Here is a 288358-nt window from a genome sequence, read left to right as displayed (position 1 = left end):
CGAGTTTGGAGGAATTTAGGGAGAAATTTAGTTCTAAATTTTGGAGTGATGCTATTCAGGGAAGGGAAAGAGATCGCGTGCTATTTGGCAAATATAGACCTCAGGAAGGTGTGTCTATGACGGAATATTTCTTGGCGCATGTTCTGATCAGCCAGAATATTGAAGGTCTAGCATCGGAGAGAGATACAGTCCGCCAGATGTTGAGGCATTTTCCTGAGAAGGTCGGATTAGCTGCATGTATGCAGAATATTGTTACGATTAAAGAATTAGAGCAGCTGTTAGAGAGGTTTGATGCTTTGGAAGGGCAGGGGAGGACCAGGCAAAGTGAAGGTAGGAATTACGGGGATAATGGGAGACAAGGTAATCAGCTAGGGGGAGATAGGAATAATCAGAATTTCAGTCATTCTAGGCAAGGGAATCAGGGTGGTAATTCCGGAAGGGGAAATAGACAGTCTAATCAGGGAGTTAATCACCAGGAATATTATGGCAGAAGACCTAATCAAGGGGAATCAGAAAGTAGGGGGCGTACGGATCAGAGACCTCCAGATCAAGTGCCGAGACATGATAACAGTGAACAGTCCACGTCAAGTAATTTAAACCGGAATCGGACTTCTTAGTTGGGTCAGATAGGCAGTCCGATACCGAAATTCCTATTCACGCGATGAAACAGGTAAGTTACGAGGTAGACGTGAAAGAGGAATTATTGTATGACCATGTGTTTTGTGTTCAGGGAGATTTTGAGAATAGGGGGCGTGATGAAGGTAAGAAAGCTGTGTCGGATGTCTTACTTTGTGCTAGTGGTGATGGTAATAGTGGTGTTGCGATCGATAATCTTGTGGAAGTTTCTGAGATTGAAAGTGAAGTTTTTTGTGAAGTTGATGAAGGTTGTTTTGTGAGTGAAGAGTGTTCACGGAGTATACATCATGAGGATGTTTTTGTTGATTTAAGTGTACGTGAGGAGAGTAAAGTTAGGTCCATTATGTGTGAAAATGGTGACTTTAAGATTAATGAAACTTCTGATAAGAGAGTCGAAAGTAGCAGTGTTGTTGGCATGAAAGTGGTGCGAGTGGGAGCTGATATGGAAGGTGGTGAAGATGGATTAATTGTCGGGTCATTAAGTAGTAATGACAGCAATTTCAAAGTGTATTATGGTAAGAATTTCAGTAATAGAGTGAGCGTGAGTGAGAATGGAAATGTCCGTGAGATGAAAGAAAGTCTATCCAAGCGTGTGTATAAAGTTTTATTTAATGCTAAGAGTTGTGTGAATGATGTGAATGATGTACTGTGTGATATCGATGTGGAATGTATGAAAAAGTATGTGATCTGTTTGCTTGCATTAATTATGGTTTTGTGGAAGAGTAAACATAGTGAGATTCCCGCGCATTTCAGAAACAGGGATTTCCTTTTTATGAATGTTCCGAATGAAAGTTTGTATGATTCTTGTGTGACTGGATGGTACGAATCTTTGTGTGTGAGATAGAGTGTATTCTAGATGTAGTTAGTTTCTATTACGGTACGCATTCCTCACTTATCGATGTCAATGTGAAGTTTATGTATAGTTTTTCCATTTATATTAGGGTCCGTATACTGTGGACAGTAGAATAGGCAAGTGTGCTTATAAGCTCCTAACCGCTGAAAATAAGGTTCGTGGGACATTTAATATCTATAGCCTTCGCAGATATAAGAGATAGGATCTGCACCTTGGATGTATATATTATCAATATTAATGTATGTGTACAGTAGCAAGAAGGGATTGTGTTCAATGGTATATGAAACAATCAGAGTTGTGTGTATATAGCCATATTATTATTATTATTGTTTGGACAAATTGTATTTCGTGTGTGCGAATACAATGCAGTAGACGCAATGTATATATCATTATTACAGTAAATTATGTGTTCAGTTATGTCATTATAAGGTTATGTATGAAGTTCTGTTGTATGGTGAATCATAATATGTGATATCATCGATTCACCAAGGGGGCGTTATGTGATAGTACATATATCACACCCCAGAATTATATGTAGAAGTTAGAGATATTATTGTCAGTATTCGATTTATTATTATTATTATTATTAGTATTTCATTTGTATATTTTGCCTTTTATATTGGTAAGCTGGAAGATATCCACATATGTAGGTATGAGTAATTTGTTTTGCACGAGTGGGAAAACATTGCTTTAATAACTCTGGTAATTTGAATGAGTCATCTGGCTACCCCAGTGTCTGTTGTGATGTACTTGTGTCAGGGAATTCCATTTGTCATGTATATATCCCAGCCTGATGAGATGAGCTTGTTGTTGTACCAGGGAAAGTTTGGTGATTCATGAAAACTCCCCAGAGTTTGTTATTGTCTTGGGAGGAAGAAGTAGTTCAGGGCTTGGTCTTGATTTGAGATCACTCATGATTGGCTGGCAAGCACCAATCCAGACGTCTCATCTGAGAGGAGGGGGATGTTGATGTCTATAAAGGTTGATGATACGGCAGCAACCAGGACATTGTGAGGATGATTGTATGAGACATGGTAAGAGACATTGTGAGGATGATTGTATGAGACATGGTAAGAGACATTGTAAGGGTGATTGTAGAGGTGATTGTATAGGAACGAGAAGGAAGATAACTACAACTACAACTACAACTGACGCACTGTACGGGAAGGAAGTGGTGCTGATACACGGTACTGGAGTGACACGGCAGCAATGGACTGGACTTCAAACGTTCGTGGAGCGTAGTCGTGTTATGTTTGTGGAGAGTGCTTGCGCATTAAGTATTGTAGCACTTGTGGCGGCCTAGTATTATATGTTGGTGAAAGCTATCTCAGACTTTCCATAAATTTATATGTTGAGGATCGACAGACGTGTGTATATATCTTTACAAGTGTTAAAATATGTGAACACAGTAGTACAAGGTACAGTATCTGTGTGAAGTGATAACTGCCGATTATGAGAATCGGTAAGTCGAATTGATATAGAGACAGTGAAGGGTATTCATCTTCAAACATGTACATTGTTCATCGGACCATCTACAAATGGTAGCTTAGTTCTCACTTTCGTTTTCCCACGGTTTTCATTATTGTTGTTGTTGTAAATATGGAGTCTTCCAGCAATATTTTATGTGTGTATTATATGTATAATGTTGTATGTTGATGAGGTGCTCATGCACGGAATTTGTTCAGAATATAGTTAGCTATTTTAGAATCAGTGTTATTGATGAACCTAGGTGCAGTTCCTACCTAATTAGTCGTTTTCAGGAGGTTAGGTAAGGCCTGCAGCAGATGTACCAGTACGCAGCATTATGTACACGCCCTGGGATATAAAGTTTATCATGCTCTTATCTAAATTCGAGGGATCCATTCTGGTGAACTCTGGCGCCCATACTACGGACATTTCGGTTAATTATGCTTATTAATTTTATTAAGTTTTTGAGTAATTTTATTTATATATTTTTATTCATGATTTCATTTATATATCAGTAGTCATCAACTTATTACAAATAATAATAATGATAATAATAATATTGATGTGAATAAATTTTTGTATAGCCAATTCAAGTTATTCATCAAAAAAACTACTTGCCATCAGTCAAAATAATTATAATAGATAAAATTGTTTTATATAAATATAAAAAAATAAATAAAGTATCGATTAACTAATTAATAAAATTGTTTTGATATCACTGAATTACATTGTAAACCAATTAAAAAAATACAGGAAAGTCTCCACAGTGTATCCCAAATGCATATCTGTAGTTTGGAAAACCAACCTAAAATGTAATACAATAGTAATAATAATAATAATAATAATAATAATAATAATAATAATAATAATAATAATTGAAATAATACGACGATTTTGCGCAGATCAAAATCTAGGAATGTCACTACTAACCTCTCAGATATGTGAAATAAGTTTGCAAACAAACATACCAAAAGTTACCATAATATAATAATTAATTAATTTTACTAATTTGATTGTACTCAAATTTATTAATTACATAATTAATTGCCTAACTGACCACTGGAAATCATTATCTTGTGACTCAAATCCTCCAATATAGTGATATCAGTGAATTTACAATGCATCGAGATGATAATAATAATAATATTGTAATAACAATAATAATAATAATAATAATAATAATAATAATAATAATAATAATTACGATAATAGTAATATCACTTAACGAATGTTATTTCTATGTTGGATATCATAAAAAAAAATCCTAAAGAATTTATAATCGCCTACCAAAATCCAATACTGTTGTTAACCAAATCGTAGATAAATTGAATAAAAAAAATATAAAATGTAAATTATTTAATTAATTAATAAATCCACAATTGATTGACACAAGTGATTAATATGGTATTCATCAAGACTCCCTAGTTGCTTGTGAATTGCATTGGTAAAATGGTAAATAATAATATTCAATATTAATAATAATAATAATAATAATAATAATAATAATAATAATAATAATAAATAATATCTTAACATGACCTGTAATTACGGTACTCTTGATCCACCATCCTGATAAATTATAGTATGTTTATGTCAGTTATCTTAGAACATTCATTTGCCATGAGTAACACCATTTGAATAGAATCTTTCTTAACAGTGCTTATTGGGTTTTCTTTATCTATAAAACCATATTTGCCATAATTTAATGAAATACCTAATCCACTGTGTAAAGGCATAACCATGAAATTCTCATAATAGAGTTCACCAATATTAATAATAATAATAATATTTCTCTTATCAAAACCGTTACTGAGTTCCCATAATTTCAATATCTTCCTTCTAGGTGCAATAAACAATACTTGCTTTAACCTGAGAATTCAGTAACTTTAACTCACATAATGGACCTTGGTTGTTGTTGCACACAAATCTAAAGCTTTACTTTCGATATATGCGAGTGACCCTTACTTAGATATCGTAAAATTAATCTAGAAAAGACAGACTCTCCTACTTTAAATAAACATACACTAATTTATGCTAATATGTACACCAAGCGAGATAACGCAGCCAGAAATCCTAACCTAATACCTAAAGTTCCACTAATATATACATATATGAACCTTGTCATCAGCACGCACCACACTTTTGGCTTATTTCAGCGTCTCAACATATTATAATTCGCTGAAATATAGCCATGACCCATTGCAAATGTTACTGTGGTTTCTTCAGAATAAAATGCATAGACAATGCACAGACAATAAAAGAATGTACCTAAATGATGGCTAATACGAGGCAAATAAAGTAATAAATATATTTAATATTAATAATAATAATAATCATCTGTTAAAACCAATAAAATAGTTCCTACTGGCAAGCATCCACACCAGCCCAGTTGCGTGATCCATGTTACCAACCTAGCTTTAAAGTGTCATTTAAATGCGTACTATACTTTCTCTGAATAGAACGATATTGTGTCACGGCTAAACCATTTACATGTATCATCTGGTCCTTCTAACTCGTATACCTTCTTTAACTGGCTTATTTATTTCCTCACATTTATTCATTTACGACGTCATCATCATTTCTTATTCTGCACGAATTCTATTACCTCTCAGCTATCACGCTGATACTTATATTTCCATTTTTATTGAGAATATGTTCACCATACTCTTTGTTCTCCATAATTATCTTCAGGTAAATAACCTCATGTGTTACCATATACTCTCAACTACGGACCTTCAAACATCTCAAATAAATTACCGTTGCTCAATATCGTTCTTATCATTTGACAACACCTTGTTTTACCTGAGCCAAAATAAATCCTTTTATTTAGCATTGTTCACTCAACTGTCTAACCGCGTTACTTGCCATAGCAACCAATATGTGGATGTATCAGTGTTACTGTCGTCCCAACAGAATTCTCGACAGTAACTATTGAATATATATATATATATATATATATGTTTTATTATCATTAATTGACTTCATCACTCCCCCACCACGATAACTGTGCTTGCGTGAAACAAAAAAAATTCCGCCTAAATGCAATACTGACAATGCTACTGATAATAATAATAATAGTGCGGGTATATGCGAAACACCATTATAACTGCCTCAAAAATATAACTTGTTCGATACTAACAGATCAAATTTAGTACACACACGATTAATAACAATAATAATAATAATAAATATTTACACTACTCATAAACAGAATTATCCTAATTTTCTGGCTGTGTACTCGGGTTTACAGTTACATCATCGTCACTCGCATACCTATCTAAATAAAGATACCATTATCAAAGGAAAGCTTTAGATTTTTAAATCAAACATGAGATTGTGTACTCACATTGATGCCATTTCGGGATCACCAGGACTAAAGGCAGCCATGTTGTCTTACAGATTCATGACCAACATGTTAATATCATTGACCATTCTTGCTGTATCCGGCATTGGCTTATATTACTACTTTCCACTCTCGCTTGACACTTTGCACACGTTTATTTCCTACCCATAATATTAAACACGACAACTTGTTTTAAAACTAGACATTACACTGTAATACATATATACACACATACGCAGTACTCAGATTTTTTTGGAACTTAGGCCGGATTTTACGTACTCTGCTTCAACACACTGCTGCTTCTCACGAAGCGAAGTCTTGCATGGGTTCAGCGGTTTCCTTTGTAAAGCCCCAGCCGCGGGAGAAAGTGTCCACCCCCACTCGACCTAAATACTTATAGAGAGGGAGAGTATTTCCTCCGCTCAAATGTTTCAAACATACTAACAGCTCCGCGGTAGCAGGCTAATTGTCTCCACCATTTACGGCTTACACATTTATTTTAAACTGTCTGGGTTGCTCTGCGGGCTACACACTCTAACTGCGTCACCTAAGATGTAACTACTGCATAATTCAAAGTTTCGTCTTCGCCCTGCATAGACTGAACACTCGTAAAATCTGTCAATTTAATAATCCACTCACTTGGGTGGTTTTAAATACCTTAACAGCCCAACTGCTGTTTATAAAGCGTATTTCCACCTCCACTGTAGTAATAAATACACACAATTCTGTACCTTTGTACTTGAATACGGAGCAAAGTTAAGACACGTCTGACCGCCACAGGACTCTTGGTGATGACTGACCCGTGAGAAGCCACTACTCGGGGATGTTGGCGCACTAATCGGCGTAGGAACACTAATTCTTGCCACTAAAAATCCCAACCAAAGGAATGCTGGGTAGCTCCAAAATAAAGTTACCAAAAACATGAAATGCTTTGTACACACAAATTGCATCAATTCTTGTTACTGCCATGATGCATCGTGACTCTAAAATTGTTCGTAATTTCTTTTACAATACAGTAAGCGTTAGTTGGACTATATCTTCTGCCGCGCTGATAAACCACTCTCCACGCTGGCAAGGGGTTCCCACTGCCGGTGATAACAAACATCTGGATACACAATATTCCAATCCATTTGCCACAAACCAATAAGTTAGTTCAGAATTACTATAATAATTACTGACATCTCCTCTTAATATAATCTTCCTTAAATACTGACAGGGATTAATTACAAGCCACATATCATTTGGTCGCGCTAATTTTGAAATTATTTAAATGCAGCAATCTGATTGGAGCACATACTCCGCTGTTCATCTATATGGACGAGTTCATTCCAAAATAAGGGGATTCGGGTATTTAGAACCATGATTCTCCATCTCAGTCACTCCTGCCAGTACTTTTCCATTCTAACTACGCAGTTCCAAAAGATGATGTAATAACAGGTGTCCCAATAATTTATTTTTAGCAGAGAAAGAAGCGTGGGTTCCTATCAAGGCTTCATTCTCACGAGCTAGCTACCATTAATTTCCAATGCTGTCCCTTTGTTTAAGAACGCTGGCTATTACTATTTATTAACAAATACAATTATTAAAATGTTGCCAATCAGACTCATCCGATGGGTGCAACACTCTCCCACTTTAAATAAAATTTTCGAGAGTATCGAGAAAATTTTTCCACCTCCATGTTGATAATGTAACTTGTGTGCATCACTTGCAACCATCTGTGAGTCTGTACTATTTTATGCTCTATTTGACTTAAGCAAGTTACTCCGGAGCTCTTGATTCTCTTGAAGAAGGCGTCTCTGTTCCTCTATTAACTGTTCTGCTATATTTAGTAAAACCTTCCTCAATTCTACTTGTTCTTGCAGACATACTGGACAGCATTCTCTTCTCTCTTCTCCCTGGCGTTGGGCCGAAATGGTGTTGTCTTCATCCTCGGAAACAAGGGATGTCGTTTCCTCATCTGATGATGAATCCGTGTCCTCCGCATCTTCTTCCTCCTTCTCGGAGCAGACGTCATCTTCTTCTGATGATATTCCCCACTGTTCGGCGATATTAACTTGTGCTGGAACCTCGTGTCGTGGCTGTCTATAGAGTTTCAAGTTTGAAGCATTGAAAATGACTTCGTTGTTCCCGTCCAGATCCGTTATCTTGTATGCATTGTTGTTAAAGGTTTGAGTGACACGATATGGGCCTATGTAAAGTGGTGCGAATTTAGCATAGTATCTAGCTGCAGGTACTGAAGTAGCTGGACGTCGGATCAATACAAGTTCTCCCACTCTCAGCGGACGATGAAATCTTCTTCCCTGAACTCTCCTCAATTCCTTTTATTAGCATTTTCATCTATTAATTCCAGTTAGGTTTAGTTGAGAATTCAAAATTGGTGCTCTTCTTCTTTTCTTGACTCTTACCTCCAAGTGGGTAAGCTTGAGCCATTGGATTAAGCGATTGTTGGCGTCGACCTTCCTGCTCCCTTGCTCGCTGAAATTCAATACTCTCTGCTCCAGTGAGATCGGGATTTAAGTCTTGTCTGTCCAACGCTTGCTTCCACTTTTGTTGCTCTTGCTGTTGCTATTGCTCCCGCAGTTCCTGCACATACCTTTTCTTCTCATAATTGCGGTATTCCGGATTCCTGTAGCCTGATCTCTGCGATGGATGATCACTCCACGTTCCTCTTCGACTGTACCGTTGATATGGCTGACTTCTATTCCTATTTTGGTATCTATTTTGCTCCTTGTTCCAGTATCTTCTCGAATATGACCTGGGATAATTGTAGTTCTGTTGATACTGCCGATGTTCATAAAATTCTCGACCACTTGGTGTATTCCTCTCATTCGGTAGTCGTCTTGAAATTGTACCAGTGACACGTCCCTTCTCGTCTTGTTTATCATTTGCCTTCACCGCGTCAACTACAAATGCCCTGTGCTCTGTGGCCTTGGCTTGCCTCGGAGTGCTCATATTTACAGTGTTGTCCAGCTGTCGCAAAATTCCTTCCGCTTCCTCAGGACTTTGTGCTTTGGCGGTAATCATCATCCTTTGTACATCTGGAGGAAACTGCTTTACTATGGCTTGAACCAACTCCTGTTGACAAGGAGGATTATCTAGCTCTTTCATCTTGACCAGCTGGTTCAAAAAGTAATCACTGTATCTCGTAGGCATACTGGAATTGTACTTTCTGGAATACAACTCAAGCCTTAAATTCTGTTGAGCGTCGCTTCCCCAATACCGATTCAGAAATGCCTTTTCAAAATCTTCGAAAGTTTCAAATAAAAATCGGAAACCAATAAACCATGTTTTAGGAGAGCCCTCGAGATATCTTTCTGCGATTCTCAACCTCTTTTCTTCAGGTACTTGCATTTCCCTAAAGTAGGCCTTAAGATCTTTCAGAAACATTTTTGGAGTTAACGACCCACTCCCGTTAAATTTTCTCGGTTGTTCGTCAGTAATCTTAAGCACATTTATGAGATTTGCCGGTGCAGCAACTGTTTGTCCACCTCCAACTGAAGTTAATGGAGTATTGGATTCCTTGTTAATCAACAAATCCCGGAACGGATTAGCATCTGTCACTACCTGTGGTGTCGTGGTTTGAGCCAGCTGTTTCTTAATTTCGCTTTGTTCCTCTGTCACAAATTTTATCAACGTTGCTAAGTTATCACTTTGTACTTGCAACTGGTGTATTTCCTTATTTAGGACTTGTTTCACCTCTTCTCTAACCCCCTCTTCACTAGAGATCAAGCCTTTATCTAACTGTTCCCATTTACTATTCATGTCCACCTGCCATTCAACTATGTCTTCTTTCATGTCAGCGAATTGTTGTGTCACCTTTTCCTGGTCTGCTACCCGGTTGGCCTCAACCGTTTTGAATCCCTGGTCCAACCTTTCCATGGTTTCCTGCATTTTAGTGCTAACCGCCGTAAGGTTATCACGTGTCTCCATCTCCACCTGATTGACCCTATCTTCGATCATAACGATCTTTTGTGACATCTTTTCACACTGAGCTTGCACTTCTTCTTTGGTTTCTTGCAAACTTTTTGTAAATGATATGCTTACATCGCCTATCTGCTTAATTAGTTGCTTATGTGCAACGGCTAAACTATGCAACTCCTGCTTAGTGTGTGCCCTATTAGTCTCGCAGAGCTTTAATAACTTTTCTTGGTTATCTAGGAATTCCTTTCTCAGTTCGCCCTGACTACTAACAATTTTATCATCGAGTGTCTCCAACATAGCCCGCGTATCCTCTAGTTTCTGGGAAAAACTTTCAGTTACGTTCCTAGTGATTTCATCTTTAAGCACTGCCTGACTACTCTCTAAGTTTTTAGTAATTTCTTCTTTGAGTACTGTTTGACTATTCTCTAAGTTTTTAGTAATTTCTTCTTTGAGTACTGTTTGACTATTCTCTAAGTTTTCCGCTAAGTTCCTAGTAATTTCGTCCTTGAGTACTGTTTGACTACTTTCTAAGTTTTCCGCTAAGTTCCTAGTAATTTCGTCCTTGAGTACTGTTTGACTATTTTCTAAACTTTCTGTTAAGTTCTTGGTAATTTCGTCCTGTCCTTCCTTCATCTCACTCTGTACAGTTTCTACCTTGGTGTTGAGCATATTAATGCTCGCGACCAGCTGCTCCCACTGCTCCTGTGTTATAACCATTATGCATAAAAGTCTGCCTCTATGCCTAGGTGACCTTACGTGCTATATACAACAACAACAAATGTCCCATGTTTTACATAAATAAACATTAATAACATATATTCAATATGTATCACATATATGAAATTCCGCCTTTTACACAGTGTTCATTTTACTACAAGTTCAATGAATGTTCTAAGTTTCAGTCTGGTCATTTAAATAACCCTAACGTTGACTTACCATTCCCTTATAGACGACAGTCAAGCCCCAGCGTTGGGTGACATTTTACAACTTATTCCTGATTACCTATGCACCCTTGCAGAGCTCCTTCGGTGTAGATTAGATGTCAACGTTGCCTCGGCTGCCCTAAAAAAAAAAATACTTACCGAAGGTGGTGAGGTCCTCTTCTCAGGCGCGATCAGTCCCTGTCGTCGAATCAGGATGCATAGGGATAGTGCATTCGGTAAAACTATTGACTACAATGACTTATGACTCAGACTGACTTGAGTTTAAATATGTATATAAACTTTTATTTATAAATCAAAAGAGAAAAGTAAATAAATTTTATAAATGTAAAATAAGATTGGTTAATGTTACATTATTACCTTATGAGACTGTACAACTAGAATTCTCAATAATGACACACATGACTACCTCATTAATCCCTAAAGAATAATATTTATAATTTTCCATAAAATTATGTTTTAAATGATGTTTCCCATATTAATTCATCCAATTATATAATGTTTGTGTAACTGTACATATATACTAGGATAATGTTGTTTATAAACCAGGTGGATCAATTGAATAACAATATAATCATGAGAACTCTTAGTGATGATAATAATAATAATAATAATAATAATAATGATAATAATAATATTGATGTGAATAAATTTTTGTATAGCCAATTCAAGTTATTCATCAAAAAAACTACTTGCCATCAGTCAAAATAATTATAATAGATAAAATTGTTTTATATAAATATAAAAAAATAAATAAAGTATCGATTAACTAATTAATAAAATTGTTTTGATATCACTGAATTACATTGTAAACCAATTTAAAAAATACAGGAAAGTCTCCACAGTGTATCCCAAATGCATATCTGTAGTTTGGAAAACCAACCTAAAATGTAATACAATAGTAATAATAATAATAATAATAATAATAATAATAATAATAATAATAATAATAGAAATAATACGACGATTTTGCGCAGATCAAAATCTAGGAATGTCACTACTAACCTCTCAGATATGTGAAATAAGTTTGCAAACAAACATACCAAAAGTTACCATAATATAATAATTAATTAATTTTACTAATTTGATTGTACTCAAATTTATTAATTACATAATTAATTGCCTAACTGACCACTGGAAATCATTATCTTGTGACTCAAATCCTCCAATATAGTGATATCAGTGAATTTACAATGCATCGAGATGATAATAATAATAATATTGTAATAACAATAATAATAATAATAATAATAATAATAATAATAATAATAATAATAATAATAATAATAATAATAATAATAATAATAATAATAATAATTGAAACGATAATAGTAATATCACTTAACGAATGTTATTTCTATGTTGGATATCATAAAAAAATCCTAAAGAATTTATAATCGCCTACCAAAATCCAATACTGTTGTTAACCAAATCGTAGATAAATTGAATAAAAAAAATATAAAATGTAAATTATTTAATTAATTAATAAATCCACAATTGATTGACACAAGTGATTAATATGGTATTCATCAAGACTCCCTAGTTGCTTGTGAATTGCATTGGTAAAATGTTAAATAATAATATTCGATATTAATAATAATAATAATAATAATAATAATAATAATAATAATAATAATAATAATATCTTAACATGACCTGTAATTACGGTACTCTTGATCCACCATCCTGATAAATTATAGTATGTTTATGTCAGTTATCTTAGAACATTCATTTGCCATGAGTAACACCATTTGAATAGAATCTTTCTTAACAGTGCTTATTGGGTTTTCTTTATCTATAAAACCATATTTGCCATAATTTAATGAAATACCTAATCCACTGTGTAAAGGCATAACCATGAAATTCTCATAATAGAGTTCACCAATATTAATAATAATAATAATATTTCTCTTATCAAAACCGTTACTGAGTTCCCATAATTTCAATATCTTCCTTCTAGGTGCAATAAACAATACTTGCTTTAACCTGAGAATTCAGTAACTTTAACTCACATAATGGACCTTGGTTGTTGTTGCACACAAATCTAAAGCTTTACTTTCGATATATGCGAGTGACCCTTACTTAGATATCGTAAAATTAATCTAGAAAAGACAGACTCTCCTACTTTAAATAAACATACACTAATTTATGCTAATATGTACACCAAGCGAGATAACGCAGCCAGAAATCCTAACCTAATACCTAAAGTTCCACTAATATATACATATATGAACCTTGTCATCAGCACGCACCACACTTTTGGCTTATTTCAGCGTCTCAACATATTATAATTCGCTGAAATATAGCCATGACCCATTGCAAATGTTACTGTGGTTTCTTCAGAATAAAATGCATAGACAATGCACAGACAATAAAAGAATGTACCTAAATGATGGCTAATACGAGGCAAATAAAGTAATAAATATATTTAATATTAATAATAATAATAATCATCTGTTAAAACCAATAAAATAGTTCCTACTGGCAAGCATCCACACCAGCCCAGTTGCGTGATCCATGTTACCAACCTAGCTTTAAAGTGTCATTTAAATGCGTACTATACTTTCTCTGAATAGAACGATATTGTGTCACGGCTAAACCATTTACATGTATCATCTGGTCCTTCTAACTCGTATACCTTCTTTAACTGGCTTATTTATTTCCTAACATTTATTCATTTACGACGTCATCATCATTTCTTATTCTGCACGAATTCTATTACCTCTCAGCTATCACGCTGATACTTATATTTCCATTTTTATTGAGAATATGTTCACCATACTCTTTGTTCTCCATAATTATCTTCAGGTAAATAACCTCATGTGTTACCATATACTCTCAACTACGGACCTTCAAACATCTCAAATAAATTACCGTTGCTCAATATCGTTCTTATCATTTGACAACACCTTGTTTTACCTGAGCCAAAATAAATCCTTTTATTTAGCATTGTTCACTCAACTGTCTAACCGCGTTACTTGCCATAGCAACCAATATGTGGATGTATCAGTGTTACTGTCGTCCCAACAGAATTCTCGACAGTAACTATTGAATATATATATATATATATATATATATATGTTTTATTATCATTAATTGACTTCATCACTCCCCCACCACGATAACTGTGCTTGCGTGAAACAAAAAAAATTCCGCCTAAATGCAATACTGACAATGCTACTGATAATAATAATAATAGTGCGGGTATATGCGAAACACCATTATAACTGCCTCAAAAATATAACTTGTTCGATACTAACAGATCAAATTTAGTACACACACGATTAATAACAATAATAATAATAATAAATATTTACACTACTCATAAACAGAATTATCCTAATTTTCTGGCTGTGTACTCGGGTTTACAGTTACATCATCGTCACTCGCATACCTATCTAAATAAAGATACCATTATCAAAGGAAAGCTTTAGATTTTTAAATCAAACATGAGATTGTGTACTCACATTGATGCCATTTCGGGATCACCAGGACTAAAGGCAGCCATGTTGTCTTACAGATTCATGACCAACATGTTAATATCATTGACCATTCTTGCTGTATCCGGCATTGGCTTATATTACTACTTTCCACTCTCGCTTGACACTTTGCACACGTTTATTTCCTACCCATAATATTAAACACGACAACTTGTTTTAAAACTAGACATTACACTGTAATACATATATACACACATACGCAGTACTCAGATTTTTTTGGAACTTAGGCCGGATTTTACGTACTCTGCTTCAACACACTGCTGCTTCTCACGAAGCGAAGTCTTGCATGGGTTCAGCGGTTTCCTTTGTAAAGCCCCAGCCGCGGGAGAAAGTGTCCACCCCCACTCGACCTAAATACTTATAGAGAGGGAGAGTATTTCCTCCGCTCAAATGTTTCAAACATACTAACAGCTCCGCGGTAGCAGGCTAATTGTCTCCACCATTTACGGCTTACACATTTATTTTAAACTGTCTGGGTTGCTCTGCGGGCTACACACTCTAACTGCGTCACCTAAGATGTAACTACTGCATAATTCAAAGTTTCGTCTTCGCCCTGCATAGACTGAACACTCGTAAAATCTGTCAATTTAATACTCCACTCACTCGGGTGGTTTTAAATACATTAACAGCCCAACTGCTGTTTATAAAGCGTATTTCCACCTCCACTGTAGTAATAAATACACACAATTCTGTACCTTTGTACTTGAATACGGAGCAAAGTTAAGACACGTCTGACCGCCACAGGACTCTTGGTGATGACTGACCCGTGAGAAGCCACTACTCGGGGATGTTGGCGCACTAATCGGCGTAGGAACACTAATTCTTGCCACTAAAAATCCCAACCAAAGGAATGCTGGGTAGCTCCAAAACAAAGTTACCAAAAACATGAAATGCTTTGTACACACAAATTGCATCAATTCTTGTTACTGCCATGATGCATCGTGACTCTAAAATTGTTCGTAATTTCTTTTACAATACAGTAAGCGTTAGTTGGACTATATCTTCTGCCGCGCTGATAAACCACTCTCCACGCTGGCAAGGGGTTCCCACTGCCGGTGATAACAAACATCTGGATACACAATATTCCAATCCATTTGCCACAAACCAATAAGTTAGTTCAGAATTACTATAATAATTACTGACATCTCCTCTTAATATAATCTTCCTTAAATACTGACAGGGATTAATTACAAGCCACATATCATTTGGTCGCGCTAATTTTGAAATTATTTAAATGCAGCAATCTGATTGGAGCACGTACTCCGCTGTTCATCTATATGAACGAGTTCATTCCAAAATAAGGGGATTCGGGTATTTAGAACCATGATTCTCCATCTCAGTCACTCCTGCCAGTACTTTTCCATTCTAACTACGCAGTTCCAAAAGATGATGTAATAACAGGTGTCCCAATAATTTATTTTTAGCAGAGAAAGAAGCGTGGGTTCCTATCAAGGCTTCATTCTCACGAGCTAGCTACCATTAATTTCCAATGCTGTCCCTTTGTTTAAGAACGCTGGCTATTACTATTTATTAACAAATACAATTATTAAAATGTTGCCAATCAGACTCATCCGATGGGTGCACAACCACAAGACATATTATTTATGTCAAAAGAAACATATTCCGATTATTTCTTTAGTTTTCTCAAACAATTCAGAGGCAAACAATACTTGGAATCATGTGTAAGATCACTGGTATTCTTTTGATCTTAAATATATAATAATGTACAGTTATTTCTCAAATGATACCCTGATCAGAGGAATCACCAGAGAAAATAACATTTAACACTTCAGTCAGAAAGTGAAATTTCCGAGTGAGTTGGCCGTGCGGTTAAGGTCGCGCAGCTGTGAGCTTGAATTCGGGAGATAGTAGATTCGAACCCCACTGTCGGCATCTCTGAATATGATTTTCCGTGGTTTCCCATTTTCACACCAGGCAAATGCTGGGGCTGCACTTTAAGTAAGGCCAGGGCTGCTTCCTTCCCACTCCTAGGTCCTTCCTATCCCATCGTCGCCATAAGACCCATCTGTGTCGGCGTGACGTAAACAACTCTCACCGTTTATTGCCACCTTGACGGGGGATGCACCACTCTGGTAACAACCACACGAAATTTTTTATCAGAAGCACACTCTTTAAATAATGAATTAGTATTTTTGTATACTGGCCAGAGGAAAATGAGCTGTATCTCAGTCTTATCTAGATGTAAAAAAACCCTACGGAGGTTCAAGAAGCAGTGAATGATGATGAATGATGATGAATGACGTTATGGTATTATAGTGAAAAGTGTTACTTATCGTATTCCTATCACACTTTCTAGCTCAGTGAAGAAAATAATAGTAAGCTAACTCATTCTAGCATGTTGCTATATCATGCGATGTTTTGCAAGCAAAGGACCGAATCACTGACTTCGTTCTGTGCTAGAGTCAACTAACCATATACTGACTGTACCACTTATGCACATTGTGCGAATTTTCCTGAGTTATTTTGATTATACCGAGCAAGTAGTTACGTGGTTTGGGTCACGTAGCTGTCTGCTTGCATTCGGGAGATAGTGGGTTCGAACCTCACTGTTGGCAGACTTCAAGACGAATATTTTCTTGGTTTCCCATTTTCACACTAGATAAATGCTTGGGCTGTGCCTTAATTATGGTTACTCCCAGCCCTTTACTCTCCTACCATCGTCATAAGACCTATCTGCGTCTGTTGGAGCAGTCCAGGAGAAAATATAACTTCCATCGCAGTCTCACTCTCATATGTCTGTAGCAGTATAGAAGCTTCTGAGGTATGGGTGGTACTGAATAATGACATTCTGAGCATGGTCAGTGCATCTGGATGTAATGAAAGGTGCTACTCACAGGGATGATCGTGCTGCAATAACACTTTCTGGCCCAGTGAGGAAAGCAATGGCAAACTACCTCATTCCTCATCGTGCCTCTCATGCTTCATTATGGCGCCACTATCCTAAACTTTGGTGGGGATTTTTGAGGATCAAACCGACCTGCGGAGTACTTACCAGACACATTACTTTTTATCTAGCTAGCACCCCTCATTACATCGCTACTGTGCCTAGTTCACTTCTATTTTCTGTAGCAATATAACCTATAATTTGAATGGCCTTCCAGGTTAATGGTTCCGTAAATAATATATTATGTTTATACATGTTTTGATTACCGGTATATCGGCAATCATCGTTTGTTTTTAACCACAGCCGACGTTTCTGGTAAATCATCATCGTCGTTGTGAGGTCATCCTAATGGTTTTTCTTCCCCACTCTGCAATATTGGAAGTATTGTTTTAGATCCTCTGTTCTGCCTCTCCTTAACAGGTATTACCAGGTTATAAAGTGCCTTCACATCAATAAGTTATTATCTATATACACTGACTGACAGAGCAAATGCAACACCAAGAAGGAGTGGTCAGAACTTTATGCCAATTGCAGGGTAGACTGACGTCACTGAGGTATGCTCATGATGTGAAATGCGCCGCTGTGCTGCGAACGTAGCGAACGATAAATGGGACACGGCGTTGGCGAATGGCCCACTTCGTACCGTGATTTCTCAGCCGACAGTCATTGTAGAACGTGTTGTCGTGTGCCACAGGACACGTGTATAGCTAAGAATGCCAGGCCGCCGTCAACGGAGGCATTTCCAGCAGACAGACGACTTTACGAGGGGTATGGTGATCGGGCTGAGAAGGGCAGGTTGGTCGCTTCGTCAAATCGCAGCCGATACCCATAGGGATGTGTCCACGGTGCAGCGCCTGTGGCGAAGATGGTTGGCGCAGGGACATGTGGCACGTGCGAGGGGTCCAGGCGCAGCCCGAGTGACGTCAGCACGCGAGGATCAGCGCATCCGCCGCCAAGCGGTGGCAGCCCCGCACGCCACGTCAACCGCCATTCTTCAGCATGTGCAAGAACCCTGGCTGTTCCAATATCGACCAGAACAATATCCCGCCGATTGGTTGAAGGAGGCCTGCACTCCCGGCGTCCGCTCAGAAGACTACCATTGACTCCACAGCATAGACGTGCACGTCTGGCATGGTGCCGGGCTAGAGCGACTTGGATGAGGGAATGGCGGAACGTCGTGTTCTCCGATGAGTCACGCTTCTGTTCTGTCAGTGATAGTCACCGCAGACGAGTGTGGCGTCGGCGTGGAGAAAGGTCAAATCCGGCAGTAACTGTGGAGCGCCCTACCGCTAGACAACGCGGCATCATGGTTTGGGGCGCTATTGCGTATGATTCCACGTCACCTCTAGTGCGTATTCAAGGCACGTTAAATGCCCACCGCTACGTGCAGCATGTGCTGCAGCCGGTGGCACTCCCGTACCTTCAGGAGCTGCCCAATGCTCTGTTTCAGCAGGATAATGCCCGCCCACACACTGCTCGCATCTCCCAACAGGCTCTACGAGGTGTACAGATGCTTCCGTGGCCAGCGTACTCTCGGGATCTCTCACCAATTGAACAAGTGTGGGATCTCATTGGACGCCGTTTGCAAACTCTGCCCCAGCCTCGTACGGACGACCAACTGTGGCAAATGGTTGACAGAGAATGGAGAACTATCCCTCAGGACACCATCCGCACTCTTATTGACTCTGTACCTCGACGTGTTTCTGCGTGCATCGCCGCTCGCGGTGGTCCTACATCCTACTGAGTAGATGCCGTGCGCATTGTGTAACCTGCATATCGGTTTGAAATAAACATCAATTATTCGTCCGTGCCGTCTCTGTTTTTCCCCCCAACTTTCATCCCTTTCGAACCACTCCTTCTTGGTGTTGCATTTGCTCTGTCAGTCAGTGTATTAAACGAGTTTACTAAAACAGCTTTCGCAAATCCTTCCTCCCGTTCTACTGGACCGATTTACTTCATTTTTGTTTTAATATTTTCGTAATTGTCTGCCAGTGAATCACGAGACATTGATACGTCTCTAAGTTGAGCCAACATTGAGTAATAATAAAATCAAATCATTAAACGATCACTCCAATAATTGCAGGTGAAGGCTTATCCTAACCCGCAATACATTCTGTACTATGCGACCAACACTTTCATTAATATTCTGATAAATGTGATTTCCATCCTAAGTAATGCATTGCATGCAGCCATGTTTGATTATTACCTGTCAAGCCAGAGCGTATACACTTTTTCTGGTCATGGAAGAATACTGTTCCCTGCTAAATAATCTTTGATTCTTTAACTTTTCGCAGATTTCAAACAGATGGCAGAGCGTTGCTAATAACTTAGGTAAGGGTTATTCTGCCCGAAGGCAGGTCTGAACCTCCGCAGAGGTGTTCCGGAGTTTACGTGCGGTAGGGTGGCCAGTTCCTTTCCGCTCCTCCATTCCCTTACCCCCCACCAACAGCGCGTGGCAACCCATCCAACTCCTGACCACGCCCAGTGTTGCTTAACTTCGGAGATCTCACGGGATCCGGTGTTTCAACACGGCTACGGCCGTTAGCTTCCTAATAACTTACATGCTGCTAAGAGAAAATCCTTTTTTTTTTAAACCAACCCGCTCATTCGAAACTAACCTCTGAGCTCACAAGAAAACCGTTCTGCAAGGAAAAACTGGGATTAAAAATACCATTACCTTCTACGACACAATGCCAAGCTTTACATCAAGAACTACAGGATTAAAAAAGCGAATATATGGATAGAGTTTTACCAAACGGAAGGCATGATGACGTGAGAATGGATGAATTCTGACTACGAACTCCGGCATACCATAACATGCTTCTTATTAAATATTCATAAAACCATTGAAAAGGGCAGGCAAAACAATATGACTATGGCAGGCATACCAAGACGAGTTATTTGACCTATTGATAACGAATGTTGCGGAGTAGTACGGATCATCTAGTTATTTATTAATATACTTCTCTGTATGATGTTAATATTTAATAACCCAGTGTGGGTGGGTGGTAGAATAGATCCACGGCATCCCGTGCCTGACTAAACGTTGAATCAGGGGCTCTCAACTTGAGAGCGTGGGTAGGCTGCCACTGTTCCCCTAGCTGACTCTGACATTTCTTCTACTTACTTGTGTCAGTCTCCCCGCTTTCATCTTTCCTATTTGACCTCTCTTGGTCAACTCTTGTTCTTTCCCGACCCAATGCGAACTGTGCAGCTGCAGCCAATCCGCTCTGTGAACCAACTAAAGGAATGTGGAAATGTTAGAGAAAAAGTAACGGAAAAAGAAGAATATTTGTTTCTATCTTATGAAATTTGAGAGAATTTTTATTTAGTACTCTGTTACTTTTAAAATTCATATACTGAAAATCGAAATCTTAAGAATTTTCTTTGAAATTTGAGTATGTGTCATACTAACAGAAAGTAGGCCTTTATACATAGTCTGCCGCAGTGGGGAAGCTTGCGCGTCCTAATGAAGCAGATAGCCAAGCTGTAGGTGCAACCATATCGGATGGGTATCTGTCGAGAGACCAGACTGACGACCGGTTCATCGATAGGGGGCTTGCAGCTTTTCGGAAGTTGCAAGGGCAGCATTTTGGACGATTGACTGATATGGCCACGTAATAATATTCTCTGTATGAATGAATGATGGATGTACTGATGATGGCTTCCTTCCGGGTAAAATATTTCGGAGGTAAAACAGTTCCCCGTTCGGGAGAGTGCAATCATCAGGAAGATGAATAATGACATTCTGCGAATTGGAGGGTGGAATGTTAGAAGTTTGAATCCCTCTGGTAGGTTAGAGAATCTGAAAAGGTAAATGGATAGACTAAAGTTAGATGTAGTTGGTATAAGTGAAGTACATATGCAGGAAGAGTAGGATTTTTGGTCAGGCGACTAGAGAATTATCAACACAAAATCAAACGTGGGAAATGCAGGAGTTGGTTTAATAATGAATACGAAATTAGGGCGAAGAGTAAGCTACTACGGCCAGCATAGTGAACGAATGATTATTGTTCAACAACAATAAAGGTGTTTGAATTAATCCACCTATTCAATACTTTTATTTTCACTTATAGTGGTTACATGAATAGACATGTTTCGCCCTCAATTAAGGGCATCTTCAGCATAAAAACAATCATCAAAAGTACAACTAATATTAAAAGTGGAAGCTAAAAGTTTAGCCAGTTATTAAAATTCGGGACATAAAAATGTGAAAAATGATACAATATATAAAGATGCTTATGGAAACACCATCAATAATTAAACTATAATCTTGCCGGAGACTAAAACTCCTTCCATTAAAATTCCAATTCAAACAGTTCATTTAAAATATTAGTGGAATACCAAAGTGGTAATAATATAAAGCCAACGACATGAGGGCGTGAACACAAGCATAAACATGATTCTCATAAATACAATATGTCCAAGGCCGCTGATGAAATTCGTGAGCATAAAATGTGACAGAAGCATCAGTTGAAAAATTGTAAGTGGCCCTTAGCACCGGCAGGTAATACTATTGGCTGAAACCTTGCCAGGAAATGTCAGTAGATAATGAAATAATGTTTTCTGTAAGAGAAGGAAAAGATGAATTAAGAAGTTGAACGTAAGGAGAGAATTCGGATTACATAAATTGAAACAGATGAGGACTTACACGTTAGTTGAAAGTTTTTTTTTATCTACTGTTGTGTTGGTTGCTGTCCTTCTGTTGGCTCTGAGTCTCGTGTTGTAACTGTGCTGCAGAGGCGGCAGTGAACTCGGAGGGAAAGGAATAGGGGAGTGTGGAAGGGAGGAGAGGATGGGTGGAGTCAATTGTGACGAGGCGGACAAAGGGGCGGATTTAACCGTATTGCTGGAAGTAGGCCTAATATCTGTAGGTATGGGAGGAGTATTAGAGTATGGAGAATGAAATATATTAGGTATCCTAAGTTTATTCGAACTAACTGACTTTAATAATTTTGGCATTAATTCATGCAACATACTTTTACTGTCCGTGATTTCATTAAGATTCTGTTCTTTATTGTACGTCTGGTCTAAATAGATATATAAACTTTCTAATTCGTTCAACATTCTCCCTTTTCTATGTTTCTAATTATCGCTAGGTTTTTCTCTATGGATTCAAATCTGTGACCACTCTCCCTCATATGCAAACTCATCGCCGAGTATTTCCTATGTTTTTCCGCGTTAACATGTTCCATGTATCTTGTCATGAAACTTCTCACAGTCTGTCAAACATATGAAAAATTACACCGAGTACATTTGAGTCTGTATACTCCTGATCCCAAATAACGATTTTCATCATAATTAACTTTTCTATGATTAAAGAATATGGACTGGTTAGTATTGGTAGTTCTGAAAGCTATATTAAAATTATGTTTCTTGAATACATTTTTGGTTTTTTCTGGTATCAGATTCGTGGATAACTTGTTCTTAATTTTATTGATTAATTTGTTGATCATTTCTATTTTGAAACCATTTTGTTTAGCGAGGCACCTAATATAATTCAATTCTTTCTTCAGATTCTTGGGAGATAGAGGGATTCTAAGTGCTCTAAAAATCACTAAATCTAAGTGCTCTATAAATAGTGAGGCCGGATTAAGGGGGGGGTCTAAAGGGGCCCCGGCCATTGGCCGAACCTAAAATAGGGAACATGCATGATCCGGGGTTTTAATTAAAAATATGCTAATCTGATTCAAAATTTCATGCAGAATTCAAAAATGTGATCAGAATGTACAAATAATAACTCCAAACATGATAAAAATCTACGAAAATGTCACGTCACGCAAGTACGCGATCTCATTGGTCTGACGTCATCGTACAGGTTGACTGAATTAGCAGACGAAATAACACGTAGTGCGCTGTGAGAAGCAGGATACACTTCGCGTATTTCTACTTTACGTTAGTGTCTAGTATTATTAAATTCGAGGTCTATACATCGGATAATAATCTGCGTGGTATATTTTAGACTTAAAATGAATCCTGCGCAGACAATGAGGCAGAAAACTTATAAATGGTGTAGAGTTCCGATGTGCAATAGCACATCGCATACCATACCAAACAAATTGTTTATACATGTTCCAAAGACGCTAAAACTAGGGAGAAATGGATTTTGGCGAGCCGGAGAAATGCTGGTGATATATCGGGAAAGTCTACAGTTTATTTTTTTGAAGATTTTAACGTAAGATGAATTTGTTTGAATTTTCAAATCACTTTTCCATGTCCGCTGTTCTAGTGGTAAAACTTTAAATTTTAATGTATGATGCTTTATTTAAATGCTTCAGTTACATCTTGGAATATGAAAGTAATAAACAGTGCATTAAATAATGCTGATTATTAAAGTATTCTCCAAACCTAACCTATGTTTTGGGTGATCCATGTCAAGATAATAAATCAAAGGGGTTATGAACCATTTTGACAGCTCTAATTCTACCAATATATCTTGGCATGGGACAGTTATGTATGTCTTTAATGAGCTTAATTGGTAAAGAAATTTAGGCTATATCTAAATACTCTATAAAGCAACAAAGAATAGGCGTGTACATCATGAAAGGAAACAACGTGAATTTAACAAATGTATAACTCTACACAAAACCAATGCTTGTTTGTTGGGGTCTTATAAGTTAACAATGCTCAATTATAATAATTATCATAATATTAATGAAATAAATACCATAATTGCACATAGGTGAAAATAGTGATGTAGGTGTTTAAAATATTATCCAACTTAGCCTAAGTTTTAGGTTATACAAGCCAAGTCAATAAACCGAAGGGTAAAAATACCGCGCGAGTTGGCCGTGCGGTTAGGAGCGCGCAGCTGTGAGCTCGCATCAGGGAGATAGAAGGTTTTGAACCCCACTTCTGGCAGCCCTGAAGATGGTTTTCCGTGGTTTCCCATTTTCACACCAGACAAATGCTGAGGCTGTACCTAAGGCCACGGCCGCTTTGTTCCCATTCCTAGGCCTTTCCTGTCCCATCGTCGCCATAAGACCTATATGTGACGGTGTGACGTAAAGCAAACAGCAAAAACAAAAAACAAGAAAAGTAAAAGTCACAGCACCCAAAGACATTCCTGTATTGAGCGACTAAAATGTCACCAGGACACTTTTCTTTCCTGATATGTTCAGCTTGTTAAAAGCCAAATGCAATTAATGTTATTGGCTTCACGCCCCGCTAACTACTTCTACGATTTTCGGAGACGCCGATGTGCAGGAATTTAGTCCGGCAGGAGTTCTTTTACGTGCCAGTAAATCTACCGACACGAGGCTGACGTATTTGAGCACCTTCAACTACCACCGGACTGAACCAGGATCGAACCTGCCAAGTTGGGGTCAGAAGGCCAGCACCTAAACCGTCTGAACCACTCAGCCCAACTTGTGAAAACTAGATGAAGTCACATTTATCTTTATCATGTTTAACTTTTTCCCTCCACAAAGATATTTAATTCTCTTTCATGGGCCCCGGAAGTGGGTAGGCCAGTTGCCCCAACCATAAATATATATATTTTTTTTCAGAAATGATAGGTTATAGACCTACAGTACTATGATCTTTCTTTCTTTCCTTCTTTCTTTCTTAATCAGTTTATCCTTCAGGGTTGGTTTTCTCTCGGACTCAGCGAGGGATTTCACCTCTACCACTTCAAGGGCAGTGTCCTGGAACGTGAGACTTTGAGTATGGTGATGAAACTGGTGAGGAGGGCCATTACCTCGCCCAGGCGGCCTCACCTGTTATGCTCAACAGGGGTCTTGTTGGAGGATGGGAGGATCGGAAGGGATAGACAAGGAAGAGGGAAGGAAACGGCCGTGGCCTTAGGTGCCTGGAGGAGAAGTAGGAAAATACGAAAAACCACTTCGAGGATGGCTGAGGTGCGATTCGAAACCCTTCTACTAAGTTGACCTCCCGAAGCTGAGTAGACCCCGTTCCAACCCTCGTACTATTTGTTTTCAACTTTCATGGCAGAGCCGGGAATCGAAACCGGGCCTCCGGGAGTGGCACACATTAACCACTACATCACAGAAGCGGAGGACTAGTACTATAATGCTACCTATATGTTTATGTTAGTGCTGAAATCCGATTTCTTACTTTACTAATGCTGAAAGCCCGAAAATGTAATGTTATCCTTTAATAGGGGAATCAGTCTAGAAGGAAATGTTGAAAGTGATGTGATATCTATCCAGGTTCGTTGTTATCCTAATACTATGGGTTACAGTACATTGCACGTATATAAAAGACGCCACTTACAAACTTGCTTGTTATCCGCTAATTTCTGCGGCCACAAAAGTCACATTTTTCAAGAATGATGACATCTACACATGGTAGATTGTCTGACTGTGCTGTTTTGAACCTTTCTTCTGACATTTCGAAGTTATTCGCGATCATGAATAATAAACAATCGGCTTTTAGCAACGGCTGATGCACAACGGCTGGTAGAGCTCCATGCGGTACTGGATCGTGACGTCACAGCGCGCCGCTTACGTCAGAGGCCGTTTCACTCGCCTAGCGGAAAGGCACTATTAAATATTTTTTAATGGTATAAAACAAGGCAACATACCACAATGTAATACGTTTACGTACTATTTCATTGGTGTACTTTTCAAAAAAAATATTTTTGAAATTGATGCATGTTCCCAATTGTATAAAAAGGCCTGCTGCTCCACCTCCGTGCATTTATATGAATATTTACGCTCGCAGTTATCGAACACGCACTCTTCCTTCGTTCTTATCAGCTGTCCGCGTTAGTATTTCATCACTGCTAGAATCAATTACCGTCCGGAGACACGAATTCTCTCTACTTACGCACTGTAATTATTGTAAAGGTTATTGTTGACGAAAATTTAAATCTGGCAGCCTGCGAGTACGGCAGAGGGGGAATGGGGGAAGAGGTCGAGGAAGTGAGCGGGAGGGGACAGGGGAAGCACGGTGGAACGCGCATGCTATACTAGGCTATATCTTTGCGTCAGGAAGAGAACTTCCAGTTCACCTCAGATTATTGAACCATTCGTAACTTATAACTGTAATATTCTTGTAAAATGGATAGAAAATATCCTAGTGGTGCCAAAAAACGTAAGTTCTGTTTTGTATGGTGATTTGATAGTGATGATGAGACAAATGTAAAATATGTTTTGGCATTATGTAATATTAACATGAAAAATAGAGAAAAATTGTAGTCTGTTTCAACACTTCCCTATTCATCAATTTAAGTGGAAGTAGTTCTGTTAACGACTTCAGTATGCTAGTCTTACGTGATATTACGATTTTTAAATAGCCCAGGGCCCTCAAACACCTTTATCCGGCACTGGTTAACTTTCGCAACCACCGATGAATAGAAGATGAGACACTGCATTTTTTAGTTCAGCTTCTCAACCATTTCACGGTATTTTTTCATAACATTACGATCTACTTTGAACTCATATAATCTCCTAAACTGCGTTGACAGCTCTATTTTTTGATCGACGCAGACTGTTCTTTTTTTTTACTATTCGCTTTACGTCGCGCCGACACAGATAGCTCTTATGGCGTCGATGGGATAGGAAAGAGCTAGGAGTCGGAAGGAAGCGGCCGTGGTCTTATCTATGGTACAGAAATTCTGTTCCTTTATACAGTGTCTGTTGTGAAAATGGGAAACCACGGAAAACCATCTTCAGAGCTGCCGACAATGGGGTTCGAACCCACTATCTCCCGACTGCCATATGATGGCTATGTGACCCAAGCCCCGCAACCACTTGCCCGGTACATACGGTTCTTATGGCGACAATGCTATACAAAAGGGTTAGGACTGGGAAGGAAGTGGGCATGGCCTTGATCAAGGTACAGACTCAGCATTTACCTGGTGTGAAAAAGAGAAACAGGGTAAACTATCTTCAGAGCTGCCGACAGTGGGTTTTGGACTCACCATCTCCTGGAGCAAGCTGACAACAACGTGAATCAAATCGCGTAGTGATTCACTCATTCTACAATGTTTAGCACAGTTTATTCGAACACAAATAAGAAGTTATTTTTAGTAGAATATGGCAGAAGTTACAGTATATTTCCATGTAAAATCAACATTATTAAACTGGTATTTTGTTGAGAAAACTGGTTCATTCGCAATTAATAAATCGACAGGAAATTAGGAATTAATTTCAAGGGGAAAAGAATATAGCCATGAAAGCACCTGATCTCAGGTCAGTATAGCCATCTCTCCTGATCATATGTCCTTTTGAGTGCGTAACTTGTTACATCATGTGAAATAACGGAGATTGGTGTGACAGAAGTTGCACAATGTACTGTACTTGTAGATAGTGTGATTTGTTTTGATTTATGTTGGTATTCACAGTCGGTGACTGGGGGAAGTCTGCAGCACGCTCATTGGTAATTAGGCACGTTTTATGGAACTTGGTCGTGCTTGTTTAAGATAATGGCAACTCTGGTAAACTGCGAACATTTTTGAGAATGTCGGACGCCGACTTAAAAAAAACTTCCGTGACTTCATTGTGTAAGATTTCACAAAAGGGAGATGACCGGTGTTCTGTCAATCGCCCCCAGTGTCAATCGCTCCCAGCGTAAAATGTGTGAAAATCGCTCCCAGTCCGGTCCAGCTGTTCACCTTGGAAATCGCCCCCGGAAGGGGCCGTTCTCATTAAAGAGTATTCCTGAGGTTTTCCTCACCACCTCTCTTTACTGTTTAAATCCAGCAGTGTTCTTCAGGCCAGCTACGGTGGTTGTGGTGATGGTGATTATTGTTTTAAGAGGAAGTACAACTTGGCAATAATCAGAGAGAAAAAAAGAAAGACAAGGGCTACGTATGGCGTGAAAATGAGACTCACTAGCCCTCGCAATCTAATAGCTTCCGCGTCAGAAAAGAGCAAGAGTTGACCAAGGGAGGTCGGATAGGATAGATGAAAGTGAGGAGCCTGGTAAAAGAAAATGGAAGCAATGCCAGGACTCAGTTAAGGGCCCGTGGTCGCCATCCCACGCTCCTAAGTGCAGACCCCCTGGGGCCCCCTTTAGTCGCCTCTTACGACAGGCAGAGGATAACGTGGGTGTTATTCTACTGCCCCCACCCACAGGGAGAGGCCAGCTACGTAGGGCAAAGTGTTACACTAACTGTGCGTGACTATCAGTTGTGTTTAGGATGACTAACTGACTCCCATCACACTTTATCCAGACTTTGGACTGGCTACACACAATATCTTTTGTATACAGGCATGTTTAAAATCAGCTATTAGCTTCGTCAGTTACTTTGTGCTAAAATTACGCTCCGTTAGTTTTAAGCATGGACATTTACTGTATTTACATTTATCCCTGATTCTATGTACACTATTATTTACTCTCGCCAATCAACGATGAACCTTCTGGATTTCATAGCAACTCTTCAAAGTTTTTGGAGATGGGAAATTGTTTCCAAACAAGCGACAGTTTCACCACTTTCTTCATATTTTTTAACTGTGCTTTCCAGTCTGTCATCTAGAGCGATGAAAGCGGTCTTTCTTCGTTTACCTTCCATATTGAGCTGGGCCCTTATCAGTGCACATGCATAGCTCTCTGTTTCTTTCTTTAAACATTTAATGAGGTCTTTCGATTCGAGGATTTGGTCTTCCAAGTTTAGCCTTAATTTTGTTGTGCCATCCCTCGACGGAGTTGGTAGTTCGAGGACGCCGGCCGTATCAACTCCAAAGTCGAAGAAACACTAAAGAAGCACGCACGCGGATGATCATTCTCACTTCTTTCTTCATATACTCACAAGTGTGACCGTTCATCATATCATCAGGAATACATTATGGCATTCTACCGTTCAAATATGCCGTATTCCGCGCTCTTATACGTTAATTAGCGCCCAAGTTAGCACACGTTTACCCTCCCCGGGATACGAGTCACGCGCTGTTCATTCCATGGGTCAAACTCTAATTGTGCGTACTTGCTGCTCCGAGCCATATTTTAGCCTGCGGGCGAAAGCGCTATCAGACAGGTGCGAGAGGGACGAAACTACCCACGCCGATAAGTAGGTCACAAACACTGCCCTCAACCGTGGAAAAATATCATTTCATCGCTGTTTTCCCGCGAAAACACCACTACCAATTCCCAAGACTTCAACTGTTTCAGAAAATTTAATTGCAGAAATCAGGTAATACTTGACGGATTTCTAATGGCCTGTTTACACGCGTACAGTAATTTAGTGGTAACTAAATTTTTAACTTAATTTTAAGTGACTTGCAGCGTGTGAACTGTGACGTTAGTGGTAAGTGGTAAGTAAACGATTAAGTAACAATTTAGTCAAGTGGAATAGAATCCAGTCTATTTTTCCTTTCAAGTAGACTTCTCACCAGCTGCGCGCGCACCCATCGGAGTAGTGGGGGAGCACTGTACTTGCAACTTACCACGTGCGAACGGGCGCAATTTAGTCAAGTTCATAAGTTGTGGGTAAAGCTACGGAGCTGATCATCGTTGTGAGTTCCTGTTTTCTTTTGATCGTTCATTCTAATTGCTGACAACAATGGCTAGATGGACAGAAGCATTTAAGTCACTGCAGAACTGAAACATTACTAATTATTGTGATAGGTTTTTGATGTGTATTCACTGAAATTTAAAAGCAATAAACCTTTGATAATAGTCGTTTTGCTAAACAATTGCTTATATATAATATTGTAACCAATATGTGTTTGTATTTTTCCTTTTTTTTTACGTCGCACCGACACAGATAGGTCTTATGGCGACGACAGGACAGGAAAGGGCTAGGAGTGGGAAGGAAGCGGCCGTGGCCTTAATTAAGGTACAGCCCCAGCATTTGCCTGGTGTGAAAATGGGAAACCACGGAAAACCATTTTCAGGGCTGCCGACAGTGGGGTTCGAACCTACTATCTCCCGAATACTGGATACTGGCCGCGCTTAAGCGACTGCAGCTATCGAGCTCGGTGTATTTTTCCTTACCTGTATGAAATCTTTCAGAGCAGTATATATAGCTTCTTCATATACTTCCGGAATCACTAAAGATATATACTGGCTTTGGAAACTCTGAAGAAATGATGAAGGCTTCGGACATTATTTCCCGTCGCGAGCATGTACAGCACGAATTCTTTAAAGAGAATTGTACTTGCCCCGAGATTATTCCTTCTGGTAATCCATTTTCGCTCCCATTCTCTTTTTCTCCTAACTTTGGTCACCTCGTCCTCAACTTCCTCTAAAATGTTATCTAACACGTTGTTGATGGCCGTCCAACTTATCTCTGATCTAGTTGATGACACAGGAACGACTGAATCACGTGGCTTGAGTGACAAACTGCCATGTACCACTGTACTAAACGCTGTCTTACGTTTAAACAAGCCTACGTGAGTTAAGTAGTAACTTACCACTTACTACTGTACTAAACACTGTCCACGTGTAAACCAGCCATAAGAGTCAAAGCTCATAATAATCGGCTAAATTTACGAAGATTTATCACACCAAGAAGTGTTGTATGTAATGGAAATATAACCAAGTACGCAGCAAACAAATACTCTAACAGGTGTTTGCCAGATGGTGAAAACGGATGGCGGGAGGAAACTCGCAAGCTTCCTAAATTCAAGCCCCTCCCACACGAAGCCGCCAAAGGACGCTATGGAGATTACGTCAAACGCACGAAGCGACAGTAATGAGAATCTATCAGTGAAAACTGGAGTGAACGAGCTTTAATTTGATTTCACAATTATTGGTGAAAAGTGCCGACCAGCGGAGTGAATTTTCAGAAGGGGGTGGAGTTTACCCTCTCCACTAGGTCTAACACGATTTCTGTGCACTGACTTAGCAAATGACATGGGATAGTCACCTAATAGCGCGTGGGGCCTCCTCTGGCCCTGCGAACTGCAGTGAGACGCCGTGGAAGTGAGTCGACAAGTCCCTGGTAGTCCTCTGGACGCAGCTGACACCAAATCGTTTGCAGAGCGGCCGCCAATGCTGGTCTGCTCCTGGGTGCAGGATCTATGGCACGGAGCCTGCGTTCCAGGACATCCCAGATATGCTCGATAGGGTTCATATCGGGGCTCCTGGGTGGCCATGGCAGTCGTTGGACCTTCGCTGCATGTTCCTGGAACCATTCCCGGGCGACGTGGGAGCGATGTGGCCTCGCGTTATCATCTTGAAACACCGCAGAACCGTCTGGGCGCTGGAAGGCCAAAAATGGGTGGAGATGGTCTCCGAGCAGCTTAACATACCGCGTACTATTCAAAGTCTCTTCCAGAACAACTAGGGGGCACATTCCATACCAGGAAAATGCACCCCAGACCATAACAGAGACACCAGCGCCCTGGACCACAGCTTCGAGGCAGGTGGGATCCATCGCTTCATGTGGTCTGCGCCATACACGGTGCCTCCCATCGGCATGGTGCAGTTGAAATCGTGATTCGTCCGACCATATCACGTTACGCCATTGTTCCAGTGTCCATCCCTGGTAACTAGAGACAAATGCGCGACGTTGTGCCCGATGACGTTGGGTTAACAGTGGCACCCGTGTGCAGCGCCGGCTCCCATACCCCATGGAACCCATGTTCCTACGGATTGTCCACTGGAAGACGTGTCTAGCACGGCCTGTGTTGAATTGACCCGTGATTTGTTGCACGGTTGCCCTCTGTCACTATTGACAATCCGTCTCAGATGTCTCCCGTCACGGTCATTGAGGGTGGCTGGACGTCTGTTGTGGATGGTGACACCCGCATTCAACCATTCACGATACACCCTGGACACGGTTGATCGTGTGAAGCCGAATTCCCGCACCACTTACGAAATCGCACGTCCCATCCGTCGGGCACCGACCACCATACCCCGTTCGAACTGTGTCAGCTCACGACGACGTTCCACGTTACACCTGTCACATGCACAGCCACTGCTCACAAGGTCTCCTATACAACTGCCGCTGGCACAGGGGGCGTGTGGTGTGCAGACAACACACCTGCGCATCAGTGCTCCGCTATCCCATGACATTTGCTCAGTCAGTGTATTTAAGGTGACAGCTTCAGAACAGTCACTGTACTTCGATATTTCCAATTGCAGTGTGACGTTGTTTGTTGTGAGTGACTCTTCAACAAGTTCAAATCCCTGCTGGGAAACATGTAAAATAAGGGAACAAAGAGTGTTCACCATATGTTGATTCCCAGTCAACTTGGTATGGGGTGGCTAAAATGTTCTAAACCTCTAAATTCTTCACACTACTTCGGTATTTAATATTTCTCGTTTAGTCACCCCTCTGCAGTATAGGCTTTGCCTCTGAAACTTCGGGCCATAAGCCCATTTAGGGTTTTAAGAGTTTTCTGAACGGCGTACAGTTTTTCGCCTCCTAGCATTTGTTCGTGGCCGACCCTGTTACACCTTTTATTTTTACATTAAGCCCATTTAGTATGGGCACTCATTGCCCCGTTTACATTGTAATTACTGTCCGACTCGTTGGCTGAACGGTCAGCGTACTGGCCTTCGGTTCAGAGGGTCCCGGGTTCGATTCCCGGCCGGGTCGGGGATTTTAACCTTAATTGGTTAATTCCTACGGCACGGGGGCTGGGTGTATGTGTTGTCTTCATCATCATTTCATCCTCATCACGACGCGCAGGTTGCCTACGGGAGTCAAATAGAAAGACCTGCACCTGGCGAGCCGAACCCGTCCTGGGATATCCCGGCACTAAAAGCCATACGACATTTCATTGTAATTACTGATAGACGAATGTGTAAAAGGTTGAGCAGAAGTGACCGTAAACTCAATATTTGAAGTTTATCAGGCATAATTTTGTAAGAAGCTTGTGCCTCTGAGAGGCTGGACTGTAGTAATTTTTTGAGCTCATTCTCCCAGAGTGAGTGGAGCAAACATGCTCTTGTAAAAGTGTACCTGTTTGGAACTATACTGTATTGCTCTTTCCTTGTAAATTACTGTGTCGATAATTTTTCTCTATTGTACCTTATTTTTGGACTTATAGTCCGCTGTTGTCATCAGAGCTGACGAGCTCATTTGTTGTTCTATTTAATTGTTATTTATTCCAAATCACATTTGAAAGTCGCATCCGGGAGATAGTAGGTTCGAATCCCACTATCGGCAGCCCTGAAGATGGTTTTCCGTGGTTACCCATTTTCACACCAGGCAAATGCTGGGGCTGTAGCTTAATGAAGGCCACGGCCGCTTCCTTCCAACTCCTAGGCCTTTCCTATCCTATCGTCGCCATAAGACCTATCTGTGTCGGTGCGACGTAAAGCCCCTAGCAAAAAAAAAAAAAACATTTGAAAATCAAAATAGAAAAGAAGGAAAGAAATAAAATTTCAAAATTTAGTGCTTTAACTCAAGCTCTGGTCATTTACCTGTCCATCCATTCACCCCGGCACCTTCTTATACCTCTCTGTTCCACGATATTCCTGTAACAATTATTATTATTATTATTATTATTATTATTATTATTATTATTATTAGGCCTATTATTATTATTAAAACACTAGGCTGATTTTTGTTACATCTATTTTTTCTGAGTGTCTTTAAAAGCATACAAAATTTTGTCGTATATTTTTAAATTATTATTTTTATTACAATTTGCTTTACGTAGCCCCGACACAGATAAGTCTTATGGCGGCGATGGGATAGGGAATGGGGAAGGCCTAGGAGAGGGCAGAAAGCGGCTGTGGCCTTAATTTAGGTACAGTATCAGCATTTGCCTGGTGTGAAAATGGGAAACCACGGAAAACTATCTTCAGGGCTGCCAACAGGAGGATTCGAACCCACTATCTCCTGGATGCAGACTCACGGCAACTCGCCCGGTTTTAAATTATTAAAGAAGAGTTGGTCAGTACGCTCGCCAGTACTTCCAGGCCGCCTGCACCGTGAGAGCGCTGAGCAAGTGGCACGATAGGTGCGTAGTCAGCTGTACTGCGTGGATACTAATAATAATTGAAGACATGGATGGAAGAAAGGCTTAAGTCAGGTTGTGGCGTTATTCGGTAAATTGCATGTATACGTTCCTTGGAGGCTGTTCTAAATTCTACCTAAATGGCTTCTCGGTAGTGTCAATAGATGGCGTGTGATGTGCTATATTGAGTTGCGCCCTTCTTCCAAATATTGCTCGTGCCCGACTTAAAATACACTCCAATGCTGACTTACGGCGAGCCAGCAATTATAACTCATCAGAAGCTAAACGGCTGACGCAGGAGTAATGTCAGGAGGAGAAACATCTGATATTTCAGCAGATGACACTGAATATACACCAAGTGAAACCTCAGATGATTCGGATACTAAATCCTTACTATCCGAATGTTCTGCCGTTCTCAGCTCAGTGGCATTTGCGACACCACAAACAAAAGGACTTAAGTTTTCTATTCCAAAGTATGTCATATTATGTCACTCTTCTGAAGGAACTGTATGAGGAAGCCAGACTTATAATATTACGTTTCATGACGAGTTTCAGTTATTGAAGGATATAAGGTCTGTAGATACTTTGGGTAGATTCACAGTCCCTCATGTAGGCATTGAACCAGGGAAATTAAAAGATGTTAAGGATTTAATAAGCTTTCTATGCGCAGATGCACGTGCATGGTTTGAAAATAATTTCCGAGGAGCTGAATCTGTGGGAGTAGGAAATTCTCGATATAGTGACTCCCCTAATAATATGTTGTGACCTGTCAAATGTTCTAATCTGTAAAACTTGTCTACATGCTTCCAACAATGTAAATAACATTAATTTTTAACGAAAATTTCTAGAAAATGGAATAAGGGCGTAACTCCAAAATACAAAATTGACAACAAACCGCAAAAGTTATAAGTATTTTTGATGTACATATTATGAAATAATCAAGAATATAGTTAAGTATAATATTCCAAAATTCTGTATTTCTGAGAAAAGTGTTTGATGTTGTAATTCTTTAAACTCATTTACCTCAAGAGAGTGTTTTTTGAGTTACGCCCTTCTTCCCTCCATGTCTTCAATTCGTAATGTGGGTTACTGTAGTCATGTCCTAGTTCGTGAACCATGGGCAACGGCTGAGTGGCCTAGTAAGTGGTCCTGAGAGTCGGAATACCAGTTACTATGGAATGGGATATGGGAGTGGGCATCTCGGACATACAGTATTCTGAGTCACTGTCCTACTTGTGTTCAGATGGGTGGGACTATACAGTCTACCGATGGTCCCTAACCCCTTCGAGGAGAGATTCTCCCCTGGGACTATGCATCAGTAGGGTAGCATCCTGCTTCACAGAGCTTTTATCAAGCACTCTCAGAACGTTTTAAGCAAGCCTCGGACTTATGTGAGTAAGGGAGTCCCATTACATTTGTCAAGCGAGGGTCTCCCTTGAAACAACTTTACGAACGAAATGGTCTTCAAGGGGGAGCTATTAATATTAATGTTGCTTATGTAAGAAAGTAGAACTGGCTAAGTCAGCAAAGAGGATGCGTCTGGATGTGTTAGGAGATAATGATATTCGGGTCAGCGGAGATAACGGGGCTGGAATAGGAGATTATAAAGTATTCCTAACAGGTGTTAATAAGGGAAGGGTAGAGTGTGGGTTTAGGGCTGTTCATCAGGAATACTATTGAACGTAACATGGCTTCAGTCAGGAACGTAAATAAGCGAATGATGTGGGTAGATTTGACTGCTGAAAGAATTAGGACGAGAATAGTCTCAGTGCATTAACCATGTGAGGGTGCAGATGACGATGAAGTTGACAAGTGTCAGGAAGCACTGAGTGACATCGTAGTCAGGATTACAGCAAGGGCAGGATAGAGCTAGTGGACGATTTCAACGCAAGAGTTGGAAATAGAACTGAAGGATACGAAAAGGGTGATGGGTAAATGTGGTGAAGATACGGAAGCTAATAGGAATGGGAAGCATTTACTGGACTTCTGTGCCAGTGTGGGACTGGCAGTTACGAATACATTCTTCAAGAATAAGGCTATTCACCGCTACACATGGGAGGCTAGGGGCACCAGATCGATAAGGGACTATATTTTGGATTCAAGGAATCTGTTAGAAATGATCAGGTATTGCTGGAATGTTTTCATGACAAAGACCACTATCTGATCTGTGGTGAACTGACTATTACTAGACCTAGGATAGAGAAAGTGAAATCTATCTGTAGACGAATAAGGGTAGAAAATCTTCAGAACAAGGACATTAGACAGAAGTACATGGATATGATTAGTGAAAAGTTCCAAACAATAGACAATGGAAAGATTCAGGGTATAGAAAGGAAATGGATGGCATAGAGGGATGTTGTGTTTGAAACAGCAACGCAATGACTGGGAACAACTGTGTGTAAATATGGGGAAAAGCGAACAACTTAATGGGATGATGAAGTGAGGGGAGATTGTAGACGTAAAAGGAAGACGTGTTAGAAATGTCTACAAACAAAGTCAGATGCAGACACGGAGTTGTACGCAGATGTAAGAAATAGAGCAAAACAAATAATCATTGAATGCAAGGAGAAGTCATGAGAAGATTTCGGAAATAACGTTGAACGGCCAAGTCAGGGAAACCGTTCTGGACAGTAATAATCTTCGAAAGGGATGGAAAATGAAATGAATAATGTTTTGAGCAATTCAGCTGAACTCATAATAGATCCCAGGGAATCTCTGGAAAGGTGGAAGGAATATTTTCAAAATCTTCTCAGCGTAGAAGAAAATATATCTGGTGACGTCGCAAACAACCGAGCTCATGTGGAAAAGGACAATGATGTTGTTGAAATTACGCTTGAAGAAGTGAAAAGGATGGTAAAAAAAAAAAACCTCCATTGGCATAAAGTAGCAGGGATGGATGAAATTCCACCTAAAAAGTAAACTCGTGTCCTCATCCCGAGGTAGTGCAGCTCGTTTTCGGCACACCCCCAATGGATGTGAGCTGCATGTACCATTTCAACCACATACCAGCCCTCCTGCCATTCTTAAATTTCTGGCAGTACCGGGAATCGAACCCGGGCCTCCGAGAATGGCAGCTAATATCACTAACCGTTACGCTACGGCGGCGGACAAATTCCGCCTGAAATGGTGAAATATTGTGGGATGGCAGGGATAAAATGGCTTCATAGAGTAATAAGATTAGCATGGAATGTTGGTAAGTACTTTGTGATTGGACAACAGCAGTGATTGCACCTACCTACAAGTTGTTTTACGTCGCACCGACACAGTTAGGCACCGATGGGTTAGGAAAGGGCTAGGAGTGATAAGGAAGCGACTGTGGCCTTAATTTTTTTTTTGTTTTTTGTTTTTTGCTAGTTGCTTTACGTCGCTCCGACGCAGATAGGTCTTATGGCGACGATGGGACAGCAAAGGGCTATGAGTGGGAAGGAAGCGGCCGTGGCCTTAATTGAGGTACAGCCCCAGCATTTGCATGGTGTGAAAATGGGAAACCACGGAAAGCCATTTTCAGGGCTGCCGATAGTGGGGTTCGAACCTACTATCTCCCGAATACTGGATACTGGCCGCACTTAAGCGGCTGCAACTATCGAGCTCGGTGTGGCCTTAATTAAGGTAGAGCCCCAACATTTGCCTGGTGTGAAAATAGGAAACCACGTAAAAACCATATACAGTGCTGCCTGATTGTAAGCTCACAGCTGCGCGACCCTAACCGCACGGCCACTTGCTCGGTAGGTTGGGAATACAAAGCTGGAATAGGTAGATAATTTCAAGTATTTAGGATGTGTATTCTTCCATGAAAGTAGTATAATAAGTGAGATTAAATCAAGGTGCAGCCAAGTTAATGCAGTGAGCTCGAAGTTGCGATCAACAGTATTCTGTACGAAAGAAGTGAGCTCCATGATAAACTACCTTTGCACCGGTTTGTTTTTAGACCAATCATGCTTTAAGGGAGTGAAAGCTTGGCGGACTCATAATCAGGATATCTTATTCGTAGGTTAGAAATAACAGACATGAAAGTAGTGAGAATGAGCGCCTGTACACACAGGTGGGAACAATGGCAAGAGGTTAATCAGAGTGGGGGGGAATAAAGGCTGATTTAGAAATGAACTCGGTTGATGAAGCTGTACGCATAAACTGGCTTCGGTGGTGGGGTCATATGAGGCGAACGGAGAACGATAGGTTACGTAGGAGAATCATGGACTCGGTCATGGAGGGTAAGGTAAAGACCAAGACGACGATTATTAAACTCATTTTCTACGTTATTTAAAGCTAAGAGGTGTAGAACTAAACGAGGCCAGAGAGCTACTTACAAATAGAGGATTGTGGCGGAGTTTAGTAAAATCACAGAGGTTTTCAGACTGGGCGCTGAAAGGCATAAGGGGTTGTAATAAAGATGTATGTATGTATAATAATAATAATAATAATAATAATAATAATAATAATAATAATTGTTGTATGTCCGGCGCTCCCTTCTCGCTCCGCCAGCCAGCTACACGCGCGCCAGGTGTCATTCTTCTTGCCTCGACGCGCAGCCCTCAGTGCGCGTGCCTGGACCGTCGTGTGTGTACTATAAAGAGGAACTCCCAGCCTGTCCTGATGCCCACTTGCCCCGGTGTCCAGCTCCAGAATACACCCTACGTCGAGCACGGAGGCTACTCCTCTTGAAAATGTGCTTCGGCCAGGTGGACTGAATTTCTGGCAGTACGAGGTCTCACCTCTGGTCACCGCTCCTCTTTCCCATTCCGCTGCCCATATCCAGTCGTACTATTACATACCGTTATATTTCCCTAATTAATGCAAGCTCCCTTGGTTTCGCCAAGTAAGAATTCTTCCAACATTGAACTTGCTTTTATGAACTCAGCAAGGAAGGACTTTCCAAAACATTTATGTCAGTACTTCTGATAGTTTTCGACTATCGACTTTTCATATCACAAGGACTATCTTTCGAGATAGTAGTGGATGTAAATACTGCAAACTTGTATATAGTGTACAAAAGATAGACTCTTTCTCAAGATTCCTAATTCATTTTGCTTCAAGTTAAATTTCCGTTTTATTTGTGTAAATAGTGTATTTTGCATTTGAAGCGAATAATAAAGTTGTGTTTTGTAAATCTCAACCTTGGTTACAACAACAACAATAATAATAATAATAATAATAATAATAATAATAATAATAATAATAATACCGGGCGAGTTGGCCGTGCGGTTAGGGACGCGCAGCTGTGAGCTTGTATCCGGGAGATAGTGGGTTCGAACCCCACTGTCGGCAGCCCTGTTTCGGCAGTTTCCTATTTTACACCAGGCATATGCTGGAGCCATACCTTAACTAAGGCCACGCCCGCTTCCTTCCCACTCCTAGACCTTTCCTATCCCATCGTCGCTATAAGACCTGTCTGTGTCGGTGCGACGTAAAGCCAATTGTAAGAAAGTAACAATAATAATAATAATAATAATAATAATGTCCGCCTCTGTGGTGCAGTGGTTAGCGTGATTAGCTGCCACCCCCGGAGGCCCGGGTTCGATTCCCGGCTCTGCCACGAAATTTGAAAAGTGGTACGAGGGCTGGAACGGGGTCCACTCAGCCTCGGGAGGTCAACTGAGTAGAGGTGGGTTCGATTCCCACCTCAGCCATCCTGGAAGTGGTTTTCCGTGGTTTCCCACTTCTCCTCCAGGCGAATGCCGGGATGGTACCTAACTTGAGGCCACGGCCGCTTCCTTCCCTCTTCCTTGCCTATCCCTTCCAATCCTCCCATCCCTCCACAAGGTCCCTGTTCAGCATAGCAGGTGAGGCTGCCTAGGCGAGGTACTGGTCATACTCCCCAGTTGTATCCCCCGACCAAGAGTCTGAAGCTCCAGGACACTGCCCTTGAGGCGGTAGAGGTGGGATCCCTCGCTAAGTCCGAGGGAAAAGCCGAACCTGGAGGGTAAACAGATTATGATGATAATAATAATTTCGTGTGGCTATTTCTAGCCGAGTGCAGCCCTTGTAAGGCAGACCCTCCGATGAGGGTGGGCGGCATCTGCCATTTGTAGGTAACTGCGTGTTATTGTGGTGGAGGATAGTGTTATGTGTGGTGTGTGAGTTGCAGGGATGTTGGGGACGGCACAAACACCCAGCCCCCGGGCCATTGGAATTAACCAATTAAGGTTAAAATCCCCGACCCGGCCGGGAATCGAACCCGGGACCCTCTGAACCGAAGGCCAGTATGCTGACCGTTCAGCCAACGAGTCGGACATTATGATGATGATGATGATAATTGTATGTCTAATCTGTTAAGAATCAGTTAGTTTTTCCAGTTCGAACACTTCCCTTGTCACTTAGGTCTCACAAATGCAAAAGGAAACCGTGGCCCATACAATCTATTTTGGGTCTAGGTCGGCTGTAAGACGACCGATACCCTACCAGATGACCTGCTGCCCCAGTGAGTGGTAGAATACACGTATAGTATCTCCTGCCTGTCGTAAGTGGCGAGTGAAAGGGGAACCCAGGGGCTCTCAACTTGAGAGCGGAGGGTGGGGACCGCAGCGTTTTAGCTACTGTAAATCAGGTATTCTTTCCTTAACTTTCAATTTTTCTCGGTCAGTTCTTGTTCCTTTCCGACCCCGGCGGTATTAGGTTGCGCCATTCGAGGCCGCTCCCTGTCCTTTACCGATCCCTACATTTTTCGAAGGATCGAACCTCTTCTTTCTCTTCCGATCAGTGTTAAGAGAGAATTGCTGCCCAGTTGTACTTACTCTTTAAACAATTATCACCACCAGATGGCTTTCAGATATTCGAGTGACACGTGGTTAGCTTGAAGACATCCTCAGCCGTATTATTTGACTTTCGTGATCGGGTCCGCTGCCTCTCATATTAGTCAGATCCTCAATTGGTTTCACGATGCTGAGTGTGAACCCTGTTCCAGCGTCCAAAATATTGGCCTACTCGGGGCCTCCAGGTAAGAGACTGCAACTACTACACCATTGGCTGACCCACATATTGGGAAACTACGAGAAGCGTGAGACTGGAGTTAGCAATTGGTCAGTAAAATCAAGGATATGAAGGTATTAAATATACAGTATATAGGTCTGGTCGAGTTGTTCGTTGTTCTGTGCCTCTTCGTGCGAAGTTCAGCATTCATGTGCTTAGAGTGAAAACCGGTCTAACTCTGGGTCAGTGTCTGACTTTAAGGACCTTCATAATCGCAGTCCAAACGTGCCCTTGAGTAACTTAATGCACAGTCACTTTCGGTGGTTAGACGCATCTTCGTAAAAATACATCATGACTTGCTTTATTAGAATATTGCCTTCTTGGAATTTACGGTACTTTGAGACAGGAGAAAATCCTTGAAGTAAATAAATAGTTTTTCTTCGTAACTCGTTAGACAGGAAGAAATATATGCATATTAACTGACTTATGTAACATGTGGGAATAATAATAATAATAATAATAATAATAATAATAATAATAATAATAATAATAATAATAACAGAACATCAGCACCTTCTTACGAGAGCAGGATCCCAAGGGCTGGCCACGTAAAACACTTCAAACATCAGCCCTAAAGTTAGGACAGCCTCCGAGAAAACGAAAAGATAGATGATGGAACACGACCTGTGATAAAGCCATTGATGATCGGATGAAAGAGTGGAATCAGTGGGATGGAGATCAAACAACTGCAAAATGGGAGGCCGCCTTAAAAGTGCAGAAAATTATCTCAAAAACAATCCGCCAGGAGAAATGAACGTATAACAAAAACAGACTCGTAGAAATCGAGCAAGAATTCCTCAAAAACAACACTAGGAATTTCTACAAAACCTTCCGTGAGAATTTATCCAGTTATCAACCATCATCTTTATGTTTCCATCGAGGATGTGGAACATTAAAAGCGAACACCAAAGAGAACTGCACAATTCTAGCTGACTGCTTCCGAAACCTCCTCAACTATGATTCTCCACAAGAGAGACTGAGCTTCGAAAAGCCCATGCCGAACCCTGATTCACAACCCCTGACAATACAGAAAACAGCAGAGATCATCCGATAAAGCTCCTAGAGAGGATGACATCACCGCGGAGATGTGGAAACTAGGAGATGACCTTGTAAGCAGAATTCATGCAATCCTAGTAGAAATATGGGAAACTGAAACGATCCCACAGGATTGGAAGTGCGCGTTAATACAACAGTTACATTAAAAAAGGCGACAAGGAGGATCCAAACAACTGCAGAGGCATATCCCTACTACCGATTACATACAAAATTATTTCTAAAGCTTTCTTAAACCGTTTAGAAAAACAGACAGATCACCTGATCGGCGAGTTCCAAGCGGGTTTCAGGAAGGGTCGATCATGTGCTGAACAAATATGGAATTTGAAGACTATAGGCCTATTAAGGATCCGACAAGCTACCAGCACGATACTCACTTCTGTGGACTTTAAGAAGACAGACCGTTTTTGATAACTCTAGAAGAACTCAGAGTAGACAGGAAGACTAGAGAACTAATCCGGCAAAGTCTCACGAATACGACTTCTAGAGTGAAATCCCTTGGCATCATTTCTGAGCATTTTGAAATATGTACGGGCGTTCGTCAAGGTGACTGCATATTCCCTATTTGGTTTAAGTTCTAGACAAAGTTTTTAGAGAATGGGAAAGGGACGTCAAAGGTGTGAGCATCGGAAACTTGGGAATCAAAGTCAAGGTGAAATGTTTAGCCTTTGCTGATGACCTGGCAATCATTACTAAGACCGTAGATGAAACCAAATACGCCGTACAGAGATTACGTAATATAGCATCAAAGGCAGGCCTCCAGATATGGTATGAAAAAATCCATTTCATGGAAAATCTACATCAACATAGCAAACAAAACCTTCGCTAGAGATGGAAAACGACAACATTTCACAGGTATCCTCCTTCAAAAACCTTTGAGAAATCATACTACCATCGGGACTAGACAGTAGGACCAACATATAAAGAGCTACTAAACTCCATAAGGTCTACAGATTAACGTGGAATTACTACAAGAGAGTCATATCGCGTAATGCAAAATTACATTACAAGACAGGTCTTTTGCCGGAAGCGTTATACGCCTCAGAAACCTTACTGAAATTCTATGGCCATATCTATAGAATGGACAGCGACAGACTTACCAAAAGATTATTTACAGTAAAGTAATCAACTTAAAGAAGGTCAAATTAAACTGGCCAGAAGAAACTAAAGCCGACCTCCAAGAAGTGAACATCACGGGCGACATCATAGAAGATCGTGGGGCTTTTAGCACAATAGTAGCCCAGCACAAATTCGTGGAGAAATCTAAAAGGAAAACTAATAGGAAGTGGTTCACAGAGCGAAGATGCAACACAGTGCATTCATGAAGAGATTTTGTAAGGATGAGAAGGCGAAAACCATCAGGAAAACGAACAAGTTCGAATGCGTTCTTTGAAAGGGCATAACGGAGAAAGAAAGACGAATAATAATAATAATAATAATAATAATAATAATAATAATAATAATAATAATAATAATAATAATAATAATAAATAATCGAGTGAGTTGGTCGTGCGATTAGGGGCGCGCAGCTGGAAGTTTGTATTCGGTAGATAGTGAGTTCGAACCCCACTGTCGGCAGCCCTAAAAATGGTTTTCCGTGGTTTACCATTTTCACAGCAGGCAAATGCTGGAACTGTACCTTAATTAAGGCCGCTTCCCTCCCACTCACAGCCCTTTCCTATCCCATCGTCGCCATAAGATCTATCTGTGTTGGTGCGACGTAAAGCTAATGTTAATAATAATAATAATAATAATAATAATAATATTATTATTATTATTATTATTATTATTATTATTATTATTATTATTATTATTATTATTATTATTATTATTGGTACGTAAGCCTGTCTTCGACAGTCGAAATTACTATTTAAGAAATAATTGGAAATTTTAAATGGAATTTTAATATATATTATGAATAAAAGTTGAATAAGTTAGGTTTTGAACGGCGTCTGAATGAAATCAGAACATGTATAGAGTATTTCCTTACAAACCATGTCGAGTGTAGTAGACTGGAATTGTACTTTGACATCCATGTATCTGCGTACTCTTGGGTAAGCTGCGTACAGCTGTCCAAAACAATGAAGTGAAGAGATTTATCCCAACTTTGAAGTCTGTCCTAGGCTTATTCATTGTGACAGAGAACGTTAAATTTAGAGGAAACTGTCTGCATTTAAGAATGAATGGTATATTGGCAATAAGAGGAGCCAAATTTATTCCTGGAATAAAACACTTTCTTTCTGAAGCTGAGTCCGTCAGAATTTCTGCAAGAACGATATTTTTGTCTAGCTTCGGTACAGTCAATCTCCTTCCGTTGTACAAATCAGCTCTATTAACTTCATTAACATCATTGCACTCTACAGAGTAAATGGTAATGTACGTTGTTTGGTCACCCATCAAACTATTCAGAACCTGTGGGCTGATGACGTTAACTTGTTCGTTTCTTGGGGTATAAACATTCCTACTGAGCTTAAAAAAATAAAAATACTAAATTAACAACTACGCTTACATAATGATATACAAGCCAAAAATACAAGAATACTCGAAGTCAGCGGAGTATAAGCAAGGCCGACTCCAATCCTCAGACCGTAATATAAAAAAACATGGCGGCCGAAGTAGCCGATTTGCTGGTATTGGCTAACAGGAAAATATCACGTACATATTATATTAACGGAGGTAATTTAATATGATCAATGTAACGTCGTAGGGAAAATCACTTTCACGTATGAAAACGCTTCGCCAACAAGTACGCACCACATATAATAAACTAGAATCAAATATATTCTGCTAGAAAAGAGGCCAACAAGCTGATTATTTAGACATTTCAATTCGTCAAATAACGTTTTCTCTTAGATTTCACTTCGCTGGATAGATGAAAATAAAACTGTTAAAATGATATTTCTAACATCATTTTGAATGTTTCAAAATAAATTAAGGTGTGAAATTCCTCGATTTATTCGCTCTCGTGAGAACTGTGAAACATAACTTGTTGCCTCAGTTTTGAAGTGGTGGACAATTTCTTAAATCCACCACCCAATGAATGGGAAGTACACCCGAAATAATAATGTAATTGGCTTTACGTCCCACTAACTACATTTTTACGGGTTTCGGAAACGTAGAAATGCCGAAATTTAGTCTTGCAGTAGTTCCTTTACGTGCCAGTAAATCTACCGATACGAGGCTGACGTATTTGAGCACATTCAATTACCACCGGACTGAGCCAGGATCGAATCTACCGACTTGGGATCAGAAGGCCAGCGCCTTAACCGTTTGAGTCACTCAGATCAAGTACACCCGAAATGATTATGTTAACCCAATGAACGGCCCTGGTAATGTTAATATAATGTTGACATATGGCATAACAGCACTTCACACAATGATAGTAACCTTAGTAATGAAACGTTCAGACACTAAAGATATAATGGGTTTTTACCCATTAAAGAACATGAGTGAAAAAACTCTATTGACTAAACATTGATATTTAACCACATGGACGAGCTTCAGTTCGGCGCAGTCTGCTTGATAACATATAGCCACAGCATGAATCGGAAGGTGTTGGTAGTGTAAAGCCCTACGTTACAAACCCAGCTAATCCCTCTAAGTCACTATTTATTTTGTGTAACAGTGTACAGATTGCTCCATCTGTCACACTTACAAGTTTTGTTATACTCCAAGATCCAGCCAAACATTTCCGCAGGCAAAGCACAGACTATTGTAAAATACACTTGCACCTAAATCACTAGACACTTTGAAGCACATAGACACTGACGGAATAACACAATATCATTATATTCTAAGTTAATAATTTTCGAGGAACACGAATAGTTTGGAAGTAGAGAACTGGCTTCTCTGGCCTCAGACTTATTCTCAAAATGATGTATGCACGCTACGGTTTTGGCATGGACTTCAAAATAATCACGATGTATATTCGTAATCGATTTCTCTTCTAATGTTCTATTGCGTAGGAAACTTAAGAATAGTTGTATGAGAGGCATTGCCATAGTTAGACTAAAAACTGGTCCACCTAGTGCACTCATGTTCTTTAATGGGTAAAAGCACGATCAAAACAAGCACATTCTCACATTACTGAGTATAATTACAGATCCTATGTTTCCAATGACTCATATAAATACACTCGCACACTTATATTCTACAAAGAAACTAACATTTATCGTCTTTCATAAAATTACACCGACTACATACGGTAACAACAAACCAAAGCAAACCCACATTTCCAACAATTCCGGCTACTCGATTCGCCATCTTTGAACAATCGAGAGTAGCATTAAGGTCTGAGGATTGGAGTCGGTCTTGGTCAACGAGCTAGAAAGAGGACTATAGAGTGGCTATTGGACCGCCATATTTGAATCTACTTGAAAGCCACGTCCACCATATTGTAAGCGATCAAATCGAGTGGGCGTGTGATGAAGCAAGTACAGAAGCTGCGGGAATAAATACAGTTTCACAGTTTTCTTTATTAGAGAAGCACTCAAAGGTGCATAATGCCTGTTTAAAAGGACATTAAAAATACAAGGTACAGACTACATACATTTTTTTTTTTTTTTTTTTTTGCTATTGGCTTTACGTTTACGACGCATCGACACAGATAAGTCTTATGGCGACGATGGGGCAGGAAAGGGCTACGAATAGGAAGGAATCGGCCGTGGCCGTAATTAAGGTACAGCCGCAGCATTTGCCTGGTGTGAAAATGGGAAACCACAGGAAACCATCTTCAGGGCTGCCGATAGTGGAGTTCTAACCCACTATCACCCGAATACTGGATACTGGCCGCACTTAAGCGACTGCAGCTATCGAGCTCCGTCTTACATATTGTATAAAGAAAGAAAATTAGTGCATTTCCAGTACGGTAGCCCTAATTACAAAACATATCACAATAGTACATTGCCATTAAGCAAATTTAGACCTACATACAGGGAATGAAAATATAGAACAGAAAACCTTGAACAAAGTAATATAACAACATCGAGAAATAATTCATATAACTTTAATGAATATGAAAACCTACAACCTGTTTTCCAGTCATTGACCGGGTCAGGAATGTAATGAATGAACCAGATGTAGGCTGTTAGTGCGATGGGGTCACCACTCCCAAAGTGATTTACTAATGACTGATGGATGCTATGAAATGAGAATGGAGAGTGTTGCTGGAATGAAAGATGACAGGGAAAACCGGAGTACCCGGAGAAAAACCTGTCCCGCCTCCGCTTTGTCCAGCACAAATCTCACATGGTGTGACCGGGATTTGAACCACGGTATCCAGCGGTGAGAGGCCTACGCGCTGCCGTCTGAGCCACGGAGGCTGCTATAACTTTAATAATAATAATAATAATAATAATAATAATAATAATAATAATAATAATAATAATAATAATAATAAATCCTGGTTTTTTGCCAGTTACCTGGATTTGGCATTTGTATGGATTTAGCCTAATTCTACGACCGGATACCCTTCCGGACGACGACGCCAACCCGAGGTGGAGTGATGTATTTACTATTACGTGTTTCTGTGGTGGTTTGTAGTATGTTCTGTTGTGTGTAGATGAAGAAGGTTTTCCAGTCGCCGATCCAGAGGAATTAACTGTCAACTACCCGGTAAAAATCCTCAACTCGGTCGAATCCGGGACCCTCTGAACCAAAGGCCAGCACGCTGATCATTCAGCCAAGGAGCCGGACACAAAGCAACTTGGCAGGTTCGAGCCTAGCTCAATACGATGGTATCTGACGGTGCTCAAATCCCTCAGCCTCGTGTCAGTAGATTTACTGGCACGCAAAAGAACTCCTGCGGGACTACATTCAGGCAACTCGGCTTATCAGAAAAAGTAGTTAGTAGGACGTAAAACTAATAATAATTTACGAAAAATAAGTATTTGTTCACATTACTTCTTTTTCAAAATGCTGGGGAAATGTGCTCTGTAGGATACAATGTAATAATAAATAGTGTTATTAGTTTTTCGTCCTACCAACTACTTAGTACGGTTTTCGGAGACGTTGAAGTGGCGGACATATGTCCTGCCGGAGTTCCCTTACGTGCTAGTAAATCTACTGATAGAAGGGTGACGTATCTGAGCACCTTCTAATACCAAATATGCCAACTTAGCTCAGAAATCCAGCGCTCTACCGTCTGAGTCACTCAGCCAGGCAGGATACAGTTTATCATGTCTGGCTGTCTGGTCAGTTCCTACAAGAAAATAAAAGTAGGCCTACCCTACACGTGCTGGATTGTGCTACACAGGCAACGTAATTCTGCTAATCGCCCATAACTGTGTACTTTAGTAAAAAAAAAAAAAAATCTTATTTGAAATATGATTACTTTCGTCGTGTTTTTCCTACAATTTATGCATTAGCTTGCCACACACGTAGAGAGCATAATTTATTCGATCTAATCTATTAAAAGTAACGCATCGTAAGCGGAAGAAAGGCGCTTAAACTATGGAGTCGCTATTTCGTCTTGGCACCACCCAGAGCGCTGTAGCAGCCATGTTAGCCACTCTATAGTCCTCTTTCTAGCTCGTTGGTCTTGGTATAAGCTATGTGTAGTTCAAAGAGCTCTAATAATATGTGATCATACACATTCACCGAGTTTATATAATGTGTAAAAATATATACGACGAGATGTTAATTTCTGCATTATGTTTCCTCTATTGCATTTCATCCACGAGGTCGTGTGATAATTGTTCTTTTGTGACAGTTGTGAGACTACTGTATTTTCAGTCATTTGTGGTTTTATTACCAGACTCATTCCAGCGTCTGATGGTGTTAAATATAAATTTCGATACCATATCCCGTATTATTTATTTATTCATCATATGAATGTCTAAAAAAATCTGTTTTCTATCGCACCGACACAGATAGGTCTTATGGCGACGATGGGATAGGAAAGGGTTATGGGAGGGAAGGAAGCGGACGTGGCCTTAATTAAGGTACAGCCCCAGCGTTTGCCTATTGTGAAAATGGGAAACCACGGAAAACCATCTTCAGGGCTGCCTACTGTAGGGTTAGAACCCACTATCTCCCGAACGCAAGCTGATAGCTACGTGACCTGAACCGCACAGCCGCTTCCTCGGTTTCATCCTGTGAAATATACCTAATTTTGACACGTGATGGTCATCCTTTATGTGCCGATGACCTAACTTCCACAACTTTGAGTCGTTTGTTAATGATTTAATAATAATATATGTAGTTTAATTGTTTAAATTGAATCTTTATGCTTGTGTTGAGGGGAGGTTTCCATGTTTTTGTCCATAGATTACTCCGACAATTTCTGATATGTAGAAGATGGTGTTTTCTAGTTATCGTGCAATTTTTGATACATGTACATTTCGGGTGTAGCATAGTTTTTTCTGTGTTCACCATATGCTTTGTCTGGTGATTATTACCGCTGATATCTTTATCAGTTCAGCGCTGATTTTGTTTCATTTGATGGCAAAGGATGTTTATTCTTTTCTTTGATTTTGGTACCATGATATCAGCTAGTCAATTTAATTTTAAATTAGAAAGGATGATTAATTACTAGTTTAAATCATTTTCAATAAGATCTCTTATTAGGAAGAAGATAAAGGAAAAGATAAAATACCCTATTCATAATTTAATTCGTGTTAAATAAAAAAGCCAATATCAGTATGTTTAGACGATTTTTTACCATAAATCACATGTTGCCTTGCTTTATTACCTCACCAGAGCCACTCCTAATGACATCGGTATGAATTAAAAACGAAAGAATTAATAATGGAACGTTATGAAAATCATTGTATAAATGGAACATAGCAGTTAGGACTATTAAGGATTTTTATAATATAACCCATTAGCTTTCGATGTATTGTTATTTAGATTTATTTTATTTTTCAGATAGGCGTAACGTAGAGTTTGTCATAATAACTGCTAGTTAGGGACCTTTATTTCTAAATAAAATACCACCTACTTGCATTAAGTACTTACAAATAAAATGGCGGTGACTTTTAAGAGTTTGCCACAGTCTCTTCATTGTATGGACTGGTAACATTTTTTATACACCCGCCTATCACCATATTTTACAATCCGATACCCTGTTAGATTAAGATTTATCGTGTAAAAATTTATAACATATAGGCCTACTAGCTGTTGTTTAATCATTTTTACGGAATATTTTTTGTAAAATGTTGTGGAAAACGTGGCAGATGAGTGGCAGCAAGAGAAACCGTGTATAACCCAATTAAAAACAGTAGTCAGTCAGTATAATGTTTTATTTTATTATTGGTAATTTGGAGGTGCTCATCTTTAAAGATTTGTATTAAAATTGAAGAGTATCAGGAACAGTTTTCTGCAGATATATCAGTAATGGCTCGTCCTGTCAGTAAAGGTAAGGGTTATTCTGCCCGAAGGCAGGTCCGAACCTCCGCAGAGGTGTTCCTTGGTCGGAGTTTACGTGCGGTAGGGTAGCCAGTTCCTTTTCGCTCCTCCATTCCCTTACCCCCTCCCCCCACCAACAGCGCGTGGTAACCCATCCAACTCCTGACCACGTTCAATGTTGCTTAACTTCGGAGATCTCACGAGATCCGGTGTTTCAACACGGCTACGGCCGTTGGCTTCTGTCAGTAAAATGAACAAAATAAAGTGTTCAAAATATTGTCCTAAAACCTTTCTAATAGACGCCTTTTTAATTAAAAATTAACCGTAGTGAAAATATGTGAAAGAAAGGAACTCTCTCTAAATCCTCCTTCTAGCTTGGAAACTGTAATACTTCCGAACTACGTTTTCTTTCCAATAGACCTATGGCTCTAATCAGAGACTAACGTTCCTATCAATCACTTCATACTTTCACAAACAGACAAAAATGAAACCGTAGGTGGAATTATTGATTGTTATTCTAATAGAAAAGGATTATCTGTCAAACATTCGAAAAGTCAGACAAAAACACAGCTTCATTTATAAGTTATTGATTAATATGGATTCTATGGATTAATTTCTTACGAGAAAGATCATTGTACGAGGTGAAGTACCCACTATCGCTACAGGAGAACATGACGCAGTTTACTATCAAGACCTTGTGCCAGTGACAAATACTTCCTCCTTTTTATCGTACAGACCGGAACCACATGCCTTAAACAGCGTCATTTAAAAATCTGTGTCTGGATGATGACACAGTGCCTGCTCAGAAAGAAATTTCCTCATGGGGCCTCCAGATTTTCTGATGTGGTTTCAATACCTCTCGAGTTCAAGTAATAAATACCCTAATTTCGTTAATTTTTTCAGGAATGTTTGAAGATCATAAATCATGTGATGACAGTATGGTTCGTATTGTTTCACTTCCAGAGGGCATATGCACCGTCATTAATTTCAGACAAGATGGATATACAGGACAACGAATCAGTGTCTCAGATTCAGTTCCAGCCAATGAGCGCACAGCGGACACAAAGATCGTACTAGACAGCCTGTTAAGTCAGAAATTAGCCATCTCTTGGCCCATATTGATATGGCCTATTTTTCGTTCCTACCTGGGCCACAGTATTAAACTTAGATGAGACAACCAGACATCAAAAATTACCAGAATCGGGATGACCTGGATGGTTTTCAGTAAAGTCAGCAACATCATCGTGAATCAAATTCCTATAAACCTGGAAAGGAAGATATACAGTATAAGATGTGCAACCTAAAAGTTGAAACCTACGGGTTTGGAACTACGACTTTTACACTCGTAAGCTCAAATAGACCCCGAATTTGCTTGAGAGCGATGGTGCAGGCGATGTTAGGAGTCGCCTTGAGGGACCAAATACCAAAGCAGGAGGTTCGGAGGAGAACAGGAGTCATAGATGTGATGTAACAAGTGGCAATGGGATGGCCATGTTGCAAGAGGTGACAATAAACGGACCAAGTCTATTGTACAGTGGAGGCCCCAAGTGCGGCCAGTATCCAGTATTCGGGAGATAGTAGGTTCGAACCCCACTGTCGGCAGCCCTGAAAATGGTTTTCCGTGGTTTCCCGTTTTCACACCAGGCAAATGCTGGGGCTGTACCTTAATTAAGGCCACGGCCGCTACCTTCCCACTCCTAGCCCTTTCCTGTCCCATCGTCGCCATAAGACCTACCTGTGTCGGTGCGACGTAAAGCAACTAGCAAAAAAAAAAAAAAAATTCACGAAAGAGAGATGGCCGACCCCAAGCAAGATGGCAACTCGAGCCACGCGGGGAGAAACTGGATCGAAACCGACCAACACAGAACGGTATGGAAACAACTGGAAGATGCCTATGTTCAGGAGCAGACGTTCAAAGGCTAGGAAAGAAGAAGAAGAATATATTCTTGAAAGTTTGCCCCGTACATTTGCTACACCCGCCAGTGGCGGTGCGTTCTATATGTTCAGTGGTTCAGTGAACCCCCCAGAAATATATAAGTCTATGTAAAATGGTTTATTACGGCCTATTCCTTTAATAAGCTCTGTATATCCATGTGCGTAGCGGTATTTTTGACATCAACACTCTGTTGCTCTTCAGAACCAGCGAAGAGGTTCAATTTCAGAACTGCGGGAGCGGGGCCGGAGCCTAAGGAGGGTGAACATGGCGAGGGGCTATGAGAAGCAGGGAAAACATAGCCCAGGAATCTCTGGCGACTGGACCAGCGATAGACACGAGTTACATCGAGCAGTTCCGAAATTAGCCGAAGCACTGTCAAAGCGCGCTGTTAAAGTTTGTCGTAAGTGGTAGGTTTTGGAGGGGTTTTAATTTGACGATTTTGCAATTCTGATGTAATTAACCGCAATGAGCCAGAATATTTTGGTAACTACGTATTGTATAGCATCAACAGGCGTACGTAGCCTAGGTTTATGTAATTAATGAAACGTTTCATTAGTAAGTGGGTGATGGTGATTATTGCTTTAAGAGGAAGTACAACTAGGCAACCACTTTCTATATAACACTAATTAATAATCATAGAGAAAAAATGGAAAGGATCATAGAGATGAAGCTTCCACGGTGAGTAGAATTATTTAGGAAGGGATCCTACACTTCGAAAATGAAGGTGTCGGCCAAAGAAAGACAAAGGCCACGAAGGGCGTGTAAATGACACTCCCTGGGCCTCGAGTGCTCTACTACCATCGGGGTCGGAAAATAACAAGACTTGATCAAGGAAGGTCGGATAGGATAGATGAGAGTGGGGAGCCTGCTGCAAGTAAGTGGAAGCAATGGCAGGACTCAGCTAAGAGACCCGTGCTCGTCAACCCACGCTCGCAAGTTGAGAGCCCCTGGAGCTTTTCATCAGTAATACGTGTTTTATGAAAAGTAAGCAGCAAAATACCAATACATAAACAACAGTAATCTGTCTAACACGTTCTTGAAGAAGTTACAGTATTTGTACGTAAGCAACGTCTCCAAAATCAGAGGAAATTGGATGAGCTTTAAGTACTTGCACCTCATATTCTCTGTCTTTCATCTTCATTGTTTTGGTAACTTCTTCAACTGTAGCTGTGTCCCCTCAAAGGAAAGTCGCGTTTCTAATCAAGCAATGTCGCTATTTTATATCTATGTAAATATCAAGTAACAATAAATCTCAACATGTTATTTTCGACAGCAGTGGAACCCCTAGACGCTTTATCCACGCGCCGCCTCTGACACCCGCTATATTTTGACAGATATACACAGTTGTATGAATCACTAAGTACTATTTTGGCAACAGTTAGAACTACTACAGTTATTAAGCAACACATCTCGTCAGTTTCTTTTATGTATTACCTTCTTTGTAAATTCTCTTTCGGAACCACGACTGGTGGAACCTCGCCTTCTTATCAAAGCCGTTTCCTTCATTTCTCCTCATTTCTCTACGTGTTTTGTGGGGGTGGGGTGGCGTTGAGTGGGTGGGGGGAGGAGGTGTCACCCTATCTTGTGCTCTTCATAACTACGTAAGTATTAATTTGAAACCTGTCATTAAGGACATCTAAGATACATAACAATTTACCGGCCTCTAGAAGGAGTCTTCTTTTCTGAGGAGGGGGGGGGGGGGAGGGGGAAGGGGCGGAGGGAGTTTGCTCAATCTTAAAATAATTTATCACATGTATTAGCATACTTTACTGTTTAAATGGAATTGATTACTTTAAAACAACTGACAAGTGAATGAAGAGAGAAATGCAAGTTACAGTATATGTCACATTGATCGCGGTAACTGGATTTGGGACACATCAGTCAGAGCAACCTGTTGAGAATTTCGTTATTTACCCGCTTCCAGCTAAATATTCTGGAGTTCAGCACGATAACGGAACTCTTATTGCCTTCTTTGCAATGCAATATATTTCTGTACAGTCCTCGAAACTAGTTTTTGTAACGTACAGTATAGTTCTCAAGAGATAAAGCAAGTGTTAGAACTCTCAACAGCTCTCGGTGTCCGTATCTGTAATTGTCCACAGAAAAGATTTAAATTTGTTATTATTCCCGAATTATTTCACTTCGGACATTAAAAAAAATGCCCGTGTTTGAGAAGCGTCCGCACCTTGGGAGTGTCCGTAAGGAGAGGTTTCACTACATCCTATGTCTACATAGTGAGATGAGTAGATCGAATCACAAATTAAGGAGTTCTTTAATAAAGTTGGTGAGAGGAAACTGATTTAGTGAAATGTGATCCGGGAAAGAGATAGACCCCTAGGATCTCTTCAGATGCTTTTTAAGGAAAGTGTAGAGGATACGAATAGTAGGGATAGAAATATGACAATATTAATAACAAATGAATTACGACTGGGAGATGTCCGATGGTAATGACTGCTTAAAATAGTATGTTGTATGTTGGGTATTCAGCTCAAAGGCTGGTTTGATCCTCTACAGCTCCACCAAAAGCTATCATAGACAGCCTAGGCGTCACTGAAGAGGCATACTAGGGAAATGAGGAGTGAGGTAGTTTCCCGTTACTGCTTAAAATAGTAGAGCAACGAAATTAAATGAAAATATTAATGCCATAGCAATAAAAATCACAACAAACGATATTACATGAGTATACAATACCGCATACCAACGGAGTTGTGGTTTTTTTCCCTCTGGTAGAATAAAATGGAACGTCGATATTGATACGTGGGCAACCTAACTGGCATCGAATCGAAATAAGTGAGACTGTGATATTAGTATTGTCCGACTCTTTGGCTGAATAGTCAAAGTACGGTTCAAAGAACCTTGTGTTTGATTCCCGGCCGGGTCGGAGATTTTAACCGTGTTTAGTTAATTCTTCAGTCTCCAGGAACTGGGTGTTCTCATTCGTCCTAATATACACCTTCATTTGCATACCACATCACAATGTAAACCACCACGGGAATACGCAGCTCTTCATAGGGCTGCCGCCAGGAAAGGCATCCGGCCGTAAATCTGAGCTGAAAGGCCGAACAAAGTACCGACCCCAGATAACAGGGAAAAGGCCAGATAGAAAATTATTATTATTATTATTATTATTATTATTATTATTATTATTATTATTATTATTATTATTATTATTATTATTATTATTGGTTTTACGTCCCACCAACCACATTTTTATGGGTTTTAGAGACGCCAAGATGTCGGAATTTTGTCACGCAGGAGTTCTTTTACGTGGCAGTAAATCTACCTATCTGTCTATCTCATTATTATTTGCGCACCTTCAAATATCACCGGACTGAGCCAGGATCGAACGTGCCAAGTTGGCGTCACAAGGTCAGCGCTCTAAGACGTGAGCTCCTCAGACCGGTTCTTCTTCGTCTTCTTCTTCTTATTATTATTATTATTATTATAGTCTGACTCCTTGGCTTAATGGTCAGCGTACTGGCCTACGATTCAGAGCGCCCTGGGTTTGATTCCCGGCTAGGTCTAGGATTGTAACTTTAGTATGGTTACTTCCTCTGACTTGGGGACTGGTTGCTTTTGTCCGTTGTAATGCACTTCATACGTTTATCTTCATCAAACTACTATACGCAATACTACCAACCACCACAGAAAAACGCAATAGTGAATAGATTCCTCCGTATAGGGTTGCCGCCAGGAACGGCATACGATCGTAAAACTGAGAAGTCCATATCAAGCGCCATCCCCCACTAAATTGGTAAAAAGGTAAGAAGAGATTATTATTATTATTATTATTATTATTATTATTATTATTATTATTATTATTATTATTATTATTAAAAACTCCAAATAAAAATTCTTGCGAAAGACTGGCTCCGTTCATAGTCGTATACCATAATATTAAAGGGCATTTATTGACAGAATCAATGTTTTTATACTGGAATTGAAGCACTCATTCCTTTTCGTTGTAGATGGGCGGTAGTTTGTAATCCCAGACCGGAACGTTCTGAATGTTTACCTGCTAGGTAAAAAAACAGGAAAAAAATTAAAATACCAGATTTTCATTACAGCAGCATTCACTTTATTCTAGTATGATCTTTCTATTGGAGTTCCTTCTCCAGAGAAGCAGGGCAGCTTAGACGAAGCCGCATAGGCCATGTCCATTTCGAAAGGATTTAAAGTGGTTTTCCGTTCCAGGAATGCTTCTGTAACCGAGCAAGTGGATATCGGATGCGCTGACATCCGGACAATACGGTGGAACTTCCCATGAGTCGCCTAACACGTTGAGGCCTCGCAGTGCTGTGCGTGGATCAAAACAGAGTTATGCTCTCTTCTGTCGATTTTATTCGTATAATACCTTCAACTAGCTTTGGTATAGGTCACGTGTGATTATCTGATTATGCGGGAATAGCTCGTTATTAATGTGACATATTTTCTGAAGCTGAAAACGGAACGCTTACTAATACTGAGAACCTTACAACCCCAGCCTCCCCTTCATTATACAACGTTACGTCCGGATTTTATTTTATAATAATAATAATAATAATAATAATAATAATAATAATAATAATAATAATAATAATAATAATAATGGCGTATGGCCTCCGGAGAGACCTGGTACGGGTTTTTTCTCGTAGACTGTCTATTAGGCGACCTGCATGTCTGTGAACATGAGGGCCCTACCTAGGATGATTTCTAATGCTGAATACGCCACACATACACCCAACTCCCGAGCCATTGGAATTAACCAATTAAGGTTAAAATCTCCGACCCGTCCGGGAATCGAACCCGGGACCCTCTGAACCAAATGCCAGCACGTTAACCACTTAGCCATGGAGACGGACATAACACAGGTAGAAATACTATGGGCATGTTTATCTGTTTATATAAATCCAAACTAAAATTATTACATTACTCAACAAACAACACTGTTGTTTATTTCTCTGTTTACTTGCAACAGACATAAGACAAGCAACACCGTCTTTCTTACTGTTCATCTACTTACTACAGCCCGTCGCCCTCCCCGCTTCCAGTGGCACTACAGCCCTGGTGGGGCTTGGCCTGCCAGGCGACCATTGCTCAGCCCGAAGATTACAAAGAGAGCGCGACGAATCTCTCGAATGTTATTTTAGGCTGTCTACACCGGAGCTGCTAAATAACTTTCAAATACAGTAGCACTCGATATCCTAACCTTAATTATCCAGACGTGGAAAGCTCCTTTTTGTTTCTTTTCTTTTGCAATTTAGCTCTGACGAAAATGATGGAGAGTATCCTTCTTCTTCTTTATCTGTTTATCCTCCAGGGTCGGTTTTTCCCTCGGACTCAGCGAGAGATCCCACCTCTACCGCCTCAAGGATAGTGTCCTGGAGCTTCAGACTCTGGGTCAGGGGATACAAGTGGGGAGGATGACCAGTACCTCGCCCAGGTGATCTCACCTGCTATGCTGAACAGGGGCCCTGCGGGGGGATGTTAAGATTGGAAGGGATAGGCAAGGAAGAGGGAAGGAAGCGGCCGTGGCCTTAAGTTAGGTACCATCCCGGCATTCGCCTGGAGGAGAGGTGTGAAACCACGGAAAACCACTTCCAGGATGGCTGAGGTGGGAATGGAACCCACTCTACTCAGTTGACCTTACGAGGCTGAGTGGACTCCGTTCCAGCCCTCGTACCACTTTTCAAATCTCGTGGCAGAACCGGGAACCGAACCCGGGCCACCGGGGGCGGCAGCTAATTACACTAACCACTACACCACAGAGGCGGACCGATGGAGACTATCCAGCGAACGAAAATTAGCGATTTCTTCAAACCGTGCTAAATTTCAAGCTTTAAGGCTTCATAATTTGTTATACATGTTTAATAATGTTTTGTATTATTTGTTATTTTATTACTCTTCATGTACTTCTATCTTAAATTTGGACCTCGAACCAACCCTGAGATCCAGGCAAAACTTCCTGACCTGGCCGGGAATCGAACCCGGGCAGTCCAGGTAAGAGGCAAGCTCGTTACACCTAGAATGTGTGGCTATTTACTATGAACCTCTAGTCTTATTCCTGGCCTTGTCTCGGTTATTTGAGGTGGCACTTTGATGGGTTCAGCTCAATACCAGCCCCATGTGGAGGGATGCATTCACAATGCGTGTTCTGTGGCGGTTTGTAGAGTGATGCGTTGCGTGTAGATGAAGATGTGCATAGAGGCAAATACAGACATCCAGTCCCCGAACCAGGGCAATTAACTATACCCGGCCAGAAATCGAACTGGGGGCCATCTGGATGGAAGACCAGTATGCTTATCATTCAGCCAAGATGCTCGACGACCGGGCGAGTTGGCCGTGCGCGTAGAGGCGCGCGGCTGTGAGCTTGCATCCGGGAGATAGTAGGTTCGAATCCCACTATCGGCAGCCCTGAAGATGGTTTTCCGTGGTTTCCCATTTTCACGCCAGGCAAATGCTGGGGCTGTACCTTAATTAAGGCCACGGCCGCTTCCTTCCAACTCCTAGGCCTTTCCTATCCCATCGTCGCCATAAGACCTATCTGTGTCGGCGCGACGTAAAGCCACTAGCAAAAAAAAAAAAAAGATGCTCGACGGTTACAAGACAAAATCATAACGTCACAGGGAAACAGATCCACCTAGCGGCGTTGCCCATGTTCGTTATTTCTCTGGATGACTATCAATATCATTCTCATCGAGCGAGTGGCTGCGTGGGTTGGGTCAGGTAGCTGTCAGCTTGCATTCGGGAGATACGGTAGTGGGTTCGAACCCCCACTGCCGGCAATTCTGAAGATGGTTTTCCATGGTTCCCCGTTTTCACAACATGCAAATGCTGGAGCAGTATCTTAATTAAGGCCACGGTCGCTTCCTTTCCCCTCCTAGCCTTTCCTATTCCATCGTCGCCATAAGACCTCTCTGTATCGGAGAGACGCAAAGCAAATTGTAAAATAATAAAATAAATAACATTCTCTTTTAATAGTAATGCACATAAAAAGGTACCTTAACATAGGCAAATTTGAGTTTCCCTTTCTAACAATAAGGGATAGATAGCACCCCAACAAAACCTATCGCGGTCAAAAACGCTCCTCTCCCTTGGTCACTTTATCATTATCAGAGTTACGAATAAAATACATCTTCACCTTCCATTAGGGGGGGCCTAGCCGAAGAGGCAAACGCGTGTTCGGTTTACTCGGAAGGGTGTGGGTTCGATTCTCAGTCAGGAAGTCGAACATTTTAAGAAACGACGTTTCCACATCTGGAGGGACATATGACCCGAGATTCACTCAGTCTATATAAAAATGAGTGCCAGATTAATTCCTGGGAGTAAAGGAGGCCGTGCCTAGAGCTAACCACACTATCTCACTTTGTACCGAGCTTACGTAAAGTTATCTTCCATTCCACCAGATATCGTCATACCCTCAACGGAGAGGGCTTATCGAGTTATAGTGTCCTTACCAAAAGAAAATACTCATATCCGTGACTGATAAATATACTATCATCAAACGAGTTGGCTTCGCGGTTCGGGTGGTGCAGCTGTAAACTGACATTTTGAATATGCACTGTAGTATGAATACAAATTGACATAATACCCCTTAGCCCCGTTTCGCGGTGCCGGTGATGAGACGAGATTAAATGTTGTGTCATATTTTTACAGCCGGATGCCCTTCCTGACGCCAACCTCAGTTGAGGAGCTTATGGAGATGAAATGATATGATGGATGGTGAATTTAATTGGGTAAGATTGGGTAAGGAGGTAGAAGGAATCGGCTGTGGCCTACGCATAGGAACTTTACCGGCATTTGCTTGGAAGTAAAAATAGGAAACCACATAATATAAAACATTTTCAGGATAGTCGGTGGTAGGTTTCGAGTCCACTCATATCCTGAATGTGGAACTTGGTTCTCATAGCCGTGGCGCATTAACACGCGCGGCCACTTCGCTCGGTAAAGAAAAAAGGACACAACGGTTGGTGCTAAAGTGATGCAATGAATTTCTGTTCTATTGAATACATTATATTATATATCGCACAGGATATTTTTCTTGCGAATTTTCCTACTTCAATCCATCTTTCTTATGAGCCTGGAAGTTGCAAGTGCACCCTTTTGCAACCCCCGTGCTGGGTCCATGACAGTATAATTACATGTCTAAAGATACAGAATATCAATATAGCACTCATTCCTCCATTCAGAAATGTATACATCGTTGAAACTTGCAACTGGTCAATATTCCTCTTCTTTAGAATGTTGGAAGAGGCCCGCTTAATAAACTACTGTAGCCTATAAAGTTGTAAAGGTTCATTAATATAATATACAGCTGTTTATTATGTTCAAGATCACTTTATTATTCCTGTCCATTAAGTCTGGAGGAGTTCAATTTCTGAATTCCTTCAAATAGATTAATTCATGACTATGTTTTCAATGTCGCTGATGTATGGAGTAACAAAACCTTTAGTACAAATAGATGTAATGTATGTCTAGAGGCGATATTTGGTTTCACAGGGTGTATATTTCTCTATGGATCATATTATTTTGCTATTTCCCCTTCACTAAACATGAAATGTTGAAATTCATATTCAATTATTGACAGATTAGCAATTCAAGAGCACGATCAGAATAGTATTGTTATGTATTACAGACTTGTTTACACACAATAAAAGCGGTGGCCATGTTGATTTTGTATTAATGTCTGATACTAACTATTCGGTTTCCAGCTAGCCTTTGGAATGAGGACTCAACATAAGTTACATGCTATATGAGATGTTCTTGTGTCTATTCGACAAGTGCTGCCGGTAGCGGAGATGTCATGCACCTCTTCATGGACAAACATACAGGAATATTTTAAGCTCTTGGCTAGGCTTGAATACCAGGCTAATGCTCTATCTATCTGACTTCCTTTCAATTCGGTTTCATGTCTTCCGGAATGTGGTGATATCTACTGAGAAATATCTGAACTACTATCAAACATCGTTATTCACTTCTTTCGAAGTAAAACAGGAACTCGATTGTTGTTGTTTGTGTCATCAGTCCACAGATTTTTTGATGCAGTCCTACATCCCACCCTATCCTGTGCTAACCTTTTCATTTCTATGTAACTACTACATCCTTCATCTACTCTAATATGTTTGTCATATTCATACCTTGGTCTACCCCTGCCTTCGTACTACCTACACTTTCTTCGCAAACCAACTGATCAAGTCCAGGGTGTCTTAAGATGTATCCAGGCACATACCCTTCGCTGTCCAACTGCAGCTCATCATCACCTTATATATTCTTGCTTCGGCCAGGTGTCCGCTCAACTATATATTCGCACCCAGCTGACCCAACGAAGCACATAGGCCAGACACCAAGCTGGAAGTCGGTCTCCCAACATGTACACCTGTGTTGTCCTGGACGTCCAACAATCCACCACTGAAGAAACCATCCTATCCGAACTCCGCAAGTCTGGAGTATACTGCGCAACAAGGCTTTATGAAGGTTCCGTACCATCAACCGACGTCCTTCTTTATTTTAACACATCCACCGAACGTGACCATCTTCTCGCCACTGGTGCACAAATCTGCCAACGCCTTCATCGCATGGAAGACACTCCCAGCAATATTTTAGAGCAACTCCCGGACTATTCCCCTGATCCACCTCCTTACACATCCCCGCCACAACTCCTGTCCTTTCCTTACACCACCACTACTACCACCCTCACAACCTCCCTCACAATTCCGCTCACGACTACGGTAACAACCCATCCTATCCCTATCATGACCACTACTATCACCACGCCTACCACCCCTATCTCATCCAGTCAACAACCAGCCCCTGCAACTGACACTACCACCGACACAATGCCTCCACCATCGACCGATTGCACCTGCGTCATCCGAGGAGTGGACCCGCTCTTATCCAACGACGCCATAGTTCAAGCCCTCCGCTAGACAGGAACACCAGTTCGCAGAGCAACTCGGATTTTCAACGCTACAGGACCTACCCACCTCGTTCACCTTCATCTACCGACTCCGGACAAGCCCAATATTTCATCAACAACGGAATCCATCTTCAAGGCCGCCATCATCACAATGAATCCTCTCGCTCTCCTCCCCAACCTGCTAACCGATCTCATACACCTCGTCGCCGTCCCCGGCCAGCTCCTCCTTTCCTTCCACCGAGTCCACAAATCCGTTTTTATCCTCCTCCATCCGGGTTTTCTCCTCCACTACTACTCCCAACAAATCTCCTCCAAACCTTACTCACTTTCCTGCATAACTTCTCCTGTATCTTTCACATCTTAGCCCTTTCCCTTACCTCTAGCACTAACCCCTCCTTCGTCCCACAGCAGTTATATCATCCTACTACATACTTCTAAATCTGTGTAATAACTTTTGTACTATTTTGTAACCATCTATACTAATAAACTCACTCAACGAACTACAATAGGCATAGGCACAATTCCTCTCCCATCTCCTATACCTTCACATCCTTTACCCACCTCCTTCTTCCGTCACATCTCCCCAACCCGCCCGCATCTCTTGGCCAGAGAGAGGGCGTTACCCTCTAGGTGGCCCGCCCCACCCCTTTCAGGGTTGGGAATGAAAACATTTAATAGATAGATCCTAATATTCTCTCTCTGCTTCTCGTCAAATTTCGCCAAACCATCTTCCTCACACCAACTCGACTCAGTATCGCTTCTTTCGTGATTCGATCTATCAATCTCACTCTCAGCATTCTTCTGTAACACCGCATTTCAAAACCTTCTATTCTCTTTCTTTCTGATCTAGTTATCGTCCATGTTTCCATGTACAGTAGTTTCCCCATTGTTTTCAGTCGAGTAACTGCATCAACATAGTTTAAGGGCATTTTAAATATTATTACAAGGTTATATCAGTCAATCATTGGAAGTAGGACTCGTCCAGATAAACAAAAATCCCGATAATCCAATTCAAAATTTTAATGTAGACAAAATAAACATACAAAACATTTACGAACAATTATTATGTAGGCTCAAAGCTTACGTAACGTATGACGTAGTGAAAAAAGGGGACTCTTCACGTCCGGATAATTGTGGACCCGGATAACTAAGGTCCGGTAATCGACTTTCTACTGTACTGTATGTCCGGCTCCATGGCTAAATGGTTAGCGTGCTGGCCTTTCGTCACAGGGGTCTCGGGTTTGATTCCCGGCAGGGTCGGGAATTTTAACCTTAGTTGGTTAATTTCGCTGGCACGGGGGCTGGGTGTATGTGTCGTCTTCATCATCATTTCATCCTCATCACGACACGCAGGTCGCCTACGGGTGCCACATCAAAAGACCTGCATCTGGCGAGCCGAACTTGTCCTCGGACACTACCGACACTAAAAGCCACACGCCATTATTATTATTATTATTATTATTATTATTATTATTATTATTATACTATACTGTATGTATAAAACGAAATATTATAGTATGTTTGAATTGAATTTGCTGACTTGCATTTTTTTGGCGTGTCAATATCCATAAAATTAGGCTATATGCATTTGATTCTTAATGGAACGAAATCATATGCTCCCATTTAGGCTTAGAATAGGATTACATCTCCCTGTTAGACAGGTGCCAACCCGGTGTTTAATATTCTTTCTCAACTCCCAGTTAAATACCCAGAAAACAGGTAAATACCCCAGTTTCTGTACTTGGAGTCACCTGGTGGGGAGCACTTGAAACTGAGCACTCAGTACCGCGGAGTTAATTTATTTCAGAGTTTGTATATATAACATACATATTTTACTAGTCATGTATTCTTTGTTTCTGGAATGCAGGACGTCGACGGATGCAGAGTGGGTCTCGGCCCACAAGTGGCCACAGCTGGTCCGTGGTTCGACAGCTCTGCACTCCGACTGGCCAACCGAGCAGAGTAGGGGTGGCCACGGCACTACCGTGGCTCTACGCCTCTGTATTCGGGAGACGGGGAGGGGCTGGTCCCCACTGTCCGCTGTCCTTAGAATGGTTTTTCGTGTTTTTCCATTCTCCTGCACTAAGGCGAATGCCGGGACAGTTTCTAATAAAGGCTACGGCCACCAACTCTCTCACCTTCTCCGCACATCTCCGATACAGAATTCCTGACCTGACAGACGGCGTAACCGTCTAGGAAGACCACCTTCACCTTCAGGTTAGGAATGAAAACATTTAGTAGTAGTAGTAGTAGTAGTAGTGGAATGCAGTGAAAATGTCAACAGACAACTTTAAGTCAAAATGTAAGAAAGATTATAAGACTGAATTCCCGAATTTTTTTTCGGGAGGGAAGAAGTGTATTTGAAGCAGATCAGAAAACAGAGCAACACTTTTAGAAGATACTGTTTCAGAAAGGTGATATAACTATTTTTTTTTTACAACGTGCTTTACGTCGTACCGAAATAGATAGGTCTTATGGTGATGATGGGGCAGGAAAGGGCTAGGAGTGGGAAGGAAGTGGCCGTAGCCTTAATTAAGGTACAGCCCCAGCATTTGCCTGGTGTGAAAATGGGAAAGCACGGAAAACCCTCTTCAGGGCTGCCGACAATGGGGTTCGAACCCACTATCTCCACCCCTCCCCCACTGTCGGCAGGCCTGAAGAGGGTTTTCTGTGGTTTCCCATTTTCACGCCAGGCAAATGCTGGGGATGTACGTCAATTAAGGTCACGGTCGCTTCCTTCCCATTCCCAGCCCATTCTTGCACCTTCGTCGCCATAAGACATATCTGTGTCGGTGCGACGTAAAACAAATTGTAAAAAATAAAATAAAAAATTAAACAACTTACATTTGCATAACAAAATGTTTCGAATCTGAGGCAAGAGAGGCGATCAATATTTGAATTTGGATTGGTTTTCCTTTAGTCGCCGATTTGACCACTTGAATATCAATTCCTACCACTCATATGGGGTACCGATAGAAAGCCCTCTCTCTCTGAGCCCAAGGTGATGGTACACCAACGGTTCCTCTACAACCTTAGGGGAAATATTATTCGAAGGCCGAAACTGCTAGAATTTCTTAATTTGCTTCATATCGACTTCTGCATATTAACTCCGAGCCATGATGTACGTATATTGCACATTGCGATACCATTGCTATAGAATTAGGTCAGGTTGGACAGAAGTTATATTGTGTGCTAGTTTTTTTTTTTTTTTACGTCGCACCGACACAGATAGGTCTTATGGCGACGATGGGACAGGAAAGGGCTAGGACTGGGAAGGAAGCGGCCGTGGCCTTAATTAAGGTACAGCCCCGGCATTTAGCCTGGTGTGAAAATGAGTGCGAAATTTCGTAAAGTACCAAATGTTTTGAATATCACCGTGTTGGTAACTTTGAAAGAGCAATTTCAATAGGACTGAGTGTGCCATCGCAATTCTTCTCAGATTTCAACTTCACAAATTATAACCACAGGGAATCGTTCGGCTTGCGTAAGCGCACGCACAGACTAATACGAAATGATACAGAGTGGTACGGTTCACACATATTCGGTCTATGTAATTAGCCCTCCGACAGGCAGATAAGTTAGTGAGCAATAAACAACATCAATAACGTAACAGTTGTGAAGATAAAATCACTTTATCAACTTTTATTTATTTCATTTTATACACATTGTTTCGTGGGAACCTATTGGAAAGTTACGTTATTATTATTATTATTATTATTATTATTATTATTATTATTATTATTATTATTATTATTATTATTATTAAGTGTATAACATCACTATTACTATTACATTTTATATTAATATTGGATATTAAATAAAAAGGAAATTACACGACCTATAGCGCAGGCTGGTTTCGCTGTAGTGTCCAAGAAATATCTGAAGTTTCCAGCATAGCAGTTCAGAGGGCGCCCGTCAACAATATACCGAACTGTCTGTCTTGGAATCTGCAGCTACATTCTGCGGAAGGTAACTCTCCTCACTTCAGAAGTAGATCAGCACATCTGCCATGGGTTTTACAGATTCTGTTGAGTGTCAATCCATCAGTTACTACTGATCTGCATTCGGGGCAGTCGCTCAGGTAGCAGATTCCCTGTCTGTTGTTTTCCTAGCTTCTTCTTAAATGATTGCAAGGAAATTAGAAATTTATTGAACATATCCTTCATAAATTATTCCAATCCCTAAGTCCCCTTCCTATAAGCGAATATTTGCCCCAATTTGTCCTCTTAAATTCCAAATTTATCTTCATATTGTGATCTTTCCTACTTTTAAAAACACCACTCAAACTTATTCGTATCCAGTATTCGGGAGATAGTAGGTTCGAACCCCACTGTCGGCAGCCCTAAAAATGGTTTTCCGTGGTTTCCCATTTTCACACCAGGCAAATGCTGGGGCTGTACCTTAATTAAGGCCACGGCCGCTTCCTTCCCACTCCTAGCCCTTTCCTGTCCCGTCGTCGCCATGACCTATCTGTGTCGGTGCGACGTAAAGCAACTAGCAAAAAAAAAAAAAAAAACTTATTCGTCTACTAATGTCATTCCACGCCATATTTCTACTGACAGCTCGGAACATACCACTTAGTCGAGCAGCTCGTCACCTTTCTCCCAAGTCTTCCCAGCCCAAGCTTTGCAATATTTTTGTAACGGTACTCTTTTGTCGGAAACCACCCAGAATAAATCGAGCTGCCTTTGGATTTTTTCCATTTCTTGAATCAAGTAATCCTAGTGAGGGTCTCTTACACTGGAACCATATTCTAGTTGGGGTTTTACCAGAGACTAAATGCCCTCTCCTTTATATCCTTACTACAACCCCTAAATACCCCCATAAGCATGTGCAGAGATCTGTACCCTTCATTTACAATCCCATTTATGTCATTACCTCAATGCAGCTCTTTCCTACGAGGTAAATTTAGTTCCGATGGTTTTTTACTGACACCGAGAAAACTTTGGAGGTGTTGTGATGTACTATTATGCTTCTTGCAATCATACCTGATGAAGGTTGAAGTTTTATTCTGGGTGAAGGGTGTTGGGAGCAGAGCGTATTGATTTCAGTGCCAGTAATGTTTTTGTGAATTGGTAGATGATAGTTGTCGATGATCTTCTTGTATTACCTCGAAAGATCATTTTTCGTTCTCAGATGAGGTGGGCGAGTGGAGACAGGATCGGTAGCCAAAATATTGAGGTGGATTTGTTAGTAGCAGTTATCGTTTGCATTATCTGTTAGCTGAGCGTCTACGAGCGTGGTGTGGCGCAGAGTACACAACACCAAGGGCTGACGAACAAACGCTGAGAAGTGTTGAGAAACCTCATGTTGTAGCAGTTAGCTATTTGCAGGACGTTGTTTCTTGACCTGAGCGTAGCTGCGGTCTTCATCAAGTGCTGTTAAAAGGACAGTATTCTGTGTAGGTTAACTCCAAGGTTCTTTGGATGTTTCTTGTAAACAAAACAAATTTCCACCTCGGGGTGGCTAGCATATTGCTCAGATGGAAACATGTCGCTTCAGTTTTATCAGGGTTTGGCCGTAGACCGTATTTACGAAATAACTGTTTCTCTTTGGCTGGATCCTATAATAATGTTTCTACAGTGACTTCAAACCATTTGTGTTGTTATTGTCCAGTCGTGTGCATATCCGAACTTCCTGGATTGTGTAGGCCTATCTGTCGTATTTGCTATTACAGAGTAGACAGTACTGGAGCCAGAACTGAACCTTGGAGAAGAATGTTATTAAGCGTCTTATTATCACTTATGGTTATCTGGAATGACCTGTAAGTCCTGTCAATTAACATGTTCTTAAGAAGTTGCGTGATTCTTCTACGGGGTAGTACACGTAGCAACTCACAGATTACACCCTGCCCTCTCGCAGTATCATATGTCCCAGAGAGGTCAATAAATACTGCATATATCTTATTTCCAGAAACCAGCATGTAGATATATATCTTTCGATTTGGTTTACTGACATAGAGAGGTCATATAGCGAGTATAGGATAGGAGTGGGAAGGAAGCGACCGTGGCCTTAATTAAGGTACAGCCCCAGTGTATGCCCGTCATGAATATGGGAAACCAAGGAATACCATCTTCAGGGCTGCCGACAGTAGGGTTCCAACCCATGTATATTTTCAATGAGAGTACTTGATAAGTACAGCAGTGGTTTGGCTGAAATCCAGCCTGTTTTTGAGGTACCTCACCGAGTATCTCCACACTTATTTCTTAGCAAAGTACAGGTCCCCGTACTACGATAAACGTAAAATTAGACTAAGCAATTTCCTCAATTGTGCCGAAATCTGAAGGGATAAAGGACCTGGAAAGGTTTTAGATTGTGAGTCATAGATAGCTCTATCAAACTAAAAAAAATAGAAAATCATCATTATCTAGGAAATCTGCCTTCATAGGATGAACCTCTTCCTCTGTTGCCGCCAAGTTTTTCATGTCCGAATATTTATTTCCTTTGATATTGTCCAACATTTGATATTTTTTCTTCCTCTTCCTCGTTTGCCTTTCACTATTCCTTCTATTCCTTCTTTCAGTAAACAGTCCCTCTTCAAACAATGTCCGATCCAGTTCATTTTTCTCCTTCTAACGATTTCGTTCTTCTCCAACTCTTCGTAATACCTCCTCATTCCTTACCCGGTCTTCCCATTTCACTTGTTCTATTCTACTCCATACCCACATCACTAGTGCCTCCAATCTTCTTTCATCTTCCTTTCTCAATGTCCAAGTCTCTGCGTCATACAGCGCTATGCTCCAAATATAACACTTTTCCTCAAATATTTGTTTAGTGGTCTATAAAGTAATTTGGATTTTTTCTTTTGCTATGGCAATTCTTTTCTTAATTTATGTCGTGCAATACATATCCTCTCTGATCATACTTCCCAAATACTTAAGGTTACTGACTTGCTCTATTTCTTCTCCCCCTATACTAATACGACAACTTCTAAATTTTCCTCCAATTATCATACTTTTGGTCTTCTTCTTATTAATTCTCATTCCATATTCTTCTAGTTTCATGTTGAGTTTATCTAACATTTGTATCATTTCACGTTCGCTTTCTCCCATAACAACCATATCATCTGCAAATCTTATACATTCTACTCTCCTACCTCCAACACAAACTCCGCTTTTTCCATTAAAACTTTCACTTCCGATCTAAATGCAGTTCCGGAAAAACAGTCTAAAATCGCATGTTTCTTTACTTGTTTCCTTTGTGATTCAAATCTTAGCCAAAATAACTTATTCACATAATTCTTTCTGTAGTGTATTCCTTGATTTATTACCCTCAGGCATTTTTTGATTTTTGAAAAATATCCACATTGAATGTAGTTACAAGGGCTTAAGTGAAACTCTGCATTGACTCACATCAGCGCTCGTAGCGGTGCTTAAGTGAAACAATGCATTGAATCAATTTAGCGCTCGTAATGGTAGAAAAATGCAAACTACTGATCTAATCGACCGGATAACAATGATTAACAAAAGTCCACAGTCTGTTTCCAGTCGTTCGACCGGGTCAGGAATTGAATGAATGAAGCCCCCATCTAGCGACGAGGATTGGAATTGTGCCGGTTGCTGAAGCCTGCCGCATTCCTCTGGGGCAATGATTAATGAAATGAAATGAAATGTCGTATGGCGTTTAGTACCGGGATATCCCAGGACGGTTTCGGCTCGCCAGGTGCAGATCTTTCTATTTGACTCCCGTAGGCGACCTGCGCGTCGTGATGAGGATGAAATGATGAAGACAACACGTACACCCAGACCCCGTGCCATTGGAAACCAATTAAGGTTAAAATCCCTGACCCGGCCGGGAATCGAACCCGGGACCCTCTGAACCGAAGGCCAGTACGGTGACCGTTTAGCCAACGAGTCGGTCAATGATTAATGACTGACAGATTAAATGAAATGATAGTGGAGAGTGTTGCTGTTATGGAAGATGACAGGGAAAACTGCTGGAGAAAAACCTGTCCCGCCTCCGCTTTGTCTAGCACAAATCTCGCACGGAGTAACCGGGATTTGAACCACGGAACCCAGCGGTGAGAGGCCAGCGCGCTGCCACCTGAGCCACAGAGGCTCTGATGATTAAGAAAAGGATTGTAATTTTTAGGAATAAATAAAGAATATATTCTCATACTTTATTATATTTTATTTACCTAAAATTCGTAGTTCAAATCCCTAGGATGTATTCAACATTAAGTTGCTTGCCTGAAGAGCTAGAACTGTGGTAATTGAGGAGATGCTGTTGCATTACGACTAATGGTAAATTCCTGATTCTGAAACGCTGTCACAAAGAAAGTCTGAAGGTCATTAAGTTCAAGCTTATGTGCCCTATGTTCTCGTCGTTTCTTTCTTTGACAATCGATATGCTCTTTTTTTAAATAACTTATACCTTTATAGCCCTGTACTGTATAACATTATAATTACCGCATTTATCGGAAGTATTATAAACATCCGTCACTCAGTCAGAATGTTGCTTCACTTTCCGTTCTAGATTGCTCCCCTCTTGATAGGTGGTATTTACCTCACAGTAACGGCGCACGATCACATTATTTTCAACCAGGGTTGCTCTAAAGACAAGACGGCTGCTGTGTTGGCAGACTGTGAACATTTCTAGCAATGGCGTGCGCAAAGGAGGGGGATGGGGCCCACCCACTTTAACCTCCCCCCCCCACCACCACCACCTGAAATTTGAACTTGTCCTTTTTAAATTGAAACATAAAACAATATTTTCTTCTTCTATATATAAGTATAAAATGACGTCTGTCTGTCTTCCAAAGCGGCATCACGTCTAAACCACTGGTGGAATTTCATGAATTCTCAGAGGGATTTTCACATGTTTTGGTTTTTCAGTCGGACTCAGCGAGAGATCCCACCTTTATCGCCTCAAGGGCAGTGTCCTGAAGCGTGAGACATTTGGTTGGGAATATAATGGGGGAGGAAGACCAGTACCTCGCCCAGGCGGCCTCACCTGTTACGTTGAACAGGGGACTTGTGAGGGATGGGAAGACTGGAAAGGATAGGCAAGGAAGAGGGAAGGAAGCGGCAGTACTATCACGACATTTACCTGGAGAAGAAGTGGCAAACCACGGAAAACCACTTCAAGGATGGCTGAGGTGAGAATCAAACCCCGTCTACTCAGTTGAACTCTCGAGGCTGTCCTCGTATCACTTTTCAAATTTCGTGGCAGAGCCGGGAATCTAACCCGGACCTCCGGGGGGTAGCAACTAATCACACTAACCACTACACCACATTGGCGGACACATTTTATACTAATCTAGGCCTATATAAATAAAGTTGTAAGGGGTCCACTGTCTGTAATTTCGTTTATTTTGTTAATTTTTCAAATATTTATCCGCCTTTTTTTATGCACATAATTTCGCTTACACTTCAAATGACGGAGAAAATTATTATTTTCTGTTGGTTTCATACTCTGCATTGAGTGACTGACAACAAACCTACCGGCTACCATGGCAACGTCTCTGGCTGCCATTTTCGTCATTATTCCTGTAAACTCGCCATTGTTCGTTGGGCAGAAGGCGGGAAAGACGTCAATCTGCCATTCCGCGGCATATTTGCGGAATATCGTTCGGGGTTACAATCGTCTTCGAATAGCACTAAGGGAGACTGTTCATATTCCAACAGTACTGCAGACTGTAGGACATTATTTCGCATCTTAAGGTGTTTTATGGTATTTGCTATAAATTATTCCGTATTTCTCTTCTACTTCCGTTCTCTCCTTTTATATCTAGCCTCTGCGTAGCTTCTTTAGGCTTAAGTAATAACACTATAAGACATCTTATCTAAGAACCCCTGCGCCTAAATTTCTGCTCTGTTACCAATGTGTTAAATCCGTAACTCATATCATCACAATTTAGTGAGGGACATGTTATTTTTCCAATACATCCACTTGGTATTTACATATTTGCCCTATCCGGCTGTCCTCGGTTATTTTGCAATTTGTTTTACGTCACACCGACACAGACAGGTCTTACGGCGACGATGGGATAGGAGAGGCCTAGGAGTGGGAAGGAAGCTGCCGTGACCTTAAATAAGGTACAGCCCCAGCATTTGCCTGGTGTGAAAATGGAAAACCACAGAAAGCCATCTCCAAGGCTGCCGATAGTGGGGTTCGAACCCACTATCCCCCGGATGCAAGCTCACAGCTGCGCGCCCTTAACCATACGGCCAACTCGCCCGATGGCCTCAGTTATTATCCCATCTTCAATTAATATCAACTTTCTTAACTGTATTACTTTCTTCCTTAATTTCTCCGTATGTATGCGAGTGCTAATCCCGAAAACAGGACTTTCTTTTCTTTGAGGAAGAATTCCTAGATGTCCAATTGTGTGACTTTTGGCCCCGAAAAATATCGAAATATGGAGGTAATTTTAATGACGGTGCAGACCTTCGTTTCAGGGTGATTGGTGGCTAAACGATAAATCGTATCACAAAACAGATAGCACAATCGCCACTCAATTTGGAGAGATCTACAACTTTGCTCCTATGACATTTTGTCGTATCTCTATCCCTTGTTCGGTATATAGAGCTGCATTTCTCAATTAGGGCCGATAATCAAATCTCCCCAACTCGATTGTGGCTGGCATTAGGAAAAGGGGCCTGTATTGATAATGTAAACTCCCCATCCATTGTGAATGGCAGTAGGCAAGTGAGCCTGCCGTTATAATAGAAACTCCCGAAGTCGATTAAGAATGGCAGTGGGAAACGTGGCCTGCCATTATCATCAAAACTCCCCAACGCGCACCTTACATCGGAAACAACGTATGGGGTCCTCTCCGTGGCGTTTATCTGATAACGTTAAGAGACATGGAATTTAATCTTATCTTACTCACTGCGTGTACAGTAATTTACGTAAAAATCCGTATACAACGTAGAATACCTTTGCGAAGCACGAGTATATATTAATTTGTTAGTTTAAAATAAATTAGTTACAATATCACTGTGGTAAGTAATATAAGTTGTCATTTCAAATGCAGGTAAATGTATGGTCGGACAGAACAGCGGGATTTATACGCATTTAATAAATAAATAAATAAATAAATAAATAAATAAATAAATAAATAAATAAATAAATAAATAAATAAAATCAAAATATACACCTGAAAATATATTTGCGAAATTATTTCAAAAATCGCGTAATTGCTTACTTCGAGAAAAGGCTATGTGAGCATAGCCGTTTATTTAGTGTATGATGAACTGAATATTTATGGTGCTGTATATATACAGGCACACAAACACAAATATACACTTTTATCAAGTTCGCAATCACAGTTGTTGCAAATTAAGGCCTTGCCACTGAACGCACGAAGGCGCCATTCAAAGGCAATGTGGTCTACTCTCTGTTTTTCTTCTTTACAGTCACACTGAGTTTAGTCCTTCTATCCCCATTATAAAAGAGTCGTACTATATCTGCCATGACTACTACTAATAAAATGTTTTCATTCCTCCCCTGAAGGGGGAGGCGGGCCTCTTAGACGGTTCCGCCGTCTCTCAGACCGGGAGATTTGTTGCGGTGAAGGAGATGCACGGAGAAGGTGAGGGGGTTGGTGGCCGTGGCCTATACTAGGACGTATCCTGGCCACCCCTTCTCTGTTCGGTTGGCCAGTCAGACTGCAGAGCTGTTGGACTACGGACCAGCCGTGGCCACTTATGGGCCAAGACCCACTCTGCATCTACCGACTCTGCCATAAGTAGTCCTCACACTTTTCAGTGTCCTCCACTGCCGATTGGGTAGGAGGAATTCAGCCGGCAACTAAGCGGGTTTCTATGAAGATATGGTGTGGTGGCAGGAATTTATCTTGTCACCATTGCTTTTAAGGCATGTGATATGTTGAAAGAGCCGTCCTTTATGTTAAATGCAGTTCGCTGAGAAGGTTGTGTTGATTTTGGTCTTTTGACACAGGTCACTGATGATAACTGTAGGCATAGGAAGGTGAGGACTGTTTTCTATTCTCAACAGCGGTTGGAGGTATTTTACTCAGGTACCGAGAGAGTTGGCTCTACGGTAAGGGGCGCGCAGCTGTGAGTTTGCATTCAGGAAATAGTGGGTTCGAACCCCACTGTCGAAAGCCCTGAAGACGATTTTCCGTGTTTTCCCATTTTCACACCAGGCAAATTCTGGGGCTATACCTTAATTAAGGCCACGCCCACTTCCTTCCAACTCCTAGTCCTTTGCTATCCCATCGTCACCGTAAGACCTATCCGTGTCGGTGCGACATAAACCCAATTTTATTGTAAAAACAAAGTTACTCAGGTGGCCAATGGATGTTTGTAAGGGAAGTGCATCCTGCCATGATGCATGAGGGCTGTTAAAACAAGCTAAACAACAGTATGCAGCATAGCATTGACATAAGTTTAATGATATGAAAGCGATAACCGACATATTGCTAGTCTTTGCCGAACGTGGTGGAAGTACGGCGGATTGCGTGTGGTTTTCTGATTGACCTCAGATTCCCAACAGCAAAAACTGAAGAGCGCCAAAAGTTCCAGAGCTCCCCAAAATTCAGGGAGAGATTAAAATTTACGACTTTCGTTACATTTTTAGTTCATCAATAGAAGATTGAAATTCGAACCATAGTACTTTAAAATTGGATTTTGTTGGAAAATAATAATACCAACCTCTAGTACTTAGAATAACCCCGATTTAAAGCGTTACGAGAAACGTTAGATTACATAAAAACCTTACAGATTTTGGTTTATATTTATATTTATATATACCATGAAGCAAACAAGCGGCTACCAGACTATCGGACGAAAATATCTCTCTATCCATTTGTTTTCAGACCGATTTTGCTGTACGGGAGTGAGAGCTGGGTAGACTCAGGATATCATATTCATGAGATAGACGTGAACGATATGAAAGTATCTAAATGTTTGCTGGTAAAAGCAGGCGGGTATAATGACTGAAGGGTGCTCGAAATGAAGAGAAAAAGGCTGTTAGTAATCAACTCAAAGAATGAAGCTGAATATATCAACGAGCTTTCCCCGATGGGGTCATCTGAGATGAATGGAGGAGGATAGGTTTCCTAGAACAATAATGGACTGGCCTTGGAGGTAAGAATATTAAAAGGTTGTTGTATCTACAAAAATGCACATAAAAATGTCACTTGCATACACGGATTTTATTTACAACTAGCGAATGTACCCGTGCTTCGCTACGGTATTCTACATTGTATTCGAATATCGAAGTAAATAGTGTGCATGCAGTCAATAAGATTGTTTTAAAATTGCATGTCTCTTAGCGTTATCCGAGGAAGAGCATGGGGAGGTCCCCGTACGTTGTTTCCAATGTAAAGTGTTTGTTATGGATTTGTGATATAACGGCAGGCTCACTTGCCTACTGCCATTCACAATCGAGTTGGGAAGTTTACATTATAATTGCAGGCCCCTTTGCCTACTATGCGGACAGAATCGATTTGGGGAGTTTTCGTTAAAATGGCAGCCCCCTTTCCTACTTCCAGACAGATTACAGTTTTTTATTATAATGGCAGGCAATTACCCTACTATCACTCGAAATTGAGTTGTGCAGTTATCATTATAATGCCAGGCCCATTTTCCTACTTCCAGCCAGCTTACTGCCAGTCACACCAAGTTGGTGAGTTTCCATCAAAATAGCAGGCCACTATGCCTAATGCCAGTCACATTTTAGATGAGGACATTTCTTTATAATGGCGGGCACCCTGGCCTACTGCCAAACACAATCGGGTAGGGGAGTTTTAAACAAAACTGCATGCTCACTTGCCTTCTGTAAGTCAAATCGAGAAGTGAACTATTCATTACAATTGTAGACCTTCCTTACTAATGACAGTTACACAGGAGTTGGAGAAGGAACAGTTTCCTACTGCCAGTCGAAGTCGGTGTGGGGAGTACTGATTACAATAGCAGACCCACCCTTTCTCGATCACTACAAATCGACATCAGTGAATATATATAGATCGACATACGAAAGTATATGCGTGTTTACAATATTGAAGACCTTCATTTACAGATTAACTGCTACTAAACGTACGTCATATCGACAAAGGATTATACCATAAGACACGCCGGATTTAGTGGCCTAAATGGCTGGTCCTATGATATGTCATCTATTCTTTGGTCAGATTGAGTTAGAAACGTGGAACAGGGTAACGTTCTTGTAAGATTATCTCACATTACATTACTTTTCGGATAATTATGTGACAGCTACATACATAGCATTTGGCTCATATATGGCTACTGGGTGGGCCAATTTTTGTGAAGAGTTTGATGATTCTGTATTTCATATAAGTAATCGAAGGTATGAATTATGCATGTGAAAATTCAAAATTGACTTAACATCCATTAATAGAGAAAAATCAAACGTAAAAGGGATACAGATACGGCAAAAAGTCATAAGACCCAGGTTGTAGGTCATTCCAAATTGAACGCAGATTGTGCAATCGGTTATGTGATAGGAATTTCCGAAGGTCTGCACCATCATTAAAATTGCCTGCATATTTCGATATTCTTCGGGGATAAAAAGTGAAAAATGTAATGATCTTGGATGTTTTCCGTTCGTTACAGGCTAAAACGTATAATTTTGTCAAATTTCAATTATCTTCTTTTTCTTCTGGCAGATTATGACGAAATCTGTATTTTGGGCGAGGCGGGTAAACATTCAGGAAACTAAACCAAAAATTATGGAGATGGTCATTATTACCCCTTAAACGGAAAGCTGTACGAAAATTTCGCCAAAATAGTCAGTGTAGAGGCACACAGTCGTTACGATTTGATTTATATAGATAAGGAATCTGCTCCATGTAAAACAGCTTTTGGGCTATGTCCGCTGGACTTAACCTGCAAAACTGACCATTCATGATATCTCCCTTATTAATCCTCCTGACGAAAAAATGCACATGAAAAAAGGTTTAGAGGTGGAATTCCATCACGTTTGGTCGATTTCCAGTCAGGTTGGTCTTGTTCTGTATATATTGTGGAAGAGTAAAATCACCATTTCGGTTCCCTATAAACCGCCAGTCCATTCCGGAACATGAAATGTTATTTACGTTTAAAACCTACCTTTGGACAGGTGGATGCTAAATATGAATTTTGGTTCGAATGTCTTCAGTAGTTTTCAAGTTGTAAGGAATACGCTTTACACGCACCCGCTCGTGAGTTAAGTCCGATGGGACTTGTACAAAAAAACGGTCCGTTAATGATATCTCCCTTATTAATCCTCGTATCGAAATGATGCACATGAGAAGAAAGGTTTAGAAATTAATTTCTACCAAGGCAGGTAGATTTAAATTAACGTTGGTTGTGTATATTTTGTGGAAGTGCAAAATCACGGTTTCGGCTTCGTATAAACCCCCAGTCAGTTCAGGGATTTAGAAACAATATTTGCCCTAAAACCTATCAAGGACAGGTGTATTCTAAATATGAGTCTTGGTGGAAATACATCCAGTAGTTTGTAGCACTCGCGTACATACGGCGTAATTAAGGAAGGAAATAATACAGTTAAGAGAGTTGAAAGTAATAGAAAATGGATTATAACTGAGGACAGCCGGATAACGACAAATATGTAAATGCCAAGTTAATGTATTGGAAAATCAAATGCCCCTCAATAAATTATGCTAGTGTGAGTTATGGATATAATAAAGCGGTAACAGAGGAGAAATTTAGGTCCATTGATTCCTAGGTAAACAAATAATAAGAAGATGACTAATGGTGTTATTACTTAATCTATTCGAAGGCGGTTATAACATCCAACGATATTCCGCCAATATCCCGCAGATAGGCCGACTGACGCCTCTCTTGCCTTCTACCTAAGGAACAACCACGAATTTAAAAGCATGATGAGGAAAATGGCAATACGTTACTTCCCTGCTGGCATGCAGTCAGAGACGTTGCCATGGTAACCTGTAGGTTCGTTGTCGGTCTGTCGGTCACTCAATGCAGAGCATGGTACCAGCAGAAAATTGTAAATTTCTCCGTCATGTAAAGAGTAAGGTAAATAATGAACATAACGAAAGTTGTTTATAATGAAGAGACGTTTCACGTACGGTAAACGAAGCTTACAGAAAATCAAGAGTATAAGAGAAAATGGAGGAAAACCATTCTGGTTTTCCTATAAACCCCCGTCTATTCAAAGATTTTAAAATTATATGCATATTGAAACCTTCCCCGGGATGAGTATACTCTAAATATGAAGTTTGGTTGAGATCTATCGAGCCGTTTCGACGTGATGGTGGAAAAACCATTCTAGTTTTCCTATAAACCCCCGTCTATTCAAAGATTTTAAAATGATATGCATATCGAAACCTTCGCCGGGATGAGTATAGTCTAAATATGAAATTTGGTTGAGATCAATCCAGCCGTTTCGACGTGATGGTGGAAAAACCATTCTGGTTTTCCTATAAACACCCCGTGTATTCAAAGTTTCTAAAATGACATGCATATCGAAACCTTCCCCGGGAGGAGTATACTCTAAATATGAAGTTTGGTTGAGATCTATCCAGCCGTTTCGACGTGATGGTGGAAAAACCATTCTGGTTTTCCTATAAACACCCCTGTATTGAAAGATTTTAAAATGATATGCATATCGAAGCCTTCCCCGGGAGGAGTATACTCTAAATATGAAGTTTAGTTGAGATCTATCGAGCCGTTTCGACGTGATGGTGGAAAAACCATTCTGGTTTTCCTATAAACCCCCGTCTATTCAAGGATTTTAAAATGATATGCATATCGAAACCTTCCCCGGGTTGAGTATACTCTAAATATGAAATTTATCCAGCCGTTTCGACGTTATGGTGGAAAAACCATTCTGGTTTTCCTATAAACCCCCCGTGTATTCAAAGATTTTAAAATGATATGCATATCGAAACCTTCCCCGGGAGGAGTATACTCTAAATATGAAGTTTAGTTGAGATCTATCGAGCCGTTTCGACGTGATGGTGGAAAAAACATTCTGGTTTTCCCATAAACCCCGTCTATTCAAAGATTTTAAAATGATATGCATATCGAAACCTTCCACGGGATGAGTATACTCTAAATATGAAATTTGATTGAGATCTTTCCAGCCGTTTTGACGTGATGGTGGAAAAACCATTCTTGTTTTCCTATAAACCCCCGTCTATTCAAAGATTTTAAAATGATATGCATATCGAAACCTTCCCCGGGTTGAGTATACTCTAAATATGAAAGGTATCCAGCCGTTTCGACGTGATGGTGGAAAAACCATTCTGATTTTCCTATAAACCCCCCGTGTATTCAAAGATTTTAAAATGATATGCATATCGAAACCTTCGCCGGGATGAGTATAGTCTAAATATGAAATTTGGTTGAGATCAATCCAGCCGTTTCGACGTGATGGTGGAAAAACCATCCTGGTTTTCCTATAAACCCCCCGTGTATTCAAAGATTTTAAAATGATATGCATATCGAAACCTTCCCCGGGAGGAGTATACTCTAAATATGAAGTTTAGTTGAGATCTATCCAGCCGTTTCGACGTGATGGTGGAAAAACCATTCTAGTTTTCCTATAAACCCCCGTCTATTCAAAGATTTTAAAATGATATGCATATCGAAACCTTCCCCGGGTTGAGTATACTCTAAATATGAAATGTATCCAGCCGTTTCGACGTGATGGTGGAAAAACCATTCTGGTTTTCGTATAAACCCCCGTGTATTCAAAGATTTTAAAATGATATGCCTATCAAAACCTTCCCCGGGATGAGTATACTCTAAATATGAAATTTGGTTGAGATCTATCCAGCCGTTTCGACGTGATGGTGGAAAACCATTCTGGTTTTCCTATAAACCCCCGTGTATTCAAAGATTTTAAAATGATATGCATATCGAAACCTTCCCCGGGTTGAGTATACTCTAAATATGAAATTTATTCAGCCGTTTCGACGTGATGGTGGAAAAACCATTCTGGTTTTCCTATAAACCCCCCGTGTATTCAAAGATTTTAAAACGATATGCATATCGAAATCTTCCCCGGAAGGAGTATACTCTAAATATGAAGTTTAGTTGAGATCTATCGAGCCGTTTCGACGTGATGGTGGAAAAAACATTCTGGTTTTCCCATAAACCCCGTCTATTCAAAGATTTTAAAATGATATGCATATCGAAACCTTCCACGGGATGAGTATACTCTAAATATGAAATTTGATTGAGATCTTTCCAGCCGTTTCGACGTGATGGTGGAAAAACCATTCTTGTTTTCCTATAAACCCCCGTGTATTCAAAGATTTTAAAACGATATGCATATCGAAATCTTCCCCGGAAGGAGTATACTCTAAATATGAAGTTTAGTTGAGATCTATCGAGCCGTTTCGACGTGATGGTGGAAAAAACATTCTGGTTTTCCCATAAACCCCGTCTATTCAAAGATTTTAAAATGATATGCATATCGAAACCTTCCACGGGATGAGTATACTCTAAATATGAAATTTGATTGAGATCTTTCCAGCCGTTTCGACGTGATGGTGGAAAAACCATTCTTGTTTTCCTATAAACCCCCGTGTATTCGAAGATTTTAAAATGATATGCATATCGAAACCTTCTTAGGGAGGAGTATACTCTAAATATGAAGTTTGGTTGAGATCTATCCAGCCGTTTCGACGTGATGGTGGAAAAACCATTCTGGTTTTCCTATAAACCCCCCGTGTATTCAAAGATTTTAAAATGATATGCATATCGAAACCTTCCCCGGGAGGAGTGTACTCTAAATATGAAGTTTGGTTGAGATCTATCCAGCCGTTTCGACGTGATGGTGGAAAAACCATTCTGGTTTTCCTATAAACCCCCCGTGTATTCAAAGATTTTAAAATGATATGCATATCGAAACCATCCCCGGGAGGAGTATACTCTAAATATGAAGTTTGGTTGAGATCTATCGAGCCGTTTCGACGTGATGGTGGAAAAACCATTGTGGTTTTCCTATAAACCCCCCGTGTATTCAAAGATTTTAAAATGATATGCATATCGAAACCTTCCCCGGGAGGAGTATACTCTAAATATGAAGTTTGGTTGAGATCTATCCTGCCGTTTCGACGTGATGGTGGAAAAACCATTCTGGTTTTCCTATAAACCCCCCGTGTATTCAAAGATTTTAAAATAATATGCATATCTAAACCTTCCCCGGGATGAGTATACTCTAAATATGAAATTTGGTTGAGATCTATCCAGCCGTTTCGACGTGATGGTGGAAAAACCATTCTGGTTTTCCTATAAACCCCCCGTGTATTCAAAGATTTTAAAATGATATGCATATCGAAACCTTCCCCGGGAGGAGTATACTCTAAATATGAAGTTTGGTTGAGATCTATCCAGCCGTTTCGACGTGATGGTGGAAAAACCATTCTGGTTTTCCTATAAACCCCCCGTGTATTCAAAGATTTTAAAATGATATGCATATCGAAACCTTCCCCTGGAGGAGTATACTCTAAATATGAAGTTTGGTTGAGATCTATCCAGCCGTTTCGACGTGATGGTGGAAAAACCATTCTGGTTTTCCTATAAACCTCCCGTGTATTCAAAGATTTTAAAATGATATGCATATCGAAACCTTCCCCGGGATGAGTATACTCTAAATATGAAGTTTGGTTGAGATCTATCCAGCCGTTTCGACGTGATGGTGGAACAGACAAACAGACAGACAAACAGACAAACAGACAAACAGAAACGATTTTATTTATATAGATTAATTATTTACAAGTTACACATTAAACATTCACATAATCTAATCAACTGCCGTCACAAACAAAACACTACTGTACTACGAAAAAATCGTAAGACTGCGACTGTCATCTTGAACAGTGGACTGCTGACTGCCACATTAGCATGTCGGCACGACACGAATTCACAAGTACAACTCCTATTAAACAGTAACTCAACTCCACCATCGAGACTGTCTCTTTATATTGGTCGCCTGGCCAAGCTTCTAGAAGATTGTTACCCAACACCTTTTCTCGTAAATTCTAGAGTGCCTAATACATAGTTACAATTGTAAGGCAGATTCTACATAGTTCTTGTCGTACATACTGTTATTCTGGATATTACAATGTGTAGTACAATGTTACTGTGGATTATGCATCATAAAGTCTACAGGTAATAATAAATTATATACTATTAATTACGGGTTCTTACATTAACCAAACTTATATATATATAGACTATATACAGCACATGTTTCATGACATAACCTCACAAACAATGCGATCGTCCAACTACGTAATTAATAATAATAATAATAATAATAATAATAATAATAATAATAATAATAATAATAATAATAGATGTAAACATAGCCATACCTCACAAGTAATAATAATAATCATCATTCGAGCTCGATATTGGCATTATTTATCCATGGGTTTAAAGAATATTGTTTTCAAGTATATCAGTCCAGGGAGAGCAAGGCGATGGTGGTTAGGCTCAATTTTTAGTGATTAAATTGTAAGAGATGTAGAACTAACTGAGGGGTACATTCGGCTATTATATGTTTCAAGATATTAATCTGACACATAATATTTGCGTAATCACTTTTAAAATTCGCAGAACAGTTTAGAGTGAGAGGTGCGTCTTCATTTCTCGCTCAATCACGCCTGAACTACTGCACCAGCTGAGTTGAAATTTTGTGTGAATAATTCTCAGATTTTCATTTCAAATACATACCTATTCTCATTTTCACTCATTAATGATTTATAAATTGCAGCCGTTAATACGTAGGTATTTTCTGAACTTACTCATGTTTTATCCGCTGAAAATAATGGGCAATTGGTTAGTCCTCTCACCAAATAAAACCCAGCGTGTGGGAATGAATTCAGTTTTCTACAAAAAGAAGACCATATGCAGTTTTTTTTTGCAACTCTCAAAGTTTCCAGAGAATTCGGCTATTACATATTAGCACGGCGTGAAAATGGGAAACCACGGAAAACCATCTTCAGGGCTGCCGACAGTGGGGTTCGAACACACTATCTCCCGGATGCGAGCTCACAGCTGCGCGCTCCTAACCGCACGGCCAATTCGTCCGGTAAAATTAAATTTTGGGGATATATTTATATTACAATGCAGGTGTTTACTAAGGGAAGATTTTTTTATATTCCGTTTGTAACGGGGTGAAAAGGGGGTGAATTTTTTAAAATGGGTGTATCTGTATCTCAAAAACTTAACAGTTTAAAAACATGAAAATCGGTATTTGGAATCTCCTGTAAAAATAAAGTAACACGCATTTTTTTGTTTTGGAAAATTTATTAAAGAGGTGAACAGGAGTGACAAAGTGGGTGAATTTTTAAAATGAGTGTATCTACAGTATATCTCAGACGTGGAAAATAGTATTTGTAATCTCCTGTAAAAGTAAAGGAACACGCATAATTTGTTTCCTGAAGAACCACTTAAGGGGAAGTGTTAAAAGGGGCAATTTTAACGTGAGCATATCTACATTATATTTCATAAACTTAACATGATACAGACGTGAAAATTGGTGTTTTTAATGTCTTCTAGAAATAAAGTAACACGTACTTTTGTTTCGGATAAAACACTTAGTGGGGGGGGGGGGTGCTGGAAAAGGGGTTGAATAATTTTTATCAGGATACTGGTATCTCAAAAACAGATAATGCTACAGACATGAATATTGGTATTTAGAACCTCCTTTAAAAATAAAGAAACGCGTATTTTTTTCGGAAAATCCAATTAAGAGGGGATAAATGAATTGAAAAACGAGTTGAATTCTTTGTATGAGGATACTTACATCTCAAACAGGAAGGATGTTACGGACGTTAAAATTGGTATTTGAAATCTCCTTTAAAAATAAAGAAACACATATTTTGGTGGTGGGGGTGGGGGGAAAATCAACTTAAGGGGGTGCAAAAGTAGTTGAATTATTTTTATGAGGATACAAATAACAAGTACTCTTAAAACAATACACCCCCACAGGGTTTTGACTAGGGGGTAAGGAATGTTGGCAAAAATATGCATTTATATGAAATTGTTTGAATTATGAAGTTAAAATTCCAAATTATATCCTAGGTGTTAAATAATAGAAGGTTTGAAACTAATTTGACCCCTCAGAGAGTTAAATGAGGGTTAAGACCCAAAGACAAATGTATTCGTTACTGCCTCCGAAATTGTTTAACATACGAAGCAAAATTCCAAATAGCGGTATATATTTTAAATCCTAGATGTGAAATAGGAAATACACTGACTGACAGAGCAAATGCAACACCAAGAAGGAGTGGTTCGAAAGGGATGAAAGTTGGGGAAAAAACAGAGACGGCACGGACGAATAATTGATGTTTATTTCAAACCGATATGCAAGTTACACAATGCGCACGGCATCGACTCAGTAGGATGTAGGACCACCGCGAGCGGCGATGCACGCAGAAACACGTAGAGGTACAAAGTCAATAAGAGTGCGGATGGTGTCCTGAGGGATGGTTCTCCATTATCTGTCAACCATTTGCCACAGTTGGTCGTCCGTACGAGGCTGGGGCAGAGTTTGCAAACGGCGTCCAATGAGATCCCACACGTGTTCGATTGGTGAGAGATCCGGAGAGTACGCTGGCCACGGAAGCATCTGTACACCTCGTAGAGCCTGTTGGGAGATGCGAGCAGTGTGTGGGCGGGCATTATCCTGCTGAAACAGAGCATTGGGCAGCCCCTGAAGGTACGGGAGTGCCACCGGCCGCAGCACATGCTGCACGTAGCGGTGGGCATTTAACGTGCCTTGAATACGCACTAGAGGTGACGTGGAATCATACGCAATAGCGTCCCAAACCATGATGCCGCGTTGTCTAGCGGTAGGGCGCTCCACAGTTACTGCCGGATTTGACCTTTCTCCACGCCGACGCCACACTCGTCTGCGGTGACTATCACTGACAGAACAGAAGCGTGACTCATCGGAAAACACGACGTTCCGCCATTCCCTCATCCAAGTCGCTCTAGCCCGGCACCATGCCAGGCGTGCACGTCTATGCTGTGGGGTCAATGGTAGTCTTCTGAGCGGACGCCGGGAGTGCAGGCCTCCTTCAACCAATCGACGGGAAATTGTTCTGGTCGATATTGGAACAGCCAGGGTGTCTTGCACATGCTGAAGAATGGCGGTTGACGTGGCGTGCGGGGCTGCCACCGCTTGGCGGCGGATGCGCCGATCCTCGCGTGCTGACGTCACTCGGGCTGCGCCTGGACCCCTCGCACGTGCCACATGTCCCTGCGCCAACCATCTTCGCCACAGGCGCTGCACCGTGGACACATCCCTATGGGTATCGGCTGCGATTTGACGAAGCGACCAACCTGCCCTTCTCAGCCCGATCACCATACCCGTCGTAAAGTCATCTGTCTGCTGGAAATGCCTCCGTTGACGGCGGCCTGGCATTCTTAGCTATACACGTGTCCTGTGGCACACGACAACACGTTCTACAATGACTGTCGGCTGAGAAATCACGGTACGAAGTGGGCCATTCGCCAACGCCGTGTCCCATTTATCGTTCGCTACGTGCGCAGCACAGCGGCGCATTTTACATCATGAGCATACCTCAGTGACGTCAGTCTACCCTGCAATTGACATAAAGTTCTGAACACTCCTTCTTGGTGTTGCATTTGCTCTGTCAGTCAGTGTATTTTTAAACGGTCCACCCCTAAAGTGTTAAATGGGGTTAGCTCCGTAAACTAAATTATTCATCCCACCAAAAATGTTTAACGTACCAAGTTGTAATTTTACGAGAAGTGTCTTTCTTTATGTCCTATGTGAAACATATCGTATACTTCAAAATATTTCATCCCTAAGGTGTTTAGATGGTGGTTGACTCTCAGAAATACAGTATCCATTCTTCCGAAACCATTTCAGGCACGAACTTATTTTTTATGAAGGGTGGCCTTCTATATCCTATATGAAAATAAATATTGAAAAACATTCACCGCTTAAAAAAACACTCATTCCTCCATTACTGTTCGACGTACAAAATTAAAATTTCACAGGTGGGTCGCATTTACGCCTTAGATGTTAAATAAGATAGGGTTTTAAACTTTCAAATTCTTCCATATGGGGTTCAAATGGGTGTTAGATCAGAAAATAAATAATTATTCCCCCAAAAACGTTTGACGTACGAACTGAAGACGTATTTTACAGGCTCAGCTGACAGTGGACTCTCCAAAATGTAAACATTGAGTAACAACTTTCAGTTCAAAACCGTAGCGAAGCACGGGAATCTTGCTAGTATATATATAAAATAACATGTCCTGACTGACTGACTGACTGACTGACTGACTGAATTGAAATTTTATATTTGTAGGTGCTCACTAAGGAAGGATCGATGATGATGTTATTTGCCTTACTTCCCACTACCTCCTTTATGCCAAGGTGCCGGAATTTAGTACCGCAGGAGTTCTTTTACGTGCCAGTAAATCTACCGACACGAGGCTGACGTATTTGAGCACTTCAAATACCGCCGGACTCAGCCAGGATCGAACCTGCCAAGTTGGGGTCAGAAGGCCAGCATTTCAACCGTCTGTGCCACAAGGAAGGAATTTTCGATACTCCATTGCTAACGGGGTGGAAAGGGGGTGAAATTTAAAATGAGTATATACCTCAAAAACTTAACCGTTTAAAGACATGAGAATTGGTATTTGGAGTCTCCTCTAAAAATACACACGTATATTTTCGGAAAATCCACCTAAGGGGAGGGGGTAAAAATAAGTGAAGGGGTTGAATCCTTTTTATGAGGATACTTATATCTCAAAAGCTCAAGAAGTTAGAGAAGTAAAAATTGGTGCATGGAATCTCCATTAAAAGTAAAGAAACATGTACTCTTTTGTTTTCGGAACATCTACTTAAGAGAGTGAAAAGAAGTGAAAAAAGGGGGTGATTTTTTAAAATGAGTATATCTCAAAAACTTAACATGTTACAGCCGTAAAAATGGTACTTGGAATGTCCTTTGAAAGCAAATAAACACTTTTTGTGGAAAATTCACTTAAGGGAGTGTAAAATGACTGAAAAATGGATGAGGATACTTATATCGTCCCTCCTATGCCAAAACCATGGATGTGAAAATGCTCTTCCTGTCTATTATTTCCTTTAAGACTGGTCGCGCCTCCCAGCCACATATTGATATGCAGTCCATCAGAACAATTTTCGTTGAGTTCATTTTCCTATGTGCATGTGTAAAGGAAAATGAACCTTAAATTCATCATACTATAGGAGTGGGTAAATATGTCATGCATACATACATTCCTACAATACGATACAGTAAAGCATATTCCATGTTCCAGGGTTAGCTCTGCCAGTAGCCTGGTCATCGTAACCCCAAAAGGCAATACCACAAACGTGGTTTACAAAGAGGTAATGTAGTCAATGAATCTTAATTTTTCGATGAGTTTTTATAGGCCTGCTTTAGGGTATTTCAGATAATGCCTTAGTACTGTAACTGTTTAATAAATAAATACCAATAAATAATAATAATTAACTATAATCATTGCCCCTCACTTGGGTGCAATTTATAGCTTTACTGTTAATAATAATAAAGTAAACAACAGAATAAATAAAATTACTCAAAAACGTAATAAAATACTTGAAACAAATTAAGTTAATGAACATAATTAATCGAAATATCCGTAGTGTGGGCGCCAGAGTTCACCAGAATGGATCCCTCGAATTTAGATAGAGCATGATAATTCTTTATCTCCCAGGGCGTGTGCATAATGCTGCGTACTGGTACATCTGCTTCAGGCCTTACCTAACCTTCTGAAAACGACTAAATACGTAGGAACTGCACCTAGGTTCACCAATAACTCCACTAATTCTAAAATAACCAACTATATTCTCAATAAAATCCGTGCATGAGCACCTCATCAACGCACCAAAATATACACATAATACACACACAAAATATTACTGGAAGACTCCATATTTACAACAAAAACAATTAAAACAGTGGGAAAACGAAAGCGAGAACTAAGCCACCATTTGTGATTAGTCCGTTGAACAATCAATCAATCAATCAATCAATCAATCAATCAATCAATCAATCAATCAATCAATCAATCAATCAATCAATCAATCAATCAATCAATCAATCAATACTGATCTGCATTTAGGGCAGTCGCCCAGGTGGCAGATTCCCTATTTGTTGTTTTCCTAGCCTTTTCCTAAATGATTTCAAAGAAATTGGAAATTTATTGAACATCTCTCTTGGTAAGTTATGCCAATCCCTAACTCCCCTTCCTATAAATGAATATTTGCCCCAGTTTGTCCTCTTGAATTCCAACTTTATCTTCATATTGTGATCTTTCCTACTTTTATAAACGCCATTCAAACTTATTCGTCTACTAATGTCATTCCACGCCATCTCTCCGCTGACAGCCCGGAACATACCACTTAGTCGAGCAGCTCTTCTTCTTTCTCTCAATTCTTCCCAACCCAAATATTGCAACATTTTTGTAACGCTACTCTTTTGTCGGAAATCACCCAGAACAAATCGAGCTGCTTTTCTTTGGATTTTTTCCAGTTCTTGAATCAGGTAATCCTGGTGAGGGTCCCATACACTGGAACCATACTCTAGTTGGGGTCTTACCAGAGACTTATATGCCCTCTCCTTTACATCCTTACTACAACCCCTAAACACCCTCATAACCATGTGCAGAGATCTGTACCCTTTATTTACAATCCCATTTATGTGATTACCCCAATGAAGATGTAGATAAGAACCCTTCACTGTATCTGTATCAGTACGACTTGCCGATTCTCATAATCGGCACTTATTATTTCACACATATACTGTACCTCATAATACTGTGTTCACTGAGTCTAACACTTGTTATAAAGATATACGCATTTGAGCAACACACGCTTGTCATTCCTGAACATTCCTCCCAGCTTTCAGCAACATGTAATACCAGGCCACCATAAAGTGATACAATACTCAGTGCCTACGCACTCCACAATTGTAGGTGAGTCACGTTTCCACAAACATAATAAGACTACGTCCACAAACGTTTGAAGTCCAGTCCAGTCCAGTATATTGCAGCAGTGTTGTAACTTTTTGATGATAATAATGAATAAAATCATAAATAAAAATATATAAATAAAATTACTCAAAAACTTAATGAAATTAATAAGCATAATTAACCGAAATGTCCGTAGTATGGGCGCCAGAGTTCACCAGAATGGATCCCTCGAATTTAGATAAGAGCATGATAAACTTTATATCCCAGGGCGTGTACACAATGCTGCGTACTGGTCCATCTGCTGCAGGCCTTACCTAACCTCCTGAAAACGACTAATTAGGTAGGAACTGCACCTAGGTTCATCAATAACACTGATTCTAAAATAGCTAACTGTATTCTTAACAAATTCCGTGCATGAGCACCTCATCAACATACAACATTATACATATAATACACACATAAAATATTGCTGGAAGACTCCATATTTACAACAACAACAATAATAATAATGAAAACAGTGGGAAAACGAAAGCGAGAACTAAGTTACCATTTGTAAATAGTCCGATGAACAATGTACATGTATGAAGATAAATACCCTTCACTGTCTCTATATCAATTCGACTTACCGATTCTCATAATCGGCAGTTATCACATCACACAGATACTGTACCTTGTACTACTGTGTTCACATATTTTAACATTTGTTGTAAAGATATATACACATGTCTGTCGATCCTCAACATAAATTTATGGAAAGTCTGAGATAGCTTTCACCAACATATAATGCTAGGCCACCACAAGTGCTACAATACTTAATGCGCAAGCACTCTCCACAATCAGCCACTTTCCACGAACATAACAAGACTACGCTCCACGAACGTTTGAAGTCCAGTCCATTGCAGCCGTGTCACTCCAGTACCGTGTATCAGCACCACTTCCTTCCCGTACCGTGCGTCAGTTGTAGTTGTAGTTGTAGTTGTAGTTATCTTCCTTCTCGTTCCTTTACAATCACCTCTACAATCACCCTTACAACGTCCCTTACAATGTCTCTTACAATGTCCATGGTTGCCGCCGTATCATCAACCTTTATAGACATCAACATCCCCCTCCTCTCAGATGATACGTCTAGATTGGTGCTTGCCAGCCAATCATGAGTAAACCTCTTCTTTCTCCCAAGTTATAAACAAACACTCGGGAGTTTTACATGAATCATCAAATTTCCCTGGTACAACAACAAGCTCATCTCATCAGGCTGGGATATATACATGACTAATGGAATTTCCTGACACAAGTACATCAACAAACACTGGGGTAGCCAGATGACTCATTCAAATTACCAGAGTTATTAAAGCAATCTTTTCCCACTCGTGCAAAACAAATTACTCATACCTACATATGTGGATATCTTCCAGCTTACCAATATAAATGGCAAAATATATAAATGAAATAATAATAATAATAATAATAATAATAATAATAAATCGAATACTGACAATAATATCTCTAACTTCTACATATAATTCGGGGGTGTGATATATGTACTATCACATAACGCTCCCTTGGTGAATCGATGATATCACATATTATGATTCACCATAAAACAGAACTTCATACATAACCTTATAATGGCATAACTGAACACATAATTTACTGTAATAATGATATATACATTGCGTCTACTGCATTGTATTCGCACACTCGAAATACAATTTGTCCAAACAATAATAATAATAATATGGCTATATACACACAACTCCGATCGTTTCATATACCATTGAACACAATCCTTTCTTGCTACAGTACACATAACTCATAATTGATAATATATACATCCAAGGTGCAGATCCTATCTCTTATATCTGCGAAGGCTATAGATATTAAATGTCCCAAGGACCTTATTTTCAGCGGTTAGGAGCCTATAAGCACACTTGCCTATTCTACTGTCCACAGTATACGGACCCTGATATAAATAAAAAAACTATACATAAACTTAACATTGGCATCGATAGACGAGGAATGCGTACCGCAATGAAAACTAACTACGTCTAGAATACACTCTATCTCACACACAAACATTCATCCCATCCAGTCACACAAGAATCATACAAACTTTCATTCAGAACATTCATAACAAGGAAATCCCTATTTCTGAAATGCGCGGGAATCTCACAATATTTACTCTTCCACCAAACCATAATTAATGCAAGCAAACAGATCACATACTTTTTCACACATTCCACATCGCTATCATACAACACGTCATTAAAATAATTCACACAATTCTCAGTCTTAAATAAAACGTTACACACTCGCTTGAATAGACCTTCTTTCATCTCACGCACACTTCCATTCTCACACACGCTCACTCTATTATTGTAATTCTTACCATTATTCACTATAATGTTGCTGTCATTACCACTCACGACTGAGAAGTTGAACTTCTACAATTTATCACTTTTCAAAACCAAATTTTTAAAGAAAGGTAACAAGCACATATTAATCAGATATAGCCCCACGCAAGATTTTCGTTGATTATTTAACATGTAGCAAAGTTCTTTCTTTCTTTCTTTCTTTCTTTCTTTCTTCCTTAAACTGTTTAATCTCCAAGGTCGGTTTCTTCCCTTGGACTCAGCCTCAAGGGCAGTGTCCTGGAGCGTGAGACTTTGGGACGGGGGATACACCGGGGAGGAGGACCAGTACCTCACCTGCTATACTGAACAGAGGCCTTCTAAGGGGATGGGAAGAATGGAAGGGATAGATAAGGAATTAGTGAAAGGGCGATTAAACCCAAAGTTATTTATGACCGCAATCTCGATCCGCTTATCGGATACCCTGAGGCACTATTAAAGGGATCGGTAAGAAGTGACAAACTCGCTATCAGATTTCTCTGCTTCTTTCGTGAATTACTTATTTCGTTTAAGCATATTGTAAGAAATACGTTGTAGAAAATAAGTCAAACAATTGCTCTTGGTCTATCTTTGATCTCATATCTGTTTGCTGCCTTCTGCAATTACTAGTTTTAATGAATTTTTATAGTTTTTCATATATGAACGTGTTGCAATGAGCGGGCGAGACAGAATAGTAAAGAGAACTCTAGCGGCGGTTGTCGGAAGTATCTCGAGGACAAGTTTAGTGTGCTGTATTTCTTGTGTATCTCGTAGGCAACGACCACGCTAACCACTACACGACAGAGGCGGACTGTAGCAAAGTTATTGACAAATAATATTTCTTTTTTTTATATGTTGCATGGAAAATGCTCCTTGCAGCACAGTTTTCATTTTTCTTGGGCTATAATTTAGCAGACTTGTCAAGAATACTTATATATTTGAGAAAAACTCCGGGCGTTGGAGTCATGTATAAACTATTGAAGATATATTTTTTTCAATTTGTCATTATTCATTCAATAGGCAAAAATCTAGTTCACCGACTCGATAGCTGCAGTCGCATAAGTGCGGCCAGTATCCAGGATTCGGGAGATAGTAGGTTCGAAACCCACTATCGGCAGCCCTGAAGATGGTTTTCCGTGGTTTCCCATTTCCACACCAGGCAAATGCTGGGGCTGTACCTTAATTAAGGCCAAAGCCACTTCCTTTCCACTCCTAGCCCTTACCTGTCCCATCGTCGCCATGAGACCTATCTGTGTCTGTGCGACGTAAAGCTACTAGGAAAGAAAAAAAAAATCTAGTTCCGTGCCATTTCAGGAATAAACATAAGAAAATATTCAACTGAAAATAAAACGCCGAACTACATTTAATTCCTGTACATATTCACACCTTTGACAATTTCAGGTGAATCTGATGATAACTCTGTCTCAATGAACATTTTATGCATGGCAAAGAGCTGAAAAAGTTTTAAGGTAGATAAAAGTAAGTTTTAAGAAGCATACTTGCTTTAAAACTGCCCTGGACTGTAAATTACTCCCTCGCATGTCCTACTCTTACGGACTGCGTAGGCCTACTGTAATGTAAATATATTACAGCGGTATTTTTGATCTGGTTGACCGAGAGAACTTTAAAGCTACAATAATAACGGCGTGTGGCCTCCGGAGAGGCCTGGCGCAGGTCTTTTGATTTGACTCCCGTAGGCGACCTGTGCATCGTGATGACGATTAAATGATAATGAAGACTACAGTACCCCCAGTCTCCGTGCCAGAGGAATTAACCATTTATGTTCAGAGGTCAGCTGAGTAGAGGTGGGTTCGATTCCCACCTCAGCCATCCTGGAAGTGGTTTCCAGTGATTTCCCACTTCTCCTCCAGGCAAATGCCGGGATGGTACCGGGAATCGAACCCGGGACCCCTGTGACCAAAGGCCAGCACGCTATCCATTTAGCCATGGAGCTTTAAACTTCTTTCTTTAAACTTTTCTTTCTTAATGTGTTTAACCTCCAGGGTTGGTTGTTCCCTCGGACCCAACGAGGGATCTCACCTCTACCGCCTCAAGAGCAGTGTCCTGGAGCGTGAGATTTTTGGTCGGGGGATACAGCTGGGAAGAAGGACCAGTACCTCGCCCAGGTGGTCTCACATGCTATGCTGAACAGGGGCCTTGTGGAGGGATGGATGGGAAGATTGGAAGGGACAGGCAAGGAAGAGGGAAGGAAGTGGCCGTGGCCTTAAGTTAGGCACCATCCCGGCATTCGCCTGGAGAAGAAGTGGGAAACCACGGGAAACCACTTCCAGGATGGCTGAGGTGGGAATCGAACCCACCTCTACTCAGTTGACCTCCGAAGCTGAGTGGGCCCCGTTCCAAACCTCGTACCGCTTTTAAAATTTCGTGGCAGTGCCGAGATTCGAACCCGGGCCTCCGGGGCTGGCAGTTAATCACGCTCACCACTACACCACAGAGGCGGACATATTTTTTGGTCAAAGATTGCAACAATTCAGTCATGACTCCCCTTAAAACACTAATTACCACCGTTACTACCACCATAGTCTGTTTCTATTTCTTAATGCATGCAGTATTTTAACATCTCTCTCTGGACACAGGCCAAAATAAAAACATGTACTGGGAGACAGTGGGTTCAAATCCCACTGTCGGCAGCCCTGAAGATATTTTTCTGTGGTTTCCCATTTTCGCACCCGGCAAAGGCCACGGCCGCTTCTTTCCAACTCCTAGGCTTTTCCTATCCCATCGTCGCCATAAGACCTATCTGTGTCGGTGCGACGTAAAGCCACTAGGGAAAAAAATGTAGCCTCCGCTGAAGTTGAAGTCCCATTTACTGTACGTCTATAACGGTAGGCTATAGAAGTTGCTGAGGTGTGTCTGGTGCTGCGTAGTGACATTTTGAGCACGACTAATGAGTCTGAATTTTATGAAACATACTATTTATAGAAACGATCGTGCAGTGACAAATTACCTCACTCCTTATCATTCCCTTTATGCCTCATTATAGAGCCGTAATCGGTTTTTACGGTTTCCCTATAACCACATAACCTTTGGTGGTGGTGTTTGAACCAGCGAGCCTCCAGGCTAAAGATTTAATCGACAGACCACCACCCCTAACACTAGAGAAAACGGAAAACTTTTCCTCCCAAGCCGGTCCCAAGAGTTCCACTGATACGGAAATATTACTACTACTTCCGTCCAAAATATCCTCATTCCTGACTCTGTTACAAGTGCTGTAATGGTAACAACAAAGCTCACTCAATCAACTCCAAGCAAGGTATTACACATTCGCCTTCAGAAAACGCGGAAGTTGGTTTCCATTCACTGCTAGCTTTCCTCCTGTCTAGCCTTCTAATCTTTCTTCCATTAGCTTGAAATTCTCGAGCTTGTGTTATCAGTACATGACACACACAGTTGAGAGGTGCGCACACTCCGGAAGAAGCGACTGGTATCCTTAAGTCAGCTCTCACTGTGTTCTCGTCCTCTTTAGAACATGGCTACTTCCACCGCGATCACCTCAGTCCTCCTCCTGGTGGTGGCTGTCACAGCTCAGGACTCAGACTGGAGGCATATCGCCAAGCAGTACACGCACGGTGAGTAAGGAAACGAGGACCACTCTTTGGATGAGACAGAATAGTGCGACTATTATCTATACAAGTGTTTCTCAACCATACTAAGCAAGACAGCTGTCCGGTTAGGGTCGCGAAGTTGTGAGCTTGCTTGCATTCGGAAGATAACTGGTTCGAATTCCACCGTCGGAAGCCCTGAAGATCGCTTTCCATGGTTTCCCATTTTCACACCAGGCAAATGTTAGGGTTGTACCTTAAATAAGGCCACGGTCGCTACCTCTCAAACCTGTTCCATTACTATCTTTCCGTTGCCGAAATCCTTCGATTTTTTTTTCTAGTTGCTTTACGTCGCACCGACACAGATAGGTCTTATGGCGACGATGGTACAGGAGAGGGCTAGGAGTGGGAAGGAAGCGTCCGTGGCCTTAATTAAGGTACAGCCCCAGCATTTGCCTGGTGTGAAAATGGGAAACCACGGAAAACCATTTTCAGGGCTGCCGACAGTGGGGTCCTTCGATGTTAGTGTGACGTTAAACAAGCAGCGGGAAAAAGAAAAAATAGTTTTTCAACCCTTTTATGCCTCATAGTGCCGTAATCGGTTTTTACGGTTTTCCTATAACCATATAACCTTTCAGGGGCGTAGCCAAGGGAAGGTTACTGGGGGTTAGAACCCCCATGAAAATTTTACAAAAAGAAAATAAACAGAGTCCGCCTCTGTGGTTAGTGGTTAGTGCGATTAGCTGCCACCGCCGGAGGCCCGGGTTCGATTTCCGGCTCTGCCATGAAATTTGAAAAGTGGTATGAGGGCTGGAACGGGGTCCACTCAGCCTCGGGAGGTCAACTGAGTAGAGGTGGGTTCGATTCCTATCTCAGCCGTTCTGGAAGTGGTTTTCTGTGGTTTCCCAATTCTCCTCCAGGCAAATGCCGTGATGGTACCTAACTTAAGGCCACGGCCGCTTCCTTCCCTCTTCCTTGTCTATCCCTTCCCATCTTCCCATCCCCCACGAAGGCCCCTGTACAGCATGACAGATGAGGCAGCCTGGGCGAGGTACTGGTCCTCATCCCCAGATGTATCCCAGACCCAGAGTCTGAAGCTCCAGGATACTGCCCTCGAGACGGTAGAGGTGGGATCCTTCGCTGAGTCCGAGTGAACAACCAAGCCTGGAGGGTTAGCATATTAAGAAAGAAACAGAACTGACAATAAACTAAATAAACATTCAGATACATAATTGTAGAACAATAATATCTATTGAATCTATTTTCTAAGAACAATCGAAAGTTGGATTTTACATTCTAAACTGAACATACTATTCGTTGTAAAACTGTTGACCTTGATCGTATTGTTCTTGTTCTGTATTTTAATGTAAATTTTGTAGTGTACTGCAGTGTGAATATCAACATAATTCGCTTGTATCAGTGTCCTTATAGTGACAAGTCTTACATGCACAAGCACCTTCACTGTGTTCTATCGTCATTTTGTAACTATAAACCCCGACCCCATCGGCCGATCCTGGCTTCGGTACTGTAACCTTTGGTGGTGGTGTTTGAACCAGCGAACGTCAAGGCTAAAGATTTAATCAACTGACCACCACCACTACCTCTAGAGAAAACCATTTAGGCCTCAAATATTTGTGAAATACCCTCATAGTAAACATCAAAATTATACACCATAAACAGCTATTTATTTATTTATTTATTTATTTATTTATTTATTTATTTATTTATTTATTTATTTATTTATTTATTTATTTACAATTTGCTTTACGTCGCACCGACACCGATATGTCTTATGGCGACGATGGGATAGGAAATAGTTTAGGAGTGGAAAGGGAGTGGCCGTGGCCGTAATTAAGGTATATACCCAGGATTTTCTTGGTATGAAAATAGGAAACCACGGAAAACCATCTTCAGGGTTGCCGACAGAGGGGTTCGAACCAAATAGCTGACTTGAAGGTGTAGCAACTAGTTTAATATTCATGTTACTATACAGTCATTTATATCAGTTAGTCATGCGGGGTTCGGCCCCATGGCTGGCGTTTGGTCATAGGGGTCCCGGGTTCGATTCCAGGGACGGGAATTTTAATTATCATTTGTTAATTTCGCTGGTACCAGAGCTGGGTGTATGTGTCGTCTTCATCATCACTTCATCCTCATAACGACGCGCAGGTCGCGTACTGGCGTCAGACCAAAAGAACTGCACCTGGCGAGCCGAACCTGTCCTCGGACACTCCCGGCACTAGAAGCCATACGCCATTTCATTTCAGTCATGCGGGGATCAACGCAATAAATACCAACATATGAAAAGTGAAATTGACAACAATACTTAATTATTTAAATAATACAGAAAAGCAATAATTATTGTAACTTAAAATCTCATAATAGTGAGTTCAGAGCCTGGTTTGTTAAAAGGCGAGTCTGAAAACCATCATCTTGTACTGTACTACGTGGTCAAGAGAAGCAATAGTTTCATGCACACGCTTTAAGTTCCCCAAGTTTACTTGATTGTAAAAGAGGTCGTGTCCGCCTCTGTGGTGTAGTGGTTAGTGTGATTAGCTGCCACCCCCAGAGGTCCAGGTTCGATTCTCGGCTCTGCCACGAAATTTGAAAAGTGGAACGAGGGCTGGAACGGGGTCCACTCAGCCTCGGGAGGTCAACTGAGTAGAGGTGGGTTCGATTCCCACCCCAGCCATCCTAGAAGTGGTTTTCCGTGGTTTCCCACTTCTCCTCTAGGCAACTGCCGGAATGGTTCCTAACTTAAGACCACGGCCGCTTCCTTCCCTCTTCCTTGCCTGTCCCATCCAACCTTCCCATCCCTCCACAAGGACCCTGTTGAGCATAGCAGGTGAGGATGCCTGGGCGAGGTACTGGTCATTCTCCCCAGTTGTATCCCCCGACCCAAAGTCTGAAGCTCCAGGACACTGCCCTTGAGGCGGTAGAGGTGCGATCCCTCGCTGAGTCCGAGGGAAAAACCGACCCTGGAGGGTAAACAGATTAAGAAGAAGAAGTAAAAGAGGTCGTGATGAGGCTAACGGTACACAGGGTTCATAAATAAGTTTCAAACTTATACACGATGATACTGCTCTTGATTTGTTTGTGCTGAAATCACGGATAGTTGGTTTGTATTATCATGTTGATTGGGTTGAATTGGTTTCGTTGGATCAATGTCTGCTGACTGTGAATAACAGGCCACTAAACACTCTTTTAATAAGGTCCCCATGTCAGAGTTTTTGCCATTAGTCATTTGAGAGAAACTGTAGTTCGTAGTGTGAAAACACATGATCGAACACCCAGAACACGTCATGTTGCGCTTTAAGCACACTCATTACGGTTGAGTTGAGTTGCACCAGCTGGAGCTCGCTAGCGACTGTTCTATGGTACCTAATACGAAATAAAATTTAAGTATAGGGCAACATTGTAATTTTATTTATGTTGTTTATGATTACTGATTCGAACCAACTATCTCATTCAGCTTGAATATACGATATGTTGATGATAGTCAATGGATCGAGCAAGTGGGCGCGTGGTTTGCTATCAGCTTGCATTCGGGAGATAGTGGGTTCGAAACCCACTGTCAGCAGCCCTGAAGATGCTTTTCCGCGGTTTCCGATTTTTGCACCAGGCAAATGCTGGAGGCTGTATCTTAATTAAGACCACGGTCGCTTCCTTCCTACTCCTAACTCTTTCCTATTCCATCGCCGCCATAAAACGTATCTATGTCGGTGCGACGTATAAACAAATTGTAAAATAATAATAATAATAATAATAATAATAATAATAATAATAATAATAATAATAATAATAATAATAATAATAATAATAATTAGTTCCCGGATGAACAAGAAAGTGTTGTTATAGCTAAGCACAGGACTGCTTGTGTTTTTGTTGCGGTGGAATGTTCTGAAAGAGGTCCAGTGTCTAATAACAGATATGTTTTTTTCTGTTTTACAGTGGATGTCGGCCCACAAAGAGGATCAGCTCTGAGGACTGTTGGTGGAACCCCTACAAAGCCTGACCATTTTCCACACCATGTAAGTCACCTCTCATTTGCATTATTAATCGTAGCTGAACTGGCTTGAAAAGGCCTTTCGGTGTAGCGTAAGTTACAAATCAGTCCGCAGACAGGGACTTTACGTTAAACTACTGCTTGAGAATGAGTTTGTTAGTTGTTAATTGTGATATATGTTGTTTTGATCAGATCTGTAAACATGTGTGTTTGGAAACTGTCCAATAGACCATTCTGGGTTAAAAATAAACTTTATCAACTTCGCGACTCGATTGATGATATTGTTTTCAAGGCTCATAGAGATTTTGAATGAATGAATGAATGAATGAATGAATGAATGAGTGAATGAATGAATGAATGAATGACTATAATATAATTCTCAATCATGGATGACCAGCAACTTGGGAGAGAGTATTAATTTATTGTAATCGTATCATAGGAAACTCTAAATTATGACATGTAATAAGCAATATCAATCCTCCTCCAATCATAATCAGTGACATTGCTGTACCGTACCTTAAAAATGTAACTAATCTTGGAATCTCCATCAATGAGAATCTGACCTGGAATGAACACGTAACAAATGTATGTAGAAAAGTTCATGCAGCTCTATATCCCTTGAAACGTCACAAGAATTCTTTTCCTCAAAAACTTAATTTAAAATTAATCCAAGCACTACTGTTCCCAATTTTAGACTACTGTGATACGGTACTAGTCAATCTAAATGCTGAACAAGCTTTGAGACTTCAACGAGCACAAAACTCATGCATACGATATGCCTTCCAACTGCGACATGACGCTCATGTTACACCATATTTCAAAACGTTGGAATGGCTACGCATAAATGAACGAAGGAATTTTCACCTAATGACACTTCTTTACCAAGTGCTCTCGACGAACACTCCTACTTACCTCTCTTCTAATTTTCGTTTCCTTTCCTCATTCCATGAAATTAGTACCCGTTCTGGTTCCCTACTTGAAATTCCACTAAGTCGAACGAATTCCTACAATCATTCCTTTTTAGTTACCGCATCGAGACTCTGGAATACATTCCCAATGGACATTCGGCACCTTACTTCCTCTCATAAATTCAAATCTGCCTGCAGAAAGTTTTTCCTGGGAACATAAAACTGAGTTGTGTGTCATTGTATGTATGTTGTGTGAGTGGGTTTTCTTGATTTATTATTATTATTATTATTATTATTATTATTATTATTATTATTATTATTATTATTATTATTATTATTATTATTATTATTATTATTATTGTCACATTAATTGTTGTACTGATATGTAGGCCTAACTTAGTCTTAGAATTATCTGTCCGTAGTATTATTTATTTTTAGAATTTCTATGTCCTTTTATGTTTACATTTTTAAATTTTGTTTATAGTGGTTAAGTGTAAGGGGGACCGTAAGCCCTAACTTCGCCACAAATGTAAGTCAGGAATAAATAAATAAATAAATAAATAAATAAATAAATAAATAAATAAATAAATAAATAAATAAATAAATAAATAAATAAATAATATGAATTAAGATAGCATTTATACTAGCCCTTGATCGGTGCTTCGCACGCTTGAAAATTAATTTTGAGGTGGGCCCGATGACCTAGATGTTAGGCAACTTTAAATATCATCATCATCATCATCATCATCATCATCTAATTTAGCGGTCAGTATAGAAATGTTTTACAGTTTGCTCTACGTCGCACCGACACAGACAGATCTTATGGCGACGACGGGAGAGGAAAGGGCTAGGAGTGGGAAGGAATCGACCGAGACCATCATTAAGGTACAGCCACATCACTTGCCTTTTGTGAAATAGTATATATATTTTCGTGTGGCTATTTCTAGCCGAGTGCAGCCCTTCTAAGGCAGACCCTCCGATGAGGGTGGGCGGCATTTGCCATGTGTAAGTAACTGCGTGTTATTGTGGTGGAGGATAGTGTTATGTGTGGAGTGTGAGTTGCAGGGATGTTGGGAACAGTACAAACACCCAGCCCCCGGGCCATTGGAATTAACCAATTAAGGTTAAAAATCCCCGACCCGGCCGGGAATCGAACCCGGGACTCTCTGAACCGAAGGCCAGTACGCTAACAATTCAGCCAACGAGTCGGACTGTGGAATAGGAAACCGCGGTAAACTACCCTCAGGACTGCCGAAAGTGGGGTTCGAACCCACTATCTTCCGAATGCAAGCTGACAACTACGTGACTCAAACGGCTCAGCCACTCCCTCGGCCAGTTACAGAACTGATGAACAGTGTAAACTTATGTTGGTTAGAAGTTGAAATACAGACTAAGATATTACGGCTATTCTCTATGAAGGATAACAACTTTTTGCAACAACAAAAATAATAAAATTAGCCCATACAAAATCGCTGAGAGTAGTCATATAACGGCAACAAGAATATATATATTCACACTAGCAGTTACCCGCGGCTTCGCTCGCGTGGATTTCGTAAAATACCAAAACTAATCGTTCCTCAGTACTGTAATAAGACATTATCTGAAAATCCCCAAAGTATAAACATTCACCAACAAATTTACCCCGGAAACTCTTTGTAAACCGCATTTGTGTTATTGCCTTCTGGGGCTAAGATGACCATAAACATAGAACTGTACATACGAGAAACAAAAAATGTTTATTTTTAATGAGATTCCAAATATCTATCTCCAAGTCGTAACATTTTCAGTTTTTGAGATAGGCTATAAGAATACCCATAAAAAGAATTTAACCCCTTTATCAGTCCTTCACATTCTTCAAAAGCAAGAAGAAATACATGTCCCTTTACTTTTAAAGGAGGTTCCAAATACTAATTTTCTATTCTGTCGCATCATCAGTTTGTGAGATATAAGCATCCTCAAAATTTTCACTTCTTTTTTCACTTCTTTTACCCCCACTCCCGTTCGTTAAGTGCCTTTTCCTAAAACAAAAACTACGTGTTCCTGTATTTTTAAAGGACTTTCCAAATACCAAGTTTCATGTCTGTAACATGTTAAGTTTTTGACATGTACTGTAGATATACCGGTACTCATTTTCAAAATTCACCCACTTTTCAATTCTTTTCAACCCCTTAAGTTGATTTTCCGAAAACAAAAAGTACGTGTTTCTTTATTTTTCAAGGAGATTCAAAATACAGTACCAACTTTCACGTCTGTAACATCTTCAGTTTTTGAGATATAAGTATCCTCATAAAATGAATTCAACTACTCTTTCCGTTTTTTCCACCCCCTCTCCCTTTAAGTGGACTTTCCGAAAACAAAAATAATATGTGTTTCTTTATTTTTAAAGGAGATTCAAAATACTAACTTTCACGTCTGTAACATCTTCAGTTTCTGAGATATAAGTATCCTCTTAAACAGAATTCAAATCCGTCTTTACTTACTTTCACCCCTCCTCCCCCCCCCCCAAGTCAATTTTCCGAAACAAAAAAATACGTGTTTATTTTTAAAGGAGATTCCAAATACCAAGTTTCACGTCTGTAACATCTTTATCTTTTAGGATATAAGTATCCTCATACAAATAATTCAAGGAATATTTCAATTCTTTCCCCCGTAAGTGGATTTCCGAAGAAAAAGAAGACGTATTTCTTTATTATTTAGGAGATTCCAAATACCAATTTTCACGTCTGTAACATATTTTCTTTTGATATATAAGTATCCTCATAAAAATAATTCAACTCCTTCTTCACCCCACCCCCGTTAAGTTGATTCCCCCCCCCCCCACACACACAAAATGTGTGTTTCTTTATTTTTAAAGGAGATTCCAAACACCAATTTTCACGTTTGTAACCATCAGTTTTTGAGATATAAGTAGCCACATAAAAAGAAAGATGTGCATACTTATATATTAGTGCAATGTAGGGTATGTAATAAGCGCAAAAGAAAACTATGCCTTGATGCCTTGATGTAGTTCTACCTCCAGTAGTACAACACGTCTTGAATAATCATTGTAGGCGGAAGTTAAATCTTTGCTCGTGCCCCGCAGAGTTACAAGCAATTCTGTGAGCGCACCGGAACCTCTTCACCTTGACCAGGCTGCTCAGTATACATATCTGTGAGTTCCAAATGATGCAGTAGAAGTGCTCGTCTGAGGCTCCAGTAGCATGAAACTCACTACGTGACACTCGGCCGCCTTAACTTCGGGACGCATACAGTAAGTCTTTTGACGCTCGGCATTGCTGATTTTGAGCTTGTTTGAATCTGACTAGCCACTCTATCCTCTCAAATGCGTTTTCTATAATTTTGAAGCCATTTATTGTTCATTTGTTGTGACATGTTGCGAAATACTAGACACTTTTTCCACTTCTTCGCACCAGAATTTTCTCAAATCGCCGTTGCGCCTGCGAAAACCGCTATCTATATAGATCTATATAATTTGAACATGAAACACAAAATTGTAAGAAAGCCACAGTACTAACGCCTATACACATGAAAACAAAGGTGTCAATCTCCGAGAAAAATATTATTTCTTTCATTAAGTTCTTTATTTGCGTAAAATAGTCATTTATTTGAATAATTTATGCTTAGATCATTGCAGTTAAATATATTCGCCGGTAGATAGCGCTATGAAAGTTGCCCTCACTGATCTTTCTATTCCAGCCCGATAGAGGGTTCTGTGAAAGTTGTCTATGCAGATCTTTCTTAGTCCGATAGACGACTCTGTGAACTCAAGTTATCACCAGAATGTAAGTCCTTGTTACATGATGTTTCTAATAAGCGATGCATGACAGAATTATAAAAATTAGAATTCATTACAGGTGCTTCCAAAATTCAGGTAATTTATCTACCTAGGATTGGTACCTTACCTTTCAAATTCAGAAGGAGGCAGTTCCCGTTGCGTCTTGCTTTGCACAGGTATCAGTTCCCTGAAACTAAAGGGTATTTCACCAAAAACATAGTTTACAATAAAATACTAAAATCAGTCAGTGAGTAGGACGGACAGTTAAAATGCAATCATTCACAGTGAACTGTAGCCTAATTTATTAAAGTGATTAAAACATGGTCCGCCTCCGTGCTGTAGTGATTAGTGTGATTAGCTGCCACCCCCCGGAGGCCCGGGTTCGATTCTCGGCTCTGCCACGAAATTTGAATAGTGGTACGAGGGCTGGAACAGGGTCTACTCAGCCTCGGGAGGTCAAATGAGTAGAGGTGGGTTCGATTTCCACCTCAGCCATCCTGGAAGTGGTTTTCCGTGGTTTCCCACTTCTCCTCCAGGTAAATGCCGGGATTGTACCTAACTTAAGGCCACGGCCGCTTCCTTCCCTATTCCTTGCCTGTCCCATCCAATCTTCCCATCCCTCCACAAGGCCACTGTTCAGCATAGCAGGTGAGGCCGCCTGGGCGAGGTTCTTGTCATCCTCCCCAGTTTCATCCCCCGACCCGATGTCTGAAGCTCCAGGACACTGGCCTTGAGGTGGTAGAGGTGGGATCCCTCGCTGAGTCCGAGGGAAAATCCGACCCTGGAGGGTCATAAATGTAAAAACTGCAACAATACTATACAGACCCATACGATGACCGCCAGCTTAGTCACGTTGATTTGGGAAATGTAAGCGTTAAGCTAGCCATCAAGGAAAAAAACTCCGGGAATTCTTTAAGGATTTCCTCAACCGAACACTCGCCCACACACAGAGAGGATTCCCTTGAGGAAATCCTCAAGGAAAAGGCCTTGGGGATTTCCTCAAGGTTCAACTTCAGGTCAACACAACAGTTCTGTTGACTGGTGGTGGTTGGTTGTTTACGTGGTGTTGCTAATAGTTTTCATCATGGCATCAACGGATGCTGATATTTTAGCGGATGTCGGTTGTGTGATTGCATGGGACTGCGTTCGCAAGAAAAGGCGCAATAGAGGTGTATGGTGCAAGGAGTGGCTTTTGAAGAGAAGTGTGTATTTCCACAAGAATCTAATTACCGAACTGGAAGTCTTCCCGAAAGATTTCCACAATTACTTGAGGATGGACCACGATACATATTTACATCTTCATTCAATGGTCACCCCTTTTATCGCTAAAGGAGATACGGTTATGAGGCAAGCTATCTCCCCCCATTAAGGACTCATTGCAACACTGAGGTTTCTCGCTACTGGAAGGAGTTACGAAGACCTCAAGTATTCAACAATAATTTCTCCCCAGGCCATTGATCGCATTATACCCGAAACCTGTGAAGCTATTTATAAAGTCCTACGTAAGGATTATTTGAAGGTGAGTTGAATACAATAATTACAGAAATCTATAGATTTTATTTGACTTTATTTCAACTTAAATTTTACATTTTCGTGGATTAACTTGAACATATTCACATTACACACTTCCATCAAAGCGCGATAAATAAGACGGAGCTGTACCATTGCCTTGTGGTACAAAACTGTACTATACATTTGGATGAGAATCCTCATTGGGTCCAAGCAGTTGTTGAGGTACGTGAGCCTCTTGGTTTTCAGTAGTTGCAGGGCTGGGGAAGGACAATGAAGTGTAACTAATTGCACAGGAACCTTTGTGGGACACTGGAGAAAAGCACCTCGATGAAGGGTTTGGGTTCGGTTCACCAACCACTCTGTGTGACATGGTTAAGGAACCCATTTCAGCTTGAAACAAGGTATCGTTCATTAGTTTTTCAGCTAAAAGCATTTGATCTTTGGGAAGGCCGCGCAACTTAATAGCAAAACCTTTGCCGATCACATCGAAACGGTCTTCTTCACTTCGGGGCTTCTTGAAATAATCATGCACCTGTACCAAGACATCTTTCGCCATCCCTTCCATGCCATCTTTTTTATCGCCTCTCTTACTATGTTGCCTTCGAGGAGCTGATGGTGCAGAAGTACTGATGCTTGCGACTGAATGACTTGAAATTCCTAAACAATTTTGAGTGGGTTCATCCTGTTCCATCATTTCTTGCGTATTTGGCATCTGCAAAAAAAAAAAAAAAAAAAGTCTGGTTGAAATATTAGATTAGAATTTTCCACAGTCTTTAATGAACTGTGGTCCAGCAACCAAGCGCTGGCTTGCCTCTTTCTTTAGTAATGTTATGCAGTCTGGCCGACTGCCTCCCCTGTTTAAGAAAACTAAAATTATCGCTATTTTGAAACCAGGCAAGGATCCCAAATTACCCCAAAGCTACAGACCAATAGCCCTACTAAGCGTAACTTACAAGCTTCTGGAAAGACTGATTCTTAACAGGATAGCTCTTACGATTGAGTGCCTCATTCTCATTGAGCAAGCTGCTTTTCGTCATGCTCGTGACTGCAGCGATCAGTTGCTCGCTTTGACTTCCTTTATAGAAAATGGATTTGAGACAAAGAAGAAAATTGTCTCTGTGTTCCTCGATCTTACCGCCGCCTATGACACAGTCTGGAAAGAAAGCCTCCTCCTGAAACTCAGCAGAGCAATACCATGTCTCAAGATCTTCACTCTAATAAAAAATATGCTGGGAAATAGATTTTTCCAGGTTCATACAGAACATGTCCGCAGTCGTTTCCACAAACTCATCAACGGTTTGCCACAGAGTTCAGTGCTGTCTCCAGTTCTATTCAATTTATACATACATGACCTTCCAGAAACCACATCTCGCAAGTTCATCTATGCAGATGACATCAACCTCACCACACAAAGAGCAGTGAAGCTGAAGAAATCCTATCCCAGGATCTTGAGAAGATGGACGGTTATTTCACAAAGTGGCGATGGACACCTAGCCCTCTAAAGACAGAAGTAGCTACGTTTCATCTCAGTAACAGGAATGCAAACTACCAACCAACAATCAGGTTCAGAAATCACACACTGCGGTGTAATGGTACCCCCAAAAGCCTCGGTGTAACTTTAGATACACCCCTAACCTACCGCCATCACCTTCAGAAACTGGCAGCTAAACTGAAAAGTCGTAACAACCTTCTGGGTAGACTAGGTGGAACATCATGGGATGCAGATGCGAATTCACTGCGAACTGCTTTAGCACTAGTATATTCTTCAGCTGAATACTGTTCTGCTGTATGGCTGAATAGTTCCCATACTCGTCTGGTCGATGTCCAGCTGCGCCATACAATGAGAATCATATCTGGCACCCTGCACTCCACTCTTGTACAGTGGTTACCCGTACTGAGCCACATTCAACCTCCTCACATCAGACGACAAAATGCTCTTGTCAGATTATGGACTAAGGTGATATGATGAACAGCTCACTTCCCATCCACCAGAATACAGAAGAAAACGCCGTTGCGAGACTGAAATCCCGGAAACCTGCCTGGAAGACGGCCAGGGAACTAATTGTCATACCTTTTAGACCTGACGAAGTATGTAAGAAAGAATGGGCCAGATTACACCCACATGGTCTAATCAACATTTATGACCCAACAGCAAAACCTCCTGGGTTCAACCTCCCACGCACCATCTGGACTAGATTAAACAGGATACGCTGCGGCGTTGGAAGAACTGCTTCTGCACTACACCAATCGGGGTGGTTGGAGTCTCCTTCCTGCAACTGTGGTTTTGAAGTGCAAACCATCAGCCACTCGTGAAAGAATGTCCTCTACGAGCATTCACTGAGCCTATGGAGGAGCTACGTCAAGTAACCCCTACGGCACTCACTTGGCTGGAAGGACTTGACATCAGCTTGTGATGAAATCTCAGAACCTGCAGTTTTGTGTGTGTGTGTGTGTGTGTGTGTATGTATGTGTGTGTGTGTGTATCTCCTAGTTAGTCTATAAATACTCCATATCCCTGTATATAAATGTGTTTATATTTTTCTAATAACACTTATATGTAAAATACATTTCAAACGATTGTCAAATGAAGCATCATACAACAAATAAAAAATAACGAACGTGTATGTATGTATGTATGTATGTATGTATGTATGTATGTATGTATGTATGTATGTATGTATGCATGTAGTATTTTTATATTAGCTATTTATTATATACAGGATGGCCCACTTAAACCTTTCATCGCAGATATATCTGGAACAACAAGATATATTGATAGCAGCGTATATAGCATTAAGTATAGCGCCTGTCGCATCGTAGTACGGCAATCATATCGCGAGTAAGAGGACCGTGAGGTTCGCGCTTGACTCTCGGGATGTGCAACAGCTGCGCGTTTCGTTTATCTCAAGCGTCAACTTCACGTTGCAATATCTCGGGATATAATTGACCTATTGCGATGAAACAAACGCCATTACTTATGTGATTTTTCTTGTTAACGATTGCGCACGAAATAATACAGGGTGTCCCTTAAAAAAAACGTAAGTTGATGTTGAAAATACTATTTTCCTACGTTTTTGACTGGTTCATAGTATTTACTTTAATTAGCCTCTTCTCTGCCTTCATGCCCGTGAAAGTCATTTTTCAATCTCTCTTGTTGTTCCAAATATATCTGCGGTGAAACGTTTAAGTGGGCCACCCTGTATTATACATCTTTTCTATTTTTTCTTTTATATGCTTGTAGTTTCCTAAAACCGAAGAAGAGTGGGAGGAAATATCGAAAGGTTTCGAAATGAATTGGAACTTCCCTCACTACCTTGGAGCTATGGACGGAAAATATATCGCCATTGTACCTCCAGCAGATAGTGGATCGGAGTACTTTAATTACAAATTACAAAAGCATGGTACTACTCGGCATCGCCGATGCAAACTATATATTTATTAATGTGCGAGTTCGTTACAAACGGCAGAGTTTCAGATGGTGGTTCTGAAGAACACATTTTTTAAAAACTTAACAATGGTCTCCTCAATATTCCTACAGCTGATAACATCAGAAATGCTAGTTCATGCATGCCCTACGTATTTGTGGCGGACGATGCTTTCCCTTTGAGAGATGACCTGATGAAACCATTCAGGCAAGCTGACATTGCCTCACAAAACCGGAGAATATACAACTATCGCCTGTCGAGAGCAAGACGTATGATAGAAAATGTCTTTGGTATTCTCGTTGCACGATTCAGAGTATACAGCACGGCCATAAACTTGAAACCAGATAACATTGAATCCGTAGTTATGGCCTGCTATGTACTGCACAATTTTTTAATGAAAAAGGTTCCTGGTGTTTACGCTCCTTCAGAATGCTTTGACCACAAAAATACAGACGGAGGTACAATATCTGAAGGATACGGTGCTGATAATGATCACGTATATGGCTTACGCCGAAGCAATAGAGGAAACACAACCGTCTCAGCAAAACAAATAAGAGATGAGTTTGTCAACTACTTCTCCAATGAGGGACAGGTTCCTTGGCAAATTAACTTCATATGAAATGCTTACAGTAAATGCGTTATTTTTTGTGCATACATTGATCCTATAATTTGTATCTAACAAGTTTCAGTAGTTTCACTAAAGGTAAGGTAAGGGTTATTCTGCCCGAAGTCAGGTCCGAACCTCCGCAGAGGTGTTCCTGAGCCGGAGTTTACGTGCGGTAGGGTGGCCAGTTCCTTTCCGCTCCTCCATTCCCTTACCCCCCACCAACAGCGCGTGGCAACCCATCCAACTCCTGACCACGCCCAATGTTGCTTAACTTCGGAGATCTCACGGGATCCGGTGTTTCAACACGGCTACGGCCATTGGCAGTTCACTAAACGTTAGTACTAATTACGTAATTACTAATGTTTGTTACAAGGTTGTTATGTTACCAAATAATATGTAATCAATATTACTTACTTACATCTGTCTCAAAAGTGTTTTCTTCTTCATCTACACCATCGTCATCACCGTCCACGTTCGAACGAGACGTTCGAGGAATGTCTTGATCAGACAGAAAACTAAAAAGAAATACAACATACATTGAAACGTTAATAAATAATAGTAAATCTTTATACTAAAAATAATTGAACATCTTAAATTAATAAATTAATGCGTTTAAATTAATAAACCTTTACCTCAACATTGAGAAGTACCACAACCTAGGTTTGTACACAGAATCGGCAGATGCTCCTGACTTCAGCGATTTCGTAATTTTTTTCTTTTCTTTTCGGAAAGCGCTTCTCATATTGTTAATTTTTTTAATAACGTCATATTTTGTTGCCTTTACATCCACTTCTTTCATTTTTTCTAACAGCTTGGCGTACGCGGCCTCCTTTTTATTTCTATCATGGTAATTTTTTGAACTCACTTGCCACAAGCAAGGTTCATTCTGGTATATTTGTATAAATTCTGTTAAAAGTTCTCGAGACATGACGATATAGGACACTCCCGACAATCACTTCACTTCACAAATCCTCAAGGCCTACTGCCGTCACTACTAAAGCTAGCCATACACGTACAGGAAATCCTCAAGGAAAAAGCCTCCGGGATTTCTTTGGGGATTTCCTCAACCGAACCCTCGCCCAAGGAAACCCTCAAGGAAAAGGCCTTGGGGATTTTCTCAAGGTTCAGCTCCAGGTTGACTGGTGGTGGTTGGTTGTTCACGTGCCCGGCAATGAATTGTAATAACAGACACAATCATAAAAAGGAAGTGAGAACAAGATATAAAATATTCTGTTTGTTACGAACTTTCCCCAAGGACGTCAAAGGAAGTAGTTTAAAACTGTGAAATTCATTGTCGTCGGGCTTAAGGAGGAAGTGCTTTTACTTCCTCTCTTGTTCTGAACTTGGAATAAAACGTTCACTAGTCCTGAAATTTACTTCCAATTTGTTTCATTACAATACAAGGTTAATCAGGAAATTAATTAATGAATTGTACAAAATAGTATTACATCTTTGTAGAGATTTACTGTAGTAAAACACTCAAGTACGTACTGTATTTATTAGAACATTCGGTAGCCTATGTTTTTTTACTCCGTATGGATATATCTCGCTATGCTATGTTAATTGATGTTATATTTATGTAAATCTATTGTAATAACAGGGAATAAAATAAACCAAGCTTAGTTAATTTTTTACTAATTCTGAAATAACACTTTGAACAAGTTTATCTACTCGTGTACCAGAGGGTCGATCACCAAGATGTTAGTCCCCTTTAAACAACAAGATCATCGTTATCACCTTGTACCTGGTTATTCGGGGACTGTCCTCTTTGGTACAGCACATTTTATGGTCCCACATTGTTTCCCTTCTTAACATCTGAATCTGGTTTCCTGCTTTGTAATACATTTTGAAGTTAAAGATATTCTCTCTTGTATTTCCTAAGTGAAATTTCCGTCCGTCCCGTCCTCATCTTAATCCTTCCTTGAAACTCGACAGCGGGAATCTTGAATATCAATACCTAGTTTCCTTTGTATGTTTCTCTTTTTTTCCTTTTGGTCATCCCTTTTGGGCCCAGCTATCACACTGCGCATGGATAGACTGTTTTCTTAGTTACTGCGTTACATCGCATGGAAACTCTCTAACATTCTAGAGACAAATCCTTTTACTCACCATTTATTATCTTCTTCTTAATCTGTTTACCGTCCAGGGTCGGTTTTTCCCTCGGACTCAGTGAGGGATCGCACCTCTACCGCCTCAAGGGCAGTGTCCTGGAGCTTCAGACTCTGGGTCGGGGATACAACTGGGGACGAGGACCAGTACCTCGCCCAGGCGGCCTCAACTGCTATGCTGAACACGGGCCTTGCGGCGGGATGGGAAGATTGGATGGGATAGACAAGGAAGAGGGAAGGAAGCGGCCGTGGCCTTAAGTTAGGTACCATCCCGGCATTTGCCTGGAGGAGAAGTGGGAAACCACGGAAAACCACTTCCAGGATGGCTGAGGTGGGAATCGAACCCACCTCTACTCAGTTGACCTCCCGAGGCTGAGTGGACGCCGTTCCAGCCCTCGTACGACTTTTCAAATTTCGTGGCAGAGCTGGGAATCGAACCCGGGCCTCCGGAGGTGGCAGCTAATCACACTAACCACTACACCACAGAAGCGGACACCATTTGTTATAACAGCATTAATAAACATCTCACTCAGTTGTCGGAGCCAGGACTCAAACAACTGACTTTATGCAAAGCGATTGAGTTGGTGCTTTGTCAAGCCCTACTGTAACTCGGACGAACTCAGTGGAGTCGCTCAGAGCACCTTTTCTAACAACGAAATTCTTATCATATAATTTAGAGCGCTCATTTTTGTAAAGAATGTTCATTAGGATTTTTCTTTCCTTACACGTAATTTTTATATCCAGCACTGATGAGTGTGTCGCAGGGACATTCTGATTATTACTTCGCGTTGGTGTTCAGATTCTTTTGATCAGATACTATGTGGCGCTACGGCGCTAATGGGAATGGTCTACAAAAGTGACTGTTGCTCAGCCTGAAGGCCTGGAGATTGTGAGATGACGCGTGGTCAGCGTAACGAATCATCTCGGCCGTTATTCTTGGTTTTTCAGACCGGAATCGCTATATGCTTTACGTCGCACCGACCCAATAACTCTCGGTAAGAGGAAGGTTCGCTACCCACAGACGGCGGGGCCGGCTTTTGATCGGATAGCGTTTGTTAACTTTTGAATCCAGTGCTTTGTCAGAACTCCTACTACATTCAGACTTCTGTTCTACAAACACCGGGCAAGTTGGCCGTGCGGTCAGGAGCGCGCAGATGTGGCATCCGGGAGATAGTGGGTTCGAACCCCCCAGTAGGCAGCCCTGAAGATGGTTTTTCGTGGTTTCCTATTTTCACACCAGGTAAATGCTGGGGCTGTACCTTCATTAAGGCCACGACCGCTGCCTTCCTACACCTAGGCCTTTCTTGTCCCATCGTTTCCATGAGACCTATCTGTGTCGGTGCAGCATAAGGCAAATTGGGGAACAAATAAAGTCTTTTACAAACAGTGGACTGAACGGACTTCTTTTCTTCTTTATCGCTCTATAAATGTTTGTTTCAGGTGTATATCCAAGTTCAGAACGACTCGACTCGCAGCTACTGCAGTGGCGCGATCATCAGTGAAAAACATGTCATAACCGCGGCACATTGCACTAAAGGGTGAGTTAATCATTCACGTTGTTATATCTTCATCTATCTAATTATATTGCATTTCATGATTATTTGAAAAAATAAGGCAACGTGTTCACGGGCATTTTGGAAAAGAGGGTGCGATTAATAGTAGAGAGCAAGTCTGCTGAAAACCTGAGCGGTTTCGGACCACAGAGAGTCTGATAGGACCTGACTTGCTGGAAGGGTCAAGTAACTGAAATATACTGTGGGAGGAAAGTACATTTATGCTTATGCTTATGTGGGTAAATACTGTATGACAGAATACCAAGGGAATTTTAAGGAAACCCTTCCTACTGTAAGTCTCGAATCTGATTGAGATTTGGTACGACAACTTCAGTAGGAATGCTTTATCACCCATATCAAAATTAGATGTCCAGTTATATATTTAGCATCTGTTTTGAGGTGTCAAAGTTTGCTCATTTAAGCACCACGTAGACAGGAATCAGCGGGGGGGAAGCAGGTGTAGGTGGGTAAGTAGTGTGTGTGCAAGAGAGAAAGAGAGAGCATGACACATGAACTGGCCGGCCGTCCCACCTCTACCTGCTTCCCGCTGCTCACTCCTGTCTATGCGGAGCTTAAATGAGCAAAATTTGACACCTCAAAATAGGTGCTAAATATACGACTGGGCCTCTAATTTTGATATGGGTGAATAAAGCATTCCTACTGAAGTCGTTGTACCAAATCTCAATGAGATCGGAGACTTACGGATGGAAATGTTTCCTTGTTAGCCACTGTGAGGGATTAACGGGATCAGGTGCAGGTTATTATAGACAATGTCAGGCATTTGTATTGACAATCGTACCGCACCGAGAGTTTGTGGTAGCTGTGGTAACACGCTCATTATACATAGGTTAAATGTAATAATAATGTTATTTGTTTTACGTCCCACTAACTACTCTTTTACGGTTTTCGGAGACGCCGAGGTTCCGGAATTTAGTCCCGCAGGAGTTCTTTTACGTGCCAGTAAATCTACCGACACGAGGCTGACGTATTTGAGCACCTTCAAATACCACCGGACCTGCCAAGTTGGGGTCAGAAGGCCAGCGCCTTAACCGTCTGAGCCACTCAGCCCGGCATAGGTTAAATGCTTTTTTTGTTAGGGGCTTTACGTCGCACCGACACAGATAGGTCTTACGGCGACGATGGGATAGGAAAGGCCTAGGAGTTGGAAGGAAGCGGCCATGGCCTTAATTAAGGTACAGCCCCAGCATTTGCCTGGTGTGAAAATGGGAAACCACGGAAAACCATTTTCAGGGCTGCCGATAGTGGGATTCGAACCTACTATCTCCCGGATGCAAGCTCACAGCCGCGCGCCTCTACGCGCACGGCCAACTCGCCCGGTATAGGTTAAATGAACCATTTAGTTAAAGATATGAAATAGCCGGGAGGGGCTCAGTTAGACAGAAGCATAGTAAACAGTTTGGCCTATGTCGATGACTTCGTCTTTATAACTGACTGTGCCGAAAATCTGAACGCTTGGAATTTAGAAAGTGGTGCAGAGAGTATTTTTAAGAGGAGAGACCTAATATGATTTAATATTATATGATAGAGAATATGAAACTGGAACAAGTGGATAATTTCAATTGCTTAGGACATGCATTCTCTCGGATGGTAGTCCGCTAAGTGAAATCAAATCAAGGTGTAGCAAACTTAATACACTGAGCTATCAACAGCAATTTGTAAGAAAGAAGTGAGTTCGTGCAAGACATATCTTTACATCGTAGTGGTTTCAGACCGAGTTCGCCTTTCGAGAGAGCGCGTTGGATGGACACAGGGCATCTTATTTGCAAGTTGGAAGTAACAGTCAAGAAAGTGATGAGAGTGAATGCTGGTACAGACAGGTGGGAACAACGGCTGGAGGGCTCTCGCAGTGAGGAAATAAAGACTAAATTCAGATCACACTCGCTTATGAAGCTGGGCGTACTAACTGCCTGCAGTGGTGGGGTCATGTGAGACAACAGGAATATCTAGGATAATAATGGACTTCACATGGATGATAAGAGAAACAGGAAGATGAAGACGACGATATACTCGGTTATTAAAGATTCAAAGGTTAGAAGTGTGGAACGAAATGAGTCGAACGATTTAAATATAAATAGATAACTGTGGAAGTGGTTTAGTCCGTGGAGGAGACCGTATGAGTTATAAAGTGATCTTGGCGTTGTATCCTTCGTGACACTAAAGGTGATGGGCGAAAGTGAAGTCCGTCTGCAGACGGAGAAAGGTAGAAAATCTAGAGGATAAGGAAATTACACTGAGGTGTATTGATGGGGTTAGTGTAATGTTCCAGAAAATAGGCAGTAAGCCGATTCAGGTTATGTGTAAGTATGCTGTTGTATAAACGACAAGGAAATGCGTAGGAAGACCTGTGTGTAAAGTGAACATCCTGGTGGAGTTATGAAGCCACAGAAGATTTTTAAGTGTGAATAAACTACAGTATCCTAAAGCGACTCTGTGGTGTAGTGGTTAGCGTGATTAGCTGCCACCCCCGGAGGCCCGGGTTCGATTCCCGGCTCTGCCACGAAATTTGAAAAGTGGTACGAGGGCTGGAACGGGGTCCACTCAGCCTCGGGAGGTCAACTGAGTAGAGGTGGGTTCGATTCCCACCTCAGCCATCCTGGAAGTGGTTTTCCGTGGTTTCCCACTTCTCCTCCAGGCGAATGGCGGGATGGTACCTAACTTAAGGCCACGGCCGCTTCCTTCCCTCTTCCTTGTCTATCCCTTCCAATATTCCCATCCCTCCACAAGGCCCCTGTTCAGCATAGCAGGTGAGGCCGCCTGGGCGAGGTACTGGTCATACTCCCCAGTTGTATCCCCCGACCAAGAGTCTGAAGCTGCCCTTGAGGCGGTAGAGGTGGGATCCCTCGCTAAGTCCGAGGGAAAAACCGAACCTGGAGGGTAAACAGATGATGATGATCCTAAAGCGAATTAAATCGATGATATTAAAGCTGAAATGGTGAATGTAGTGGGGAAGCAGGGATGAAATAGCTTACATTTCGCCTTACATGACCTAACCGTCGAAACCGGCTCGTACGCACAGCTTAATCGATGGAGTTCATTACTAACTTAATCTTTATCTCCTCATTGCGAGTATCCTCCCGTAATTGTTCCCATCTGCTACCATCCATGGAATGAGAAATTAAATCCTTACGAAAATATATTAGCAAAATAAGATGTAAAGGTAAAACCTTCTCGTCTATACAACCGTCAAACTAACTGCTTTATTCACAGTACTTTACTTTCTACGATATGTTAATAGTTGTCCTATTATGTCTGCTCCCAATATTACCTTTACTTCGGAACAACATGTCCTACATCAGATAAGGTAATATTCTGGATGAAAAGCACTGGATACTGCTGCTAAGTTTCAAGCCGAGGTAAGAAATTGAAAATTCTCTGCCGATCCAGTAATGGAATAGTGCATTCAAATCTGTCATCTAGGCTTCTAAAAGTCACGCCATAAATACCATGCAATTGCCTGCCTGTCTCCAGTCTACCAACAATAATGGGTGAATGTCTATTCCCCTGCCTTCTTCGACTTAAGCCTATACCACTATCTTTTGTGATGTACGACTTTTTGAGAGCGTGAATCAAGTAACACTCTGGCCAACTTCATGCCCTTGGTTTCTGATACTTTAAGTACCGGTACTGAAGTTTTGAATAATGTCTGGCCCCTCTGATAAGACAATAAGGTTATTCTTTTTACATCTTTATCGACCAGATTTTCCTCACTGCTCTCGGATCGGATAGCTACCATGAGACCCATGCACACAATGGTATGATGTGTCTTACCACAAATCAAGCACTTGATAACAGCCTTGCTCTCTTGCACCTGTTGGCGCTATGGCCCACTTTATGACAAGGAAAGTATGCTGATTTCTTTTAAAAGTTGCTGTTTAGACTTTACAGTAAGATTCCTAGCCTTAAAACAGTCTTGGGACAACCGATCTTCCTTGTTGCACCAAATATTACCCACTTTCCCTTCACAAGGGAAAATGGCACCTGCTGTGGATATCTTTCCTTTGCCATTTTGAGACGTTCCACAGTTTACAAAAATGTACGTGCGATGAGGAGACGTTCTTTGTTTTTAACTTCTTGTCTCAAATATTTCGAAAGGGTCTTCAGATAATTTGATTGGTCATCCTTTTGGCATTTCTGTGGCATACGAGAAAGTTCTCATGCTTTCAAAGTATCATCTGGCAGTACTCATTCTACAAGCGGGTAGAGCATTGGAGCATACTTATCACCGGTAACCTCCAGTGAGTCCGTAACTATGTCTACAATTTATAATAAAAACCGCATAAGATAACGTCATTTGACATACTACTTTTTTGAAGTGGGCCTGCTAATTGCAGTAGTCAGGAACATCAATTTGGATAAGAAGTTCATCCCTTGCAAACCTAGATTTTAATGTTATTACGGCCATTTGATAATTAACTGCTGGGGGTTGGAAACTCTCTACAAGTTCTCTGGCTGATGACCCAGGTACAGTAACTTGGCAGATGTATTGGAATTTATCCACGTCTTCTATTTAATCATTTTCGTGTGTCTTTCTAAATTGTCCCAAAAGGTATCCAGTTACGGATATCACCGTCGCGGCATTTAAGCTCAAGCTTAGGTAATCTCAAATTACTCTTGCGTCTGGATTTATTAGCATTATTATTAGCAACACCATTCACCCTACAATTATTGAGTGCATCATAATGAATGAAAATTTCATACCTCTTTTTCAAAGTCATCTATCTTTCCCGATATTCTTCCATGATATCGTATTCGTCCGCGCAGTCTTCTTCCTCGGACTTGCCTGAATACCATACCTCACAAAATTCTTCATCGATCTCAAACAACCTTTCAGCTTTGTCCTCAAAGACCTTGAATCACGCAGAAACACCTTCTTCTTTTACTATACAGCATTCAATCTTTCGTCTAAGTCGTTACCAGCGCATGTAAACAATATAACTTAATCAGCTGTGTTATTTCATTCTTCCATTTCGCAATTTCTGCCATACATACGAAAACTTGGAAAGTCCTGTCTAACATGGAAGGTTTTCGGTGACGCAAGAAAGGAGAAGACCGGGCGAGTTGGCTGTGCGGTTAGGGCTGCGCAGCTACGAGCTTGCACCCAGGAGATAGTGGGTTCGAACACCACTGTCGGCAGCCCTGAAGATGGTTTTCCGTGATTTCCCATTTTCACACTAGGCAAATGCTGGGACTGTACCTTAATTAAGGCCACGGCCGCTTCCTTCCCACTCCTAGCCCTTTCCTATCCCATCGTCGCCATAAGACCTATCTGTGTCGGTGCGACGTAAAGCAACTAGCAAAAAGACAAAAAAAAAAAAGAATGGTAAAGGGCAAGGATTGGGAACGGAGTAGCCTTGGCCTTAAATAAGGTCCAGTCCCAGCATTTATCTCGTGTGAAATTGTGAAACTACGGGACACCATCTTCAGGCTGCTGGCGGTGGGATTCGAACCCACCATCTCCCGAATGCAACATCATGGCTACGCAACTCTAATCGCACGGCCAAATTTCTCGGTAAAATATACCTTGGAAGTTATTATTTCTTTCTTTTTTTTTTTTTTTTTACATACGCAAACCCTTCGTAGAGGTGCGTATTCACTATTTCGTGTTTCTTTAGTGATTGGTCGTGTGGTGAGTTTTATGTACCGATAAGTGAAGAGATCCCAGAGTCGTGGCTAAAATCACTGGTGTGGCCGGGCATCGAAACCGCGTCCGTCTGAACAGTGGGCTTCGACGCTGACTATTCACCCAAGAAGACGGGCAGCATCTCTTATAGTAAGGGTTTAAGAAATATTTTTCTGCGTTCTTAGAGCGCGATTTTCATAAGATTTATTATTTAGCCATCGTATACACGTCGTTATTTGTAGATAGTTTCCAGCTACTTCAGTCACCAGTGCTAGTGATGTCCTTCCCTTTCTCCACTGTACTTACCACATCCTTTGCAGAGTATTTTTGGATGTTGCACTACCACTTCCACGACCCTGGGTTAACCTCAAGTAAATGCCTGATAGGCCTAACATGTCACTTCCTGCTTAGAATTATCTAAAGGATGTTATTTGCATTGAACGTATTGTTCCCTGTCCTATATTCCATGTAGCCTACTTCAAATATATATTATTTCATGTCGAACTTTTATAAGTAAGAAAGTTACTTTTTATTGTGTGCATCATCATGTAAGAAACTACCGCAATGACCTTTTCCTGTTTTGCTAGTGGTTTGACGTCGCACTAACTCAGATAGGTTTTCTTCGACGATAGGAAATGACTAGGACAGGGATGTAAGCAGCCTGGTGTGAAAATGGGGAACCATCTTCAGGGCTGCTAATGGTGCGGTTTGAACCGACGATCTCTCGATAGCAAGCTCACAGCTGTGTGACCTGTAGCATGCAACTGTCCCACTTGGTCAACTCTGTTGCCTCGTTTAGTGCCTCGTCTCTTAATAAAACATTAAAAACTGAGTCTGACCATTATCGCCTCGGTCTCTTCTAATCGCCCTGCCAGCGATGGCTGAATCCTTTATTCTCCTAGGTAACCTCTATAGGGTATATCATAATTAGTAGCGCAAATTTAAACAGTTGTAAGTACACGATACCAGAAACAAAAAGGTCTTAGTAAACATGGGTCCGCAAACGAGCCGTTTGCTAGATAATGTACAATGTGTGGTTACCAGCCACCACTGACTTGATTATGTGTAAACGTCATCCTAGTTACGAAAAGGTACCAATTCAACATTAAGACAAGCTATTAGATACTTTGGTAGAGGAGCAGTTGTTCTTAATGAATAAGAAAACTGTCTTACTTAAACTTAGTTCTTCTGAATATGCAAACTTCGATATTTGATTACTGGTTCCAAATTCGAAAGTATGTACCATCATGACATCTATGAAGGATCAAACCGCATTCAGCGGGGTAGGCAAACATGTCAGAAATACATTGACATGCGTAACTTCGCCTGGAATGACAGTTCCATACTTAATAAGTGAGTTCCTGATCATAACTCCATTTTGCAAATTATATGACGTGTTCTTTTAGAAAAAAATGATCTAATTCTAATTCTAAAGTAATGAAGATCCTGCCTTTAATAGTTTGAAAACAGTATTTCTGTAAAACATTGACTGTCAGAAAAATGTACTTTAATTAGTACTTAGTATGATGAAGATTGTTGAACAGAGGAAGCTTATGTTGTGCAGAAATGAATGTCTCCAACCACCGTTTATATACAGTGAGCGGCCAAAAGTCATGGGAAGATACTGAATGTGATGTTAATAACGAGTTGCTCCTCCACGAGCCCTCAATACGGCAAGAAACTGGCGAGGCATCGACTCTGCAAGGTGTTGGAATCGTTCTGGAGGGATCTGAACCCACGCTTCTTGCACTACTACCCACAATTGGTCTTGTGTAGTTGGTGCGGGGTTCATAGAGCATCGACAGCATCCCATAAATGCTCGATTGGATTAAGATCAGGGAATCTGGAAGGGCAATCCATGCTCGTAGCTTCACTAGAGTGCTCCTCCAACCACCTGTGTGCCACCACAGAGCGATGACATGGCACATTGTCCTGTTGAAACATGGCATTTCCATCACGGTACTCCAGGGCCAGAAAAGGATTCAAATGGTCTGAAAAAATGTCCACATAACGTGCATCAGTCAGCGCTCCCTGCAGCCGGACAATGGGGCCTGATTGCGACCATGAGAACGCCGCCCAGACCAGAAGTGAACCACCTCCCACCTGGACACAACCTTGTTGACACACAGGATCCATAGCTTCATGGCACATACGCCATACTCTCACGCGGCCATCAGCTCCATACAACTGGAACCGGAATACATCGGACCATACCACACACCGCCACTGTTCCATGGTCCATTGCCGAAGTTCGCGGGCACATGCACGTCGTTGAGCTCTGTGTCGAGGTGTTAGCAAAGGAACACGAGGTGGTCGTCGGTTGGTGAAGCCTATGTGGTACAGTTGCCTCCTTACAGTCCTGATAGAAATGGATTCCTGACTCCCAACGTTCTGTTGGGCGGTGATCTGACTCACACTAGCCCGTTGAGCACCTTGTATGGTTCTGCGGAGGCGACGTGATGTCCATTCGTTAAACAACGGTTGTCTTCCCGTGCGGCGGTTTACGCGGGTGGTAACGTTTTCTCTGCAATATTGAAGACCCGCCCTCGACACTGTTGACGTCGGAAACCCGAATCTGCGTGTAATCTCCGCAATGATATGACCCATGCGCCGTGCGCCGATGATCATCCCACGTTCAAAGTCGGTTAAATCGCAGCGAGTTGCCATCCTCACGACACTGGTGTCTGTGACAGACTGCTCAGCTACGCCGCAGCTAGCCACAACGATCAGTGGTCATACATTGTCTAATGGGACACCGCTTGCCGTGACTTTTGGCCACTCAGTGTATATTACTTTTTTTTTTGCTGGCCAATTACACTAACACATTGAGGTTTGCGGCAACGGCATATTGGGAAGGGCTAGGTTTTCTTTTAAATTTGTTTGACGTCGCACCGATACAGACAGGTCGTATGGCGACGATGGGATAGGAAAAGGCTAGGAGTGGGAAGGAAGCGACCATGGCCTTGATTAAGGTACAATCCCAGCATTTTCCTGGTGTGAAAACGGGAAACCACGGAAATCATCTTCAGGGCTACTGACAATGAGGTTCAAACCTAGTTTCCGAATGGAAGCTGACAGCTACGTGGCCCAAACCGCATAGCCACTCGGTGGACTAGGATTAAGAAAGTTCAGTAGCAGCCGTGGCCTTAATTTAGGTACATCCCCAGCATTTTCCTGGTGTGAAAATGGGAAACCACGGAAAATCATCTTCAGGGCTACTGACATTGAGGTTCAAACCTAGTTTCCGAATGGAAGCTGACAGCTACGTGGCCCAAACCGCATAGCCACTCGGTGGGCTAGGATTGAGAAAGTTCAATAGCAGCCGTGGCCTTAATTTAGGTACATCCCCAGCATTTGCCTTGTGTGAAAATGGGAAACCACGGAAAATCATCTTCAGGGCTACTGACAATGAGGTTCAAACCTAGTTTCCGAATGGAAGCTGACAGCTACGTGGCCCAAACCGCATAGCTACTCGGTGGGCTAGGATTGAGAAAGTACAGTAGCAGCCGTGGCCTTAATTTAGGTACATCCCCAGCATTTGCCTGGTGTGAAAATGGGAAACAACGGAAAACCGTCTTCAGGGCTGCCGACGGAGGGATTTAAACTCACCATCTCCCGAATATAAACTCACAGCTACGCGACTCTAAACGCTCGGCCAACTCAATCGGTGACAACTGATTTGAAAATTCAGAAACTTATATGTAACTGCATAGAAACTCATTTCCTAATGGTTGTTACTCGTTTAGTTCACAGGTGACAGCCATTGTGGCCGGGGTGGTGAACCTGGCCGACACCAAGGACCGTGTGGTGCGGAGAGTTGCTTGGAGCGAATATTATCCTCGCTTCAAGGAAGAAAGAATCGCCAACGACATCGTCTTACTGGAGGTAATGGGTGTAAAGAACTGTAAGAAATAGACTGACTAATTATATGACTATCAGTTGAACTATGCTGAAATGGAAGTGCTTAGATAGAAGCTTGCTTGTGTAAGGGCGGAATGAAACTGACTGCTCGATAGTAATTAATTTAAGCTCGAAAAGACGCTTAAAAAAACACTCATAAAGAAACCTCGAACGGGGCCTGTGGGGTCAGGCCGAAAGTTTTGACGTAGAATACGTATCGCGTGAAAGGTACTGTCGAAATGAAGTGTCTAGTGAATATGAGTTTCACATTTTATTGGTGAAATCTCTCCAGCCAAGCTGAGGCGCTGGCTTTCTGAGCCCAAGTTGGCAGGTTCGATCATGGCTTAGTCGGGCGGTATTTAAAGGTGCTCAAATACGTCAGCCCCGTGTCAGTAGGTTTACCGGCACGTAAAAGATCTCCTTGGAGATAACATTCCGGTACCCCGGCGTCCTCGAAAATCGTAAAAGGAGTTGGTGGGAGGTAAACCTATTATATTATTTAAATTAATTACATATCTTCAAGACGAGATCACTGTACCTATACAATAGGCCTGTCATATGAGAAGTAACATACAAACGGTATTATTATTATTATTATTATTATTATTATTATTATTATTATTATTATTATTATTATTATTATTAAGCCCGCCCGGTGGCCGTGATCGCTACGTTGAAGTATAAACGATCTGACACGATGGTTAGCTGGTTCGAGTCCCGTCGGTCGAAAATAACTTTCATAATCAGAATGTTGGCCGGCAGGGTAGGGGAGGTGGTGGTATACAATTTCTAATCACTAGATCGCGTGCCAAAACCTGGATTAAATTCCAAACCTCTCCGCAGTGCTCATATGGAGTGAGGTCATATGAGGCTGTTGATGGTGATTTGTCCGTCGGATGGAGATGTTAATTCTTGGGCAGACACCTTGGTGCTATGTACCGGCACCGGGTTTCACCCTCTCCCTTCCTATTACCGTATATCACGTCGTTCATTTAATCCGGTCGTAAAAACCCGCCACGACAGATTCATCTCACCTCATACCCGATCCCTTAGGGAAACGAGACAAGGGTTGGACAAACAATTATTATTATTATTATTATTATTATTATTATTATTATTATTATTATTATTATTATTATTGCCGGCCCCGCGGTGTAGGGGTAGCGTGCCTGCCACTTACCCGGAGGCCCCTGGTTCGATTCCCGGCCAGATGAGATGGCGGCCCCTGTCTAGAAAACCAAGAATAACGGCTGTGAGGTTTCGTCTGCTGACCAAACGACACCTCGTAATCTGCAGGCCTTGGGGTTGCGCAGAAGTCGCTTGGTAGGCCAAGACCCTTCGGGTCGTTGCGGCATGGGGTTTGGTATTATTATTATTATTATTATTATTATTATTATTATTATTATTATTATTATTATTATTATTATTATTATTATTATTATACATTTGCATTTTATAGGAAACAAAAAAATTGATAACAATCTAAAATGTAAGTTCAAAATGTAGTCTACTGATACAGAAATCACAGAGGTAAAATCCTTGATAGGCTTTTATGGGACAATCTTGAATGATGTGCTTCACTGCTTGTCTATCGGCTTCACAGTCGCACTTCGGAGAAGGTAACTTGTTCCACTTAAAGAGAGAGTCCGTACAAACTCCAGAGTTGGTCCTGATCTGGTTTAATTTGGACAATATCCTGCGAGGTTGGTTATATTCAGGAACTTTAGAGGTGACTGATGGCATGTTTTGAAACTCCTGAGAAGCGAGTTACTTCACATCTTGAGACCACTGTACCACCATATCGAAATTCTCACTGATTAGTCACGCAGCTGTCTTCATAGGGTGCTGTCCTGAACGAAGTCTAGTTAGACGAGCATCAGATATATCAGCATAAATAGGAAGATGGTTTCACGTCCCACTAACTACGTTTTGATAGTTTACGGAGACGCCGAGGTGCCGGAATTTTGTCCTACAGGAGTTATTTTACGCGCCAGTTAATCTACCAGCACGAGACTGACGTATTTGAGCTCCTTCAAATACCACTGGACTGAGCCAGGATCGAACTTACCAAGCTGAGTTCAGAAGGCCAGCGTTCTACCGTCTGAATTACCCAGCCCGGCTAAATGGTAAGAGATCGTAATGAACTTCACACACGAAAGTTAATTATACTGTACATATTTGTACTACCGTCCGCCTATGTGGAGTAGTGTGTAGTGTGAATAGCTGCCACTCCACCCCCCCGGGCCCGGGTTCGATTCCCGGCTCTGCCACGAAATGTGGAAGGGGATCCACTCTGCCTCGGGAAGTCAACTGAGTAGAGGGGAGTTCGATTTCCTCCTCAGTCATCCTCGAAGTAGTTTTTCATGGTTTCCCACTTCTCTTCCAGGCAAATGCCTTAAGGCCACGGCCGCTTCCTTCCAACTTCCTTGTCTATCCCTTCCAATCTTCCCATGCTCCCACAAGGCTCCTGTTCAGCAGAGCAGGTGAGGCCGCCTGGGCGAGGTACGTACGGGTCCTTTTCTCCAGTTGTTTCCCCCGACCCAAAGTCTCACGCTCCAGCACACTGCCCTTGAGGCGGTAGATGTGAGATCCCTCGCTGACTCCGTGGGAAGAACCAACCCTAGTGGGTAAACGGATTAAGAAAGAAAGAAAGAAAGAAAGAAAGAAAGAAAGAAAGAAAGAAAGAAAGATTTGTATCACCTTGTGGGAGTTGTGATGGGTTGATAATTTAGATACACGTAAGTTTTCATGAAGGCTAGTGCGTGTAAGCTGGAGCGGTAGCTTTGCTCGGCTGGGGCTCCAGTAGGGCGGACCTCGCTTCACGATGCTCGGCCACTTTCACTTTGAGACGCTCGGAATTGGTGATTCTGGACTTCTTAGAATTCTCACAAGCCACTCTATCCTCTCAACCAAGCGAGTTGGCCGTGGAGTTAAGATCGCACAACTGTGAGCTTGCACTCGGGAGATAGTCGACAGCTCTGAAGGTGGTTTTCCGGAGATTCCCATTTTCACACCAAACAAATTCTGGGGTTATATTTTAATTAAGTCCACTATTTTCCCAACCCTAGCCCTTTCGACCTCTCCGTCACCGGAAAGCTTCGATTTGTTAGTGCGACATTAAAGAAATAGCAACAAATTAGATGAACATCCTCTCGAATTTGTTTTCGATAATTTTGAAGCCATTTATTGCCCATTTGTTTCGACATGTTTTTTCGTACTTCGCAACACAATCTTCTCAAATGTTCACTACTTGATCGCACACCTCCCACCTATATACTTGTAGAGAGATTAGAGAGACTAATCAAACGACATCCAGGACGAAGTGCTACCACTCCGCAATCCAGAGCTAGTTGTTAGTCGCGTGGTACGCTGATTTTAATACCTCAAAATGCCGGCGTTTTAGCATCACCTGATGATGTCATAACGAGTTCAGACTCTTGTTATTTTAGCTACATTCCTCTTTACAATGAGGACTTGTTGTATAGGAATTATTTCGATTTTAAAACGTTGAGGTTTTTGTAACTCACCAGCCCAACTACGGTTCCAAAACTATACAAATTACGTATTCCACGTCAAAAGATTTTTTTCTCAGTTTGCTTACTGACACAGATAAATCTTACGGCGACGATGGAATGGGGAAGGCAAGGAGTGGGAAGGAAGCGAATGTGACCTTTAATTAAGGTACAGCCCCAGCATTTGCCTGGTGTGAACATGGGAAATCACGGAAAACCATCTTCAGTGCTGCCGACAGTGGGGTTCGAACCCATTAGTTCCCGAATGCAAGCTCACAACTGCGCGACCCTAACCGCACGACCAACTCACTCGATCGTCCAAAAGATCTTGTTGATAAAAATATACTCTTGTTCCTGAACGCCCGATGTGGTATAACTCTTTCCAGGTACACTTCCAAAGGACAGCAATTTATAAATTTCATTTTAGTGTTCAGTATTGACTTTAACATTAATTTTATTCCTTGGCAGAATATAACATAGCTGTCAGCTTGCATTCGAAAGACAGTAGGTTTGCGCCCAACTGTTGGCGTCCCTAAAGATGGTTTTCTGTGGTTTCTCATATTCATAACGCGCAAATTATTTAAGGCCATGGTTGCTTCCTTCTCACTCCTAGTCCTTTCCTATACTATCATCGCCATGACCTTGGCCTATATATGTCGGTGGGACGTAAGACAAACTGTAAAAAAATATCGTCGCTCGACCGGTAAAAGGTTGTATTCCACAAAGCTCTTCCTATCAATTATTCTCCTTAAGACTGGTCACGCCTCCCAACCACGTATGGATATGCAGTCCATCAGAACAAATGTTGTTGTGTTCATTTTCATATGTCCATGTGTAAAGGAAAATGAACCTTACAGTACCGTACTGTAGGAATGTACGTTTGCATTACGTATTTACGCACTCCTAGTGTACAATGCATGTAAGGTCCATTTTCGTTTAATCGTCGACATAGGGAAATGAACACAACGGGCATTGTTCTGATGGACTGCGTATCCATATGTGGCTGGGAGGCGTGACCAGTCTTAAGGAAAATAATGGTTAGGAAGAGTATTGTGGGATACAACGTTTTACCGGTGAAGCGACGATATTTTATAAGAACATGACCGATATTTTTAGGTCGGCAATAAACTGCAGATTGCATAACACTAAATTAAAAGGGACTGGTAGACCAATCCGGGCATCATCAATCAATCAACATTAATCTGCATTTTCGGCAGTCGCCCAGGTGGCAGATTCCCTATCTGTCGTACATATTTTTCACTGCCTGGCTCCATAATGAATCAATCAACGCCTTTCACCTTCCAGGAAGAAACTCTTTGCATCGGTAAGAGCAAAGAGGAAAGCGGCCAACTACCACTTCTGCTGGTTGCGGAATGGTAAGATGTTTGTTAGGAGGAAGCCAGGCGATCCAGCCTTACAGATTAAATGTTAAGAAGTCATTGAAAAGATAAATTAAAATGCCAAAACAAAACACTAATAATAGTATAAATAGGTATAGTAGTAAAAAAAGAGGTATGTTAGTTATCAGTATAATTATGAGAGGAGTTAGGACAAAGACTCAAGAACTATACTTAGCTGCCTCTGAAAATAACCGTAAGATAATCTGTATAACCGAAAGTCGGCTCGCTAAGTCTGTATATAATAATGAAATCATCCTTAGTAATTACTGTGTGTTTAAAGCAGATAGAAAACAAGAAATAATAGGTAAACGGAGGTGAGGTAGTTACAGCCGTTTATAAAATGTTTAAAACTCTTCAGATTATTTCTTACTCTCATGAATTTGAATTTGTAATTCTTGAAGTTCAGTTTAAATGTAGGTCATATTTTATAGAACTACTGTATTTTCCACAATACTGTGAATATTTTGAAATAGTTTAATCAGCAATAAATCCAGGAAATAAAAGTCCTATTTATATTGAAGGAGACTTCAGTTTGGGAAAAACAAGTCTGGGGATGATGATACAAGTAAAGCAAGATTGGCAGCAAAGAAGTTTCAAAACTTCCTATATCTCATGAATCTAACGTCTAGAAATACTATTTTGAATAAATTTGGATACTGTTTAGATTTAGTTCTGGCCTCTACAACAGAGCAAATTCACATTCAGCGAGATGACCAGCCTTTGTTATCTGAAGATGACTATCATCCTGCATTGATTCTCTCAATAGAAGTTAATGTAAGAAAATTTAGTACATTGGACAGTAGATCAAATTTTAATGCATCATAATTATAACAGAGCCAATTTTCGATTACCCTTTGAATTAATAAACACTTGTGATTGTTCAGAACTGATTGACTCTGAGAACGTTGACAGAGCTTTAGATTGCTTCTATAATAAATTCTACGAGATTCTTGATTATTGCATTCCTACAACCTAGTAAAAGAACTTATCCAACATGGTATAATAAAGAAATAATACAACTAATTCGAAAAGTATAATAGGAAAATAAGACATCGTAGTGAATATAGTATGACGCAGTTCAAAATGAAGAGAAGAAAACTTAAAAAGAAAATAATAATAATAGCGTATAAAGAATGAAGTATAGAAAGTAGTATAGGTAGTAATAGAAAAAACGTTTGGCACTTTCTAAAGCAAAAGAGGACTAATAAAATCAAGAATGTCACATATATGTACTGAATTGTAGCACCTTAACTTCTAAGAGAGAAATAGCTGATGGATTTGCCTCTTAATTCAAAAGTACATACACAAAAAATAACACCGAAAATAATGAACAGTATATTCTAGAGGAAATGCAATATAAGGAACTTGACATGTTAAACATTTCATTTGATGATGTTAAATGTACCATAAACATATTACAGTCTAGAAGGAGTGCTGGTCCAAATAATCTGCACTAATATGTAGTGAAAAGGATGCGGAGACGCTCTTGAATATCCACTTTGCATAATTATTAACAAATCTCTGCCACAATATTTCCTGATTTGTGTAGGATAACAAGCGTGTGTCCAATTCGCAAAGATTGTAATGTCGAAAACATACATAATTATAGAACAATATAAATGCTATAAGTCTTATGCAAAGTGTTTGAGGATATACTTTACTGCAGTATTGAAAGACATGTTGAGAAAGAACAACAACATGGCTTTATGCTAGGGAGATCAACGATTTCAAATTTAGTAAACTTTACAAATAATGTGTCATCTATTTTAAATCAAGGAGGACAATTTGATGTCATATACACGGAAATAGGATTGATCATAATAAACTTCTGAACAAGCTGAACAGTTTTGGTTTTAGCCCAGATCTGGTTGAATTGTTTAACTCCTATTAAAGAATGGATTTCAGTTTGTTAGTTTCAAAGGTAGCTTCATCCATGTACAGAGTAACCAAGGCTTAAAATTAGGTCAACTGTTGTTCATTCTATTTGCTAATGATATTGGTTCTGTATTGACGAATTCTAAATTTCAGTAACAGTATATGCCGATGATATGAAAATTTACAGGCAGATTTCTTCAAACCAGGATAATGAAAAATTACAAGAAGACCTCACAGCAGTGGTTGAATGGGGAAAACACCATTCCTTTCAATTCAATGTTAATAAATGTGAAAAAAGATCTTTACTAGAAAAAGAGAACCACAAATTGATTCTTATAAAATGAACAGTATCGGCCTAAAATGAGTTGAATAAAAGAAGGATTTAGGAGTAATATTTGATAGCAAACTTGTTCTCAGTTTATACATAAATAACGCCGTAAATAAGGCCTGTAGGAAACTAGGATTTCTAACAAGAAACACAAAAATATTAAAAATTATCAAAGCCAATATACAGGTATACAATTCACTAATTAGGACACTAATAGAATATGCATCTATAGTTGAATCCATCATGTAATAAACATATAACAGAAATAGAAAATGTTCAAGCTAAATGTCTAAGATATTTGTACTTCTGTATCTCTAAAACTAGTACAAAATATGTGGCATATAACACATTTTGGGATAGATAAGTTGCATACTAAGAGAAAATTAACTAGTGCAAAATACCTGCAGAGAATTCTGAAAATAAATCAGATAGCCGAGTGTTGCTCCACAAAATAAACCCGTATTCACCGTTTGGAAGTAACAGAAATAATTGAACTTCCTTTATTAAAAGGTCGAACACAAGTCACCATATGAATTCACCATTAAACAGCATATGTCAGTCAATTAATAAGATGCCAAACGTGGACATATATTTGACAACGGGAGTGTCTTTTTAAGGACAGTCAGAAGGGAACTTCCATAGAGACAAGACATAAATTAAATTGGGCATCATACTTGTGTCCTTAGATGAATTTAGATTAACATTGTATATTTTAGGACAAATTAAAATATTAAGTTGAAACACACACTTACCACTGTCCATAGTTCATAAGTATAGTATTAGGTTTCATATTTTAATTTGCATTGTATATTATTTATAACTTTAGAAATATTCTGTAAATGGGCAGAAATGCCTGTTGGACAATAAATAAATAAATAAATAAATAAATAAATAAATAAATAAATAAATAAATAAATAAATAAATAAATAAATAAATAAATAAATAAATAAATAAATAAATAAATAAATAAATAATAGGTGAAACCTAAAGTGTTATATCGATGGCTTTCTTTAAAAACCTCGTAAGTCCGAATACTCTTCCTATCCATTATATTCCTTAAGACTGGTCACGCCTTCCAGTCCCATATTTATATGCAGTCCAAAAGAATGATTTTCGTTATGGTCATTTTCCTCTGCCAATTTGTAAAGGAAAATGAACCTTAAATACATTATACTGTAGGAATGTGTAAATTTGCCATGCAATCAACATCTCTACAATTCGGTACGTTAAGGTCCATTTTCCTTTAGACTTTAGCAAAGGAAAATGAACACAGCGAAAATTATTCTGATGGACTGCATACAAATATATGACCGGGAGGCGTGGCCAGTCTTAAGGGATATAATAGGTAGGAAGAACATTTGGACGTACGAGGTTTTAAAAGAAAGCCATCGATATTCTGCCAAGGATAAAATGTATATACCTCCAAAGGACGTCAGGAAATCGGAAAATTTAGAAAACAAAGCTGTAAGAGGTAGATCATTTAAAGTTTTTAGGATGTGTGTTCTCCCGAGATGGTAGTATAACAAGCGAGATTGAGTCAAAGTGTAGCAAAGCTAATGCAGTGAGCTCGCAGTTGCGATCAACAGTATTGTGTAAGAATGAAGTCGGCTACCGGACGAAACTATCTTTACATCGGTCTGTTTTTAGACCTGCTTTGCTTTACGGGATTGAAAGCTGGGTGTACTCAGAATTTCTTCTTTATAAGCTAGAAGTAACAGACATGAAAGTAGCGAGAATGATAGGGGGTAAGACAGGTGGGAGCAATGGCAGGAGATTACTCGGAACAAGTTAGGAATGAACTCGATTGATGAAGCTGTACGCATAAACTGGCTTCGGGGGTGGGGTCATGTAAGGCGAAGGGAGGAGGCTAGCTTACCTAGGAGAATAATGGGCTCAATCATGGAAGGTAAGAGAAGTAGAGGGAGACCAAGACGACGATGGCAGGACTCAGTTTCGAATGATTTAAAGATAAGAAGTACAGAACTAAGTCAGGTCACAGAGCTAGTTACAAATAGATGATTGTGACGGCGTTTAGTAAATTCACAGAGGCTTGCAGACTAAATGCTTAAAGGTGCAACAGTGTATAATGAAGATATATGTATGTATATATTATAAATCAACATGTGTATAATTTGGACTACCTTCTATTTTACCCCACCTAATATCCACCCTCACCAATATGCCTAAATTTCTGTTATGAATACTCAGTGACTTGTTCTGTTTTGGTTCAGGTGGATAAGGCGTTTCCTAAAGACTCCACAGGAGTTCAGCCCATCGGTGTACGAGACATCCTCGGCAAGCCTACTGATAACTGTGTCGTCAGCGGCTGGGTCAGATCTCCAGTAGGTACATTATTTCTACTCCTTCGCATCTCAAGTTCATTACATGTAACAAGTTTTAACAGCTTCATTTCTAATAACAATAATCCCGTATTGACCATATATCAAATAGTGAATATTTATGATAAACTTAAATATTATAAAATACGAGGTCCACCTATTCAATACAATTTATAATTTATTATATTAGTACATGTTTCGTCCCCTAAGGGACATCATCAGCTATAATAAATTAACATTAATATATCAGAATACAAAATAGATAATATTAAAATTCACAACAGTGATTTAAGATTTTACAAAGCACAACTGTTATCCCCAAGAACATTATCAAGAGTTTAATGGACAGTTCAACTGTTTTTACCGATCATATGAATTATAATTTTAACAAAATTTGCTAAGATTATATTTTAGATGTAGTACCATACATCAATGTTTTAATGTGTCTTGCCAATTTTAATAATATATGTTTCATATTCTGACATTATCTGAAAATCCCTAAAGTATAAAAACTCACCCAAAAATTGAGTTACATTTGCCCCAGGAATTCCTTGTAAACCCTGTTTGTGGTATTACCTTTTGGGGCTAAGATGACTATGCGACATAGAACTGTACATGTGAGAAACAGTCTTTTCTCAAGTCGAAAAAATAAATACATGTTTCTTTATTTTTAAAGGAGATTCCAAATACCCATTCGCACACCTGTAACATCTTCAATTTTCGAGATATACATAAGTATCCCCACAAAAATAATTCAACCCCTTGATCAGTCCTTCCCCTACCTGATCTAAGTGTATTTTCCGAAAATAAAAATACATGTTTCTTTATTTTTGTTCCGGGGTATCTGTGGAACGCAGAGGTGATGAAAGAAGGTGCGGGCTTGAATGGGTCTAACTACAACATCAAAATTAATTTAAAACTGAAACTGAAGGTTATATTTTAAGAACTTCAAACTTAACAATTTTTCATAACAATGAAACATCAGGGTACATTGATAATCTTAAAACAAGTCTAGGAAAAGACAAGATAAGTGGTCTTAACAGATCCTGGGCTTCAAGCCCCTAGCTTTACATTTCCTGAGCTCCTAGCTCAAATTTACAAAAGAGCACAAATTATTCAAGGGCAGAAATCCCCTAATACACGAGCACTTGCTCCCGAAATACAATTACAATTACAATACTAGAAAAAGAGCTAACAGGCTCTCCGTTTCTTTCAGCCTCCTCGAGGCACCCTCAAAAATCTTACACGCTCTGGCCTTCCATGGCCCAACTTACAATTTGAAACAGGGCCTTTGCGGAAAAGAACAGGTTAAGTAAATGGCCCAAAACTCAAACTGAATGGAGGCGTATACTTGCACTCCTAGATATGTGAACACTAAAACAACCTAAGGGGCTCTAGGCCGATGAAACAGGGGCTATTCCCAAACTACTGAGGTGACTCGTATAGAAATTACTTTAACACATTACAGTAGGAAAAACAGTTAGAGAAAAACGTAGTCACCCCAAACCAAGATGAAGGGGAGCTCGAGAGGGTAATTCACTCTCTATTCCCGATTTACAGTTAAATATTTAATGAAGGTTTTACATTAACCGGAAGAAAGTTACATTTTAGAAAAGCTTGTTACATAACTAAAGAGTCAGACCTTTCCCTCGGGTAAAACTGCGGAGGTACAAGAAAGAATAAAGTTATGTGGCCATTACCTTGTAGATGTTCTATCTGCCGACGAAAGAGGCCGCCCACCTCCTGCTTAACACACACACACACACACACACACTCAGATAGACGTCGAACAATTGGCCAAGAAACGAGAAAAGCTGCAGTTTATAAACCCTCAGGGAGGATTTGAGATCATTCAAGACTATACCGGCTACCCCTCTCAATTTTATTGGTAGATTTCAAAAGTAACACTCAGAATCGAACAAGAAGCCTGTGATAGGCGGAAAATTAATTACAGAATTTAGTGATTGGCTAGATTCAAAACTGGCGGAAATAAAAAGGAAATATTGCCAACCGAAAAATAAATGAACATCAATCAGTAACAAAAACCTAGAAATACAAAACTTCTTTAAATTATAAGTTCTTTCACTTTGCAGCAGGGTGCCTGATTATAGTTTTTTTTGGTGTCATCTGTGGAAAAATGTCCAAACTTCTTGATGAATGGCAAACAAAACAAGGAGAAATTCACTCAGACTAGGCAACTGCACAATAACAAAATTACATCATATTTCTCTGGTGACATCTGAGTAAAGTTCTAAGTTGGTGTAGTTTCAGTTTCACTGTTTTACCAATATAGGAGTTCATTTAGGCGCTGAGTTTGAATGCGCGGCTTTGGGGTGTACCTCCCGGTACAATTTTTAAAGGAGATTCCAAATACCAATTTTCTCGCCTGTAACATCTTCAGTTTTTAAGATATAAGTATCCTCATAAAAACAATTCAACTATTTTTCACTTCTTTTCACCCCCTGTTAAGTGCCTTCTCCGAAAACAAAAACGAACAGTTTCCTGTATTTTTAAAGGACCTTCCAAATACCAAGTTTCTTGTCTCTAACATGTGAAGTTTTTGACATATAATGTTGATATACCAGTACTGATTTTAAAAATTCACCCGCTTTTCCAATTATTTTCAGCCCCGGAACTGGATTTTCCGAAAACCAAAAAAATATGTGTTTCATTACTATTAAAGGAGATTCCAAATAACAGTTTTCATGTCTGTACGACTGTAACACATTCAGTTTTTGAGATAAATGTATACTCATACGAATAATTCAAGTTCTTCTTCTTCACTTCTTTCCACCCTTCTCGCCTTAAGGGGACTTTCCGACAAAAAAATACGTGTTTTTAATTTTGACAGGAAATTCAAAATACCAACTTTCACGTCTGTAACAGCTTCAGTTTTAAGATAAAGTATCCTCATAAACATATTTCAACTCCTTACTTACTTATTTTCAACCCCACAGCTCTTACGTCGATTTTCCGGAAAAACAAATGCGTGTTCTTCATTTTTAAAGGAGATTCCAAATACTAATTTTTCACGTCTGTAACATCTTCAGTTTTTGATCTATAAATATACTCATAAAAGTCATTCAACTACATTTTCACCCCTTCCTACCTGTTAAGTTGATTCCCCCCTCACCAAAAAGTACGTGTTTCTTCATTTTTAAGAGAGATTCCAAATACCAATTTTCAAGTCTTTAACATACTTAGTTTTTGAGATATAAGTATCCTCATGAAAACAATTCAACTCCTTTTTCACCCAAGCCCGTTAAGTTGTTCCCGCCCCCCTCCAAAAATGCGTGTTTCTTTATTTTTTAAGGTGATTACAAATACAAATTTTCACGTGTGTAACCTTAAGTTTTTGAGATATAAGTATCTTCACAAAAAGAAGTAAATTTTTCACTTCCTTTCACCCTCCCCCTCAAGTGAATTTTCCGAAAACAAAAAACTTGTTTCTTTATTTATAAATGTCTGTAACATCCTCAGTTTATTTATAAAGAAACTTCCAAATGACAATTGTCAGTTTTGCGATATATGTATCCTCATAAAAAGAAATTAAACTTCTTTTTCACCGCCCCCGCCCCCAAGTTGATTTCTCACCTCCTCAAAATGCGTGTTTCTTTATTCTTAAAAGAATTTCACGTCTGTAACATCTTTAGTTTTTGAGCATCCTCATACAAAGAATTCAACTAAATTTTCAATTAATTCATCCCCCCTTAAGTGGATTTTCCAAAGACAAAATATTACGTGTTCCTTTAAAAGAAAATTCCAAATACAAATTTTTATGTCTGTAACATCTTCAGTTTTTTATATATAAGTATCCTCATGAAAAGAATTCAACTCCTTTTTCACTCCACCCCCGCCCGTTAAGTTGGTTTCGCCCCACCCAAAATATGCGTGTTTCTTTATTTTTAAAGGACATTCCAAATACAAATTTCCACATCTGTAACCTTCAGTTTTGAGATATAAGTTTCTCCAAAAAAATAATTCAATTTCTTTTACTTCCTTTCACACTCCCCATTCAAGGGAATTTTCCAAAAACAAACAGTACCCATTTCTTAAAACAACTTCCAAATACCAATTATCACGACTGTAACATCTTCAGTTTTTGAGATATATGTATCCTCGTAAAAGGAATTCATCTCCGTTTTCATACCCCCCCCCCCCACACCACGAAGTTGATTCCCCCACCAAATGCGTGTTTCTTTATTTTTAAAGGAAATTCCAAATACCAGTTTTCACGTTTGTAACACTTTTAGATTTTTTGGTGTATATATACATTCTCATACAAATAATTCAACTATTTCAATTCATTCCCCCCCCCCCCCGTTAAGGGTTTTTCCCCCGAAAACTAAAGAATACGTGTTTCCTTATTTTTAAAGGAGACTCCAAATACCAATGTTCAAGTCTGCAACATGTTATGTTTCTGCGATATACTGTAGATACGCTAATTTTAACATTTCACCCCCTTTTTCAGTTCCCCTTATCTGGATTTTCCGAAAGAAATATTTATATTTCTTTACTTTTACAGGAAATTCCAAATACCAGTTTTCAAATCTCTAATATGTTTCGTGTCTGAGATATAGTCTTCTTTTAAAATTCACCCCGTTTTTCACTCCTGTTCACTCCCTATTCTTCGGATTATCCAAGAACGCAAAAATACGTGTCTCTTTTTTAGAGGAGATTCCAAATACCAATTTTTACGTCTGTAAACTTTTAAGTTTTTGAGATATAGATACTCTCATTTTAAAAATTAACCCCCCTTTTCACCCCCTTAGCGACGGAATATCCAAAAATCCTCTCTTAGCGAGCACCTACATGTTAATATGAATGTATCTCCAAATCTTTATGTCCAGTAGTTTTGGCTCGGCGATGATGTATCAGTCAGTCAGTCAGTCAGTACAAGTTATTTTATATATATAGATTTCTCAAGTTCATATCAAAATGTCACCGTCGAAATTTAGGACAACAAGAGAGTTTCGCTAGGTTGAACGGCTGGGAAGCGTTCCATCGAGATGCCTTCATCCTCTTCACTTTCTTTTTCTTCCTGGTATGTTTCTACTCGGTTCTTCATGTCCTTTTTGATATTAAACGAATGGTAAGACTGTTGATACTGTGGTCATAACCATGGAATACCTAGTTTTACGTGGAATCCAAATAACAAGAACGTAACTTTTCCATTCAAAAACGTCACATGCATTGGTTGAAAGGACCTTCTGTCATTAAACTTGACATTCTTAGGCTTACTGACCTGTAACCTGTCACATATACCTTTTTTCTTTTCGTATATAAACATAATGCTCCCGGGAATGTTGGCAGGTCACGTATTATTGCCCCTAAAATGAATCACTAGATGGATATCTACCCATGGCAACTCGTTCAGAAATTTTGCCATTTTGCAACTGTCGCTGGGCAAAAGTTCTGGTTTGCCAGCTTGTGCACTTGTGCGTAATCTGTGGACGTGAGTACAAGCTATCGGATACATAAGTTGGAGTGAGCTTTGTTCACTTGTTTCTGAGCAATAAAATAGGTAAACTGTGTTTGTGGCTTACTCTCTTATATAGTTTTCACCCCAGCTTCAAAAATGAACTGATTTCTGCTTCCCAACATGAATAATAGTGTCCACAAAATGAGTATTCTGTTATTTCTATATTCATTCAAATCCATACTACCACTCTGTCTGCTCTGCTCTGAGGTCGACCGATATCTCCCCATCTAGGTAGGTACATTTTGACAACATTGTTTATATTTCCGTGTTTGTAGACATAGAAATATGTTTCATTTAAAGTTAAAATAAAATTAAAATAGTCTGTGTTTTAGCGGGATAATTACTTACAAGATTTAAGGGTTGCTAAATATATGGTAATAACTGTTTGCTGATACAAGTGATGACAGAGCGATGATTTTCAAGCAGTACCACTAAGTCAGTAACTTCTCGGAAATGCACTAGGTGAGCATGCGATGAAGTGTCTGTTCACCCAACATACTGATGAATGCTTGTATGATATTTTACGAAATCTTAACTGGTGACTGGTAATCGATATAATAAGCCTTAGGCTGCCAAATAACACGCACACGACGATATACCCTCGGCGTAGCGCCCTTGAGAAAATTTGGCGACACCGCTGGGAGCCGCGGCATACACTTTGCGAACCACTGCCCTAACTCCTCACGATAGTTTAACTTAATACTAGCTGTTTGATCTTAACTACTTGCCCAAACTATTTATCTATTCTAACCTTCAATCAGTCTAATCTGTGTGTATTTAACCACTTTATGATAAAATACATTTGTGAATTACTATTGCTTGCAGCTACTTGTGTAAGTTAAGGGAATGTAACATGGTACATGTTTCAAAAGACTGGTTGGCACTCAAAGGGTTGGGAGGCAAAATAACTCGCTAAATAACAATCAGCCCTTGCCATCGTTGGCTCAATCTCTACTCCGGCATTTAAGTTACAACTGAGTACAAACTATATGAAGTCTATATTAATGAAACTCATTGTTAACAAGTGTTTATATTAGTAGGCTGCATAATATTGTGCTTGTTTTCCATTTTCAGGTCTCTAAACACTTCTACCTCGAGAGTATGAAAGTACCACTGTGGCCCGATAGAATATGTACGATGATCCATCCGTCTCAGAAGCAGGACACAGTATGTGCAGGCAACGCGGTGAATAACGGCGATAACTGCATGGTAAGTAAGTAAGCTAAGATTTTGAAGGTCATCGGGATCAGATACCGAGAACGAAGAATTATCCACAATATGTATACAAATTAGTCTGCAGTGATACTAATCGAGGGCTTTGAAAAAGAAGGAGTAATCCAGAAAAGAGTGAGAGCAGGTTGCAGTTTGTCCCCCCCCCCTTCTTTTCTGTGTTTTCATTGTTTATATACAGGGCATTCACCTAAATGTTACACAGAAATAACTTCTAAACCATTAAAGATATCGGCATTCTGTTTCCATATTCGTAAATGGTACCCAGGTTCTTGTAAAATAACGTGCTACTTATTCTCATGGAGCGATTAATAACCGAGATATTGATACTAACTCCATATTTTTAAATAGAACGGCACAAATTCATACAGCTGGCCTAAAAGTTCAACTGCGTACAAGTTCAAATATACGAGTATTTTCAAAATCGGACAAGTACTTTTTGAGATATAAATAAGAACAGGATGCGCGGTTTTGCATGCCGCATCAGACGGCGTGAAGTCGGGCAAGGACATATTGTACTGACGCGCAAGCAGTTTCCTGGGAGTGAGTTCAGCCACAGAATGGATACCAGGCATGTAAGCACTTCGTACACATGTGATGGGTTCGCAAAGTGTGTATGATAGGCGAACTCATGACAGGACAGGGAGGTTTGATGTGTTTAAAAGGAATAAAATGAGTGCCTTGAAAGGAATTTTACGAAAGCTATAATTGTCACTGGTTTTAGTGTACAGTACATACTACTATATGAGTTGAGAAATAAACATAACATAAAATACCGGAAGAGATCCTTCTAGAAAAGCAAGACCTTCCCCTCCTACGCCCTCTGATAGCAGCTACACTACCTTACCTTACTATTTCCATTTGTTTGCAGGACGTGAGTCATTCACACTGCGATTGCATGACAACATCCACATTTTCAAACACTAAGTCTACTCCAGAGCAGTAATGCTTATACGGTCGCACTTCCAGTACTGCATCTTATTGTTCGGGTTCCTCTCCAGAGGTACGTGATTAAGACACTCGAAGGGGTACAGAGGGTAGTTGTTGTTATTTCATTTCCGGAGCTTGGACATCGTGGTCGTGTAGCCCCATGTGTGTGTGTGTGTGTGTGTGTGTGTGTGTGTGTGTGTGTGTGTGTGTGTACTGTATGTCTGTTAGAATGTGCCTGATAAATTTTGTTATTGTGGTGTCTGTAGTAGTGTACTGTATTTGTAATTCAGGTGAGGAATTGGGACGGAGGCGGCAGTTGTCGTAAGTAAGGAACCATCCCGACATTTTCCTGGAGTAGCGGTGGGAAACCACGGAAACACTTCCAGGATAGCTGAGATGGGTACCGAACCCACCTCTTCTCCGTTTTACCTCACGAGGCTGAGTGTACCCCGTTCCAGCCCTCCATCCAGAATTGAACTGTTTATTAGAGCCGGAAATTGATACCGGACCACCGCGGCGACAACTACGAATGCTAGCCGCTACACGTGATTAAGAAACTCGACAGGCTGTGGAGAAGGGTGGCTGTTTGTTGTATTTCATTTCCGGGGCTTTAGCAGCGTGGTCAAGTAGCCCCGTTTGCTTGGGGGTGTGTAGTACAAAGCTCACCTCGTTTTGTTCTGGGTTATTTCAGGCGAAGGAGCAGTGTTACCAATACTGGATTATTTGGGTTGGGATAGGTTAGACATTAGGGGACAAACAGCTCGACTTATTATGTGGGATGTTCAGAGCTGATCGTGGTGAGATGGCAGCAATACTATTATTTACTTATTTTACACACATTAATCTTCGCGGAACTCAAGCGCGACTGTAGTAGCGTGCATTCGGAAGAGCGCAGGTTCGAGTCCTGCCTCGCCCAACCTGAAAGTGATTTTCATGGTGTCCCATGTTCCAACACCAGGCAAATACCGGATAGGTACCTTTGGTATAGGCCACGGCCGACGTCCTTTCCAAATCCTTCCCATTCCCATCCATGGGAAAATACGCTAAACTGACCGCAACCTATTACACATAGATGTCAAAACATAACAACTTTAATCTCCCTTCCCCGTTGTGTGTTTGCCAGTCATACAATAACGTTGCACACCCAGGGTATGTTACGGTACATCACATTATGTTTACAGTACATGCCTGGTATCCGTTCTGTGGCTGAACTCACTCCCAGGAAACTTCTTGCGTGTCAATATGTTTTTGCCCGACTTCACGCCGTCTGATGCGGCATGCAAAACCGCGCATGCTGTTCTTACTTATATCTCAAAAAGTACTTGTCCGATTTTGAAAATACTTACTGAACCCATGACATTTGTGCCCTAAGAATATTATGTATTAAATTGTCAATTGGAATAAGAAGTTCGATTCTTGATAGCACTGAGTTGACACGTGGCGAGGGGATGGCTACTTTCCGTCCCACGCTCTGGGATACGTGACGTCATTCGCACGTGTCGACGGCGGAAGAATCTAAGTCATTTTTGTGGACTATTTCAGAAGAGCGCGTGTGTATGGCGTGCCCAAGCCAAGTCGACAAAAATATAGTGCCTATCAAATGAGGTCATTTATCCAGCTATTTTAATATGTTTAAATTTTTTAATGTCCATAAACACTACCGCCGGAAATGTAGCAAGTATGTAGTCACCTTCAAAACTCTTGTCATTACAGTTTAGTTAAGTCAGAAAAGTTATGGAAATTTTCTTGGCGGCAAAGGGAGGTGCCCGGAGAGAGAGGATAGTTTCTATAAATAAGGAAGGACGCCATGATGAAGCCCCTGCATTTTGTATCACGAGGCTGAAGACAGAGGGCTGAGCTTTTCTGCAAAATTGAACGACAAAAGTAGACTAAGTCCAACCAACAGATTTTAGCCGTTGTGGCTGGGGTCTTGACTCCATGTGGAGATAGTTTCCTTGAGTGGAAATAATTGTACCAAAAAGGACGGTCAAGGTACGGAATAAATTTGTATTTGATAAAGAAAGTAATTCGTGTGCGGAAATAATTACAGTCCATCGTGTGCGCTCAACAAGTGAAGGGCATTTTCTTTTTATGCTTTATTTCCAGGAAACCGGAAGAATAAAATGATCTGTACAGCCAGAAATGTAAAAATGGCTAAATAAAAATGCCAGGGTCACAGGTGAACCCTAAGATGAACGCTGGCGTGACTTAAGGTATGTGACTTACCATCTTGCCACCTATTATATCTTGTTTCATGATATCTAAATTATATGTATTTGTATACGACGCAGTTGGTTGTCCCTATGCGGTTTTTGTAAATGTCGGAATACGACGAAAAAAGGGTCATTTGTTTTATTTTCCACTTGGGTAAAATTTTGAAGTCTTGCGAGTGCCGTAGGATGTTGTAAAAAGTTATCAAATAGGGTTTCGAAGGGATATCGCTTCCAATGTAGATCGTCATTTCCGTGTGTTTATTGCCTATATTTTGTGATGTCAAATTAAGATGTTCACTCGATGTAAAAAATTTCCGTCTGAATTTTGACGTAAATAATATAAGAAATCCATGGGGTCCATTTTCAATCGAGTGGAAGCGCGCTGTCGGGTGAGAGTATAGAGTGATGAATTTGGTCACGGAGTGAAACGTTTTTCTAGGCCCATTCAAACTGTGTCTGACTGACAATAAATAGATTTAGTAGAATTTTACAGTCGTTTTCGTGAAAATCCAGTTATTAAAATACGATATCATTTTATGCGAAGTTATTCATTATTAAAGCACTGTGTGTTATTAGACGTCGTGGATTCTAGTAAGGATATTATTCCAGTCCTTTTGTCAGTGATAGTCGTGAGTTTGGGAAACAGAGGTTAGTTTTGTCGTGTGAGTCGAAATGAGATTTTTGAATCAGGTTGGAGACCTGTCAATGAAGCCGGGACTTGTGGAAGCCCGAGGAAGATTTTATAATGTTTGGAATGGAAAGCAGTATACAAGAATCCGCGTCGGTATTAATTTGCGATGTGTACAATTATTGTGGGCATTTTGAAGTATAATCTATGTGCATTTTGTTGGTTAGAAATATCGTATTTGTTTAATTATGTCGGCAGAGTTTAAAGGTTGCATTTTGAGAGGCCAGTCAGGTAGAACGAGCAGATGTCTCACATCACTGCCAAGCGAGGGTTGGGGCGGAATGCCGTCAGCTGATAGGGGTTCGCCGCTCGAATTACGGAACATGCAGATTGTGTTACGCATTGAATTGAGATTGCATTTCTCGGCAGGGGATAACGTTAAATGTTGGATTTAGTTGAAATTTTCATCCGGGAATAACGTGTGTGTTATCAGATACTGTAAATTTGTTTAATTGAGAACGTAATGTGCATTTGAGACCACGAACTTAGAGTATAATGAGCATGGTTAGCCAAATTCATGGTTGTCCAAAATATAGAGCGGTGGTAGTGATGATTGTTTTGTCTGTGAGGGGTGCGCAAACTTTATGAAATGTTATGACGAGATATGACATCGTAATTATATGGAGAGTTGCTTTTGGTTTGTACGTAATTATTAGTGTTATCTAAGTGTTAATAATGGCCAGGGTTAGATTAGATTTAAAGTGTGAGGTCATGAAACAAGATATAAACTGGACATGAATGATGTAATAGTTCTTTTCCAGCTACTGGAATCAACGATAGACATCCGACATGATTACATTAAATTATGTCAAGACTTGTGTAGGGACATGTGAAAGAAACCATTAGTCCGCGGAGATAGAATCTGTTGTTCATTAAGATTTCATTAAATCATTTAATTTTATTTAATTATCAAATTCAGTGAAAACCGCATTTTGAAATAACTTTAAATCAAGCGAATAACTTGGAGATGCATTCTGGAAATCGTAGTTTATTTTCTGGGGTATATGTAAATGTTAACGTAACGATTAAGGGGACATATCCGAAGGTAATGGATTTTACTGCCACGAAGTATAGTGAGCATTGTTACTGTTGCATGATTTGACTTTCTTTGATTGAGCAGAAATGTGCTGGGGATAGTAAAGTGGAAACTTTGGTTATCAACCGATGTAACTTAATTGTGTTTAGCCTTCAGCTTAGAAAATTGGATGGTCAGGGGGTCATCAACCTCGGTGACTTAGACTAGGGCCATATGCCACTGTAGCATCATTTTCCTTCCGGTCATCATCCACAATGACTTTAAAGTAACTTAGAAGTTTAGATGTCGGTCCATGACATAGTCGCAGGTCACGTCGATTCAATTAAGGGTCCATGCCGTATAACCACTGTGTGGCACACACCGATTGGACTGCCTTAATTATACCCTGAGTCCAGAGTTCGTGTTACGAGAGCTGGACCATAAAGAATCACTATGGTGGTACATGTAGTCTCACATGGAAGCCGAATTTAAGGATTTCCAGACTTTACTTTCTTAAATTAATAATTTAGACAATGGTTTCTAGTAAGAATGCCCATCAGGCAGTTAAGTCAAAGGCTCACACCAGTGTTCTGCCCTTATATGCAAAAAATGATTGTCCAGTGGACACGATTGAGTTAAAATATACCGTTGATAAATCAGGAATGCTTCATGAATTACTTGAATAAACAGGAACTTTTTTTAAACAAACCTTTCATTTGAGTAGATAGATTAGAATTACTGATCCCTACCTTTACCTCAGCAAGTGGCGAAGAACCCGATACGACCCAAGACACAGATCTCATGAACTTTGCTGATAGGTAAGAAAGGTAGGTATCCTTCAGTATGGACCAAAAGGGTTCATTACATATTTATACTTATACGCAGTTCAACTTTTAGGCCAGCTATATGAATTTGTGCAATTCCATTAATAATAATTTCGTGTGGCTATTGCTAGCCGAGTGCAGCCCTTGTAAGGCAGACCCTCCGATGAGGGTGGGCGGCATCTGCCGTGTAGGTAACTGCGTGTTATTGTGGTGGAGGATAGTGTTATGTGTCGTGTGTGAGTTGCAGGGATGTTGGGGACAGCACGAACACCCAGTCCCCGGACCACTGGAATTAACCAATGAAGGTTAAAATCCCCGACCCGGCCGGGAATCGAACCCGGGACCCTCTGAACCGAAGGCCAGTACGCTGAATATTCAGCCAACGAGTCGGACGCCATTCCATTTAAAAATATGAAGTTAATATCAATATCTCAGTTATTAATCGTCCCATGAGACTAAGTAGCACGATATTTTACAAGACCCTGGGTACCATTTACGAATATGAAAACACAATGTCGATATCTTTAATGGTTTAGAAGTTATTTCCGTGTAACATGTTAGGTGGATAACCCTGTATAACAGGCAGTAAAGGAAATCAAAGAGGAATTCGGGAAGGGAATCACAATCCATGGAGAGGAAATCAAAACTCTGAGATTTCCTGATAAAATTTTCATTTTATCTGAGACTGCAGAAGATCTGGAGAAATTTCTGAATGATATGGACAGAGTCTTGGGTAAGGGATAAAGATGATAATAAATAGGTCCAAAACAAAAATAATGGAGTGCAGTCGAATGAAGTCAAGTGATGCAAGAAATATTAGGTTAGGAAATTAAGTCTTAAAGGAACTGGATGATTATTGTTATTTGGGTAGTAAAATAACTAACGATGGCACAAGTAAGGAGGACATAAAATGCAGACTAGCACAAGCAAAGAAGGCCTTTCTTAAGAAAAGAAATTTGCTCACTTTGAACATTGACATAGGAATTAGAAAATTGTTTTTGAAGACTTGCGTCTGTAGTGTGGCACTGTATTGAAGTAAAAAAAGGACGATAACTACCTCAGAAAGAAAGAGGATAGAAGGTTTCGAAATGTGGTGTTACAGAAGAATGCTGAGGTGAGATGGATAGATCGAATCACTCATGAAGAGATACTGAATTGAATTGGTGAGAGGAAATCGATTTGGCTAAATTTGACCAGAAGAAGAGATAGAATGATAGGACACATCTTAAGACACCCGCGACTTGTGCAGTTTGTTTTTGAAGGAAGTGTAGGAGGTAAGAAAGGTAGGGTAGACCAAAGTATGAATACGACAAGCACATTAGAGCAGAAGTAGGATGCAGCAGTTACGTAGAAATGAAAAGATTGGCACAGGATATGGTGGCGTAGAGAGCTGCATCAAACCATTCTATGGACTGTTGACTCAAACAACAACAACAACAACAACAACAACAACAACAACAGTAACGTTTAGATTTATCTCTCCCCTTCTTTGCTTTACATCGCACCGACACAGATAGGTCTTATTGCGACGATGGGATAGGAAAGGGCTAGGAATAGGAAGGAAGCGACCATGGTCTTAGTTAAGATACAGGCCCAGCATTTTCCTGGTTGGAAAATGGGAAACCACGAAAACTATCTTAAGGGCTGCCGACAGTGGGGTTCGAACCCACTATCTCCCGAATGCAAGCTGATAGCTACACGACTCAAACTGCGCGGCCACTTGCCCGGGAGTTTTATCTCTGAAGTGTTTCATAACGACAGGAGTTGAAAGACTAAGGATCTTTCTTCTCTGCTAGTTGCTTTATGTCGCACCGACACAGATAGGTCTTATGGCGACGATGGGAGAGGAAAGGGCTGGGAGTGGGAAGGAAGCGGCCCTGGCCTTAATTAAGGTACAGCCCCAGCATTTGCCTGGTGTGAAAATGGGAAACCACGGAAAACTATTTTCAGGGCTGCCGACAGTGGGGTTCGAACCTACTATCTCCCGAATACTGGATACTGGCCGCACTTAAACGACTGCAGCTATCGAGCTCGGTAGGCTAAGGATCAAGGACATGAAGTATATAATAATACTCCATAATTTATATTTCATTTTATTTTGCTTGTACGTTCCTCAAACTCTACTTGTATATTCACATCATTAATCTACTACTTAAAGTGTCGTGGATCCATGGATACAATGACAATGCCATCCTAAAATGTATTTGTTTTATTTCCTTCCCTTGAGTTAATCTGTAGGGTTTTCTTTGATGGAGGGGGGGGGGGGGGGGTGTCTTACAATATTTACAAGGAGCGGAATAGAATTCAGCTCTGTCTTATATCATTACACATAATTTCTTATCTTCCATATCCCTGAGATTGTAGGTAGCCTCCTTACTTTATATTTGACTATCGAACCATTCGGGCTTGACTCGGGAGCAATTGTGAATTCATTGTGTCATGCCTTGTAAGATTTCCTCGTATAAAGAGAACATCATTTGCTTTCTCTCCTGATCTAGGCTGCTGTATGTACCGTGTGTAGCTCGATGCGGCATTTTGCCGGGGCAATGCTGGCCGGCTGCTTGTTAGTTCGTTCTTTACTGTTCATGCAGCATTTAGAGCAGTGTCCACCAACTGGCTGACGTGTGACGTCGGCGAGCCCGTATAACATAAGAGTGCAGAGTGGCCAGGCGCTTCAGTCGTAGAGTGAGACGAAGGGGCTGCCTGGCTTTGTAGTAGGCATGAGCTGTGCTGTACATTGTGGTGTTAGTAGTGGTACAGTACACTGCATAAGCATGGATGAACCGAGCACATCACAGTGCAACAAGCTATCTATGCCTCTGATCATTTTATCTTTATGGGAAGATCTATACTTATTTGTTGAAAATGATAGGAAATGGTACAGCTAAATGTTTAAGAAAAGAACTGTGGTATGTAAAGAAATATAATTTACAACGCCAGTACAGTATGTGTCACGCTACAGATCATGATCAGTATCAAGGCGAAGAACTGGTACGTGTAATTGCAGAAATGAAAGATAAATTAAATAAACCTCTCGAGCATTCGATCAGTGAGTCAGCCGTTCGATTGAGTTTTAAAATTTCATATTTAATTGCAAAGAAACCTTAACCGTTCAGTGATGATGAATTCGTGAAGGAATGTTTAATCCTAGCCGGTGAGAAATACTGTGCTATCTGTACCACTACTATGTACAGCGAGGCGTTGCTGCTAAATCTGCACACGGCTTAAGAACGATTTGAGGGCACCGATCGGAGAAACTTCGCCAGGGGAGGGATTTGAACTAGGACCTCCGAGCTGAGAGGATCGCGCAATAGCAAGTATGTTAAGGTGACACCAGCTGAAACCCACGGCATGTTTGTGCCTTCGCCAGGGGAGGGATTTGAACTAGGATCTCCGAGCTGAGAGGATCGCGCAATAGCAAGTATGTTAAGGTGACACCAGCTGAAACCCACGGCATGTTTGTGCCTGATGCTGATTTCTCGGCATCACCATCTCGTAAAGCGCATTTGAATTCACCCGCGAAGCGATCTGATTGGCTAACTTTAGCTGCTGATAAAAAGACTACGGTGTGAAGTACCGAATAATTTCAATATACATATGAGTATGACGAACCCTTTAGCGCTCATATCCCCGGTTAACGTTGTTCCCGACAACTCTATAGATGCATGAAGAAAACATACTGCAAAGGCTATTTTTATTTTTAGAAGACGAATAAACAATTTGTCATGACAGGAAAAAAGTGGCGTATGACTTTTAGTGCCGGGAGTGTCCGAGGATATGTTCGGCTCGCCAGATGCAGGTCTTTCAATTTGACTTCCGTAGGTGACCTGCGCGTCGTGATGAGGTTGAAATGATGATGAAGACGACACATACACCCACCCCCGTACCAGAGAAATTAACCAATAATGGTTAAAATTCCCGATACTGCCGGGAATCGAACCCGGAACCCCTGTGACCAAAGGCCAGCACGCTAACCATTTAGCCTTGGAGCTGGACTGTCATGAAAGGGATTACGAAATTAATCTCAAAATATGGTTTGTAATCTTCTTCTTCTTCTTCTTCTTCCTCCTTATCTGTTTACTACCCTCCAGGGTAGGTTTTTCCTCGGAATCAGCGAGGGATCCCACCTCTACCGCCTCAAGGGCAGTGTCCTGGAGATTCAGACTTTGGGTCGGGGGATGAAACTGGGGAGGATGACCAGTACCTCGTCCAGGAGGCCTCAACTGCTATGCTGAACAGGGGCCTTGTGGGGGGATGGGAAGATTGGAAGGGATAGACAAAGAAGAGGGAAGGAAGCGGCCGTGGCCTTAAGTTAGTACCATCCCGGCATTTGCCTGGAGGAGAAGTGGGAAACCACGAAAAATCACTTCCAGGATGGCTGAGGTGGGAATCGAACCCACCTCTACTCAGTTGACCTCCCGAGGCTGAGTGGACCCCGTTCCAGCCCTCGTACCACTTTTCAAATTTCGTGGCAGAGCCGGGAATTGAACCCAGGCTCTCGGGGGTGGCAGCTAATCCCACTAACCACTACATCGTTTATAATTTTAAGGATGATTTTTCGCTGCAAACTGTAACATTGAGGGATAAGTTTTACAGGTAGGCATTAGCTACAGTGGACTTTCTAGTAGAGCCTTCTATGCTCAACAATTCTACACACACTTGGGGCCTATAGTTAACCGTTTAGGCAGCGTAAGCCAAAAAAAGCATTCCGATTGCCGTTTTTCTCTTCGACTTGATTCACTAAGATCATTACTGCTCAGCTACCTTTTGTTGTAGTTTAATTTCACTCATCTAAACATTTCTCGAAGAATGCTCTACACAATGAAAATGATCATCAATGCCTGTTCGATGGTTCTTGAGATTGTTCCGCACAAGCACAGACATCAATCGGGGACTTCTCAACTTTTTAAATATTTATCTGCCTGAAATTACAGGTAACTGCAAGGATCTAGAATAGTACAGCATGATCATGTTGAATAGCCTGCAGCGGTTATGAACCGAATATAATGCACGAGTGTCATAAGGACATCGATACAAGTATATTAAAATGCAGAACAAGGACAATATGATCAAAGTGAATAGTTTTACGGTGAATGGTATATTCAGATTATAATCTAAAATCCAACTCTCGAACTTCTTTGAAAACACGTTCAAGAGATCTGCTGGTTTTACAATTTTTTCTCTACGAATGTTCAAAAGAGCCAACCCTTCGAGTCGACTTTCACTTGTTTATTGTCGTTTCTTGTTTTTCTTTTGTAGAAACTCCATATGGGGGGATTGGGGTTGTAACCCCCAGAAACCACCCCTTGGGTACTTTTCGGGATGGAACGAATGTCGTAGTGTCTGGCGTTAATTCAATTCCAGATGCTTTATTTTATTCTAACTTCTAATATGCGACATATAAAGTGTTCACTGTCTCATGTGTCGGAAACATATTGACTGTGTGATTTTTTTTCTTATTATCCCACAGCGCGACAGAAGCAGTATCTTGGTGTGTAACGGGCGGCTGGCGGGCATCGCAAACATCGACATCCCATGTAACCAGGCGGACTTCCCGCAGAGTTACACGGAATTGGCCTACTACAAGGATTGGCTGGATCGGACCATGTATAACGACATAGAGTTTGATACCAGATCTGGTAGTGGTTTTGGAAGCAATGATGAAAACGATAGTGAAGACTGAAGCTACTGGCTACAGCATGAGTTTTAGCGGGGCATTTACTACATGCAAAGCTTGAATTGCATGCGAGTACATTTTTAATTACATCTCCTTTTAAAAAAAAAATTAAGGTGACACTGACTTAATTTCGAATGCATATTATCACAATTTACCTTTCGCCACGGATCCGCTCGAAGACCGATATTAATTTTTTAACAATACACATTTTCTGGAAAACTGTCAAGGATATCAAAATTCAAATTTTGCAGACTTTCTTCTATGGCCATTTCCCACGTCTTTCATATCCTTTCGAAAAAGGTACATTAAATCAAAAACTACTGTGTCAATAAACTTTAAGTAGATTATGTTTATAGGTTATTGTGAATTAATCTGACGAATCTTGAGAACTTGAGAAAAAATAATCTTAGAATTTTTTCTTGATTATAAATTTTGAAATAAAAGTTTTGAAAAGCAACTTAAAATGCTAGACCATATTTTTCGTTTTGTTGTAATGTGTGCATTCTTCTCTGCGTGTGAAATATCTTACTTTAATAGCTAGATAATCAATATGTCTATTGTTAAAAGTTCAAGGCGTTGGAATTCATTCATTTATAATGCTAGTACTATGAGTGATGAGTTCAGTTACTAATGTGTGTACACGTATGTTTTCATTGTAATTAAATCAGTGGTTCTGATTATAGGAGCATAATATTGGAACAGGAACAATCAATCAGTTAATGTCACCTTAAACGAGATCTGTGATATGTGTAACCCTGGAATTACTTTTGCTACTGTGTAAATTGAAGACTGTAATCCAAAATCAAAAATCCTTTTTTCGTTTTTATGTTGGCTGTAAAGTGTTGGTGATTTCAATAATTCTTAATGGCTTTAACATTCTCAAATATTGTAATTCGTTTTCCTCAAGTAGCCAGAATATGATAATGACAACGTTCCTCTGTTATTTAGTAGTTAAAATAGCTGCTAAGCATTGCATAAACTTGTCCACTTTTTGATATCTAACCGTCTTTTCTCCTCGATAGCCCTACGCCATACTGTCCATCATTTTAACTTGCAGCATCAGATGCAATACAAGGACTCTGCATCATCACGTGATAAGACCAGAATATTCTATTTTAGGTTCCTTAGAAGTTTGCGGCCTACTTCTGTTCTATTTAATACTCGATCTTCTTCTTCTTCTTCATGGCCTTTTGCATTTTTCTTTGGGTTGGTATTTTGTGTATATGCGATCCAGTTATACGACCAGATTCCCTTCCTGACTTCAACCCCATATGGATGTACTGTATGTATTCACTATTGCGTGTTTCTGTGGTGGTTGGTAGTGTGATGTGTAGATGTGTATTACGGCGAACACAAATATCCGGTCTCCGAGCTAGAGGAATTATCCATATGCAGTTAAAATTCCTGACCCGACTGTGAATCGAAGTCAGGACCCTCTGAAATGAAGGCCACTACGCTGACCAATCAGCCAAGGAGAGGGCTATTTTATAACATACAAAAGTACGAATATTTAACCATTCGTTGTGAAGTACTTTGAGGTCGAGGTCATCCTAACAAAACAGAATTCTGATCTTGTTAAAATTTACCCTTTCTATTTCATTTCAACAGGTCTATCAACCCGGAAAGAAGACAGCAAGGATTAGCCCAGGAAAGCAGGACAGGTACGTTTTCAGCATGAAACCTGCCACACGTAAATATAAACTATTAAAGGGCATAGTAGGGAAATCTCGGGGTGGTGATGCTTATTGTAAAAGGGGGGGAAATGTGAATATCATCCCCTCCTAACAAACTGAACGCAAGCAAACAGAAAAATCAACATCAATATTCAAATGATGAATTTGGAAAAGTGAAATTTAAGTACCGTAATTTAATTTTAAGAAAACAGGAACAGAAACCAACTCATTTAAAAGGAACACAAGTTCCCTGAGTAACAGCACACTTGAAATTTAGAAGTAATTAGTCCACTCTCACGCATGAGGAGAAAGACGAGATCATCAATTAGTATGAGATCGAGTCTTTCCGACAGATAAAGATTTCTTAAGGTCAGAGAAAGTGGCCGGAGGTGAATTTGGCCTCACGTAAACAAACTAGGAGGTGGAGAGGAGGAGGAGGGAATCTTCCCTCCTTAGTAGATAAGAGTGCGTAAACCTTCCATGGCTTGTTCTTAAATACACAGTAGGTAAAATAGGGGTCTACATAATGGACGTAAGGACGTGGCGCACCCATAGCCCAGTGGGAAACCACTGCAGTCAGCCACCCGAGTACCGGCGGGAAAACCGAAGCGTGAGGTTTGGAGGAAATGCCAGCCTGAGCTGAACATCAAGCTCTTATTTCATCTTCTGGGGCTAACAACCTCAGTCGTATAACTGGACAGTCCCGAGCTGTCCCAACAAACATACCTTTTAGCTCATGGAATGGATCGCACTGTAGAATTGAGATTACCCCAGGGGGACAATCCCCCGTCAACCAAAGTTGACGCAAGCAGGCATTCAGATTCTGGGGGACCTGCCAGAATGTGCGAATGGGAAGAGTCGGAGCTCCCAAGAACCTCGAAAAGGATCAAAACGAAAAAGATTTTCAGGATGGGGACCAGAAATGTACAGACAATGACAAAGACTGGTAAACTTAAACAGGTAATAGATGAGATGAGAGAAAGAAACATTGGGATACTAGCCATGCAAGAAACAAGATATAGTGATGAAGACACAGTGGAGTCAGAAGGCTTCATAGTGCTGAAAGGAAAACCAGGAATCAGAGTGGGAAAAGGAAGACACACACCTACATGCTTTGGTACAGGATTCATAATAGACAAGAGTAGGTCTGAAAGGATATCCACGTTATCAATTCGAGCAGGGAACAAAAAATATACCATAGTAAATGGACATGCGCCTACTAATGACAAGAACAGAAAAGACAAGAAAGCTGTAGACAGTTTCTGGGAAGAACTGGATGATACACTGAAAAGCATACCACACAGACAAGTAAAGATACTTGTAGGTGATTATAATGCACAGGTAGGGAGGGAGAAGCAACATAAGGGGATAGTAGGCGAGTACCCAGCACACAAGAGGACGAACAAAAACGGAGAAAGGTTAATTGAACTATGTCGAGAACACAGAATGAGACTTATGACAACTCACTTCAGGGCCAAACCGAATAAGAAAAAGACATGTGCAAGCCCATGCACCCACATTAGGGAATTCCAGATTGACCATGTGGCAATCAATCGGACAAACACTAAAGAGATTATGAGCACAAAGGTCAGAAAGAACACAAGAATAGAATCAGATCACTATCTTACAGAAATCAAGTGTCTTTGGATTCCGCACAGGGGTAGGCTGCCACAGACAAGTAGACCAACTGGAAAATTAAATATAGACAGAGACAAATTACGGCACAATCGATCCAAATACGAGGAAGGAACAGAAACTGGCAATGGATGGGATGACATGAAGCTGAATATGAGGAAACAGGCTGAAATATGGGGAAAGGAAGAAAAGAAAAAGAAACACTGGTGGTGGAATACGGACTCTGAGGAAGCGGTTGAGAATCGCAGGAAAGCCTGGAGAGACTGGAGCATTAAGAAGAACCTGGAAAATAAGGGAAGTTTTCCTACGAGTAAGGAAGGAAACAGCCAGAACCATAAGATGGACCAAAAGACAGAGGATGAAGCAAGAATTGGATGAAATTGAAAACAACTTCAGGAAAAACAATAGTAGAGACATTTTTGGGAAATTCAAAAACGAGCCTGAGTGGATATAAAGGCAGAGAACTCTTTATAAGAGATAAGAATGGGGATCTGGCAGTTAGTAAGAAGGAGAACTGTAGGATACTTGCAGAATACTTTCATGACCTGTTAAACTGTGAACCACCTGAAGAAGAGCTGGAGCTGGGGACAAACACAGAAGAGAGAGAGTCATGTCCTCCAACTAGAGATGAGGTCGCACAGGCCATAAGCGATCTAAAGAATAACAAAGCAACCGGAGAAGATGGAATATCAGCTGAGATGATTAAGTGGGGAGGTGACAAGGCAGTAGACAACATGACCAACATCATCGGCCAGATTTGGAGAACAAAGAAGTTACCAGAAGGATGGAAGAATGCGATCATAATACCAATACATAAGAAGGGAGACAAGAGGGTTGCAAACAACTATAGAGGAATTTCGCTACTAGAGATTGGCTATAAGGTGTTGTCGAAAGTCCTGCTCAATAGACTGGAAGAACAATTAGAAAGTACAATTGGAGACTACCAAGCAGGATTTAGGAAGGGAAGAGGATGCATAGAACAGATATTTATACTGAAACAACTGATAGAACATAGGGCCTTAAAGAACAAAAAAAACGGTGGTAACCTTTGTAGATTTCACTAAGGCATATGACTCCATCGACAGACAAACCCTTGGAAGAATCCTGAAGAACAGAGGATTAGATGGCACTACACATGAACTCATAATGGAAATTATATCAGACACAAAGGCAAGGGTGAGATTTAGAGGAGTACTCTCTGAAGAATTTGATATCAACACTGGTGTCAAACAAGGAGATGGATTATCACCAATGTTGTTCAACATAGCTCTGGATGAAGTCATCAGGCAGTGGAGAACAATGAATGAGACAATGGGAATACCAAAGACGCATGTTGGGGACAAAAAGGACAATAGGGCCCAAGAAGATTGTCTAGCCTTTGCGGACGACATAGCTATAGTAAGTGAGACAGAAGAAGATGCAAAGACACAACTCAACAACTTAAGCAATATAGCCGGAAGGGTAGGACTGAGGATCGCCTACAACAAGACAAAGACATTGAATACCACTGAGGATTGGACAACACCGGAAGGCACCGTGCAAAAGGTGGACAAATTCAAGTACCTAGGAGAATTTATAACAGGAAGGAATAGGAGTAATGAGGGAATAACAGAGAGGATAAAGAAGATGCGATCAGCCTTCTGTATGACCAGAAATATATACAATAAAAATAATATATCTACAGACGCAAAGATTAGACATTACAAGGCAACGGTGAGAAATGCTGTATTATATGCTGATGAGACAATAGCACTAGGAAGAAATGGTGCGGAACAACTAGAGAAAGAGGAGAGAAAAGTATTGAGGAAAATACTAGGCCCTAAGAGAGGAGGTGAGAGATGGATGAGGAGACCCAGGGAAGAACTATACCGGAACATGAGGACAATCTCAGAAGAAATCAGACTGAAAAGAGCAAGGTTTGCGGGACATGTAATCAGGATGAATATGGATAGAATGACGAAAAGAGTATGGGAAACAACAGTGAGGACACGAGGAAAGACAGGAACCAAGTGGGTAGTTGAACTCCGGAAAGATTGGTCGGAATTGGGGATCAAGGTGGAAGAAAAGAAAAATTGGAGAAGCAAGTACATACCGACTAATATGCCAGAGATCAATGATAGGGATGGGTACAGGAAAAGGATTGAGAGTCACCAGTGGAGTAGACAAGAGAAGAGGATACTGAATATCTCGGAAGAAGAGCGGGAGAGAAGAAGAGAAAGGATGAAGAGGTTCTGGGAGGAGAAGAAGAAAATGCAATCCATGAAGGAGCTGTCCGTGGTCCTACAGAGGCCGTAACGCAATAAGAAGAAGAAGAAGAGGAAGAAGAAGAAGGGGTCTACATAAACTGGCTTATACTCAGTTTGTCTTCGACCGGTCAGCGAGCACAATGCAACGGCTGTACTCGGTCCAGCATTTCGTAGCGAACCGGCATTACACCTGCGTATTTCACAGCCTAAGAAACAACACTGTGTAGCTAACAGAATATAGTTAAATGCCACGATTCCCTATCAAGTAACTGACATGGACAATATTATGAACAGAACTGACGTTTCTTTTCTTAATTACTTACTTACTTACATAGTTGAGCTATTTCATTTTGAAGTACCAATTCCTAGGATTTCTGGACCATTTTCACAGTTCTATATGTTTCTTTTCTTTTGGTGTAAAATTAGAGTTTTGTCCTTACCTGGTAGTGGTTCTGACGAGATGATATATTGTGTCCATTCCTAACTCCTTACTCGAACATTAATGTTGTAACCAAGGGTATCTATTCTTGTTCCAAATGATTTACATTATATATTTTTGTATTTTCGCTGTGTTAACAGCAATAATGGTTAGTGTATAATAATCAAAACAAAACAAAAATATTTTCTCACTCATTTTAGGAATTAAAACAGAAGAAACACCATACTGTATGACTATGTTGTTTTGTTGTGAATAATGGTAGGATTCTACGGTAAACAAAGAAATAACCAGAAGGGACAGATTTGACACAGACAGAAAGAACCGAAGATAAACAGACTCTGTCGGATATTTGATACTCAGTTGTTGTAAGCTATACAGTACTGCTTCACAGAAGGGTTTGGTGACTTGCCTGAATATTTAGGCGTCAGGCAATTTTATTTAACCTGTGGTCATACTTGCAGTTAGTCTTGAACGGCTCTAGTATAAAACTTCACCCTCCCTCCATGAAATCTCGATGTACACCAAAGTTATCCAACCGCATCTGCTTGAGGTAAAATTCATCACAACCGTTTGTGATGGGAACGGAGATTTTGCTCGAAGTCATAAGTTATTGTTTTTGTGTCATTCTCATCTTCTATTGACATGCGATAGTGGTGCCAACTACCGGAATAATATTTATGGAAAGGAAAAGCTCGCTAACTCCATGCAATACATTGGTTTGTGATTTCCACGAAATAATAAACAGCTTGCATCTGATTAGTTACCTTCGAATTTGGGTGTTTTATGCTCTACATGGATAGTAGGCTAAAAGTGAAGTTAAATATTTTTTATGATTCAAATGAAGGACGCAGGAGAAATTAAAATAACACCAGATTGATCCTCGAGAGAAAGCAGTTCAGAACTCGAGTAGATGACCACAAATTCCACGAAAAGCAGCGGAAGAACAGGCCCAAATTTTTAATATCTGAGGAGCAGAGAAAAATAAGGAGTGAACGAATGAAGAAGTTTTGGGAAGAGAAAAGAATAAGACTATGTTTTACGTGACTCACAAGAAGCCCGACGTAACGTGAGGTACCGGTACCCGTGAGATTTAACATTATCAGAAATTTAAATTTGTAAACATACTGTATTGCTATTGGGCAGTTTTTAAAACTTATGTTAATTAATCAACTATTTTAAAAGCAATATTTCAAAAAGTCATTGTAACTTTAGTGTAATCTCCACAATGAGAGAAGCCTAGACGAAAGCTGGATACATCGAAACCTTCATCACACTTTTGGTCTAGTTCACTGTTTTCTTCCTCCCCGTGGTATTGGATATCTCCGTCGCTGTAGTATTCACGGTTTTCCGCAAGAATCTTCTTGATCCAAGGAACGTAGTAGGCGACTTCCGTGTATGTCCCGGGATAGTCTGGCTTTGCACAGCCTTTCCCAGCCTTGATGATCCCTGTGAGTAGCCCTTCGCACACCAAAGGTCCCCCAGAGTCGCCCTGGAAAGAAAATACATATGGAGCCATATTCTTCAGACACCACATCAGTTACTTTTAGATCTACTCTCACTCTGTCCTAATACAAATATTCCGGCGAAGAAGTGCCTGCAATCGTTAGTATCTTCCTCTGAAGAACTGATTGGAATTTGAACGGATTTGGACTGCCTGTTTTCCTTCCATTCTTTCGCGATCTATATACAGGATGATCCAAAAGTCCGTTAACATTTGACGAGGCAATACTTCACGGAATGTTGGAGGTAAAGAGGTGATAATTGACACAAATGATTGGTATGACATGGAGTTTCATTGACACGAAGATAAATAAAGCTTCACTAACAATGCTTTTTCTGGTAACGTCAACACGCCGCGATTGCAGGCGCGTCTGACGCTCTCTCCTAGTACCCAGGAAGGTTTTCATTCCCCTCCCCGAAGGGGAGAGGCAGTCCAACTAGAAGATAACACCTTCTTTCTGGCCAAGAGATTTGAAGGAGGTAGGAGATCGGTAGGCAGCTTTGATTTGGTGAAGGAGCTTGGAGGGGGTTCGGCCTCTTCGCTAAGTGCTATATTGATTTTTCCAAATTTTAAAATTTATAGTTACAAGATTTACCAGAATTTATACAATTTTCCCTCTCTCAAGACAGCTCCTTTTATACCGTACACGGGTCTTATGCAGCATCACGACGTGTTGCTGTCCAGGACCATCTATTGGCCTGTTTGTACACTCGTCGGTGTCAATAAAACTCCCATGTCATGTCAAGCATGTGTAGCCATTTGTACCTGACGTGTCGCTCTCCAGCTCCAACTGTTGGTCATGTGTACTTTATTTTGGTGTCAATAAAACCCCATGTCATACCAATCATGTGTGTCAATTATTACCTCTCCAATATTCCGTCAAGTATTGCCTCGTCAAATGTTGACAGACGTTTGAGTCAACTTGTATTTCATTCCTGATCACTGCCTGATGGTTGACCATACTTTTAACAGATAAAGAGATAGGAAATGTGAAGAAAAGAAAAAGAATGGTATCTTCTGTTTGAAAGTGTAAATCACAAGCTCACAGCTACGCGAATTTTACCGCGCTACCAACTCGCTCGTTATTTCATAAATACATTACCAATTGCTTTATGCCTTAACATATATTGAACATTATGTTTCTAGAACATCAGTGTGAGAAACATTGCTATCGTAACACAACCAAATGCATCGCCAAATTCGACAATAAGTTCTGCGAATGAAACCATTTGTACGTATTTATGAATGGTTGTCACAGCAGCCCGCTTTTCAAGTGTTCTACGGTAGCGATGTAACTAGATAATTTAGAAAGTACAGAGCACGTCTTTGCTCACTGTATCAGGTATTGAAATTCCTAAACATTAGGTAACCTGTTCCTAAACTCCATGGTTTGCGCCTCAGCTCACAAGAATGGTGGTGAATATCTTCTTAACGGAGCCTCAAATTATCTAGAATGGACAAGTCAGGACTCTTAACTGGCCAGGCCTGGGATCCTCCAATTAACATCCAATACACTTTTTCTTAATAATTCATTTAGGCATTAAGAAAGACTAATAGTTAGGATTCGGAAGTTTATGACCTAAAGAAGTATAAAATATGAAAGCAAACATGCCTTTAATCCTCAAATGGTGAGGTGGAGCAAAACTGGCAGCAACATAAAAATAGTCATAAAAATGTACATATTCTCATAACGTATGTGAAAAGACCAAATAAACATTCCTAGCGACGCTGTCAGAAGTTATTACAGAGCCCAAGTGAATATATTAACAAATTTGGTCTGGTTATTGGACAAAATTCTGTACTTATTGGACTATATTTCTGTTTTAGACCTTAGATTATAATAAATTTATTTTTGTGCAGTATATGGCTCTTTCAAAATGTGATTTCGTGCCATACGCATACTACTACTATGAATAACAATAATAGGGGGCGTGAGTATCTCAGTGGATTATCGCTGGCTTCTCACCCGGAAGACTCAGTTTCGAATCCTGGTCGATCCAAGGTCGAGATTTTCATCTCAGTAAACTGGAGAAGGAATTGCAAGATCCTAAAAGATACTAACGTTCAGCTTTAGGTGATTCCAAAATTTATACTGATAAATAATTATTAAACCCTATCAGAGTCTAAAATACAGAAAGGAGACATACTTTTTGGACCTTTGTTTGACTTCGCACAGTGTACTGTTCTCTGGACACTCGCCACAAGGAACGGAACGGCATTTTCTGCACACTGGATGGCTGAAAGTGACACAGTACAGTATTGGTCGTCCGATTCTGCTTCAGAACTTCCAAACTGTAACTCAGGATCGTTATCCACCCATCTCTTGCATTGTTCCCATCGCAATCAGAATTTAGTACACTGTTCACAAAGTCTGGAAAATCGGGGTCAGTGACAGAAACTTTTCCTTGAGAGCTGCATCTGAGTAGAAACATGTAAAGTTCAATACTTGCACGAACAATTGAAGTTTGTAGCATCAAATTCGTAAAATATATAAGAGAGAAAAGTACAATATGCTTATGCAAACGGTGAGGTGGGGTTAATAATGGCACCGTTATTATTTAAAAACTGGATAGAACGAAGACGGACATAATTAGTGAAAAGCCACTTCAGGCGGGAATTAGCCTTCAGCTGAGAGTAAGGTACAAGGAAAGGCAAGAGTGGTAGAGGTGTAAAGTCTGACTGGTGCCATAAACTACCCCACCTCACCATTTGAGAGTTTAAATCTAGCTAAATATGACCGGCAGGAAAAGTAAAATATAACATAGAATTTAGTGATAGGTAGCACATATGAGAGTATTACTAACATTAAACGTCTTAACTAACAAAAAGTGATTAGTGATAATATTGCAGAGAGGTTAAACCATGCAAACTGAAACTACTACAGTACGGTAAAACTTTCAATATGCATTTACATTAAATCGCTTTCCTGGTGCTATCTTAACTGCAGATGCTTTATGAAAGAGAATTGCTCCGTCAGCAGGCCTTCTGAAGATCGCTGCACCGAATTCTTTTAGATAATTTCTTCATTTTACGTCTTCACTGCACTTCATTTTAGGTAAAAATGTTCTTTGATAGGATCCACTGTAGTACTAGAAGTATGATCAATCTGTTGAAAATCGTTGGTGTGAAAGGAGAAGTGGACTGTAAGTGGACCCGTTTGGGATGAACTGGGCAAGAAAAAATATGGGATTTTCCTTGTTTGCTAATTGATTGGTAACATCCTCCTCAATGAGGTGTCCTCCGAATCAGGTTTTCTAAACTTGCTACCTGTCTGTTCCAGAAAAAGAAAGAAAAATATATATACTGAGTATTTGGAAATCCTGTGTTCGGAAATGGACGTAGATAACATGTACCTTGTCAGAAACAACGCCTCAGTTTAAGCAAAAAAGCTCAAAATATAACAAAATATAACCTTATATTAAAACTAGCGAATGTACCCGTGCTTCGCTACGGTATACTACATTGTATTCGAATATCGAAGTAAATAGTGTACATGCAGTAAATAAGATTGTTTTAAAATTTCATGTCTCTTAGCGTTATCCGAGAAAGAGCATGGGGAGGTTCCCGTACGTTGTTTCCAATGTAAAGTGTTTGTTACGGATTTGTGATATAACGGCAGACTCACTTGCCTACTGCCATTCACAATCGAGGTGCGAAGTTTACATTATAATTGCAGGCCCCATTGCCTACTACGCGGACAGAATCGATTTGGGGAGTTTTCGTTAAAATGGCAGCCCCCTTTCGTACTTCCAGACAGATTACAGTTGAGAAGTTTCTATTATAATGACAGGCAATTACCCTATTACTCGAAATTGAGTTGTGCAGGCATCACTATAATGCCAGGCCCATTTTCCTACTGCCAGCCAGCTTACTGCCAGTCACACCAAGTTGATGAGTTTCCATCAAAATAGCAGGCCACTATGCCTAATGCCAGTCACATTTTAGATGAGGACATTTCTTTATAATGGCGGGCACCCTTGCCTACTGCCAAACACAATCGGATAGGGGAGTTTTAAACAAAATTGCATGCTCACTTGCCTTCTGCAAGTCAAATCGAGAAGGGAACTATCCATTACAATTGTAGGTCTTCCTTCCTAATGACAGTTACACAGGAGTTGGAGAAGGAACCCTTTCCTACTGCCAGTCAAAGTCGGTGTGGGGAGTACTGATTACAATAGCAGACCCACCCCTTCTCGATCGCTAAAAATCGACATCAGTGAATATATATAGATCGACATACGAAAGTATATGCGTGTTTACAATATTGAAGACCTTCATTTGCAGATTAACTGCTACTAAACGTACGTCATATCGACAATGGATTATACCATAAGACACGCCGGATTTAGTGGCCTAAATGGCTGGCCCTATTATATGTCATCTATTCATGGGTCAAATTGAGTTAGAAACGTGGAACAGGGTAAAGGTTTTGTAAGATTATCTCACATTACATTACTTTTCGGATAATTATGTGACAGCTACATACATATGATTTGGCTCACATATGGCTACTGGTTGGGCCAATTTTCGTGAAGAGCTTGATGATTCTGTATTTCATGTAAGTAATTGAAAGTATGAATTATGCAGGTGAAAATTCCAAATTAACTTAACATCGATTAATAGAGAAAAATCAAATGTGAAAGGGATACAGATACGGCAAAAAGTCATAAGACCAAGGTTGTAGATCATTCCAAATTGAACAGAGATTGTGCAATCCGTTATGTGATAGGAATTTCCGAAGGTCTGCACCATCATTAAAATTGCCTGCATATTTCGATATTCTTCGGGGATAAAAAATGAAAAATTTAATGATATAGGATTTTTTCCATTCGTTACAGGCTAAAACGTATAATTTTGTCAAATTTCAATTATCTTCTTATTCTTCTGGCAGATTATGCCACAATGTGGATTTTGGGCGAGGCGGGTAAAAATTAGGACTTACAGGAAACTAAACCAAAAATTATGGAGATGTTATTATTACCCCTTAAACGGAAAACTGTACGAAAATTTCGCCAAAATAGTCAGTGTAGAGGCACACAGTCATTACGATTTGATTTATATAGATAAGGAATCTGCTCCATGTAAAACACCTTTTGGGCTATATCCGCTGGACTTAACCTGCAAAAGTGACCATTCATGAAATCTCCCTTATTAATCCTCCTGACGAAAAAATGCACATGAAAAAAAAAGGTTTAGAGGTGGAATTCCATCAGGTTTGGTCGATTTCCAGTCAGGTTGGTCTTGTTCTGTATATATTGTGGAAGAGTAAAATCACCATTTGTGTTCCCTATAAACCGCCAGTCCATTCCGGAACATGAAATGTTATTTACGTTTAAAACCTATCTTTGGACAGGTGGATGCTAAATATAAATTTTGGTTCGAATGTCTTCAGTAGTTTTCAAGTTGTAAGGAATACGCTTTACTCGCACCCGCTCGTGAGTCAAGTCCGATGGGACTTGTACAGAAAAACGGTCCGTTAATGATATCTCCCTTGTTAATCCTCGTATCGAAATGATGCACATGAGAAAAAAGGTTTAGAAATTAATTTCTACCAAGGTAGGTAGACTTCCACAAAGTTTGGTTGTGTATATTTTTTGGAAGTGCAAAATCACTGTTTCGGTTTCGTATAAACCCCCAGTCAGTTCAGGGATTTAGAAACAATATTTGCCCTAAAACCTATCAAGGACAGGTGTATACTAAATACGAATCTAGGTGGAAATTCATCCAGTAGTTTCTAGCACTCACGTACATACGGCGTAATTAAGGAAGAAAATAATACAGTTAAGAATGTTGAAACTAATAGAAAATGGATTATAACTGAGGACAGCCGGATAACGACAAATATGTAAATGCCAAGTGAATGTATTGGAAAATCAAATGCCCCTCAATAAATTATGCTAGTGTGAGTTATGGATATAATAAAGCGGTAACAGAGGAGAAATTTAGGTCCAGTTATTCTTAGGTAAACAAATAAGAAGATGACTAATGGTGTTATAACTTAATCTATTCGAGGGCGGTTATAACCTCCAACGATATTCCGCCAATATCCCGCAGATGAGCCGATTGACACCTCTCTAGCCATCTACCCAAGGAACAACCACGAATTTAAAAGCATGATAAGGAAAATGGCAATACGTTACTTCGCTGGTGGCATGCAGTCAGAGATGTTGCCATGGTAACCTGTAGGTTCGTTGTCGGTCTGTCGGTCACTCAATGCAGAGCATGATACCAGCAGAAAATTGTAAATTTCTCCGTCATGTGAAGAGTAAGGTAAATTATGAACATAACGAAAGTTGTTTATAATGAAGAGACGTTTCACGTACGGTAAACGAAGTTTACAGAAAATCAATAGTATAAGAGAAAATGGAGGAAAACCACTGTGGTTTTCCTATAAACACCCCGTCTATTCAAAGATTTTAAAATAATATGCATATCGGAACCTTCCCCGGGATGAGTATACTCTAAATATGAAGTTTGGTTGAGATCTATCCAGCCGTTTCGACGTGATGGTGGAAAAACCATTCTGGTTTTCCTATAAACCCCCCGTCTATTCAAGGATTTTAAAATGATATGCATATCAAAACCTTTCCCGGGATGAGTATACCCTAAATATGAAGTTTGATTGAGATCTATCTAGCCGTTTCGACGTGATGGTGGAACAGACAAACAGACAGACAAACAGAAACAATTTTATTTATATAGATAAGGAAATGTGACCGGAACAATTTAAACGGCTAAAATATGCATTTATAATCGAAATAAAATTGCTTTGAACGGGATCAGGGACCCATCATTAACACTTATTTTTCAGATTTTTTGTTAAATATATTCAGGAAAGAAATATGATTTTCCTTAACATCCGAACCTTACTCATAGTAAAATGCATACTGTACTGGAACCCACGATAACTCCCCGATGAAGAATAAAAACAATAATATCGGTGGAATATAATATGCGTACGCAAAACCATGGACCGTGACTGGGAAAGGCCGACAAACTAAAGCCCCGACCTGGAAATCGAGTCCAAATGCTACTGGAATGAAATCCGAATGAGCAAACAGCAAGTTTTATTCAATCAAAATGAATCAAATTAAAACGAGGTGAATTAAATTAACACAAGAATAGTGATTAAAACAAATACATACGTACTACAATCGCTGGCATTTGGGTAGTAACCTGGCCATTCACAACTGAAAATTCCAGCATGTTTCCACATCGCAATATGAAATTCTTCAACGCAATCGCACTGAGGGGCAAAACATTTCATTTCTTTTTAAAATGTAATCAAAGACAATTTCAAATAATTACAAGCCACGAAGGTCACACGTTCCTGGGGATATGTTATTCCTCGAAAAAATGTCATCCTATCCACTCGTATACATCTTATCTCTCCCTTGTTTTTTTATAACAATCCGTCACCTTCATTCTCCGCCCCCGCATCAAGGAATAAGCAAGCTAATATATGTTCCGAGAACTCCAGGAAGTTAAAGACAAGAGAGTAAAGGAGCTCGTAAATCAAAGACCAAAACAAAATAAATGACTGAGGTCAGAACATTTGCGAAAAAACGATGGGATTAAATAAATTAAACGTGTTGGTAATAAAAAGAAATAATACACTGAGAAGCCAACACGGGCACAAAACAACAAGCCTAAAATCGGCATGGAAATCAATAATCTAAATGGGTTATCGATATGACACATGTACCCCAACACACCCACACCGCCATACATTTCGGCACTGATATGCAAACAAAAGATAGGGCACAAAGATCCAACAGTAATATAACATCACAAATATCGTGACTCCAAGGACATCCAAGGGTCACTCAGATGAGCACAGGGATGTGCGTAAAGGAGCGTGCTCGAGGTATACGGCAGCAAGACCGTGTAATCCCACGCACCAAAGTATTCCCATCACGACTGCGATTCGTACAAGGCAAGAGTGTTCTTGCGATGACACGAAAGGCAATCACGATCTGATGGTTCATGGCAAGCGACAAAGGTGACACAATAACACAGTATATGCTGGACCATCTCGTAACCGAAAAGCTATCAATCAAGTACCAACATCACATGCACACAGTCCATTCATACAACGGGGTAAACATTGCATATCGAAAAAAAGAAAGTCAAATTTAAATATAAGACACCAACTTACTAATACAGGAGCCTTTCAAGGAGTCAAGTAATACCTGGAGCTATCAAGGACTTAAACAGAAGAATGAAAGGCGGTTGCAGATACACTTAAAGCATTTTAAAATATTCTGATAAATCAGAAACGCAGCTTCAATGTGCAGGGAAGCCATTTTTCTTACTCTCTCTAAAATAACAACCACCGAGCTCGATAACTTCAGTCGCTTAAGTGCAGCCAGTATCCAGTGTTCGGGAGATAGTAGGTTCGAACCCCACTGTCGGCAGCCCTGAAGGTGGTTTTCCATTTTCACACCAGGCAAATGCTGGGGCTGTACCTTAATTAAGGCCACGGCCGCTTCCTTCCAACTCCTAGCTCTTCCCTGTCCCATCGACGCCATAAGACCTATCCGTGTCTGTGCGACGTAAAGTAAAAATAAAAATAAATAAAAAACACCACGGCCGACTTGATTCGTCGCTCTAGCTAGCTCCTTACCGTCCTTGACAATCGGGTCCACGCACTGTAATCGGAGTAGTTACGCAGCTCGACACGTGGCGCTGGCGACCTACCTATTTGCGGAAGAAATGCATACTTCTTTATGGAAAAGATACTGACTTTGATTGCCGATTTATCGCAATTTAGAGTTATGGAGAATGTTACATAGGTTAATACTGTTAAGATGATTAATCCTAAAGGTTAATTTCGTTGATATTTGCCAAAATGATGTCGTGAAATGAAACTGCGGAGAGATGGAGTAGTCCAGCTAACGTTCTGATATTGACTCTAATTGCCGATATATCTTAATTTAGGGATTAAAGGAGTATGTTACATTGACTAATATTGTTAAAATGATTAATCCTAAAGGCCACTTTAATTGATATGTGCCAAAATAACGTCGTGAAATGAAACTGCACAGAGATGGAGTAGTCCAACTGACGTTCCTTAGCTGTGAGGAATAATAGTAATCGTTTTTATTACCATGGCCTTTAGATACATAGCAGAAATAACCACTTCTGATGTTAATCTTGAGATTAACAGTCATTGTTCAATTAGAGTTTTAAAATTCTTCAAGCGCTGCTCTCAGGAAAGGGGCTGGACAAAACATAAAAGTCTTACTTTTGTCCATATTCGTTGTATGCATAACATAAATATTTTGACTCAAACATGTTCAAATTGTAATTTCATTATATATAGTTTCAGATTACATTTCATTCATACCTTTCACTAGAATATTAAATAGGCCTACCCGGCAAGTTGACCGTGCTAAATTCAGACAATAAATTTTACTTGAAATGCAGTAGGAGGAAATAAGTTGGCCGCGCGGCTAGAGGCGTGCAGTGTGAGCTGTGAGCTTGCATCTGGGAGATAGTGGGTTCAAACGCCACTGTCGGCAGCCCTGAAGATGGTTTTTCGTGGTTTCCCATTTTCACATCAGGCTGTACCTTAATTAAAGCCACGGCCGGTTCCTTCCCACTCCTAGCCCTTTTCTATTCCACCGGCGTCATAAAACCTATTTGTGTCGGTGCGACGTAAAACAAAGAGCGAAAAAAAGAAAAATGTTAAATAAAAATTCAGTGAGAGAAAAGTATTTTGAGTAAATACATTGTAAACTGTTCATTGCTCAGGTAACAACACTTCATACATTAGCCTTACCGTCATATCAGTAGTGGTTCTTACTTGTCAGTGTTTAAATGTTAAAGTTCAGATTATCTTGGATAAAAATATGTTGTGTTGCTGTAATATGGCAAAAACGACACCGCCTAAAGGATTATTCTATGAAAGAAAATCCCTGGGTAAAAATACCCGATTAGCGTGATTAGCTGCCACTGCTGGAGGGCTGGAACGGGGTCCACTCAACCTCGGGTCAACTGAGTAGACATCCTCGAAGTGGTTTTCCATAGTTTCCCACTTCTCCTCCAAGCAAATGCCGGGATGGTAACCAACTTAAGGCCACGGCCGCTTCCTTCCCTCCTCCTTGTCTATGCCTTCCAATCTTCCCATCCCCAACACAAGGCCCCTGTTCAGCATAGCAGTTGCAGCCGCCTGGGCGAGGTACTGGTCATCCTTCCCAGTTGTATGCCCGACACGCAGTCTCACGCTCCAGGACACTACCCTTGAGGTGGTAGAGGTGGGATCCCTCACTGAGTCCGAGGGAAAAGCCAACCCTGGTGGGGTAAACAGAGTAAGAAAGAAAGAAAGAAAGAAAGATAAATACCCGAAATAGAAACGGAAAACTAAGATGAAAGTGCTAACTGCTTTTAGCCACTCCGTCTACAGAGAATTCGTGAAATGATAATGTCCTTTTGCTCTTTTTTTCCTGTTCAGAACACAAAAAAAACGGCACACAGCAATACATATTCGAATATTTCGAAACACAGTTAAAGAAAAACAAATCACCACACCATTAAAAAAAGAATTAGCGCATGAATTGAAATTCTTGTTTAGGACGAAGTTACAGCGAGAAATCACTTTGTTCGTGTTTGCAGAAAATTTCCGCTCGAAGTACACAAAGGTGCACAATAATGTCACAAATTTCAAGATTATTTGTAAACAGAATTTTTTAAAATATATTCACCACACTACACAATAAAAATTAAACTCACTGGCGTATAACTATCAACTCTCAATATCAAGCCAACAAGCACCTCACTGCGAACACATTGCCAACAGCAAAACTATATAAATAAAACTGGAAATGCGGCAATTTGCGGTATACAGCTTCCTGTCAGTGAGTAGGAGGCCAGCGCTCCAGCGGCATTACGGTGAAACTTTCCAATTACAGCTTTATGCTAGGCTTCACGAGCGATTGTCAAGGCTGGTATCAGGAGCGCAGCGAGGGATCTAGTCGGCCGTGAACCAACACAGTCAAGGAGATAAAAGATTCCCAGGTGGCAGGAAGTTTGACCTTCGGTGACCAACACCGAGATGTCCGCCATCTCTCGTACACACATGGTACTATTTAACTCATACGGAGTGAAGTTAAAATAAATTTCGTGTGGCGATTTCTAGCAGAGTGCAGCCCTTGTAAGGCAGACCGTCCGATGAGGGTGGGCGGCATCTGCCATGTGTAGGTAACTGCGTATTTTTATGGTGGAGGATAAGTGTTATGTGCGGTGTGTGAGTTGCAGGAATGTTGGAGAAAGCACAAACACCCAGCCCCCGGACCATTGGAATTAACCAATGAAGGTTAAAATCCCCGACCCGGCCGGGAATCGAACCCGAAACCCTCTGAACCCAAGGCCAGTACGCTGACCATTCAGCCAACGAGTCGGACACGGAGTGAAGTGGCAAAATGCCATTATAGCAATACAATAATATCATAACTTTGTTTGGAATAAACTGAATTAACGTGTCTACACGATAATAGCCAATGCAAATGGCTCAATACAGACCCAGCCTCGTAGATGGATTATTATACCTGCAATTCCAGTTGCCGTGAATTATTGTAGATAGAGTTTTCAATATGATTTTTACACTAATTCCCTATTTAGCCTTAATAGGTACTGTAATATCTTTGATGCAGTGCATTTTGCACTCTGTGATAGGAAGCATTCGCAAGTAGAGTCTTACCCCTGATTTCCAAGCACTGTATGTATTCTCCATTAATTCACTTCGTTTGTAGAGTGTTCTTTATCCGGATCCTTGGCTGAATGGTCAGGCTAGTGGCCTTTGTTTCAAAGTGACCGGGTTTGATTAATGTTTGATTAACTCATTTAGTTCGGAGACTGAGAGTTTGTGATCAACTCAATACACATTTTCACCTACACACAACATATCACTCTACTAACCACCACAAAAGTACGCAATAGTGAACTCATACCTCCGAATTCATCAGTGCGCTCGTAGATGAGTGGAGAAACCAATTCTCTAACCACAGACACTATCGCAATGCTTGCACAACAAATCTACCATAAATCGTTGTTGTAGAACTTGGCGGTCAGGTATTCTGTGATTCTTATTTTTCTACGATCACTCTCACTGTTGTCACTGTTCAAAATGTTGTAGGACGATAGGCCACCAGACGCTACGTCCTCACAGATGCCGATATCAATTTGACACTTCTTCATATTGGAGTCTGGATCGCGTTTGTATCGTTTATTATTATTAAAAATGCTATTTGTTTCTGGCATCGACCTCTAAAGATCTTTTGCCACTACTTGCACCATATGTTATGAACCTGTGCGTAGCGTAATTGTAAAAGTTTAAAGTGTTGAATGTGAGGAAAGGAACGTTAAGGAACGACACAAACACCCAGTCCACAGGCCAGGGATATTAATTATTTACAATTAAAAACCTCTGACCCGGCTGGGAATCGAACCCGGGGCCGCCGGGTGACAGGCGGACGCGTTGCCCCCTACACCGTGGGGCCGGACTTGTATAGTTTATACTGTCCTACCTGATTACGTTGTCAAACTTTCAGCTGAGAGTTCATCACTTGCTTTTGGAGGCGTGTGTTAGGCTTGTGGGAAACGCGGCTGGAAGTTGATGTTTAAACATAATCTTTGCTTCAATGTTCGCGGGGTGTTTGTTCAACGATCCGGCCATTATAGGTATTCTCTAAGACAGCGCTGGTAGTATTTTTCTAGACAATTGCATGTATTCAAAGTCTCGAATCCAGAGTATGCGCATTTCCATGGTGTGTAATTGGCGCTTTGTAGCTTTGTCAGCAGGTCGACATTCAACAGGACGTACTACCATGTGGTACATTTTGTACTTCGGACGTAGTGGCATCCTTCTCTCGCATAGTACGCATGTGACTTCCCTCCATCTCATCCATGCTGCCTGTATCCTACTTCGCACTTCATCATGTATCCCACCATCAGTATCAGGCAAGATCCTAGATACCTGAAGCTTACGGCCTTCTGTAAGGTCTCTCCATCAACTTGAATTGGCCCATTGCTTGGGATGGTTTCCAGGTATTCGGTCTTCTTTTTGTTCAGTGAGAGACGGCTGTTCTAATCTTCAGCCTGATGCTGCAATCCACTTCTGGTGGTATCAGCAAGTGCGACATCATCTGCGTATAAGAGAGTCCAAAGGACACTCCTCTACAGGTGCCGTGTAATTGTGTCCATGACGAGAACAAAGAGCAATGGGGACAATGAGGAGCCTTGGTGTACACCGACATTCACTGGGAAGCTCTCCGAAATGCCGACAGCGCAACGTACACGACTTGTGGTGTTCGTGTAAAGCATCTTGATACAATTGATACGCATTTCTGGTACACCATGGTCACACCAGATCACACGAAGTGGAACACGGTCGAAAGCATTTTCAATATCAAGGAAAGCAATATGCAGTGGCCGTTGTTTCTCGCGATGCTTTTCAATGAGCATTCTGGCAGCAAAGATGGCGTTGGTTGTTTCAGCACCCTTGACGAATTCGCACTGGCTGGCATATGCCTGATTAAATGTATTCAAAAAGTTTGTAAGTCATTCCTGGTGTTGACTAGAACAAGATTGTCACCTGTATACTGGAGTTCGATATCTGATGTGGCTGTCAGGAGACAATGGTGGACTCTTCGTCGAACATTCTATCTTATTATTATCATCAGTGAACTAGTTATCGTATTAGACAGGTTGGCAATGCAGGTGGTTCAGGCAAACGGAGGAAAACAAACTGATGCACGGCTGGAGTGAAAGTCTGTTCAAATGTTGCAGTTATAAAGCAATGCTGTCATATAAAATGATAGGTCAAATGTAAAGCGGCACAGATTCTTACTTTTTACGGACAGTACTCCTATACGCTTGCAATCTACCAAAGTCACATTCCAGTGTTGGAATGACCTGGTCACAGAGAACAGTGAAGACTCTTCTACCGTGTTCCACTTAGTGTGTAAACTTTCTATTCCTATCAGCGCCTCCACAGCACAGATTGAATAGCTCGAATATTATAATGGACCAGTGTGTCAAGTGTGTATGATCCAGACCAATGAGGAGGTTTCTTTTTCTTTCTGCTTCTGCCCGACAGTATTCACAGAGGTTATTCCACTCGGCAAGATAACTCCTCTTGATCCTGCGTCATGCAGACATCCACCCACGGCCCTCTTTGGGACAAGCAATACTTTCAAGTACCGGGGCCAGTACCTTTCTACTAAGATAAAAATATATGAAGCATGAATATCAAAATGTGCTATTCTTCCCCTTCTTTGTTACAGAAGTATTAAGCGATATCATTAATGTTAACAACGGCAGGATGCAGGAAATGAGTAAGAATTAGTATATAGTAAATGTTCCCGTAACAATTCGTCCCAGTGGTCTTCAGTTCAGAGGATTCCGAGTTCAATTCCTGGTCGGATCGGGGATTTTAACCATGGATGGTTAATTCCTCTTGCTCGAGTATCAGGTGTTTGTATTCCTCTTAATACACATCTGCATTCATATACAACACATTACACTACAAACTAACACAGAAACACGTAATGGTGAATGCATTCCTCCACACAGAGTTGGCGCCAGGTAAGGCTGTAAAATTGGCGAAATTCGCACAACGTACCGATCCCAGGTGATCGGGAGAATAATATTAATAATAATAAGAAGTTACTAACCTGGCAGGTATCTTTTCCTCCTTGTTTGAGCCAACCAGCACAAATCACATCGTCCCTAGTGCCATATGTTTTATCACAGACGGCTTTTGTCGTAAGTGGTATGTGTATTAATTTCAACATGTCCGGATCCATATCGTCCTGAAAAGAAAATCGACCAATATTGAAAAGAATGCTTCTTAAATTGGAGGTGATGTTGTACAGAAGTCATTGTTAAAGAGAACTTAAAATTATAATGATGGCATATGCTGTATACAGGTTATAACAAAAGCGAAGGGAAACATTTAAAGAATATATTCCTTCTACAGAGTGAATCCAAATTCAACGGCAAAATTTCAGGAATGGATCCTGACAACATTATGACAACATGGATCCGAAAATGTATAATTGCAGAGTTATCAGGCCTTCAGTAACCTTAGTGCAATTCGACACTCTCAACACAGTGCTACTACATTGAATACGTTTGTAACGCCTGATGGAACACTCTGTTCACGAATCTGGTGAAATGTTCATAGTGACATCCTACTGTGCCAGTCTCCTTGCTTTCATATAGCTTGCCTACTCTTTTGCTCTGCCGACCCCGACAGTACTAGGTTTGTCAGACCTACGGAATCCTCATTTTGACGTCTTTCGTGGCCCTCCCCTTTCTTTTATCGATACTATCATTCTTCGAAGTGTCGGACTTCTTCCGTTTTTAGATGCTTTACGTCGCATCGATACAGATACATCTTATGGTGACGATGGGATAGGAAGGGTCTAGGAATGGGAAGGAAGCAGTCTTGGTCTTTATTAAGGTGCAGCCTCAGCATTTGGCTGGTGTGAAAATGGTGAAAATGGAAAGCTCACAATTTTTCTCTGATTAGCGTTAATAGAGGATGGTTGCCCAGTTGTACTTCCTCTTAAAACAGGTTTTGCCGCTGAGTTCTGATACACCCCGTGTGTTAGAGGAAGAAAACCGGTTACATATAGGGTGGCTAATCTAAGTATTTCACCCCAAATTTCTTCTAAGTAGTTTAAAATCTACCTGTTGCTATTTCTTGATGGATGCAGTGGGTTTTTTCAACTTACTTTACGTCTCACCGACACAGATTGGTCTTATGGCGACGATGGAATAGAAGAGGCCTAGCAGTGGGAAGGAAGCGGCCGCGGTACAGCCCCAGCATTTGCCTGGTGTAAAAATGTGAAACAACGGACAACCATCTTCAGGGCTGCCGACAGTGGGGTTCGAACCCACTATCTCCAGGATGCAACCCCATAGCTGCGTGCCCCTAAGCGCACAGCCAACTCACCTGGTAGTGTGTTTTTGTTTTTCTGTTCTTTCAACTATCTCTTGGCCAAAGAGGAGAGAATAGAATAGAGATGAAACTCAATGATGAATTTCGGTGCCAAGCCACAAGTAGCTAGTAGATTCAGTCAGAAATTTGAGATAGCGTCACATTGCGCATTGTGTGCAATACCTTACTGTTATTATCAACAGATAGCGCAGAGAAGTAACATCCGGCGTATGACGCACATCCGGTTATGCTTACAGCTCTTACCTCCCCCTCACCCCTCACCCTTCAGTAGATTATAATGCAGTTCTAATACTTCCATGCCCAATATATTGTAATTCATATATTTAAATTTTCAAGTACTTACTATGTTGTAAATAATGATATGATAGCCATAGTTCGTATGACATACTATGTTATTGAGAACAAAACCTCACACCTCAAAGCAGCTTGAACTTCAAATGAATGATTGACACATTAACACAAAGCTGATATTATAACAAATGAGAAATCCCTTCAAAAGCAAGACAGTCGAGCACACTATATGCAAGAGAATGGGGTATCACATCAATATCCAAGTACCACATGAAAAATTAAATGCACTGACACAGGAAATATATAGAAATACTTTAGTAGAACCATTCAGCTTCCAGCCCCTGAGGTGTACTCAAACAGGAAATACAGGATTTCAGGAGGACTGGCGAAGAATTATTTCTAATAAACAAGCACAAGGAAGAAAGCTTTACAGCACAAGCATATGGGCACTTGGAATTCAAACAACACAAATACTGTAGCATCATGGGAACTATCGCTTAAAATCGATGTTAGTTCGAACAAGGTCAATCGATTGGGTAAAGTCGGATTCAGTGCAATCCAGCAATATTATCTCCATAATACTTGACGTGATACAACAAATTCTTTGCGAGAAGGGCCCACTGATTGAGATTAGACTTGAAATACTTCACTTCAAGGCAAACTGCCTTTAATTATTAATATCGCTCATTTCATGGCCACTTGCCTGCCATCTAGACAACCTGTCTACAACTATCTACACGTTGTGAATGACCTCCAGCGCCATCTAAAATTTCTGACGGGAACTACCTGAAGCTAGCTACAGATTGGAACCATAAGACCCATTAAACTTTCACTCTTGGCAGAGTCCAGAGTAACATGTAACTTCCACTGAAGTCCCAGTCCTACGTACGGCTGTGACAATATGGAAGCTGCTGAGGTATGGAAGGTGCTGAGTATTGAAATTCAGAGCATGCCTTTAGAGGTGTTAGTTTGTTTTTACTGTGGTATGGCTTTTGAGGCAGCTTGATTTATGAAATTTATTAAGGCAATTTAGTGGATTAGTATAATTATTAAGTGTGTATACATTAGCCTCGATTATACTTTGGAATTCTTGATACGAAAAACCGATTTTCTGTTTTCTTTGACGCTCAGGATTACTGCCTCAATGATATTGTTAAGGAGCTATTTCAGTAAGTATCTGCTTTGTATTCAAGAAATACAGAAAGTACTCAGAAATGTACTCAAGCAGCAAACGGTTATGGTTCTGAGATCACCATACTCCTGCCAGATGAATCATAGATGTTATCTAAAACCAAGCAGTACACATCACAGACTTCTAGAGTACATTCTCACTCCGATCCTTCCAGTACGTTCTCACTCATTTTAATACATTCAATGGTGAAGTCACCCACTTTCAAGCCCCATATATCCCACCCCACCACAGCTACAGGCATGCAACCACTATAGTCCATGATAGGAGACTAGGCTAGTACCACACACACACAAACACACACACCAGTAGTCTGCGGTGGGTAGTTGTGGCTGCAAAGCGAAATATACGGACACGTCTATTTATATACCTATACATAGTCGGTAAATTTCCACCCTCACCTCCCACACCACCACAGCTACAGACAGGCAACCATTATAGTGCACGATGGGAGACTCGAGGCTAACACCACACACAAACACCAGTGGTCTGCGGTGGGTAGCCGTGGCTGTAAGATGAAATATACGGATACACACGTCTGCAAGATGAAATATGGGAACGCACACATCTATTTTTATATATAGTCGACCACATTCAACCTCCAACATCTCCCACACCACAGCTACCGACAAGCAACGTCTATAGTGCACGATGGGAGACTCGAAGCTACTACCACACACAAACACTAGTGGTCTGCGATGGGTAGTTTTGACTGCAAGGTGAAATATACGGGCAAACACCTCTATATATACCGCGTGGTTCACCAGCCCCTTATTTTCTCGGAGATAGACATCCCAAATAACATGTTTAACCTAAAGATCCTTAAGTTTTATGAACACCAAATAACTTGCAATTTCTCCTTATGGTCGACAAGGCTCTCCTTTACCCGTGTGTCAGCACTGTAAATAGATCCATGGACCTAGCAAAGGAAAAACTACAATACACAAATCCGCCCCAAATACTAAGGACCATTCTACAAACATGTGATTTATTCTTCTTCTTTTTTCTTAATCTGCTTACCCTCCAGGGTTGGCTTTTCCCTCGGACTCAGCGAAGGATCCCACCTCTGCCGCCTCAAGGGCAGTGCCCTGGAGCTTCAGACTTCGAGTCGGGGGATACAACTGGGAGGATGACCAGTACCTCGCCCAGGCGGCCTCACCTGCTATGCTGAACAGGGGCCTTGCGGAGGGATGGGAAGATTCGAAGGGATAGACTAGGAAGAGGGAAGGAAGCGGCCGTGGCCTTAAGTTAGGTACCATCCCGGCATTTGCCTGGAGAAGTGGGAAACCACGAAAAACCACTTCCAGGATGGCAGAGGTGGGAATCGAACCCACCTCTACTCATTTGACCTCCCGAGGCTGAGTGGACCCTATCGTGATATTGGAAGAACAGTCAAGTAAACATACTAGTCTCGTTTCTTTTCTTGTTATTATTGTTATCAAAAAATCTAAAAATCTAAGATATAACACTTACGACACAATGATATTAAATAAAGATATAAAACATAGCACAGTCCAAAGAATGATCTCGAGTAGTGTCTATCAATTCCCAACATCCTCCCCACCCTGGTCAACCTCTAGGGGGATGACAAGCTGAATTGGTCGGGCTATTTTATCTCCCTGTGGGGTTCGAAGAATCACAGTCCTTATCTTCTGGTCCCTTCCTTCTAGTAACCTCTCTATTCTTGCCCTTTTCCACAATTGGCGTGGTCGTCCATCTTCTTGAATCAACGCCAGATCTCCGGGTCGAAACTCGATGGATCTCCCAGACACACCTCGAGCTTCATGAAAACTCTTGAGTTCTAAGAGGTACTCCTTGGTCGATCTTCTCCAAAAGTCGTCTGAAAGTTTTTGTCTCAGTCTGAATTCTCTTGTCAAGGCAAGTCTGGTAGTCGGTTCTGGTCCTGTTGGCACGGTCATGAGTCCTTCACCAACAAGAAAGTGTGCCGGCGTCAGGGGTTCAGCGTCATCTCCATGGGAGATCGGTCTTGAATTTATCGCAGCTTCAATATTGACTAGAGTGGTGTTAAGCTGTTCTTCTGTAAGTCTTGATAGTCCCAGCACCTTTCTTAGGCATCGCTTAACTGTGCCAACCATTCTCTTCCACCATCCTCCCCACCAAGCTGCCCGTGGGGCGATGAACTTCCAAGTTATACCGTCTTTGGCGAGGAATCGATGGGTCTCCGAAGAAGACAGTGCCTTCCAAAGTTCCGACAGTTCTGAATTGGTGGCCTGAAATGTCCTTGCGTTGTCTGTATATATAGTATGTGGCAGTCCACGCCTACCAGCAAACCTTTGAAGGGCCATAAGGAATGTGTCAGTGGTCATACTGGAACATAATTCTAAATGCACCGCACGTGTAACAGCACAAGTGAATAGCGCTATGTAAGCCTTTTCCATCGTCATGCCTATTTTGATATAGAGGGGACCGGCGAAGTCTATCCCGGTAATTGCAAAGGGTTTCGACGGTCTCACCCTATCCGCAGGTAGTGGAACTTCGATTTGCTGCCCTCTAGGGTTCTTCATGACTCTGCATGGGAGGCAGGCGTGCAAGACCATCTTAATAGTTTGACGAGCTCTAAGGATCCAGAACTCTTTTCGGAGCTCCGACAGTATTACCCGAACTCCAAAATGATGTAGTCTGATATGTGTTTGCCGAATGAGTAGATACGTGAATCGATGAGAGCCGTCTAGAAGTATTGGGTGCCGTCGCTCCTTAGCGAGGTCCGCACAGTGCAATCGACCCCCGAGGCGGAGGAGTCCGCCTTCAATGAAGGGGTTGAAGGGTCCTATTTTGGATTCTTTAGGAATTGGTCGACCGTCTTGGAGTGCTTGAAGTTCTAGTGCAAAACATTCTCGTTGAACAGCTCCTATCCAGTATCTACGTGCCTTTGCGAGATCCACCGCTGTTAGTTCTCCTGTAAGCTTCTCTCGATTGCGAGTGTTGTGTGTAAAGCGAAGAATCCAACCAGTAATACGCATCAGTTTCCAGTAGGAACTGAACTTCGAACTGTCTATAACGCTGGAATATGTGGTCGTTGTCATTACATGTTTTATGTTTCTCTTCTTCTCCTCGGGAAGTTGCTCGCTTGGGGTTTGAGCACCAGATGGCCAACATTCCTCACGATGTGCAAGCCATGTGGGTCCATTCCACCACTTGCGCTCATTCCGTATCTGGTCACCACGAAGTCCTCGTGTAAGGTGGTCAGCCGGGTCTCATGTCCAGGGCAATGCCTCCACTGACTTGGAGTTGAGTACGATTGAATCTCCGTTACTCTGTTGCAGACGAAGGTTTTCCATCTGTTTGGGTCACTGTGTATCCAACCCAAGGTGACAGTAGAATCCGTCCATAGTATTGCCTGAGTGATATCGTGACCTGTAGCTGCACAGAAATAGGACAGTAATCGTGCTCCCACTAGCGCTGCTAGTAGTTCGAGCCTTGGCAAGGTTACCTTCTTGATCGGGGTGAACCTGTTCTTGCTGCAGGCCAGATGGACGAGTACGTTGCTTCCCTCGTTCGTGCGAATGTACAAAACCGCCCCATATGCCCTTTCTGAAGCATCACAAAATACGTGGATCTGAACCTTGCCCGCCGTTGAAGTAGCTAGCCACCGCGGAATTTGTACCCGTGAAAGAGAGGATAAGGAGGATGCCCAAGTGTTCCATGATGCTCCGATATCAAGAGGTAGCAACTCGTCCCAGTCAATTCCCCTGTTCCACGTATCCTGGAATAACAGCTTACTGAGGAGGGATACGGGGGATAACAGTCCGAGTGGATCATAGAATCTAGCCGTAATCTGTAATAACTTCCTCTTGGTGATTGGTCCTTCAGGTAAAGCCTTGGTATCTCCTCTGGGTTAATGTAAAGGTTATCCGTTTCTGTATTCCAGTAAACGCCTAGTACCTGCGTCTCTACGTTGACCTCTTGACCTTCTGCTCTCCAGATGGCCTTTAGCGAGTCTGAATTAGTGGCCCATTTCGCTAGGTGGAAGTTCATCAATTTCGTCAGTGCAGTAAGTTCGTAATACAGGGCAATCACACCATTGTCATTCTCTGCGCCGGATACGAAGTCGTCCATAAAGGTATTGTCATCTATGAGGGGTGCTGCAATAGGAAATGTCGTCTTGTATCTGTCGGCAAGTTCCCTCAGTGTTGCTGAAAGCAAGAACGGACTGCAAGTCAGGCCGAATGGGAGCCTAGTGAAGCGATAGGTCACTACCTCGTCCGTCGTGTGGTAACTTCCGTTACTGTCCTGGGTGACCTTGTACCACAAGAATCTGGTCAAGTCCCTGTCATCCTCGTGCAAGATCAGCTGAAGAAATGCCTGTGTAATATCAGTAATGATGGCCATGGGATGTAGCCTGAATCGTAGTAGAATAGCCAGTGTCTCCGGTAACAGATTTGGACCTGCCTCTAAAGCATCGTTGAGAGACGGAGAGTTGGTTTCATGAGAAGATGCGTCGAAAACTATTCTCCATTTTGTTTTTCCCAGTTTCTCCTTCTTTACAGCTTGGTGGGGGAGATAAAACGTGGTGTTCTTTGGATCTCCAGTAGGTGTGACTTCTATTTGTCCTTTCATGATATGATCCAGCATTTGGTTGTAGTACACCTCCTTTAGAGTGCTATTGTTTTGAAGTCTTTTGATCAAGTTATAAAATCGAAGTTCCGCGTTTATCTTGTTACTTGAAGGAAGAACATCCTGCTTTCTTGGTAGGCAGACCACTCTCCGGCGACCTTCAACGCGATAGGTTGCCTTGAATTCTTGAAGAATGGCAGAGTCTTTCTCAGTTAGGTCTCGATTTTGATTTGCAACTATTCCCATTGTCTCTAGATCCCAGAATTTTCTTAGTTCATCATCCGAAGGTGAGCTAGCTTGTCGAATGAAGTTCACAACAGTAGAATTCACACAAGTCCCTGATCGGCTTCCATTTAAGATCCATCCAAAAATTGTTGGAATCAGAACGATCGATTCAGATATTCGAATCGGTGAACTGTCCTTCACTATTTTCCAATATTGGTCACTGCCAATTAAGATCTCCACGGGCAGGTTTTCTTTCGAATCAGACCTAGGGTCTGCTAACTGCAATTTGCGTACGTGCGCCCAAGTTCTGATGTCTTGTGGAGCTGCTGGTTGAGGTGAGAGTGAGTGTGCACTTTCGTAAGCTTTCATGGAAACCGTAAAGTTTGTGTAAACTCCTTTCATACTGAACCTGACAACTCTGCGCTGACATGATGGGTTAGTCTGGGACTCAAATGTGCAAACCGTCAGTTCTCTTTTGTCGGTGGTTAGTAGCTGTAGGTCGTCTATCAGTGATCTTGATATAAATGTTGCCTGACTTCCACTGTCTAGTATACATCGAGTAAGTCGGCTTATCCCTGTAGGTCCAGTGATTCTTACTTGAGCTGTCTGCAAGAATGTGAAACCTGGTGTGGTGATATCTATTTTTCCTACAGAAGCTGTGTTGGCCTGATCTTCTGAGGTCTTGTGACTCCTTCCGTTGTCGCAAAGGGATTTATGGTGCGACTTCTTGCAGTTAGCACACTGTGCCTTTCCTTTCTTTCGACAATTGAACGCCGTATGCCCTCGATTGAGGCACAGGAAGCACCGGTTAGCTCTCTTCAGCCTCTCCTTTCGCTCCGTAACGTTTGTGATTTTCTTACAGTCCTGAGCCCAGTGACCTCTTGATTCACAAAAGATGCAAAATGGTTCCGGCCCCTTAACCTCTTTTCCTGGTAAGCCTTTAGGATCGGCACGGACGTGAAGAGCTTCCGCCGTAGGGGGGTAGCTTGATGATATGGAGGATTCACCACGAATCTTTTGTGTAGTAAGCGCTCCGTCAACTTCCTCACCGAGAAACTCCATTAGTTTGAGGATGTTACCCTCCGAAAGGTCTTTTCGCTTTGCGTGAATGATCCAGCGACTGCATATATCGTCTGGAAATGCTCGGAGGATCTTCGGTGCAAGTACTCGGCCATAGGCGTTCACATCTTCCCCGAGAGCGCGCAGAGCTTGAATGCGGCGATTGCAGTCAATAAACGTAGAATTAAGTGCGTCCGGTGTGGCAAACTGGATGGGCTTAATACATTCTATGTAGTCCAAGTGGGCCTGTATGATTCTATTCTTGTCGCCGTAGCGAGCTTCAAGAATTTTCTTAGTCTCTTCATAAGTCTCGGCCGTCACTGCGATGCCGTCAATCAAGTGCTTCGGTTCCCCCTCTAAATAACCCCTCAGAAATATATGTTTATTAATAGTAGAGAGTGACGTGTCCTTATCGATTGACTGTTCGAACTGTTCCCAGAAACGTGCCCATGTTTCTATATTACCTGAGAAGTGTTCTAGTCTTATTGGGGGGAGTCTTAACGTGGTTGAGGGAACAGCTGAGGCAAGTGTTGGTACCGTCTGTGTGTTCGTGAGTCTAAGATTCGACATCGCGCTTTCAAGATTTTTCTCCATCCCATGTGAAATGCGAATGATAGCGCGCTTGGCGTTCTCTATATATTCCTCACATGTACTTATGTCATCAGCGTACGCGGTGTCATCCAGGAGGTCGTGAACCTCATCGTCCAGGGCTCTTAATTTATCCAAAGTCTCTTGTAACCTATCCTTACAGTACTCGTAATCCTCGGGAGAGGTAGACTCAGTAAACTCTTGTGCTTTCTCCACGAGACGTGTGATGTTTGCCCTTTCCCTAGCACGTCTTCTTTTCAATTGGTGTAGTCGTGTGTTCGCGTTACCGCCTTCCATACTGGACCTCTAGACGTGAATTTGCTATAGTAAAATAGTGTATTTGATAGGGACTTCGTAATAGCGTGGGAAATATTTCGTTACTTGATCTATTATTAATCGTACTCCGATGTATTGCGACGTAGTTCAAGGAAAGCCAGCAGATGGCAGCACTGGTCACTTAGTCGTGCGTGACGTCTTCTCCAAGTGACGTAAATAAACAATATGGCTACCCTTCCAGCTTAACCAATAAACTATATATGCGTTTGCACTACAAATACTATTTATACCCCTTTTTTATCGTACTATACTTTATGCGCTATTTGGAAGTTCCTTAAGTATTTCAGATATTAACAGGAACAAAATTACATCTGAGAAATGTTACCGTACGTTGATGGCTTGGCGTGATAGGTTTTATTTCCACGGCAGCAATTTTTCCGTAGTCTCCTTACGGAACGTGTAGTAAACCAATGATTACCTATTTAGTCTCTAGTATATTGCCTTCGCGCTGGAGTGTAGTTCTTCCCGTGTTTCCGGCACCAAAATTATATCGTGATATTGGAAGAACAGTCAAGTAAACATACTAGTCTCGTTTCTTTTCTTGTTATTATTGTTATCAAAAAATCTAAAAATCTAAGATATAACACTTACGACACAATGATATTAAATAAAGATATAAAACATAGCACAGTCCAAAGAATGATCTCGAGTAGTGTCTATCAATTCCCAACAGACCCCGTTCCAGCCCTCGTACCACCCTTCAAATTTCGTGGCAGAGCCGGGAATCGAACCCGGGCCTCTGGGGATGGCAGCTAATCACACTAACCACTACACCACAGAGGCGGACTGTGATTTATTGGGCCTCGAAATAAAGCAGGTACACGTAATACTTCTTTTTCTTTTTCTTCCTCTTTATCTGCTTACACTCCAGGGTCGGTTATCCCCCCGGATTAAGCGAGGGATCCCATCTCTACCGCCTCAAGGGCAGTGTCCTGGAGCTTCAAACTTTGGGTAGGAGGATACAACTGGGGAGGATGACCAGTACCTCTCCCAGGCGGCCTCACGTTCTATGTTGAACAGGGGCCTTGCGAGGGGATGGGAAGATCTGAAGGGATAGACAAGGAAGAGGGAAGGAAGCGGCCGTGGCCTTAAGTTAGGTACTGTACCATCCCGCCATTTGCCTGGACGAGAAGTGGAAAACGACGGAAAACTACTTCCAGGATGGCTCAGGTGGAAATTGAACTCACCTCTACTCATTTGACCTCCCGAGGCTGAGTGGACCCCGTTCTAGCCCTCGTACCACTTTTCAAATTTCGTGGCAGAGCCGGGAATGAATCCAGCATAAAACAACATTTTTGAACGACAAAGGTGCTCCATTCTAGCGGCGATACAATAATCAATATTTTCTTTCCTATTGGTTTTAAGGGACGCGCTCTGATTTGACGTCTTGAGGATGGGTGGGGGGGATGTATTGGAAAGAAAATCGGGATCGGGCTTGGTCTTTTACTAAGGTACAGTCCCGGCAATTGCCTGGTGGTGAAAATGGGAAACCGAGGAAAATCAGGACGGCCAGCATGGGATTCGAATCCACAACATCCCGAGTCTAACGGACACAAATAACAATCCGTATCTACGAGGTCACACCACAGTACGTATTCATTCACTCACGGTGTATTCCAGTGACGAGTATGGTTGATATGTTGCTCATTTATGGGGAAACAAGGCATAAAGCAGTCCAGTCGCAGTGTCTCTATCACGAACGTTATCCTGACAGAAGACTACCACGTACCAGTACGCTCCGAAACCTTGAACGAAGATTGCGGCCTACTGGGACGCTTGGAAGGGTGTGTTGGAAGCTGTCGAAAATGACCCTCATATTAGTACTTGAAAACTTGCACAACAGACTTACATCAGCCGGTCATCAGTCATGCGTACACTGCATAGCAATACATTTCAGAAATACCATCTGCACTTACACCAGCAGCTCTACGGACGTGATTTCGATGCTAGAGTCAATGGGCATTACGCAGGGTGACCAATAATGCAGCCTTTATGTCAAGAATCTTCTTTTCAGATGAAACAGAATTTCACAACAATGGCGTCGTGAATATGCAATATGCACTACTGGAGCCCGAAGATTCCCCACTGGGTAACACAGGGCTCATTTCAAGTGTAGTTGGAAGTAAATGTCTGTTATGGTATCTTGGATGACTATCTCATCGGACCATATTTCTCGAAGGACATCTAACGGGAACACGCTACCTTCATTTTCTTCAAAATGAACTCCAACAGTGGCTGGAGAACGTGGTGCTGCGCGAGCGATTACGGATGTGATTTCAACAGAACGGGGCTTTACCTCACGGATCAGTAATCGTCCGGAACCATCTTCATTTATCTTCTTCTTCTTCTTCTTAATTTGTTTACCATCCAGGGTAGGTTTTTCCCTCCGACTCAACGAGAGGGATCCCAACTTTACTGCCTCAAGGGCAGTGTCCTGTAGCTTCAGACTTTGGGTCAGGGGACACAACTGGATAGGATGACCAGTACCTCACCCAGGCGGCCTCACCTACTATGCTGAACAGGGGCCTTGCCGGGCGGATGGGGAGATTGGAAGGGATAGACAAGGAAGAGGGAAGGAAGGGGCCGTGGTCTTAAGTTAGGTACCATGCCGGCATTTGCCTGGAGGAGAAGTTCGAAACCACGGAAAACCACTTCCAGGATGGCTGAGGTGGGAATCGAACCCACCTTTACTCAGTTGACCTTCCTAGGCTGAGTGGACCTCGTTCCAGGCCTCGTACCACTTTTCAAATTTCGTGGCAAAGCCGGGAATCGAACCCGGGCCTCCGGGGATGGCAGCTAATCACACTAACCACTACACCACAGAGGCGGACACGGACCTTTTCACGACCAAACAAAAATTCACTCGTTGGAACAGGATGAAATATGTTGCCATATTTCTGTCACTGTAAACAGCGTTAATAATAATAATAATAATAATAATAATAATAATAATAATAATAATAATAATTAAAAGTTGTAGGCCTACTAGGGCGTGAACAGAACCTAGTACCAGACAGCTTGGCTGATACAATTGCAGTGTTGGGTGATTTAGCCACCTAGGCTACAGTCAGCCTTGCTGCGTCCGTTGCACGTTGTAGTCATTATAGACTCTTCCTATCCAACATAAGATAGTATAATTCGCGGCTGTGATCGTTTGCACATTCATTATAGTTCAAAGTCCGCCTCTGCAGTGTAGTGGTTAGTGTGATTAGCTGTCACCTCCGGAGCGCCGGGTTCGATTCCCGGCTCTGCCACGAAATTTGAAAAGTAATACAAGGGCTGGAACGGGGTCCACTCAGCCTCGGGAGGTCAACTGAGTAGAGGTGGGTTCGATTCCCACCTCAGTCATCCTGGGAGTGGTTTTCCGTGATTTCCCACTTCTCCTCCAGGCAAATGCCGGGATGGTACCTAACTTAAGGCCACGGCGGCTTCCTTGCCTATCCCTTTCAATCTCCCCCCCCCTCCCCCGCAAGGCTCCTGTTCAGCATAGCAGGTGAGGCCGCCTGGGCGAGGTACTAGTCATCCTCCCCAGTTATATCCCCCGACCCAGAGTCTGAAGCTCCAGGATGCTGCCCTTGAGGTATTAGAGGTGGGATCGCCCGCTGAGTCCGAGGGAAAAACCGACCCTGGAGGGTAAACAGATAAAGAAGAAGGAGGAGAAGAAGAAGAAGAAGAAGAAGAAGGAGAAGAAGAAGTGTTATTTGGAATGCCTGTATCCAAAAAAAATAAGGGGCTGGTGAACCACCTGGTATATAGGTGTGGACTGTTATTTAAGTGAGTCTGACTCTGGAGGTGATATATATATATGTAGAGAGAGAGAGAGAGAGAGAGAGAGAGAGAGAGAGAGAGAGATTAGTATGAATTTTATTATTTCATATAATATTTCTGATACGAATACGTCAATAAACAGTCCATCTCTTTGGCTGAATAGTCAGCGTATTGGTCTTCGTTTCAGAAGGTCCAGGATTCGATTCCTATTCCCAGTCGTGTCGGAGGTTTTAACTTTGTCTGGTTAATTCCTCTATCTCGAGGGCTGGGTGTTTGTGTTCATCTTAATACATATCCTCATTATTATACAAAACATTACACTACAAATCACTACAAAACACGTAACAGTGAATACATCCCTCCACACAGGGTTGGTGTCATGACAGGTACTCGGCAGTAAAAGTGGGCTAAATAGTCCACACGAAGTTCCGACCCGAGGTGATTGGGAAAATGCCAGGAAGAATAAATAAATAAATAAATAAATAAATAAATAAATAAATAAATAAATAAATAAATAAATAAATAAATAAATAAATAAATAAATAAATAAATTAATTAATTAATAAATAAATAAATAAATCCGCCTCTGTGGTGTAGTGGTTAGTGTGATTAGCTGCCACCCCCGGAGGCCCGGGTTCAATTCCTGGCTCTGCCACGGAATTTGAAAAGTGGTACGAGGGCTGGAAAGAGGTCCACTCGGCCTCGGAAGGTCAACTGAGTAGAGGTGGGTTCGATTCCCACCTCAGCCATCCTGGAAGTGGTTTTCTGTGGTTTCCCACTTCTCCTCCAGGCAAATGCCGCTATGGTACCTAACTTAACGCCACGGCTGCTTCCTTCCCTCTTCCGCGTCTATCCCTTCCAATCTCTCCATCCCCCCGCAAGGCTCCTGTTGAGCATAGCAGGTGAGGCCACCTGTGCGAGGTATTAGCCATCCTCCCCAGTTGTATCCCCAACCCAGATCTAAACCGCCAGGACACTGCCCTTGAGGCGGTAGAGGTGAGATCCCTCGTGAGTCTGAGGGAGAAACCAACCCTGGAGGGCAAACAGAAGAAGAAGATGAAGAAATAAATAGCGGATTATTTTAGTAATGGTTAAGTTCAAATGTAAGATATATTTAAATTTTCTCTCGAAAACTATCGCTCATATCGGAAAATATATCTCTACACGGTAAATAAAATAGCTCCTCTGATCTTTTCCTAAAAGGCCTGTACTTATTTCAAATTCACCTTGCGTATTTTCTGCCAGTGCCAAGTTCCTACAGGTTTGTTAATTCGATGGGACCATTCGGGACATTATTTACTTAGGGAACCGAGTGGCTGGACAAACTTGCCATTGCACTCCTCTCAACTTTGATTTGAATGTTGTTATAACTCGCATATAGGCCTGTAAGCTTTTTCTTTAAAGTGAATATTTAGTTTGGGTCTAAGATCATTTTGAATCGCAGATAAAGAAGATTTAAAACGTATGTTCGCACTGTCAAATAGTGCGCATCGGAGCAGACGTGCTCGAACGCCTGACTAACTTTAAACCAATTTCTTTCTGACTTTCTTACTCGTATTAGAATGTTGTTCCTCTTTCGAACCGAAAGGTTCTCTGTAAATATTTTTCAACATGTGGATCAATGCTTACTCAGATAGTTAGTTATTTACGTTGAGGGTCATGTTCTTACTTAAATAAGGAACTAGTCAGTTATAAGATCTCGTCAAATAACTTCTTCTCTTCTTAATCTGCTTGCCCTCCAGGGACGATTTTTCCCTCGGACTCAGCGAGGGATCCTACCTCTTCCGCCTCAAGGGCAGTGTCCTGGAGCTGCAGACTCTGGGTCACGGGATACAACTGGAGAGGATGACCAGTACCTCGCCCAGGTGACCTCACCTGCTATGTTGAACAGGGACCTTGGGGGGAATGGGAAGATTGGAAGGGATAGACAAGGAAGAGGGAAGGAAGCAGCCGTGGCCTTAAGTTGGGTACCATCGCGGCATTTGTCTGGAGGAGAAGTGGGAAACCACTGAAAACCACTTCCAGTATGGCTGAGGTGGGAATCGAACCCTCCTCTACTCAGTTGACCTACCGAGGCTGAGTGGACCCCGTTCCAGCCCTCGTTACCACTTTTCCAAATTTCGTGGCAGAGCCGGGAATCTAACGCAGGCGTCCGGGGGTGGTAGCTAATCACGCTAAACACTACAGCACAGAGGCGGACCAAATAACGTTTGAATCTTTTAAGTAACTTATTATTAACTTTGAGAGTGAAAACAGATTTTGGGTATTTTTAACGGCTTCCTTGTTACTTTTGATGAACATTTTTGTTATTATTCTTCTCCCCTCCCCCCACCACCACCACACCCTAGTGGGGTCATGGGTAAACAATGTCACGGATATAGACTGGACCCTATTTTGCGTCTCCTTCCTTCCGCCAACCCAATGGAACTGGAAAAAATCCAAAGAAAAGCAGCTTGATTTGTTCTCGGTGATTTCCGACAAAAGAGTAGCGTTACAAAAATGTTGCAAAGTTTAGGCTGGGAAGACTTGCGAGAAAGGAGACGAGCTGCTCGACTAAGTGATATGTTCCGAGCTGTCAATTGAGAGATGCCGTGGGAGGACATCAGTAGACGAATAAGTTTGAATTGTGTCTTTAAAAGTAGGAAAGATCACAATATGAAGATAAAGTTGGAATTCAAGAGGACAAATTGGGGCAAATAATCGTTTATAGGAAGGAGAGTTAGGATTGGAATAACTTACCAAGGGAAATGTTCAATAACTTTCCAATTTCTTTGCGATCATTTAAGAAAAGGCTAGGAAAACAACAGATAGGGAATCTGCCATCTGGGCGACTGCCCTAAATGCAGATCAGTGATTGATTGATTGATTGATTGATTGATTGATTGATTGATTGATTGATTGATTGAGGAATGTATTCGCCACCACGCGTTTCAGTGGTGGTTGTTAGTGTGGTGTGTATCTTGAGAGATATGTACTGAGAACAATACAAATACCCAGCCCCTGAGCGAGAGAAACTAAGTAGATATGGCTGAAAGCCCAGACTCGGCCGGGAATCTAATCAGGGACTATCTCAACCGAAGAATGTAGAGCTGACCATTCAGCCAGGAGCTGGGCAATTCCAGCTAGCTGACCCTGTACACGAGAATAACTTTTATATCTATAAAGTAGCAGTGTATACTACAGTACAATAAACGCACACAGTTAACGACACAACAGCTTAGACTTTCACGGCCGGCATCGCGATGAACCCAACTGGAACCTACAACCCCGGAAAATTGTTCTATATTCAACAACTAAACACACACAGTCATCTTCATAGAACCAACTACCATGTGACTTGTTACTTCAGCTATCTCGAACTGTCTCATGCAATACTTACATAAGCCTCACCCCAACCACTGGCAGTGCACCACGTGCTGAAGAATCCAGTGTCTTCTCTTAGGCGAATAGCTTTGACGTTTGGAAGGCCCACTGGGAATGGACGAGCAACCTATAAAACCACAAAATATAAATTTCATGTTTCCGTATTGACAGCTAAACAAATATTATTTAAATCAGTATAACAATGATATATTTAAGAAACGAGATTTCCACTTCCGGAGGTGCATATGGCCCTGAGGTTCACTCAGCCTACACCAAACATGAGTACCGGGTTAATTCCTGGGGGCAAAGGCGGCCGGGCGTAGAGCTAACCACTCTACACCATCACGTGCCGAGGTTAACAATGGTGGAAGCCTTTACCTTCCACTCCTCCAAGGGCCTTCATGGCCTGTATGGAGGTGACTTTGCTTTGCTATAACAATGATATATTGTTGAACAGTATCCTCCTTATTCAATACCTTATGGTTACTGTGCATTTTAAAACTTAAATTTCACATTCGTCACAACTATACAGGTTTCGATCCTAATTATATCATCTTCAGTAGATTTCTAAAACTGACATTACATATTGTAGTCAAACACATTTAAAACTGAAGTGAGGTTGATATTATGAATGTTCTCATTAAGAAAAAGGTTATGTCCTTATAAGGTCGTAGTTTAAAATCTTCCGTGTGCACTATTGTCCATCTGCCGTGATACCCTCTTGATTTGTAAGTCTACTAATTGGACTAGGCGGTATCTGATTGATATTATGTGTGCTGCCAATAAGGATTATCATAATTGCATACGTCTCAGTGATATGATTGCCTGTAATCGGAAAGATAAGTAAATTGAATGCCAAAGAAACATGAAAATATAGTACATGTGTTTTGTAAGTAACAAAGTTTTGATAAACCTTCTTTGCCCAGTTGAACGATGTGTTTACATACGTGGTTTTGTGCGCACACTAACCCGGTTTATCATGTGCTGTAGGCTCAAGATCTTGAAGAGGAACGGCAGGAGGGGAGGAGGGGGGGGGGGGGAATTTAAACCACGACCTCTTAAAAATATAACTTTTTTTCTTAATGAGAACATTTTAACATTCATAATGTCCACCTCTGTGGTGTAGTGGTTAGTATGATTATCTGCCACTCCCGGAGGCCCGGGTTCGATTCCCGACTCTGCCACGAAATTTGAAAAGTGGTACAAGGGTTGGAACGGGGTCCACTCAGCCTCGGGAGGTCAACTGAGTAGAGGTGGGTTCGATTCCCACCTCAGCCATCCTGGAAGTGGTTTTCCGTGGTTTCCCACTTCTCCTCCAGGCATATGCCGGGATGCTACCTAACTAAAGGCCACGGTCGCTTCCTTCCCTCTTTCTTGCATATTCCTTCCAATCTTCTCATCCCCCCACAAGGCCCCTGTTCAGCATAGCAGATGAGGCCGCCTGGGCGAGGTACTGGTCATTCTCCCCAGTTTTATCCACTGACCCAATGTCTCAAGCTCGAGGACACTACCCTTGAGGCGGTAGAGGTGGGATCCCTCGCTGAGTCCGAGGGAAAAGCTAACCCTGGAGGGAAAATAGGTTAAGAAGAAGAAGACATAAGTATAATAGGATAACAATCGGTATAAACAACAATATTAAGTATGAAGAGTAAATTAAAAACAATAACAATGTAACAAGAATGGCAACGGCAACCGGCAAGGATCGGTTACAGAATTAGCAAGAAGGAAGGTCATGAGTTGGAAGGGCGGAAGAAAATGGAAACCTGGAGAGGAATCTTTTAATTTTGTGTTTGAAGGATGCAAAGCGTGTGAATAAGTCGATATTGGGTAGTGAGTTACCAAGAGTAGGGAGACGGTGGAAGATAGAGCGTTGTTGCAAGGTTAGATATGGACGGGACATATGGTGAGTATAACGGTTGCGTTTTGACCGAGGGGGGGGGGGCGTGTATAGGGAAGTACGTAGAAGAGTATTGCATTTGGTATAGCGATTGTATGTATGTAACAAAGATTGGAGAACGGCAAACGCTTTTAGGTCAAGTATACCCAGGTAGTTCAAGATTTAGATTTAATTGTGTTCTTAAAAGCAAGATAGCGAGTCTTAACAATGAAAGTGAAAAAATTAAAAATACTATTAGTTGAAATATGTTTGAGATAGAAGGTGAGGACCAAATAGGGGAACAAAAGTCAATAATGGGGAGTTTAGAAAGCTCTGGACCTAGAACAATAACTATTATATTCTCTCATCCGTCTGAGTGACTGCTTAACATAAAGGAGAATAGGATGGACAATAGACCTTCATATTGATCAATATAAGTTTGGTCTCAGGACAAGAAATGGGAAAAGATAAGGAATTTTGACTCGTCGGACAGAAAGAAGAATGGAGATGAACAGCAACACTTATCTTGCCTTTTGTGGACACTGAAAAGGCGTTTAATGATGAGAGCTGGAATAGGTTGTTTAAAACTCTGATAAGTATTGGTTTGGACTGGAAAGTGACACTGCAATTTAATAACCCAGGCTACTGTGATAAACATCAGATGGAGCATCAGGGCATGAGAAATTGGATAGGGAGTGATGTAAGGTTGCCCTTTGTCATCATATTTGTTCAACGCGTTCACTGAAGAGGCTATAAACAAGTTTAAGGCAGTGCCGGATTAAGGTGTCTGGGGGCTCTGGGCTATTTAAAAATGTGGGGCCCCTTCTTCGTAACCAGGGCCCCCCCCCAGGCAGCGCCGGAGAAGGTACCTGGGTCTTCGGGAGAGGCAGTCATTATTGCTACCACTACCAACGAGATCAGCAATTTATTATTTACGACTTCGAGTTTTCCATACAATGTGCCTGAAATTTAAAATACACATTAGGATTCCCTTTTATTGTTCCTAAAACTATCTTCCTAATGCTCATGCTTTCCAATTCCATAAAGACCTAATCTCTCTTAAAACAGCAGACTTGGATATTATACTACTCGCTTACCTGTAGAAGATACCAATTCATCAGTAACAGTCTCTTCAGTCGTCGATGCACTTGTAGACTTCCTGTCAAAAAATGTTGATATTTTCGGCAACTTTTCAATTTCTTTCAAATGTTGTTCTTTTAATTTACGTTTTTTGGTACCACTAGGATATTTTCTATTCATTTTACAAGAACATTACAGTTGTAACTTACGAATGGTTAAATAATCAGAGGTGAACTGGAAGTTCTCTTCCTGATGCAAAGATATAGTATAGCATGCGCATTCCGCCGTGCTTCCCCTGTCCCCTCCCGCTCACTTCCTAGACCTCTTGCCCCCTTCCCACTCTGCCCGTACTCGCAAGCTGCCAGATTTAAATTTTCGTCAACAATAACCTTTAAATAATTAAAGTGCGTAAGTAGAGAGGATTCGTGTCTCCGGACTGTAACTGATTCTAGCAATGATGAAATACTAACGCGGACAGCTGATAAGAAGGAAGGAAGAGTGCGTGTTCGATATTTTGCGAGAGTAAATATTCATATACATGCACGGAGGTGGAGCAACAGGCCTTTTTATACAATTTTAGGTTCGGCCAAGAGACGGGGCCCCGTGGCACGCGGGGCCCGGGGCTGCAGCCCCTTTAGCCCCCCCCCCCACTTAATCCGGCCCTGGTTTTAGGCAATCACAAATGGAATTAGAGTCAATGCAGAACAAACCAATGCATTGGATTTTCAGACGATATAGCGGTGGCTGTAGACTCAGAGAAACTGGTGTTAAAGATGTTGTATGTATTATCGTCTTCATGGTCAAATCCATAGCTTAACACCAATGTGAAAAAAACAAAACTCTTACAGGTAAGAAACATCCACAGCAAATGCAAGCGAACATCTAGCTCGCTGGCAAGACAGTGGATAAAGTTGCTAGTTTCTGTTATCCTGGAAAATCACCCATGAGAACAGGTGCATCACAGAGATGAAGAAGAGAATACCAAATAGCCAAACAGGCTTTTCATATGAAGAGAATTCTTTGGCTAGCAAGAATTTTCAGGGCAGAAAAGAATTAAAATATTTTGTATGGAGTGCTCTGTTCTGTGGATGTGAATCTTGGGCAATTTACAATCAAGATCGGAAACGAGGCATTTCAAATATGGGTCTGGAGAAGAATGTTGAAGAGTGGATGGTTGGAAAAGAGACCAATGAAAGTATCCTGTAAGAAATTCAAGAGAAGAGAGAACTGCTCCAAACTATGCAGAAAAGGACTGCTAATTTCGTTGGACATACTTGCGCCACAATACCTTCCTCACTAACTTAATCTAAGGAAAAATCGTGGAAAGGAGACGGAGTGGGATTACCTTCATGATCTGAGGCAACATTTTCAGTAAAGCACCTATCTAGAAATGAAATGTGAAGTTGAGTATAGGAAACTATGGTTGCATCGACAGGGCATTGCCTTTAGGAACTAGCTGACTGACTAAGACTCTGATTTAAATTATTTCATTAATATCATCGTCCGCCTCTGTGGTGTAGTGGTTGGTGTGATTACTGTAGCTGCCACCCCAGGAGGCCCGGGTTCGATTCCCGGCTCTGCCCCGAAATTTGAAAAGTGGTACTAGGGATGGAACGGGGTCCACTCAGCCTCGGGAGGTCAACTGAGTTGAGGGGGTTCGATTTCCTCCTCAGCCATCCTGGAAGTAGTTTTCCGTGGTTTCCCACTTCTCCCCCAGGTAAATGCCGGGATGGCACCTGACTTAAGGCCACAGTCGCTTCCTTCCAATCTTCCTATCCCACCACAAGGCCCCTGTTGAGCATAGCAGGTGAGGCCGCCTGGGTGAGTTACTGGTCCTCCTCCCCAGTTGTAACCCCCGATCCAATGTCTCACGCTCCAGGACACTGCCCTCGAGGCGGTAGAGGTGGGATCCCTCGCTGAGTCCGAGGGTAAAACCAACCAAGGAAGAATATCATCATAAAATACTATTCCGTAGCGTACTTTAGACATATGTGTGCAGAAATACATAATATCAAGAACAATTATGGCATTAGTGTTCACAATAATTTATGGAGAGACAAGCTGAATGTGAGTCTGGAGAAAGTCAGTCTGGCTTCCAAAGAAATGTAGGCACATGCGAACCAATACTGACTCTACGTCTAATATTAGAGTCACATACAAGACATTGGTAGATTTAGAAAACTCGTTTCATAATGTATGGACTAAGCTATTTGAGACAACGAAGGTGGTCGGGATATAATACCGAAAAATAAGGGTCATATATAGTCTGTACAATAATCAGTCTGTAGTGACTGAGGAATCAAATAGCTTTAGAGCGGAGAATTGAACTTACTCACATGCATGTTAGTACCGAATTTTCGACAATTAGCTCTACGCAAAGCAGGAAAGCTTGTAGATTTATGTGGCTGTTGCTCTTTTTGATTATTGCTCAAAGGACATGAGATTTTATTAGCACGACTTGGCAACACTATGAGGAGAATTTACTCGATCATTTCATATCTTACTCTTAATTTATGCATTTATCAACACTAGTCTTAAATTAATTGGAAATCGAACTGGAAATTGTAAACTGGACTATCATAGAACAGTGAATGCATGTATTGTCTGAAACGACATAATCCTGTACCGAACGCAATCCACATTGTGTTAGTTATATTTTGCTGAACGCCATGTAGCCACTATCATTTTCATGTACATTCTCTTCCAGAGTTCACATGGTATATGCTATACACGTGAAAGTTTGGGCAGTCTGCATGCCACAATTAAAGATAAAAGTTAAAATCAATTTACCTTTAATAAAGCAATATCATTAGCGATATTCTGATCCGGCAGCTTCTCGTGCAGAATCTTATTCGTGACATCAAGTGAGATGAGTGCTCTGTTGGTCATATCAACAACTCCAGCCAAGACCTCAATCCTCTTGATCGCCTCCCTGCAATGTAGAAATCGGTCAACAGTGTTTCATTATCTGCTGTATATAAGTAAAATTATAATTTTTCCTCTAAACTTCACAGTTTTCACTCATATTTCATTTCTGCCTCGGATCAGGCACACAAACAAACCTAGAGTGTATTTAGTTCATTTTTTGTCTGTATGTTTGTTTAATTGTTTATTATGAAATCACGACAAAATGGCTAAGCAGAATTTCTTGAATATCTTTATTTAAGTTCAGGGAAACCGGGTTGTGCACTAGGCTTTTTATTATTTGTTTAGTGTACAATGGCGTAGCAATATTGAGGGAACCGAAACAGAAAATGTAAATTTCTCCGTTAATATTAGCTGTATAGTGTACCCATACTGGGTAATTTAGGGCTGGGTTTACCTAACAAATTATATTCAAAGAAAAATCAGCCAACGCTGGAATCGAACCCATCACCATAGAACACTTTGGGAAATAATAAAACACATAAACACATTACATTAAAAAATATCAAACATATATCACACAATACATCTCGAAGATTATGGCTTAACCAAGCCATAGTATCTGGTTAAATTCTTCGCTCCAATATGGGTCGAACTCAAGTACTCCAGCTTCCAAGGTAATAAATTAAAACTCCAATCACGAGCTAATTTAATGCATAAACATGGGAAGGGATCTATCCTTCGCAAAATCAGAAAATTATCCGCATTACTCATTACGTATCATTAGAATGGAATTGAGACTGCCTGGCGAATGAAAGGGATCTCGCTGGTAAACCTTAAGCTTTGCTGGGAACTATGGAATGTTCCCCGACCCTAAGTCCGCACGTAGTAAAACTGTCAGTCATGACAACAGCTGTGTGTGTCCAGCTCCGTGGCTACAAAAACACATTGAACTCGTCGTTTCTTTCTTTCTTTCTTTCTTTCTTTCTTTCTTTCTTTCTTTCTTTCTTTCTTTTATATATCATCTCGGCGTGTTCTCAAGTACGCATTCATTTGAGAGCTATTACTTCTTAGTATTCATTATTTGCTATATATTCAGTCCAATTCAATATATCACAACAGCCATAATTAATATTATCCTTTATCATTCCAACAACATAACATGTTACAGCTTCACCCCTCCATATCATATCACGGCATCTCAAATCCGTTCCATTAATTTACAGAGAAGACTCCATTCTTACAGGTTATTTAATTCTTCTCGCATATCTATATAATTCGCATAATACCTCGGTTTGGGACATCTTCAATGATCATCTATTACCATACGGGATTTATAAATACCTGAATCACCTTGAAGCAAACATGTAGTTTATTTTCAAACTACTATGAAAATCTTTACCAGATAGTAACATTACGAAGAAATTATAAGTTTAGCTAAATCGCTATTCTTCCCGAATATGTGCTTCATATACACTAAGAATTTATGGGATCTATATAATAGTTCATGCAAATAAGCCTGCTAAATATCAAAGATTATTCTTAAATAACTTGAAAACCCTAATTAAAATAATAAATAGTCTTTTCCCAGTCACACGCGTATAGTGTTCCCTACATTTAATATTGTTATTAATTATAACATTCTAATATTTACAAAAATAAGAATTGCTACTGGCATGCAAATCTCGTGGTTTAATATATTCAAATATGTACTTATCAAATGCTGGGTATGGTTTGCCGTCATCTCAATGTACATCTTAGATTTTTACTCCTTCATGATGAGCGGTCTTCTCTTTGATAGTCCTTGGTTCCTTTTCGTACTACCACGATCTATGTCTCGAACTGTGGTCTTCTTAGTTGAGTCTCTGGACGATCCCTGTAGAAATGACTGCAGACACTTAGGCGCGATTCTTGTAGGCTCCAGACCACTCACGAACATACAGGCAAAATGGGAAATCAATTATTAAACACTGTTTATGTACTTTCAAAGGGATCTACTGCTGATAAGATGCACTGATAACTTTAAATAGATCAATGCAAATAGTGGCAAGTTTATAGAAATCACTGTTCATTTCCTATTTCAATCACACAGTCTATCACCATGAGTGTCCATAGAGTATGCAAACGCTAATTTTATCAGGAATAGTTCTTTAATTTTGCTGAACGTCACTCACTCTTAAAATGCTTTGGATCGGTTATTATTAATTACTGGACGTAATTAACTGTCTCACTACCTCTAAACAACCTGACGCGTTTGCCCTTTCACTGATGATTGCACCATGAACTGCAACTGACTGTTGTTCTTATTTAAAATATAAAATGTTGAGATAAGACTTCTATTCATACATACTGTACATTATCTGGTACCACACGGCTTATTTCGCGATATTTTACATCGCACTGATGTGTTTTTCTTCTATGACACAACACTTCATAAACTGATATCCAAGTTCAATCCTAACGTGTTAGTACTGCAGCTACACAAATGACAATGAGATCTGTATCTAGGTCCCGGCTCTACTTATAGCCTCCGGACAAAATGATCAGGGGGAGGTAAATTATGCCCTGCCGAAATTGAAGGTCCGGTAATCGGAATCTTTCAGCGACGTGAAAACACTCAAATTATAGCTTGTGACTGATCACATATAAAACTAAAGCGATCAGTGGGTCATTCACAATCTCAAAAGCGTCCTTTTAGAAAATCACGCGTCATGATTCATCACGCAAGATCTCCCACTTTTTTCCACACGTTGTCAGATTCCAGCAGTCATCTTTAATCTGCGAACTGCTATACGACAAGCGTCATTACCGATCCACTATTAAAATATTGCATTTATATGCATCAACTGTTAGCATTAAATACATCAGTTCGAATGAGACCTGACTCATAAATTTCCAAAAATTATTTCAAATGAAGGCGTTCTTCTTCTTCTTCCTATTTTTAGTAAATTATGGTGAAGTGGCACCAATGAATGCAGTGTTGAATTAGTAGAGGACATTTATTTCTCATGGGTTAACACACCTTAACTCAGCCCACTCTCCGACACCCTACATTTCCACGCGTAGCGTCATCTCTCCTTCTCGTTCGCTCGAAAAGAGAGCGCGATTTCAAGGTCCAGCGGTACTGCGCTATCCTTTTCTCGATGCAGCGCAGAAAACTACTCCCTTCGGGCTGGGATATCGCAAATCACATCCCGGTTCGGCATGTAGACTGCTAATTACTACATTATATGTCTCAGAATGTTGCGGAAAACGGTATATATGATTGACTAGACCTTCTAATATGCCTATAGCATGGTAATGAACGGTCAGAATAGATAAGCTGTATACAGAGTGGTACAGTTTTTTATGCAACCCGTAGAATATATCCGTCCGCCTCTGTAGTGTAGTGGTTATCTTAAGAGTATAAATATTAAAATCTCATAGCTAGATTTGAACTCTGAATCCGTCGGAAAAGTCACATGCTGGCTGCGATTAGTGCCATGTAGTCACTCCAAGCGACGAAGATTAGGTCCCGTATCTCTGTACTAATGAAATAATCTACGCTATCACTTCGACACTGATCTTGTATGTTACAACTTCTGGACTCGAATGTGCAGAACCTTGCTGCAAACACCACAGTATGGTACGGAATCATGCCTTAGCCCAGATAGTTGCAATCATTCCCTACGAGTAGAGTATGTACCTATTACTTGGTTAAATGAGTTCAGCATTTTTTCAGGTGGTATTCACAATTAATTTGTCAGTAGTCGGTGCTTACGTGGCGATAATCGTTATGTCTGTTTATTATAATTTCCTTGGAAGAATACCTGAGACTTCAGAAAAGTCATCTCTTCGTAAAAGATGCCTAGAGGAGTACGAAATAAAATTTAAAAAGGTTTGACTCAATAAGGTTTCGAACCGTCACTGCTCCATGTAGCTTATCCAGGTACATCCAAAATGCCTAACTCCGCGCAGCTACTTCCTGCTCGAACGTCTGCTGTAGCTCTTAACCCTCTGTATTCAGGAGAATAGCGAAATTTCTCGCTTCGTAAAGTTACTGATGTTTTACAGCCTTATGGTCAAGTTTTATGACTTTATTGAACGCTGTAACGGTAGTAATTACATGGCGTAAGCTATCACATCTACTGTACAGCATTTGCGTGCCATAGATTATAAAATACTTTGAATAACGCGTTGTCCGCCTCTGTGGTGTAGTGGTTAGCGTGATTAGCTGCCACCCCCGGAGGCCCGGGTTCGATTCCCGGCTCTGCCACAAAATTTGAAAAGTGGTACGAGGGCTGGAACGGGGTCCACTCAGCCTCGGGAGGCCAACTGAGTAGAGGTGGGTTCGATTCCCACCTCAGCCATCCTGGAAGTGGTTTTCCGTGGTTTCCCACTTCTCCTCCAGGCGAATGCCGGGATGGTACCTAACTTAAGGCCACGGCCGCTTCCTTCCCTCTTCCTTGCCTATCCCTTCCAATCTTCCTATCCCTCCACAAGGCCCCTGTTCAGCATAGCAGGTGAGGCCGCCTGGGCGAGGTACTGGTCATACTCCCCAGTTGTATCCTCCGACCAAGAGTCTGAAGCTCCAGGACACTGCCCTTGAGGCGGTAGAGGTGGGATCCCTCGCTCAGTCCGAGGGAAAAGCCGACCCTGGAGGGTAAACAGATGATGATGATGATGATGATGATGAATAACGCGTTTCTATCAATTCAGTGTGATGAGACTATAAAAAATGGCGGTGAATTGACATGTCTGTAATTGGTCCTAACCTATCACGGTATCATACCTTGAACACCCTTTTCTTTCAAAAGAAAATGGCCTCTTGAACCAATCAGATGCGTAATTCACTACCGACAGCTAAGGGAGTGGCTGTGGTTTGTACAGTACAGTAACATTTCGTAAGAATGACTGGAGTATTGGACTCCGCTCTACAAAAAATGGCATAGTGTTTTTGAGATGGGCCTCACTTACTGCCTCTTGTACCGCTTTTGCATTGTGCGGGAAAGTCCATGTCGAACATCTGCACATATAATTGCTGTAAGATGTTGCGCAAAATTCGACTAAGAGACAATTAATTCCTAGCTGGTTGCATATGTTTGGGAAAAAAGGGACAGCTGTACCATCCGATATAGCACAAATCGTGTAAAATATCATCAATACGTTTTTACCGTACGAGGGAGAATTTCGCTATTTTTTAAAAAAACTTTCACAAGCTTCCAAATATCTCAGTAAAAAAAACCACCTTTCCCTTTGCGAAAATCAAATGGCTATCTATCAACGGCTGCTAATTTCAGATGACTATCAGCTATAAGATATGCCTGCACTGTTGCTAGGTAACAGTCTGGCCACCCACCCATACCTTAAATAAGAGCGTGCACGGTAGCTAGGGTTACACTTCCGTCACGTTAACTTTCGTAACGCAAATTTTCAGATAACCGCTAGCCATAAGACATATTCTGATCCGGCAGCTTCTCGTGCAGAATCTTATTCGTGACATCAAGTGAGATGAGTGTTACAATGTGTAGGTAACAAAAGTTGTATAAAATGTAATTTCCATTTTTTTAAATATCTGGCACATTTCACGGTGCGAGCTACGATAAAGGAATCATTCATAAATTGAGTTTTTCTTTCTATCAACTGTGAACATCGCTGACATAGGAATATTAGTCAGTCGTCATGGTAACAAGTTAATTTACAATGTTGGTGGTTGTTATCAAGATTGCTTTTATAAGGTAGAATAATAATTATTCTATCTTCCTAATGCCATGCTTTTAAGTTGTTCAATAACCTCCAATTTTACAATTATGGTGTTTATTTTTTACCGTTCATCAGCTGCTTTAGATTTTAGGAGTGTCAGTTTCCTCATTTCTATTCCACAGGAGTTCTTCAACGCGCTGGAAACTAACGACATGGAATTTTAGTATTTGAGCACTCGCGAAAATGTCACTGAACTAACAAAAGATCGAAATCACTAACTGGGGAACAAAGGTTTTAACTTATCGACTGCGCCACGGAAGTCGGCTAAATACGCAACAAGAGATAATCATACTGAGTTGAACAGTTTATCAATTCTGTTGGTAACTGAAGTTGTGAATATCTTACTCAGAGTTGGAAAACATGATATTGGGTGACACTTGGTTCGGTTGTTCAGATCGAAATTCTTCGGCTGAAAATATGTAATGCCTCTACAGAGAAATGCACGGAGTGGTGTTCTTAGGCTTTCTGGAAGTGTAGGGCCAGAAGTTGATGAGTGTGCTGATTACAGGGAAGTTTCTTGCACTAGTAATTTGTGAACACCTAGTGTCCTCCCATTATGAAGTTTCTTCATGGTTCGTTGTATTTAAACGGATCTACAACTTTTGGTACAATTGGCTTTATATCAGCTCTAGTTGTTTGATCCATAGGGCATTGATATTACGGCTTTTTGTGGCTCTCTGGCTTTGACGAAATATATGACCAGTAGTCATGAACACTTCCTTAAACCAGGTATATTCTCAAGTAGAGATGGTTACTGTTGCCTCTTTTCCAAAGTCTTGTTGAACTGCTTTTCATTTCTTTGGAATATAGCATATTGAATTTTTCACTCTATGGCACTTTGCTGTCTCTCGAAGCGTTTCGATAGTGTTGAAAGCTTCTGTTTCCCAGTTTCTAGAACATCCTCCAACATGATATTTCCAGAGTAATCAAGCTTTTAATTTAATAGGATCTTGCGGGAAATTCTATTGTCCAGACTTTTCGCTCTTACCCAATTTTTGTACCGCTCCAGTCGATTGACATTTTGAAGGAGTTCAAGGACAAGTGGTTTTAGACTTCTTGCCCAGGGTGGGTCTTCAGGTCTTCTTTTGCTCACTGCGTATTGGGAGAAATGACCTTATCTCCGTTTAGTCGAACAATAGTAAGTGCAACACAATAGATGACAGTATGGAGATCTACAACAAACTTATGGTCTTTTATATGTGTTGGTAGGATGGTTTTGTTGAGCAGCCCAATTATCCTTGCTAATTTTCCAGATTATTGCTGTCTGGGGAGAATAGATTGCCGAATGGGATCAGTACCGCAATATTCAATTAGTGTTGTTTGATCTCTTCGAATGCTGAAAAATTAGTTAGAGAATTGTTTGGAGAATTATCTTCTTCGCTTTCTATAAAGTGAGATAATCACTTCATCAGTGCTGTATACCTATGTAACTAGGTCATTATCGGTGATTTCAGAAAATATACGGAGTTGTTGTGCTACTTCTTGTTTTATTCTGTCAAGGACAGGGCCAGGGATCAGAATGTTTCTTAACATTATCCGTCATTGATTTACAGTGCGTTGTTCTCTGACGCTGATGGTAGAATACTGACTTACAACATAAAGGCCTTGTATAATTGCTGTCTGTAGCGTGTGATTTGTGTGTATTTATGATATTATTATTTATGATTACTATTGTTAGTGAAAATTTTCAAAGGCAAACAAGAACTAGATTCAAGATGTAGAAAGAGAACGGATGGCATACATAGATGCTAAACAGTAAGGGAATTAGCATTTCCAAGAATAAGCTGGCGGCTTTACGTCGCACCGACACAGATAGGTCTTACGGCGACAATGGGACAGGAAAGACCTACGAGTTGGAAGGAAACGTCCATGGCCTTAATTAAGGTATAGCCCCAGCATTTGCCTGGTGTGAAAATGTCAAACCACGGAAAACCACCTTCAGGGCTGCCGACAGTGGAATTCGAACCCACTATCTCCCAGATGCAAGCTCTAACCGCACGGCCGACTCGCCCGGTCCAAGAATAAGCAGAAAACTAAGAGGACCGAATGTCAAGTAGGGAATAAGAAACCCGAACAGGTGGATAATTTTAAGTACTTAGGATGTGATTTTTTCCACGATGGTAGCATATTAAGTGAAACTGAAGCAAGGTGCAGCAAAGCTAATCCAGAATGCTAACAGTTCCGGTGATCTGTCAGAAGGAAGTGAGTTGCCAAAATTATCGCTTTGTTTTCGGTCCAGCTTTGTTGTATGGAAGTGAAAGATGACTGGATTCGAGATATCTTATTCATAAAGCGAAAAACCAGATATGAAACTAGTGACACGATTGTAGTACAAACAGATGGGATTAATGGTGTCAGAGAACTCGCAATTGGGAGATTAACAGTAATTTACGAATGAACTCGATGTTTGAATTTGTGCGTATCATCCGGCTTTGGGGCTGAGTTTATGTGTGGCGAATGGAAAATAATGGTCTGCGGTATGGAAGGTAAGAGAAGCTGATGGAGGCTAAAGAGGTAACAACACTTACACTCAGTTTTTAATCATTTAAGGGTAAAAGATATGAAAGGGTGGCCCAGAGGTTTTTGTAAATATAAGATTGTGATAGCATTTATTTTATTCACAGAGGCTTGCATACTGAATGTTTTTTTTTGCTAGGGGCTTTACGTCGCACCGACACAGATAGGTCTTATGGCGACGATGGGATAGAAAAGGCCGAGGAGTTGGAAGGAATCGGCCGTGGCCTTAATGAAGGTACAGCCCCAGCATTTGCCTGGTGTGAAAATGGGAAACCACGGAAAACCATCTTCAGGGCTGCCGATAGTGGGATTCGAACCTACTATCTCCCGGATGCAAGCTCACAGCCGCACGCCTCTACGCGCACGGCCAACTCGCCCGGTATACTGAATGTTGAAAGGCATAACAACCTACAGAGTGTATCTAATCATTTGTAACAAACGTCGGTGGCGGGGGATTGGTGGGATCAAAACAAGATTTTTTTTTTTTTTTTTTTGATATTTGCTTTACGTCGCATCGACACAGATAGGTCTTATGGCGACGATGGGATAGGAAGGGCCTAGGAATGGGAAGGAAGCGGCCGTGGCCTTAATTAAGGTACAGCCCCAGCATTTGCCTGGTGTAAAAATGGGAAACCACGGAAAACCATCTTCAGGGCTGCCGACAATGGAATTCGAACCCTCTGTCTCCCGGATGCAAGCTCACAGCTGTGCGCTCCTAACCGCACGGCCAACTCGCCCGGTAAAACAAGAAAAAATATCCCTGTTAAGGTATGTCTCTCAATGCGTTGGTATTGAGGAACAGGCGTTGCACATGGTGGCCACTAACCTACTGACGTTTTTATCTCCCGTCATTCGTTTTGTTCACCGATGACGCCACAATTGAAAGAGATGGCACCAGAAAATTCTATAACACACACGCACATAGACAGTTGAAAATCCCCATAGTACGGTTGTCGCCAATCATCAACAGCACTTTGGATGCAATGTGTGGTGTGGTGTGATCGGCACATACATGCTACCCAGACGACTGAATGGACCGGACTAGCTGACCTTGAAGGCCATGGTGCCTGTACTACTGAAACATGCCCGTAGCAGTTCGCTGCGTCATGTGATTCATATGCATGTTAAAGCTCCAGTGCACTTCAGTTTGCATTCACGCTGTTTTTTGACAACACCTTAACACGACGGTGGGTCGGACGTCGAGGTCCAGTGTATTGGCCTGCCCGGTCTCCTGACTTTACTGCACTGGACTTTTATCTGTGGGAACACACGAAAAGTTTGGCGTACGCTACTCCGATTAACGACATCAACAGCCTGGAACAGCGCATGAATGACTGTTCGACAGGACCCAGGTATCTTTGAGCGGCTTCGCCAGTCCATGTTGAGGCTACTTACGGAGGACAATTTGAGCATCTCTACTGATTCAGCCAATTCACGTCCTGCAACTCCGCTGCACGTAACTCAGTAACAACGCACTATAGAACGTTAGTTCATTGGGACAATTTTTCTTCTTTTGACCACAGGAATTACTCCCCATGTGTGTTACAAAGTCCGCCTCTGTGGTGTAGTGGTTAGCGTGATTAGCTGCCACCCCGGAGGCCCGGGTTCGATTCCCGGCTCTGCCACGAAATTTGAAAAGTGGTACGAGGGCTGGAATGGGGTCCACTCAGCCTCGGGAGGTCAACTGAGTAGAGGTGGGTTCGATTCCCACCTCAGCCATCTTGGAAGTGGTTTTCCGTGGTTTCCCACTTCTCCTCCAGGCGAATGCCGGGATGGTACCTAACTTAAGGCCACGGCCGCTTCCTTCCCTCTTCCTTGCCTATCCCTTCCGATCTTCCCATCCCTCCACAAGGCCCCTGTTCAGCATAGCAGGTGAGGCCGCCTGGGCGAGGTACTGGTCATACTCCCCAGTTGTATCCCCCGACCAAGAGTCTGAAGCTCCAGGACACTGCCCTTGAGGCGGTAGAGGTGGAATCCCTCGCTCAGTCCGAGGAAAAAACCGAACCTGGAGGGTAAACAGATGATGATGATGATGATGTGTGTTACAAATGTTGGATATACACCGTGTATAACGAAGATGCATTATTTTTTGTTTTAATTCCGTTTCGAAGTGTACTCACTTCCTGAGGCAATGGGCAACGGTGAGTACATATCTCCTGCTGATGATGGATCCTCCACAATTCCAGACGGTTGAGTTTGTGTGTATACGAACACGAACCTGAAAATAAAAAATAAAAAAGTATAATTTCGGGACATGTTTTTAGTACTGTAAAATTTCTTACACTCCTCAACTGGTGCGTAAGTATGGCTTGAACAAGTTACCGTACGGTAAGGACAGGATTTCCATGGTAGCAATGGTTCGGCAGGCTGTCAAGGCAGCAAGGGGATTGCGGAAGCATGGCAGTCATCAGCATCATAAACGGCTGCCAGTGACGTACTTAGCCCAGGATCAGTGTGCTGTACGGTGCCTTAATGGTTAGCGTACTGGCTTTTGGTTCAGGGGACCTCAGGTTCGATTCTTATCCAGACCGAGGATTTTAACTGCGTATGGTTTAATTTCTTTGGTTCAGAGACTAGGTGTTTGTGTTCGTCTTAACACAGATCTACATGCAACACATCAAAACAATCACAGAATCACGCAATAGTGAATACATCCCTCAACATAGGGTTGGCGTCAGGAAAGGAATCCCGCCGCAAAATTAGGCCAAATCCATATCAAGTGCCCATCCCAATAAATAAGGATGCACGCAACCGTCCAACAAACCTTGGGAAGTTCTCACGTCAAATTCATATTGTGTGTAAAACTAAAAACAATATGTTCGTTCAAATTTAAATAGATTTCACAAAATGACATTACGAAGAAACTGCCATAATAAACATCCTTATTGCAAAGAAAATCCCCTCAAAATAATTGCGAATTAGTATAAATAACAGTTGATTTTAATATCCTTGTGGGAAGAGAGACAAAGAGGGGAGATGTTAAGTGTAAAGATACATGCTAAATAACGGAAATTATAATGATCACACGTCACTAACATAAATAATTTAACATAGCGTCACTTAAGAAGGAATGAACGCATGGTATTGTAAGCTCACCGGACAAAAAATAGTCAATGTAGTGCGCACGCACAGATGGATCATTACGCATGTACAAATGGCGCAGCGAAGAGTCCCGTGCCCAACCGCACGCGCACTGCCTTAACGTGAGCATAAGGCAGTGGTGATCAGAGTGAGATTGATGTTTTAAGCGGACAATGTACGTCAATATGGGAAGATGTAAGGATATGACAGAATGGCAAAAAGGGGCAATCGTGTTTCACCGTGCCCATCGCCATACGGTGCGTGAAGATGCTGAATTTGTTGGTGTTTTACAGCGGACTATTCACGTGTCTTCAAGCAAATGAAGGCCAAATGATGCATTTCAACCTGGATATATGCAAGGTCAGGATCAAGGCGGAGGTGTGTCTGTGATGTTTTGGGGGCATGGATTGGGCCCGTTCACTGAGGTGACTACTAACATGAACCAGCATGTTTATTTACACATTCTGGATGATCAGGTGTTGCCTTTCAGTCAACATATGCATGATGAGTATGCTATTGCTACCCCGATTTTTTAAGATGTCAACAGCAAAGTTCATTGGGCTGGACGCATATGTAACTGGTTTTATGAACACTCCCCAACCCTAGGTGAAGCTTTGTCTGACCCTGTAATAGTTGAGAGGGGAGTTCCTCAGGGCAGTGTTATCGGACCTTTATGTTTTCTTATATATATAAATGATATGAGTAAAGGAGTGGAATCGGTGGTAAGGCTTTTTGCGGATGATGGTATTCTCTATAGAGTGATAAATAAGTTACAAGATTGTCAGCAACTGCAACGTGACCTCGAAAATATTGTGAGATGGACAGCAGGCAATGGTATGTTGATAAACGGGGCTAAAAGTCAGGTTGTGAGTTTTACAAATAGGAAAAGTCCTCTCAGTTTTAATTACTGCGTTGATGGGGTGAAAGTTCCTTTTGGGGATCATTGTAAGTATCTAGGTGTTAATATAAGGAAAGATCTTCACTGGGGTAATCACATAAATGGGATTGTAAATAAAGGGTACCGATCTCTGCACATGGTTATGAGTGTGTTTAGGGGTTGTAGTAAGGATGTAAAGGAGAGTGCATATAAGTCTCTGGTAAGACCCCAACTAGAGTATGGTTCCAGTGTATGGGACCCTCACCAGGATTACCTGATTCAAGAACTGGAAAAAATCCAAAGAAAAGCAGCTCGATTTGTTCTGGGTGATTTCCGACAAAAGAGTAGCGTTACAAAAATGTTGCAATGTTTGGGTTGGGAAGAAATGAGAGAAAGAAGAAGAGCTGCTCGACTAAGTGGTATGTTCCGAGCTGTCAGCGGAGAGATGGCGTGGAATGACATTAGTAGACGAATAAGTCTGAATGGCGTCTATAAAAGTAGGAAAGATCACAATATGAAGATAAAGTTGGAATTCAAGAGGACAAACTGGGGCAAATATTCATTTATAGGAAGGGGAGTTAGGGATTGGAATAACTTACCAAGGGAGATGTTCAATAAATTTCCAATTTCTTTGAAATCATTTCGGATAAGGCTAGGAAAGCAACAGATAGGGAATCTGCCACCTGGGCGACTGCCCTAAATGCAGATCAGTATTGATTGATTGATTGATTGATTGATTCTATTACATCTCGATTGGCCTGCAAAATCACCTGATTTTAACCCCATTGAAAATCTGTAGGACATCTTGGAACAGCGGGTAAAACGCCGACTTCAGCATCTCCACACTTTGGCGGAACTGCGCGATCAAATCCTCAACGAGTGCCTTAACGTGGACGCGACATTCCTGCACAACCTTGTGAACTCACTTTCTAACCGAATCCAGGTGGTTATAAAGCCCAGAGGCGGGGTTACACGGTATTAAATGATGCTTGTAATGATTTCTCCAAGGGTGAGCATATAACTTCCTCGTAGGTACACTTTTCTCAGAAATAATTGACCGAGCTCGATAGCTGCAGTCGCTTAAGTGCGGCCAGTATCCAGTATTCGCCAGATAGTAGGTTCGAACCCCACTGTCGGCAGACCTGAAAATGGTTTTCCGTGGTTTCCCATTTTCACACAAGGCAAATGCTGGAGCTGTACCTTATTTAAGGCCACGGCCGCTTCCTTCCCACTTCTAACCCTTTCCTGTCCCAACGTCGCCATAAGACGTGTCTGTGTCGGTGCGACGTAAAGCAACTTCAAAGAAAGAAATAATTGAACCTGCAGATATAATGTTTGTGGTGGGTACCCACAGTGATTGTATCTACGTAGGAAATAAGTTGTAAAATATTAAATGGTCCGCCTCTGTGGTGTAGTGATTAGCGTGATTAGCTGCCATCCCCGGAGGTCCGGGTTCGATTCCCGGCTCTGCCACGAAATTTGAAAAGTGGTACGAGGGCTGGAACGGGGTCCACTCAGCCTCGGGAGGTCAACTGAGTAGAGGTGGGTTCGATTCCCACCTCAGCCATCCTGGAAGTAGTTTTCCGTGGTTTCCCACTTCTCCTCCAGGCAAATGCCGGGATGGTACCTAACATAAGGCCACGGCCGCTTCCTCCCCTCTTCCTTGCCTGTCCCATCCGATCTTCCCATCCCTCCACAAGGCCCCTGTTCAGCATAGCAGGCGAGGCCGCCTGGGCGAGGTACTGGTCATTCTCCCCAGTTGTATCCCTCGCCCCAAAGTCTGAAGCTCCAGGACACTGTCCTTGCGGCGGTAAAGGTGGGATTACTCGCTGAGTCCGAGGGAAAAACCGAACCTGGAGGGTAAACAGATTGAGAAAAGAGAAGAAAAATATTAAATGTGAGGAACTTATAATACAAAACCATGCGCTCATTCCTTTTTGTGTGACAATACATGCAAAAGAACATATCTGATATTTCGTCACGTTTCAATAAGAAATTAAAAATGAGTGAAAGTCCTTCAGTAACCGCAAACATACAAGATTTTACTTCCATTTACAATCTGGTAAAATATAAATGTTGATAGTGTAAAATGGAATAAGTAAAAACCACGAAACTGTTTTCCCCTTGAATAAAATTCAATATATTTAGATTTTACTCATTCTGTTTAGATTGTTTTGACTCCGCAATTCTTTGAATATTTGGTTTTGATGTTTTCATTTAAAACCCAGTAAGTGGTTACGCGCTTTGGGCCAGCTAGCTGTCATCTTTCATTCGGGGGTAATGTGTTCTAAACCCAATGTCGGCAAACCTTAGGATATTTCGTGGTTTTCCATTTTCACACTAGGCCTAGGTCGCTTCCTCGCTTCCTCGCTTCCTACCCACTTCTACACCTTTCCTATTCCATCGTCGCCACAAGACTTACCTGCATCGGTGTGACGTGAAACAAATTGTAAAAAATAAAGTCATTTAAATGGATCCACCACAACATGGGTCTTTCTTGTCCCACTGGTCACTGTGTTGTACAGGTTACGGCAGAGCTGCTTATCAAAACAGCCATGATAGATCAGTCTGACCAATGCCACCTGTCACTCAGTTTGCAACGCCTGTTGTAAGGATTGAAATAACGTCATTCATGTGACAGAGAGTGTGAAATTTGATTTATTCATAATTAGTACACAACATACTCTTCAACTCGTCCTCCTTAGCATGTTAAACAATGAGTTTATTCTTAGAAGAGAATTTAAAATATTGAATTTTAATTTATACACTGTTTAGTTCACTCCTCAAACTACAGTTCCGTTGTGACTTGTACTGCTTTTAGTATAAAGAACCAGACTTCTTGGGAAATAAGATTAAATTATATAATAATAAATTAAATAATTAAAATTAAATAATGTACAATATAATAAATGCATTAAATAATATCCTTTATATCCCAGACAACCAGAATTGCTGCCATCGTCTTCGGTTTAAGCAATGACAAATATAAAGATTTAAATATAATTAAAATGTTCTTATTTACTTTGATTTAGATATTGAAATGGCGTATGGCTTTTAGTGCCGGGAGTGTCCGAGGACAAGTTCGGCTCGCCAGATGCCGTTCTTTTGATTTGACTTCCGTAGGCGACCTGCGCGTCGTGATGAGGATGAAATGATGATGAAGACGACACATACACCCAGCCCCTGTGTCAGCGAAATTAACCACTTATGGTTAAAATTCCCGACCCCACCGGGAATCGAACCCGGGACTCCTGTGGCCAAAGGCCAGCACGCTAACCAATTAGCCATGGAGCCGGACGATTTAAATATTGATAATAAATAAATAAGGTATGGTATATATTTAAAATCCCGTGAAAAGTTTTCACCCTTGGCTGCGCCTCGGGCATTAAATTTTTCACTCGACATAGAAATATTATTTTAATCTTTAATACCTTAAATTGTTATTATGCTTCATCATCATCATCATCTGTTTACCCTCCAGGTTCGGTTTTTCCCTCGGACTTTGCGAGGGATCCCACCTCTACCGCCTCAAGGGCAGTGTCCTGGAGCTTCAGACTCTTGGTCGGGGGATGCAACTGGGGAGAATGACCAGTACCTCGCCCAGGCGGCCTCACCTGCTATGCTGAACAGGGGCCTTGTGGAGGGAGGGGAAGATTGGAAGGGATAGGCAAGGAAGAGGGAAGGAAGCGGCCGCGGCCTTAAGTTAGGTACCATCCCGGCATTCGCCTGGAGGAGAAGTGGGAAACCACGGAAAGCCACTTCCAGGATGGCTGAGATGGGAATCGAACCCACCTCTACTCAGTTGACCTCCCGAGGCTGAATGGACCCCGTTCCAGCCCTCGTACCACTTTTCAAATTTCGTGGCAGAGCCGGGAATCGAACGCGGGCCTCCGGGGGTGGCAGCTAATCACGCTAACCACTACACCACAGAGGCGGACTATTATGCTTCAACTTATTATATTGTTGTTTTCTTGCATGTTTTTGGACTATCATTTCTTCAGTAACAGTTACCTTGTTTGAGAATGTGTAATACAAGGATGTATCAGAACTACTAAAAAAAAAGCAAAGTCACCTCCGTACAGGCCATGAAGGCCCTTGGAGGAGTGGAAGGTAACGGCTTCCACCATTGTTAACCTCGACACGTGATGGGGTAGAGTGGTTAGCTCTACGCCCGGCCGCCTTTGCCCCCAGGAATTAACCTGGTACTCATTTTTGGTGTAGGATGAGTGAACCTCAGGGCCATATGCACCTCCGGAAGTGGAAATCTCGTTTCTTAAATTTTACGACTTCCTGACGGGGATTCGAACCCACGTCCTTCCGGGCGAACCGAGCACGCCTTTACCGCCTCGGCCACGCAGCCCCTATCAGAGCTATAAGGACAAAAAAAGTCAGGTATGCTCTCCGTGTTATATTAAGAAAGATGGTGCAATCGGATTGGCGGATAACATTTTTCTTTTCGAGAATATGAGGTTAATTTGTTGACCCCGGGCGTGCGAATCAAAGTGACAAACTCGCCACATTTGCTATGCCAGAGCACAAGCCGCTGCCGTGCTTCGGAGAAGAGAAGGGGAGGGAGGGGAAGTGAATCGTATGATGGAGTCAAAGATAATGCTCCGCGATTATGAACAAGTTTCCTCGTTCGACTCGAACAGGATTGTCCTTGTCTCTTACAGTCAATATCCACAGCTCGTTTATTAAGAAGCTGTAATTGCACACACAGTACAAGAACACACTGTAATTAGGACACACTTGTTAGTCAAGGAATGCACCAGATCGTTTCTCCTCTCGTCTGTTGGTCGCAGCAACGTTCTTTATTATTTAATATGGTCCAAGATGCAACGCTGCCGCCCCACGATTGTGTATTCCTTCACTCACAACATTGTAAATGGAATGAAATACTGAACGAAGGAAACAAAATTCCCAATGGTTTGATTACAGTAGATGTTTAATATGCCCCTCTCCAACCTCGATGCATGGTTCACAAAGGTGTAGTAGTGACCTTTGGGCTCTGTTCAGGATGTGTGGTGTGTCGTGAATGACTTAGAAAGTTGCCTGTTTTCTTGGCACATGTTCATCTTATATTTCTACGGGATTCGCAACCTGTTTTCCCGTCAGTGACCGGGTCAGGGATGGAATGAATGAAGCTCCTATCTTGCGGCGAGGATAGGAATTGTGCTGGCTGCCGAAGGCTGTCGCACTCCTCTTGGGCAATGATTAATGACTGACAGATGAAATGATATTGGAGAGTGTTGATGGTATGAAAGATGACAGGGAAAACCGGAGGACCCGGAGAAAAACCTGTCCCGCCTCCTCTTTGTCCAGCACAAATCTCACATGGAGTGACCGGGATATGAACCACGGAACCCAGCGGTGAGAGGCCGACGCGCTGCCACCTGAGCCACGGAGGCTTTACGGGGTTCACATGGTAGTCGATTTGTGCAGAACAAACTGTCCACTGTATATCGGGGCTGGGAAGCGATTATGTGAAACGAACGAGAAACTTGTGCATTCGCACCGAACATTACCTCTGTCTCTCATTTCCCACTTGCCCTGGCCTACCTTCCCTCTTCTGACAAACAGCAGCAGGCAACGGCTGGCTCTCTGGCATAGCAAATACGGCGAGTTCGTCAATTTGAATTGCGCTTCCGGAAGTAACAAATTTACAGTCTAGCTTAAGCAAGCAGTGAACGCGAATGTGCTGAATGGTGAGTGCCGAGACATGATTTCAGTGGAGCAATATCGAGCCGCAATTGGAAGATGGCAGAAGAGTTTGAAGAGAAAAGCAACAAGCAGAATGGAGTGGAAGGGTGATTTGGGAAGTATGAGAGAGGTTGTTTTGGTGGTAGCTGTGGTGGCAGTGTTACTAGTTTTTGGTGGCGTGGAATTGAACCCCGGCCCGAATACAAGTGGAAATATCAGTTGGGATGACATCGAAGCCATTGAGAAGGTGGTTAAAGAAGCGTGTCAAATGAACCAAATCAAGGAAATAATAGAGGATCATCTAAGGGTTTGATGACATGAAGAGGTGGATCCAAGAAAATATGAGTGAGGCAATGTCCAAGGTGGGATGTAATGGGAAATAAATTGTACTATTGAGAAAGAAGGTAAAAAATCTGGAAGAGGAGGTGGTTAAATTGAAGAAATAGGAAGCAATCAGTTGCCAGAACATATTAGGAAATGTATATTTATGTATGGTATCCAGGAGGGAGCGAAGGAGGATAAAGTGGACATGTATACAAAGTGGTGGAAGTGATACACAACAAAATGAAGATTAACTTCAGTGAAGTTACCATTGACGATGTAGAAAGGGTAAGCAAATTGAGGGTCATAGGCCAATTAAGGTCAGGTTGCTGTCTACCTTGATGGCCGATTTTGTGGTGAGAAACGCTGGGAATTTACAAGGCGAGAAAGTATGGGTGAAAAGAGACTTGAAGAGTGAAGGTAGCAAGAGCTTGAAAATGTTAAGGAGACATCTAGTGAAAGCCAGGCACCAAGGCCTGAGAGAATACATCAGGGGCCAACAGCTGGTTGTGGCAATTGGTAGATGGATGAGAACGTGGTCAGTGGCTAATTTTCAGGAAATGGATAATAATAATAATAATAGTAATCGTATGGCCTCAGCTACCGTGTGCAGACATTTCGATTTGACGCCATCTGGCTGTCTGCTCGTCAATTTCGACGTTCCGTTTTACTCTAGGTCCGCTAGATGGCAGACAGAGTAAACCGGATCTCTCTTGGGCGTCTATGGCTGAGATTTAATTAATTTTCTCGGGTAAATACCAAATGTATCACCAGAGATCTTTTACATGCCGACATCGTACGACATGGAGTGTCGAATGATCTTTTTTCCGCCCTTCAAAAATCCGACTACCTCTGCCGGGTTTGAACCCGCTATCTTGGGATCCGGAGGCCGACACTCTACCACGGATCCACAGAGGAAATGGATGAGAAGCTTAAACAGGAAGATTGCATGGTGACGAGGCAAGGTGTTAGAAAGGTCGCAGAGCGAACGGAGGGACATGACGAGGCAAGAGACGGACGCATTGCAGAGGTCAGTGTCCAGTGCAGCTCAGAAACGGAAACGAGAATTCAGCAGGTGTTGGCGGAGGGAGAAACTGAAGAATCTGCAAGTTCCGTCAACAGTGTGCACGTGCATGGAAGAGGTAAAGGTGCGCGAGAAGAAACAAAAGGAAGAGAGGTTTTGAGCAAAGGGAGAAGTCTGAGTTTAAGGGACCTGTGGAGAGAAAAAACTAAAGGTGTAGAGGATAAGGCGGGAAAAGAAGTCTCAAAATTTCCAAAAAGATGGAATGGAAGTGGAAAGCGAGAGGGCCATAATAACGAGAAGTAAATCAAGTAATGTGGCAGAGGGGAGTAAAAGTAAGAGAGGAAGTGGTGATGCAGGGGAGGTTAGGTTATAATTATATTGGAAGATAGAATTTGTAAATATTGAAGAATTGTTAAGTAAGATGAGTAACGAAGTAATAAAATTAGTAGAAAGTTTCGATATTGTGGAGCTTCTAGAGACGTGGTTAGAAATAGGAAAGGTGTTAACATGGAGGGGGTTTGTGGTCAAGTACAAGTCAAAAAGGAAAGAGCGGACCAAGGGCAGGACACCGGGGGGGTATGATTGTTTTAATAAAGGAAGGAATTAGTGAATTAATTGAAGGCATTGAAAATGAGAGATGGGAGAGGTAGTCTCGGTCAGGTTCAATATAGGGAATGAGGAAAGAAGAGAAAATAAGGTATGCTTGGCTTTTCTATATTGTCACCCCAAGAGCTCCACATACGCTAATGAAAATTTTTTGAGGATTAATTATAGGAAATAGGTGTCATAAGGGGGAAATATGAAGAAGATGGAATGTTGCTATTCGGTGTTTGAAACGCTAGGATAGGTGATATTTGTGCAGCAAAGAAGATGAGCTGATGATGAGGGGAAGAAGGTGTAGCGAAGGTTAAGAAAGGAATAATTATGGGTTAAAACTCTTAGAATTATGTGCCGCAGGCAAATTTTATATTTTGAATGGCTGGTGGGAAGGGAATTGGAAGGGGAAGATGATGTATATTGCATCGCAGGGTGGAAGTGTTATAGATTTAGGAATTAGCTCGGAAGACATGCTAGAGAGAATTAGGAGGATAGAAATAGGGGACTGGGTTGAATCCCACCCATGCCCCGGTTTGGGTGAAGATGGAAAAAAGTGATAGAGAGGAAAAGGAAGGAGAGGAAAAGAGGAGTGTTGAGAAGGGTAGAAGGCATATTAAATACAAATGGTCAGAAAATACAAAGCTGGATTTCGAGGCTTTTAGAAGAAATGAACTGCAATTAATTAAGTGTGGATGAGAGGAAGCGTTGAGAGAAGACAATGTTGACAGAGTGCTGGAATTAATTGAATACCCAATTAACAGGGTAGCTCAGACAGCTAGATGTAAGAAAGGAAAGACGGGAGGGGAAGAAGGGTGGTAAAACAGAGTAAGGAAATGAGGAAAATAGTCATGAGATCTCTAAAAGAACATAGAAAGCACGAAGGGGTGCAAAAAGAAAATATTTTTGTAAAATAAGAAAATAATACAAGCTTAAAATTGCTGAGAGGAAGAAATTATGGATGAGAGAACAAGCAGAGGCAATAAACAGGGAGTGCACGATGAAGTAACCTGGAAGGGTGTGAGGCAGGGTGAATAAAATTAATAAGGGAGGAAGAGGGTTGACAAACCGAATATCGACAACGACTCGTGGATAGACTACTTCCGAGAATTATTAGGAGGGAAGGATAGATGGAAAGATACAACGGGGGAGAAGGTCATACAGAGGGGAGTAGATATATAGATATATGAGCTTGATAAAGAAATATCGGAAGAAGAGGTTATAGGGCTGATAGGAAAACTTAAGTGTAGGTCGGCTGGTGGAAGTAATGGTATCAATAACTTATTTTGGAAAGAAATAGGTAAATATAGTAAGTTGATAGAGGGCATAGTAAAATTTTTCAATAAGGTTTTCGAGGGTGGTAGGTTTCCAAAAGAGTGGCAAACTGGGATCATATGTCCAATCTATAAAAAGAAAGCTGAGAGTAACCTCCCGAGTCATTACAGAGGTATAACTTTACTGGACTCCTTGAGCAAAAATTTAGACAGGTGTACTAGCGAATAGACAGAGAGACTGAGCGGAAGAGTAGTCGATACTGTCAATTTTTCAAGGTGGTTTTATAAAGGGTAGAAGGATGACAGATAATATGACAATCAAGATTATCCTGGAGAAATATCTGAATAAGGAAGGAGGTAAAGTATGTCTAGCTATCATTGATTTTGAAAAAGCTTTCGATACAGTGAGTATAAGCGCGTTAGTAGAAAAATTAGGAAGGGTGGGGGTTTCAGGAAGGATTATCCGAGCGATTGAAGCTATATACGATAACGTCTATTGTTGTATTAAATTGGAAGGAAATTTAGTAAGCGATTTGATTGAATGTAAGATGGGATTAAAACAGGGCTGTAAACTATCGCCGATTTTATTTCTATTATTTATAAATTACATTCTGTAAGGTTACGGAGAGAATAACTGGACATCTCCAGTTGTAAACGGTTCAGAGATCCCAGGATTGATTTTTGCTGATGATGTGATATTAATGACCTTAACAGGGTGGAGTTTACAGAGAAGTTTAGATGTGGTTTCCGAATATGCAAGGAAGTGGTCCCTGAAAAGTAACTGTAATAAATGTAAGGTGTTGGTAGTTCGAAAGAACAGGTCGAGAACGAAGGAGAGGAAATGGGTGGTCCAAGGGGAGATGATTGAGGAGGTAAAAAGGTTGGAATATCTAGGAGTGCTTATAAACAAGAAAAGGGGGATGGGAGGATCAAATTAAGAGAGTGAAATGGAAGGGTGTGGCGGCTCTCTCAGTTATTAAGATTTTGTGGTCAAAGTATCCAGGTATATAGTATCCAAAGGATGGTGTTCAAGACATTAGTGTTGAGTAGAGTACTGTATGGATCTGAATTATGGGGTCTAGAGGAAGGAAGAGAGATACTAAACCAGATTACTTGTAAATTTAGTAAAACGTTGATGTGACTCCCGCAGTGTACAGCAAATGCGGGGGCTATAGTAATTTGTGGGGAGTATATAGCTGAAAGTGTGATGAGTGTATTTAATTATTGGATGAGGTTAAAGAGAGGGGAGGGGTGTAATGTTACAATCGGCTTATCAGCAACAGCTTAAAAGTATGTATGCTGGGAGCTGGCTGGCGAAGATCAAACTTTATGTGGAAAGGTTGAGTATGGGATACACATGGCAAGTGGTTTGGAATAAAAGGGGTAGCAAAAGTAGGAGAGGGCCGATGACCTTAGATCTGAGGCCCCTTTAAACAACAAGCATCGTCATCATCAAAAGTAGTACAACGATTTTAATGAGGGTTAATGGTATTCAACTGCAACGACAGATGGAGGAATGTAGGAAGAGAACATCCCGAAGTATATTTAATAAGTATCAAGGATAAATATTGGTAATGTGGATAGAGCTGTGAGAGGAGGTTTATTAATGTGGCGCATTTTGGGCTTATATAGAAATAGGGAGTGGATCATAAATAAAGATAATTCGTTATGTGTATTGTGTGGGGAAGTGAATGAAGACCTGCACTTGCTAGGAAGATGTAAAGAAACAGAAAAAGGGAGCGAAAATTTTGAGTGTAAGTCAGCAAGAACTATTAAAACAGAGTAATGATTAGAAAATGATTGGGTGGGTGATTAAGGAATGGAATAGGGTATGGAATCTAAATTGGTATTTAAGTGCGAAAAAAGTATGTGTTACAAAGGTAAAAGAAGTGGTCGTGTAAGTAGGCTAACGAGACAATTGGACATTAAATTAAATAAGTAGGACAGTGTATGTAAGAATCTGGAAGAGTGGTCTTTGTATGATTAAGTATCTTACCTTGTCGATATTGGGTTTCTATGTAGTAAATAAAAAGTAAAGAGGAATGAAGGCACAACGCTCAGCATATTATAGGAATGAAAAGGGTGAATCAGCAAGATCTTAGTACGGTGAGGTAGGTCGCGGCATGGAGCAGGCAGCCTTGTGGAGAATCAATGAAATATGATTCAAGGACAATGTGTTGCTGTGCTTTAGCTCGTGGCGGGTGAGTGTAGAATGAAAGTAGATTAAGACTTGCTGATTCAACCAGGATTGGAGAGGCAGGTTATTATTCTTTGGTTTTGTTGTTTCTTTTTGTGTAACTTCACGAGGTTGTGCATTTTGCGGTTATGCCAAGGAGGCCTGTTTATTAGGGTTTGTTTGTAACTTTGAATGTTATATATTTTGTCTTTATTTGATTTTGAGTTCTTTCTATTTTCTCCGTAGAGATTAAGGTTGAAAACTGTAAGTCTGGAAAAATAAAGATACTAGATACTAGATGAGCAATAAGTTAACCTCATTTCCTCGAAAAGAAAAATTTTCTCCGCCAATCCGATTGCACCATCGTTTTTTTTTTTGCTAGGGGCTTTACGTCGCGCCGACACAGATAGGTCTTATGGCGACGATGGGATAGGAAAGGCCTAGGAGTTGGAGGAAGCGGCCGTGGCCTTAATTAAGGTACAGCCCCAGCATTTGCCTGGTGTGAAAATGGGAAACCACGGAAAACCATTTTCAGGGCTGCTGATAGTGGGATTCGAACCTACTATCTCCCGGATGCAAGCTCACAGCCGCGCGCCTCTACGCGCACGGTCAACTCGCCCGGTCCATCGTTTTTTAACATAACACGAAGAGCATTAAATTTTTTGTCAGTATAGTTCTGATATATTCTGTATGAAAAAATGGTGATAATGATTGTTGTTTAAAACAGCTAAGCCTGGATTCCATCGGCTACTGCATAGATTTCTATGGTAAAGGCTCTTGCACGGTCACCTGGAAGTCCTTTGCTTGAAAAGATGGCTGTAGGAGGGACAGAAGAACTTATTTTATAATGTAGTTGACTTCTCTCTCAAGTATGACGAATTGGGTGAACTAAGATAATAATAATAATAATAATAATAATAATAATAATAATAATAATAATAATAATAATAATAATAATAATAATAATCGAACCCAGCGTAAGTAGTCGCATTTTTGAAGGTTGGAGAACCAGTTCCATTCGACACTTCATGTCGTACGATGCCGAAAAGTGAAATTTATCTGGTGACACATTTGAGGTTTACGGGACAAAATTAACTAAAACTCAGCTATAAATCGTCTAACAGATATCCAGTTTACTTTGTCATCTGGTAGAGTAAAATGGAACATCGAAATTGCCACACAGGCAGGCTAAATAGCTTCAAATTAAAGAGCCTGCATATGGTAGCTGGGGCCACACAATTATTATTATTATTATTATTATTATTATTATTATTATTATTATTATTATTATTATTATTATTATTATTATTATTATTATTATTATTATTATTATTATATGTTTAACTTTGAATATGATATTTCAAATATTGTTACATATTTTCCGATAAAGGTATGAAGCTAATTCGATACTATGCATCTTACCTGGTAAGGAATCTGATTTGGCTTGACGAAAACACCTCCAACAATCCTTGCTAGCTCAGGCTGTCCTAGATATTCGTCTAGTAAACAGAAATATAACAGTAAGAGAGGTCCATTAGGAAAGTAGAATATTGATTTGTCATGTACACAAATGATTCACATTTATATTTTATAAAATATGAGAATTCTGTGATAAAATACACAATTTAAAGCATCCTAGGAGTTAAATAATAATAATAATAATAATAATAATAATAATAATAATAATAATAATAATAATAATAATAATAATAATAATAATAATAATAATAAACCCTGAAATACGCCGACTCCTTCGGTTCAGAGGCTTCCGGGTTCGATTCCCGGCCGGGTCGGGGATTTTAATCGCGTCTGATTAATTCTTCTGGCTAGGGGACTGGGTATTTTTGTTTGTCTCAACACTTTCCTTTTTCATATTCAGACAACACACTGTGCTACCAATCACCGCAGAAGCATGGAATAGTGATTACATCCCTCCACATAGGATTGCCGGCAAGAAGGACATCCTGCCGTAAATCAAGGACAAATCCACATGTGCTACACAGTTCACACCCATAAGCGTGAGAAAAGTGGTAGAAGAAGAAGAAGAAGAAACCCTACAATAGATAACATCCACAAGTAATTTGCAATAATAAGGAGTAGAAAGTGCACATGTACAGGCTGAGAGAATGATTTAAGTTACAACCAACCTGATATTGTACTGACAGACAGACAAGATCTCAAAGGTCACATATCTGATCGACATTGCAATCCCAGCTCCTGAGAACATCCAGAGGAAGATTAGGAAAAAGGTCTCCATATACTGTACCTTCAACTGGTCAAATAAATAAAAGAGCTGTGGTATCATGATAGAGTTGGCATTGTTCCAATAGTTGTAGGGGTACCAGGAAATATATATATGTACAGTGTCATCGAAAAAGAATACCCACATTAAAAAAATGTTGCTTCAAGTTTGATGGACATATTGAAGTGATTGCGGTCTCGAACTCTTTTTAAACCCCTTTAGTAGTCGTTGCTTGACTTTGAGTGGATGATGTAACCCTCACTATGAATGGTGCATCTGCACGTGTGCTGTGTAGCCAGGCTAGTACGATGCAAACTACCCAGCAAAAAGCTCAGTGCGTGCTTCGTTTTCGCTCAGATACAACAAATCGAACCGATGACCGTGTTATTTTCATGCAAGATTTGGCGCCAGCGCATTTCAAAGCAAATGTAAGCAACTCACTGAATGCTCATTTTCCGAATGGTTGGATTAGTAGAGAGCTCTATTCCCTGGTCACCTACAATCCCCAATATCACCCCAATGGACTTCTTCTTCTGCTGCTGCTGATGCTGCTGCTGTGCTCTGGGGATACATTAAGAACATTGTTTATGGTGTGAATATACGTGACTTAGTGCATCTCAGACTAAGAATCACAGCTGCCATCGCAACTGTCACTCCAGAAAGTATGCTCCATCGATTCGATGTCTGCCGTCCCACTAATGGGCACATGCAGAAACGTATTGAGGTATGTAGAAAGACTCCCATCTTTCTTCTTCAGTTTAAGACCATCTAATTACTGTATAAGTTATGTACATGTATACTCTTCTAGTGGTTAAGTGCACGAGAGGGCCTTGAACCCTAACTTCGCCACCAATAAAGGAATTATCTATCTATCTATCTATCTATCTATCTATCTATCTATCTATCTATCTATCTATCTATCATGCATTCTGTCACTAACAGGATTTTGTCACCGAAGGGTATTTTGTCACCGAAATTATACTTAAATTACTTTCTATGTTGTTTTGTTATTATGAGTCAAAATTCAAATTATTTGAACATTGATTTTGGCGTTTTATGGAATTTCATTCAAAATTCCTAGAAGAATTGTGATTTTTGGCCCGAAGGTAACCAAGAATGTTATCTTATAGACTTCATACCTATCGGCAATTCGTCCAATTATGTTATTTAAGGACATGTATTTCTTCTGCTTTCTAGGTGGAGGCGGACCCCACTTCTAATTTCTCGATGTCCTGACGTATCCTTGCATTGCCTGCCTGTAGCAACTTAAGGACATGGTAGAAGGAGGGATTTTTTCATCTTCACACCCCTAAGAAATTTCGCGGGTGACTAATTGTGGCGTTCACACATCTGAATAGATGACTAATCATGGTGGTGACAAAAGTGATTTGGTGGCGAAATATGGTGGCGAAGAAATATAATTCGGTGAAGAATTAATCGGGTTTGACGAAAATTCTGGAATCCGATTTTCCTGGGCGCAGAACCTCCAAGATTGGTTCGCATCCACGACTCGAAAACTCCAATACGGGAAACACAACATAGGAATAAATATTTGATGATGGTCTCTAACATTCTGTGAAGAGAGGGCACTGGATGAAGAAGAAGGTCGTATTTTATGTTCCTTCTTTGTAACTGTGATGGACTAACGTATGCTAAATAAATAAATAAAAGGAGAAATTGAAGAATTCAAGAAAAAGGAAAACACTAAGGAAGATACTTGGACCAAGAAAAGCTGTGCGTAGTTGATTAGGAGAAGCAATAAAGCCAAACTGAATAATTATTAGGTATCCTCAGGGAAAGAATAATTTATTTTCATGATAATTTGGTCCGAATGAACCCGGAAAGACTCAAAAAAGAACATATTTTACCATTTTTACAAAAGTCCCAAAACGCAAATAAGTCGGTTCATCGAAGTGAAAAAGGATTCAGCAGAAATGAGGATTACCAAACAGAAATTTTAGATAGGCCTACATTTCACAATAGGATTAGAAATTTCGGTGGTTTTCAGGAAAAATACAGACATCGTGCTATTGTCTGGACGGATGAAAGAAGAAAAGAACAAAGTGAAAAGATGAAGAAGTTACTGGAGAGACCAAACATCAAGGAAGGAGACAAAAATCTTATTTTACGTGGTCTATAGTCGGCCGAAATCGAAGAAAGAAGAATAAATTTAGTTCTGCTTATCTTAAGATGTTTAAAACCCGAGTCAAACCATCGTGTTGTAGCTATTTATTTGCCTCCATTGCCGAATCCGTTATTCTAAACCATTCGCTTCACATTAAACCTATCATGTGCTTAAATACATCTATCAATATTTTCTGTCATCTCTTCCCCCTTTTTTGTGTTAGCTATCATCCTCGTCCCTTCTTGAATCCTGTATTCGCGCCCAAAGCATATGGAGTTTTGGGCAGGATACTTTGAGAACTGGAGTAATTTAGACCATTTTCCTTCTTATACGAAGTCGTAAGTTCTGGCAACTACTTTTTCTGCGTGAAAAATGGAAATATACAAGTGGGAATGGAGAGCGTAAGGTGCTGTGGAATTAATGAATTAATAATTCCGAGTAGGTTTACCAGGTGTAGGATAGATATAATGGGAGGAAACTGTAAGCCGTGAAATCCTTATACTTCATAGTATTTATTCTTAGAAAGTACAATAACCTTTACGGCAAACCCTTAAAGTAGTCCCTATATTATCCACAAGAAGTTGCCAACAATGCCTGAGACATCGGATAACAGTCACCTCACCATGTGTCAATTTGGCCATCTCATGTTTCACAGCGCTGTCAATGTCTTCTCGTGTGCCAAACCACCATCCACACAATAGTTCTTTCACTCTGGAGATGAGGTCAAAGTCACACGGAGACAGGTCGGGTGAGTACGGGGGGTGAGGGTGTTCCAGTTACTTCACACCTCCAACGCTGAAGTTGCCTCCGTACAGTCTCTGCTGGATGCGCTCTGAGCTGGAGCGCAGCTCATTGAGCTGTGCGTTCCGGGGACGCCGTCAAACATTTTCAAGGGTACAGTACAATTATCGCTTACCTTGTGATTGTCAATTTTCTGCAATAGCTGTAATATAGAGCTAAACTTAATTTTGGTAAAGCAATATCTATTAAAACTCCAAGATACACCAGGCTAATTAACAGGTTCATTCTTCTCATTTGGAAAGTGAAATTGAATACATATATACCACGAGCTACTCTGCACGCCACCGGGCGAGTTGGCCGTGCGGTTAGGGGCGCGTAGCTGTGAGCTTGCAACCGGGAGATAGTGGGTTCGAACCCCACTGTGGGTTTTCCGTGGTTTCCCGTTTTTACACAAGGCAAATGCTGCGGCTGTACCTTAATTAAGGCCACGGCCGTTTCTTTCTCATTCCTAGGCCTTTCGTATCCCATCGTCGTCGTAAGTCCTATCTGTGTCGGTGCGACGTAAAACAAATAGCAAAAAAAAAAACCTTTGCACGCCATTTTACTTTGATTCTGTTAAGGGCATCATCAGATCCAATTTTCATGTCCTTCCTGATATGAAGGGTCAGGGGGAAAAGAAACAGGTGTCAACTTCCTTCAGAACACAGAAGAACGACATTTTAATTTCAAAACGTTACTAGACAAACAAATGAAAATTTACAAAATCATATGCTTTGAACACGCCTGGTGCCATTTCTTGATGGATGCAGTACTTCTGGAGCTGTCTCTTGGGACAGGTCAGGGCAAAGTGTAGCTTCCACCGAAGTCCCAGTCTCATCCATGGCTGTGGCAATATGGAAGCTTCTGGGTTGTGGGTGGTGCTGAGTGATGACATTCAGAACACGACTAGTGGGTTTGATGTTGCGTATATGGTCACTTGTGCTGCAATAGCATTTTCTGGCTCAGCGAGGAAAGCAATGGCAAAATACCTCACTACGCATCTTGCCTAGTACGCCTCATTTTGGTGCCGCCATCAGTTTTTGCGGTTTCCCTGTAACCGCGTAACCTTTGGTGATGAAATTTGAGGACCCAACCAGCCTCTAGACTGATGACCTAATGGATGCTTTGAATAACCGAAGCTTAATTAAACTTGGTCCGATGCCCAGTATATCAACACTAACTAGATTACGACAAAAAGCTGACTTACATGTATTTTCCTCTGACCACTAATATGATCGGTCGACCGCGTGATCGATTTGGGTAACAGAGAACTACAAGTAACTGAGCGATCGTCTCTATTCATGGTATGTCCAAAAAATCTGAGGCGAGCTTCTGGCATCTTGTCCGAAATTTGTGCAATTCCTATCCGTTGTGTGATGTGGTCAATTGTCGTACGTCCTTAACGGGCAGAGCAGCAGTTTCATTTCCATTCCATCGTGGGCTTGGTCGTGTCTTGTTGAGGCTGGCCGGCATTCTGAACCATAGAGTGCAACAGGTCGAACTATGGATTTACACACGTTTTTTTGAGATGAACGGGCAGTTTCTTATCGCGGAGAACTGGGTGACTTGCCACCATTTCAACCACGCTGAGTTAACTCGTGCTCGAGGATCGAGAAGGGCATTTATTATTATTATTATTATTATTATTATTGTTATTATTATTATTATTATTTTTATTATTATTATTATTACTCCATTTGCTTTACGTCTCACCGATACCGAAAGGTCTTTTGGAGACGATGGGATAGGAAAGGGGTAGGAGTGAGAAGGAAGCGACCGTGGGATTAATTAAGGGACAGCCCCCTAGCATTTGCCTGGTGTCCAAGGAAAACCAGCTTCTGGGGTTCGAACCCACCCTCTCCTGAAGGCAAGCTAACAGCTACGTGACCACTCACATGGTCTATTATTATTGTTATTATTATTATTATTATTATTATTATTATTATTATCATTATTATTATTATTATTATTATTATTTCAAATTGCTCATATATCTGCGAAAGGAAGCCATTTAATTGTTATCATGCTGTACATTAAAATAATATCACTGTGACTGTTATACATATTAGTGTACAATAAAATATCATTAAACTGTAGCTCGGTTGGGCTAGAATGACAAACAGAGGATTATCAACTTTTTAACATGACAAACATATCACGCCTTCCTAAATAACTTGCACAACTCAATTCACATGAAATATAATTCTTGAACCACATAGATTATGCGAAGAGATTTAATTTAAGACGTCACTCAAATATTCTCATCCATGATGGTCCTAACTATGGACTGACCCTATTCCCATCTCAATAAATTACAATAACTCTTCGGGTTTTCTACACTGAAACTCCCGGCATCAATACTACAGGATTTCAACAACCTGATCCACAATCCTTTGTTCATTACCATTTCGCAAGACTTGAAACACTCGCTATCACAAATTTCCTACACGACAATAATATGGAATATCTTTCTTGGGTAACCAACAATGCTGTTACATAAAACACTCTGTGACAACTAACCATCTTTCCTCGCATATCTGAGCTAATATTTCCAGACCAAAACTCACAACTTGACTCACAAAAATGTTACCGTTATTTTCCTCTCATCAATTCTACACAGATTTCAACAGACTTTGGAATAGCAAATCCCTGTAACAAATTTTATCGGTCTCGCCTCGTAACTTCCCTTTAATGAAATTTTACATCGCTTAACACAACAATGCCAACTCTAACTGAATAATCACGGATTACCCTTATGTGAATTTCATTTTTACCAAACCAAACCAAACCAAACCCCATGGCAATACAGCCCTTGAAGGGCCTTGGCCTACCAAGCGACCGCTGCTCAGCCCGAAGGCCTGCAGATTACGAGGTGTCGTGTGGTCAGCACGACGAGTCCTCTCAGCCGTTATACTTGGCTTCCTAGACCGGGGCCGCTATCTCATTGTCAGATAGCTCCTCAATTCTAATCACGTAGGCTGAGTGGACCTCGAACCAGCCCTCAGGTCCAGGTAAAAATCCCTGACCTGGCCGGGAATCGAACCCGGGGCCTCCGGGTAAGAGGCAGGCACGCTACCCCTACACCACGGGGCCGGCTTTCATTTTTACACCGAACAGAATTTTATGATAAATTAATATCTTAACGTTGACAAACCACAAATATAGGAAATAAACGTACGGAGAAGATACTTTGCTTTAGACATTATATTCGTTTCTCAACCATTAAATCTACTACTCTACAACACTTCACACGCTAGTTTCGTGACTTTCCCGATTATGCAAGAAACATAAACAAATGAGCTTTTGTCATATTCCTCTGACATTTTCACTAAATATGAGGGTGACCAAAATGCGTCACAGGTACACACACAAAAAATGGTGACATCATGAAATAAGTAAAAGCACTTTTTAATGTGATAATTCACATACCTGTAGTCGTACGTCATCTCCCATCATTACAGGTTCACTAGCCTCTCATTTTTTTATCTAGCTATCTCGAGAGATAGTGGATTTACAAAACATATCTGTCCTCTTTGTAATTTTTTTCCATTCGCCTGCAAATAATGACATAAACAACAAAATGCCCTTCATACGTTCTCTTCCTTGCGCGGACCAAACACGTTTGTCAAATCATCGACCCCCACACGCAATACTTTGGATTACAAGAACTATATTTACAGCTTCAATTGCAGGAATTGCAGGATCGCGGCATTATAATGACCGTCTGTTGCCTGTCCCTGAAGTTACGTGGTGATTCGTCATTTGGAATACCGTCATTTTTACCTTCATCGGAAGAATACGTTGAATGACTAATTTATTTTATGCAACTTTCGGCAATTGCCGACCTCAACCCTGTAAGACAACAGTTTAAATCGTAGTTCATAGAATGTTTGCGATTTCGTACTTTTAAAACCTATCTCCACTTGGAGATGATGTTACAGCCACCTTCGGCCAAAACCTATCTTCCCTTTTGGGACTTAGTCTTCCAAACGCTGGTTCGTAAAGTTACTCTCTGAAATTTGTGGAGTCGCCTCGAATTCACTGGACACAATGATAGATTGCAAATGGCGCGCCGTTCTTTTATACCATTTAATCCCACTTTCATGCCATCTGCACTTACCACCAAAATGTTTACAGACACATTTTCTATCCCATAAAAATGTATAGCTGGCAGGTCCCGATGTAATACATAGTTGTTTAGTTTAGTAGCGGTGTTGATGATAAGCATTTAAGGTTTTCTCTTAACCAATTGAATTGTTAAATTACCTCATAAGATAGGCACTATATTTGGTCGATGTAGCAGAGTTCGAACGAACAGGCGCGTCTTTTGACAAATTTTCTTCTGAAGCTATTTAGCGGTCTTAAACCTTTATCAATAATGGCCAAATTGTTTCTCTTACAATTTCCTAACGTTTACTACGGCAGTTTTGTCGCCAATTGTTCTAAAAATGATCTTTTAATTAGAACAAATAGTCCAACATATCCATGCTCCTTTCACATGTGCTGGTGAGTAATTTCTTTAGCGTGAGAATGAGAAACACCACCTGTCCCTCCCAAGTGCCGTCTCTGGTCAGAGACAAACAAAATGTAGCCAGAGCTCATGACTTGTAATTTATATGGGACCTCATGTAATGACTTTAGGACTCTGGTTCCTTATGACACAAAGGTCATGGGTTCAATATAGTCCTATTTTCTTTTACCGAGTGGAGCGCCTGGGCGTGTTAACGCACAACGGATATGAACACAAGCTCTGCATTCAAGAGACAAGTAATAATAATAATAATAATAATAATAATAATAATCGTATGGCCTCAGCTACTGTGCGCAGATATTTTCAATTTGACGCCATCTGGCTGTCTGCTCGTCAATTTCGACGTTCTGTTTTACTTTAGGCCCACTAGATGGCAGAACGAGTAAACCGAAACTCTCTTGGGCGTCTATGGCTGAGATTTAATTAATGTTGTCGGGTAAACACCAAATCTGTCACCAGAGATCATTTAAATACCGACATCGTACGACATGGAGAGTCGAATGAACTTCTTTCCACCCTTCAAAAATACGACTACCACTGCCGTGTCTGAACCCGCTACTTTGGGATTCGGAGGACGACAGTCTACCACTGATCCACAGAGGAAGCTAGGAGACAAGTGGGTTCGAACCACACCGTCGGCTGTCCTGAAAATGGTTTTCTGTGGTTTCTCATTTCCACCTCCAGGCAAATGCCTATTTATAGTCCACAGCCGAGTAATTTCACCTCCTTACTCAATTTCATTCACCATCATTCATTTCATCTTTGTTAGACTCGTCAACTGAGGTTGACTCTAGGAAGAACACCGGACCGAAAAAAAAAGCATGCCATATAATTCCATTTCACCTCATCTCCGTCCCGTACCAGGGAGCAGGACTATTGGGTAGACATCCCTATACCATACTTCCTTTTTCCTATGCACTAATTCCTTCAGCAAAAGACGATTATTATTATTATTATTATTATTATTATTATTATTATTATTATTATTATTATTATTAATATTATTATTATTCTGTGCCCTGCCCAGTCCCCCGGAGTTTGGCGATCAATGTGGAGAGTGCTTTTCTGTCTTCAGCAACACGGCACAGTTCTTCGGTGCTTTTTATGCCTGTTCAGTCTTTAATATTCTTAAAGCAGAACACAACACAAAAATCAAGTTGCCTCAGAATCAAAGAGTGTATCGGACAGTGTTCAACTATATATTTGCTTTTGCTGCGCGCTGCTCCGCAGGCCGGTGATCTAAGGAAACACGAGTAGCTGTGACGTCACTGCGCTGTAAGCGCTGAGCGAGCCATCCAGTTGATTATTGCAGTGCGCGCTCAGCCGCTCTTCCGTTTACTTGAAGTGTTGTTTATTATAACAGTGCGGTGATTGTTTGTCGAAATGCCTTCCTGTAGTGTGTACGGCTGTAACAACACAACGAGTAGAAACCGAAAGTGTAGAGAGAAAGAAATACATTTCCATAGGTTTCCAAATCGAAGTAAGTCGCCTCGAAGGTTTAGCAGTTGGGTACAATTTTGCAAGAGGAAACACTTTTCTCCCGGTAAGGGAGCTACGGTGTGCTCAGTGCATTTTAAAAATACAGACTATAATGAAACGCAACTTTTGAAAATGAAGGTGATGCCTACGGAAAAGCTTTTCGATAGACACAAAGGAGTAAGGTATTTGCTGAGAACGCAGTATCCAGATAGTGAACATGAATTTGATGTTTGGCACATATCAAAAAGTCTAATGAAAAATATGAAAGCTCTCGATAAAAATCATCCAGAAGTTCAAGCGTGGAAGGCCAGTATAAATAATCATTTATGGTGGGCAGCACAAACATGTAATGGAAACAGTTCTGTGTTAATCGATAAATTTACGTCAATTTTGCACCACGTAATAAATGAGCATAAGTGGTTAGAAAACGGTGGATGGAAATCCTGTGAGCACGATACATTAACGGAGGAGGAAGAGAGAAAGAAAATGTGGATTAAAGGAAATTCAAGTTCATATGAAGCCTTGAAGAAAATAGTTTTAGACAAATCTTTCTTAAAATACGTGGAACTTATAAAACACTACGTTCACACCGGAAGCCTAGAAAGTGATCACAACCTTCGTTTGAAATACGCTCCTAAAAGAGTTCATTTCTCGCACAGAGGCTTAAAGCTTAGGTCAGTGATTGCTGCATTGGACTATAATTGGAACATCAATAAACTGAAAGCTGGTATCAAAACTCAGTACTCAAAATCAACAGGAGCCTGGGTGATAAAACAGAAGTATGAGGCGTCAAGCGATGGATGGAAGAAGGCAACAATGAACAAAATAAATATCTTGCAAACTAACTGTAGTACAGCCTCACCTGAAGATCAAGCAATGGATCTGTCACTGCTTAAAAACATCGCTCCAATACCTCGACCTTCCAATGACGACCTGATCAAGAAGCACTTCTCACGATTTCACTCGCAACAATAAATGAGGTACCGCACTTCGTGTCAAAATAATACATTTTCTACATTTATCATACAAACAAGCTTAGGAAACTCTTAAATAATTCTACTGTTTTAATTTCTTTTTATTATTTACAGCTTGAAGCCCACATAGGTGGCATCGGGTTCCGGAAATGTGTTCCTTATGGTGTTGACAACACATGATGGTATGGCAACTCTGTTCTTTTTACCAATCGCAGTCCATGAATTTACCCACGAAGTGAACTGTTTGTAACAAATAAAACGCTAAGTTCTCTTTGATGGATTTAAAGCTGTCAGTAAACGTTTCGTTGCCATGTTCTATGTTTTTAAGCTCGTGTTATGCCTTGTCATTGTCAATACTTCACGGTCTAAAATAAGCCTTGTAAACGAGAGATTTCTTGTTATACACATAACAGAAATATGAGGCGTCACTGCTTTTACATTGTCTGATTCACAACAGCATACACTTTCTTCATCCGTATCCATGATGGAACATTCATTACATTTACACCAAATTCGCGTGCTGGCACGGCCTGTAGTGTTTAGCACATCCATGTCAAGATCGCTATCTGAATGGACATCAGCAAATGTCGTTCGTTCCGGCTCATACTGATACGGACGAATGATATTTACATCCATTATAAATAAAAATAACCCCACTAACACTGACAACAGAAGAACACGGCAGTAGAAGATGGAGTGCGGGAAAAGACTGCGCGAGTTTACTCCCAGCGTCAAGGCTGCCAGGTAGACTCTACAGCGCAGTGACGTCACATAACTTGAGAATGGTTGGACATAGAGGCACCGGATTAACGGCATTTTTATTACATTCCCATAATACACATTTAGCGATGAATAACGAAATATGTTTTTTTGTGTTGTGTTCTCCTTTAAGGCATGCTGTTCTCCTTCTGCCTACCGCTCGGCGCCCTTCAGTTCTTCCTTTCAAAATTAGATGTAAAACTGCGTATTTTTCACCATGCAAAACATGCCCTAGGTATGCAATTTTTCTGCATTTGATGGTGGTTACCAGTTCTTTTTTGCATTTTGCTCTCTGTAGTACTTGTTCATTGGTGGCATGGTCAATCCACGAGACTCTAAGCCGAAGTTCTAAGGCCGTTAGAACTACTTAGAGGCTTACATTTGCCTTCCAATGTGCCCATATTTCTTTCATTCTTTAACCGTGGCCTTCCTTTCTGTATTCAGACCAGGTTGTTCCGATCTTCTTCTTTGGTCTTACCTCTTGGTCAACTTGCCGTTTATGAATTTCGGATCTGAAGATTACCCTGTTTTGGACATCTGCTGGTGCAATTCCTGCCTGCTGTTTCAAATCGGTTTTAATTTCGCCAATCCATTTCATTGTGTCTGTTTTAGTCTTACTCGCTTTGTCATAGAATTCGACTATTTGTTTGGTAAGTCTGTCTGGAAGCATTCTTTTAATACCTCCATAGAATCTTAACCTGCGTTTTCTAATGTCACTGTGATTGTGTATTGTTTGATTTCCTGTCTGCTTCTAATTTGGTATTGTCCGTCGGCGAGTTTCGGGAATAGAATTGTTCTTATGATTTTGCGTTCCTTTTTCTCAATGTTTTCAATGTCTGCTTTCCTGTTCAAAATTAGCTTCTCTGATCCATAAAGACATTCTGGCTTAATGACTGCATTGTAGTGTATCAATTTTGTATGCTTTGAGTTACATTTTTGTTACAAATATTTGGGGCAGTCGATGTGTATTTTCCATCTTTTGGCATCTAATTTCATTGCTTTTGTTTCGAGTCCATTTTCCTGCGTTGTTTCACCAAGGTACTTAAATTATTATTATTATTATTATTATTATTATTATTATTATTATTATTATTATTATTATTATTATTATTATTATTATTATTATTATTATTATTTCTTTGCTGGCAACGGCCGTAGCCGTGTTGAAACACCGGATCCCGTGAGATCTCCGAAGTTAAGCAACATTGGGCGTGGTCAGGAGTTGGATGGGTTGCCACGCGCTGTTGGTGGGGGTAAGGGAATGGAGGAGCGGAAAGGAACTGGCCACCCTACCGCACGTAAACTGCGGCTCAGGAACACCTCCGTGGAGGTTCGGACCTGCCTTCGGGCAGAATACACCCTTACCTTACCTTTGCTGGCAATACCTAGTGTTTACAGTATTCTATGTCTTCTCGTATGGGCTAGAACAAATTTGTTACTTTAATTTTCCTTCCTCAGTCTAACTCTTGACTTTGACAATGTGAAAGTGACTGCGGTATGAGCGATTCTAGTAATGCCGTTCCTTATGCAGCCAGTCCCTGTTATGAATAGTGTGAAAATGTCGTTCATAAAGTTGATCTGTGCGTGCATTTAAGAAGGTTTGGTAAACTGATATGTAATAAAAACATCAACTTCTGGTTTGGTGAGGGAAGCAACGGGAAAATATCTTGCTCTTCATTTCCCTAGTATGCCTCTTCAGTGATGCCTAGAACATACATAACAGTTTTGGCGGAACTGTTGAAGATCAAACCAGTCTTCGGTCTGAATACCAGACTACACGAATAGCATTTCGTAGTTCATTGCGGAAATAGCTGCTACAGAAAATTCCATATGGAACGAGCATCACTATTCCTGTATTGTAACAACAGAGAATATTCACAGAATAATAATCTGTATTGTAAAATAAGTCCGCCTCGTGGTGTAGTGGTTAGAGTGATTAGCTGCCACCCCTGGAGGCCCGGGTTCGAATCCCGGCTCTGCCACGAAATTTGAGAAGTGGTGCGAGGGCTGGAACGGGGTCTACGCAGTCTCGGGAGGTCAACTGAGTAGAGGAGTTTCGATTCCTCCTCAGCCATCCTTGAAGGGGTTTCCCGTGGTTTCCCACTTCTCCTCCAGGCAAATGCCGGGATGGTACTTAACTTAAGGGCACGGCCCCTTCCTTCCCTCTTCCTTGTCTATCCTTTCCAACCTTCTTATCACCACCCCACCGCAAGGCCTCTGTTCAGCCATAGCAGGTGAGGCCGCCTGGGCGACGTACTGGTCCTCCTCCTCAGCTGTATCCTCGACACTTTGGGCTATCTAACTATTGCATAGTAACCTTGGAGCTGATCAAAACTACCAGTGCGGCCAGTATCCAGTAATCGGGAGATAGTGGGTTCGAGCCCCACTGTCGGCAGCCCTGAAGATGGTTTTCCGTGGTTTCCCATTTTCACACCAGGCAAATGCCGGGGCTGCACCTTAATTAAGGCCACGGCCGCTTCCTTCCACTTCCTAGTCCTTTCCTATCCCACCGTCGCCAAAGACCTATCTGTGTCGGTGCGACGTAAAACAAATAGAAAAAAAAACTACCAGTGTTATCTATCTATTAGGAAGGTGCTGTCTTTCATATTCGCCGCTTGACAATAGCGTCACTTTTTCTTCATATACTGATAGTGAATAAAAACTGTTTAATAACAGCCGTTTTTGAGATATGTTTTGAAATTACTCAAGGGCATATCTTTCCATTGGGTAGGCAGATTATTGAACAATTTAATATTATTATATCTATAATTTGACTGTGTCTTCTAACGTGTGGTAAATCTAAACCATTCCTTCTCCGTGTATGGTTTGAGTGAATATTTCTACGAGATGTCAGATGATCATATCTTATTGCCTTCTTTTGCCACTTAAACATATCTTGCACGTCTGTTGAATTTCCACATAACGTCGTACCGTATGATAAGAGTGAATAGTAGAAAGCATAGTATACACACAACATCTGATTACTATTAACTGACTCTTTCAATTTTCGAAGTAAAAATAACCCTCTAGGCAGTATTTTACATAACTTTTGTGAGTAAACCAGGTTAAATTAGAATCCAAATGTATTCCCAATAACTTGATAGAACTATGTTCATTCTCATCTAAAGTTAATTTAATTAAGTGAAAAGAAGTAACATCTGTCTTGTTGCTATTTAAAAATAGTTTATTAGCCTACAGCCAATTGGATGATTTCGTTAGTATCTCTAACCTTGTATTTTCCACATTTGTGAACTCCTTACCACTTGTTATGACAGCTATATTATCTGCATCGGGTGCTGACCTGCAGGGTAAATTACTTACAATATCATTTATATACACGGGGAACTCTGAGCTACCATTATTTCTACTTTGAATGCTGTAGATTTTTTGTTTTCAACTTGTACGATTTCAACAATTTACACGTGTGTAGAGAAAAAGGAACACAACGAAAACTGCTCTGCTATACTGAATAGCCATACATCGCTGGGAAGCGTGAACAGTTTTAAGAAAAATAATGGATAGGAAGTGCATTCTAAGATACGTGTTATTAGAAGTAGGCCGTCGATATTCGTTCAACGTATCAAAGTTTGCATTTATATTCTGTTTCAGCAACCACTTTATTTAAACTGTAAATGTGATCTTCTCTGTACGAATTAATTACACTTAAATACGTTACGCACAAAATAGAAATACATTTTCTTAAAATTGAAGGGTTGGATGCAAGAACCAGGCAGCTCCACTTTTCGTCAAAATGGACATTTTCATATATATCGAATGTAAACAAATAGGCGCACATTTCTATGCAAGAACCATGCAACTCCAATGACTTCCATTGGCAATACAAAGGAAAAGGAGCCACATGGAGATAGCATTCATCATAATTTTAATGCAAGAACAAGGCAGCTCCAGGAGCCACCTGGTTCTTCTATCGATTTTAGTTCAGTGCATCGTCACTGGTGCCGAAGCTTCGGAATAGTAGAAAAAGAAAAACGGAAAAGAGAAAGACTATGTTCCTAATGACTATGTGAACCTCATAAGAGGGTCAATCTCAAAATTTGTTGTCAAACAAATTGAGAGAGACAGCTTTCTAGACTATAAAGGTACTTTTGAAGAGAAGTTCTCCACTTCAAAATATCGGTGGTTTATTCATAGTGAACTGTTAAATGTTCAATGTATGCATCAGGTTTTTCTCTACAAGAGTTTCCTCTCTTGAAAAAGAACAGTACTCCAAAGTTTCCTCACGCGAGTCAGAAACTGTATCCAGAAGCCCTGCACCATCAAGGAAGCAAAATTTCGGGATGTAATGGTACTGGCCAAACGCTATCTACCTCCCACTGACAAGTGGTATTACAACATAACCAGCCAATCAAGAGAAAATAATGTGAACACCTCATCTGGAAGTGAATAACATCAACTGTCATACTGTAAGAGTGGATACACTTAAGATTTAAGGTTCTTAAAATTTCTGTGGCTTATTATGAAGTGTTTACATATTGAAATACTGTAATTTATTTTGCAAAAATACAGTTTTTGGTAAGTAAAACCACAGAAATCACTGAATTAAACATTTTCTACGCAAGAACCAGGTGGCTCCAAAATTAATTTATTGCTATAAAAGACAAGAAAATTGAAAATTCAGCTACAATACAGACTAAATGTATCAAGGAGGTCATAATTAACATACTGACAGAAATAAGTATTTATACCATCATTCATACTTATTTTATACAGTTTTTTCTTGCTCCTGAAAAGTTAGAAAAAATGGAACTGCCTGGTTCTTGCATCCAACCCTTCAATTATAAAATCAATTTTATTGTCACAATGTAAAACATGTAAAAAAAACATTAGATTTATTGAGAATACTATCTTTGGTTTAAGTCTTCTGAGATCTGCGTGACACCTCATAGTTTAGTACAGCAGTAGATTGTCCTACTTTTTTAAATAGTAACAGATTTCCTTCAAGTACAAATTGAGAGGAAAGCCCTCACAAAGCCTTTGAGTGTTGTGTGGCTGGGAGAGCACCACCCCGATTCCCCAGAAGCGTGGCGACCTACCAGTGTAATATGTCGCCTCCGCCCGCCCGTCAGACAATGAGGTTCTGAAGGTGAAAGAGGGGATATTGGGTTTATTTTAAATTAAATGCACTATGGTGATGATGATGATGTGGTGGTGGTGGGTTTTTTTACGAGGGAGTGTGGAAAATCTTTCATGAGACACTTGTGAAGGGTCCGCACTCCACAAGCGTGTGGGATTCTTACCCACTAAAGCCCACACACCCTTTTCCCACGATGTGCACTTCCGCCCCGGAATCGCTCTCGTATTACTTCAGGGCGGCATCGTGCTTTTACCCACTCAGGCTTCTTCTTTCTTCGTTTCTCCTTTACTGACGTTCAAGAGCATCCAAATCACTCTCTTTCTCTCGTAGGATAGGTACTTTCTGCATATGCAGCTATCTGATCCCTATATTCTTGGTTCCGTCACATCATAGGACAATAGATTCTGGTGTCAGTTCTTCTTGCTCAACTTCTAAACATCTTCGTGTAGACCAATACTCACATACAAAAATAAAGGTGTGAAGTACATCGTCAGCATCATTACAATAAACACACAATGGATTGCTCGCTCTGCCTATTCTATGTAGACATTTTCTAAAGTATCTGTGGCCTGTCAAGAGCTGCGTAACGTAATAATTAATTTCACCGTGTGCTCGTGCTACCCAGTTAAACATGGTATTAGCAGTATTTCTCTCGTGTATCTTCCTGCCATCTTTACTGCCTTCGTTCCATTCGTTTGCCGTAAGCCAGTTTCTGTAATTCTTAAAGCTGATCTCCGCTGTACTGAAGATATCCTTCACCGGTATTTTTCGTGATGATGATAATGATGATGGTGATGATTATGATGATGATTGTTTAAAGGGACCTAACATCTGGGTCATCAGCCCCAAAAATGTATTGATTGGTGATAGACCTTTATACACTGTTCGCTCTTGGAGCTCTGTACCGATTTTATAAGTAGTACCTCAATTATTTCATTCTGGGCTGTGTGAGTCCTGCACATCAGGCACCACCTTAGCAGAGAAGAACCCTGTAAAGGGCTCGTAATTGAACTCAGTGCCACCCATACAACAGCCAGACACTCTAACCGATTAATAAATACTCCCTTACCCAATACTATCAAGCAGTATGGAATTTGTTACATAACGACATTCGTACATTACTTCCGGTAAAACCCAACACACACACACCCGCACCCACCCACACACCCACACACCCATACACACACACCCACACCCCCATCCCACACCCACACTCACCCAAACACACACGCAAACACACATCTTGGCCTATTTCACATCTTCTGATGATCATCTGGCAACTCAAAAAATCTTCCGATGGTCAGCTAGCGTCTCCAAAATCTTCTGATGTTCGGCTAATGACTCTAAAATCTTCTGATTGTCAGCTGGCGATTCCAAAACCTTCTGATGATCGGCTGTTGACTGCAATACCTTCTGATAAGCTGGCATCCATCGTCAGTCAACTTCACGTCCATCTTGGTAAAAACGTAGGAGGACGTTGGATGCATACAGCAGTCCTGCTACGGAAGGAGTTCGGTTTTAGAAATGAAACTACCTCGCTGACATGGCTCTTCACCTAACAACATGGAGCAGGCCCGTAAGCACTCAATGGGTAGATATAATACTTCGTATGACATTATTGGCATGCGTTGTTGAAGATCGTACTCTTTATGTAGCTAAGGTGCGGACCGTAAAGTGAACAGCACCGCACAGCTGTAATAAGTTTATTATTTACTTCGGGCGTTAAATGTACCCAGAGAAGAAAGTCTTTCAGGGGATCCTTCAGTTTGTGTGTCAGACAATACTAAACGTAAATCTATTCGGCATTTATTTGCATTTTACTGTCAACTATCACTTTTCTTCCTTTTTTTTGCTAGGGGCTTTACGTCGCACCGACACAGATAGGTCTTACGGCGACGATGGGATAGGAAAGGCCTAGGAGTTGGAAGGAAGCGGCCGTGGCCTTAATTAAGGTACAGCCCCAGCATTTGCCTGGTGTGAAAATGGGAAACCACGGAAAACCATCTTAAAGGGTGCCGATAGTGGGATTCGAACCTACTATCTCCCGGATGCAAGCTCACAGCCGCGCGCCTCTACGCGCACGGCCAACTTTTTTTATGTTACTATTTCTCATAGTATATTTGCCATATAATCATACATTATTAAGTCCCACGAAGGCCTAAGAAAAGTTAATTAGTTCAGAATTTTCATAGTCGAACAATAAAAACGATATCAATAACAATATTATTCAAAGAATAAGAACTGTTTCCGTGGAAACTAAAACTGTTTCCTCCCCAATGCATTAGCATTTGCAATTAAGTAAGCTACCCTGTATTTATATGTTTTTGTTGATACGGTGTTTGTACTTTCAAGTGGAATGTAAAGAACAGGGATGTGACGGTTCGGTTCAAGAAAATCCCACATATATCGCTTCGAACTGACTGCTGGTTGCCTGCTGAGATGCCAAAGACGAAGCTACCCAGTTGCACGCCCCTAGCATTTGTAATTAATTGAAACTAAATATACTTATTGTGTGTACTTATTAAAACTTAATCTGGTGCTTGGTTCTTATACCGTACTGGACAAATAATAACCTATAAGGGGCGATCAAAATGTTTCCGTTCGACGGCTGTACAGTTCTGAATCGGGATGCCAATCAGACAAAATCGCTGTGAGCATTTAGGCACTCATCCCACCGACGCACCAGGTTAAAGATCCGCTTGTGGTAAAACACCGTGTCCTGATCCATCCATCCATCCATCCATCCATCCATCCATCCATCCATCCATCCATCCATCCATCCATCCATCCATCCATCCATCCATCCATCCATCCATCCATCCATCCATCCATCCATCCATCCATCCATCCATCCATCCATCCATCCATCCATCCATCCATCCATCCATCCATCCATCCATCCATCCATCCATCCATCCATCCATCCATCCATCCATCCATCCATCCATCCATCCATCCATCCATCCATCCATCCATCCATCCATCCATCCATCCATCCATCCATCCATCCATCCATCCATCCATCCATCCATCCATCCATCCATCCATCCATCCATCCATCCATCCATCCATCCATCCATCCATCCATCCATCCATCCATCCATCCATCCATCCATCCATCCATCCATCCATCCATCCATCCATCCATCCATCCATCCATCCATCCATCCATCCATCCATCCATCCATCCATCCATCCATCCATCCATCCATCCATCCATCCATCCATCCATCCATCCATCCATCCATCCATCCATCCATCCATCCATCCATCCATCCATCCATCCATCCATCCATCCATCCATCCATCCATCCATCCATCCATCCATCCATCCATCCATCCATCCATCCATCCATCCATCCATCCATCCATCCATCCATCCATCCATCCATCCATCCATCCATCCATCCATCCATCCATCCATCCATCCATCCATCCATCCATCCATCCATCCATCCATCCATCCATCCATCCATCCATCCATCCATCCATCCATCCATCCATCCATCCATCCATCCATCCATCCATCCATCCATCCATCCATCCATCCATCCATCCATCCATCCATCCATCCATCCATCCATCCATCCATCCATCCATCCATCCATCCATCCATCCATCCATCCATCCATCCATCCATCCATCCATCCATCCATCCATCCATCCATCCATCCATCCATCCATCCATCCATCCATCCATCCATCCATCCATCCATCCATCCATCCATCCATCCATCCATCCATCCATCCATCCATCCATCCATCCATCCATCCATCCATCCATCCATCCATCCATCCATCCATCCATCCATCCATCCATCCATCCATCCATCCATCCATCCATCCATCCATCCATCCATCCATCCATCCATCCATCCATCCATCCATCCATCCATCCATCCATCCATCCATCCATCCATCCATCCATCCATCCATCCATCCATCCATCCATCCATCCATCCATCCATCCATCCATCCATCCATCCATCCATCCATCCATCCATCCATCCATCCATCCATCCATCCATCCATCCATCCATCCATCCATCCATCCATCCATCCATCCATCCATCCATCCATCCATCCATCCATCCATCCATCCATCCATCCATCCATCCATCCATCCATCCATCCATCCATCCATCCATCCATCCATCCATCCATCCATCCATCCATCCATCCATCCATCCATCCATCCATCCATCCATCCATCCATCCATCCATCCATCCATCCATCCATCCATCCATCCATCCATCCATCCATCCATCCATCCATCCATCCATCCATCCATCCATCCATCCATCCATCCATCCATCCATCCATCCATCCATCCATCCATCCATCCATCCATCCATCCATCCATCCATCCATCCATCCATCCATCCATCCATCCATCCATCCATCCATCCATCCATCCATCCATCCATCCATCCATCCATCCATCCATCCATCCATCCATCCATCCATCCATCCATCCATCCATCCATCCATCCATCCATCCATCCATCCATCCATCCATCCATCCATCCATCCATCCATCCATCCATCCATCCATCCATCCATCCATCCATCCATCCATCCATCCATCCATCCATCCATCCATCCATCCATCCATCCATCCATCCATCCATCCATCCATCCATCCATCCATCCATCCATCCATCCATCCATCCATCCATCCATCCATCCATCCATCCATCCATCCATCCATCCATCCATCCATCCATCCATCCATCCATCCATCCATCCATCCATCCATCCATCCATCCATCCATCCATCCATCCATCCATCCATCCATCCATCCATCCATCCATCCATCCATCCATCCATCCATCCATCCATCCATCCATCCATCCATCCATCCATCCATCCATCCATCCATCCATCCATCCATCCATCCATCCATCCATCCATCCATCCATCCATCCATCCATCCATCCATCCATCCATCCATCCATCCATCCATCCATCCATCCATCCATCCATCCATCCATCCATCCATCCATCCATCCATCCATCCATCCATCCATCCATCCATCCATCCATCCATCCATCCATCCATCCATCCATCCATCCATCCATCCATCCATCCATCCATCCATCCATCCATCCATCCATCCATCCATCCATCCATCCATCCATCCATCCATCCATCCATCCATCCATCCATCCATCCATCCATCCATCCATCCATCCATCCATCCATCCATCCATCCATCCATCCATCCATCCATCCATCCATCCATCCATCCATCCATCCATCCATCCATCCATCCATCCATCCATCCATCCATCCATCCATCCATCCATCCATCCATCCATCCATCCATCCATCCATCCATCCATCCATCCATCCATCCATCCATCCATCCATCCATCCATCCATCCATCCATCCATCCATCCATCCATCCATCCATCCATCCATCCATCCATCCATCCATCCATCCATCCATCCATCCATCCATCCATCCATCCATCCATCCATCCATCCATCCATCCATCCATCCATCCATCCATCCATCCATCCATCCATCCATCCATCCATCCATCCATCCATCCATCCATCCATCCATCCATCCATCCATCCATCCATCCATCCATCCATCCATCCATCCATCCATCCATCCATCCATCCATCCATCCATCCATCCATCCATCCATCCATCCATCCATCCATCCATCCATCCATCCATCCATCCATCCATCCATCCATCCATCCATCCATCCATCCATCCATCCATCCATCCATCCATCCATCCATCCATCCATCCATCCATCCATCCATCCATCCATCCATCCATCCATCCATCCATCCATCCATCCATCCATCCATCCATCCATCCATCCATCCATCCATCCATCCATCCATCCATCCATCCATCCATCCATCCATCCATCCATCCATCCATCCATCCATCCATCCATCCATCCATCCATCCATCCATCCATCCATCCATCCATCCATCCATCCATCCATCCATCCATCCATCCATCCATCCATCCATCCATCCATCCATCCATCCATCCATCCATCCATCCATCCATCCATCCATCCATCCATCCATCCATCCATCCATCCATCCATCCATCCATCCATCCATCCATCCATCCATCCATCCATCCATCCATCCATCCATCCATCCATCCATCCATCCATCCATCCATCCATCCATCCATCCATCCATCCATCCATCCATCCATCCATCCATCCATCCATCCATCCATCCATCCATCCATCCATCCATCCATCCATCCATCCATCCATCCATCCATCCATCCATCCATCCATCCATCCATCCATCCATCCATCCATCCATCCATCCATCCATCCATCCATCCATCCATCCATCCATCCATCCATCCATCCATCCATCCATCCATCCATCCATCCATCCATCCATCCATCCATCCATCCATCCATCCATCCATCCATCCATCCATCCATCCATCCATCCATCCATCCATCCATCCATCCATCCATCCATCCATCCATCCATCCATCCATCCATCCATCCATCCATCCATCCATCCATCCATCCATCCATCCATCCATCCATCCATCCATCCATCCATCCATCCATCCATCCATCCATCCATCCATCCATCCATCCATCCATCCATCCATCCATCCATCCATCCATCCATCCATCCATCCATCCATCCATCCATCCATCCATCCATCCATCCATCCATCCATCCATCCATCCATCCATCCATCCATCCATCCATCCATCCATCCATCCATCCATCCATCCATCCATCCATCCATCCATCCATCCATCCATCCATCCATCCATCCATCCATCCATCCATCCATCCATCCATCCATCCATCCATCCATCCATCCATCCATCCATCCATCCATCCATCCATCCATCCATCCATCCATCCATCCATCCATCCATCCATCCATCCATCCATCCATCCATCCATCCATCCATCCATCCATCCATCCATCCATCCATCCATCCATCCATCCATCCATCCATCCATCCATCCATCCATCCATCCATCCATCCATCCATCCATCCATCCATCCATCCATCCATCCATCCATCCATCCATCCATCCATCCATCCATCCATCCATCCATCCATCCATCCATCCATCCATCCATCCATCCATCCATCCATCCATCCATCCATCCATCCATCCATCCATCCATCCATCCATCCATCCATCCATCCATCCATCCATCCATCCATCCATCCATCCATCCATCCATCCATCCATCCATCCATCCATCCATCCATCCATCCATCCATCCATCCATCCATCCATCCATCCATCCATCCATCCATCCATCCATCCATCCATCCATCCATCCATCCATCCATCCATCCATCCATCCATCCATCCATCCATCCATCCATCCATCCATCCATCCATCCATCCATCCATCCATCCATCCATCCATCCATCCATCCATCCATCCATCCATCCATCCATCCATCCATCCATCCATCCATCCATCCATCCATCCATCCATCCATCCATCCATCCATCCATCCATCCATCCATCCATCCATCCATCCATCCATCCATCCATCCATCCATCCATCCATCCATCCATCCATCCATCCATCCATCCATCCATCCATCCATCCATCCATCCATCCATCCATCCATCCATCCATCCATCCATCCATCCATCCATCCATCCATCCATCCATCCATCCATCCATCCATCCATCCATCCATCCATCCATCCATCCATCCATCCATCCATCCATCCATCCATCCATCCATCCATCCATCCATCCATCCATCCATCCATCCATCCATCCATCCATCCATCCATCCATCCATCCATCCATCCATCCATCCATCCATCCATCCATCCATCCATCCATCCATCCATCCATCCATCCATCCATCCATCCATCCATCCATCCATCCATCCATCCATCCATCCATCCATCCATCCATCCATCCATCCATCCATCCATCCATCCATCCATCCATCCATCCATCCATCCATCCATCCATCCATCCATCCATCCATCCATCCATCCATCCATCCATCCATCCATCCATCCATCCATCCATCCATCCATCCATCCATCCATCCATCCATCCATCCATCCATCCATCCATCCATCCATCCATCCATCCATCCATCCATCCATCCATCCATCCATCCATCCATCCATCCATCCATCCATCCATCCATCCATCCATCCATCCATCCATCCATCCATCCATCCATCCATCCATCCATCCATCCATCCATCCATCCATCCATCCATCCATCCATCCATCCATCCATCCATCCATCCATCCATCCATCCATCCATCCATCCATCCATCCATCCATCCATCCATCCATCCATCCATCCATCCATCCATCCATCCATCCATCCATCCATCCATCCATCCATCCATCCATCCATCCATCCATCCATCCATCCATCCATCCATCCATCCATCCATCCATCCATCCATCCATCCATCCATCCATCCATCCATCCATCCATCCATCCATCCATCCATCCATCCATCCATCCATCCATCCATCCATCCATCCATCCATCCATCCATCCATCCATCCATCCATCCATCCATCCATCTCCGTCCATCCATCTCCGTCCATATCCGTCCATATCCGTCCGTCCGTCCGTCCGTCCTTTAATCAATCAATCAATCAGTCAATCAATCAATCAATCAATCAATCAAATAAATAAATAAATAAATAAATAAATACTGATCTGCATTTAGGGCAGTCGCCCAGGTGGCAGATTCCCTATCTGTTGCTTTCCTAGCCTTTTCCTAAATGATTTCAAAGAAATTGGAAATTTATTGAACGTCTCCCTTGGTAAGTTATTGCAATCCCTAACTCCCCTTCCTATAAATGAATATTTTTGCCCCAGTTTGTCCTCTTGAATTCCAACTTTATCCTCATATTGTGATCTTTCCTACTTTTATAAACGCCATTCAAACTTATTCGTCTACTAATGTCATTCCACGCCATCTCTCCGCTGACAGCTCGGAACATACCACTTAGTTGAGCAGCTCTTCTTCTTTCTCTCAGTTCCTCCCAACCCAAACTTTGCAACATTTTTGTAACGCTACCCTTTTGTCGGAAATCACCCAGAACAAATCGAGCTGCTTTTCTTTGGATTTTTTCCAGTTCTTGAATCAGGTAATCCTGGTGAGGGTCCCATACACTGGAACCATACTCTAGTTGGGGTCTTACCAGAGACTTATATGCCCTCTCCTTTACATCCTTACTACAACCCCTAAACACCCTCATAACCATGTGCAGAGATCTGTACCTTTTATTTACAATCATATTTATGTGATTACCCCAATGAAGATCTTTCCTTATATTAACACCTAGATACTTACAATGATCCCCAAAAGGAACTTTCACCCCATCAACGCAGTAATTAAAACTGAGAGGACTTTTCCTATCACGATACAATCCATTTGACCTCCAGAATCCAAGATATCTGCTATATCTTGCTGGAATCCTACAAGTTGAGCTTCAGTGGAATAACCTTTCCTAAAACCGAATTGCCTTCTATCGAACCAGTTATTAATTTCACAAACATGTCTAATATAATCATAAAGAATGCCTTCCCAAAGCTTACATACAATGCATGTCAAATTTACTGGCCTGTAATTTTCAGCTTTATGTCTATCACCCTTTCCTTTATACACAGGGGCTACTATAGCAACTCTCCATTCATCTGGTATAGCTCCTCCGACCAAACAATAATCAAAAAAGTACTTCACATATGGTACTATATCCCAACCCATTGTCTTTAGTATATCCCCAGAAATCTGATCAATTCCAGTCGCTTTTCTAGTTTTCAACTTTTGTAACTTATTGTAAATGTCATTGTTATCATATGTAAATTTTATTACTTCTTTGGCCTTAGTATCCTCCTCTATCTCGACATTATCCTTGTAACCAATAATCTTTACATACTGCTGACTGAATACTTCTGCCTTTTGAAGATCCTCACATACACACTCCCCTTGTTCATTAATTATTCCTGGAATGTCCTTCTTGGAACTTGTTTCTGCCTTAAAATACCTATACGTACCCTTCCATTTTTCACTAAAATTTGTATGACTGCCAATTATGCTTGCCATCATGTTATCCTTAGCTGCCTTCTTTGCTAGATTCAAGTTCCTTCAATTTCTCCTTACTTCCACAGCCATTTCTAACTCTATTTCTTTCCAGTCTGCACCTCCTTCTTAGTCTGTTTATTTCTCTATTATAATAAGGTGGGTCTTTACCATTCCTTACCACCCTTAAAGGTACAAACCTGTTTTCGCATTCCTCAACAATTTTTTTAAACCCATCCCAGAGTCTGTTTACATTTTTATTTACCGTTTTCCACCGATCATAGTTACTTTTGAGAAACTGCCTCATGCCTGCTTTATCAGCCATATGGTACTGCCTAATAGTCCTACTTTTGAGACCTTCCTTTCTATCACATTTATTTTTAACTACCACTGAAACAGCTTCATGATCACTAATACCATCTATTACTTCGGTTTCCCTATAGAGCTCATCTGGTTTTGTCAGCACCACATCCAGGATAGTTTTCCCTCTGGTTGGTTCCATCACTTTCTGAATCAGTTGTCCTTCCCATATTAACTTATTTGCCATTTGTTGGTCATGCTTCCTGTCGTTCGCATTTCCTTCCCAATTGACATCTGGCAAATTCAGATCTCCCGCTACAATCACATTTCTTTCCATGTCGTTTCCCACATAGCCGACTATCCTATCAAATAATTCCGAATCTGCGTCAGTGCTACCCTTTCTCGATCTGTACACTCCAAATATATCAAGTTGCCTATTATCTTTAGAAATGAGCCTTACACCTAGAATTTCATGTGTCTCATCTTTAACTTTTTCGTAGCTTACAAATTCTTCTTTTACCAGAATGAACACTCCCCCTCCCACCATTCCTATCTTATCTCTACGATACACACTCCAGTGCCGTGAGAAAATTTCTGCATCCGTTATATCATTTCTCAGCCATGATTCAACTCCTATTACAATATCTGGTGAATATATATCTATTAAATTACTTAATTCTATACCTTTCTTTACAATACTTCTACAGTTCAGCACTAACAATTTTATGTCATCCCTACTTGATTTCCAGTTCCCTGTTCCCTTATCACCGCTCCATAGGCCATCCCGTTTCCCTGCATGTACCTCCCTATTACCCTTCCAAACAGATTTCCTAACTTATACGTAACACTGCGGTTTAAATGAAGGCCATCCGAGCGCAGATCCCTATCTCCTACCCACCCATTAGGATCTAGAATTTTCACTCCCAGTTTCCCACATACCCACTCCATAGTCCGTAACCGGCTGCAGCACTTTCTTGTCTGAAAGTAAGCGTCGACCGTTCAAGGCCTTTTTGAGGGAACCGAAGGCGTGGTAATCGCATGGGTAGAGATCAGGGCTATAGGGCGGGTGCTCGAGTGTCTACCACTTGAGTTGGCGTAAAGGATGAGGCTGGCCTCCCAGATCGACCGGCGTCTTGTGGTGAAATGCGACCCGCACGGAACTTGGTGCACCATTCCACAAAGGTGGTTTTCGATAGACATACTGCCCCATACACAGTCTTCATTCTCCGATGGATGTCCACCGGTGTTTGTCCTTCGGTAGCCAAGAACAGAATAACGGCACGTCGGTCCTGTTTGGACGCATTTGTTAATAACGTCGCCATAATTCACGTGGCCGCATTTAACGCATTCACCTCGGCACGACACGACTACCACATGAATCCCCTTGTCTACATGTCCGTGCTTATATACCCGCATCAGAGCCGCGCTACGTTGTATGTCCGCTGCAGCAACGAAACTTTTTGATCACGGCTTATATATTGGACTAGCAGTTACCCATGGCTTCGCTCGCGTGGATTTCGTTATCTGATAAAAATAATCGTTCCTTGGTACTGTACTAAGATATCTGAAAATCCTTAAAGTATAAAAACTCACCGAAGAATTGAGTTTCATTTACCCCAGAAAGTCTTTGTACACCACGTTTGTTCTATTGCCGTTTGGGTTCTAAGATGCGACTTAGAACTGTAGGTGTGAGAAATAGTCTTCTCTCAAGTCGAAAAAAAAGTGTTTATTTTTAAAGGAGATTCCAAATACCTATTTCCACGTCAGTAACATATTCAGTTTTTGAGATATAAGTATCCCCATAAAATAATTCAACCCCTTTATCAGTCCTACCCCCACCCCCAATCCACCTAAGTAGATTTTACGAAAACAAAAAAATACACCTTTCTGTATTTTTAAAGGAGATTCCAAATACCAATTCTTACATTTATAACATCTTCAGTTTTTGAGATGCAAGTATCCTCGTAAAAATAATTCAACTAATGTTTCAATTATTCTCCCCTATGTGGATTTTCAGAAAACAAAAGAATCGTGTTTATTTATTTTTGAAGGAGATTCCAAATACCAATTTTCACGTCTGCAACATCTTTAAGTTTTGAAATAAAAGTATCCTCATACAAAGAATTCAACTAATATTCAATTCTTTCACCCCCTTACGTGGATTTTCCGAAAACAAAAATACGCATTTCTTTAGTTTTAAAGGAGAATCCAAATACCAATTTTCACGCCTGTAAAATCTTCCATTTTTGAGAGAATTCCGCTCCCTTTTCAGTCCTTTTTACTCCCTCTCTTAAGTGTTTTTCCCGGAAACAAAAAATATGTGGTTCTTTATTTTTAAAAGAGATTAAAATACTAATTTTTACACCCGTAACATGTTAAGTGTTGAGACGTGCTATCGATACGATCATTTTAAAAATTCATCCCCTTTTTCAGTTTCCCTTAAGCGGATTTTCCGAAAACAAATTACCTGTGTTTCTTTACTTTCATAGGACATTCCAAATACCAATTTTCACCTCTGTAAAATGTTACCTTTCTGAGAAATACTGTAGATATACATATAGTTTTTTTAAACTCACCCCCTTTGTCAATGCCCTTCACGCCTATTACACTGGATTTTCCAAAAGTAAAAATTGTGTTTATTTTTAAAAAGATTCCAAATACCAATTTTATCGTATATAAGATATAAGTATCCTCGTAAAAAGTATTCAATCTCTTTTTAACCTCTTTTCATCGCACCCCCTTAAAAGGAATTTCCGGAAACAATCCAAAATTTCATTTCTTTATGTCCAGTAGTTTTGGCTCGGCGATGATGAATCAGTCAGTCAGTCAGTCAGTCATGACAGTCATTTTATATACTGTACGATCCCGCCCGTATGTGTGTCTTACCCTACAGTTTTCTTTCCCAAACAGTAAGTCATAATATGTTTATACCATACCGATTGGGAACGAACTTTGACTTAAACGGCATTCAGAGTATCACAGTTCATCTCAGCTACCCCAAAGACTGTCCGACTCGTTGGCTGAATGGTCAGCGTTCAGAGGGTCCCGGGTTCGATTCCCGGCCGGGTCGGGGATTTTAACCTTCATTGGTTAATTCCAATGGCCCGGGGGCTGGGTGTTTGTGCTGTCCCCAACATCCCTGCAACCCACACACCACACACAAAACCACCCTCCACCACAACAACACGCAGTTACCTACACATGGCAGATGCCGCCCACCCTCACCGGAGGATCTGCCTTACAAGGGCTGCACTCGGCTAGAAATAGCCACACGAAATTATTATTATTATTACCCCAAAGACTATAAATCCGTCACTTATATCGTCATTTTCGTATTTTTAAGTTCCACCCCCTTCCTTTAGGGGTGCTAGGGGTTTCTTGCCCCTACAGCAAATTTGGTTGAGAGCTATGCTGGAACATACACACATTCACCCTTATAATCTCTGTAATTTGCGATATTTTCTCACCTTCTCACCCCTTGTGCCATGGTGAGAGAACTTGAACTTTTCATTTTTATATAATTATATAGAAGATAAAAGCAGAAATAAGTTTTAAGGAACACATCATAATCTTCACATACTGTTGGGTAGGCAACCCGCTGATCGGACTTGTCTTGCGGTTTGCTTATCTTCCAATATTTTATTTTTCACCCCATAGTGTCGAACTACCAATTAGATTTCGTTCAAACCATTTCATAATCCCTTTCGCTCGTTGGGGGCTCCACCCCCAACCCCCGGGTACTTTACATTACGAATGGACATTTCGAAATAGACTGTGGCGAAAATGTCGCAACGACAAACGGACTGTGCCAACGGACGGCCCTTCTACTGCCCTGCATCTTTGGTGCTAATATACTTTTTGTATACTTGCTATTTATTTTATAGAAAGGAATAAATGTTTCAATCTGGGGCAAATTTCACAAACTTGAAAAATTATTTAATTCACTTAATAGTCAGATACAGTCTTGAAACCATCATACGACCAAATTTATAGACGGCTTAATTCCAGGGACAGACGGTGCTATCCAGTTTTGATTGGAATTACTGTGTGGGATGAAAGTACTTCGAAACGAAGGTCTGCATCGGCATGAAATTTGCCTGAATATTTCGATATTTTTCGGAGGTAAAATATTAAAACTTACAGGGTAACAAATAAAATTTCGTCAGATTTCGATTTTCTGGTGCATCCAAAAATTGCGTCCGCCATTTTGTTTGGCGGGAGGTTTAAAAATTAAAATTTATTGGAATTTTTCACTGGGTTGCAGCCTAATAGTTATCAGATTGCCGATAGAGCCAGGGAATGTGCACACTAAATAGTGCAGACTTTTATTTGGAAATTTGTTGCTGCCAAAGGTACGTCTTATCGAGAAACGGATCGCGGCATGAGACGACTCATCTAGTCGCCTACATTATTGTCTTACAGCTATGCCATTTATACCATAGTAAGAACTGAACGTTTTCATACATGTCGAATTTCGTCCGCTTTTCACAAGTTAAGAAATTATTATCCCAACTCAGCAGACAGCTACAGTCTTGACATTTGGCAGGAAGGTCGACGATGAAAGTACCTGCAATTTTGGTTGTTTGAGGTCATGCCGTATCACCATGGACTTCACCATAAATTGCTTAAGGGACATAAATTAGGCTGAAATGTGAAAGGGTTTCCATATATTACTTCCGTTTTCTCATATATTCAAGGCAGCATGAATAATGAAAATCGGTGTTCATATGACCAATGATCGTGCCAAGGATCGTGCTGAACTTCGTGCATCTATCTGTCTTGTGTGTGCGTGAATCAGTAAAATAATTTATGGAAATTTAACAAAATTGACCAAAACCGGGAAAATGAAGCTGAATCTGACGTAGAAGGCGTCGAGATGCAAAAAAGGTCATAGGACCAATGTTGTAGATCTCTTCATTTTAGGACTCGAAAGTGCAATCCGTTTATTGATAGCAATTACCGTTCAGCCACAAGATAGCTCGAAACGAAAGTCTACAACGTCATTAAATTTGGCTTAATATTTCGAATTATTTAGTGAGTGAAATGTTGAATATATGAACTTGTAGCAATTTCTACGTCGGTTACACGCTAGGAGCTAGAGATTTGCCAAATTTAAATTTTTGGGGGCACTGCATCATGGCGTCCACCATTTCTTTGGGGGGAGGGGGAAATAATAATTTGATTTTTTTAAAAAAATTTCCGTAGGTTGCAGGCTGATAGCTATCAAATTGCCAAATATCAAGTTTCTACCGCATGCCGAAGTGGGTAAACGTTAATGTCAGTCAGTTAGATATAAGATACAGCCAGGCAATGTGCACGCTAAATAGTGCAGACTTTCGTTTGGAAATTTATTGCGGCCAAACGGTACGTCGTATCGAAGTACGGATTGCGACAGAAGACGACCCATTTAGACGCCTACATTACTTTCTTAGGAATTTTCTCGTGTCTTGCCTATTTATACCATAGGAAGAGGTGAACGTTTCGATCCATGTCAAATTTCGTCCGCTTTTCACAAGTTGAAAAATGATTTTGCCAACATACCCGACAGATACAGTCTTGAAACTTGGCAGGCTGGACGACAACAAAACGGCCTACAATTTTAATTATTTGTGGTTTTGTCACATCTCCATGGGCTTCACCGTAAATTGCTTAAGAACACATACATTATGCTGAAATTAGATTAGTGTTTCCACATATTCCTTCCGTTTTCCCATACATTCAAGGCAGCTAAAATAATGATTTTCGGTCTACACATGGCCAATGGTCGTGCCAAGGAGCGTGCTGAATTTCGTGCACCTATCTGTTTTATGAGTGCGTGAATCAATAAAATAATTTATGGAAATTTTACAAAATTGACAAAAACTGGGGAAAGGAAGCTCAATCTAAGGTAGAAGGAGTCGAGATGCGACAAAACGTCATAGGATCAAAGTTGTTGATCTCCTCATTTTGGGGAACGAGAGTGCAATCCGATTATTGATAACGATTACCGTTCAGCCACAAGATAGCTCGAAACGAAAGTCTGCACCGTCATTAAATTTGGCTTAATATTTCGAATTCTTTAGTGAGTGAAATGTTAAATATTTGAACTTGTAGCAATTTCTACGTCGGTTACAGGCTAAGAGCTAGAGCTTTGCCAAATTTTAATTTTGTAGGGCAATGCATCATGGCGTCCGCCATTTTGTTTGGGAGGAGGGGGCAAAAATTAATAATTTGGATTTTTTGGAATTTTTCCGTAGGCTGCAGGCTAATAGCTATCAGATTGCCGAATTTTAAGTTCCTAGCTCATGTCTAAGGGTCTAACCTATATTTTGAGTCCGATATTTTGATTCGGGGCGGCTAAATATGAAAACTTTCCCTTGGGTTACAGCCTAATAGCTATCAGATTGCCGAATTTCAAGTTAATAGCTCATCTGGGAAGGTCTAACCCGAAATGTGAGTCCGATATTTTGATTCAGTGGGGGGGGGGGGCTAAATATGAAACATTTTCCTTGCCTAATAGCCTAATAGCTATCATATTGCCGAATTTCAAGTCCCTACCTCATCTGGAAGGGGTTAACCCCAAAATTGAGTCCGATATTTTGATTGGGTGGTGGGACCGCATTTCTCCCTGTAGATTTACACATAGTCCGATGCGAATGTGGAATGACATCCACGACGCCTGTAACATAACACCGCCTAATAGCTATCAGATTAAAGAATTTCAAGTTCCTAGGTCATCTGGAAGGGTCTAACACACGCGAAATTTGAGTCCGCCAATTTGTTAGGGGGGTTAAATATGAAAAATTTGAATTTTTGGAATTTTTTCTTGGGTCACAGCCACCGAATTTCAAGTTAATAGCTCATCTGGAAGGGTCTAACCCGAAATGTGAGTCCGATATATTGATTCGGTGGCGTGGGGCTAAATATGAAAAATTTTCCTTGGGTTACAAACTAATAGCTATCAGATTGCCGAATTTCATGTTCCTAGCTCATCTGGAAGGGTATACCAAGAAATTTGAGTCCGATATTTTGATTCAGTGGGGGGGCTAATTATGAAAAATTTGAGCTTTTTCGAATTTTTCCTGGAGTTATATCCTAATATCTATCAGACTGCCGAATTTAAAGTTCCTAGCTCACCTGGAAGTGGGCAAACATTAATGTCAGTGAGTCAGTGAGTCGGTCAGTTAGCCATGTGGCTTTATTTATTTATTTATTTATTTATTTATTTATTTATTTATTTATTTATTTATTTATTTATTTATTTATTTATTTATTTATTTATTTATTTATTTATTTATTGCTATTTGCTTTACGTCGCACCGACACAGATAGGTCTCATGACGACGATGGGACAGGAAAGGGCTAGGAGTCGGAAGGAAGCGACCTAGGCCTTAATTAAGGTACAGCCCCGGCATTTGCCTGGTGTGAAAATGGGAAACCACGGAAAACCATCTTCAGGGCTGCCGACAGTGGGGTTCGAACCTACTATCTCCCGAATACTGGATACTGGATGTGGCTTTATATAATAGGGAGGGATAATATAGAGCCAGGCAATGTGCACGCTAAATAGTGCAGACTTTCATTTGAAAATTGATTGCGGCCAAACGGTACGTCGTATCGAGTTACGGATTGCACCGTCAGACGCCCTTTTAGTCGCCTACATTACTGTCTTGGCATTTTCTCGTATCTTGCCTATGTATGCCATAGAAAGAGGTGAACATTTCGATCCATATCAAATTTCGTCCGCTCAACACCAGTAGAAATATAATTTCGCCAAATTAGCAGACAGCTACAGTCTTGAAACTAGGCAGACAGGTCGACGATGAAACTACCTAGAATTTTTGTTATTTGAGGTTTTGCCGTATCTCCCCGGAATTCGCCATAAATTGCTTAGGAAGTATAAATTAGACTAAAATTTGATTAGTGTTTCCACATATTCCTTCCATATTCCTATACATTCAAGGCAGCTAGAATAATGAAAGTCGGTCTACATATGGACAATAATCGTGCCAGGGAGCGTGCTGAATTTCGTGCATCTGTCTTACGAGTGTGTGAATCAGTAAAATAATTTACGGAAATTTAACAAAATTTTCCAAAACCGAGAAAATGAAGCTCAATCTGAGGTAGAAGGGGTCGAGATACGACAAAAAGTCTTAGGACCAAAGTTGTAGATTTAATTTTAGGAGGCGAAAGTGCAATCCCTTCATTGATAGCAATTACCGTTCAGCCACAAGATAGCTCGAAACGAAAGTGTGCACCGTCATTAAAATTGGCTCAATATTTCAATTTTTAATGGGTAAAATAGTAAATATTTGAACTTCTTGCAATTTCTACGTCAGTTACAGGATAGGAGCTAGATCTTTGCCAAATTTTGATATTGTAGGGCACTGCATCATGGCGTCTGCTATTTTGTTTGGAGGAGGGGGCAAAAATTAAAAATTTGATTTTTTTGGAATTTTTCCGTATTTTTAAGGCTAATATCTATCACATTGCCAAATTTCAAGTTTCTAGCTCATGCCGAAGTGGGTAAACATTTATGTCAGTCAGTTAGCCTTCTGGCTTTGTTTATATAAGACTAGCAATTACCCGCGGTTTCGCTTGCGTGGACTTCGTAATTTGATCGGAGTAATCGCTCCTCGGCATTATACTAAGAGACTATCTGAAAATTCCTAAGACGACCATGCGACATAGAACTCTACATGTGAGAAACAGTCTTCTCTCAAGTCAAAAAATAAATACATATTTCTCAATTTTTATGGGAGATTCCAAATACCTATTCCCACATCTGTAACATATTCAGACATATTCACTTTTTGAGATATACATTAGTATCCCCATCCAACCCCTTGATCAGTGCTTCCCCTAGCCCCATCTAAGTGTATTTCCCGAAAACAAAAATACATGTTTCCCTATTTTTAAAGGACATTCCAAATATCAATTTTCCACGTCTGTAACATTTTCAGTTTTTAAGATATGAGTATGCTCATAAAAAAAATTGAACTATTTTTCATTACTTTTCCCCCCCCTGTTAAGTGCCCTCTCCGAAAACAAAAAGGTACAGGTTCCTGTGTTTTTAAAGGACCTTCCAAATACCAAGTTTCTTGTCTCTAGCATGTTAAGTTTTTGACATATAATGTAAAATGGAATGGAGCATGGCTTTTAATGCCGGGAGATCCTAGGACGGGTTCGGCTCGTCAGGTGCAGGTCTTTTGATTTGGCACCCGTAGGCGACCTGCGCGTCGTGATGAGGATGACATGATGATGAAGACAACACATACACCCAGCCCCCGTGTCAGGGAAATTAACCAATGATGGTTAAAATTCCAGACCCTGCCGGGAATCGAACCCGGGACCCCTGTCACCAAAGGCCAGCACGCTAACCATTTAGCCATGGAGCCGGACGACATATAATGTAGATATACCGGTACTCATTTTAAAAATTCACACGCTTTTCCAATTCTTTTCAGCCCCTCAGTTCGATTTCCGAAAGCAAAAAAAACAAGAAATACGTGTTTCATTATTTGTAAAGGATATTCAAATACCAGTTTTCAAGCCTGTACGTCTGTAAAACCTTCAGTTTTTGAGATAAAGTATCCTTATAAACGTATTTCAACTCTTTATTTACTTATTTTCAACCCCACACCCTTACGTCGATTTTTCGAAAAACAAAAACAAATGCGTGTTTCTTTATTTTTAAAGGAGATTCCAAATACAAATTTTCACGTCTGTAACATCTTCAGTTTTTGAGACATAACTATACCCATAAAAGTAATTCAACTCCTTTTTACACCCCCCTTCCTACCCGTTAAATTGATTCCCCCTCCCCAAAGGTGCGTGTTTCTTTATTTTTAAATGAGATTCCAAATACCAGTGTTCACGTCTTTAAGATTTTTAGTTAAAATCAAATGGCGTATGGCTTTTAGTGCCGGGAGATCCCAGGACGTGTTCGGCTCGCCAGCTGCAGGTCTTTTGATTTGACTCCCGTAGACGACCTGCGCGTCGTGAGGAGGGTGACATGATGATGAAGACAACACATACACCCAGCCCCCGTGCCAGGGAAATTAACCAATGATGGTTAAAATTCCCGACCCTGCTGGGAATCGAACCCGGGACCCCTGCGAACAACGGCCAGCACGCTAACCATTTAGCCATAGAGTCGGGCAACATTTTTAATTTTTGAGATATAAGTATCCTCATACAAAGAATTCAACTAATTTTTCAATTCATTCACCCCCTTAAGTGGATTTTCCATAGACAAAAGAACATGTGTTTCTTTACTTTGAAAGAAGATTCCAAATAAAAATGTTCAAGCCTCTAACATCTTCAGTTTTTGAGATATAAGTATCCTCATAAAAAGAATTCAACTCCTTGTTCACCCCAGCTCGTTGAGTTGATTTCGTCCCCCCCCCTCCCCTCCAAACATGCGTGTTATTTTATTTTTAAGGTGATTCCAAGTAAAAGTTTTCACGTGTGTAACCTTTTTTGAGATATAAGTTTCTCCATAAAAACTTAAATTTCTTCACTTCCTTTCACCCTCCCCCTTAAGTGAATTTTCCGAAAACAAAAAAAACGTGTTTTTGTTTAGAAAGGGGCTTTCAAATGCCCAAATGCCAATTATCACGACTGTAACATCTTCAGTTTTAAGATATATGTATCCTCATAAAAAGGAATGAAACTCCCTTTTCACCGCCGCCGCCCCATGTTGATTTCACCCCCGCCCCCAATGCGTGTTTCTTTATTTTTAAAGAAGATTCCAAATACTAATTTTCACGTCTGTAACATCTTTAGTTTTTGAGGTATAAATATCCTCATACAAAGTAATCAACTAATTTTTCAATTAATTCACCCTCCCCTTAAGTGGAGTTTTCAAACACAAAAGGTTACGTGTTTCTTTAGTTTGAAAGAAAATTCCAAATGCAAATTTTCATGTCTGTAACATCTTCAGTTTTCGATATATAAGTATCTTCATGAAAAGAATTCAACTCTTTTATCACTTCACCCCCGCCCGTTAAGTTGGTTTCCCCCCACCCAAAAATGCGTGTTTCCTTATTTTTAAAGGAGATTCCAAATTCCTATTTCCACGTCCGTAACATTTAGTTTTGAGATATAAGTTTCACCAGAAAAAGTATTCCATTTTTTTCTTCTTTTCACACTCCCCACTCAAGTGAATTTTTCAAAAACAAACAGTACTCGTTTCTTTAAAAGAGCTTCCAAATACCAATTATCACTTCTGTAATATCTTCAGTTTTTGAGATATATGTAGCCTATCCTCGTAAAAGGAACTCATCTCCGTTTTCATCCCCCTCTACCAATTTGATCCCCCTCCCCCAAATACGTGCTTCCTTATTTTAAAAGCAGACTCCAAATACCAGTTTTCACGTTTTTGACATATTTAGATGTTTTTGGTATGTATATACATTCTCATACAAATAATTCAACTAATTTTTCAATCCTTTCACCTCCCCCCCACCCCCCGCGTTAAGATTCTTTTCCGGAAACCAAAGAATACGTGTTTTCTTATTTTTAAAGGAGATTCCAATTACCAATTTTCACGTCTGCAACATGTTAAGTTCTTGACATATACTGTAGATACGCTAATTTTAAAAATTCACCCTCTTTTTCAGTTCCCCTTAAGTGGATTTTCCGACAAAAATATTTATGTTTCTTTACTTTTACAGGAAATTTCAAATACCAGTTTTCAATTCTGTAATAAGTTACGTGTCTGAAATAATTTGCAGATATAGTCTTTTTTTAAATTCACCCCATTTGTCACTCCTGTTCACCCCCTATTCATCAGATTATCCAAAAACACAAAAATACGTGATTCTTTATTTTCAAAGGAGATTCCAAATTTCAATTTTTTGTCTGTAACATCTTCAGTTTTTGAGATATAAGTCTCCTCATGAAAGGTGTTCAACCCCTTTTCCCCCATTTCCACCCCCCTTAATGGGATTTTCCTAAAACAAAAAAATACGTATTTCTTTATTTTTAAAGGAGATTCCAAATATTAATTTTTACATCGGTAAACCTTTAAGTTTTTGAGATATAGATATCCTCATTTTAATAATTCACCCCCCTTTTCACTCCCTCTGCGATGGAATATCCAAAAATCCTCTCTTAGCGAGCACCTACATGTTAATATGAATGTATCCCCAAAATTTCATTTCTTTATGTCCAGTAGTTTTGGCTCGGCGATGATGAGTCAGTCAGTCAGTCAGTCAGTCAGTCAGTCAGTCAGTCAGTCAGTCAGTCAGTCAGGACAAGTTATTGTATACATACAGTATAGATAGAGCCAGGCAATGTGCACGCTAAATAGTGCAGACTTTCATTTGAAAATTGATTGCGGCCAAACGGTACGTCGTATCGAGGTACGGATTGCGCCATCAGACGTCCCGTTTAGTCGCCTACATTACCGTCTGAGGCATTTTCTCGTCTCTCGCCTATTTATACCATAGAAAGAGGTGTACGTTTCGATCCATATCAAATTTCGTCCGCTTAACACCAGTTGAAGAAGAATTTTGCCAATTTAGCAGACAGCTAGTCTTGAAATTTGGCAGGCAGGTCGACGATGAATTTATGCTTCTTAGCAATATCATCCAGTCATATGAGTACTGCAAGTTATTTGTCAGCCGAGTACGCTCAACGCTGATTATAAGCTTCTCGCTAGGATAGTCCGTGTTCGATTCTCAACTCTACCGTCAATGTAAAATGAAAATGTCATTCGTTTCCTTCACTTTTCTATATATTCTAATAGATGTTGGAATTTTGACCCGCAAGAGTTCTTTAGTCGTTTTCGGTTCTCTCGGAAGGACCTGGGTTCGAATCTCTGTCAGGAAAATATTTAAAAGTGACATTTTATTTCTGGAAAGGCACATGGCCCTGATGTTTACTCAAAAGTAATTAGGTACCAGGTTAATTCGTGGGTTCAAAGGCATCCGGTCATAGATCTAACCACCCTTCTTGACCCTTGAAATCCTGAGCGTAAACCCGAGCTGTGGAGCTGTGAATGTTCGCAGAGCATCGAACTTCTGCCATGGTGCCAAACATCAATGTTAACACTCTATGTTATTTATTTATTTATTTATTTATTTATTTATTTATTTATTTATTTATTTATTTATTTATTTATTTATTTACTAGTCCGAGGTTACATTAGTGTAAACCTTGAACTCTAGCTCACGGAGATGACTTTGCTTTTTTGAGTTCTTTAATGTGCTGAAAGTCAAAAAACGGAGTTGGTGCCTTTAAGCACTCTCGAACACCACTGACCTCAATCGGAATCGAGTAGAACGACCGGAATTAACTAACTTGTACTGAAGTAGCCATCAAATTAAGATTGGTTTGAAGGTTTAGAACGAGCTCGATAGCTGCAGTCGCGTAAGTGCGGTCAGTATCCAGTATTCGGGAGATAGTGTGTTTGAACCCCACTGTCGGCAGCCCTGAAGATGGTTTTCCGTGGTTTCTCATTTTCACACCAGGCAAATGCTGGGGCTGTACCCTAATTAAGGCCACGACCGCTTCCTTTCCATTCCTAGCCCTTTCCTATCCCATCGTTGCCTTAAGACCTATCTGTGTCGGTGCGACGTAAAGCAACTTGCAAAAAAGTAGAAGGTTTAGAACATAGCTTACTCAACCTCGAAAACAAAACCGAAAGGGGAATTTAAAAGCCACTCTCGGTCGAGTTAGAAAAGTTCTTCCTCGGTTTCCACCTACGTACATGTCACGGCTTCTTCCATTACAACTTATCATCATTATCATCACCACCACCAACATCGTCATTTCATAAAAGCCAGGCGTTGCCGCTGCAGCCACATTCGTAACGTATGATGGGCACCTCATTTATTCTACTGTGTTTCTGAAGTATGAGGGTCTTGGTCGGTCTCTTGGTTTTCTTTCCAGAACTTTTCTTTCAGTTACGTTCTTGAGAAAGATGTCGTGTCTCACAATATGACGCAAGAGCTTGATTTTTCTAATTGTTATGTCTGAGAGCACTTTCCGGCTCTTCTTTACTTCCATCAGAACTTTTCTATTGCTCTTTCTTTCCACCCAACTTATTTTTATAAGCCGCCTCCAAAACCACATTTCAGTTGCTTCAAGTCTTGTTATTTTAGTTTTCCCAAGAACCACAGGAAGTGAAGAAAACGAGAGGATTCTTAAAATATGTGGAAAAGAGGAAAATTACGTGTGAGATGTTTGCTTCTGTGAATAAATTGAACAGGTAGGGAGATAGAGGAAACATTGTCTTGCCCCTCTTCTTACTTTTGCTTCCCATTTGGTTCCATTCACTTCTGTTTCTGTGATTTGTGATTCTTACAAAATAGTAGCCTAATGCTAGGATTGCTTCTCCAAACTGATCCCCCTGTGGGTGGGGGCGGTAGAATAACACCCACGGTATCCCCTGCCTGTCGTAAGAGGCGACTAAAAGAGGCCCCAGGGGTTCTTAACTTTGGAGCGTGGGTTGGCGACCACGGGGCCCTCAGCTGAGTCCTGGCATTTCTTCCACTTACTTGTGCTAGGCTCCTCACTTTCATCTATCCTATCCGACCTCCCTTGGTCAACACTTGATCTTTTCCGACCCGGACGCTATTAGGTTTGCGAGAGCTAGGGAGTCTTTCATTTTCACGCCCTTCGTGGCCCTTGTCTTCCTTTGACCGATACCTTCATTTTTCGGAGTGTCGGATCCCTTCCATATTTTCTCTCTGATTAGTGTTATATAGAGGATGGTTGCCTAGTTGTACTTCCTCTTAAAACAATAATCACCACCACCACTCTCCAAACTGATGTGTGAATTTAGGAGCAGATTTGTTTCACAATTGCTACCATCGTTTTTAACTCATTGAGGCATCAGTTTTCAGCCTTAATGACACTTCCCAAATAGCAGTATTACTTCGCCTGTACTGATTTAATTTAGCCCAGTTTTATATTTGCCTAAGTTTTATTTTTCTATTTTTCGGCTACAATTACCTTTGTCTTCTTTGCATTTATTTTCAGTTTGCGTTTCTCAACAATTTTGCTTAATGTATCGAGCATCTTATTCATTTCCCATTCGTTGTCTACTAGTATAACAATATAATTAGCAAAACGAATACAACGAGTTTGTTCACCATTAGATTTTGTTCATTTTGTTTTCTCCGTCAATGGCGTGATTGTATCTTCTGTGAACAAATTGATTAGGTAGGGAGATGGGTGAGACAAGGTTTGTCCTCTCTTCTTAATTTTGCTTCTCTTTTGGCTCCATTCACTTCTGTATCTGTGATTTGGAGTTCGTACGAATTGAGAATCAGGCGTCAGTCTTTCTAATTAAGTTCCTCCGTTTCCATGTTTGAAACAGAAAATTCCAATAAACTTTATCAAAAACTTTTTCAAATCAATAAATTCTATGTACGTTGTTCTATTGACTTCTATTATTCTATCTAGGATTTGCCGTAGTGATAGTATTGCTTCCCTGGCTCCCTTTCTTGGTCTAACTTAAAGCCAAATATGTAATTAATTAGGCTCTGGTTCATTTTCGTATTAATTCGATTTTAAAATCTTGGATGCGTGGGACAGAATAACAACATGCATTTAGTTTTCTTTTGACTATGTTATAGTTATATTTTCTGGAAAAATAGTTGGTATGGCAGCTAACAACCCAAACCGTAATAAATAACACGTATCCCACAACCAGGAGGTTACTGGAAAGATGAATTGGAGACTATGGGTTTCTAAACACCTTACGTGAAGCAACATCAACAACCTGTTACAGGACTGGTCAGTGATGACTTGCTACCAGCTACGCCCTTCTTGCACAGCTGCATCTTTCTCGGTAAGACTATGGCCCCAACTTTATGATATTCACAGCATGTTTGTAGTCAACCTGTTCTCACTAAAGGACAGGGTTTAGAATCTCAGCCTAATCCATGTGTCATTTTGAATGGAAAGTCACATCCCTAAGGTTCGTACTCCAAATGAAACTGTAGGTTATAAACACAATATCAACAATCACGTAAACGCGTAAGCTTTACCGAACTCAGAGAGACAATTGGTTATTTGTTACCATTCTGTTCCCAAGATAGCGGGTTCGATCCTGGCTGAAGTCGGTGTCATATGAGCGTGTTAAAATGTGTCAAACCCGTGTCGTTAGCTTGTGGCATGTGAAAGAACTCCTGAGAATAAATATTCCAGCGACTCCGTAGGATCTCTGAAGATCATTAACAATCAGAACTAGCGTCAAACAAATATTATTTACGCTCTTCGTTCAGGTTGGTGCAGGTTACAGACGTTGCGGTATACTTTATCAAGGCAACTGATGAACCCTTACTCGAACCGAGGTGCATAGTAAGTTACAACAACAGTCTATTTTAACTACCCAGAGAGACCAATTATTTTAGATCGGATGTCACTGACGTTCCAAAGAAGTTTTTTCCAAATTTGTATTATAAAAAGCATATTTTGCCATTATGATAGATCAACATGGCATTTAACCTCGCAGTAGTCATAACACCAAAAGGATTATTATCTCTTTAGAAACATTAAACAAAATTACAACCAATAAATTTGTTTTCCACGACCGTTGCATGTTATCTCCTTTCTCACAAGTTGAAGCTCGGAAGTATAAATTATTTTGCGTTAAAAGATCCAGAACATCTCGGCGCTTGAATTCACCATTTTTTCAAATGTTACACTGTTACAAAACATTTGCTGCAGACGTAGATCTACTGTATTTTCAGGATCAGGCACTGCAATTAATAAATAATTGAAGGCCTGAATTTCCAACTTAAATATTCAGATGTCACTTCTTGTTTGTCATCGTGTGTGCTTCATAAAGATTCATTGTTGTCGCCTTTGTTAACATATTGTTTATTTACCCCTGTGTTTGTTTTATTTCATGTGTATTTGCACATGGAAAGATCCTGTACTTAATTGAGATAATTATTTTATTTTGTACTAACATGTACGCGTGGCTTCGCCCACGTGTATTTCTTCAATTGTTATATGATTTTATACCATTTATTTAAAAGCAAAATAAAAATAATATTTATTAACACGCGTGGTTTTTACATAAATTGCATGAATTGCATTGTTTTATTTTTAATTATATATTTACTTTCAATGCTTAAGATACCAGGATGGTGGATGGTGCAAATACTATTAAAATAATATAAAATACCATATTATATAGAAAAGAAACTAATCTTCTAATCTTTTCTTATAGAGATTCCGGATAAACTATATAAAGTGTTCTCCCATTCGGAGTTCAGATGTCTAGTGAGTTTGCCTTTCCAACCCCTGGACAACCCACGTGCTGTTGACGGTTTCCGGAGATCGAGTCCTAAAACTTTAAGGGATTGTTCTTGTGCCTTGTTGATGCACGTAGCAAAACTCAAACGAACGATGAACTGCAGACGTCAAAATGGAAACGGTATATTCGAAGGGATGATATGAATCCGAGCAATTCATACTACCTTCCCCCCGCGGCATGTCCAGTCACGATGGTGGCTTCAATAATTTTCGGCATCAGTTCCTTGACCGAAAGTCATGTTCCATTGCAGAGGGAAGGAGGATTCATATTCCTGAGAAGGATAATCGGTCCCAGAAACGTTCGCTCCAAGTTCGAGGGTACTCCAGGTGACTCGAAATTGTGAAAAGCTCTGTCGTGTAGATAACAGTCACATGTGTATAACATTGCATGTCGATAGACTTGACAATTTGTAGAACACTGGATACTTCTTGTAAAAGTTGCTTGTTGATGACGTTGACAGCTTCATTTCTTGGAGCAAGAATTGCTCTTTGACACAGCCGTGCGCGGTCGGTGAAATGCTGTGTTCACGTTCGTTAAAAATTCAGATCTCTGCGTGACGTACACTTGCCTGGATATCGCACGCATACACACAAACACTTCCGGATATCACGTACTGAATATGGCTCCTCGTGTGGAGGACCTAAAATGCCTTCCTAAGCCATGGACTTCAAATGGCACCTTAACTGATGTCTGTCTGTTAGGTCATCAGCCCAGAGGCTGGTTGGATCCTCAAATAGCATCACCAAAGGCTATGCAGTTATAGGGAAACCACAAAAACCAATGGCAGTACCAAAATGAGGCGTACTAGGCAAGATGAGGAGTGAGGTAGTTTGCCATTGCTTTCCTCACTGGGCCAGACAGTGCTATTGTAGCACAGCTAACCCTATGAGCAACACCTTTCATGACACTCAGACACACTGGTTGTGCTCTGAATGTCATTAATCAGCACCACCCATTCCCCAGCAACTTCCATATTGTCACAGCCATGGATGAGACTGGGACTTCAGTGGAAGCTACACTTTGCTCTGGCCTGTGCCAAGAGATGGATGCAAAAGTACTGTATCCATCAAGAAATGACAGCAGGCAGCCTTAACTGATATATGTATTAATTACGACGGTATTCCTTGTTTATTATTATGTATGTTATGTGCTATATGTTTCCTTTAAATAAAATAATACAGTATAAGAGTGAGTTGTTTGAAAGAAAATAAGGTTCACGTTTACAGTGATTGCTGGTTTAACGAAATACTCATATTCCCTAAAATTGTAAGTGAATGAAATGAATATCAGGTAAGATCGAATTTGGAGCTCTACAAGACAGTAGAAAGAATCACAAATGTGACGAGGTAAAGGAGACTGACGTTTTATGTACATATCAAAAGAGAGAGATTGGCCAAAATTATCCTTCTTCTGCAGGAAAAGTGGAATAAACAACCGGGATGGCTTACACAGGTGCACAATGACTTGGCAGAAATAGGTACCAAGGAGGAGGATATAAAAGAAAGGACATCATTTAGGAAGAAGGTTGTGGGAATGAGGGATGCGTCTGAAGAGCAACATGCGAAGCCACGGAACATCTCGGTGGAAGAACGAGGAAGAAGAAGTCAAACACTCAAGAATCTTTGGCGAGAGTGTAAAGAGAAGGGTATCAGTCTGCGTGATAGAAGGAAGATTGTGTAAACGTGGCCCACAGGTGGCCGTATCGATAAATAATAAAAAATAATTATGGCAATGAAACAGGTAGCCTCCGTGGCTCAGGCGGCAGCACGCCGGCCTCTCACCGCTGGGTTCTGTGGTTCAAATCGCGGTCACTGCATGTGAGATTTGTGCTAGACAAAGCAGAGGCGGGACAGGTTTGTCTCCGGGCACTCTGGTTTTCAATGTCATCTTTCATTGCAGCAACACTCTCCAATATAATTTTATTTCATATGTCAGTCATTAATCATTGACCCAGAGAAGTGCGACAGGCTTCGGCAGCCGGTAGAGTTCCTATCCTCGTTGCTAGGTTGGGACTTCATTCATTCCATTTCTGACCCGGTTGAATGAATAGAAACAGGCTGTGGATTTTCATTTTTCAATGAAAACAGGTCTTTACATGTATAAGGAATTATATACGTCTATGTTACTGAAGACACGAAGGAAATTCAAAGAAGAATAGCTCTTGCTAACCGGCCTTTCAAAATAAAAGAAAATGAAGAGGAAGACCAAGGAAGACATACTTCGAGGATGTGAGAAACTTGGTGGGTTGTAAAGACTGCAAGGAAGTGAAGAGAGCAGTAGGATTGAGAGGAGAATGGTTGCAGCGACAAGGCTCAGCCTTTAGTGTATGATGAGTCTATGTTTAAAATGTCAGATCTCTGCGTGGCTTGGCCGGGCATCGCACACATACACACAGACAAACACTTCCGGATATCACGGACTGAATATGGCTTCTCGTGTAGGGGACCGAAAATGGCTCATTGACCTCTGTTATCTATCTTATGTACGTTGCCTAGTGACAGTGAATCTATATGTAACCACGTTGGATCGTCATATCCCAACACACGTTTTCCGTCGGTTTTTGTTCATAGCTCCCCAACGAACGGAAAAATAAAAATCGGGCTTTGATGTGCATTTGGACTCCCCTCCAGCCACATATGTGAAAAATGTCAGTCCTCTGCGTGCCGTAGATTTAACTAGGCGTCACACCCACCCACCCACACACACACACACACACACACACACACACACACACACACACACACACACACACACACACACACACACACACAATCCTTTTTTATTATTATTATTATTATTATTATTATTATTATTATTATTATTATTATTATTATTGATTTATCAAATTATTTTTCTTTTTTATTTATGCATTTATTTTAACTTAGATAATGTATTATATGTATTGGTGTGTTAAGAAGGTACTTCATTGGGTCTACTGGGTCGAGTGTACTGGATAATAAATAAATGAATAAATAAATAAATAAATAAATAAATAAATAAATAAATAAATAAATAAATAAATAAATAAATAAATAAATAATGTAAGCCGGTTTTCTAAATATTTCGTTGGATTCTCGAGAAATAATTATCTTATATTGCCAGTAAAATACTGTTTGTAAAAAAACAGAGCTTGAAAAATCGATTCGTTGGAGTAAAGTAGAGATTAGTTTGTAATTACCTTCTTTCGGTGAACGACGACAATCCACGACGAGAGTCTTTACTGCGAACACAGTAAGAACAATCCATAATGTCTGTTTATCCATTACACTGTCCCGTCGTGTCTGAAACTCTTGTTCTCGAGTGTACTGTATAATATACTTTATCTGTCGTTATTGAACCTGAACTGACTGTTACAAGGTCAATGTCTAAAACTTCCTTGTAAGTAGACTATAAAACTGAGTGAATGTATAGATAGTATCCAAGCATTCAGCTGTATTCGTTTGAATTATTGACAGTAATGGCATAAAAGTAGCAAGATAAAATTGAATCGTAAATACCAAGATACTGTAGATTTACAGACTCTGTTTTCATAAACCAAGCCTTAACATCCAAGGAGATTCTTATTTTTTCGTAACCGAGCTCGATAGCTGCAGTCGCTTAAGTGCGGCCAGTATCCAGTATTCGGGAGATAGTAGGTTCGAACCCCACTGTCGGCAGCCCTGAATATGTTTTTTCGTGGTTTCCCATTTTCACACCAGGCAAATGCTGGGGCTGTACCTTAATTAAGGCCACGGCCGCTTCCTTCCCACTCCTAGCCCTTCCCTGTCCCATCGTCGCTATTAGACCTATCTGTGTCGGTGCGACTTAAAGCAACTAGCAAAAAAAAAAAAAAAAAAAAAAAAATTTCGTAGCAATTCAGGTGTCAGAATTATATGCATTTTAACGATGTTTATTGTGCATCGCACTAGCGGAATTACTCGTACTTCGCCCGGTTTAAAAAACAGAAATTTCCTTTTTCTCTCGCGTAAAATAAAAAATGAAAGATCCTCCTTGGTTCTAAGGGTGTCCGTAGAAATACCACGTAGAGGTGTCTATAATTTCTTTCTTTCTTGGAGTTTCCCTTTGCATCACATTCCCTTTGCTAATCGCGATTTGCAGAAGTATACACTTGTTAAGTCCCATTGCCAGCCACCATGGCATTGAATTTATTATTTCAGGAAGCGAGGAGGAAAGACAACTTCCATCTCTCCTCATTGCAACCACGTAGTGGTAAAAGTCTGCCCCACCAATACAGGCATACTTAAATAATGAATTATCACGTTTTTGCAACATCAATCACATAGAAAAAGCCTCCGTGGCTCAGACGGTAGCGCGTCGGCCTCTAACCGCTGGATACCGTGGTTCAAACCCCGGTCACTCCATGTGAGATTTGTGCTGGACAAAGCGGAGGCGGGACAGGTTTTTCTCCGGGTACTCCGGTTTTCCCTGTCACTTTCATTCCAGCAATACTCTCCATTCTCATTTCATAGCATCTGTCAGTCATTAATAGATCACTTTGGGAGTGGCGACCCCATCGTACTAATTGCCTATATCTGATTCATTCATTTCATCCGTGACCCGGTCAATGACTGGAAAACAGGTTGTAGGTTTTCATTTTCATTTTCAATCACATAGAAAAATCCTCCCTTCTACGTGTATTTGCTGAAGAAACTAGTACTCCTGTGTTGAGGGCGGGGACAGAGAGGGGTGAACACAGACTCATCGACGGTATCCAGTGTCCGTCGTAAGAGGAACTATAACTCCCTACTTAGGAGCGGGGGATGGCGACCATGAGGCCCTTTAGCTGGGTCTCGCAATACTCCCACTTAATAGCACCAGGTTCTCCATTTTATTATTTCCTTACTGACCTGTCTTGATCAACTCTTGTTTTCTTCTGATCCAACGGATTTGCGAGACCTAGGGAGTCTAATTTGTATACCCTTCGTGGCCCTTCCATCTTCATTCTTCGACAGGTCGGACCTCAAACTCCTTCAGATTACAGTTACGAAGATATTGCTATCTAGTAGTAAAACAAAAGAAAAAGCCAATGGCAATATAGCCCTGACCGGCCTTGAACTACCAAGGAACCGCTGCTCATCCCGAAGACCTGCAGATTACGAGATTTCGCGTGGTCAGCGCGACTAATCCTCTCGGCCGTTATTTTTGGTTTTCTAGCCCGGGTTATCTAGTGGTACTTCGTCTAAAAACAATCATCACCACTACGAATTTTAGAATTTCTTGTGCAGAAAATTGAGTCAGTCACTTTAGCTTAATGTGAAGAGTAGGTAACCAGTTGTGTATGCAGAATTTGTCCACGGATGGATGTTGTGTTTACATACCTTGAACTTTATTCTTACGTATTTCAGTTTGAGCAATTATCCCTTAAACTGCACTTCCTCAACACGAAATAACAATCCATATGGGAAGGTAATTCTATCTAAACATATAGATGACGAAGCATTCAATGAGTAGGCAGTTTTAAATAATAATATATCCTGTTTGTGTTTCTCTTCGTTAGTCTCATTTTAACTAAGGGTCAACATAGAATTTAAAATGAATAAAATTGAAAATACAAAGAATAGTTAAGATAAAACATTTGTAATTTCCTATTCAGAATAGAAACAATGAGCAAAGCACAAAGACAATATAATATCTACACTGTGTGCAAAAGATGGGGCCCATTCCCGCACATTGCAATAGTACAGTATTTTCTTCCGTAAGGTTTGCATGTTGACCTTACTAATACTTAATCCAGCCCAAACTGCTTCAGTCTATCACTAGCTTGAAGTTAACTCAGAGAAACAAAAAACGAACCATTATGTTCGGTGTGAAATGTGGAGGGGCTAAGATATACCCTCCCCCCTATGAAATTTGCAATGGTTGGAGTAAATAAGTAAAAAATGGGCTAGCTCAACGTAATGTGACAATGAAGAGTGACTCAGGGTGGTCGGCAAGAACGTCAAGGAGAGATAACAATCTAGTAGGGTAGATCATGGGAGACAACTGACGAAAATAACGGCTATTGGATTCAACAAAATAATGCTTAAATTGGTGGTCCTGGTCAAGTAACTCAGAGAATTAGAGTAGGTGAAGGTTTATCTGATCCTGTAGTGATTAAGAGGGGAGTTCCGCAAGGCAGTATGATTGAGCCTTTATATGTTCTTAGGTATATATAAATGATGTGGGTAAAGAACTAGAATCACAGACAAGGCTTCATGCGGATGGTGTTACACTGTATAGAATAATAAGTTACAGGAATTTGAGTGACTGCAAAAGGACCTCGACAATGTTGTGAGATGGACAGCAGACAATGATATGATGGTAAACGGGATAGAAAGTTAGGTTGCAAGTTTCACCGACAGAAAATGTCCTGTCCGTTATACAGTATGTAGGCCATATCGTATGTGTTAATATAAGGAAAGATCTTCCTTGGTGTAATCATATTAACAAAGTTGTAATTAAAAGTTACAGATCTCTTCATGTGGTTATGAAGGTATTAAGGGATTGTAGTAACGAGAGAGCGTATGGCTAGACCCCAGTTAGAGTATGGTTTCAATATGCGGGACTCTCACCAGGGTTACTTTATTCGAGCACTGAAAAACAATTCAGAGGAAAAACAGCGCGATTTGTTCTGGTTGATTTTCGACAAATAAGTATTGTTACGGAAATGTTGCATACTTTGAGCTGGAAATACTTGGGAGTAAGGGGTCGAACTGCTTGACTAAGTGGTGTGTTCCGAATTGGAATTGGAGTTGGAATTCAAGAGAACAAAAATTCGTTTGTAGGAAGAAGAATTAAGAATTGGAATTATCTACAAAGGGAGATGTTCGATAAATTTCCAACTTTGAAATTATTTAACAAAAAAGACTAGGTAAACAACTGACAGGGAATTTTCCACCTGGACGACAACCCTAAATGCAGACGTGGTAACTGACTGATTGAGAATGTTGTGCAGCGACAATAAATATGGACAGGGCCAGCTGCGAGCAAGACAATACCGCCAGCGAATTGTTGAGACTCGTAATGAGGAAGCTCCTAGAAGAAGCTGGAGTATGATTAACAATGGTTTTGTTTTGTTTATTTTGGCTTTACGTCGCAACGACACAGATAGGTCTCATGGCGACGATGGGATAGGAAAGGCCCAGGAGTGGAAAGGAATCGGCCGTGGCTTTAATTAAGTTATAGCCCCAGCATTTGCCTGGTGTGAAAATAGGAAAACAGGCAAAACCATCTTCAGGGCTGCCGACAGTGGGGTTCGAACCCACTATCTCCCGGATGCAACCTCACACTTGTGCGGCCCTAACCACATGGCCAACTCGCCCGGTGATTAGCAATGGACCAGGCACCCAGAATGATCTGGAGATAGAAGCCACTAGAATCTTCCACTCGCTTGTATAATAGCGCAATTGTGGCAGCGCGGAGTCAATCAGTCGATCTGGAATCAGTCTCAAATGAATCAACCTTGAATCGCGGGTGAAAGAAGGCAATACGAGATGGTCGCGAGTCTGTGACGAGTCATTCATCGGAAATGAGTCCGTCAGGTCCGGCTCCATGGCTAAATGGTTAGCGTGCTGGCCTTTGGTCCAGAGGGTCCCTTAATTGTTTAATTCCAATGGCTCGGGGGCTGGGTGGCTTATACGGCATTAGAAATCATTCTAGGTAGGGTCGTCATTTTCACAGACATGCAAGCCGCCTAAGAGGCCGTCTACGTGAAAAAGACCCACACCAGTCCTCTCCGGAGGCCATACGCCATTAATATATTCCATCAGACGGCTACGTGGAGTTCCATGGGACTTTCTAGCTTAGAATTGCTCTGGGAAGACACTATAGTATAAGAAGCCTTGTGGAGAACACGAGTTCGACAGGCCGATGTGAAGTCTGATTGCCTGTGTGAATACGGGTGTGTGAGTAGAGAAAAGCTGTGTGGATTGGAAAACTCAGACGCTTGTGAACTTATGGATAGTACACACACTACCTCTCTGTATAGTAATTGTAGTTCTGAGGACCCGGACAACCCACCACAGTAATATGATCTGAAACTCCGCCTTGTAGACAGAGGAATGAGAAGGGAGTTTACCCGTATTGAACCCTTGACTTACCATTCCATCGTTGGTCGGCCACAGCTGCTACAACAGAGCAATATTGAACTCTTAAATCTTGGGGTCGTTGCGGGAATGTTTCGGTCACGATCTTAACCAAACGATGGGGTTCAGAAGAGAGCCTAACTACTTGAAATGAGGAGCAAATATGTGCTTACTTTTATTAAATTCTTAATGGCACAAAAACTTATTTATATAAATCCTTGACAAATTTTTTTATAATTAATTATTAAATGTTTCAAACGCAGTTTTCTTCGGAGAAAGTAGGAATCTCATAAATAAGTGGACAGCGAAATTGAAAAAGTGAAAAGAAAACCTGAAAATTCGAGCACCTATTAATCCAAACGATAACTGAGAATTAATCCACACGATCCGTGGAAATCTGACCTTCAGCAAGTAGAACGCCTGATTTACTCTTAATTAAGGTTATCCACAATTCGAATACCCTTTCGGATACGGAACACCCGCCGAATGGACCCTTAATCGAACCAAATTGACTATCAATTGCTTCGGATAGGTTGCGAAATATTATTGGAAAGCATGGTGTTCATTACCAATTAACAGCAGCATTCACAATTGAAACAAAATTCCACCATGCATTTGTCATTTCATGACACCCTTAAGTGATAAAATAAACCCGATGCTAAACGTGCATCACCCAAACAGCTGTTCAGAAGGAACCAACAACAACACGATCCGCGAGGATCTTACGTTACGTCGTTCTGAAGGAACAAAACTGCGAAATGCAGGAAACACTTATTCATCACGCATTTAGAAGAAATGCCAAACACTGAAGTTAATTAACAAGTGGTAAATCACTTGAAAAATATTATTATCAAACCGATTTTCAGGTTATAAATGGTTACGTTACGCTTAATAAAATTACAAGTCCACAGGAAAAAATACACAAACTTACTGAATTCTTTCCTACTTCACAATGACTACCATCACAGATACATCTACTTATTGTTTGTCCCAATACACTACCTACAAAGTCATCAATTGATCGAACTCCACTACGTATAAAAATGGAAGAACGACAAAGATTGAAAATAAAATATATTACTGGCTGACGAATCGAATCCGCATTCGTAACTCAAGTCTCACACTAATACGTTGAGTGTCAACATGCACACTATCAAAGCGAAACGGGCATCAGAACGACACAACAATTATGTCCGTAAAATAAAATAAAATACTGAAATTAATTAAACTCAAACACGCATGGAGAACTGCAGTAAAATATTCAATCACCGTTAGTTCAGTATCCAATATTGGACAACCCTCATTTTGCATGCCGTCAGTGATCCCACAATCATGAGTAAACACCTTCCAGCTGTTGAGGGATGCGCACAAGCTTGGCCTCGTTATTACCGATCTAACACTCTTCACATTGCGTGTCCTACTGCAGACACTATCATTGACCAGGTCACTTCACAAAAACATCTAATCTAAGTCCTGAGTATGTACAGCTGACCTCCCAGACCTATCGTCGGGCTTACTTAACGTCTGTACACCCTAACACTAACCTCTATGTACACGTACCTTCCTAATTCTATCGCTGAGCGTGAACTAGGACGTCTCATCATCAGTATACTCCTAGGATAACATGTGACGTCCTAAATCTATTGTCGAGCGGAAACTGGGTCGTATACGCTTCCCCTAGCATATCAGGCGAAATCGTAATTTCAAACAAACTCTTAAATATCTCGGCTGTAAATCTGGTCGAAACTAATAACACACAACGAAACAACTCTTGCCACAGAACGAACGCAAGTCGGAAAATGCAGTAAGTCTCTATCTTGTTACAAAAAAAACGTGAACTTGAAAATAAATATCGCGTGGCGAACAATCCCCCAACTCAAACACGATCTCAGCATGCGCAATGAAATTTAGGAAAGAATAATAGCTTCCAACACACGTCTAACATTTAGCGGATGTCGTCCAAAAATAATAATCATCACCACCGCAGGGATCCATACTATAATTTTAGGGTGAGGCCCTCAAATCGCCTACCGTCATTTTCCAAATATTTATATCCATGACTATCCAGTGAAACAAAACCCAGTGAATCTACACAGAAAAATATATCGCTTTAAAACGTCCAATATCTCATTCCACAAATTTTCCGATTTAATGATAAACTGCCGCCTTGTAATTTATGAACTTTACTGATTGAAAACTTGTCATTACAGTCAAACAACACCAACCGTGTATTTGAAATGCTCTTCTATCCTTGAGGTCATATTATTCTAATATTAATTATACGGATTGTTAGCGGAATACACTACAGCTTGCCACCTAAATCTCACATTTAATATACAGCCTGTCTCAAAAATTCTTCTTCGGCAAATATAGCCTGTCTCAAAAATTCATTCTCATCGCCTTCTCATGGCGGTATTATATGAAATATACAGGCTTTCTCTGCCTTAAACATTCCTACCACTCTTATCTCCACATATATAAATTCTTCGCTCTCAATCCATTTTCTTATATCTCAAGACTTTTTTCAAACCTCCCTCTCGTGACAAACGACTTTTATAAAAATACACCTTTTTATTTTACTGTTACTACAACTTTCGGACCTCGAGAATACAATAACACACCGTGATTTTCCCTATCAACGACATACACGATGTCACAAAATTTTACTTCCCATGAATAAAACATAACTTTATCGGATTTCACTGGAATTTTCTAGACACCCGCAAACCTTGTAGAACATGCTTGTTAAATCCACTTTTTAACATAGGAATATTTTATCCCGCGGTAGACATTATTATTATTATTATTATTATTATTATTATTAATATTATTATTATTATTATTATTATTATTATTATTATTATTATTATTATTATTATTATTATTTTACAAAAAAATCTGACTTCAAACGATATTCGAAAGTAAGACACTCGACTACTTTATCATGATCACCTTTCTAATTGTCTCAATTTGGACAATATCTCAAAGAATATTAACACAAGATTTAAACTTCGCATTTTATTGTTTCTTAATGTGAATTTGACAACACTAAAGATTTTCACACGCTGACCAGAAATATAATATCTTTTCCTGATCATTACAAAATATCAACCCAACACACGCAACGAAAATTGGTAGGGACAAACAATAATCTAACTACAACATTGATACAAAATATTCACAGACCTGCAATCGTAGCCATCGTCCTGGATTCTGGCTGCATTTAACCAGCAAACCTCGTTTATTTTAGCCTTCCATGGCTAAATTTATCATCATCTTCTCATACATACAACTTAAATTACACAACACTTTCCAACGCACTTTCAAACGTTTAGCAAGCGACGAACACTCTGCTCAAATGACCGCATCTACTGCGTTCACAAGACCGCTGCCTCCTTCACCCTACTAAAAGGTCCAGGTGTTCCAACAGATAAGAAACCAGACGCAGTAGCTAACTTCAAACTCCTCTTTAACAAGCACACACTGAATACCGAGATAAATTCAATTACTTCTAAACCTTCAAAGTTTCCATTAGCGGCAGCTCAGAAAATGTCTATCATCTTCCATTTCTAACAATATATTTGAACCATAGCCACGAACATGTAATAAGTTATTTGGAGACCTAATTTTTCAGACTTTTCTGCCGACGAGTGACGCGGGCTCCGCCGCTCCAGAAACCAGACAGACACACTGATAAATATAAGGAGGGAGATTTCCTTTATACTCTATGGGATGACACTACTCACACCATGAACCTTAGTTGTGCAATATGCTAATTCCGCATCCAATAGACCGATTTTTCTGAAATTTGTTCCATAACTTCGGACAGACTTACGATTTATTTAGGTGTTAATTTCATAATTTTCCCATACTCGCAACAGGCGAAATAAATTATTTCTGCCCGGGCGTTTCGCGGGTTTTCTTCATTCATCGACCTTGGCACGTGTCGGTAGTCCGCGGGTCGGATGCGGATTTGTCTCTAGGCTTAACTGCATTTATATTTACCCTGGGGGTTCTGTCTTCACGGAGGGTTTAATAATTTAGATTCTTTTTTCAGGATTTCTCTCGTTACGAAGAATTCCTTGAATTTGAAAAATTGTTGAATATTCGAAGTCCACCGAAGTGTGAGAGCGGCCATGTTTGCATTTCATGAGTCTGGCTGTCTCGTAGGAACGAGCTCCCCGTGTCGAGCCGAGCCGCAAGCTCGTGAAACTTTTATTTGAAATAAATATTGAGAAAATAAAAAATAAAAATTCTCATCGTAGAATTATGGGTTCAGTATTGCTAAAACGCACAGCACCTACAACATAAATGTTTTTCTTCAGAAAGACATATAGAGGAAGTAGACATCCAACGACGGTATATCAGCAGTGCTGCAAGGGCCGCTGAACTGCATGACATACCTCGAAGAACCGAATTCCATTGATGCAAATATTAATCGAGAAAGGGGCCCTTGAATGCGTAAGCCAGGTTAGGAATTTCGATGTGTTGATCAATTTCAATAACTGACTTAGACCCTAATACCAATAATCATGTCCGGCTCCATGACTAAATGGTTAGCGTGCTGGCCTTTGGCCAGGTCCCTGGTTCGATTCCCGTCAGGGTCGGGAATTTTAACCTTAATTGGTTAATTTCGCTGGCACGGGGGCTGGGTGTATGTGCCGTCTTCATCATCATTTTATCCTCATACGACGCGCAGGTCGCCTACAGGAGTCAAATCAAAAGACCTGCATCTGGCGAGGCGAACTTGTCCTCGTACACTCCCGGCACTAAAAGCCATATGCCATTTCATTTCATACCAATAATCATGGCGTTCTCTGATTTACATTGATGCCGTGTAGCTGACTATTGCACAACGTTACACACTTGTGTTACACCAGCTTGCTTCAAGTAAAACTTGTATGAAGTCTTATGCTTTGAATACCTATAACTCTTTTCCAAACAAAAACCCCATGGCACTACAGCCCTTGAAGGGCCTTGGCCTACTAAGCGACCGCTGCTCAGACCGAAGTCCTGCAGATTACGAGGTGTCGTGTGGTCAGCACGACGAATCCTCTCGGCCGTTATTCTTGGCTTTCTAGACCGGGGCCGCTATCTCACCGTCAGATAGCTCCTCAATTCTAATAACGTAGGCTGAGTGGACCTCGAACCAGCCCTCATGTCCAGGTAAAAATCCCTGACCTGGCCGGGAATCGAACCTGGGGCCTCCGGGTAAGAGGCAGGCACGCTACCCCTACACCACGGGACCGGCAACTCTTTTCTACTTAAAAAAATTATCAATCAGTATTTGAAACACTATAACACCTTGCCACTGTTACATGAGCATATTAACCTTATATCAGTACTCAATATCCTTAGACTCGGAGGTCGCGGATTCGAGACCTGGTCGAGTCCTTTCGTTCAGCACTGAGACATGCAAGGGGCGCGTCGCGACACGCGGTCGTGACATCATTCAGTCAGGACAAGTTATTATATATATAAACGTAAAATGTTAAAGACGTAAAAACTGGTATTTGAAATCTCCTGTAAAAGTAAAGAAATCATAGGTGATTTGTTTTTGGAAACTCCGCTTAAGGGGAACTAAAAGGGGGTGAAATTTTAAAATGAGCATTTCTACAGTATATCTAAAAAACTTAACATGTTACCGAAGTGAAAAATAGTATTTTTATCTCTATTAAAAATAAAGAAACGTGTATTTTTTCGTTTTCTGAAAAACCACTTGGGTGGAGTGGTAAAAGTGACTGAAAGTCCGACTCGTTGGCTGAACGGTCAGCGCACTGGCCTTCGGTTCAGAGGGTCCCGGGTTCGATTCCCGGCCGGATCGGGGATTTTAACCTTAATTGGTTAATTCCAATGGCCCGGGGGCTGGGTGTATGTGTTGTCTTCGTCATCATTTCATCCTCATCACGATGCGCAGGTCGCCTACAGGAGTGAAATAAAAAGACCTGCACCTGGCGAGCCGAACCCGTCCTGGGATATCCCGGCACTAAAAGCCATACGACATTTCATTTCATTTCAGTGACTGAAAATGGGGTTGAATTCTATTAATTAGGATACTGATTTCTCAAAAGCTGAAGATGTTACAGACGTGAAATTGAGTATTTGGAATCTCCTTTAAAAAAGGAATATGTATTGTTTGATTTCGGAAATCCACCTAAAGGGGGAAGGGAAATTGAAGAATTAATTGATTTATTTGTATGAGGATACTATTATCTCAAAAACGAAAGATTTTCCAGGCGTGAAAACTGGTGTTTGGAATCTGCTTTAAAATTAAAGGATCACGTATTCTCGGAAAATCCAATGAAAGGAGGGGGGAGGTGAAAGAATTGAAAAATTAATTGAATTAATTGTATGAGGATACTTACATCTAATAAACACTAAAATTTTTACAGACGTGAAAACTGGTATTTGGATACCCTTTAAAAAGTAAAAAGCGTTTTTGGGGGATATCATCTTGGGGGGGGGGGCGGGGGTGAAAAGAAGTTGAATTCCTTTTATGAAGACACATATCTCAAAAACTGAAGAAGTTAGAGTCATGATAATTGGTATTTAGAAGATCCTTTACTATTAAAGAAACAAGTATTTTTAACAGGAAATGCACTTAAGGGGAGGGGGAGTGTGAAAGGAAGCGAAAAAAGGGAATTCTTTTTATGGGGATACTTATATCTCAGAACTGAAGGTAACAGACGTGAACATTGGTATTTGGAATCTCCTTTAAACATAAAGAAACACGCCTTTTGGGGGGGGGTGGGGTAAATCAACTTAACGACGGTGGGGTGAACAGTAAGTTCATAATGTACTTATTCTGATCATAAACTGATCATTTTTAATCTTTCCTGGGTTCGTTTTCAAGAACCATCTTTTCTTTTGGAGAACATAAAGTTAGATTACAGTAGATTCTCCTGGCATATACACTGACCGACAGACCAAATGCAACACCAAGAAGGAGTAGTCAGAACTTTATGCCAATTGCAGGGTAGACTGACGTCACTGAGGTATGCTCATGATGTGAAATGCGCCGCTGTGCTGCGCACGTACCGAACGATAAATGGGACACGGCGTTGGCGAATGGCCCACTTCGTACCGTGATTTCTCAGCCGACAGTCATTGTAGAACGTGTTGTCGTGTGCCACAGGACACGTGTATAGCTAAGAATGCCAGGCCGCCGTCAACGGAGGCATTTCCAGCAGACAGACGACTTTACGAGGGGTATGGTGATCGGGCTGAGAAGGGCAGGTTGGTCGCTTCGTCAAATCGCAGCCGATACCCATAGGGATGTGTCCACGGTGCAGCGCCTGTGGCGAAGATGGTTGGCGCAGGGACATGTGGCACGTGCGAGGGGTCCAGGCGCAGCCCGAGTGACGTCAGCACGCGAGGATCGCGCATCCGCCGCCAAGCGGTGGCAGCCCCGCACGCCACGTCAACCGCCATTCTTCAGCATGTGCAAGACACCCTGGCTGTTCCAATATCGACCAGAACAATTTCTCGCCGATTGGTTGAAGGAGGCCTGCACTCCCGGCGCCCGCTCAGAAGACTACCATTGACTCCACAGCATAGACGTGCACGCCTGGCATGGTGCCGGGCTAGAGCGACTTGGATGAGGGAATGGCGGAACGTCGTGTTCTCCGATGAGTCACGCTTCTGTTCTGTCAGTGATAGTCACCGCAGACGAGTGTGGCGTCGGCGTGGAGAAAGGTCAAATCCGGCAGTAACTGTGGAGCGCCCTACCGCTAGACAACGCGGCATCATGGTTTGGGGCGCTATTGCGTATGATTCCACGTCACCTCTAGTGCGTATTCAAGGCACGTTAAATGCCCACCGCTACGTGCAGCATGTGCTGCGGCCGGTGGCACTCCCGTACCTTCAGGGGCTGCCCAATGCTCTGTTTCAGCTGGATAATGCCCGCCCACACACTGCTCGCATCTCCCAACAGGCTCTACGAGGTGTACAGATGCTTCCGTGGCCAGCGTACTCTCCGGATCTCTCACCAATCGAACACGTGTGGGATCTCATTGGACGCCGTTTGCAAACTCTGCCCCAGCCTCGTACGGACGACCAACTGTGGCAAAAGGTTGACAGAGAATGGAGAACCATCCCTCAGGACACCATCCGCACTCTTATTGACTCTGTACCTCGACGTGTTTCTGCGTGCATCGCCGCTCGCCGTGGTCCTACATCCTACTGAGTGGATGCCGTGCGCATTGTGTAACCTGCATATCGGTTTGAAATAAACATCAATTATTCTTCCGTGCCGACTCTGTTTTATCCCCAACTTTCATCCCTTTCGAACCACTCCTCCTTGGTGTTGCATTTGCTCTGTCAGTCAGTGTAAATAAAAATTTAAACACATTTGAAATAAACGATAGGAATGATATTGACCGTGCAATTGTTCACCTCTATAATAAGGTCAATAATGCACGGAAGTATATCATTCGTGTCGCCAGAAATCTTGCGCACTTGCCTACGCGCGACGATGGTGTTGGTTACATTGTCAGCTATGACAATGGCTGCAGATTGAATTTACGGCCAAGTAGCGGTCTTGCATCTTGCTGTGGTTCCAGACCATCAATAATAATAATAATAATAATAATAATAATAATAATAATAATAATAATAATAATAATAATAATAATAATAATAATAATAATAATAATAATAATAATAATAATTGTACCGGGCGGTACACCTCTACACCGTTTATTTAAAAGTTGCGCCAGTTGAAACTCCTCTTCTGGAGGAAGGTTGAACTTTATCTACTCTATTAATTCTCTACTTTCTCAGAAGATGTCACCACGTGGAAAATTTTGAGTTTTTGAACTGTGTCACTTTTGATGTGTTTTTGTTTAGCTTGAAGTAAGAAGTGTGAACTTTCTCTTCTAGAGGACACTACTGAAGATCAACAATAGTGCAACCTAGTGCGGAGTCAAAGAACTATTTTGTTGAAGAAATTTTTATTTCAAATGTTTGTTCTTTGCTAAATTTCTTTCTGTTATTGTTTAAGTTGGCTGTATACCCCTCTCTTTCCCCTTGTTTTGCATGTAGCCAATCCCGAATTTCTTAAATTAATTTCTATCCAATCAGATGTATCTTCCCCCAACTTGAATCGATTGCGGGGTCCTAGCCAATAAAATAATTGTGGGCGGGTGTTTCCATTCCCCTAACGCCTAGAACCTTCCACGAGAGGTTATAAACTGCTGATTTTTGGGTCTCCGTGCCACTTCTGTTCCATCTTTCAGTGTATTAAGTACATCGCAGGAGGCGGGTAGCGCCTCTTTCTTCTGCAGCGGTCAACAATAAGGTAATGGCCGATTAATAAATTCTTTCTTTTCTTGCTCAGCAGTTTAACTCTCGGGGCGGGTGCGAAGCGTTCTACCATGTAACCTTTTCCTAAAATGTAACTACTCTTTTCTTCGATTCTCTTGTAAAGCTACATTCTGGGATAGAGAGTGCTAACCCTCTCGAGCTCCCACTCATATTGTTCGGAGGTGAACTTATTTTTCTCAACCTATTCTTCGATAATGTAAAACAAATTGTTCTTTTCTAAGTCACCTCTGTAGTATGGGATTAGCCCTTGCATCAGTGGCCTAAGAGCCAAAGTAGGTCTTAAAATCAAGTGTATTAGGAGTGCAAGTTCGCCTCCTCTCAAATTGTTTTAGAGGTCATTTAATTAACCTGCTTTTCATTTAATAGACCTCAGTAGATTGGGTATTTTACCCCTGTGGTTATGTCCGTTGACGGACAACTTGAAGGTGGAGTTTGGTGTGGCCTGGGAAAGGCTTAAATGAAAGAGCGAGTGGCTCCTTTGGAAACGGAGTGTTGTGTGCCTCGAGGAGGCTTTACTGTGTAATTTGGAGCAAGTGCTCCAGGGTTTGATTGGGGTCTTCTGCCCCTTTGTTAAAATTTGTATATTGGAAAGTTGGGCTAGTTGCTCAAAAATTGTGAACTCAGGGCTCGAAGCCCAAACTCTGTAACCCCTGCAATTGTACATTTCAAATTGTGTTTCGGCTACTAAGTACCTGTTCTTTGTTATTACTTAATATTGAAAAGAAAATATAACCTTGTTAAATTTTACGTTAACTTTGATTCCGTAGTTTGAGACCCATTCACGCCCGCACCTTCTTACACCTCTACCTACCATCAAAACGCGGTAACAAGTGGTAGCAGAGCGTGGTTGAATGGGTCTCGATTTAGCCCCTTTTGACGGCTAAACACTGTTTTGATCAGAACTCTAACCATTTTCTCAGTTGCTGGAAATTTTTTATTGAGGTTGTTCAAAATTTTTCCGTCATCATGCCCGGCCCTCGCGATGTTCTCCTCCTTAACTATTTGCGCAAAGAGGAGTTGATCTACGAATTAACTATTAGAAACGTGCAATCTGGAGGCACGGTTGCTATCGACACTAACAAACTTAGAGAGTCCCTTGATTTGCCCATTTCCATCCCCAATTTGGGGGAGAAAGAAATTGATGACTCTCTTTCCACGATCGTCGAGAATATTTCTGGGCTAGCATCTGTAGTTAGTTTTTTTGATGAAAATGATCTTTCTCCTAATCAAATTAAGCGTGTGCAAGGCCGACTATATCACTTTTCAAATAGAGTTAATGATCTGTCGTCTCTAAAGGTGAATGACGTTCAGAGGAAGGAAGCTAATACGCTCCTTGAAACTATTTCTGAATTGTCTAGTAAAGTCACTCAATTGTAAACTGGGGAAGTTCCTCCCAAATCTGATCAGCCCACCATAGTGAATGCAGGTAGTGAGGAAGCGCCTCCCAAGGGAGAAGTCAATAGGATAACCGTTGCTGCTCAAACTATCCCGGCCCCATTGGACACCGAATCTGAACGCCGTGCATCGTTGAGTAACATCCGTTCTGAATTAACTTCCTTACCATTGAAACCTTTACCTACTATGTCACCCGGGTTTAGCAGCTTGCCTCATCCATTGGCAATGTTGCTCAGAGGTATTTCTAAGTTTTCTGTTAACACCACCAGTGATGTAATTTCATTTTTAAGATTTCTAGTTGAATTTCAGGATCACGCCCTTGTGTTTTCTCTTTCCCCTTGTCAAATTTTGCAAATTATCTATCCTTATGCTATTGGTGTTCTCTCAGATAAAATAGTAAGAGCTTTTGCTGAACAGTCATCTATTGAAGATTTTCACGCACACTTGCTTGCAAATTTCATTCCTGCCCGCGCGAGGTCATCTCTGATTCAGAAATACTATTATCGGGTACAGCGCTTGGATGAAAACTTGGCTGATTTCATACAGGACATTAAGTTTTATACTAGGGTGTTTGCTCTCCACTTCCCTGAGGATCAGATCGTGCAAGCTATTGTTGAAGGGATCTCCCCACCCTACAGGTCATATTTGTGTTTCGCGGCATGCCCGCAAACTTTCTCGGAACTTGAAGCATTGGCCGTCTCAGCGGAAGGAGTTAGATACGCCGATTCCTTGCGTGTTGCGAAAGAACCCCCGCCTTCCTTTAGTAACACTCGGCCTCCACCTCGCCGATCAGTCACCCCTCGTAAATGTTATGCTTGCGGGTCGCCTGACCATCTGCGCAATAAGTGTCCTCTGATCAAGTCTAGTAGGGCAAATAATGGAGCTGGTTCATCACAGGGCTGTTTTAAATGTGGGGCTTTCTCACATATCGCCAAGAATTGTCCCAATTCGAATAGCACCCCCTCCTGCTCAACTTCTGGGGTAACTTCCAACAACAGTCAAAAGTGACTAGTGGCTTCGGCTGAGTCAACTAATCCATCTTCCCAAGGCTCAGCCCCTGGCAAAAAGGTCGAGAATTCAGGGAACGATAAGTCTTCGAATACATCTTTTGAATGCCCCAAAGAGTGTCTTAGGATTGCGGCGGATATCCCCTCACCTGTTCCTTTTCTTAAGATTGAGATAAATAACGAACCTATAACAGCTCTATTAGATTCAGGCAGTGTTTGTTCCATTATTTCGGCTGAATGGTACTCCAAATTGAAATCTGTTTGTAAACTACCTGTCTATGACTCTTCTCCTGTTAAATATGTTTCGGCTAATACATCTCCATTAGAAATTCTAGGTTCTTTACTGGTCAAAATTCGTATTTTTAAGTTTACATGGAAAATCAAACTGTTTGTGGCTAAGCACTTGTCTTGCCCCATCATACTGGGAGCGGACTTTATTTCTCACACTGGTCTTGTGCTCGATCTCCAGTCTAGGTCGTGCACATTCAAATTCGCTTCTAGTTGTAAAATCCCACTATTAACGTGTAATTCTGTGTCATGTTTCTCTATTTCGCCTACCCAGGATGAGATGTTGTTAGACCTTAGACATCTACCTGAGGAGCAGGCTAATAGTATTCGTAAATTATGTCAGTCATTTCCAGAGGTATTCACTGATACTCTTGGTGTTACTGATCTTATTGAATACAAAATTGAGGTCACGGATTCGATTCCTGTCCGTTTTCCACCTTATAGGCTATCTCCACCTAAAATGAAGGCTCTGAAAGAAATCATCGATCAGATGTTGAAGGATGGTATTATTAGGCCCTCTAAGTCGGCGTATTCATCGCCTATTTTTCTAGTCCCGAAACCCCAAGGAGGCTTCAGGCCTGTCATTGATTACAGGGCTCTCAATCGGAAGGTGGTGTTGCAATCTGTGCCCCTTCCTGACCTTCATTCTTGTTTTTCATGGTTTCGTAAGGCCAAGTTCTTCACTATCTTGGACTTGAATCAGGCCTATAATCAAATTCCCCTTGCCGAAGAGTCTAAACACCTTACAGCGTTTGCCACGGACTGGAATTTATACGAATACAACCGCGTGCCTTTCGGGCTCCCCACGGGGGCAGCTGTGCTCACTAGGCTACTAGATAGGGTCTTCTCCGACATCAAATTTGAATACTTATATCACTACTTGGATGATGTCGTCGTGTTTTCGGAGACCTTCGAAGAACATCTAGATCATCTGCGAGAAGTTCTGAATCGCCTTCGTAAGGCTGGGTTAACTGTTAAGTTGTCCAAGGTTGCCTTTGCTAAGCCCTCTATGTCTTTCCTAGGGCATATTGTGTCACCTGATGGTGTAGCAGTCGATCATTCTAGAACACAGGCCATCCGTGATTTTAAAACTCCCAAGGACATTAAAGGCATCGCCAGGTTTATTGGTATGGTGAATTTCTTCAGAAAGTTCATTCCTAACTTTGCTAATAGAGCGGCGCCCTTAAACCTTCTTCGTAGGAAAGGCATCAAATTCGAGTGGGGACCTTCTCAACAAGCCGCTTTTGAAGATCTGAAATTAGCTCTCTGTAATGCCCCTGTCCTTGCTATGCCTGATTTCTCAAAGAAATTCATCGTCCAAACGGACGCGTCGTCGTCAGATGTAGCTGCAGTCCTTCTTCAAGAGACTGAACTAGGGAGGCGACCCATCGCCTATGCATCTAGGACTTTGTCGGCTCAAGAAGCCAAGTATTCCATCTATGAGCTCGAAGGTTTGGCAGTCTTATTCGCCTTAGAGAAGTTCCGTCTCTATCTGGAACATGTCAAATTCGACCTGGAAACAGATAATCAAGCCTTAAGCTGGGTCTTAGGTAGGCCGCGTCGTACTGGTCGTATAGCCCGTTGGGCCATTCGGATTTCTGCCTTCCAATTCGATGTCAGGCATATCAGAGATACTGAAAATGTTGTTGCTGATGGACTCAGCCGTATGTTTTCAAACGAGGTCGAGACCCACGAACCGGTCGACAGTTCATCACCTTCCGAGTCCATACTATCCGAGGTTAATGCCATCCTAACAGATGCTCCCATGCTTTTTAGAGATATTGAGAAATACCAACGTGAAGATCCGACGCTGGCTCCGATAATGGAAACCCTTTCTTCTGGGGAACAGGTTGTCCCTTATGTTTTGAGGAATGGTGTTCTATGTTGCCCATCGAGGCATGATAAGATGATGAAAGTTGTCGTTCCAGCCGTTCTGGTACCTATGATCTTCAAGTATTATCATGAGACCCCATTAGGAGGGCATCTTGGAATCTTTAAAACCCGTGAAAAGATTCGTGAAATGTTCATCTGGAAAGGTATGGACGGTGAAATCCGTGAACTTGTAAAAGCTTGTAAATCATGTTTGCTGAGTAAACCCACCATGTCCACCAAGGTAGGCCTTTTGTCTTCGCATCAAGCGTCGCGCCCCATGGAACGCCTGTATATTGACTATGTAGGACCCTTCCCCCAGTCAAAGGGTAATGCCAACAAGTTCATCTTTGTATGTGTAGATGGTTTTACCAGATTTTCTTGGTTATTTCCGACTAAGCTGGCTACCGCTCAGTCCACCATTACCTGTCTAAATTCCATTTTTGCTTCTTTTGGTCCGTGCCAATATATTGTATCTGATAATGCTAAGGCGTTCACATCAAATCCTTTTCGTAAATTCTGTTTTGACTTGTCCATCTCTCATGTAACTACTTCTGCTTATTACCCTCAACCATCTCTGGCTGAACGGGTTAACCGTAATCTCAGGTCTGCGCTTATTGCCTATCATCATGAAGATCATTCCAGGTGGGACACGTCCCTGCATTGGATAGCTTTTGCTTTGAATTCGGCGGTTCATGAATCTCACAAGTTTACTCCAGCTTCTTTGATGTTCAAGTTTGTTCCCAACTCGCCGCTCTCTAACCTCTGGTCTCTGAATGACATTCTACCCGAGACAATAGATCCGGATAACATTAAAGATCTTTGGAAGAAGGCTAAAGCCAATCTTAAAGTGTCTCATGAAAAGGTTAGGGAAAGGTATGATCGTGGACGGAGATCCACCCCTTTGAAGGTAGGTGACCAGGTTATGGTCAAAACTTTTGTTCCCGCGGGCAAGCTTGCCCCCAGATTCCATGGGCCATGCATCATTCTCGATTTTCTCACACCGGTTACATTGTTAGTAAGCAATCCAGCCACCGAGAGGATATTTAGGGTTCACCTGTCCCAGGTGAAACCGGTGTAAATTTTGTGTCAACTTGCTTCATATAATTTGATAGGAATATGATGGTTATATTTTTTTTTTTTTTTGAGTTCCACTTTTAAGGCATTCTGCTCCTTCTATTTTATTTTATATGTAAGCATTTCTTGTAAACCTCGCCCGATTGTTAAACTGCCATCCTGTCCTTGTCACGGCCATTACCACGCTCCCGTCTCCTGCTCCACTAAATACAGTGGCTGGCTTAGATGAAATGCCATGGATATCGCCACGCCGCTGGCCCCTCAATCTACATGCCTGTGCCCTCAAAAAAAGATGATGGTCCAACACAATTTTGCCGCCGAGCTTTTATGTTTCAGTGCCCCCGCAGCCGCGCAGCGCCGTGCAGCAACTGGGGAGGGGGATGGGCCCCCTCCTCTCCAGCGAGGACGACATGTGTACGGCGAGCCGGAGCTCTCCTCCCGGCCAAGGCTGATGTGCGGCGCACGACCTGCTACTGGCCCGCAGCCTGTATATGTTCACCGCGGGCGCGGCGTATTTCAACACCTCTGCTCCCCTCATAGTGCGGGCGAGCGGTATCTCAGGGTACTTGAGGGGTCCGAGCGGCCTCCTTTGGACGCAAGCTGCAACGGCCGGTCTGGCCATCCAACTTAATCTACATCAACTACATGGACAGTCACCATAAGCAACAATTACACTTGGGAATTCAACAACAATATTTGGTGGACATTGCAAAATTTTCTTCACTTTTAAGTAGTAAAAGTTTATCTTCAGAAATTCAAATTCTACAAACATAAAGACTTTCATTCACCTGCAACAACAACATTTTGAAACTGAATTAAGAAATCTTGTAAATGCTCCTGCTATCTATCTTCATATCAACATCATTACTTGGACTTTGTTTCAAACTGATCTCATGCGTCACCCCTGGAGGAACTTTTGGGGGGGGAGGTCTGTACCGGGCGGTACACCTCTACACCGTTTATTTAAAAGTTGCGCCAGTTGAAACTCCTCTTCTGGAGGAAGGTTGAACTTTATCTACTCTATTAATTCTCTACTTTCTCAGAAGATGTCACCACGTGGAAAATTTTGAGTTTTTGAACTGTGTCACTTTTGATGTGTTTTTGTTTAGCTTGAAGTAAGAAGTGTGAACTTTCTCTTCTAGAGGACACTACTGAAGATCAACAATAGTGCAACCTAGTGCGGAGTCAAAGAACTATTTTGTTGAAGAAATTTTTATTTCAAATGTTTGTTCTTTGCTAAATTTCTTTCTGTTATTGTTTAAGTTGGCTGTATACCCCTCTCTTTCCCCTTGTTTTGCATGTAGCCAATCCCGAATTTCTTAAATTAATTTCTATCCAATC

General features: G+C 41.1%; 2 protein-coding genes across 4 annotated transcripts; one reads left to right on the top strand and one right to left on the bottom strand.

Moving 5' to 3' along the window:
* The first annotated feature begins 95348 nt into the window (after positions 1–95348).
* LOC136864594 (trypsin II-P29) lies at positions 95349–151307 on the top strand. The gene is made up of 7 exons (XM_067141808.2): positions 95349–95465; positions 99390–99469; positions 113220–113317; positions 122720–122858; positions 132221–132331; positions 138885–139019; positions 150181–151307. The coding sequence occupies exons 1-7, from the start codon at positions 95366–95368 to the stop codon at positions 150391–150393; spliced, it is 876 nt and encodes a 291-aa protein (XP_066997909.2). The 5' UTR covers positions 95349–95365; the 3' UTR covers positions 150394–151307.
* A 4172-nt stretch (positions 151308–155479) lies between these two features.
* LOC136864583 (anionic trypsin-2) lies at positions 155480–267276 on the bottom strand. 3 transcript variants are annotated; one of them, XM_067141776.2, is made up of 7 exons: positions 267173–267276; positions 219792–219868; positions 205443–205540; positions 194989–195130; positions 189259–189369; positions 172557–172694; positions 155486–157869 (listed from the first exon to the last, which is right to left on the bottom strand). In XM_067141776.2, exons 1-7 carry the CDS (start codon positions 267255–267257, stop codon positions 157570–157572), a joined length of 951 nt encoding a protein of 316 aa, XP_066997877.2. In that variant the 5' UTR covers positions 267258–267276; the 3' UTR covers positions 155486–157569. The 3 variants fall into 3 exon arrangements, with proteins under 3 accessions (XP_066997895.2, XP_066997887.2, XP_066997877.2); XM_067141794.2 differs by lacking the exon at positions 172557–172694 and having other exon boundaries at positions 155480–157869; XM_067141786.2 differs by lacking the exon at positions 189259–189369 and having other exon boundaries at positions 155484–157869.
* Between the last annotated feature and the right edge of the window lie 21082 nt (positions 267277–288358).

This window comes from Anabrus simplex, chromosome 1, assembly GCF_040414725.1.
Source record: "Anabrus simplex isolate iqAnaSimp1 chromosome 1, ASM4041472v1, whole genome shotgun sequence".
NCBI classification, from domain to species: domain Eukaryota; kingdom Metazoa; phylum Arthropoda; class Insecta; order Orthoptera; family Tettigoniidae; genus Anabrus; species Anabrus simplex.
The sequence above is the reverse complement of the archived record's forward strand: the minus strand, read 5'-3'. Positions and strand labels throughout refer to the sequence as shown.

Coding starts and splice junctions, on each gene's coding strand:
- LOC136864594 (XM_067141808.2), top strand. CDS start 95,366: ATGGCTACTTCCACCGCGATCACCTCAGTCCTCCTCCTGGTGGTGGCT. Junction 122,859..132,220: donor ACGACATCGTCTTACTGGAG/GTAATGGGTGTA, acceptor GTTTTGGTTCAG/GTGGATAAGGCGTTTCCTAA. Junction 132,332..138,884: donor GCGGCTGGGTCAGATCTCCA/GTAGGTACATTA, acceptor TTCCATTTTCAG/GTCTCTAAACACTTCTACCT.
- LOC136864583 (XM_067141776.2), bottom strand. CDS start 267,257: ATGGATAAACAGACATTATGGATTGTTCTTACTGTGTTCGCAGTAAAG. Junction 219,869..267,172: donor TCGTCGTTCACCGAAAGAAG/GTAATTACAAAC, acceptor TCTGTTTACTAG/ACGAATATCTAGGACAGCCT. Junction 172,695..189,258: donor GTGGTTGGGGTGAGGCTTAT/GTAAGTATTGCA, acceptor TTTTCTTTTCAG/GACGATATGGATCCGGACAT.